This window comes from Mauremys reevesii, linkage group 4 (genome assembly GCF_016161935.1).
Source record: "Mauremys reevesii isolate NIE-2019 linkage group 4, ASM1616193v1, whole genome shotgun sequence".
NCBI classification, from domain to species: Eukaryota; Metazoa; Chordata; order Testudines; family Geoemydidae; genus Mauremys; species Mauremys reevesii.
Genome location: NC_052626.1, coordinates 12,575,643 through 12,796,106, shown reverse-complemented (window position 1 = coordinate 12,796,106; position 220,464 = coordinate 12,575,643). Strand labels below are relative to the sequence as shown.

General features: G+C 45.5%; 1 protein-coding gene across 7 annotated transcripts; it reads right to left on the bottom strand.

Moving 5' to 3' along the window:
• Window positions 1-11,509: 11,509 nt before the first annotated feature.
• Window positions 11,510-178,728, bottom strand: DAAM1 (dishevelled associated activator of morphogenesis 1). Of its 7 annotated transcripts, XM_039536595.1 has the most exons (27): window positions 178,588-178,728; window positions 117,019-117,242; window positions 96,856-96,945; window positions 70,389-70,460; window positions 61,277-61,371; window positions 59,338-59,671; window positions 58,515-58,625; window positions 58,318-58,421; window positions 56,937-57,003; window positions 56,117-56,234; window positions 55,011-55,149; window positions 54,223-54,281; window positions 52,638-52,825; window positions 51,508-51,804; window positions 51,124-51,231; window positions 46,081-46,110; window positions 44,124-44,227; window positions 32,806-32,890; window positions 29,925-30,031; window positions 28,763-28,851; window positions 26,939-27,107; window positions 24,902-25,009; window positions 22,853-22,913; window positions 20,943-21,074; window positions 17,973-18,143; window positions 16,196-16,286; window positions 14,448-14,628 (listed from the first exon to the last, which is right to left on the bottom strand). In XM_039536595.1, exons 2-27 carry the CDS (start codon window positions 117,199-117,201, stop codon window positions 14,585-14,587), a joined length of 3,156 nt encoding a protein of 1,051 aa, XP_039392529.1. In that variant the 5' UTR covers window positions 117,202-117,242; window positions 178,588-178,728; the 3' UTR covers window positions 14,448-14,584. The 7 variants fall into 7 exon arrangements, with proteins under 7 accessions (XP_039392525.1, XP_039392526.1, XP_039392527.1 ...); XM_039536591.1 differs by lacking the exon at window positions 16,196-16,286 and having other exon boundaries at window positions 11,510-14,628; XM_039536592.1 differs by lacking the exons at window positions 16,196-16,286; window positions 178,588-178,728 and adding an exon at window positions 145,661-145,743 and having other exon boundaries at window positions 11,510-14,628.
• Between the last annotated feature and the right edge of the window lie 41,736 nt (window positions 178,729-220,464).

Below are 220,464 nucleotides of genomic sequence, written 5' to 3'. Positions count from 1 at the left end.
GTAAAAAAATCCTGATTAAGAGGAGGGATGAAAGTAGCAATGCAAAATAAAAAAATATATATTATATAGCAAATGGAAAAATGTGGAAGTTGATAGCAATGAGCACAAATTAGCACTTAGGGCACGCAGACAATTGATAAGGGAAGCTAAAGGTATCAGTGAAACATCTATGGCCAGTAGCTGTAAGGAAAATAAGAAACTCTTTAAATATATCAGTAACAAACAAAATCCTAGCAATGATATAGGTCTGATACTAGATAAGGATGGTGAAATTGTAAATCATGGAGTAGAAAAAGCAGAAGTGTTCAATAAATATTTCTATTCTGTATTCAGAAAGAAGATATATTCATATCTTACTCTGATAATAAAATACTTTCTACTCAGACAGTAACTAGGGAGGATGTTAGACAGCAACTATTAAATGTTTTTAAAACTGCAGGAATGGATAACTTGCACCCAAGAGTATTAAAAGAATTGGCCAAGGGGCTATCTGAAACATTTATATTACTTTAAAATTCAGTGGTAAGTAATGAAAGAGACAAGTCGGTTATTCAGGTCAATCTGGACCACTTGGTAAGGTTGGCTTGTTTGAGTAACATGTGCTTTAATATGCCCAAATGCAATATCTAGCAACAAAGAATATAGATCACACTTACAAGATAGGGGATTGCAGCCTGGAATGCAGTAACACAGAAAAGGACTTAGATATAACAATAGATAACCTATTAAACGTAACCTCCCAGTGTAATGCTGTAACTAAGAGGACAAATACAATCCTTGGATGCATACGGAGGAGAATATCAAATAGGAGTGAGGCTATGGAATTACCTCTGTATATGGTATGAGTGAGACAATTACTGGTATACTGTGCCCAGTTCTGATATCCACATTTCACAAAGGATATTGTTGGAATATTAGAAATTACAAATATTAATATGGGAGACCCCTGCCCAGACATCAAATTAATAAAGGAATTTATGGTTAAGTTTGAAAGCCAAATGGTATTTTATAGAATTGCTCTAAACCTGCCTACTGGCCTAAAACTAAGCCGTCACTACACCCAAGACCAAGGCAGGGAGATAGTATTCATAAGCATGTGATCGGTATACTTACAAATAGGCAGCCAGTGGGGAAAACCATTTCATCCTGGCGTGCTCCAGCCCGTTCAGGTAAGGTCTGACAAAGAACTCACCAATTCCAAACTCTCCTTATACCCTTTCACAAACAAATAATGTCACTGCCAATTACCACTGGAGCCAAGAACGAATTTAAAGGCAGTTCACCTCCTTTCTCTTCCCCTCCTTCCTGCTGACCAACAGCTTTTCACTGCACCCGGTTCACATAGGCTTGGCTTTGCAGATAACACTGGTATCCGGGGTGGAAGTTCCATGCTGGCTCCTTAAGACAGATTCTTATCGTCTTATTTCAGAGATGGGCAAACTATGGCCCGCGGGACCGTCCTGCCCAGCCCTTGAGCTCCTGGCCCTGCTGTCCCACCTCCCCTGCAGCCTCAGCTCGCCGTGCTGCCAGCACTCTGGGTGGCGGGGCTGTCGGCTCCTGCTGGGTAGCACGGTGGCGTGGCTGGCTCCATCTGGGCGGCACAGCTGCCAGACATGCTGCTCTGAGCAGCATGGTAAGGGGGTGGGGAGCGGGGGGTGTTGGATAAGGAGCAAGGAGTTCCAGGGGGCAGTCAACAGGGTGGGTTGGATAGGTGTGGGAGCCCTGGGGAGACCTGTCAGCGGGCAGGAGTGTGGATAGGGGTTGGGGCAGTCAGAGGACAGGGAGCAGGGGGCACTTGGATGGGGCGGAGGAGTGGGTCAGGGGCAGGGGTGTGGATAGGGATCAGGGTAGTCAGGGGACAGGGGTGATTGGATTGGGTGGAGGTTCTGGGGGGGGTGTCAGGGGAGAGGGAACAGGGTGGGTTGGATAGGTGTGGGAGTCCCGGGGGGGGGCTGTCAGGGGGCAGGGGTATGGATAGGGATAAGGGCAGTCAGGGGACAGGGGACGGGTGGTTGGATAGGGGGTGGGGTCCCGGAGGGGCCCCTATATGGAGAAGAGATTTCTGATAGCAGATGGCTCATTAACGTAGCAGATAAATGTAGAACAAGATCCACTGGTCAGAAGTTGACTAAACAAATTCAGATTAGGAATATGATGCAAATTTTTAACACTACGGGCAATTAGTCATTGGAACAACAATGTGGTGGTTTCTCCATCACTTGAAGTCTTTATCCTCAAAACTAGCTGCCTTTCTAAAGGAAATGCTGTACCTCAAACAGAAGTTAGGGCTCGATGCAGGAATCACTGGGGGAGAATCTCTGGCCTGTGAGATGCAGGAGGTCAGCCGAGATGAGCATCACAGTAAAGCCTAGAACATCTCTTCAGCTTCTCCAGAACAGGCCCCTCCCTGCTGGAGCTGGATCCCTGTACCACACAACTGCTGGCTGTCCTTGCGTGGTGGTGCGGGGGGAGCAGGGTAGGAGCCCTGGACACCTTTGGCTGCTTTACTGAGCCACAAAACAGATGAGATATTGAACTTAAAATATCACTGAGAGCTCCCCACGGGCAGACCAGGGACTGCAGATGGGCTGAAACTGAGGAGCTATCAGCTAGAGCAGTGTTTCTTAACCAGTGGGTCATGCAACGCCCGAGGAGGTCATGAACGACAGACGGGGGAGAGGGTAGCCAGATGTTGAAAATTTTATGCTCTAAGCACAGAAAAGCTCTCGCCCACGCTGCCCTCACTGTTCAAGGCCAAGTATTCTGTTAACCTCTGGAAACACACACACTACTTGTATCAGCCTTTCAGTGTTGTCACTGAGATATGTTTTACTCCTATTCATATAGTAAACGTAAGCGGTTGCAAACGTTTTTGACTATGGCTAAGGGGCTGTGAACCTGAAAGGTTGAGAAACACTGATATTGACTAATCTTCTTTGTGCTACAGAACCTCCCAGAGGTCTTGACTGAGACTCTGTAAAACCATGTTGTAAGAGACAATCCCTGCCCCAAAGGGTTAGTTTAGAAGCTAAATTCTGCTCTTATTCGCACTTGATTAAATCCAGAGTTACACCCATGCTTTTTACTGGAGTTACTCCAGATTTACAGTGGTGAAATAAAGCAAATTTGCTTCTAAGTGTTTATAAATGTAAAATATCTGATTTCATGGTTTTCATGGCATTTTTTCTGAGCTTACTTTCCTCCGTCTTTTTTTTTTTTTGGTCCCTTTTGGGTAGCATTTAAATAAATAATTGGAGATATACCTATCTCCTAGAACTGGAAGGGACCTCGAAAGGTCATCGAGTCCAGCCCCCTGCCTTCACTGGCAGGACCAAGTACTGATTTTTGCCCCAGATCCCTAAGCGGCCCCCTCAAGGATTGAACTCACAACCCTGGGTTTAGCAGGCCAATGCTCAAACTGCTGAGCTATCCCTGATGCTTCAAATGACTTTAAAATGACACTTCACACATGGCCAGCTAAGGAAGGAAAGTGACAAAGATGCTAGTCAGTTTCCCCCTCCAGTCCTCTGTGGTTTTTGCACTTCATAGGACAGGAAACTGACTAGGCGCCTGATCTTGGAAACACTTACTGCCAGGTGCACGTGTCCCACAATGAGCAATCTTATGGATGGCTCAGCAGCGTTTGCAGGATCCGGCCCTTGTATCCCAAGATCACCATCAGCCTTTGTGGCCAGCTCCCTGCATAAACAGCTGGCCCTAAAAGGAAACTGACTAATCAGTCAATCTCCCTTTGCAGCAAATGCCTTTAACAGGAGCTGATTAATAGGTACCAAGGGCCACATTGTTAAAGGTATTTAGGTGCCTAGTGGTTTCCAAAAGCACCTAGGCACCCAACACATCTAGATGCTTTTGAAAATCCCACAAGGTGCCTAAATACCTTTCAAAATCTGGCCCCAACTGAGTAAGTCACGGCTCCTGCAAGCTGATCTGTATTGAGTGGGCTCCTGCACAAAGTTGCACCAGTTTATCTAAAGGCCTGTAGTTAAATTGGAGCACCCATGTGTGGACTCTCTTAAATCAATTTAAACAGTTTCTAGCGGCTTAGCTTGCCACTATACATTTACAAAGGCAAGTTAAACCAGTATAACCAGTTTTAAACTGGTGTGTGTCTTTACACAGGGGTTTGCATTAGTTTAATTAGAGCAATGCAAGGTGCGGGGGGGTGTAGACAAGCCCTCAACCAAGCACAAGGACTCCTTAGAACCAAGGACAGAGGAAAGGTCTTGATTCTAACATGTTTCTTACATCTCCTAGCCTGGCCGGAGAGTGCCCTGGATAAAAAACAAAACAGAACAAAAAACAACAACAACCGTGCCTCTCCCCAGTACTCATTATTGGATGAACAGGTTACCTGCTGCACCAAAACACATTCCGATTTCTGATCGCTTCTCCCTTCCTATCTACATTAATATTAGAAAGTGAAGAGGCAGCACTTCAACTTCTACTCTCTGGAAGGCAGGATGGGTCTCGGCTGCAGAAACGGGAAAACAGTGCCTTGAGCCTGCATAACTCAAAGAGCGAGTACAGTAGGGTGACCAGATGTCCTAATTTTATAGGGACAGTCCCGATTTTGGGGGCTTTTTCTTATATAGGCTCCTATTACCCCCCACCCGCTGTCCTGATTTTTCACACTTGCTGTCTGGTTACCCTAGAGTACATGCTGAAGGATCTATCAAGCTTGCCTGCTTTTCCTTAGCGAAAACCAAATGGCATTTGAATTCAGTAATCAGCATTCTTATCTTCATCCCCAGTGAAACCATGCTAGAGCATGGAAGAGTGGGCAGGCAGGGAGCTGTGCACAGGGCTTCCACGAAGATCTGCTTCTACCGTCATTTCGGATGCAGGAAATCCTTTGTTTACCACAAAGGAAGCACATACATGGTTTTGCCCTCCCTGGTTTTCTTCCACGTGAGATCTGAGATGAAAACTTAATGCTGTTGCTGAGGCGACGGCTCTAGAAATGAAAAATAAGTGCTGGGAGCATAAAACCACAGTACAACCAGGTTCTGCTGCTGGAGTCACGGTGCATTCTGGACTGTTTACCCTCATCGCTGGAGAATGAACTATTTCCAAGTAATGCTCAGCGCTTTTCAGCGGAGAGATCGGAAAGCACTCGCTAATGGTGAAACAGAAGCACAGAGAGACTAAGGCCCAGAGCCAGTGGGAGTTGGGATGCCTTAAGTAACTTGTCCAAGCTCATAGGCGTGAATCGGTCCATCAGTGGCAGATCCAGGAATCAAAGCCAAGCTGCCAGGTTCCTACACAAGAAGGCAGCGTGGTCAGCAGGACTTTGGAAAATGTGCTTTATAGGTAGGCTGGGCAGGATTCAATTTTTATTTTAAAGATTTATTTTTATTTTGACTGGTGCTGGCAATGAAGGGGAGGGAGTAAGATCAGCACCGACAGCGGGGCTGCAAGAGGCCCCCTACACAGCCAATAGGGCCCATATGCTGTGGCACAAAGTGCCTGGGAAGCTGCAGTGCTGGCCTGGTGGAGCAGAGACCCCCTCCCCCAGCCAGGACTGCAAGGAGGAGGTAGAGGATGAGCCCTGGCCATGAGGACAGAATCGTTTAGCAGAGGGTTGGCCTCCCCCATGGCTGGGGTGAGGCTCCTCTCGGTCCCAGCCAGCTGGTCTCTGCTCTGTCCCACCAGGAGTGCAGCCTTCCCCGTGCCCTGAGCCTGCAGGGCCCTGGTGTCACCGGCTCTGTGGCAGCACTGAGAGCCCTCTGCACCCCTGCTGCCACGGGAGGGAGGGAACAGGTCCGTGATGGGGGAGAAGGGACCTCAAAGGGTGACACCCATCCCTGCAGGAACAGCTGGGGGAGGCTGCAGTTCCACCAGCTGCTCCCAACAGGTTGGTCGATGGCAGCAGAAATGGACATTCAGTGACAACTAAACGCGAGTCCTGCCAAGCCTACTTCCAGCTGTGTCATTCCCTGTAATGAAACGGTCCGTGTCCCCAGGGTGACCTGCCACCATATCAAAGGCACAACCCTAAAGGTCCTTGGCGCATGACATCGTAACCTAGGAAGGGACGAGCCGGGTGCCCAAGCACAGGCCGTTTGGTGCCATGGCTACGAGCACAAAGCAGCAATAATTGTCCAAGGATCCAAGCAGCAGCAGCAGCAGCCGCCCTCCGTGGTGCTCCCCTCACCTGAGCATTTAGCCACGTAGGAGGAAGAGGCAGGAAACTCCTAGCAGGGAGCCCGTGCTCTCCCGCAGTCAGCCAGATACTACGTAGTAGGTGATTTCGCACTCTCTCCTCTGCCTGCCTCAGGGCACCTTTTCCCTTTTACTTGCCGAGCCACTGGAAGAGTGAAGTTACTATATTGCCCAGCAGGTCTCAAACTGTGGGTCGGGACCCCAAAGCGGGTTTGGACCCCGTGTTAATGGGGTCACCGGGGCTGGCGGTAGGCTTGCTGGGGCCTGAGGCTGAAGCCCGAGCCCCACTGCCTGGGGCCAAAGCCCGAGGGCTTCAGGTCCGGCTGGCAGGGCTCGGGTTTGCCCCCTGCCTAGAGAGGCAGAGTTTGGACCAGCTCAGGTTTCAGTTCCCCCTTCCTGGGGTCATGTAGTAATTTTTGTTGTCAGAAGGAGGATCATAAGAACAGCCACACTGGGTCAGACCAAAGGTCCATCCAGCCCAGGATCCTGTCTGCCAACAGTGGCCAATGCCAGGTGCCCCAGAGGGAATGAACAGAGCAGGGAATCGGCGAGTGATCCATCCCGTCACCCATCACAGTGCAATGAAGTTTGAGAATTCCTGGTGTAGCCTAATTAAGCAGGTATTTCGTCTAGCTCCCTAGATCAATACCCGCGCAGTCACTTGGCATCAGAGGAAAACCTAGGACTCCCCAGGGACATGATTCAACATGCACGTCTCATACGCTAGTAAGACAGCTGGTGGCTCTCCCAGTGCTGAAACAGCCATTGCAGCTGTAACTGCTTTGCACGGGCCCCATAGGAAACATCACAGTGAAAGCCTTAGAACTTGATATAGTCTGGACTAGCCAGGTTGGCCCCCTGCTTTACCCTCTTCACCAACCCCATCACGTCCAGAAATGCTACGGCATCGCTAATCTAGCAGAAGGCAGGGAACCAGGTTCTGTCCAAGGAACCATATGAAGAGAGTGGCTACTGCACCTCCTACCCAGTGTTAGGTGAAAGAGAGGTCAAATGACTTCACTTTAGGGTGACCACCTGTTGTGTATTATAAAGGGGAGCCCTTATTTAGACCCTGATTCAGAAAAGCACGTGAGCGCACTCAAACCCAGGACTGCCAGCATGGCCTAGTGGACAGAGCACTGGCCTGGCGCTCAGGAGACCTGGGCTCTAGTCCTAACTCACCCACGAGAAAAGTCATTTGAACTTTCCTGTGCCTCAGTTTCCCCATCTGTAAAATGGGGATAATGATACTGCTTCTCCTTTGGAAAGTGCTTGGAGATCTACTGATGACAAGCTACATGCTTAAGTGCTGTCCTGAAGCCAGGCTGTGGCACTTAATATTCCCTGACCCCAAGGGAGTTAAATAATGAATCTGATAAAACGTATTTAAACATTCATACCGCAAACAATCACTGTGCTCGAATATGGAATTCGCTATCCCCTGGGGGAAACATGCTGTAGAAATAAGCTCTGCCCTGGATTGTAGCTCCCTTTATAGCCCTGAAACAGAAGCTGTGACTCCACTTCAGTGAAACACACAGCTTCTCTCGGGCCCCAGCCTCCCCCATGCTGGCTGGACACAGCTCTCGCCCCTCAGCGCACGCACTTTTAATGCTTATTGGGAATTTTTCCTAACCAAACTAAAGCCGCGACTCAGGCCGACCAGAGGAAGGAGGAATTCAGTCCGGCACTGGTTTGTAAACAAACAACCCAGAGACGGTAAGTCGTGAAAGGATAAAAAGACGATTGACTCAACAAAACAGAGTTAAAGGGAAAGAAAGTAAAAACGCTGGAGGATGGTTCATGTCAGTCACTTGCTGCCATGGTGACAATTTGGTTTTGAACAGATGAAAAAGCAGGGAGATGGTGGCCAAAGAGCAGGTGGGACCTTTTCCTCTGCAACTCACTGACTGGCATTTTTCACATGGTCTTTGTGCTGCTGAGCAGCGAACGCCTCCTCCACGGGCCTTTCCACTGTGTGTGTGGCGTGGGGGGTGATGTTCGGATTCAGGCCCCATGGAGATAGTCCCTTGGCCAGAGCCTGATTCTATTCTTCAGTGCGTAGCTAGGAGTTTCTTCCACTCCCTCCCCCGTGGGGTGGGCAAACCCCACTAGAGCAGGGCAGGAAGGGATTAAAGGTCCCTGTTGGGGCAGCTGGCAGAGCCAGCTGCATCCCACACCACTTGCTGACAGCACCGGTCTATAGCCCCAGGCAGATAAGAGCAAGTGGAGACGCTGAGCAGCCTGGAACTGGAGCCCTGGAAGCCGGCCAGCTGGTGGTTAACCTGTTTCACTGATCTTATTTGTTAGTGTAACCAGAGCCCAGGCATGAGGACTTGATCTTGGAGCCCGAGCTGCATGGAGGCAAGCCAGGGCCCTAGCTGTGCTGTATCTCCCCTCCTCCCTCCCACACCTGCTGGCCCTACTCCCACCCCGGGCCCCATTTCCATCCCAGGAAGCAGCAGCAGGACCTCTACCCCCACTTCCAGAGGCCCCCCTCCCCCACCAAACTTACCCCAGCTGCTGGGTGGGCCCTGCTGGGGTAGGGTGGTAGGCCCCCCCTCCCACACCCAAAGCAGCGGGGCTTAGTCTGAACCCCTCGGAGAGAGGAATGGGCAGGGCGCACCTCTTGGACCTATTGCTTCAGGCTGGCCTCAGACTCAGACAGAGGCAGCAGTGTTGGTTACACTCCGCTCGCCGGGCCAGGCTTTTCTTTACAGAGATGAGGGCCAGAGATTTCCTTTTTATTTATTTTGAAAGCTGAGCACCTGACACTGCCATGACTACGGGTGCTGGGCCCCTCGATACAAATCCAGCCCCGCCTGGAGCAGGTGGGAATGTCACCTACTTCCATCCTTCTTTTAAGAACCTATTTTTATTTAGCCATTCGGAGTTTGTGGAAGAGAAAGCTCCTCGGACACGTGTAGTGCCCAGCACAGTGACTTCCCCAGTGACAGGGTTTGGCTATTCACATCTCTTTAAAACGTTTGTCATCCTGACCTGCTCTCATCTGGCGAGGAAAGGTCTAGCTCACCGGGAAATTAGACCCTAAGTGGCTGGATTCTGGCTATTTATTCACAAGCTGTCTGAAGTGCAACATGCAGATCTCCCCAACTTCCGTGCAGAGGCAATAAAGGAGAGGCTGATCTCTCTTGCTACCTGCAGTCCTAAGGGGGCTCCTTCTTGGCATGGAGCACATGCTGCCTTGCCACCCAGGGCCATTTGCAGCAGGGGGAGGTCAGGGCGGAGTGGCAGCAGCTGAGTAGAACATTCCAAGGCCATTCTACCTACACAGGCCATCTAGGGAAGCTGCTGTCCCTGCTCCAAACAGGATCATTGTGAATCACTGCCTCTGCTGCTGCCTGACAGTAAGCATGCTGGGACTTGGGCCACAGAGCACCGCTGGGCCCGGGCTGTTATTCAAGGAGCAGCTCCATTGGGATTCTGTCTTGTATCTGCACTTCAGAGACGGGGGAGATGGGGGATAAGGAATCCTTGAGTCCTCTCACCTCCCTGTCCCATGCAGCCAGCGAGAAGTTTGCCTGAAGTAACAGGGTGGCTGCTGGAGAAAAGACAATTAAAGAAGTTCCTGGAGGATAGATCTGTCAATGGCTATTAGCCAAGGTGGTCTGTGACCCCCCCAGATGTCACTAAACCTCTGACTGCCAGAAGCTGGGACTGAATGACCAGGGATGGATCACACACAGTTGTGCTGTTCTGTTCATTCCCTCTGAAGCATGTGGCACCGGCTGCTGGCAGAAGACAGGACACTGGGCTAGATGGACCGTCGGTCCGGTTGTTCTTATGTTCTAATCTAAAGATTTCCAGGAACAAAAGCACTAGGAGCAGCAGACGGGCTCCACCAGCATGTTCAGAAACAGGGCATTGTTCTGCTTAGCTGGAATCTGTACCCAGCCAGCAGCGTCTCCTGGGTATTGCCCAGCCCTGTCTCCTTCGCCGCACCAGAACCAAGAGCATCCGCAAGGCCTCGCCAGTCTCCTGATCCAAGCGCAAGGAATGCAGTAATCACAAGAGACAGTTCCAAAGGTTAGGAAGAGGATACATGCAAATCATTGTGCCTCAGCAACAACAATAACCTTTTCCATTCACAGTCACAGCACGCGCTAGTAACCGAGCACAGCGCAGGCTGCTGCATCCTCTTCGGGGGTAATGCCTTCGCCACAGGCTTCAGGGAGCCGATACAGCAAGCTCCTCTCCCAAGCCCTCCCCCCGCCCCCAATCTCTTCTGAGCAGGAGGGGTGGGGGCTGGATGCACAATCTGTCCAGCAGGAATGTCTGAATTTGGCCTCTGCGCACTGGAATCTGGGTCTTATTCAGTCCTGTGCAGAGCAATGGCAGGAGGCCGATGCACCACGTATGTCCCATGTCAACCCACACAGCTGGGCGTGAGTGGTGCAGACACTTCACGCTGACTGCCCAGGTGGACTGCAACCATCAGCTGATCTGCCCTTTCGATCACACAACGGCACTAGACAAAAGATATTTCTCCCCCCAGCCCCTCCCTTAGCTGTTCCCTGTTCGAGTAGCCCTGTTCTCCCCTAGTTCCCTACCCATGTGTATGCTATTCCCCTTCCACCCGTTTTCAACCAACCTCACTGCTCTGCCGGCTCTCATAGAATCAGAGAATCTCAGGGTTGGAAGGGACCTCAGGAGCTCATCTAGTCCAACCCCCTGCTCAAAGCAGGACCAACATCAACTAAACTCTCCCCCCCTCCCTCAAACCCCCTCTGCTCCACAGTGAAGACTAGATCTCGCCCTACTCACTTTACTGCTCTGCCTTGGGTCAGGCTCTGTTTAGCTACGGCATCTCCTCCACGCTGGGCTCCATTCCCGACTGCCACAGACTTCCTGGGCGATCTGGGGCGAGTCACTTAGGCAAAAGGGCGTACCCGCCTCAGAGGCCTAAGTCTCATTGACTTTCAGACTCCTGAATCAATTGGGTGCTTTTGGAAAGCTTTGGCTTTTAAATCTTTTGTTCCTCAGTGCAATGGAGACAGCAATTCCTTCCCTTGCAGGGGCGCCACCAAGGTGAATTCACTGGCTGCGAGGTGCTCACTATGCAGACTTTTCCAGCACACAGGTTGATACTCCAGGCTTACACCAGCAGCAGACAGACCAGAAACTGGGCCTTTGTGAACTCATTTGAAAAAAAACGAACGCTTTTTTCCCCCATTTGTCCTTAGGGATCAGCAGCCTCCTTGCAACTATCCAAAACAGGCAGCTTCACTTTCTTCTGAGGACACACAGGAGCAGCTGCTCTACACATCGGCTTGAAAAATAACTCATGGGCTCCAGGGACGTACACTCAATGCAAGTCTTTTGCTTTATTGCATATTGCCATCTTCAAAAATGTACAGTCTCATAACATACACAGCATTTCCTGGCAGCTAAACTACTAACATTCTTGCACCTAACTTGGTCGACTACGAAGCGAAGAAGGTCCATGACATATACTTCAGTTTACAAGTAATTTTTTCCTTTTTGGCATTATTAAAAAAAAATCTGTAAAATACACACCCAAGAGAAAAGAGTGGCTACTGACACCAGCACCTGTTTAAAAGTAGCTTTCAACAATGGCACATGAAATTACCTGCACACGGCCTTTTGTTTGGAAAGAAAACGAAATGGCAAACGCAGCCCAATAACCAGGCTGATGGAAAACAAGAATGATCTGGAAGGGCAACTAAGCCCCCGAGCTCCACTGGAATCCCATAGGGTGAAGCCCGAGATCACCGCATGGCTACACAGGCTGCGGAAGTGGGATCCCAATGCAGGACTAGAGACCTTTTCAAATTCAAAATGCATTATTCCAGCAAAACAATCAACTGATCATTCCTCAGATCGTCAGACACGAGACTCCCCCGCCCACCAAAAAGAGTCCGTTCCCTAAATTGTGTCAGCCCAAATTTCTGAATCTATAAATAGAAAATATAAATAGAGGCACTTTAGTTAAGGAACAAGAATCACTATTAAACTTTTTTTCCCCCTTCTTCTTCTTCTTCTTCTTAAAACAAAGTGCTTCACTCCCAATCTTTGAAAATTTGCAGGTTTCGCAGTTGCTTTGATAGGAGGTGCAGGACTTTACCGAGCCGTAACTTTGTATTTATTACTGCTTTATACGCTTTTTTATACTTACAGTGCGTCGAACGTTGCAATGAGGAAAAACAAAAATCGTTAAGACCACAGCTCTTGATAACTCTTTTTAAAGTGACACTTCACAGCTTTCAGAAAGTACAGAGACCCCGGGCCGGCTCTAGGTGCTAAGAACCATATTTTTATACAAGTTACTTTAAACAGCACATTTGCTATACAGTACATATAGGAAAAATGACACCCCAATCCCACCGATAATACCCATTGCATGAAAAACTTATTTCGAATAGTGTTAATATCTAGTGCAACAGGGACAAACTAATCTCTCCACAGGAAAAAAGAACAAAAAACCAAAAAGAGCATAAGAATATTGATGGTATAAAAGAGTTTGTTGGTTTTAAAAAAATAAAACCACCACAAATAAATAAAAGCAAAAAGTAACAGTCTTCCATATATTCTGTATAATTTAAGAATATTAAGTGTTACTATGTTAATGGCATTTACTTTTTATTTTCCAATTTTTTTAATTTTTTTTTTAAATTTATGTATTTATTACTTGTTACTAGTTTACTCCCTGAGAGCTTTGGGGTTTTTTTGGACTGACATTTTACAGATAGTTTTGCTTACAAATTTTAATGACAATATAAAAACAGCAAACCACTTGAAAAAGTACATTGTTAAGAGAGAAATATTTCTTGGCATCATTGCTACTGTATGTCCGTTAAAAACAAGGGGCCCGGTTCAAAGCCCACTGAAGTCAATGGGGGCCTGTCCATCGACACAATGGGTTTCAGATCAAGTCCTTTGTGCATTGGTTTACATGACCTTCAGTTTGGACCTACATTTAGGTTACGTCTATACTAGAAAAGCTACAGCAGCATAACCGCAGTGCTGCGCCGCTGTAGTGCTTCAGTGTAGACACCCGCTACGACTACCATCACTGGAGGTAGTCCATCTCCTCAAGAGGAGGTTGCTAGGCCAACCGAAGAATTCTTCCATTGACCTAGCGCTGTCTGCACCAGGGGTTAGGTCGGCTTTACTACATCGATCAGGAGATTTTCACACCCCTGAGCGACAGTTCAGTTGACTTAACTTTTTAGTGCAGACCTGGCCTTACAGAGGATACAGTTTGTCCCACTGAATAGAAAATGGAAAAAAAATGACAACACAAAAAGTTGATGCTCTTTGTCTCAGCAGAACCCCTCCCTCCCCCACTTCCCATTTGTCATGAGCAAGAAAACGTTGTAACGGTAGAACTATGTCTATGTATTGTTCTAGCAATAAGCACACTGTCTTGAGCAAGAGCAAGGGTTGCGGAAAGAGATGCAAGTCCAGTGCTTCCCAGAAACAACTGAAAAGGGATTATCAAAAGAGTGTGCAGCACGGAACTCATCGGAACCCGCACAAGAGCAGAGATGTTCAAGTTTTGAATAATAATAAAATGGATGGTTTCCACTTGACTTTCTTTTCCCCTCCCCCTAAACACACTTCAGACTGTGTGCAAGGCGTTCCTAGCAGACTAATATACTGTATTCTTACACCACCACTACGGTCTCCAGGCTGATCCCCAGCAGTCCGCGATGACACCCCAGCACCAGTGGTTCGGATAGCGGCGCTGTTTTTGTTTCTCTCTATGCACTCCGACATCAGTTACACCAAGGTAAAGAATTCCAAAGGGAGACCAAGTAGAAAATATTTCTCAATGCCTTTGTTTACTACAAGGAATGTTTTTGTCATCTCTTTCTCAGGAGACACAATATTGTGCTTGTACACCAGAATAACTACTTTTTGAACAACGTGGTTGAAGGAAAGAAAATGGAATTTGCACTCAGTGACCAGTATCTATATACGTGTTTGCGTGGCACACATATATACACTGTCCTGCTTGACAGAGACAGACAGACACTTATATTCTCCATACATACCAACAAACAGACTTTTTATATACACAACACATATACACACGCGCGCACACACACACACACACACACACACACACACACACACACAGAGTGTGCCACTGTTTCGGTTTGAATTACAAGGCAGTATAATGAAAAATCCTAGCCACTTCAAAAAGACTGCTAATCAGTTTTCTAAAAAATGTTTACAAAACCAAAAGGATCAGAAGTTGAGTTTGGTGACCGGCCTCTCGCGGCTGCTGTCCGTCAGCTGGTTGGTGATGCGCTTGCGATTCCGTTTCAGTTTCGAAAGGTCTTTGTCAAAGACTTCACCTGACCGTAAAGCCGAAACGAGGTCGTCAAACTCCCCACCTTCCTCGCTGTTTTCTTTAGCCTTTCTGGCCTTGCGTTCCCGCTCGCGCTGTTCTTTCAGCTAGAGAGGAACCAAGAAGAAAAATAATCCAGCTCGTTTTCTGTAACACATTGACCTGAAAGGGATACAATTTAAGGCCTTGATTTGTTTTTTTGGCCTGGTCTACATATAAGTAATTTATCATCACCACTCTGTGGACTGGGGTGTGATTTTTTTTTTTTAATCAAAATGGTTACACTGCTACAACCTCTTGAATGGATGCATAGTAGAGGTGACTGACTGGTGTATTATTCACTTCCTCTCAAACCGGAAAGCTACAGCAGTATAAAGCACATACATTCCAGTATACCTGACTCCAGAGTACGGGGCTGTACTGCTTTAACTATGGCGATACGGCTAAAAGCAGGACAACCTGCTAGTGTGATAAGCCTTCAGGTACCACTGTGACTAGAGCTATGTTGCTCTAGCAGCACCTTTTGGAGCTCCCTGGTCTGCAGTGCATGTGTGCTGCACCTCCCAGAACCAGACAGCATGCATGGGAAGCGGGCCCTCTGCATAACACACCCTTTGGAGGCGGCAGCACGCGCCCCTGTCCGGGCCTGGCCTGGCCGAAACATTGAAATGTTCTCGATTTCAATATTGAAAAAAGATCCCCATTTAAAAAAGGAAAAGGAAAAATTCAACTAACGTTCCCTCATCTTCTGATCAGTGATCGAGCTAGTCAGAGACACACTTTTACACATTTCAATGGGAGGAAGAAAAAGAAAAACGGATGGAATTCTTTCTGTGTTTTCAGCCAGGCCTGGCAATGCTGGCTGAATGCAAGGGGCAGGGGTGGAGACAGCCAACAAAGGCCACAGCCCCCTCTGTCCCCGAGCCTATTTGGGGTGATTTAAGCCCCTTGGGGTGCTAACAGGGAGCAGCCTTTGTGTGACGGAGCCCCACTCCACAGCGATCTCATCCTTGATTTAAAAACAGAACACAAGCGCCCCGGAATCAGTGCACGTTCGATAGCTGGCCAGCAGACGTCGTTATCCATTTCTGTCACTGCTTAGCAGCTATGTATATTGGTGGAATTCCAGTACAGTGACTGTAGTAACATGGCAGGCTTCCTATGCATGGTGCAGCAACATCACACCGCTGGCATTGCTTTGGAGATAACAATCCCGCTTTTGTCCTCCTCTCCTATGCAAGAGGCATGCCATTGTGGCTATCAAAACCTTTATACCAGTTATCAGAGCTGAACACTGTGAGGCCAAATTTATCCTGGGGGCAAGCTTGATAAGGTCTGTGGAGTTGAGTACCCCAGTAAACTCAGCTCCTTTTTCCCCCCCATCAGATCACGAGAGGACACATAAGAACGGCCGTACTGGGTCAGACCAAAGGTCCATTCAGCCCAGTATCCTGTCTACCAACAGTGGCCAATGCCAGGTGCCCCAGAGGGAGTGAACCTAACAGGCAATGATCAAGTGATCTCTCTCCTGCCATCCATCTCCACCCTCTGACAAACAGAGGCTAGGGACACCCCTTCCTTACCCATCCTGGCTAATAGCCATTAATGGAGGTTAAGTCTATGAGTTTATCCAGTTCTCTTTTAAACGCTGTTACAGTCCTAGCCTTCACGTACTGAGAAACTGAGTCTGTAGCATCTCCTGCCTACTGAGATGGTGACCTGTCCACAGCAGGGAACTGAAGCTGCCAGGCCTCTCAAGGCGACTCTGAAAAAAATTTGGATAATCAGCTGAACATGAGCTCCCACTTCTTCTTAGTGTATGTGCCACATGCCTCAGGTGGCACGTGACCAGGACTCATCACCGGTTGGTTGTCTGGTTGGATCATTAGCTTCCCCGGCCTGGTCGCTGATGGGGAGTGTGACACGAATGCTGATCCATGCCCCCAGCTCCCACTGTGATACTATGGCCAAAAGAGCTAATGAGATCCTGGGATGCATAAATAGGGGAATCTCGAGTAGGAGCAGAGTGTCTGTATTTGACACTGGTGCAACTGCTGCTGGAACACTGTGTCCAGCTCTGGTACCCGCAGTTCAAGAAGGATGAGGATACACTGGAGAAGGCTCAGAGAAGAGCCTCGAGAATGATTCAAGGAATAGAAAACCTGCCTTATGGTGATAGACTCAAAGAGCTCAATCTATTTAGCTTAACGAAGAGAAAGCTAAGGGGTGACTTGATTACAGTCTATAAGGACCTATAAGGGCAACAAATATTTAATGTATTCTTCCATCTGACAGAGAAAGGTCTAACACAATCCAACGGCTTGAAGTTGAAGCTAGACAAATTGAGACTGGATACAAGGCATGCTTTTGTAACCGGGGGAGTAATTAACCATTGAACCATTTACTGAGGGTTGTGCTGGACTCCCCATCACTGACAGTTTTTAAATCAAGCTTGGAGGTTTTTCCTAAAAGCTCTGCTCTAGGAATTATTTTGAGGAAGTTCTGGAGCCTGTGTTATACAGGAGGTCAGACTAGATGATCACAATGGTCCCTTCTAGCCTTGGAATCTATGAAACATCTGGCTTAATGCAAGATTTCACTTCCATAGTTTCCAAAGGCAAAATTGTTGTGCCTGGTCTGAAGTCATTAGGGACTGTACTGGACTGCACTCTATGGTTCTCTTAAAGCCACAGGTCCCTTTTGACTCTGCTCCCTGGAGCAAAATTGATTATGCTTTGAAGAGAAGCAATTGGCAGCATGTACTATTTGTATTACAGTTGCAGTTAGAGGACCCACCTGAGATGGAGGCATCATTGTGCCGTGGCTGCACATACACAGAGGTAGAGAGATTCCCTGCTCTATAAAGCTAACCATCTAAATCGACAAGGATGAGGGGCCTGTCCTGGAGATCTCACAGTCTAAACAGACAAGGCACGCTAGGGTGGGAAAAAGCAAGTCAGTATAATCTCCATTTTACAGCTTGGAAACACACTCGGAGAGATGAAGTGACTTGTCTGAGGTCACAGGAAGTCCAGGGCACAGCTGGATAGGCTGGACCCAGGTCTTTTACATCCCAATCCAGTGCCCTTATTCACAAGACCATCCTTCCTCTCAAGGGGAAGAGAGGGACCTAGGCAGTTCCAGGTGGGATTTCCAAAAGTTCTCAGCATATATGTATTTGTTCCCATTGAAGTCACTGGAAGTTCCACCATCCATGTCAATGGCAGGAGAATTAAGTCAAGATGTAGAACTTCCAAAGTCCCACCCCACAGTAGCCCTGAGGACTGAAATGAATCCTACATTTCCGAGCACATGCTAATAAAACAGTCACCATCTCAGTTCCTCCCCTCTTCTCCTCCCTGTTGAGCATCCTGAAGCACACACTGACATTGACTCAACCATGCCTACAGTACGAGCACTGAAGATCATAGCGAGCAAGTTCTCCTCATACCTGTGCTTCCATGCGCGCCCGACGCTCCTCCTCCTCCTTCCTTTTCCTCAAGTTTTCGTTCTCCTGCTTGGCCTCAGTCACAGCTTGAAGAAACTGATCAAAGATCCCAAAGAACTCATCCGGCTGCATTTTGCTCGCGTCTTCCCCAAAGTGCTTCACTGCCTTGGTAAACTGGGGAAAGAACAGGAAGGAGTAGTAAGCTAGTGAGAATCCACTGAACCAATAAAATCCTTTCCTGAAAACCATCTGCCTGACAGATAGCCAGAGTAATATTTAAGGTGGTATTTGATGGAGCGGGGAATTAAAGGGGAAATGGTTATCTATTAATTCAAGTCTCAGTTTAAAAAAAAAAATCATATTTCGTCTTCTGCTCATTAAGCGATGGCTTTTAACCGAAGATTTTCCAATGGGCTGTTCCTTTAAATCATGTAAGGAGTTTTACACTCCTGTTTCTGCTTAACATCCTTTACTACCTAACTCAGTTTTATTAACTAAGCAGTAGTAAAAACAAGGAAGCAAAGTACTGTGGTGCCAAAGACTGAAGACATAAAACTAATAGTAGACACGGCAGGGGCAGGAAACTTGCACTTTTAAGTTTTCTTTGAAGTATTTTTTGGGGGTATTATTTATTGTTGCCACATGGTTCAATATTGAAACCAAATGTGTTAGTGAAGCTTTTAAAAGGCATTTATTATTCAGTCAGAAACGACACCAGTTAGAGGAGTACGAAGTTTGCAAGACCTATAGTATCATTCATGGACAATTCATGTGATTATAGCAATGCGGTAGCTAAGGTCGACGCAAGACTTCCATTATATGCCCCTGCTTCTAGGTGCCTTTAAAACTGATAGAAGTTGTCCTTTGGCCTGAGGTTCCTTGAGCTTATTTGCAGCTGGGGGGGCGGAAAGGTGGGGCAGAGAGAGAGAATGTGTGTAAACCTTGTTAAAATTGTGATTGTACATTTTTGAGATTATCACGCTTTAAAAAAAAAAGTTTACTAGTTACTTTGGTTTCCACTCTGCTGATAAGGAAGGATAAAGATTACGGGTAACATTTCTGGAAGTGCCTATGTGCACTTATTTTCAAAAGAGGCTTAGCCACTTCCTAAGTCTCATTGAAAGTCAGCGGGACTTAGAATATTAAGGACCAGATTTTAAAAGGTATTTAGGGGCCTAAAGATACAAATAGGTGCCGGGTGGAATTTTCCAAAGCACCCACGTGACTGATTCCCATTGAAGTCAATGGCAGCTAGGCAGCGCTTTTGAAAATCCCACTAGACGCCTATCCTCACCTTTTAGCCGCCCCAAGACTATAAAGGGCCAGATTTTTGAATTCCCACCAACTTTCAATGTGACTTAGGAACTGAAGTGCTCACAGGGGTGTAACGCCCCTCTGTGGGCATGGAGGACACAAGCTACAAGGTACCCACCTTGCGCTAACACAGTCCTGTTGGAAAGAGGACGATGTTCATGTGATCTAGGTACCTCGCACCCTCAGCGTGCGCACAGAGAAGGTACAGGGCAGCACACTAGCATGTTCTGCAATTCACATCCCTTAGTCCGAACTGCAGGCATAGTCTTAGGCGATTCTGAAAACGTTACCCTCCTACCACCTGGAACATTCCAGAAGATTGACCCAGCATCCCCAAAAATAACGATAACGAGACTGAAATCCAGAGGAGCCTTTTAAAAGTGAGTATCACATTAACTGAGCATGACGCGGGGCCCAGTGCATGGCTGCTGCACTGTCTGACAGCTGTCGAAGCAGCAGCTCAGCGTTTTAGAGTAGGCCTTGAGTGACACTTCGGACTTGTCTACACTAGAGCCAGCCGTCAGTTGTAGCATCCCCACTGATTGAAATGCATCTTGCGGCCATACATCAGAGCGTACCAGCTGATTGGCCGAATAGCAGCATTAAGTGACCCCGATAGCTGGTACGGGATAAGTGGCCACTGCAGCTCAATCTGCTGAGCGCCAGCATGGATGAGGCCCATGGGGCTGTGACTGCCAACAGCTCCCATCTTTGATCGTTCCCTCAGCCGGGGAACTTAAGAGACCTGCTGGCTGAGAATCCCACAACCCCACTCTGCAGATCAGGAGTGGAGGCGGCATTTCCATAGGGTGGGGGGTACAGTGGGGAGACATGGTCAGAGGACTGTGATTGGGCGGAGGAGGACTGAAGACCTGTGGTGCTGGAGCTGGGGAGAAGATACCTGATGGCCATGCCTGGAGGACGTTTATAGGCAGGCGGAAAGCTGAAGGGAGGGGTGAAGAGGAGACCAAAGATGTTCACCATCTTTGACAGAGATTAGATGACAGCTCACACTCTAACCAGGCTTAGGTCAGCCCAGCACGGACAGGCCTTATACCAGCCGTGCGCACGTATTCCGCTGGTAGCGACGCCCTGACTGAAACACAAAGTGCTCAAGGGCAGATGAGCCCATAAACTGCAGGATTTGAGAAAGGCTTCAGTCATCGCTGGGCTAGTCCTCTCTTTCTCCGGAGATAGCAGGGTCAGCCACACAGGTCTCAGAATAGAAGACTGAGGTTATGTCTGAACTGTTATTTCACCCGAGTAACTTTCAGGGAGTGATTCTTTCTGTTTGCAATGATCATATGTATTGGTGTATGTACTAGTTGTATTTTCTGCTAATCAATCAATCAATCAATCGCTAGCTACAACAGCATGACTGCTCACTATCCTATCTCCGTAGGAGACCCTTACCACAGCATCCAGCAATAGCATTCAAGTTTAAGTTCTTAACAAAAAAAAAAATAAAAAAAAATCCATTGGGTTTGAGGGAAGGCTTTTTTGATAAAAATCTAATGCAAATAGTTGATCTATTGTTTCTATCCTTTGGGGTAGATCTACTGACATATGACATTCAATGTGAGAAGGTCCTTTAATACCAAACCACTCGCCTCTAAAATAATTACCTATGAAGATCATGGATTATACCAAGGTTCTTACCAGTTCTTTAGCTTCCATCAGAAGATCTTCAACGTCGGAGAAGCCAAAGCTGGCTAACGTGATGAACTGGCTGACGACTGATACAAACTTGTCTCCAGGCTGAGAGAGCTGCGATTTCTGGTATTCCAGTTCCTTAAGGAAATAAATTTAATTTTGGTCAGTGTCTGTTTAAAAAGGGACATAGGATTGAGCATATTTAACAAACCCCAAATATATCCGATCTTAAAAAACACTTTAGCAGTCTCTTTACCCATGGAGAAGCTATAACACAGGTAAGATTTCAATTACTTTACTAGATGGTCTGACAATAAACCCTAGGACTTAGGTGTCTGATCATGGGCACAAAGATGTGACACTGACTCTCTGTTCTTGCGAGAAAGCAGGGTGTTGAAATACATCAGAACATAAGAACGACCATAGTGGGTCAGACCAAAGGTCCGTCTAGCTCAATATCCTGTTTTCTGACCGTGGCCAATACCAGGTGCTTCAGAGGGCATGAACAGAACAGGTAATCGTCAAGTGATCCAGCCCGTTGCCCGTACCCAGCTTCTGGCAAACAGAGGCTAGGGACACACCCTCTCTGCTCAGAACAGGTACACTGAGCAGAGGTGATGCATGGTGAAACACACCCAGAGGTGGCAGGCGTCATTCTAGGACTCCTTGTCTGGACAGCGTTGCCATAGTAATAATTAATTCTCATCTCTTCCTATTCTGCCCAATTCTTTGGGGGTGTGACTGTGCAGAAACAGGACAATTTTCTCTTTTATTTCCCCTCTGAAACCAGCGAAACTGGTCAGAATTTGTCTGCCAAAGGAGTGGTGTTGGCGGAACCGCAGCGTCCCAGATTAGCATTTTGCTGCTGCGTAGCTACGTAAGGGCACCCAGCGTTCTCCATAGTTAGCTGGCTGTTTTCTAGTGGTTCCTCTTCAATGTTCACATTAAGGCTGACAACATTCCCCAAACCTCTGCAGAAATCAGATAAAACATGAACAAACAATAACAAACCTACAACCTGGTCTTATCATTTACGCAGGGCTTTCCCCTAAAAAAAAAAAAAAAAGGGCAAAACATACCCACTTTACCTATCTCCTTGTATCTGTGGCTACTGAAGCTTTAACTCCACCACCATCTCTTTATACTGTCAAATGCAAGCGTTACAGGAAAACTTAAACTCTAGAAAGCCTATTACTTTTCTTGTAGTAGTTAGTTCCCCAAACTGCTATTATTTTTATACATATTATGTTCACACACAGTCAGTACTACTCAAGGCAGAGTTGCTATCATCGAATGGAGCTGTGCACAACACTTTACGGAGCACACCAGGACGCTTAGGAATTGCACGTAAAACGTGCTCTCTCATCACTTCTAGGCTCAATGTCAGGTCACCAGGCCAGGATTATTTTGGTGCTCGCTCTGTCTAGATCTACACATGGAACTGTAGAGAGTCGCCCAATTATCAATAGAGCCCCTTCTCCTACGTGCAGAGAGATATCTTCCAGTCCATTTGTTCACCACTTCCTTCCCACGCCTCACGCGAGCTCAAGACCAAGCAAGAGGAGCTGCTGTCTGATCCGGGGGCTTCATGATGGGCAGTTTTAGAGGTGCAAGCCCAGTACTCGTTCATTACCTCTTCATGGTTTTGGTCAACACAGAAAATAACTAAACGTATCCCAACTCCCTGGGAATCTACTAGGCATCTGGCTGATTTATAACCAGCGTACAGTAACTCCCGTCCCGACGCAGCCTTGAGAGAACAGGCACACATGCAGGGCAGGAAGGAAAGACAAACTGATCCCCAGGAAGTAAGATAAAAGCAGCTTTGCTAAGGGCTTCCTGTCCTGCCTCCCTAAGGATGGATGCTATGAAGCTTGGAATCAGAGTGGACTATTAAGTGGGTAAATAATACTTACACTTTCCACAGCCCTCAGGCCGCTCCTCAAGGTGTTTATTTCTTTCTCCAGCTCAGTCATGCTGTTGAAAATGGCAACGCTTTAATTTTAAGCCTTTCCCAATGAATTGCATAACACTGTGCTCGAGTCAACTGTGTTTTCCCCTTTTAAAATAATCCCTCACGGTGCTTCCTGTTTTCAGATAAGCAGCTTTCAGGTGGCAAGTTACGATGACACACAGTGACCAAAGAGATTGATGAATGTGAAACTGGTTATGGCTGTTTATTTTGAGCTATGCACACTGTGTTATAAAAGGAACAGCCTCAAGTTAAAAATCATGGGCCAAATCTTGGCGTAGAACCCATCTGTGGAGCCTTGCATATGTTTGAGGGGAGGCAACCTTACCCGCGACCCTCCCGGTAGCCACGCACCAAATTCTTCCTCAGGGGCACTGTTTGTCTCCCCACAGCTCCCCGTTCCTTTCCACCTCCCAACTGCCACATATAGCCATTGGGACACAGGGGAATGACATCAGATCAAACGGGGGCTCCATGATATCCCAACACAGATTGACATGGCTGAGTGGTAGTTGAAGAGGAAGGCTCAATAGGCCCAGCAGCCTGAAGGCATCTCTATAAGAGCTGTCGGCTGTGGAGAGGTCTTGTGGCTTATCGGGGCAAAGATTTCTCCTCCTCTCCCTGAGGGGCTGGGGAAGGAGACAGTAAGTTAGACCCTTCCTGCTGCCCAACTGACAGTCCCTCAATCTTCCAGCCCCAGGAATTTTTAGATGAATATCATAAGGGAACTCTCCTCAGTCAGTGTCTTTCCCCTCAGAGTGGCAATAACCACCATCGCCCCGGTGTGGAAGGATACAGAGAGCAGGGTCTGCAGGGAGCTGGTTGTAGAGTTAGGGGATTAATCTCATTTATATAAGGCCTCCCCCACCCCAAACACTGCTCTCTGCTCCCATGGTGTCTCCACCCATATTCAACACCAGGCCCAAGCATCCTGCTGCATTGTTGTCATACCCCTTACGGCTGAGGATTTGGCCACATATAATTAATTATAATATATAAAATTATATAAAATTACTAAAACTCAGTCTGTTGTAAACATTAAAACACTTGCCACCGTTTATGGTATTTTGCATGTCGCTGGTCTTGGACAGTGAATCTAGACTTTGCATTAAAAGGGCCCTTTGAAACGAAAAGAACCACAAGCCATTACGAGGTTTTGTAAATTCCACACATACTCCTCACCACAACCCTAGAATTTAGGATTAAACGATCTAACATTGACCCTTTTAATATGTATCAATATATCCTCAGTTCAGCCTTAGACATGCCTGCACCTTTGACTTATTAACACACACTCAAACCCCACAGCAGCAAAGCATACACATTTCAAAACCTTATTCATTTTAGTGTGACTTAAGCATGTGCTTAAGGGCTATACTGAACCAGGGCCTCAGTCTGGTTATACAGAAATCCCAATCCCCTTGCAATTGGTTTAAAAAACTAGTGGGCAGAATTTAGTAAGCAGTGGGCCACGGTTTCAAAGAATGCAGCAGATGCCACAAGGCTGCATTATTGGTTTAGACATGCTTGGGTGAACAGCTCCCCGCTTTGCATGCCCTAAAGTCGGGTCACAGGCAGAAAAAGGAGTATGCAGATTTGTGCAGACATTGCCATTGCATTCACATTTAAATATCTGACCTATATCTGCAACCCATCTTTGTACAAAATTCATTCATTTTAAAATTGTGTCTATTCATAAATGGAGTATAAAGGCTTCTGTGGTAAGCATAACAGGACACGGCTGTTCTGAGTGGCTCTCCCCTTGTCACAATTAAGAGATTTACAATTCTTTTCTGTTAGGTCAGGGGTTTAAAATCTCTACAGTTGACGTGTGCTTTGTCAACAGCCTTTTGCTTCTCTCTAAATGGTGGATTCCAGACACTGGTGGGGCAGGGAGCTCATCGGAAGAAATGCAAGCAAAGAAGAATGCAGTAATATTATCACATGTACAATATTCTGTTGGTTTAAAGTTGGCACCTTAACTTCTACCTACTTTACTTTGGCTGCTTGAGGGATGTCTCGCAGCTCTTCATGAAGCTTGAGGACTTTGGGATATTTCTTCTCAACTACAGTTATGAGATAGTGCAAAAGGGTGATGTTCCTATGATAAAAGAAAGACGACATTACAGAGATTAAACTGTCACTAGCTTCAGAAGTTGGGTATTAGCCCCAGTGTCCTGGCCAAATTCTTGCTTTGGTCATTATAGTCTACGTGTCTAAACTCTTCTGGAAGTCCTGATTAGTTAGGGCATTCTTCACTTCCTGTCCTGATGACTGGGTAGCATTGGGCACGCTGTCAAACAACAGCTGCCTTCCACCCCCAAGGTGGCTGATGCTCTCCACCCAAGCCTGGTGCAGAAGGTGGCTGCTTGCCTGTTAGCCAGCATTAGCTGCAGTGGACGTGTTACCTCGGTGCTCCAGGAACTACATCCATCTCCTATGCAATTCCAGGTGTTGACTTTGGTTTGCTGGGGTCTGGCTATCATGGAGGCTGCCTCTCTCCCCCCAGGAGCTGAGGTTAGGCCAGGAGTCCCTACAATCAGACATCTAGGGGCTGGTGACCAAGGATTCTCAATGGAGGGCACTAGACTCTAGAACGTCATTCCCTCCTTGTCCAACACAGTTCAAATCTCTTAACAGCTAGGTCACAGGGCAAGGGCCCACGGATTCTCTCAAGCACCTGCTGAAAAGGGTGGCTGGAAGGAGTCAGTCCAGAGACGCATCCTCCTCTTTCTGCTTCTTGGCAAAGAGGAAACACTGCATGTTTTATTACATTTTGTATGGTGCCAGCAGCATTAGACACAGACTGCCCCTCTGCTCATTTAGGATGCTATTTTGTATGGGTGCCACTAGCTTGGCCACTTCTCACCACACCCTGCACCATCTGGGAGCTGGCTGCAGCTGCAGAGCCTCTGAGGGGGCCCCTGCACTTTGCAGCAGCCCTCATTCACCAGGAGGTGAGTGGAGCTGGGAGCCAGTTCAATTCCAGGCTGGCCAACCTGCAACCCCAGGACAGGTTGGGGTATGTGAGAGAGAAGCTGGGGCTTCCCAAACAGCCCACAACACTAGCAGGATACCTGGGTGCCCCATCAACACAGCTCTGGCCTGGCTGCATGGGCCAGCACTGGAGGGATGTTCAGGGCAGCAAAATCCCTTGTGTTGGTCCCAGCGGGGGACGTATCCTGAGATGTATTCAGGCACATTTTATAAATTGATCTATAACTCTACAGAAAGGGACCAAAAGTCACCCCAGGCCTGCAGCAAAAATACTCCATTCAAAGCGGACCCAGCGACCAACCACCCCAATCTCCAGACTGAACAGTACAGGTGTGCACGAAACCTAAATGGCCCCGCCACTGCAGGATCTGCTCATGTCCCTTCCCAGAGCCTGCTAGAGACACGGAAGTACCCCACTCATGGTAGCTGGTGGGAATCATTTCAATGGCATTTCCTCAACCCCCTGATATTATATAGTCACTGTCTGTCCAAGGGATTTCTTAGGTGCCTACCACTGTGGTGTCTAAGGTATCCTTGAGCATGCCCAGAAATGCAATTGTGATGCTGGCAGACCAGGTGCCAGCTCACGCCAGGGCCCCTAGGCCTCACTGAACACTGACAAATGCGTAGCTGGAAACAAGTCTGGCTTATCTGTGTGTTACTATTGTTAAAACAGATAGTAGCATTGTAAGAGCGTGTTTATATTTGATGAAATGCTTGTAGGATGCTGCATGTATTGATCTCACTGAAAACAGCTGTATCCCCCGGTATAAAGTTATATTGAGTGTTTGCATTGTTAACATCTGTAACTGTGTAACTCCAACAGGAAAGACGCGGGAACTAGTGTAAAATGCTGGCTTTCTACTGAAGGTATTAGGTTTTGCTTACAAGAAGGCCCATTGAAACCAAATTAGACATTGTGAAGCACTGACTGTTTCCCCCACACCTATGAAGAAGGGGGTAATTTATGGATCCTCTGAGCTATTCAGAATCCATAAACGCTTTCACCGATGCGACAGGCTGAGCCGCTCACTTGTCAATGCTGGACTTCGTGTCTGCAATCTTGTTTAGGCTGATGATTTTGAACCCAAAGGCATTGCCTCTCTGGCCTTTATTCATGTAGTTTCCAAAGGCCAGAACCACCTCCAACAACTGCTTCAGGCTGTTACTCTGAAGCACCTCCTTTGAGCCAGCGCGGATTGCTAAAAGGGGGAAAAAAATGTTTTTGCTGCAGTTAGGTTGTGGCAATACATGACACACAGACTAGTTTGATGGTTACTTTAAATACCAAGCCACCATAACACAAGCTATCTGGAACTGCAGACCAAATGTTGCAGATTACCATTGATGCTGGCAGACCAGGTGCCAGCTCATACCAAGGTCCCTCGGCCTCACTGAGCACTGACAAATGCATGCTGGCTCACCTGTGTGTTAGCATTGTTAACAGACATGTTAAGTTGATCATGTGTTAGTGTTTGGACTTTATGAAAGGCTTGTGAGTTGCTGTATGTACTCGTAACACCTGTTATAAGGTAATATTTAGTGCTTGCTTTGTAACTATAGAAGTGTTGGCTCTGCAACTGGAAACCCCCCCCAGTCAGGAGAGAAGCATTACCAAGTCTGAAATACTAGTTTAACACAAGAGGTGTCATCTCCTGCCCAAGCAAAGGCGGCCTACAGACATCAGACAAGCCACTGTGGAACATCAGTGGGCAAAAGACTTCGCTGATCGCTCCCCCCATGCCCAGGAAGAGGAGACTTGCACAAACCCTCGTCCCATCACACTCTGAACTCTAGGGGAAGGGAATAAAAATCCCTGACCAAAGGATCTGTATCACTGCGCTGTTTCCAGTTTGGAGAGGGCAAAAGCAAGGAACCCCCAACTGCTTAGCTCTAAAGGCCACACAGAGCTTGCATTTTAGAGCCGTTTCTATGACCTTTGAAACCTAAGACTGTAACTCATCTCTGCGTGTACATTACCTGCTGTCACCTTGTCAATAACTCAGTTCCTTTTCCCTAGTTAATAGGCTACAAGTGTTGGCTTCGGTGAGAGATCTAAGGTACAATTGACCTGAGGTAAGTGACTGGTCCTTTGGGACTGGGAGTAACGAGCATTGCTGTGATTTTTGGTGCAAGGGACCATCTATCACAAAGGCAGGCTTGCCTAAGTGTCAAGAGAGGTCCGGAGTGCCCAACGGGACTGCCCGTGGCTCCACGTTAAGGCTGTTCCAATGCTCGAGGAGTTCACGCTCGACACTTGGCTGGTGAAATCTAAGTATAGATCACACAACCAGTTTGGTAATTGAGCCCTGGCTTGTAACAGGCTGCCCCGAGGTTGGCATCCATATACGTGAGCCACTCCAGCCAGCTTGACAACCACCTGTTGGGGTTGATGAATTCAAGCTATTCTAAATAACAGCGTAAACCATTTGAAAGTATTAATAATCACCTCTTCCTTAAAGCAGCCCTGTCGATACCAATATACCCAAAATCCGACCTCTTCCTCTTTGTATATATTTGCTACTTCCACATAGCTTGGGCATATTTAGTTTTGAGATAAAAATCTCAGTTCTCCCCCTCCCTCTTTAAAAAAACCAAACTGGCAAGGGCAACGGTACAATTAAAAAAATCAATACTCCATCCAGTGCATCAGGAGGGAAAATATTTCTGTTTAGAAACAGATTTTCATTTCTGGATTCCAGGGCCTTGCTAGACACAAACATATTTGGTTTTATCGTGAAGAATACGTTGAGTGAATCTGGGCTTTATGAGTGATGTGAAAATTGGAGAATGCTTGACACAGCCGCAAAAGCTTTCTAGCAAACCTATAAAAACAACAAAATCCCCATTAACTTACATTCAATCTTGGGCTTAACTTCTGCAACTCTCTCCGCAAACTTCTTTTTGAAGTAAAGGGACTGCAGCCTTTGCTGATAGTGATTTATCCTGTCAGAGTAAAAGATCCACACGTTGAAATTCGTTTGCTACTCCACTATTCACAGCTGCAGATAGGAAGGGCCAATTTGACCTTGAGAGCACCTTTCTCTCTGAACTGCAGTGGGACAGAACAGATGATGCCTTAAACTGCCATCTCTTAGGCCCCAATCCAGGTAAACGCATGCTTACGTCCATACCCCTTCAGGACATTATATCACCACTTGCTTAACTTTAGACATGGATTTCAGTCCCATTGCATTCACTGGGCCTTAAGCACGTGCTCATGAGCTGCCCTGAAAAAGAGATGCTCTCCTGAACTGAGTCCTCAGTACGTTTGTAATGGGCCATAGCTGCATAGACAGACAGACAAACACAGCTACCAACTATGTGGAACCTGCAACTTTTAGTACCAAAAAGCTGACCTCTACAGCTGGGCAAAGTTCCTCTGAAGCATTAAAGGTACATCACTGCTGGAGGCAAGTCTTTGGGATATGTTGGCTTGAAGATCTTTGCCAGCATGGCAAAGCTTATGTTCATAGGTCCTGAAAATGCAGCAACGTTTCCTAGTTTTTTTTCCCCCCCTCTGGTTAATGCAAACTCTACAGTTAATGGTAAAAATTTCTAGAAAGAGGGCCAGATCTTCAGCTGGTTTAAATCCGTGAGAGTTGTACTGTTTTATACCTGCTGAGAATCTGGCCCACAGTACAGAAAAAGGAAAATTGCTCCTGTCTTGCATAATTTGGACAGTGCTCTCTACTCTTAACCACACTCTCTGCAGAGAGTTCTAGCTTTAAACATTCAGCACCGGGAGATGAAGGTTGCAGATGGAAGTTCCTAATTTATCCCCAGGGCAGCAAGGCAACAGGCTCACACATGTATATGTGAGCTGCAAAATAAATAAAAATATCCAAGCGGATTTTCCAGCCAGGCCTCATTAGACTCCCCAGCTGCATTACACAAGATTATCTAGCTCATTTATCTAAATATTTTATAGAAGCCCTGTGACTAATCTGCTCAGCTGCCATTCCAACAGGTCTAGTGCGTAACTGCTGACATTGTGCAGCTGGTAGATTCAAGCATACCTGCTCATTTCAAAGAGGAACCTGTCAGCCTTGGCCATACGATCTAATTCATGTTTGTGCTCCTCCAGAAGGTCAATATCGGCTTTCTCAGGAACAAATTTCAGGAGCTAAAAGGAAACACAATTTAGACACGAGACCTGCACTTGTTTTCATGCAGTCCCTTTCTTATAACGGGGCTTTGGCTTCATTAACAAATGAACAGAAAATGAAACACTGCTGTGTCTACTTTCACCCCAAAACCTCCCCCACGTACAGAGGGTGTGATATGGAGCTATTACAGACTGCCTAGGAAATACTGAATGTCTGCCATTTCCCACACACACGTTACTGTTAATACTTTCCACCATGCCCTGGACATATGGTTTGATTTTACACGGGCTAAGCTGAATCTTCACCCAGTCTATTATAATACAGTTATTTTAGATGGTAGCACAGTGGTTCTTAAATTGCCTAGTGGTCAGATCAAAAGAACGAACTAAAAATAGTTGAAAAAATTTAGACAAGACATTCCCCCGCCCCTCCCCACTAAAATGCAGCTGTGTTGAATCCAAAATGTTTCACGGAAACATAGTGGTGTCAATGAACATTTCACTGGGAAAGTTTCTCAGGTCCAGAATGCAACAGGGAGTGAGAACCATCCCAAACTATTCAAGAGCCCACAATAGGATGTGGAGGACTCAAGTTCACGTCTTGATTCTGCCTGATCCAGAGCAGGGATTTCTGGGTCTCCCACTTTCCAGGGGAGTGCCATCACCACCAAGCTATTCAGGGGTGTCTCTCTCTCTCTCATGTGCTTTTTCCATGAAAAGTTCCGAAAGGTCTTAGCTCCATGATAACAAATCTCAAAACTTTTCAGAAAATTGAATTATTTTTTTCTAGCCAGCCCTGGTTGCCATCAAGGTGTTTTTACTTGCAAATTATATTCAGCTAATTAATCCTCCCAACTCTGCTCTGGAGGTAGAAGTATTATCTCTGTTTTACAGACAGCGGAGAGCTCTTTGTTTATTTCCCTGAGATGCCCAAGGTGTCTCAGCAATTTAACATCAGAGCTGGGATTAGAATTCTGGTATTTTAGCTCAGACGTTGAGTTGCCTAGAATGTAGATCAGTGCCTCTTCGGTACTGCCAGGAAGGCAGCCAATGCACCACCACCCTCACTAGTGCTTGGCTGAAATCAGCTCCTGGATAAGGAACAGCTGACTGAAGCTGAACTGGAGTGAGAGGGAGGTGATTCTGGTGGGCAGAGGAAAACACGTGGGGGAGCTTGCAGCCCTGGTGTCTCCTCCGGTTAAAGTTACACACCCACAACTGGTCAAAGCAGCCTCCAGCTTACGGCAGCCCTGAACCCCTCACTGATGTTGAGCTCTCCTATTCCAGCATCCCCAAGTGACTCTCTACCATCTCTGGCTGGCTAGGAGACCCTGTGCCAGGCTGGCAGATGACATGCCTTCCCAAATGAACACCAGCACTGCAGCCACCTGGGCACGAAACCTTCAGCCCTCAGGAAATTCCAACAAGAATAAACCAACACAGAGCCGCTCTCAATTACACCCAGCTGCCTGCAGCCCCTAGGGACTGGACAGGAGTGTTAAAGCTGTGCCCCCTTTTGCCTGGGAAGGCAGGGAGCTGCCAGCTGGGGATATCTCCAGAGCAGGCAGGTCCCCAACGCTGCTGTGCAAAAGGGTTCACAGCAACACCAAGATTCTTGATTCGCCGTTTGAATTCTGCATGTTTGGCTAAACCAATGGCCCTTACTTTTTAAATGGATAAATAAACCCATAATTTCACATTTCTGCCTGGAGTGAATCGATCCGGCAGAGCTAGAGTCCCCTGGAGACAACATTGCTCAAGCAATGAGGCACTCTGGGGTGCGGATCTGCCCTCCCACACGGACAGCTTGGCCCTAGGTGGGGTGATGTTAGTCAGGCAGCATCACCGCACTCTGGTGCCTGCTGCTTTTATAAAATGTCTCTTTAAATAAAATCACACCAAGGAGGGGCATCTGCCCCGCCTCCATTAGGAAATAACAAGCCTTTCCTTTTGATTCACTTCTAATTCCTACCATCACCGCACCCCATGTACCGTGTGTCACTGAGCTGAATGAAAGCGCTTACTCCAAGGAGCTGGAGCCTTGTGTCTGGTTTGTTTGCAAAGGCTCCAAGCGCCCTGTAAGAGTTCAATCAATAAAGAAATCAGGATCACGGCAACATTGCCTGACAGCATTCATGGGCTGGGAGTCCAGGTGACTAATCAGATTCCTATGGAAGTAACGCGACGTGCACAGATGTCACAATGAATCTACACTTGACATTCTGTTAAAGCTAGAACTGGCATCTTCATGCTCTGCAGACCAACGTGAGCCCTGGCTCCGGGAACCTGCAAAACAGCACTGCGAGGAAAGGCTCTGGGGCCAGACTCACTGCTCCAGCTATGCACCAGCGTAACTCCATTGGTTTTAAAAGGAGTGATAGAAGCCTAAAACCGGAATAGCGCTGGTGGAGGAGACCCCTCATCTGCTGTATGTCCAAGAAACTGGCAACAGCAAACCGTTGATTGGACTGAGCCGTCCCCTATGATGTCAATGCATTGCTAGGATCTGAGCACAAGGGTTTGTGGTTATGAAAACACGATCAGTAAATACTGTTTAGGTCAAGTTTTGCATGTTTGCCGTGTGGCACATCCTCTGCTTTGGAGAGCAAAGGTGTTGTAAAGGCTGCGCGGACAAGCTCATCTCTGTGTCCCAAACCCCAGCTACTCATTCGGAGTTATTTTAAAGCTACCGTTCATGAATCTGTCACAAGTCTTCGCCTTATTTTGAAAAGGCATCCAATACTAACAACCGGGCGCAACAATATGCATGACAGTAAGCGTCCGTCACCCACCTGCTCTAACATGTCTTTCGGCAGGTCCTCGTGTTCATCCATTGTTAAAATTGCACGTTTGATTTCATCATTTGATAATTTCAGCCTGGGAAATGAAATAAATGGATGTTCAGAAGAGTGTTATTCACAGACAAAATGCAGCCTAGTTGTTGTGTTATCAACACTGGTTCTTCATGATGTTGTTTTGCCTGGACAATTTAGGCAAGACTCATCCAAGTAACCCAAGCACACTCCTCGACAATACGGCAGATCCTTTCTGCAGATCTGAACTTCCCTCAGGGCTTTATGCAAGAGTCAGAGATCAGTTCAAGGGATCCAAGCAGGACCCTCTTCTGTTCTACTCACTGCTGTCGAATTCCTCGTATTACAAGGTCAAGGGGAGGGCAATGCAAGCTGGAAAGAAAGGTTAGTTTCATCCCATTATATAATGTAACACCTGAACAACAAGACTGCTCTTCTATTCCATGCCATGAGTGACACAAAAGGAGAGTGGAGGTGAATAATACCTTCCTCCCTTTGGCTTATTATGACCTGGTTGTTTTTCAGCAGACACTTCTTATTTGGCCAGTTACCATGTTAAAAATTGGCAATTTGATAGGAGTAAGATTGCTAAGGAAAGTGTTTCTAGTTCAAATCCTCCCTTTCAGTCCATTCCACACCCCTGGCCTGGGTCAATCACTCCATTGTACGTACTCCACCTTGCACTCCGTGGAGGCAATGATGCGGCTCAGTCAAGGGCTCATTCGGTTACAAGACCAGACAGTTTGCAAGCCCACGTAAAGCTGTAGAAGATCGATCTTCACAGCCCAAGAGGAGATCTGGTGATATTTACCCTTCCTCCTGCTGCAAAGTGGCCTGGGAATGTTCTCTGAAATTGTGTGGTTTTGTCAGCTACCGTTTTGAAAAAACACACTACACAGTCTGTTATATCCGTAACGCGGTAATTCATCTCTTTTTTATGGAGCCACATGTTAAGGTCCTGATGTGACAGCCGCCATCTTGGCCGACACACTGGGGATGGACTTCCAGAACCAACAGCATGAGCTGCTACGGTTTGAGCTAAAGAGTCAGTGCTTCCTAGATGGGGCTGTAATATACTCATATCCTCTGTGGATCGGGTACAGACAGGGACCTGCAACTCACCAGTTGGTTACACTGACTCAGGCAATTTCCCTATCAACTTTAATGGGAGTTTGATTAAGTCAGGATCTCCGGATTTGGCTCATTATTATTATTTTCACGTGATTATTGGACAAATTGTGTGTGTAAATTAGCAAACTTTTGCTGCCCCTTAACATCTTTTTGAGGTTCAATTTACTTTTTCCACTTCCGCTGACACCGGACAACCTCAGGTTGGAGTCTATTAAAAATGAAACAACCTAAAAAACAAGAGCTGAAATTTTCAGCCATAACTAGTCATTTTGGGGGTCCAACTTGAGACACCCAACTGCTTGATTTCCAGAGAAGAGGGGCTCGGCGCTTTCTGAAAATCAACTCCTTTCGCTGCGTCTCAGGCGGGAAACCAAAAAATGGAGGCACCCAAAGTTACTAGGGCTTGTCTACATGGAGAGTTCACGTGCGGCAAATCAGGGTGGGACTCTACCGTACTAGTTTACTGCACATTAAGCCTCCACGTGGACCTTGCCAGCACTCCTGTTTCCAACCAGCTGCACGTCAGAGCTCACTATGGACCGTTTAGTGCACAGCAGCATGGGGTCCACATGGCCAGTTAGCGCACAGCAGGCGAGTGCGGTCGAGTCACAGCCTAACTCTCCACACAGACAAGCCATTAATCCCTTCTGAAAACGTAGGCAAATGCAGAACAACAAGTAAAAAAATCATTTGCTGTACTCCCTACACCAGGTATTGATTTAGCACCAAACACCACAGAATCTAGGCACTTTGGATGAAATTCTGGCCCCACTTCAGTCAAAGGTTTGGTGGGAGGGAAGGGGAACAAAACAAACAACAAAACCTACACCACATTCAGCTCCTCCTTCTTGGTTCCACCAGCCACTGATTAGGGCTAAATGCCTCTGCAGACTTCCCCACCCAGCTCGCTGGGAGGGCTTTGCTTGCTTCTCTTCCTATTTTGCATTATGTCAGATGGAATAATTTAGATGTGAATGGAAAACACCCCCCCGCACCCCGCAGAGTTAATGAAAGGGTGTTCATTCCAGGGAGTGAGTATGGCATTTGCATATTATTGGAACACCAGGGCTGTTTTATTTTCGACACTGTGTCTATTTGTGTGCTCTTAGCACCCTCCGAGGCTTTGTCTGGATTCCACCTCATTTAGCCTGGGTTTGAAGAGCACAGCCTCTGTTTCTCTTTAAATGTATGCCTACAAGAGACAGCGTTATAGGGTGAACTCGCTCAAGAAAAAAACAACAGAACTTGCACATGTTACAGTATCAGGAGCTGGTAGTGATGGTTAAAGTCAGCACTGTAATTCCCTGGATTTCACACACGCCAATCTACTGAAAAATTCACTTTCTTGCACTTATTGTCTATGCATTCTCTCTGCCTGAAAGCCATTTCCCACCCCTGCCCTTGGTAAAGTTTGAACACAATCCATTCAGCTGTTTATTTACAAGTTACGCGAGACTGACCAAACACACTTTTCCAATTGTAAAATTATTCTAACCATCCCTATGGGCTTAGCCAGGATTTGAATGGCGCACGGGCATCATGCTAGTCCCCTGTGCACAGAGCGAATTACACCCTGAGTGAATAAATACCACATTCAGCTGCACATGAAATCAGCTCCTAACCAAAGCATGGCAGTGGTTTAGCCGCACAACGGTTACTGGAAATAATTTAGCAAACAATCATTTTGGTATTCCTGTGCAAAAATAACTACAATGCATTTTCAGAAATAGAATTTGCTCATTTGGGGGGAAATTGTCTGAATTCTTAGGATTCAAAAAAAACATTGTTAAAAGCAGAGAACTACTTCTATATACACAGACAAACAAACAACCAAGTTAACATTTGAAAACAGCCAATTGTGCTTAATTAACCGGATCTATTAATGCGAACTATTATTCGTTGCGATTGTATAAGGCATTCTTGAGACCATTACTGGAAACTGGGGTTCATGCTTCAAAAAGGAAGTTGCAATATTGAACAGATTTCAGAAAAGAACGATTCAAGGCCTATATAAACAACGAGGAATCCAGTGGCACCTTAAAGACAAACAGATTTATTCGGGCATAAGCTTTCATGGGTAAAAAACCCACTTCTTCAGAGGCCTATCTGAACCACTGAGGTCTGAATATCACTACTTTAAAGAGACTTAAGTTCAGTCTATTTAGCTTATCAAAAAGAAGATCAAGAGGTGACTTGATAGTGGTTTATAAGTACCCACACTGGGAGAAGATTTCTGATAGTAGAGAGTCCTCTACATTAGCAAACAACGACATAACAAAATCTGATCACTGGAAGTTGAAGCTACAAACATTCAAATAGGAAGGCACATTTTGATTTAAACAGTAAGGGCAATGGCCCATTGGAATAATCTATCACAGGATGTGAAAGATTCTCCATTACTTTGAATCTTTAAGATTTCAAGATTGGGGGTGAAATCCTACTCCTGCTGAAGTCAAGGAAGTTTTGCCATTGACTTCAATGGAGCCAGATTTTCACCCTGATGTTCTTTTCTAATAATTCCTCTAGCCTATGGCCTGTGTTATGCAGATGGAGAGACAAGATGATCACAACAGTCCCTTCCAACCTTAAAAATCTATGACTGCTTAATATTACAGGCTCAAGAGTAGTACTAACCATTAGAATCTACTGCACGGAGAATAGCCATTTATAATATTATCTCAATGGAACAGGACTAACAGTTTGATGGGATTCCACAAGATATTTTTTCTTGTTGTAACCATAAGAGGAGTCAGGAAAAAAAAACTCTTGAAAGTATTTGCTCAAAGTTCATTTTAAGCTCAGTTTTATTCTATACTATTCAATTCTCCTTTACTTTTGACACCAATGCCCACAATACAAGGGCATCATAAGAGAGCTCATCCAAAAACGAGGAGGAAAAATGGTGCCTGACCTGGGGAGAAAAGGGGGAAGAGAGCAGTGATGGCACTGTGTGGTGCCCACATCGAAACCTGCCACCACAGAAGGCACTGGTACTGCTGTTAAATGGACACAGGGGGTCACAGCTGCAGCAACATGCAGCCTTATCCTGTGTGTATCCTCCCTGTCTCGGACAGACATCTAGCAGGGGAGGAAGGATGGCCTAGCGGACCTGGCTGGGACTGAGGAGAATTGGCTCCAATTCCCATTTCAAACACAGATTTCCTGTATGACCTTGGGCAAGTCACCTGGGCCTCAGTTCCCCACCTGTCAAATGGGGATAGCACTTCCCTGTCATCCCAGGGCTGCAGTGAGGACAGACACACCCACGCCTGCAGGATGCTCGGATGCTATGGCGATAAGGGCCGAGACTGAGATAATCAGAACTGCAGGGTCCAGTGGGTTTGTTTATTTAGGATTACACACTTCAGTCACACTTGCATAGCTTGCTGCGCCAATGAAATCTCACTGCATCGCCTCAAACAGTTGCACAAGGCTTATGCTGCTTGTGGTCTGCAAGCAATTCAAAGGCTGAAACAGGCATGAAATCATTGGTTTCATATGACAAAACTATAGAATGGTTTTCTCTGGAGGACACAGAAATGCAACCACTCCCTTACTTTGATCAGTCCCAATGGGGTTGTCGATCTTCTCCTCTCCTGAAGCTTAACTTGAGGGCCACTACGTTAGCTTCACTCCTGCCAGGGAGCAGCCCTGTCTCTCTGGCTTTGTAGATGGTTAAGTGGCCCCCAGGCAGACTGGTGTCACATCAAAAAGCTTTGCACCGGCTCCCAAAAAGGAACGCACTAGCTCCACTGAACGGCCACAGTCTACCAGATGACGGAACCAGAAGGCAGGGAACTGCAGTGGTCTTCTGGGTGGTTTCATGTTCTAACACATCCAACCCCTCTGACTTGGCCAGTTACTGGGTCAGTCTGGCCTGTACCAAGATCATCGAAGACTGAATTTAAACTAAAAGCGTGGCCTGGAATGTGGCAATGCCACCTTCCCTCACCCTGCCACCAGGGATCCCTATTCTGGATCTGTGAGGTACCACCTCTAGGGAGAAGCACACAGCTCAGTCTCCTTACTCAACAAGCCCCTGGTTTTCCTGTGCAGACTACCCACAAGGATCATGATTAGTGCCAGGTGTAACAGTGCATTTTCTAGGTGACTAGATAGAGCTAGTTTTACACCCATGCATGGGAGCCTGGTCAAAGACCACTCTCTGATGCCATGCAGGTCACTGTTTAGCCAGTAGTCAATAATTACATTTTCATCACAACTATCTGAGCCATAGTTCTACTACGGACTTTCCATAAAGCCTGTTCGTTATATGTCAAGTTTAAAAACTTTTCCCAGAAGTGACCCACAATGAATGCCAAGAATTGCAACGCTTCTTAGAACTAGAGTGTTTCTTAATATCTTGAGAGAGAAATCACCCAGTGCTGGAATTAAACAACTTCTCAGACAATTTGATGGGAAAGAGGCCAGTGAAAGCTATAAGCTTATCTATAGCCACAATAATGATCACTGCTGGCAGCAGCTGTCGAACGCAAACCGTCTGAGAGGAACTGGGTCACAGTATTTGCTGTCACGGGGATTTAAACCCCACAACGGAGAGATGCAGAGTGACAGCCCACAAGCTTGACCAATGCAGGGTATTTGAGACGGCTTTGCAGAGGCGAATGGAGAACCTAATAAGTGTGAAAGGAAAAAAACAAATTCCACATTGAAAGAGGCGCACCCTCTTGAAAAGCCCCGTTCAATTAAGAAACATGCTTGACATGGGCTCGCAGATGAGAGAAACAAAACCAGCCATTCACCTACACAAGACTTAGAAACAGACACACTATAGTATTCATTTGCATCTTACAAAACACACTACATGCCTCCTGCACTAGAAAAACCTGACCAGAGCAGAAGCTGTGATGTGGTGGTTTGTTGAAAGAGGCCCAAAATGCATTGACATCAGCATGCTTTGAGCTATACTAAAAAAAGCAATGTCAAAAATATTTCCATGTTACATTACTAGTTTGAGGAAAATCCAGTGATCTCACTAAGCAGTAATTTCTCCCAAAACAAGAAAAGCAAGCAAACATCGAGAAAGAGAGATAAAGTATCTAGCCAGCCGTAATCTTTCCATGCTGCAAACCAGACAATGGCTGCGTGGCTTACAAACATCTAGGCTAAACGAAGAGCTGGCCGTGCAGTCTTTTCACATGCAAAATTCCAATTAAAAACTTCTGCTGGTGTTCCGCAGATACAGAAACAGGACAGCATTCACTGTGAGACAACTCAGTAACTCTCTCTAGGTTCACACAATACACCGTAGAACAAAGTGCATGAATTTGTCCTCAAAATACCTAGGAGGCAGGGCAAGAATATTATCCCCATTTTACAGATAGGGAACCGAGGCACACAGAGGCTAAGTGACTTGCCCAAGATCACCCAAGAAATCTGTGGCAGAGCAGGGAGTTGACGCTAGAGCTCCAAAGTCTCAGGCTAGTGCACTAAACACTGGGACATCCTGAGCAGTGCCTTCACCGCAAGGCTATCCCTCTTTGCAAGGCCCTCCTTCCTCTCATCCATTTTGTGTTAAGAGTAAGCAGTCTGCAAGCTTTAAGGGGCAGGGACCTGATTTCTCCCCTGCTTGTAAAGAGTCATGTAGCTTTATGGTGCCGAACAAATAACTTAACATGGGCCTTGATGCGGCAAACACTTGGGCCCGGATCCTCAAAGGTACTGAGGCACCTAACTTGCACTGATTTCAACAGGAATTAGGCACCTAAATATCTTTGAGGATCTGGGCCTTACTGCTGAGCATAGTGCTTGCTACTGTAATTCTACTGGCTTCACTACTTACAGCAGCAAAGGTTTGCAGGATCAACCCTAGGGCTGCTACCGAAGCTCTGAAAGTTACCGTTGCATAAACCTCACAAGCCTCTCCAAACATGCTGTGAAGTAAAACGTCGACATGATAGAGGGGCTTGTCCTCCCGTGTCATTAAATTGAAAACAGGCACCAAACTCACGCAGTCAGTCAAAGACAGGCCTGTCCTTCGAGCTCAGTAAAAGCTCACACCAGGTCAAATTACCTCTCCGCTACAGAACTACTATTGTCCAGCACACAGAGTCCAGGCTGTACTTAACTGCAGGCTGAAGGTTAAGGAAATATCAAACAGCCCATTTTAGCAAATAAGGTCTATTTGGATCTGCCAAGTGTCTATTTTTGGCTTATTTCACTTCTTACATTAAAGGAGAATATAAAAAATAATATACTGTAGTTTAAAAATTCCCACAAAAGATCACAGCATTCCCCTGTTAGTAAGACTATCTGGTGTTTTCCACAGTCAAACCAACTTACAATTATTGACTAATATTCAATACATCCTATTAGGGAGATGAGAATATTTAAGCCAATCTTACAGACGGGGAAACTGAGGCAGGCAAGTTATGCAACTGTCCAAGGGCACAGAGGAAGCCAGTGTCAGAGGCATGAAGAAACACCATAGGCCCCAGTCAGGCTCAGGTCACTTCCCATGAAGAGGGGACTCAGCTGGCTTGCTGCACTGCCCTCATTACCAGTCTAATGAGAGGGTGGATAGCTTATGTAAAACAGGGGCTACTGGTTCCTCACCAGCTCCATAATGGAGGGGGGGAGACTTGTTAGAAAAACAAACCGAGGTCCTGACTGAGCAAGGCCCTTAAAAATACGCTTTAAAATTAAATACGTGAGTAGCCCCAACCAAAGTCAAAAGGACCCTTCATGTGCTTAAAAATAAGCACATGCCTAAGTGCTTAATTAAACTGGGGCCAAAGCCAGTTCAGAATGCAAACACAATCAACTTAACTTCTCAGGGAGTGATGCACCCAACTTTCTAAACGTTAACGTATTTTCCTTTCAAGTGCCCTGTTTAGGGAAATTTCCTCAATGAGGAGACTTTTTATTCTATAATTCTCCCATCCCTTTTTGAGCTTATTCTGAGTTAACATTTCTTTCCTGCGTCCTCCTTTTTTTAAGCAAATCTTTGGAGATGAGGCAGCAAATAGCCATGGGGGAAAAAAAGACATTTAAAATGCAAAGATTTACATACAGCTTGCTGTACTGAGAATTAACTGTCTCCAGGACAAAGGGAGACATCTAGGATACACGGAAGAAGTGCACGCCAGGGGAAATTAAAAAAAAAAAAAAGTGTGGTTTTTAAAAAGAAGTATATTTTGAAAGAGGTATTGCATAATTTTAAAAGGAAAATAAGCCTCCCTTTTTCTGAAGCATTATTTTTATTTACTCTTACCTATAGACATGGGGCTGGTGAGATGAAGGAGGCTGGGAGACTAAAGCAGCTAGCCAGTGGAGCTCACCAGCAAAGGAAAGCTGAGAGATCGGGGTTGGGTTTTTCTTCTCCTTAACTTGCAGATATTATACAAGGAAGATCCCACAATGGGAGGAAAATGGCACATCAACTCCACTGCTAGCGCTCCCTCTGCCTGCATGTCAGGCCTTCTGATTCTGGACGCTTCCACCCAGGCCCTGGGTCTTGACTTGCTAGGAATGTGGCCAGAGAGTGCTTTAAATACATTATGAGCAAGAGAAAGACAGGAAAATGTAGGTCCTTTGCTTAGCGGGGGAGGATTGCTAGTAACTGATGACATCAAGAAGGCTGAGGTGTTTAATGCCTATTTTGCTTCAGTCTTCACTGAAAAGGTTAATGGTGACCAGATACTGTTAATATTAATTGTGTTAAGTAAGGGGGAAAGAACTCAGGCCACTATAGGGAAGAACAGGTTAAAGAATATGTAGATAAAGTTAGATGTATTCAAGCTGGCAGGGCCTGATGACATTCATCCTAAGGTACTTGAGGAACTAGCAGATGCAATCTTGGAACTGTCAGTAATTATCTTCTAGAAGCCATTGGGGACGGGTGAGATCGCAGAGGACTGATAAAAGGCAAACACAGTCCCTATCTTTAAAAAGGAGAACTCAGAGAATTATAGACCAGTCAGTCTAACTTTGATACTTGGAAAGATACTGGAACAATCAGCTGCTCTGGGACTTTGCCAATAGGACCTCAGGGCAGAACCTCACATCGGGGCTGGCTTTCATAGGTCTCAGACAAGTTATTGCCAGCAGGCTGCCAGGTGGAGGGTTGGAGCACGACTGCTCCCATGAACCTTAGGCCTCCGTTCGAGACCCACAGGCCATGACAGGAGGGGTTGCAAGCACTTTGGAGGACAGGATTAGAATTTAAAACAACGGTGACAAATCAGAGAATTGGTCTGAAATAAACAAGATAAAATTCAATAAAGACAAAGGCACAATAGTTTACTTTGGAAGGAAAAATCCAATGCACAACTACAAAATGTGGATTAGCTGGCTAAGTAGTAGTACAGCTGAAAAGGATCTGGGGTTTATAGTGGATCACAAATTGAATAAGAGTCAACAATGTGATGCAGCTGTGAAAAAAGCTCATATTCTGAGGTGCATTAACAGGAGTGAAGACAGACACAGGAGGTAATTATCCCACTCAGCACTGGTGAGGCCACACATGGAGTCCTGTGGCCATTCTGGGCACCACCCTTTACGATAAATTGGAGAGAGCCAGAGGAAAGCAACAAAAATGACAAAATGTTTAGAAAACCAGACGTATGAGGAAAGGTTAAAAATTTGGCCATGTTTATTTTTAAGATAAGCTGATTGAGGGAGGAACCTGATAACACTCTTCAAATTTAAGGACTGTGAGTAACCGTTCTTCATGTCTGCTAAAAAAAAGTACAAGTAGTAATGGGCTTAATCTGCAGCAAGGGAGATTTAGGTTAGACATTAGGAAAAGCTTCCTAATTATAAGGGTAGTTAAGTACTGGAACACGCTACCAAGGGGTTGTGGAAATCCCATCACTGGAGATTTTAGGAACAAGTTGGACAAACACCTGTCAGGGATGGCCCTGCTTCAGCACAGGGGACTGGAGTTGATGATCTGTCAAGGTCACTTCCAGCCCTACATTTCTATGAAACATGGAATTTAAGCACTGAGAAGTCGAAAAACTGGACCTACCCAAATTCCACATGGTACATTTAAAGTGATTCTTAGCTTATACGTCATTTCAACATTTTCATGTACTGAAGGAGACATTTTCTAAATGGGACAGGAGAGGTGGTGGTTTGTTTTTTTTATATATAAAGTATTTATCATTTATTTAATCATTCACATTTGCACGCCAGACTAGACTGGCTTGTATTTTCACATAAAATTAGTCTAATCCATGTACTTTGCTAAAATGCTCCTTTTAGCATGTAAGCAGAATTTAGTTTTAAAGACTAGATTAAATGACTCATAGTAATTAAGTAACAATGTAACCCTTTCCAGACTGTGAAACTAATTTCATCAAGGGAGTCCAATGACATCACATCCAGGGCAAAGTCAGAGGGGTTTTGCTTGTAGCTCTGAACCGCTTCAAATGAATTATAGTCTTGATGAATGTAAATCTCTTTGGGAATGCAGTGGGGTTTATTACCCATAACCCTATAATTCTCTCTCTATTCCTTAGTATCTCTTACCAAACCTTCCCTTGTTGCCTCCTAATCCTAGTAGGATAGCTTGAATCTGAAAATCATTCACATTCCAAAAAATCTAAAGTCGTGCACTGAACCCTCATTACTAGTATTTGACATCCCTTTCCAAACAGCACTCCCCACCATCCAGAAGCCTAAATATAATAATGACCGCCTCTCAGAGGCCAGTTACCCATGGGTGTTCTGCCTAACTGAGCATTTAGAATCTATTTCCTTTTCTGATTTTAGCAGAGTCCTTCTTAAGTATCACCAAAAAGGTAAAGAAAATATAGGGTATAAAAAGGATATACAAATTAAACCTTTCTGAACAGAAACAATGGTTCTTGTAGCATTCCCGCACTGACATCGGGCATTCTCGTGTATCCTATTAAATGCATTTGCCTCTGCAAAACTATACATAAATGGAAGATGTAATTCCATATCTGGGTTCAGGTGTCAGTGAAACTCCTCTGGTTTAATTCCCAGCATTTCTGTATTAGAATCCCTCGAGAGAGAACTACAGTATGATCTCCAGGTCAGGGCACATTATTCTTTACAGTTCACAAGTATCAGAACTTAGAATGACACAGTTAGAAAAAAAGTCTCTAGGTCCTCTCACAGGACACAAGTAGCACCCAATAACCAGTTTCCTTAAAGGGAAAAGACATTAACAATACCTGGAGAGAAGAATATTGCAGTTCTGAGCTCTCCGGCCGTCTATTACCGAAAGCTCCTTGACTTTATGTCTGGAACTCAGTGTGTCATCGATGGCATCTTCTTTCTACAAAAAGCATGATGAGAAAGTATGAAGAAACACAGCACATCGACATTTGGAACCCTCAGCACACACCAGTATTGTATATAACAGGTCGCCATTAATCATGAATGTCACAAAGGCTTAGCACTAAAACCTGTAGCCTGTAACTGAAATATAAGAAGCCATTTTATAAACCAGAGCGTGCTTTGAAAGCCACTAGGTAGAAATGTAAATATGTTTTCACACCGGAACGTTTGAGAATCCACAAACTCACAAACACTAATGAATAAATAAATCAAGCCTTTCCTAGCATATGTATTTGAGATACTTCATTAGATCTTCACTTGAAATGCTGTGTTATGGACTGTCACACAGGCTCAAGATCACTTTAGTTCTTCTTCTGCCACTCTAAACACCTGCGGCATCCACTCACACAGTAATACTCGATACAAGGTTAAACAATAAAACCTAACAGGCTAATGAACGCAACCTGCAGCATTTATTACCCTTTATGGGGAAGACTTCCAAAAACATATACAGGATTCAAGAACACGAGTCAACAGGACTTGTGTTGCTAAATCCCTTGAGTGGTTTGACAATCTTCCTCAAATGATTTACAATGTACAAAATTGCAGTTACACATGCAGCAGAACAAAAATGGTCTGAGATTTAGTAAACCTGGCCTACGAGGAAAGGTTAAAATATCTGGGCATGGGTAGTCTGGAGAAAAGATGACTGAGGAGGGATCTGAGAACAGTCTTCAAATATATTAAGGGCTCTTATAAAGAGGATGGTGATCAATTGTTCTCTATGTCCACTGAAGGTGGGACAAAGGGTAAGCAGCTTAATTTGCAACAAGGGAGATTTTTCCTAATATCTAACATAACTTTCTAACAAGGATAATTAAGTACTGGAACAGGTTACCAAAGGAGGTTGTGGAATCCCTGCCACTAAGAACAGGTTAAACAAACACCTGTCACGGATGGTCTATGTTTACTTGGTCCTGCATCAGCGCAGGGTGGTATGGACTAGATGACCTCTTGAGGGCCCTTCTACATTGCTGATTCTATCAGTGGTATAAAATACATAGTAACAAACGTAATGAATATTACTGAACTACACAAGTGGTCACGTTTCCTCTGATTTTATTTACACTGTTGCAATAATCTTGATTAATGTTAATAGGTGAATACCTGCCTATTCCATTGATTCCCCAAGGAACAGAACATTGGGAAGGAAGGTGCTAATGCTAGCAGATGTGTATCAAAATGCATAACCATTTAGCCTGGACATCAGTCCACTTCATACTTCCAAGGTTTAAAGTGAGCACAGACATTAATTTCTATTATGCAAGACATTTGCAGTCCAAAATAACTAAGTATCTTTTGATCCTTTTACCATCTAGGAATGAGATTTTCAGAAGTACTCAGTGTTGGCCCGACTCAGCTCCCAGGAACTTCAATGGGCCAACGTTGAGTGCTTTTGAAATATCTTATCTCTAGGAATAAAACAAATTTTCAAAAGCATCTTAGTGACTTGGAAACTTAAGTCCCATTTTCAAAAGAATTGTAAGCATTTAGGAGTCCAACTCTCATTAAAAGTCAATGGCCTTTAGGATAAACAAAGCCCCCTAAGACCCGTTTTTAAATTTTACATTATCGCTATACTTCCTCCGGTTATGCTGTGTGGCTTCTTAAAAAAATTCTAATTAAAATATTAATCTTTTACAATTATTAAAATATAATATCCAGTAGTACTGCCTATAGCACTATTCTGCTTCGAGATAAGGGTGCTAAACCTGTGTTAATGATCCAGCTAAACATTAGCAAAATCATCACGTTAATAAAAACATAAGATTTCAGCAGAAGCTCACTTACCTGTTTGGAGTTACTGTTCACAAAGAAGTCCTACAGCCATAGCAGAAGCATGGAAAAGGCAGTAAAAACATGTGCAATTCAGTGGTCACAGCAAAAGAAAAAAAAGAGTCAAAGCATAGTCCGGAAGAACATATAATACAGAGGTATCTACTGCAAGAGAAGCACCTGGGGCATACGAATTCTGACAATGGATAATGCAAATGAAAATGCACTGAGCAGTAAAAGAATATAAGTGAAAGGGCACCGAATGGGAAAAGCATGCAAATCAGTGACAGGCAGGGGAAGCATTGGCATCTGCTTGTTTCATCAATGAACCATGCAACGACACGCTAAAACAGGGTGTTAAAGCAACACATGGAAGGTAGAGAATCCCTCCACACTTTCTGAAATTCTGAGATCCCTTCATGCAAGAATCAAAAAGAGCTGTACAACAGCACCAGTGCTCGTTAAGCAAACACTGGGGAGAAAATTGCTATTTTGATGAGTTTGTGGGAATTTCAAGGAGTGAAATGTCAACACATCTGCCAGGAAAAAACAGGGCTTTGAAACGAAAATGAGATTCTCCTTCCAGAGCAAATTTTGAAATGGCAAAACTTTACCATTTGCCATGGCAATGTGTTTGCTCAGGAACCGTCTTACAGGGGAAAAGCTATGTGGGAGCTAGGCAACCTTCCTAGGCCTAGAGAAATACTCTCCCCATACCCAGACGAAACCTTGCCATTGTGCAGTTCCCCAGATATCTGGTGGGCTTGGGCACGCCCCATGTAGCATCAACCACATTCCACCAGGCTGCAAATCTGTGCAGCTGGACTTTTATCATGAAACCACCACCATGGGCTTTCCCTATTTGTATGCCGGGGTCACACTGTCTGCACAGCTCTAAAGACCCCCATCATACAGATGTGCAATCTGGAGCAATGTTCAAAGGTGCAGAAATACACCTTTTTGAATCAAAATGACTTGAGATGAGATATCTCAGTGTTAGATTTACTCCAAATCAAGTTACTACACAATCATGTTTCCTTCCTGGCCGTTACGCTAGAAAGCAACTGACAGTCTGGATGGCTGTTTTAAGTTATTATTAATCCCTAAACAAATTTCCATCACGACAGCAATATTAAAGGAAGCCTTTTTTCTGTAGGTCCTTGCTGGCTGGCGAGCTGCCAATCAGTTTGTTAGCTCATGAATGGGGCGGTGGGGAGAGGAGGGGAGAACGGGGAAGTGGTTATATAAATTACTCCAGAAGTTTTGGGCATTGATTAAACTAACACCTAGTAATGAATCTGAGTTTTAGCCTTTTCTTTCCACAGTGTTGATTTTAGCTTCAATAAAGATTCAAAATGAATTCTGAAAATCTTCCTAGAGTTTTGAAATAAATTTAATCCAATGGGGGGGAAAAAACACCCTAGCCAAAATACAGAGGCAGATCAGCAAAACGCTGCCCTGAACTCCACTGTCACTGCCTGCTCAGCTGCTGTGCCAGAGTTCGCTGTCACAAACAGCAATACACTAAGCTTCACAATGAAGAGGTGCCAAGGACCTAGAGTTGTCACTAGCTGGAGCAGGGCTACGATGCTCTAACTCCACCCTGAAACACCGCTGGAGCTAAGCATGTTTCTGCTCCCACTAGGGACTGGGCCTTAGTTTCCAGATTCTTCATTCCGTGGGTAGTAGCCCCCTTTTTGCAGATTTCACATTTTTGTAGTATTTGAACAGCAGAAGCATAAGTAGCACCTTGAATCTTGCTTTCAGCTTTGTTGGGGGGGGAGGAGGGAGGGAACTAATCGGTGCCCACGAATCCTTAATTCTAATCTTAAAGTTTTTGCATGGGTCCCGCCTTCTTACATTGGTACCCCAAGGAGGGGATCCCTTTCTCCACTTTGCTTTATTAAAGAGGAACTATTTCCTAGCTTCAGGGCTCAACTTCCAGCCCCAAAAAGCACTGAAGGACCTGCTCTATCCTGCCCTATCTAGGTTCTTATACCATTCTCATCATGGTAGTAACCATAGGCTGTGGGCGGTGTGTGTGTATGGGGGGACGGGGGGACGGGGACGGGGGGGGAGGGTACAGGACAGGGATCAGGACAGGACCTGACCGTTGTTTGGCCAGGCCACAGCACCACATGCTCAAATGTGGCCCCGGCCACTCCTCCATCATGACTTAGGGGCGAGTAGACCAAATTTAAGTGGGTGGCGTTGTAACCTGATGGGCGTGGGGGTGGGTGTCAGAGGGGAGGAGGGTGGTCAGGCAGGTGTAGGGGGAATCTATGCCCTTCAACAGCTCCTGAGCACCTTCTAGCAGACCACTAAGCAATGTGGCTAAACATCTGTCACGTGTTTGTTCTCTCATCCTCTCCATGCAGCGGAGTATCTTGTTTTTGGAGTTATCACATGCCCATGTTTCTCTATGTCAACGTTAGAGAAAGCAAGCTCAAAGACATGCACCTTGCACTTGGCGGGGATGGTGGGGAGGTTTGTGATGGTCCTTAGTTCCTGGAAGAATTCATTCCACAGGCTTGGGCCAACCCACCAAAAAGCTCTGTCCCATTAACTTCATTGAGACTCCTCACATGCTTACAGTTAAGCATATGCTGAAGTGCTTTGCTAGAGTGGAGTCTAAGTACATAAATTGCTCTTTCCTATCGGCACAACAGTGCCACTTACAGGGCGGGATGACTGAATTGCCTTCACTTGGGGATGTGACATCTAGGGTGGAAATATAGTCAGAGATGGGGCTTGACATTTGTCCCCTCCAATTTCACAACATTCCTTTGAGAGATCAGAGACTCCGATGTAAGAGCCCTGTGGATGCGGACCAGAAAGTTCTGCTGATCCATGTAGGTTCCACTGTCCAAGCAGAGTGATGTGCCAGAAGCAGCTGAAATGCTCTACTAATGGCAAAAAAGCAATACTGATGTTAAATAACTCTTTCCCTGTATTAGTCAATGGTGTGTTACCAGTAACAGGGATTTGTGTTCTTAAAGTCTTGATAGAATCCCTCTAAATATTGCTGAGTATTTTGAAATATTTTAAGCTGAATACATATATATTCAGTGTTCTCAACATTGTTCTGCGTGCAGGGATGTACACACACACACACACACTTGAGAACACAATTTAATTGAAATATGCAAAGGATGCACTATGCTAGGTCATGGGTGATCATTTATACACCCAAGCACTTCTGAGAGTCACAGGCTACAGATATACACCCTTCAGGAAAGGACCACTCCTTTCTGCTCTCCTGACCTCCCACCAAAGCTGCTTATTTAAATGTCTTTTGCCAGCCCCTCCCCAGCCTTCTGCTTTACGGTGACAAATTCCTCATTCACCTAAAGTTTGGCTTTGATGAATTCCTGACCCTCTCTCTCACTCACTCTCTTAAAGCGCCTTTTGATTCCAGCTAGAACTATACACATTTCAACGCTCACCAGTACCCATCTACTCAGGCAGAGAAGTTTTCCTGGGATGTTCTTCCAGGAGGTACATTTCTATGCCAAAGACTTGGCAGCAATGGTTGTTCAGAAGTGCTGGAGAACGTGTTTTGCTGGTCATGACTCCCAGCCTCTATGAGCTCTGGTGCTGGGAGGTATTCAGAGCCTTTTAAACATCTTTGGCCTGTGCTCTGTGCCTTTATCTTTATATTGGGCTGCTCTCCCAATCAGGCCATTGGCGTTAGTTACAGACCAACAGCTGCCCCAAAAAAGGTGTTTTTGTCCCTCCTGAGCCCTCCTCTCCAGAGCAGTTGAAATATTCCTTCCATATTGGCCCTATAGCCATTGTAACGTGCACCTATTTGAGGGTTCATCCAGCTGTACTGTCAGCTGAGACACAAATTATTTTTAACCCTCTGCTTTGTAATAGTCTCGTATCTAATCTACCTGTGGATTAACTGGCTCATGCTGATGGCTAGGAGGACAAAGACACAATCTCCCCACTAGCTCTCTAGTTCATGCTTCCCTTCCATTTCTTATTTCCTCTCTCACCTTCCATCATGCCAGGAAAGCCCTTTGCAGGCGATTCTACAAATTCAAGAATGGAACCCAACCGCAGCTTCGTCAAACTCAAAGCAAGGGGGAAAGAATCACTCTTAGTGACCTGTTTGCAAAAGACACTCTCGCTGCGTTTCCTTCTCTTAGGGAACTCTCGACATCTGCCCTGTTCTAATCTGGCGGTGATCTCTACCTGGATTAGCATCAGGAAGAAATTAAGCTCCTTACAGAAGGTGCACGTTTATCTGTTGAATCCATTTGTTCCCTGAAAAGTCCCTCTGCACCTGCAACTAGCAGAACACCCACTGATCATTCTGGCCAACTGACTAGGCAGAGTTCACTATTCCCAGCACTACGAATTCTCCTGCAATCCCATCTCTTTTGGCAGCTCTCAGTCTCCGTTGACACTCATACCATGTTAAAAATCTCAGTCTCTTGCCCATCCATGGCCTCAACTCAGGAAAGCAGGTGTCTATCCTTATGTACTGAAGTTATTTGATGAATCAGTCCCACAAGGCTTATAACAAATTGAAATTAAAAGCTGAGATTTGTTTGCAGTGTCACTTTTTGTTTAATACTCAAACTTCACCCTGGGCTTGCTAAAAAAAATAAGGAACGAGATCCACACATGGCTGATGTGGTTAAAACTAAATCTTTTTGGCTTGAGACAGACATGAATTTTCAACCCAATATGTGGAAGTGAAGCATTTGCTCTTAGAAGTGATCCAAAAACATGACTGCATTGTAACCACATCTGTGTGTTATTTTTAACCATTCCCAATAATTTCTTTTGTGATCCATCTTCATTACGTGCCTGTGCTTACGCTGTAAAGCATGCTGTCAGGTGTGTATGCGGTGTGAAGAGATCTGTATCAGGCAGCTAACCAACATTTAAATGCAAAACACAGGCACGCACAGGGGGAGTGCAAACCGACTGAGCTGAGCTGACAAGTTAAAATGGGATTAGTGTGAAATAATGATAAAATGTATATTCTGAGATCACATCTGACACGGAGCGACTGAATCTGTGCAACACACACACGACCATTACCTGCTGCCTCTGGTAAGCAGAGAATGTTCTTTCAAGGTCTTCGAGATCAAGGATTTTAAACACTTTTGCATCATCAATGTCAGTCCACACGGTGCCTGCCAGCTTGTTCTGAAACACACCAACATTATTAGATGCTGAGTTTCTTTATCACAGCAAAATCGGCTGTTTCAAACACGGCTGGCATGTGGCGCATCATGTGGTGCCCTCCGTTATGAGAGCAGGGCGCACGGGCATGCGTCACTCGTCCCAGATACCTGCACAAAGGTCAAGTGATGGAGCAAGACTCTTTTTTCCTTTCTAGGAAAACAAGATCTTTTCATGGTCTGATCCATGATCTCTTTATAGAGAAGAAAGCGGCACGTTAAACAGCCAGTGAGAACTTACCTCAGGCAGCTTAGACCAGTTGAAGGATTTGAGGGCATTCGTCGGCTGCGGGATGTTTTTCTTTTTGAGGGCTGAGCCCATCGGTGCTCCAGGAGGCGGGGTTATCCCACCTAGAGGAGGGGGGCCGGGTGGAGGGGGTGGGCCGCCAGGAGGTGGGGGTGGTGGAGGGAGGATTCCACCAGGCAGAGGGGGCGGAGGAGGGGGAAGAAGGGCTCCTGGAGTCTGAGAAGGTAAAGGTCCACCAGGTGCTCCAGGTGGCAAGGGAGGCCCTCCTGGAACGGTAGCACAGATTGCCCTCTGAAAGAGAGAACATGAGCACAGTTACAAAAGGGGGCTACGGTCAATCATTTTTAGCCCTTATGCACATTAACCTAGACCAGGTGCTGATCACAGAGGGCTCCGTTAGCTAAGATGGACGTCAAGGGCTGACACATTCTTAACGAACCAGGAAACCAGTTTAGGATGTCCTGCACTTCCCGGCAAAGGTATTGGGATAGCTGCCATCCCGGAAGACATTGGAGATTGAACTGGGGACCTTCTGGAAGGCACGAGTCTCTACAGCTTGAAGAGCCAGGCTTCATTGCTGCGTGTTGTAACCAGCTCACATCCTCAGAGGATGGATACAGAGTGTTGGGGTGGCCAAGGGATTACATCCTCCTCTAGAAGCTCGCCTTGAGCATCGGAGGCCCCTCACAGTTTGAATCCCCCAAGGGCACCTATTTACATCCCCCTACTTGATGGACACCTGGGATTGAACCAGGGACTTTCACAGCCAAAAGTTCGGGTCCACAGCTTCAGCTAAGGAGAAGCTGTAATGGAGTCACATCCTGTTTAACTTGCAGTTGACCCAAAATGGGTTTCACTGCAAAAGAGCATCTAACAAACCCACCTGGGAGGCAACCAAGGAACAAGCCAATAGCCATCAACCTAACAAGGCTATTTCCATGGCTAGTTTAAAGCTCTCCCTTCCCCAGCTAACTACAACTCTGATTTCTTGCAAACATAGTTGGGCCTTTCCCACACTCAAGACCGTTTTGGACCCAGAATTCTTCATCTGCATTCTCTGTTTACTGCAGTGAGAGAGAATCTGGAATTGCACCATAAATGGGAAGCCTGCCGCATGCCCTTACCCTATTGAGCTCATGGAGCTGTGCTGTGAGGTCTGCCACCTGTTGCTTGACGTGCTTGTGCTCGGTAGACTCTTTTTCGAGTTTCTCTTTCATCTTACTTAAGGTCTGCATCATCTCCTCTTTCTCCTGAGTCTTGGCATCGCACTCTCGCTCCTTCTTTTCCAATTTCTGCTGGAGCTCATTGTGTTCTAGCCCCCCCAACCCCAAAAAATTCCATGAAGTCACTTTTAACTATACCTTCTTCCTGATGGCAAACTACACACATACACGCGCACACGCATAAAATCCTTGATTTCTAAAGAAAAAGTCAAGCCAATAACAAGGAAAAGGAAAGATTGTTGAGTCAACAGGACAAACTAGGACCATTTACTTCCCCCCCTTGCGCAAAGGACATTAACCCCCTTCTCAAACACGATGGCCAGGACTAGCCATCATGTTTGACTCTAAGATAGATCATTCATAGTGACAAGGAGCTCGCCAATGCACTTTTCTTTTTTTAAGTTATACACAAACAGGGTGAAATCCTGAGCCTACTGAAGTCAATGGCAAAACTCTCATTGATTTCAATAGCGCCAGGATTTTATCCTTAGTATTTCTGAGAACAGTAGCTTTGGAGCGGCCATATGTCATGGACTCTCAACCGCTGATGTGGATGTTAACACTGATATTTCAGGCTTTTGTGCCTGATACTGTAGTCTGGGCTGCCTTGCCTTAACTTAGACCCCAATTCAGCAAAGCACTTAACTTTAGCCACCTAAACCCATTAAAGTCAATGGGACTTAGGCACATGCTTACGTACTTTGCTGAATCAAGATAAGCCTCCCTGCTGGGCCCAGGTGTCCCACTGTTACCTATCCTATTAATTTTGCTGTAAACATCTAATCCACAATGTAGCAAGAACTAGTTCTTCTGCTCACAAGACCAGGCTTTGGAGTAGCCCAAGTTCAAGCCAGGGTTAAACAATTGCACATAACTGAATGAGAGGCAGTGAGCATTGACTGATAGAGCTGAGGTCCCAGGACAGTACAACAGGATGGTTGGGCTCGGAAAGTCAGGACCTACTTTGCTGTACCAAGGGAGAGAAAGAGCAGGCGTGCTCTCGGATAGCAGAGCATTTAAAATGGATTTAATTTACATGCCACATTAGAACACGACACTCAATTTTTCCACTGAAACATTTCCCCTCACAAAAAAACAGCGTTTCAACCAAAACTAAACATTCTTCAGAGAATTTGTATTTTGGTCTAAATATTCCCTTTTTTTTTTTTTTTTTTAAACAAAAAAGGTGAAAGCATTGGGTTTCCGTTTTTCATAATAAAACGGATACATTTTCACTGGAAACAGACTTTCTTCCTCAAAATTACTTGTAAAAAATAAATTGGCATTTTTTGACCATCTCTAGCCATAGGTACTATGGATATAGGATAGTTTTCACCTAGTTAGATGGACAACTCCTATAGATAAAAATCAGTGAAGATTCCAGTCTGGGTGTGTAAGTGTGTATATACACGCACACACTTTATCTTAAAGTATGTATGTAAGTAAGTATTAGATTTAATATTTAATATTTTTTTTTGTCATTCACCTTTTCGCATTTTTTCTGCTTGTTCTTTCCACTGTTTAACTTCATTTTCATTAACTAACCTAAAAAGAATAGAAAAGTAAGTTTAGGAAATAATCTAACAGAGAAAATAATACAAGAAGCAACAAATAAGATTAAAGTTGCGTTTAGACTGCAAAATAGCATTTGCAAATATTTGTTGAATGCAAATCCCAAACTGATTTCATTGGCGTTGAGAACATCTTCTATTTGTTTTCATGAACATTCACACTGGCAAGTCTTTGCTTGCCAAGTCTTTGCATGGCCATCTTGAAAGCTCTGTGGGTTTTGGAGTCACTCAATCAGGAGGCACAAATGACCTTCAATTTAGGTGGCCAATCACCGTACAAATAAAATTATGAATAAGGAATACAGGAAAGAATAGCTATGGGAAATAGTTCATGGGCAATCCATAGGCTGAGCTTGGTTCATAGGCACATTTTATTGAGTAAGTTCAAACAAACAAATTCCTAAAGTCTACCACAGAGAATTCACAAACGGGAAGAGGGAATATATTAAATATCATTCCCCGCAAACGGTTCACCCTGCTCTACTTCAGAGGTTCAAGAACAGAAGGCTGAAAAGCGAAGTCCACTTTCAAGTTATTAAATACTAAGCTGTTTAAAGGAAAACTAAGAGCAGATTGTTAAAGCTGCCTTGAGTATGTGAATGAACCTGATAGCTTTAACAGATCACAGCCACGTCAAAACACAGCATTAGGACAACTACTTGTCCTTTGCGCATACGGTTCCCAAAGGAGGGCATGCACTTACATCCGGACGACGTTTTTAATATTAAAGTTTTCCAAGGGAGTGGAGTCAGGGTCCTGCCCTTTGTCATTCTGTATGACTATTTGCTGTACAATCCTATCAAGCAGTAGCCAGTACTGGACTGTGTTGCCGCTTCTTTTAACTAAAAAGAGAAAGAGAATACGTAGTAGTGGGAGGGAAAGACACAAAAAAGGAAGGGTTTTTGGAAGCTGCTTTTCCACAGCATCAAACAGAACCACACAACCACACATTTGTAAAAATAAAAGTTTATTTGCGGTGTGTCTAGAGGCCCCAACTGAGCTCAAGCTGCTGCTGTTAGGCATTATAACGTGCCCAGAGTTTTTGGCACAGAGAGCTTAAAATCTAAGGGTAGGTCCACATTTGTGTCGGTGTGCAGAGTAAAGACACTGCACGCCCAACTAGCACGGATATAAATAGCAGTGGAGACAGTCAGGCATTCTTAGGTGAGTGGAGAAATGCCTGACTCTTACGGTGTGTGTCCACCCTACATTGCTCTCTACACATCCAAGCAGTGCCTCCAGTGACTACTCTGCTATCTTTGGCAGTGCCGTGTCCCATTGTGGGAGCCTTTCTCTGCCGCAGTGGGGAAAGGCCCTGGCAGTGGGGAAAGGCCCTGGCAGTTCCCTGCTGCCGCCCCCTACCATAACCTTTCCAGGGCACATGTAACTACACACCGCAGCGTGGATGCAGACTGCCTTTTGCTGCGGCATGCAGCTACACTGGTCCCTATACGTCACCACAAGTGTAACCCAGGCCTCAACGGAGAAGACAGACAGGGAAAGTGACTTGGCCAAGATCACACAGTAGGTCAGAGGCAGATCTGGGATTAGAAGTCAGGTCTCCCAATTCCCAATCTAATGCTCAGCCCACTACAGGAGTCTGCCTCTCCCCACGCTAGCTTTAGTTTGCGGCCAAAAATTAAGAAATTAAAAGGTATCCACATTGTATTATGCATTGTGTACAGTAATTGTTCTACTTCAGCTCCAGGAGAAATCAGAGATTTTCTGGCAGGGCTGAAATACGAAGCCACTTGCAACATCAATTCCTTATGCCCTCCAGAAGGGCTGCAGATGGATTTGTCTACTCACAAGGCATTTGGAGACAGTGATGAAGGATAGACATAAAATGCGGATACGCTTCCGTGTGAGTCAGCCTCTTCCTCGCCAGTTCGAACATCTGAGTGGCACTTTTCGTGTCTACGTGAACCTGGGGGACAAATCGAACTCAAAGGTAAAAATAAAAAACATGGACCCAGTGTTGCTACTTAGCATTTTCACAGCTCTCCCAACGGCAGGTCAACAAGCCAAAGAGAACCTGATCCAACTATCTCAGTGCCACAGCACTGCATGAAAGACCAAAGACATAATCTAGAAAATAAATTAATAACCTAAAATATGAAATGTGTAGGGCACAATCTACCCTAGGATCAGTCTATGTAGGTACTTATATGGGTCAATCAAAGTATTTCAGTGCCTCAAACATTTATGAATTTATCCTCAAAACACCCCTGGCTAGGTAAGAAAGCATCATCATTCCAAGTTGTATTACGGAAGAAGAAACCAGGGCACAGGGCAGATTAAATGACTTGCTGAAGGTTGCACCAGGAACCTGTAACTGAGCTAGGAACTGAATCCTGGCCTCCCGAATCCCATCCTATTGCACTAGCTGCCTCTTCCATACCAGAGCACTTTCCAAACATCAGTCCATATAGACTGCAAACCTCTCTGATGCGAGTATTATCCCCATTTTACAGAGAGGACACAGAGGCAGAAAAGGGGTAAGTGGCTTGCCCAACATCAATACGGAATTCAGGCTCCCCCCCACCCCCCGCCATCTCCCAATTTTAACCAAAACAATATGCTGATTCCAAAGAAACATCAAAAATTGCAGCAATCGCAGCATACATACTAGTTCAAATCTTTTGGCAAATTCCAGTTCATCTTCATTTCTAAGCATTTCAAAAAAATCTAAATGCCTGGTGGGGAAGAAAAACAGACCATTTGGAAAACAGATATTTAAAACAGCACTTATAAGATAGAGAAGAGCAATCAACTGATTTGATGGGTTTCAAAATCAATAATTAGCAATGATTTTCTAGAGAATACCAGCGATATCTACACATTTATAGGATGGTTAAACAGTAATAGCAAAATGTCAGTTATCAGAGTAAGGCCTGTCAGCTATACACTCTAAAATACTTAAGAACACCTCAGTCAGAATATTATAGTAATGCTGTCTCTCTCTCTGACAGCCCTTTGGAAGAAGGAAAAATTATGCTCTGACAAACTAGGGGAGAAACTCCCAAGGTCTATAATGCCACTTAAAATTTAAAATTAGGGTGAAGATAGGCCCTGTGCCTGCCCTCTGCACAGGGGTGAATTTCACCCTAGACCAGGGGTCTCAAACATGCGGCGCTGGAGCTCTCGCCCGCCGGCGGAGCTCCCCCCCCAGGAGCCCAGGGGGGGGGGGGGGCAATTTGCCCGGCCCGGCAGGGCCCAGGGCCCCCCGGAGAAAGGCCTCCGCGCCCTCCTCCCTCCTCGAGCCTCGCGGCGCGAGTTCCGCTCCCCGTCCCAGCTGCTGAGCCCGCCTCCGAGGGCGGGGGGGGAGGCTGGGAGGAGCGGGCTGAGCGCCGCGCCGCGCCGCGCCTGCGGCGCCCGCCCACGCCGGCTCCCGCCGCACGCGGCTCACAGGCGGCCGGCCCCGCCCCGGCGCCGGGAGGGGGGGGGGGGGGGAGCGGGCGGGGCCGGGGGGCCGGGCCGGGGAGCCGGCCGGGGGGCGGGCCGGGGCGGGGGGGAAGTGGAGAAGGAAGGGAGACGGGGGGGGGGGGGGAGGAGGGAGGGAGGGGCCCGCCGGGGCGAGGAGAGAGAGGAGAGAGGGGGGAGGCAGGGGAGGTGGAGGGAGGGGGGGGGGGCGGGGGCGGGAGGGGGGGGGGCGGGGTGGGGGGGGGGGGGGGGGGGGGGGGGGAGGGCAGCAAGGGCCGTGGCACCTGCCGGCCAATGTGCACTCCCTCATGTCATTTGAGGGGCCCTAGACGGCTGATAAGTGTAAGCTTTCAATGTACATAACAACGGGCCAGGTGCTGAGTAAACCCCCATTAACTTCAGTGCGGGTTAGGCAGACTTTTGCCAAATGTTATATTACATGGATTCTGCTTAGAGCCAAAGAATCTAGAAACATGTGGATGTCACACTGAGCACCAGCGAGGGAGTCCTTAAAAAGAGGAAGCTGGCACACAAGAAAAGGATGAATACAGCAGATGAGCTGAAAGTTATTGAATAGTTTTCCTCACCTGTCTAACGTTGAATTTTCATGCTCCCTTAGTTTATCAATGACTGGTTGAATTCCTAGCATTAGAAATTCATATCTAAGGTGGAGTCTGAAATCCAGACTTTCCTGAAAAGAAAAGGCAAAGGGTGAATGTTGCAGGATGTGGCTCTACCGAAACTCTAGTTAAAAGAGCCCCCTGAAGAGCCACACACAACTTACCACTCCAGCCCCTTGGCTCAGGACCGCGTTTATGAAGGACATGATGGCTGTCTTTAGATTCACTTCGTCTCGATACCTTCCCGTGCTTTTATCCAAGTCATTAATCAGCGTCTGCCAATCAGACGACAGATATGCCACAGGGTGAAAAAACGCACCGCAGAAACAACAAACCACAAAGATTTGAATGACTTGTTTGTGGGCTCCCAGAAACCTGATGAGCCCCACACACTTCTGATAATGGCAACTCATTTACAGGGTTTAAATGGCTAGAGACACACTTCTACAGCTGTAGAGTGCTGCTTAACATTCCCTGCCTCGACATATACTGCTAATGTTGAATTGTTGCATCATATCTTCCAGGGCTGTTACAGTCCTGGAGCTTTAAGATTCCATTTGCGCTGCAAAACCAAGTTAGTTTGCAGGACAGTGGGAATTTTCAGGCTCCAAGACTACATCCATCCTCTGCCAGGTAAAACAAGGGGATTCGGGGGAAAGCCACAGTTCCAATTCCCCGGTTTTCTGCTCAGCCCTGGCTCATACCAGAGCAGAACTTGCACTGGCTGGTGATGGTCCCCAAAGGGCTATCCCCTGGCTGGAGACTGCCAAGGTGCATTGTGCCCTGGCCTCGCCCACTCTCCACGTGCCCCCTGAGAAGGAGGTGCAGGAGGGGTCTCTGAGTAGCTAGGGGCTTGCATCCAGTTTCCAGTCAGGTAGCATAAAGGGAACAGAGAAGGGCAGGGCAGAGAATCTTCCCCTCTCAAGTGCTGTGTAAACCTGAGTATAGGAGTTTATGAAGCATGAGGAGAAAACAAAGCCCATGTACCTGAAAGCGAGTCCTTTCGCTGGCGTATTTCTGGTAATGCAGCATGGCCTCCAATACCTTTTTGTGACCCCCAGGAACCAGGCACACAGCGCCCATGATTTCCAGCACTGCCACCTTTGTCTTTATGTTCTCGGTGCTCAGACTCTGAGCAATTACATTAATACTCTCTGGATGGGCCAGGACATGAGCCCGTCCTTGAGAGTTGTTCATTAGTGCTTTTATACACCCAATGAGAGAGGTATGTATTCGAGACTCCGAGGTCTCATAGTCCATGCTTTTCAGAAAGTTCAGAATACACGTCAAGCCATCCAAGTCGATAAATCTGGTTACAAACCTGTCACGAAGAAGAGCACGTTAAACCAATAGAAAGAATCCCCTGAGCTACACATTAGACTGCGGCAGTGCATTTGTTAACTCACTCAGCTGATGCCATGTATGGCAGGTGCATTCTCTCCTGGCAGAAGGCACGTGCTGAGTGGATGAACACCCAAAGAGCATGCTGCTGATTCCAGTGTATGGTAACAGACAACGGCAGATGAGATGGCTGCCCAGCAGTAAAAGGGTTAATCTCAATCTGAGGGCTTGTCTAGATGGCAAAATTAGTGCCTGGAAAGCTGGGGGTAAATCTACAACACACACTAGTTTGCCGTGCACTAACTGTCCTTTGGATCCTGCTATAGCGCACTAAAAGTGCCCCTGTGCGTTTTGATCCACTCTTGTTTCAAAGCGGAGCAGATCAAATCGCACCAGGGAATGTTCAGCATGTGGTAGCAGAGTCCACACGGCCAGTTAGCATGTGGCAGACTAGTGTGCTGCAGATTTCCACCCCAGCTTGCCTTACACCAGCTCACAGTCACCGCAAGCCCTCAGGGAAAGGTCATTTGATACTCCCAGGTCTCCTCGCTCTCCAGCCGAAGCCGGTGGCAAAAGTAACACTCCTTTCAGTGGAAGAAAGAACAGCCCCAAAGAGTGAACATTTTTAAAGCCCCAATATCCCATTGACTTTCAATGGGTGATTTAGGCTCCTAAATCATTTGGGCACCTTTGAAAAGTTTTGCCCAAAATCAGAGGCTGGGATTTTCAAAGGCACCTAAGGAAATGAAGTAAATCCCCTTGGATTTCAGTGGGAGTTGAATGCCTAATACCTTAGTCCCCTGTTTCATGACCTATTTTTTCACTGTGAAGTGGAAATACTTTATGGAGCCACACAGAACTTTTCATACTCAAGAGGGACACCCCATGAAATAGATATTGAAGTTGGTTGAAAACTTCCCAACAAAACAGTCTTCTGCCAGAAAATACTGATTCAATGAAATCTAAAGGGTTAGTGGGCACGGGTTAATTTCAGCAAAATGTCATTTAGAAAGAAAAAAATCAATATGAAGCATTTCAATTTTTTTCCCCAAAATAATTTTCAAGGTTTTTGTTATAGTTTAGCAAAATATAAAACGAATCAAAACCAAAACAAAAGGTTTTGATTGACACAAAACAATTTTTTCCCCAAAAAATGTTTCAAGGGAAATTTGAATTTTCAGAGTGCCATTCCAATCTCGAGTGAAAGCAAATTTCAAAAGCACAGAATTTCCTACGAAATGGGAATTCTGGTTCCCATACAGCCCTAGTAGAGCTCATCATGCCCCATATCTTGCAGACGAGGAGACAGAAGGAGAGCTGGTAGTCCCACAAAGTAGCTAAGGTCTGAGCTGAGACTGCAGTTCAGGAGTCCACAGCTCCAAGTCTCAAGTTCAGCACTGACTATGCCTCTCATCTATCATTAATATAAACAGATATTTCTATTTTAAGATTCCTGTGGTAGACTGTGGTGGAGATGGGAGTGAGCATCACTCTCAGCAATTGGGCATTTTTACTGGATGGACTAACTGCAGCTGCCTGTGTTGGAAAACAGTGGCACCAAAGCAAGGAAAGAGAAAAGAATTGCCTCATTGGTTTTGTCCTCAGTGCCGTCTTCAAACTCTCTATTGTTTTATTTCTCTCCTCCTCATCTTCTTTTTCCAAAGCTATCAGCGATTTTCTCTGTAAATGGAGAAAGGCAGATTTATACAACAGGGTTCGGCTCTCTGTCAGCAGCGTAAATACATAATTACAGTAAGGGGTACTCCAATAGCAAAACATTTGTTGTACAGGGGAATCGCATCTTATGCAGGGGATAGGTTCTGAAGTCAGCGTGTAAGGCGAAATTTGCACACAGTCAAACACTCTGAGTGGAATGACGGGCGGAATTGCCCGCACTACAGGTACAGTATTTAAATTGCTATTTTTCTCTTTTTTGTTTTGTTTTGCTGAGTGCATATAGTTAAAATCGTGCAAGTTAAATGTGCCTATGATGCGACTCCACTGTACTATGCAACTTCTATCAAACTGATCACTGAGCAGATGTACCTAGTAATCATCAAACTGTGTGTACAGTAATGTTCTAGGAGGAAATATTTATTTGCAGTAGGAATAAGAGTCCCAGTGATAGACCAGGGCCCCATTGTACCAGGTGCTCCATGGACACAGAACAAAGAGCTCAGATTTTCTGTCGGTCTAGTAGCCAGGAAGAACTTCATTCCAAACTCAGCAATTTAACGTAAACAGGCAGTGAATCTTAGATCTAAACCTAGCTCCTAATTTGCACTATGGTAGCACCTTGAGGCCCCAACTGAGATCACATTGTAAGAATCTGCCCTTGCTATGAAGAGGCCACACTCTGTTGAGGCACAGGTCACTTGTAGGTTTAAACAGTGCAAATGGTGGATTCTCTGTAACTTGAGCTCTTTAAATTGTGATTTCAAGGCTTCAGTGTAACAGCCAGAGGTTAGGGGTCTATTCCAGGAGTGGGTGGGTGAAGTTCTGTGGCCTGCAATGTGCAGGAGGTCAGACTAGATGATTGTGATGGTTCCTTCTGACCTTATAGACTTTAAATCTAATCTAAGGGTAGGTCTGCACTTGGAGCTGGAAGTGAAATTTCCAATTTGAGGAGACATACCCGCGCCAGCTCTGACTGAATGAGCATGCTGAAAATAGAAGCGTAGCCACGGCAGTGCAAGCCGCAGGAGGGGCTAGCCGCCCTGAGTAGGATCCCGAGTTGCTAGGCCTGTACTTGGGTGGCTAACCCCTCCTGCTGCTCACCCCACTGCAGTGACGCTTCTATCATTAGCATGCTAGTTTGATCCAAACTAGCGCAGGTTATATCTTCTCCAGCTGGGAATGACCCCTCCAGCACAAAGCCCAGATGTACCCTGAACAGACCGGACTACAGATGGGAGTGGCAGCAGAGACCCAGAGAGGGAAGTGTCACACAGCAAGCTAGAGGCAGAACCAGGAATTGGAGCCAGATCTGAAGAGTCCCGTTCCCTCCCCATTGGAGCGCTCAAGCCTCTTCCGCTCGTGGGTAAAGGCCAATCCATTTCACCACCGGAGCTTCAGCTGCAGTTCCTTGATCATAAGATAAGGGGTGGATGTTCTGCCGTGTACTCGATGGGCTCCGTTTACAACACAGCTGTCTCTAGATTAAAAAGTTCAAGCCAGTCCTTCACAGAGTAAGGGTGAGGGACGTGCATAAAGGTTATCACTCTACACTACCCTGTCAGCAGATCTGAATGGACCACAGGACTCTGTAGCAGAGTTTGTGTCTGAGTGGAATTCCCTTAAATATCTGGAGCTGACACACCCTTAATTTCAGGTGCTCCGCATTCATGGTGGGTCCAAAAGAGAAGCAACGCCCTACTAAATACTCATGGAAATAATCCCATCGTAAGTAGCCCACCTTGGATTAAAGATACACTGTGCACATGTCTATACGCTATTTAGCTTTAATTTTGCTTGTGTGAAGCTTAGCAGTTGTGAAAATTGCCAGACTGAGAACCTTGTGATGGTCTTGTCTATGAGCGCAGGCACAGCTAGAGGCATCGCTACTGGCAGGCTTCCCCCATCAGCTCTGTCATGGAGCCTCAAATCTGGACTGGAACAGGCCATTTATATCAGCACAGGTGAGTGAGTAGTTCAGTCTCAACAGCCGATTCAAGCCCTGGCCTCTGCTGACGTTGCCAGCAAGGGAGCAATCAATCAATCAGTGTAGATCATGGTGGGGCTTGGGGCACGTGAATGCCGGTCCACCGGGAACTGGGCTGAAATTACCAAACTCACTCCATATAAACCACTCAACAGTTGCTATTTTTCTGTCTGTCCCAGATCCTGCTGGTCCCACTGAGGCAAGGAACCCTGACGGGGAAGCCAGTCCGGACTTTCCAGCCTGGGTGGCCAGATCCCAGCCATCTAGCTGGCTTACCGCTTCCCAGATATTCATGCCTTGACCCTCAGCAAGCCTCTGACTTCAGGGGGGATCACCCCCATTTAATAGCTAAGGAAACTGAAGTAGAGAGGGGCTAGGACCCTGATCCTCAGGCATTCAGGCACCCAACTCACACTGGTTTCAAAAGGAGCTAGGGGCCTAAATACTTTTGAGGATTCAGGCCCAAATGACTTGCACATTGGCCACAGCCAGAAAGAGAAGCCAAATCTCCTGACTCCTGGTCCTATGCTCTAACCACTAGAAGACGCTCCCCTCCTTTATCGTTCTCTGTAAAATAGTAACTCCTTCTGCTTTACCGGGGGACAGGAATGTGGGTGACCACAGTACTGCCAAATCCAGCCAAAAAATATGAGTCAGGCCCCCCAAAATGATGAGGTTTAAATAAATAAATAAAAAATAAAATCAAACACTGGATGTCCCACCACACAATCTGGTTTTTCAGCCTGTAGAGTTCCCATTTTCAAGCTTTTCTCCTCAAGCAGGAAGACCAGACATTTACTTTTTAAAATCAAAGCTGAGCTTCTCAGACAAGTCACAGAACATCAGGAACTGGGGCATTAAGACAGATGCTAAATTATCACAAGACTCCCGATAAAAATCATGAGTAGGTAACACCAGGAAGGAGTATGCGAGTTTGAACATAACAGGCCTGAGCCTGCATATTTTTTTATTTTTAATATGGAGCTATACCTCTCTCATAGAACTGGAAGGGACCTTGAAAGGTCATCGAGTCCAGTCCCTTGCCTTCACAGCAGGACCAAGTACCATCCCTGACAGATTTTTGCCCCAGATCCCTAAATAGCCCCCTTAAGGATTGAACTCACAACCCTCGGTTTAGCAGGCCCTGAGCTATCCCTCCCTCCACAAAATGGGTTTTAAACACATGTGTTAAATTTAGCTTGTCTCTCTCTTGCACATGTTACTGTTAACAGTGAGTATTCTGGACTTATACATCAGGGATGCCCACAAAGGCATCAGCTTGGTCCAGCACATTACTCATCGGCTTATCCCCTCATGGACCCCTGGATTTTGTTTCAAAACAGAGGAAAATGGAGACCAGTGAGACTCCAAGCAAAGGTGAACAAAGGGGGAAAAAAACACTGAGGAGGTTGGTTTTTTTAATGGTTACTGCTTCCGCTCAAGCTGCCTGCTGGTTGGTGATGCAATTGGACAGCTGTCACCGCCGTGTTACAAGGGACGAAGCTGCCCTGCAGAAATGTCTGATGGATGATGTCACCGCTCCATGAGAGCAATCCACTGTAAAATTCAACTGAAATCCAGTGGGGGTACATTTAATCTCCTCCAGCACAGCTGAAGTGTTTTCTATACACCAGGACAATGAATAGTTGAGGCATTTATGACCCCATAACCCAGTGCCCACATCTGAGGAACACCATTATGCGGTTTATCCACACTAGGCTTACCGTACCATGGGAAAATTGCAAACACACAGGCAAAAGGACTAGAGCGTCTCTGACTGGTAGCAAGTAGGCAAATGCCTGTATTTGTTTCTTTCAGCAAAGGGAGAAGGGGCTTTTCAACCAGGGGAGACGGTGGCTTGCAGAATTCTCATTTACACAAGGAAAGGGGGGAAAAGGGTCACATATTGAAGAGAGCAGCCCTGGCCTACTCTGAGTAGCTCTGAAACCTCCCACTGGTCAGCCAGGCTGTCACAAAACAGGGCTCATCAAAGACTCCCTCAGACATAGCAAGAGGGACAACTTAGGGTATGTCTATACTACCCGCCGGATCAGCGGGTGGTGATCGATCTATCGGGGATCGATGTATCGCGTCTCGTCTAGACGCAACACATCGATCCGCGAACGCGCTCCCCGTCGACTCCGGAACTCCACCAGGGCGAGAGGTGGAAGCGGAGTTGATGGGGGAGCGGCGGCCGTCGATCCCGCGCTGCAAGGACGCGAAGTAAGTCAATCTAAGTCGATCTAAGATACGCCGACTTCAGCTATGCTATTCTCGTAGCTGAAGTTGCGTATCTTAGACCAATCCCCTGCCCCGCCCCAGTGTAGACCAGGCCTATGATACCACCTTAATGTAGCTTTAAGGTGATCAAATAAAGAAAGCCCATCCAGAGAGGGGTGTCTCTCTCTGATCTAGGAAGGTGTACTCCAGCCATTATCTTGCTCCCAATTCGAGTCAATGGGAAAACTCCCATGATTACAACAACAAAAGCAGAGTTGGGCCCACACTGAGCAGTTATGAAGACTTATTTTTCAACATTTCTGAGGACGCTCACGAAGCTGGAGGGGAGGAAATGCTGATGCAGCAGGGAGTTTGTGTGTTACGTAATCAGTAGATATTGCTACAACTCAAGCCCCTGGGTGCTCTGCAGCAAGCTCAAGTCCAGGGAATGGCTTCCAGTTTTGATGTGATGAGCTAATGCTGAATTCTGAAGCAGGTTCACCGGGGGGGGAAGGAAGCCAAAATCCAGATTTTTGGGAAGTTTAATACAGCCAGTGCATTGTTCCATTTCAGCAGGCCACAGGCGTTTGAACTGACAGTACATAGTTGTGCTAGAGAAGTTGCCAAGCAGAATGTTAGACAATAGGGCAAGGCACATGTTGGGAACGTATGGGAAGCAGTGGAGACTTTTACCAGTACATAAGGGTTACAGCTTTTTTCCCTCTTCTCTGTGTGAGCACGTACATAGTTAACCCGACCTCTCACTTCACCGCAGCAAGCCTCGACAGCAGCATCCGCTCCACTGTCCCCAACAGCAATGGAACAACATGTTAGCTGAATGACCAGTGCATGCCGTCCTCTGGGTTACCATTAGGTTCCAGAGTCAACACGCCATAGAGATGAATGGAGCAGTTTGTGCAGCTCAGACCTATTATTTCAGGCTGCCTATCTGCAAACTCACACAGACCACCCAGTGCTGAGTCACACTTGGAATGTTTGCTCTGCAACTGTTAGGGTTAGAAGAAACTAAATTAAAGTTTAGGGTCCAATCAGCAGGTTGGTCCTTGGGAGACAGCAGCTTTCCAAGAGGCAGAAATAAAAAAAATACAATACAATACAATCACAGTATCTTGTAACAAAACACTCCCGATGATCTCTGCAGACAGATCGATATGCACCATGCTGCCTGGGCAGGACTAGGAATACTGTAATTCTTTAAGCATTTAGGAGAACATTAACCCAGATGCCCAGGGAGCCTGTACAAGAATCACATCACATCTGTTCCTGCACAGAAGGGCAGGGGAACGCAAGAGGACGCTGCAGCATGGTGGTAGGTCGTTTCAGAGGAGGATCTGCACTCACAATGATCCAGTGGGCTCAGACCCTGTGACTGTGCAGGGACCATGGAGGGGTCACAAGACAGCCCTACAAGGGGCTGGGGGCGGGGGCTGTGCTCCCTGCAGAGCTCCCCACACAAGCCTGATGACACAGACTGTGGTGGAGATGGGCGTGAGTGTCACCCTTAGCCACTGGGTATTTTTACAGGATGGACTAACTGCAGCTGCCGCTACCCGGCACTCACTCCTGCCGGCGTAACTAGGTAAGATGCTGACTGCCCAAAAAGCAGGGTATGTGTAGATACTGAGTCTCTTTCTCTTTGATCAAGGGCCTCTTGTTAGAGCCGTTACAGTGACCAGAAACAAATATTCTGTACACACAGCACACATACGTGGCACTGCTCCATTGCAGTTGCTTGGACAGCTGGGGCATCCGAATGGGCTGTTGCTTCAACAGACACTTCCCCCCTTGTAATCACGACAGACCCAGCTCTGCCTCCTTCCAGGAGGTAAACATTGCACTCTGAGCTGCCCCTTGGATCAGGGGTGCTACTCGCGCAGGGAGGCAGCACTTGAGGTGAGTGCGTGTGGCAGAATCGGGCCCTCGCCGATCGTAACTGTCTCTGACATGCGTCTTTGCCTATGGTACCACAGGGCAGCTGGCTGCTCTTCATGAAAGCTGCCTGGGAGGCTTGCCTCATGGCCTGGACAACACAGCAGAGGTGAAGCCAAAGAGGAAAAGACAAGTTCAGGGCTTTGAGATGCCAATAAAAGCAAAAAGCAACGTTCGCCCCTTTCTTCAGGCATGCCCCTTTAAATGATGTGTCCGCGCTGCCAGGAGATCAAAGGCACTGCAGTGCTCCCGAAGTGTTGAAAAGCCTTGATCACAAAAACTCAGCTCCTACACATGGCTATTCCCAAGCCCAGCCAGCTCTCCCTTGCCCTTCTCTGAGCACGTGCACGAAGATCTTCCTAAACTGCACCCCAAGTTTCTCTTCACCTTCTCCCGCCCACCTGTTTCCCTGCCTCTCCAGCTTCCCCCAATCTGGGTTAGCCTATCTTCCCCCATGCTGCTCCATTTGCCTCTCCCTACCCACGGTATTGCTAAGGCTCTAATGCTGTGGTACTGAGCGCCTGGGCCCATGGCTACATACCAAGTCTGAGGATTTTCATTCATTCTGTTACTAGAGCTGAGACTGATCTTAACAACACTCCCGTAACTAAACAGCAACTGACCAGAAGAAAATATATTGCCTCTGAGCTGACACCAAACATGGGGAGTTTCAGCTCAAAAAAAGAGAAAGTTTTTGAGGATGAGAAAACACCAGGATTATTATGGAAATCTGGATGTAAAGTTAACTAGGGCCTTTTAACTAGGACCTTGTCTACACTAAAGGGAAGTGTTGACCTAAACTACGCAATTTGAGTTACGTGAATAGTGTAACTCAAATCGACGTAGCTTAGATCAACTTATTGCAGGGTCCTCACTATGCAATGTCGACGGGAGACGCTCTCCCGTCAACTCCCCTTACTCTTCTCGAGAGAGCAATCGGCGGTTGATTTAGCGGGTCTTCACTAGACCCGCTAAATCGACCACTGATGCATCAATCACCGCAGCATCGATCCTCTGGTAAGTGTAGACAAGCCCTAGAGCTTTCGATGTCATTATGCAGCAAGAGCTACAACACTGAGACATGTAGGATTTCAAAGGGTGTCAAATCAGGCCCTTCACTACTAATTGTCTTGAACATTTTGATTTCGTTAAGATCTTAGCTTCTGCCGTTCATACTAATTTTCAGGTGAAGTGATTGCTGAGCAGCGTGCAATTAAGTGTTGCCTCTCAGGATAGTCTAACTGCCTACCCACTTAGAGCAGCAATCAGTGCTTGGAGAGAGATTTTGATATTTGAAGAGAGATGGAAAAAAGGCAAGAGACTTTAAAATGCCAAGCAACTGTGGTTTGAAAAGCAGCTATTAAAGCAAGTGCACTACAGCCTCCCAAAACGTTCTTGCTTGATCTGTGTCTTTCAGCTTGCAAGTTCTCATGGCAAGGACCATGTCTGTATTTGTGCTAAGTGACTGTAAAAATAATCTTTTTGTATCCAGAAATACACTCCTGCCTGCATGCACATCAGAGAGATGAAGTTATGGTGTATGCATAGAATGCTTAGTTGCATCACAATACAAAGTCCATAGCCCTTGAAAAATGTTTCCACCTACAGTCTCCAGGATTCACATATCAAGAAGCCCACAGTGTAATACAGTGTCCCTGTCAGGGCCAAACACAGGAGGTGTCAGTAACAAGATTAGCAGGGATCCAGATTTGTTGCAAATAGTAGATATTGAAGAGACACTGGGGCTGGAATTTTCAAAGGAAAATAAAGGAGTCTGGTATCCAGCTCCCACTGGAATTCACTCAGGTTCTTTTGAAAAATGCAGCAGAACTGCACAGCAGCACTGTTCATCTTCAGTCTAGTTATCGTAGCTGACTCACAGCACGGCCTGATACGACAGCAATTGCAAAATGGGAACAACTGGCTAGGTGGTAGTACTGCTGAAAAGGATCTGGGGGTTGGAGTGGATCACAAATTGAATAGGTGACAACGTGAGGCAGTTGCGAAAAAGGCTAAAATCACTCTGGGTGAATTCACAGGAGTGTTGTTTGTAAGAGAAGGGAGCTAACTGTTCCGCTCTACTTGGCAATTGTGAGGCTTCAGCAGGAGTAGCGTGTCCACTTCTGGGTGCTACATGCTAAGAAAGATGCAGATACACTGGAGAGTGTCCAGAGGAGAGCAATAAAGACGATATAAGGTTTAGAAACTCTGATTTATGATGAAAGGTTTAAAAAACGCAACTAGGCATGTTTAGTTGTGAGAAAAGAAGGCTGAGAGGAGACATGATAACAGTCTTCAAATAAGTTAAGAGCTGTTATAAAGAGGTTGGTGATCAATTGTTCTCCATGTCCACTGAACACAGAACAAGTAGTAATGGGCTTAATCTGCAGCAAAGGAGATTTAGATTAGGAAATCTAACTATAAAGGTTAGCTAAACTCTGGAATAAGCTTCCAAGAGAGGCTGTGGAATTCCCATCCTTGGAGGTTTAGAAGAACAGGTTGAACAAACACCTGTCAGGGATGGTGTAAGTTTACTTGGTTCTGCCTCAGCGCCCCTGGGGGCAGGACCTGACATTTTGAGGTCCCTTCCAGCCTTACATTTCTATGAGTAACCTGCCATAAGGGTGAATGCAAGTCAAACTGCACGTTATGCATCCTGCCATGACATTTCAGCTACTTACTCTGTGTGCATGTAAAATACACACTGGAGACAGTTTATTGAGAGGGAAAGGAGGCAGAATTTAGCATGGATTTGAGGGCAGTAATATTCTGAAAGGTAACAGTTGATTACATCATAAACTACATTGCTAAAGAACACTTTTGTTTATTCTACATATGCCAGCAAAATAATTGGAAAAATACTTACAGCAGCCATTGAATTTAGCTGATCAATGTAAAACTCAGGCCAGCTAGTGGCTCCTTTATTTTCTTCCTGGTCCTGAAAACAAAAAGAAACTCATCAGGAGAAACAAGGTTTATGTTCCCCATCCTTTTACAATAGCCATGTATGAAGACTGAACACATGGCACACAATACTTCCACTATACCAGTCAAAGTTTGATTTCGATCAGACTAGATCATGATGGTCCTTTCTGGCCTTAAAGTCTATGAGATTTCCTACATTCTGAGCCTGCCATCCCAAGCATTCTGATCTAGGTATATTATTTGGTCTTTTTAACCAAAAGCTCTATGGGCCAATGTCTTTATATGCAATCCGCGTTACAATGTCTGCTTTTAACTAAACATTTCCCGATTTAGCCATGGCAATCTTCCGGTTCCAAGGTCCTTAGAGAACAACTTTGAAACTCTAAACCCAGATCTCCCAGTACTAGCACTTTAAAATTTCCTCCGTTGAAAGTTTTTGACTACATAGCTTTGTTCAATGCAGTGAGGCTGCTTTTGACGTCAGGGCCGCCCAGAGGATTCAGGGGGCCTGGGACAAAGCAATTTTGGGGGCCCCTTCCATAAAAAAAGTTGCAATACTATAGAATACTATATTCTCGTGGGGGCCCCTGTGGGGCCCGGGGCCTGGGACAAATTGCCCTACTTCCCCCACCTGCCCCGCCCGGGCAGCCCTGTTTGACGTAGTTTGCTACAACTGAGACAGAATAAACAAACTGGATATAAACCATATTTCACTTTTTTAGGAAGTGGCTATCACTTACCAAAACTCAAAATGGGCCATTAGACACTTCACCATAGATACAAGACTCTCAACCTGGGGGGTTATGATTTCTCCACAGATATTAGAGGCAATGACAATTCAAATTACACTCTTTCAGGGGCTTTTGACTTTTTTCACACCACAGTTCCACACTCCATCAGTTGCAAGAGGTCATCCTCAGACGTGCTGCAGGCACCTTAGTCCCCTGGTGTGGAGGATGGTGTAGGGGGCACTCCAGGCTTAGCCGGAAGTAATGAGCATGTAGAAAAAGGCTCATAACATTCCTCATTTAAACAACTGCTGACTCCTGCCTTTGGGTTTAGTCTTGAGGGGCTGAAAACCATTGCGCTACTCTGCATGATTTAGAGTCCAGCTCTCTAGGCTGGAGATTACAACATGCTGCTGGGTGGAATACACCAGATAGCATTTCAGGCTCTCTGGTGTCCTTGTACATGAGTCACTTGGAAGAGATCAAATTTCCATTGGTGACATGGCATAGCAAGGAAGCATGCGAGGCAGAAAAATAAAGCTGTTCACAGGTTCAGTAACATGCTCTCACGATAACAGTTTCTCAATGACAGACGCTTCCAGATTTTTTTCCCCCTCTTTCGAGACCTGCGAAACGCCCTCCACACATCTGAAAGTTCACTCGACTCTCAAAGCAACAATCTGGATAGTCTCCTGCTATAGAAAGTTATACGGCATGAAGAGGCATAGGACGCACACGCAGGCCAAACAGACGCTGCTAACTGAACATCTCCGATCAAGGGCTCGAGAGACACGTGCACACCTGAAGTGCAGCCACAGGGACACTACTAGAAGAACAACCTGTTATCACAGTATTTGCAACACACCAGATTCCATGGCACCAGTCCCTTATCGCAACAGGGTTATGCTGACTGACAGACACAAGGCTAGACAGAGCACATATTCCTGGGAATGGTTACAGCAACGTTCCTAACACAAAAACCCATGTTTTGCTGTCGTTAGGCTGTGGCTTGGAATTACAAAAGCAATTCAAGCTGTGGCTCTCTAAAGTTTTGTTGACTCATCCTGGTACACCCAGTTACTACAACACACAAGGCCAATCCCCAGATAACCAACCCCGCTTTGGCTGCCGGCAGGGATTTGAACCCAAGACCTCTCACATTCAAAGCACAAGGCTCTAGCCCTTGTGCTAAAACACTAGCCCTTGTACCTGGCAGGGGCAATATATTTGTTACCCTCTTATGTGGGCCTGCCACTAGAGGGGGACAAAGACCTATATTGTCCTCCTACAAGACCCTCCCCCAGCCCATACACATCCCTCCTTGAAAATACCAGGGTGTTTCGCTCACTGATGTGGGACTGCAAAGATAACATTTCGTTTGGGGCTGGCTTTAGAAATGCTTTGTTTCCCCTGCCAAGACAGAACTACTGTTCAATTCTAGAAGCGGTTTCCCACATAGCCAGACAGATTTAAAGGGACAAAATTAGTATTTTTGCTCCTAGGCTTAAATCTGGATGTTACTTTAAAACAAAACAAAAAAAACAAAAATCAAACTTTTTTCCCGTAGCTGAGCTATTTGGACCTAAGCAATATAAGAATTTGTAACAGAAATCCTGATTCAGCTTTAATTCTAGCCTTGAGAACTGCACTGATAACAGAAATGCCAGGCAGTCATATTGTCAACATTGTTTGGAGTGAGGTTTTTTGGGGAGGATGGAGGAGTGAAGGCACAGAGATTATCTGTCCAAGAGTTAGTGTCTAGGATCACACAGACAGGAAGAAAAAGTTCTTGCCAGTTCAAGTGACCCTTGACATGAGTAGGTGGATGCAAGCTTCCCTGTGGAAATAGCCAGCAGGCAGCGAGCCTGCTGCTGGTGCATCAGAAACATCAGATTACCTTGTAAGAGAGCCAAGTCTGTAAATGAACCTGTTTCCCTCACTTACAAGGCTGGTGAATTCACGGTCAGTTCCCCAGCTCCCCTGGGGAGGGAAGGGAGCACCAGCTGTCTCACACCAGCAGTGTATATTACCAAACGATCCAACAGTAAAATTAGGTCAGTCCCAGAGAAAACCGTTAGCTTGCGCTAATGGCTCGCAGCCAAGAATCAGTATTAGAATCCACAGAAAAACAATTACACTTTGTATAACCCCCATCCCTCCCTCCCTGCCCCGCAAGGTTACAACTAAATACAATGACAAAAGTCCCATAGTACATTTTTTTTTAAAGACTTGCAGTTTATGTTCTGCTTTGAAAAGTAAGAGAAAACCAAAGTTTGTATTCATGGGTTGATTGAGTTTAAGGCAAGAAGAGACCATTGTGATCATCTAGTGGGACCTTCTGTATAATATACTGGCCATACAATTTCACCCAGTTATTCTTGTTTCAACCCCATAACTTTGTTTGAGCTAGAGCAACTCTTTTAGGACTTTTATAACATGAAAAATAATCTGTTCCATCGACTTGAGCATTTTATAAAGAAACTCCCTAACTTTTCCCTGTGTGTTAATAAGTAACATCTGCATCAGATACATTTCGCAATCTTGGTCAACACGCTAGTTCTGATGGGATTCCCTAATGCCAACAACACAGCATGTCAATAACTAGCACAAACACTCCAGACCTGACCCCACTGGCTTAAAAGCCCCTGGACTGTTGGGCCTTGGAAAGCTAAGGTAGCAGCAGCCTCTTCAGAACAATTGTTGTTCCTGTTTTGTTAGTGATAAGTCAGATATACTTGCTATGGAACAATGACCTGATTTTCCCTGAGGTGCTGAGTACCCTCGATTCACACTGAAGTCAAGGAGCGGGGGGTTCAATTTCTCAAGAGATCATCCAATATGTTTTTAAAGGACTGGCAGCATCAGGACATCTTGGGTGTTCTGACATAAGAATCTCTTCACTACCTCACTGACTTCAGGGTTCTGATTAGAGCTGGTTGGAACATTTCCACATCCCACCCTCTCCTCTGAAAACTCAAAATTTTCTGGGCGAAGTCAAAAAGCAACACACCACAGTCTCAGGTCAGTGAGGGAAGACTGTGCATCATGGGAGATGTAGTCCCACTGGGGATCCCATCCCATTGAAGAGAAAGGGAGCACAAGGCACCCAAACTACAAATCCCATGAGGCACACAGCAGCATTTCAGTATTAAAACACAAAACTGGTCAGATCCATGAGGAGGGCAAATTCTAGACTCAAGAGTTCTCCATCAAAAAGGCTTTGCCTCCAGCAGCCAACTTCTCCAGCCCCACCAATGATTTACATCCAACGACCGTTAGCAATAGCTTTCCAGCTGACCTCAGTGACTAAAAGACTTGAGACCAACCCATTCCTTGCAATGAGAGAGTCACAGATGGAAATGGAATGTGGTTTTCCGGCTAGCTCCTCTGGATACACTTTCCAGAGTCGACACCCAATGAGAAGATGCCCCTAATGACAAGAGTATATGTGCTTTTCCTCCATTCACATGCACAAAGCAATTTAATGGCGGGTAACAATACACTAACAAATGCAGTTCTGATTCTTGAAGCAATAGGTTCGGCCTCCAGGCTGAGTGCTTTCAACAAGTTCCAGAACTTGCCTTGGTTTTCTAGGCAATTTAGCTCTCAGCACTTTCAAGGCCATTGACCAGAGATGCTCCCACAATAATACAAATCGCTTCCTGTGCAGAATTGTAGCAGCTTCTCTCCTATAGAAGGTGTCCTGGCAAATTTCTGCACAGGCCATCAACTCTTCCCACCCAATCATTAACCCTTAGGAAACTCCCAGTGCCTCTAGCTTCTATAGCTTAGTTTAAAGACATTTAACTAGATAGATTTAGAATCAACAGCCCAGACATCCTCATACCCCCCAAGACTGAGGTGCAAACAAAGAGTTCAATCACTTCCACAAATCTGCACCCCCATCTGCTTGAGTGTCTTTACTGGGGGAGAGTGGCTGGGCCTGCGGTATATATTGTTCCCCTGTGGCTGTATTTCCTTCTCCAGTGACCTACGGTCTGAGGGACAAACACAGCCAGGACATGCTGCTGAGTGTGACTCTGAGCCTGCTGAAGGGGTGGAAGAAGAGGCCACCACTAAAAGCCAGAGCTTTGGGATCTGCCACCTTTGCAGGCAGGCCCTGTGGATGGCTCTAAAGTCACTGATATTTATGTATCAGAGGGGTAGCCGTGTTAGTCTGGTTCTGTAAAAGCAGCAAAGAATCCTGTGGCACCTTATAGACTATAACACGTTTTTTTAGCAGCTTTGCTTTTGGTGAATACTTTTCTTTTCAAGCTCATGCTTAAAACGTCCTGTAAGGTGCATATGGCTGCTGCTGCTTACTGATATTTATGTCATCTCAATAAGCTTACCCTTGGCTGCCAAAGCTCAGAAATGCTAAGCTCCATGTCACTGCTCCATTCAGGACATGCATGCTCAATTCCGGGAAGAGAAAGCAGGAACGCTTTGCTTAGATCAACTTTTTTTTTAAATTCCCCTGTAACGTGCAAGAACCTATCAGCCTTCATGCAAAACAGGACTGCTTTGGTCTTATACCAATACGGCTTAAAAGGAAATGTTAATCTTTTAGCTGTGTTTGCCACAGAATGTAATACAAAAATAAAGACAGGTACACAGAGTACAATCTAACTTTACAACACAGCTACAAGAGTAAGGCCTGTAAAACTCAAGTGTCTGTTTGTGCAGTGTAAGCAAAATACAAGAAGTGCAATCCTTTGAAATGCTACTGAGAACCACATATTGCTGTTAAAAAATGCTATTAACCAAGAAGCGTTGCAGAGGATAAACTCAAGCCTTTCTCGCTGTTCTTCCTCTCCATTAAATGCAGCATTTATATATTTATTATTACAATTTACTCGTATTGCAGTAGCACAGAGAGGTCCTAACCAAGATTGTGCTTGGTGCTGTACAGACAGATGGTAGAGACAGTCCCTGCCCCAAAGAATTTACAAGCTCCACAGACAAGACAGACCAAAGGCGGGGAAGAAAACAGAAGCCCAAAGAGAAGTGACTTGCCAAAGGTCACCAAATAGGTCAGTGGCAAGTCCCAGTTTAGTGCCATATCCTCTAGGCCACACTGCCTTACATTGAGCTTTCCTGAATCCCTCCCCCTTCTACCTCCTGTCTTTACAATGAACTTGCTATAAGAACTCATCTTGAGTGACGGCAGCAAATTGGGGGGGAAACCCCCCCAGAGAGAGAGAAAACGTCTCTTTTGGAAAACAAACGCAGTGCTGTAATATATCAAAATAATCCTGGGGTTCTTAGAGCTGCCAGTCTCCGGTACATCTTTGGCCACATTCATGACTATGCATTAAAACTGCCGGCTGCCAAAAACTGGTTTGGCCGACTGAAATGATCACTGCAGAGGAGAGGTTTCCACGACTGTCGAGGAAATTTAACACCTACTGTTTTAGCCTAGGAATGTTATTCCTCTCCCAGTGGGATCCAGGCAAGGTTGTTCTGCCATGAGGGCTATTTACTGACCATTTATCGAGAGTTTAAAGTGAGGCAACTTAGTATTTTTAATATTCACTGAAAGCACAGAGTTTACACACTTTCCCTAGATCACTAAATTAGCTCGTCACTAAAACAGGCAGTGGCAACCTATTTAGACCCCCAAATTTAGCATCCATGAAAAGAACTGATTGTTTATTGGCCAATTTAGTCAGGGTGGATGTAGGGTGGATGTAGTCCACTCCGAATAATTGATGAGGAGGTGTCAATACCAAGAGAGGAAAAATTGCTTTGGGGGGGAGGGATAGCTCAGTGGTTTAAGCATTGGCCTGCTAAACCCAGGATTGTGAGTTCAATCCTTGAGGTGGCCATTTAGGGAACTGGGGTAAAAATCTGTCTGGGAATTGGTCCTGCTTTGAGCAGGGGGTTGGACTAGATGACCTTCTGACCCTGATATTCTATGATTCAGATAGCACTGGACAGCACCCAGAGGTTAGTGTTTGGAAGTTAACTCATCAGTAGTACACAATGTTCTGAACTTATTAGCTGTAACTTACATATGCAAGAAAACTGCAAGACATCAACACAGATAACTAGTGAAACTGGGGCATCAATTTTTTGAGGCCCAACCTGGACACTTTAAAGAAGTTTGATTTTTCAGAAGACGCTCATCCTTCAGCCTCCGGGAGCCAGGCCCTCGGAAGGTGTCACAACCTGGACCCCTAAAAGATCCACACACTCAGAATCGCTCATCACTTTGGAAAAAATCTTAGCCCTGAGTTCATCCCTGGTGATATGACTGGGCTAAAGCAGAAGAGAAAGTTACTCACCTTGCAGTAACTGAGGTTCTTCGAGATGTGTCCCCCTGTGGGTGCTCCACTCTAGGTGACGGTGCGTCCCGGCGCCGTTGATACTGATCAACGGCGCCGGGACGCACCATCACCTAGAGTGGAGCACCCACAGGGACAGCACTTGAAGAAGAAGTGTGAGTTATTCACCCAGCATGATATTCGGCTGAGTCGCTTTCTTCAAACCAAACAGACACAAGGGGAAGAGAGAAAAGGAAAATGAAGGGACAAACAAATGACTCCTTCAGGGCTGGCTGGATTGGCTGTTGTCAGGGCAACCAAGGGCCTTGCCCTAGGTGTTTTGCTGTCCCAGGGCAGAAAATGTTTTTGGTGCTCTTCCCCACCCCCCCCCGAAGCAGCTGAACAAAAAGCCAACCCCCTCCAACTTGGCATCCCCTGGATGCTATTTGGTGCCCTCTGGAAGCTGGCATGCTGAACGCCTGCCCTAAGGCTGGCCCTGCCTGCCTGGTGGGAGTGGACAGGGTTGCTCTTTGGTGTCTCTGTCCTCCTCTCAGAGAGACCTCAATGGAGAGTTGTGGATGCCTGTGCCTCTTCCTGACGAGCTCTCAGGCATGGGGTCCTGCAGGGCACCATTCCGTCACCCTTCCCCCATTTAACGGGTAGGTGAGGGCTCGTAAGGAGTCGCGGGTTTTCAGTACACTGATGGCACCCAGTCGGAGGTCTCTAGCTCATCCAACTTGGCCAAAGCAGTGCAGCACTCAGGCTGCACCGGGGGCTGATAGCTCGGTCTCATCCATGCTCCCTATCTGAAACTCAACCCAAATGAGACTGAGAGGATGACGGCTGTGCTGGGGGCAGCAACTGGAGGGAACATCGATCCTTTTGACTGAGGGAGTACATCTGCCAGTTACTAGGCAACGCAACTTCAGGCGCCCGGCTGCTGTTGGACGATCACATAACAGCAGCGACCCACACAGCAACTTACGATCTGCATCTGGCTAGGTGGATGCAGCCTTCCCTTTCAGCCTCAGAGTGCACTCCTGTTCTCCATGCTTGTCTTACCTCGAGATTAGACTGTTGCAATGTGCTCCACAGGGGGCTGCATCATACAAACATTTGGAGACAGCAGCTGTAGCAGTCTCACTGGGAGCTTGTGACACTGGTGCGCCGGCATCTGCACTGGCTGCCTGTTGCTCTGCAGGTGGAGTTATAGGTTGTAACCAACACCTTAAAAGCCCTAAATGGCCTGGGACTGTCCTGCCTGGGGGAATGACCTCTCTCCCCTAGCCATACTGCTGCAGCCAGCTGTGGTGCCCGAAGCTGGACCCCTGTCATTGTAAAAGAGAGAGTGGTAGCTGGCAGGGGAATCTCGGTGAGGGTTCTGGGACTGTGGAATTTGCCCTCATCTCCTCCCCTCCCCCCATTTAGTCCACAACCTTTTGAATTTGGTGACTTTCCAGGCACGCTTCATTACTGCATGATGAATGATGCTCTCCCCTACGCTGGTGTAATTCCAGTGAAGTCAGTAGAGCTGCAACCACTTTACATCAGTGTCAGATAAGATCAGAATGAGACCGTGGCTTCACGTTCAAGGACTTGAATTCAGAAAATCTGGGTTCCGTTATTAGCTACAGACTTGCTGCATGACCTTGAGCAAATCACTTGAGCTCTCCGACTCCCTCCGCCCTCCATCATCTGTAAATGGGTCAGTACTTCCCAAGCTCACAGAGATGTTGTGAGGTTAAATTCAGAACTGTGGGTGAGACGCTCAGTTAAAACAATGATGAAGGCCACAGAAAAATATCTAAACAAACCCACCCTACGGTAGGGCCCGTGATCACTAGCATGTGTTTGCACAGGCCACGTTAGCTGTAGCGTCCTTGTGTGGTGGGATACCACAGCCCCTGGCGTTCAGATACGCGCAGACCCTGCTTTGCATGATGGATGGAGGGCTGACAAACAGGCTACCTCCAGAGCCTTTTGCGAGGTGTGGTGGAGCAAGAAGTCCTTCTGCCTTTGGGGGGACTGGGTGCGCCCTCAATGCTTTGTAAGTGGGTTCAGGCCTATGCACAAAGAAGTTCTTCCAGAGACCGCGTGTCTATCAGGTCAGGCAAGTGCCTCTTGCCAAGATACTTTTGAATCTCACAATTAAAGTAAAAAAAGCCATGGATTTCTTGGAGGTAAAGTTAGAATCTTGTTGCCGACTCACTGAGCAATATGCTTCAGTGTTCACTTCAATGACACATTAAGCACAGCATTCCTATGGGGAGCCGGCAGAATTTGCTTAATATAGGAGCAAAAATAAAATGTTTGCTATAATAAAAGAGCTGCCTCCTCTTATCTGCACAAGCAGAGTGACATTAGCATTTCAAGGGAGTGCAAAATGTAAGTGAGCTAAACAGGTATGTCCTGTTCATGAGCAAAATCGTTGTTTAAATATTAAGGAAAGCACACCCCATTCGGCATATGCTAAATGCTTTTGCATCTGGTTGCACTGTCATTCATGCCTTCAGTTTAGAATTTTACACAAATACTTGCTATGCCAATGATAATCCCTATAATAAGCACATCCATTCTCTCCCACATCCTTAGGATGGAAATGCAGGTTGTTTGCAAAAACGATGTAACCCTGTCTTGAGCTGTGCAGCTGCTGTGATTCATGGAGAAAATATCTGGGTGCTAATCAGCAAGAACAATCACTTCTCTAAAAAACAAATTTCAGGGATAATATATATTTATGAACTTAAGCAAGAAGAACAAAATATATGGCAACTTTTCACAGAGGAGAATGAATGCTTTATTGCTCACTCATAAGATTATTAAATCTGATAAGCAAAAATTATTTGTAGGGCTGTCAAACAAAAGAATTGATCCCAAGATAAAAATATAATGGTGATTAATTGCTGTTTTGATCGCACTGTTAAACAATAGAATATCATTATTTAAATATTTTTAGATGTTTTCTACATTTTCAAATACATTGATTTCAATTACAACACAGAATACAAGCGTACAGTGCTCACTTTATATTATTTTTATCTTCTTTACAGTGCAAATATTTGTAAACAAAATAAATAGTATTTTTCAATTCACCTCATATACGTACTGTAGTGCAGTCTCTATTATAAAAGTGCAACTTACAAATGTAGAATTTATTTTTTACATAACCACACTCAAAAACAAAACAATGTAAAACTAGAGCCTACAAGTCCACTCAGTCCTACTTCTTGTTTAGCCAATCGCTAAGACAAACAAGTTTCTTTACATTTATGGGAGAGAATGCTGCCGGCTTCTTATTTACAATGTCACCTGAAAGCGAGAACAGGCATTCCCATGGCTCTGTTGTAGCTGGTGTTGCAAGGTATTTACATGCGAGATACGCTAAACATCTGTATGCCCCTTCATGCTTCAATCACCATTCCAGGGGACCTGCTTTCCATGCTGACAGGGTCTGCTCAGTAACAATCCAATCCAAAGCAGTGCGGACAGATGCACGTTCATTTTCATCATCTGAGTCAGATGCCATCAACAGAGGGTTGAACATCTTTTTTGGTGATTTGGGTTCTGTAGTTTCCGAATCTGAGCGTTGTTCTTTTAAGACTTCTGACAGCATGTTCTATAGCTCATCCCTCTCAGATTCTGGACGGCACTTCAGATTCTTAAACCTTGGGTTGAGTGCTGTAGCTATCTTTAGAAATCTCATGTAGGTACCTTCTTCTCCTTTTGTCAAATCTGCAGTGAAAGTGTTCTTAAATTGAACAGCATATGCTGGGTCATCATCCAAGACTACCATAACACGAAATACATGGCAGAATGCAGGTAAAACCATGGAGAACGAGACATACAATTCTCCCCCAAGGAGTTGAGTTAAATTTAATTAACACATTTTTTTTTTTAACAAGCATCAAAATAGAAGCATATCCTCTGGAACGGTGGCTGAAACATGAAGGGGACATGCAAATGTTTAGCAGATCTGGCACGCAAGTATCTTGCAATGCAAGCTACAAAAGTACCATGCGAACGTCTGTTCTTACTTTCAGGTGACACTGTAAATAAGTGAGCAGCATTATCTTCCATAAATGTAAAAAACTTGTTTGTCTTAGCGATTGGCTGAACAAGAAGTAGGACTGAGTGGACTTGTAGGCTCTAAAGTTTTACATAACTGCACTCAAAAACAGAACAATGTAACAAAAAAATTTCTACATTTGTAAGTTGCACTTTCATGACAAAGATTGCACTACAGTACTTGTAGCAGGTGAACTGAAAAATATTATTTCTTTATCCTTTTTACACTGCAAATATTTGTAATAAAAAATAATATAAAGTGAGCACTGTGCACTTTTATTCTGTGTTGTAATTGAAATCAACATATTTGAAAATGTAGAAAAACATCCAAAAATATTTATGATAAATTTAAATGGGTAGTCTATTATTGTTTAACAGTGCGAGTAAAACTGCAATTAATCATGATTAATTTTTTAATCCAGTTAATATGTTTTAATCGCCTGAGTTAACTGTGATTGACAGCCCTAATTATTCGCAAAAAAAGTACGCTACTCAAGGAAACATGGGCTACTTTTTGCCACTGCTGCTAGAGCATTCCCACTTACCATCGTTTGGAAGCTGAACTGGGCAGTAGGAGGAATTTAGGAGTAGCATACTAGTAAATTACAAGTGGCTGACAAAAGCCAAGAGGATTCAAGCAGTGCCTGATGCCAGGCTACTCTGAGAGACCATCACTTTCACTGGAAGTAAAAGGAGGTTTCTCCATGCCATGCTGCACTATGTTTATTCAGGAGTGACTGATATGTCCTGCTTGAAGGACAGTCCATCTCCTCCACCCTCACAAGCAAGGGTGTCTATAAAACCGACACAAATAATTTTTATTCCAAGTCAAGTCTTTGTCACAATTCAAGTCCTGCTGGTCCGTATATTAACATATCTGGACACACACAGAGCCAAATCTAAAATTGAGGGTATTTCTACTGTTGGGTCCTTTTAGCTCAGTCCCCACATCTTACTAACTGATTCGGTAACTTTTAGGATGATCAAAAGCCATTTTCTAACATGCTTCCACTTGCTCTCAAAACATAAGCAAAATGCTGTGTCACATGCAGTGTGACTTTGCACAGACCACTACAAGAGGGCACAATTTGTTAAGAAGGGTCGGGAACTGCAGACCACGGGATATCAACGTGAGGGTCATAAACCTATCCCTTTCCAGGGGACCCTGAAACTTTCTGTTGCCACATAGAATCATGGTATGGCAAAGGCTGCGAACCAATGCTTCAGGCTAATCCCAGAGGCAGTTTCAGTCATGTTCCTACCGTCACCGGCCATGGAAGTCCAGAGGCTTCGACAGTAATTCCCATTTAGAGAGTGATGTTAGAAGTATCCCATATGATGTACACAGAGGCACCCAGAGCCACATCATCTTGAATTCCAGTCACGTAGGACATCACAACCCAAGTAAGGCAGAGTCCTGATCAGTGCTCGTAGGGATGTCTTCACTGTAATCTTTGAGACGTGATACCGACAAGTCAGTACTTGGCATTCTCCTAGCTTAGGAGCGAAAATAAATAAAATCAATGCCCCGCATCGTGTTGGGGGGCACTTCTACACTACTGGAACCATAGCAGGAACAAAGGTGACCCGGCATTTAACTGAGGTACTGATCACTTGTGGTCATTCAAGATACCATGGCTTCCTCCCTGCACGCCAGGAGAGGAGCACTCCTGGTCGAATCCCATTCCGACAAGAGAGTCCGTAACTAAATCCTGCCGACTAAACTGTCTCTTGGACCTGGCACCTTCCTTCACTTCCCACCCTACCTGGTCTCGCAGCTGGGCTCCACGTTCCAACCTCTTACACGGCTGTATTTCAGGATCACATGAAGAGAGCCCAGCACAGGCATGTGTATCTGTATTCCACACACATACTCCAGGGGATCCTCAGGGATTGGGGGTGGGGAATACAGACCTCAGATATTATCACAATCCCCATTGTGGTTGCCTCATTTCACTTTCTATCTGGAGTCATTTGATTTTAATAGGGCTCCTCCCCTGCTGAATGGCAACGAGCAATTACCCTTCACTTGACCCCATTCCCCATCTGGCATTTTAGACCTGGAGGGAAAACAAGCCGAGGTTAAATGAGATGGTTTCCTGGGAGGCTCAGAGGATCCAGAACCTGAAACACAGCCAGAGGGTTTGTCCTGTAGCCTAGCAAAGCAATGACATCTAGAGAGACACAGCATGAGCCCTGAGGAAGTGCAGCACAGAAATATCGTACAGCCCCACAGGGATATCTGACACCTGGCCTGTCACCCCCATGATCATTGCCCCTTGCAACGAGCACTTAACATTCCTTTACGGATACATCATTTGGTTCCTAGCACTAATTCAACACTCCCGAGAGGAAGGCCACAGGAAAGATGCCAGAGCTGCTTAGCCTCACAAGCCTAGGCGTTGAGATGGGCTAGGCTAATGTAACCACTAGATTCCTCCCTCCCTACTACGTCCTGGGCTTCCTCGCAGGAGGGACGGGGGGAATCGCATACAGGGCAACAGCAGCAAGCTGGAGATAAAGGCAGAAATAAAAAAGGGGAGGGTGCAGGTGATCCTCACTGCAGCGCCTCTTCCAGTGGCCAGCCGCTGTTTGGACAGATGTTACAACTTCCCCTCTGCACCTGTGGCTCCTCACAGCTGTGGGAAGTGTCGGAAGGGCTCGGCACAGCTTCCTGCCTTCTGCCGATGTGCATACAAGACAGGACACATGCCTGCATCCCAGGCTGAAAGGGAGATGGAAGCGCTGTTTGCGTCGGACTGAAAGGAAGTGGTGGGGCAAAAAGGTCTCTAGAGAGGAAAGCTGAACACCACAATAGGCACAACTTTTCACTTACAATTAACTTGCCGAATTATAAAGATTTCCCTTTTCTCAGCTCCCCCTTGGGCTCTCTTACTGCCGCCTCCCAGTTTAAAGACCCCTCTCAATTAAGTGCAGCAGAACCTCATTAATTCATGCTAACAACCAGGCAGACTCATCGTAGATCACTTAATACTGCCACTTGGTGAGCCAAGTACAGTAGAAGAACAAAGCCAATGCAGCACAACATGGACTTCCTTCAGATGTTTGCAGAAAGTCGCTGGGCTGTAATGATTCAGGGCAAAAGCCTGCAGTACTCCAGTGGCTGTGTTTTAGTGTACTCTGTAACAGTGAAGAGGCCCCCCAGGAAAGAGCAGAGCCAGCTCATAATCTTCACTGGGCAGAGTCTTCACTGCGGGTGAATTTTTGGGTGTGAAACTTAGCAGAGCGCATACGAGTGAGATCTTCCTGAGGAGCAGAGTTTGGTTTCCAGGCAATACGTTTCACATAATGCTTCTCAGGAGTAATGGGATAGATTAACGGCAGTGCAGTGACTCAGACGAATGCAGAGCATGTGTTCAGCAACTGCTCACAACAGGCTTTGACCTCTGGGCTTTGCAGAGGCCACAGACCCCCCACCCACCCCCAGACTGGGAGGAACTGGACATTGGAAGGTGCATTTCAGCTTTCATTAAATAGTAGAAGTAAGTTCCTAGCCCTTTTCCCTGGGAAGATCACCTTGGAAATGGAAAGGGATATGAACAATGGCAAGCCAGTTGCTGAAAATAACCAGCAGCTGGACTCCACACCTGCAAGAGGTGGCTGAGGGCCACTTATATGTCCTCCCATCACATACCCCTATAGAAAATGAGACAGTGACATAATAATATATGGAGATCTACTTATCTCATAGAACTAGAAGGGACCCTGAAAGGTCATTGAGTCCAGCCTCTTGCCTTCACTAGCAGGACCAAGTACTGATTTTACCCCAGTTCCCTAAGTGGCCCCCTCAAGGACTGAGCTCACAACCCTGGGTTTAGCAGGCCAATGCTCAAACCACAGAGCTATCCCTCCCCCCATCTGGATGTAACTTAACCTCTTTAAAAGTCTTCAGGCCTCACTTGTACAATGCAGGGTAGAAACAGCAGAGAGGGAGGACTCAATTATCCTGGGGGCTGGAAACAAGGCAAAAAAGGGTTTTGAAGGCCTGCCTAAAAATGCTATGTTCAGCTTTCCACCCATCAGTACCATCTTACTAAGAAGGGAAATGCTGGGCAGGACACAGGAGCCATGGGACCTTTGGCTTAGATACACGTGGAAACTTCTCACTGTACAGCACCTCTAAGTTCTGCAGCAGCAGGAGGCCAGAACTGGAATCCATGATCTCTTGTCTGACAGAAGTAGCAACAGCTGATAAAGGAGGGGTTGCCTAGTCTTTCCCCTGCGCTGCAATAGCAACCTTTCTGTCACTGCTGATTAATGTAAGGAAAGAATTGCAGACATGAATCACCCTGGTGCTAATTGTCCGTATAATTATAAAGAACAGATGGACGAACAGAAGAAATTCAGGGTATAGAAAGCCGCTCTGCCAGTGATTCTATTCACTGTGTGATCTCAATAGGTAGGTTGTACATATGCTCTTGTGAATGCAGAGGATATACTATGAGTCTGCTGTCTAAACGGGTCCAGCTGGCCAGCTCCTGAATTCCTTCAGGTTCTCACAACGTGTTCATTTTCTTTAATAGCCTCTTTGGACAATGCCTTCTCTCTCCCTTCCTTAGATGGATGGAGCGAGGATATTTGTAGGTGTCCCTTTAAATTCACTAAGCCCTGGTCTACACTATGGGGTTAAGTCGAATTTAGCTGTGTTAGGTCGATTTAAAAATGAATGCATCTACACAACCAACCCCGTTCCGTTGACCTAAAGGGCCCTTAAAATCGACTTCTGTACTCCTCCCCGACGAAGGGAGTAGCGCTAAAATCGACCTTGCTGGGTTGAATTTGGGGTACTGTGGATGCAAATTGACGGTATTGGCCTCCAGGAGCTATCCCAGAGTGCTCCATTGTGACCGCTCTGGACAGCACTTTGAACTCTGATGCACTAGTCAGGTACACAGGAAAAGCCCCAGGAACTTTTGAATTTCATTTCCTGTTTGGTCAGTGTGGTGAACTCAGCAGCACTCAGCAGCACAGGTGACCATGCAGTCCCCCCAGAATGTTTCTACGCTCCCCCTATCATCTCCGTCCCAAAGGTTATCACAGATTAGAAGGCGAAAAAAACGCACTCACGATGACATGTTTTCCGAGCTCATGCAGTCCTCCCACACTGATAGGGCACAGCTTAACGCATCAAACTCTACTAAAACTATCTGGTCAACAAGCTTGTTGCTCTCTGTCTCCTCTATCCCTTTAGATTTCTTTCCATTCGGGCTTCCAGCGATCTGGCTAATGATGATGAAATGGACTATGATCCAAATGAGCTCTTGCACAGTGCGGTTGCTCTCTGCCTGCTTCTCTTTGCAGTGGGAAATTGACAGATACTGTGAGCGCTCTTGTTTCACACCATTGCTAAAGTCATTGGTAACTGCTACTGTACAAGCCTAATTAACAAATGTAGTCAATCTCACTCCCTCAGGGGAAGTAGCAATGAGATGAGGTGACTCATTAGCACTTTCAGGGGAAGGTCAATAGTCCGTATGCCCTGGTGGATGTGCACTGGCAGGGCAGTGGGTGACAGTTTTGTTTTCATCATATGCCACATCTTATAAATGAGGTGAAGCTTTGCTACAAATGTGATTTGAATTTTAATCTACTCTGTACACCCCGTTCACATCTCCCACCTACTTAGCTCCTGGGGCATTTGTATCCTTTTTGCTCATTCTGCTGCAGGAGAGAAGAACGCTCTCCCAGCAAAAACAACGAGACCACCTTGTGGCACCTTAGAAACTAACTAATTTCCACTTCCGCCTTAATTGAATTGGCCTCATTAGCACTGCCCCCCCCTCCCACTTGGTAAGGCAACTCCCACCTTTTCATGTGCTGTAATTATATATACTGCTTACTGTATTTTTTCACTCCATGCATCTGATGAAGTGGGTTTTAGCCCACGAAAGCTTATACCCAAATAAATGTGTTCGTCTCTAAGGTGTCACAAGGACTCCCAGTTGTTTTTGCTGATACAGACTAACATGGTGACTCCTCTGAAACCTGTCTTCCAGGAAGTCTCCGCCGCTCACTTTCTTACCACTCTGCATCAACGGCTCGCTGGCTGCTAGTTCTCTAGGCATTCCTAAAGCACCCATCACCACAGCAGCTTAGTGACAAGCACAAAACAGTGTGTTCAACCACCCTGTCAGAACCTGTACAGTCTTGTTCGCTATGACATGCGCACACGCAAAATTTGGGCCATGGTCCGGGCTCTTCCTAAAGCGGTCTTTCATTCTGACATTCGTAGCAGCTCTATGACAAACAGCTCACCCCAACCCGCAAAGAATCTAGACAACTACACCAGCAGCATCATGGCAAGAATAAAGACTACCCTGAAGTTCCCTTACGTTTTGTAACTAGCACCCTCGTCCTCATATCAAAGCTTCAGACAACTCCCTTCCAACACCCAGATCCCAACACCACTGAAGAGCGTTTTGTTGCCCTTTGGCCACAGCACTTCCATCTAGCGGAGAACCCAAGAGGCTTCATTTCTGGCAAGTGCTAAATTAGCCTCTCCAAAATGAACAAAAGCAAGGCCTGGAGAAGGGAGGAGAAGCAGCTGGGCTGCTCTGAACTAACTGCCATGTCTGCCCATAATACCCTTTGCCTGACAAGTACAGCGCAGACAGCCTGCGTTGTGGGCGTGGTGGATTTGGAGCTGCTCTGTAATAATTTATGAACACCATATATTGCCCTGTTTATTGGGATATTTACTGAATTCATTGGGTTAACTCGACAGACAGCTGTCTGGAGAAACAGGCAGGAAGGAAAAGAATGGCTGAATATAGCCACCTATGAGCAAATACTTGAGAGATGCTACAGGATAATGCCAGAACTACTAACTTTGATGATTTCACCTCCCTTTCCAGCCAACCTGCCAAACTGGCTTAGATCAGGAAGGGTTCAAAGCCCAGGAACAAGAAGAAAAGTACGATAGCAGGGTTTAAAAAGGGACTCGGAGAAAGGGGGAACCAGAGTGAGACGCAGGCACCTGCTGGGATGTCTGGGGCAGTCAGGCCTGCGCACGTTGCCATCAGAGGACGGTAAGCCTTTAAATAAGACACACCGTTTCTTCTCTAAGTGATTTGTTCCTACTTCTAAAACAAACAATGCTTTGTTTTCAGAAGGCTGTCTGGTCAGTATACACCACTGGCCACAGATTCCCAAAGGAAAAAACTGCGCATGCACAAACTCAGTCAGACTTGCAGGATAAGAACAGCTGGTACAGCAGACCCGGGGCAGATCCAGGAATGAGGGAATTACAAAATTCCACCGCAGAAGAGCTAAAGGCCTGAGGAGACGCATGGGGAGAGACCAGAACGGGAAAATGGATCTGTGCCTTACCTGAAAATTTCCTTTGTTGGAATAATGAGGTCCACAGATCCGAGACACTGGGTCTCTGCTCAGGAAGGGGACAGAGATGCAGCCAGCATCAATTGTGACAGTGGCACCCCTCGACATACAGTCAAATATCTGTGTACTTATATGGATCCCTTCACGGTGCTATGCAAGCGCTATGTAGCAATCCAGCCACAGCAGTCTTGAAAGATCTTCTTGAAGTTTAAGAAAAACAGCCAATATTTTCAAAAATGAATTAAAAGTAGCTTCAGGTACATCACCTGCCTCTGAGTTTCTCTGCAAATCGCTTTTGGCTTTGCAGACACACTCTTTTTTTGCCAAATAATTTCCCTCTCCCTTGTTGCTTTTGAAAGACCCAAACAAAACAAGCGAGCAGAGAGCAAAACTGACTACATACCCAATGCTGACAAATTCACAAAGCGAACTAAAAATTGAGATACAGTCCCCCCTTTCCTCCATCATCTTTCAGTGTTGCCAACTCAGATTTGTAACAAAAATATGTTTGGAAAAAAGTGTTCAGACAGCAGCGTGTATGATTTTTAAACTGACAGGACCAAATTCTCTAGTGGTTTAAAACTGGCACTGCTCCAACTGAAGTTAGTGGAACTGTGCCAGGTTTGCACTAGCAGAGAATTTTGCCCACACTGGCCCTCTAAATATTTAGCTTCACCCCAGCCACTTAGTTTCAGAAGGTGTCCATTTAATCAACATGCAACTAATGATGTTCTCCACTACAATGCCAAATGCTTTTAAAATGATACTGCTAGCACAAGTGTTGCCGAGAAGTGCTGAAATTTAATAGGATTGCTCCTTGATCTGATAACCTCAGCATCCAGATCAGCACATTGCATTATACACCAGACTATTTTCTCTAACGCTAACACCCCCCTAAACACATGCCTTGCTTTTCCCAAGGTTTAAAAATTATGCTAACAATAAGCAAATACAGCATGACCAGATGCCTTCATGGTCAGATGGTTCATTGTTTAAAAAGCTTCAGTTTAAAATCCAAAAGATTGCTAACAGATGCAGTTTTTGGCTGGAGACTGGGAAAACCTCTCTTAAACAAAAGAGTGTGTTGTGATTGGAACTAAAAAGGGAATTACCTTTAAAGATAAGAACTACAAACATTTCCTATTGAAAAACACCCCCAGCCATGTAAACAGCCATTTTCTGTAACTAGCAGTGAGAAAATTTAAAATATCATCTGCAGAATGCTGCATCTGGCATAATATTTCAACCTGTTGTAACAACAACAACAATTGTAGGCATATTCAGGATGCAAACAGGCCGTGAAATGTTTTTCATTCAACCCAGATGACCAAACGGGGCAAAATTCCAAGTGATTTTTTTTTTTATATATCATCTTCGTCAGTCTCCAGTACCACAGTGAAAATGGTTTTCAAGTGAAGGAGATACAGATTTCTCGCCAAACTACCTAAATGAGCCACCGGATAAAGATATGAACACAATTGTTAACCAGAATATGAAGATGCCCAGAGATACAGGCGAAAGGCACTTAGACAGAAAAAAAAGGCCATTTGGCTGGGGGTGGGTGGGAATCATTTGAGAATCATCCCTTTTCTATTGACCCCATTCTTCTTCAAAATCCTCTCTGCACTTAGTTGTTTCCAGTTTATACTACAGTAGAATCTTGACTTGAGATTTTAGATTTCAAATGTAGGCTTTAATGGCACACTGTTCAATATTTCACTTACTTGCACCTGATATTAATTGCACTAAGATGGCTTTGAACTTTCAAAAAATCACATTACTAATACTGCTCTGAGTTGTACCGTCTCTTCAGCTTATGTTTCATTCCTTCCCAACCCCCACTCTGCTTTTACAAATGTTGTATGTGACCAGAGAGCTAGCTTTAAAAAATCATAGCGCTACTGTATTTGTGACAGCAGATTCTAGCTAGCAGCCCATTGCACATGGTTGTGAGAGAGAGATCAGGTTCTGCATGAACCCTGCATTTCCCCATCTGACTTGGGAGCTCTTCAACAGTCTGAAGTTTGTACTTCAGCTGAAATGAGCCATGAGGTTTTGCCAAAAACCTTAAAAGCTGGACTCGCTTCCCTCCCTCCCCACACTTTCTAACAATGTCCTTTCTAGGAGTAAGGGAACAGCAGAGAAGGAAGTGTTTTAGATTAGTTATAAAACAAGTCTTTGTCCGATAATATTACTTTTAAATTTGTATTTTATCCTTCTGTTGATGCATCTCCGTAACCTCTTTTCCCTTCTTTATTGTAGCCATACATTGGACTGACAACTTCAAAGGATCTTTCTACAATAATCCGTAAATCCCTTTCCTGATCCGAGTGCTGCACGACTGTTCTATTTAATGCATGCTCCACTCCCTTTCTGGGTCACTGCCCACAGACTTGCTATTGTACATAACATGGCTTTTTCTTTTTTCCCCCCACCCCTACATGGCTCCCATTAAATAATCAATTCAAATCCCTCTAAGTCAGGTTGCTTTGTTTCTCATCCGCTGCCATCTTGTGATACTTTCAGCACCATCAGTTTAAGAATCAAAGCAGACAGTTGTGAGAGAGCCAGAAAACCCTGTGAATCCAAGATGGTGGCTACAGCTGCTGCACTGGGACAGTCATGCGGCTAGGTTGTGTGGGTACCGATAAGATCATGCAAAGCCTTGCTCCCACCCCAAGGGTTACACCTCAGCTTTCCAGTGAGGGCACGGTGCAGTCTCACATGATGTCATTCGGATGAGCCAGTCACGTATATGCTACGCAGCGACTGATCTGAAGCCGAAGTCTGTAGGTTGAAGACAACCCCTCGGAAAATTAGGCCATCAATGCCAGTCTACATCTGCTAACTCTCCCCTCCTCACCCTTCAAATATAAAAGTTAAGGGTTTCGTGAGTGTCTGAGCGTCCTGAGCCTCTGTTTGCCAGAAGTTGGGAATGGGTGTCACATTCCTGTCACAGAAGCCAGCGTTCTCAAGGCTCTGAAATGCTCCAGCCTCTCTTTTTTTTTTTTATGCTGTGGTCATTGACAAAAGTCTTGGCACATCTGTTGGTGCTTCATTGTTTTGTGCACACATGGCTTTGAAGGGGGTATCACATGCCTTTGTGACTCTAGTGCAACCCAATACCTCCTCAACAGCTGCCACAGTCCACATCAAGGGTCCCATGGCATAGCAGAGTCCTCCACAGGCCAGAGCCTTTCAGACCAAAACAGATTCCGGCTACAACTGAAGATACTGCTACGTCGCAGCTGGAGGTGCGATTTCCGGCTTGGGTAGATGCATCTGTGCTAGCTTTGATTGCGCCACTGTGCTAACAATAGCAGAGTAGCTGCAGTGGCCCAGGTGGTGGCACAGGCTAGCCACCTGAATAGATAACAAAGGTCTCGCCTGGGGTTGTAGAAAGGCACCACCCAGGCGCCCACAGGTACGCTGCTATTTTTAGAATGCTAGCTTAATCAGAGCTAGTGTGGGTACATCTACCCAAACAGGAATTTACAGATCCTGCTGCAGTGTACACATACCCTTAGAAGGTGGAATGGAGCTAGGGCTCAAAGTACGACCCAGTTATTGCAGGATGATGCCACTTCATTCATTTGCAGAAGCTTTAGGACTCAGACAGCATGTTTAAATTACAGCGTCCAGGGACAGGAGATTGCGCCACAGTAAATCCATGAGAATGATCTCCAATCTGAGAATATATGTGACCATGTCTTGAGCATGGACTTCTGGGTTTTGGACCCTCAAAAGACAGGCAATTTGGAAGTAAACCCCAAAGGGGAGGAGGTCACAGACGGCTACTTTGAGACTCTGCACTGCCTCGCTGCTCTCTCTGAGGAGGGTTGATTGCGAGTGAACCCTGTTTTGGTCCTGATCTGCAACTGTGAACATCTAACCCTACTTCAAGTCAGAGCAGAAAAGCAGCACCGAATAAAAGGAAGATGGGGGACCCTAGAAATGGGGAGCCCGTACTTAGGAATTGGCATACTAGGTCAGCCCCAAAGACCATCTAGTCCAGTATCTGGTCTCTGACAGTAGCCAGCACCATCAAAGAGAGGTGCAAGAGCTGCCATAGTTGACAATCATGAATTTATCTGGCCAAGAAGGGTGTCAGCTTAATTCAGCCAGACAGTGCTGGAGCCAATCTCATTGGGCCAGCCAGGCAGGAGACAGTGTTAAATTACATTTTAGTTGTTTCAGACAATGACTTGCTATTAAATCAGGGCCAGGCAATCATAAAATTCAACATATTCTGAGTTTTTAAAGTCATGCGACTACCTTGGCCACTCTGATTGCGCTTCGCAATTTAAGGCGACCTAGGTCCTAGGCCCCAGTCCTAATCCATGGAGTATCCCTTCCCCAGCTGAAAAACAGAATGTGTTTCTAGCTAGAGAACATCAAAGAGACCTTTCAGCTTTTTGCTGAGGAGCCAGATATTCAAAACTAGCATGTAGATGGTTTGCATTTATTTTTTTAAAATACACAAGCGAGATTTCTAACAAAGCGGCTGATCAGAATCAACAATTCTGTTTAGATTGTTCACCTGCAATCCTCACCATGAAATCTCAACGCCTAAGGCATCCCAGATATAAAACAGTTTCTACTGAATTATTTTAAAACGTGCAATTTCTTCCTTCTAGAACAGTGGTCTCCAACCTTTTTACGCACAAGATCACTTTTTGAACTTAAGATCAATTTAGGATCTACCTCGCCCCTTCCCCGAGACCCCGCCCCTTCCTGGAGGTGAGTTTTATGTAGCAAGTAGAAGAATTTGTCTCCCTAACAAAAAAGTTATTAGCGATGCATGGAACCTAATTTGGAACCCACTAGCATCATGGGCTCAAAAACGTCTAAGATTGTCCTCTGCTGAGGAGCCCACCCACAACAACGGGGCGCAGCAGAATTCCTGCCCTGACAGTTTAAATCCTAGGTGCCTTAGAAACACCAGACACACGGTATGAGCTGCAAGACAGACCACTATCTTATATCTGATCAGACCTGTCTCTCTCTCAGCACATCTGAAATCTGGCAGCTCTCCTCAGTTTAAAATTACAGGGAGGGGAGGGTACGTGGGGGGAGAGAGGAAAAGGTTAGTGAGCTCTGTTGTGAATCCAAAACTCCCCAGGGTCAACCCATCCCTAGATTTGACTTGCCGCACCCATTACTGAGCTAGCACTTTAAAGCCCTGTCAGTACAAAGTACAAGAGGATAACTGGGGAGGAGAAGAGAGATTCACCATCTAACCCAGGGGTGGGCAATTTTTTTTGGCCCGAGGGCCATATTGGGGTTGCAAAACTGTTTGGAGGGCCAGGTAGGGAAGGCTGAGCCTCCCCAAACGGCCTGTCCCCCACATCCGACCCCACCCTGCTCCTCGTCCCCTGACTGCCCCAACCCCTATTCACACCCCCACACCGTGACGGGCCCCCCCGGGACTCCCACACTTATCCAACCCCCCCCCACCCGTTCCTCCTCCCCTGACCCTGTCCCATACCCCCCAGAACCTCCGCCCATCCAACCACCCCCTGCTCCCTGTCCCCCGGAACCCCTTGCCCCTTACCCAACCCCCCGGCCCCCTTACCATGCCGCTCCGAGCAGCATGTCTGGCTGCCACACCACCCGGCCGGAGCCAGACATGCTGCCGCGCTGCCCTGCAGGAGCTCGCAGCCCCGCGGCCCAGAGCACTGCCCACGCAGCGGCGTAGCAACAAGGGGGGGGGCAGAGGGGGAGGGGCTGGGGGCGAGCCTCCCCGGCCAGGAGCTGAAGGGCCGGGCAGGACAGTCCCGCGGGCCGTAGTTTGCCCACCTCTGATCTAACCAGTGTGAGGAATGAGTTAATGCATTGAATAAATCATGGGCCACCAGAACATTAGGCTAACAGAAATGAAGAAGACAAGAAGATGGCTGATGGGAAGAAAAGGGGGAAACGTTTTTTTTTTAAATGTCTTAGTTGATGTTAATAGTTTTAGTGGCATCATTTCAAGGGCACGAAGTTGTCTTTTCCCTTCCCTCCCATGATTAATGCCATGATTAATGTGCTCATGCCACTAGCAGCGGCAGCTCCAGGCACCAGTGCTCCAAGCGCGTGCCTGGGGCAGCAAGCTGTGAGGGGCCCCCTGCCGGTCCCTGCGAAGGCGGCAGTCAGGCAGCCTTCGGCGGCTTGCCTGCGGGAGGTCCGCCGGTCCAGTGGGTTCGTCGGCAGGTACGCCGAAGCCGCAAGACCGGCGGACCTGCCACAGGCAAGCTGCCAAATCCGCAGCACCGGGGACCTCCTGCAGGCGTGCCACCGAAGGCAGCCTGCCTGCCGTGCTTGGGGTGGCAAAAAAGCTAGAGCCACTTGTGCGTAAATTTGAACTTTGCATTTGTGTGCCTATTAGGAGGGCATCAAGATTTCACTCCGTCAGACATGGAAAATGCAGCCAGTGCTGTATCGTACCTGGATTCTGTTGTGCCTACAGGCCAATTAACATGGTTTCAGCCAATTTCTTTATTAATGAATTGGTGATTTAACGACAGTCTTGGTCTTTTATCAGAGTCACTTGATTTTAATTCTGTAGAACCCTATTGGCTTTATCCCTTTTTAGTTCTAGAAGATTTCAGTGTAAGATATGTGGGCGCCATCAATCACCTGGAAGATGACAAACTCCATATTGAAAGCAGCCAAGTATACAATTTATATTCAGTGTTGTTTGGACTATACCTTACCATCTCAGCCTTTATGCCCTATAAAACTTCCCACCCACAGTGGATTTTTCCAGGTCTTCCATAATGCAGCCAGTGTTTACGTCAACATTTATTGGAGAAAGGGAGATCATCCTCTGTCTCGTAACACAAGACTAAGGGGACATTCAATTAAATTGGCAAATTCAAAACTGATGGAAAAAACACTTTCACACAATGTGTAATTAGACTGCAGAACTCACTGGCACTGGAAGTCATGGAGCCCAAGAACAAGATTCTAAAAAGAGACTAATTATTCCTGATAGCCATATGAATAGCCAATGATGGCAAAACTTTGAAAGGAATATTAAACCTCAGATTTCAGGGGTTAAGCCAGTCGCTAACAAGAAACCCGAAAGAGACCTAGCGTCAGGGGCAGATTAACCACATTTGCTTACTGTGGGGTTCCTACCCTGCCCTCCAAAGCATCCAGTGATGGCCACTGCCAGAGACCGGATACTAGACTAGATGAACCTCAGGTCTGATCCAGTCTGGAATTCCTGTATTTTTGCAATACTAATCTCAAATTCATATTCAAGTCAGCAGGTTTTCAGAATGAAAACAGAAAGCTATTTCAACAGAGCCTGCCATTGTGAAAACTCAAGACTGGATTCTTGGGACCACCCTCTGATGGCTGGTGGAGCTGCAGATCAAAACAGCAGTGCAAAGGGTGAGTGTGTGTGGGTGGGGGGAGTATAACTATTGTGTGCATAATTCAGCAGAAACTCTTCTAGCCAGGAGCAAGAGACTTCAGCACTGCGGAGATTCCTCCCTACTCCTGCCTGGCTAGAAAGATGTTTGTGGCCATTTCAAGGCCTTGGAGGGATGTGTTCTGGGGAAGGGAGGAAACAGTCTGATCCTCATCAGTGGGAGGGGGGAGGAGTGGAGGAGGGGGGAGAGTGAGATCTATATTTAATTGGGGGAGGGCAGGGGGTCAAACATCCTTTACACTGAAGTCTTCCAGAACTTAAAAGGGATAAAACCATTAGAGTCCTAGAGAAATAGATCAGAGTTTTGTAGAAGTTACTCTAAAATACTAAAGAATTTAGCAGGCAGGAAGATGCTTTCTATATATTTTTCCTGAGACATTCTCTAGTACTCCATAGTACAGATGCATTCTTATTCAACCCTCCAGGATGATTCACCAAGCCCTATAGAAGGTTACTCTTTCTAATAAATTTTAGAGAACTTTCCCAGAAAATAAGGAATACAAAAGACAAACCCACGTCCATCTCTCTCTCTTGCTCACACACACACACACACTTAAAGTCTCTTACTTTTTTCTTACTGCAGTAGATCTGCCATTTCTTTTCTGCTGGAAGTGCAAACATGGCTTCTCGGTGTTTGTCTGTGAGGTCAAGTTCATCCTGGGGGGAAAAAAACCACAAACACACAGAATTTTAAATCACAAATAAATAAAAATCAGGTAGGTAATGTAAGTCAATGTAGAGTTACACCATAGCATAATGACCGCCACATAACCTCCCTCCCAAAGACTATTGATTTGTCAGGATCAATAATGATAATTATCTTTATTATTCATGACCTCTGTTTGACTTTGGCATCACAGCTGGATTCCAGGAGCAAGTAGGATGTAAATCTCTTTGCACAGTTCCTTCTGGAAAACCCCTTTATTACATTTAGAAAGACATGCGTTTTACCAAGTACACCCATCCAAGCAAGAGCTGGACCCAAACTTCTTATATATTACAGAAGGCTGAAAGTAACTGTACAGAACAGAGAGTTAAAGCACCATATGGAGTAATATGTCTAAGACAAGCATGATGCAGAATGGGTAACTAGGACCTTCCCAACCAACTTGAATAATCATTTCTACTCTGCATATCCTCAGGGAAGCAGACTACTCCAATCATCCACATTCTTATTATTTGTATGACAGCAGTACCTAGAAGGCGCAACCAAGATTGCTACCCCACTGTCTTAGGTGTGGTATAAACACATAGCAAGAGCCGGCATCAATCCCAAAGACTTTGTAGTCTTAACACACAGGACCAGCGAATTGCTGGAGAAAGGAACTGGAGGTATCTCCATTTTACAGATGGGGAACTGATGCATAGCAAAGGTAAGTGACTTGCCCAAGGTCACGCAGAAAGGCTGTGGTAGGGGCAGGAATTGAACCCAAACCTCCAGAGTTCATTCTAGTGCCCAGAGGTCGTCTGAGCATGGCTGTACAAGGAATGCGAGAACTCACTTCAATAAGTGAGGAAGGGATAGCTCAGTGGTTTGAGCATTGACCTGCTAAACCCAGAGTCGTGAGTTCAATCCTTGAGGGGGCCATTTAGGGAACTCCGGTAAAAATCTGTCTGGATTGGTCCTGCTTTGAGCAGGGGGTTGGACTAGATGACCTTCTGAGGTCCCTTCCAACCCTAATCTTCTATGAATCTATCAGATTTGCTGCAGAAGTCTCCTGTATCTCAACACTCTGTCTACTCTGCTTTGCAACTGGAAGACCTATGGAGCTCAAGGCAGACCATGGTTGTGACTTGAAAAAGAATACAGTATCATCCTGAAACTAGTACCTGAGTTAAGTGTGCCACAGAAAGAGTCCTCTCTCATGCCCAACTCCATTGGCAAGAGCTGGAAATATAAGCTGTATTCTTATAATTAAGGAATTCATGAAGAGACACTCCACTGCCCTAGAGTTCCCGCTGTGCTAGGGTGTTTTGTTTAAGACAGCCACTAGGTTGGCCACATTTTTTGCTTATGGAGAAACCATCTATTTTTACTTTCAAGTCTCGTTAAGAAACATGCCAGTCATCAGAAGACTAGAACATTCTCACAGCAACATGGTCTCCGGCAGCTAGACGTACGTCAAGGCTTTTATCGGGAAATTAAATAAATCCATGTCCAGGCAGAGCAGAAAGGTGTTTTTCCAAAGTGAACACTGATCCTAGGGATGTGGATTTTCACCAGCCTAAAATCATGTTGTCTGATGGATGTTTTGGTGCTGTAGTTAGACATTTTGACCATCCATCGTACAAATGGCCTCAGGAACAGACCAGTGTGTGCATCAACCTCAGGATCTGAGACACAAGCTCTCCGGCTTTTTTAGCGTACACGAGTTTGTCTAGCTGAATTTTAATTTTTATTAATAAAATTATTTGTTTTTTTGTAAGGTGGCAGCCTCCAGGGGCCCATTCAGGGATCGGGGCCCCACTGTCCTGAGCACAGTGCAAACACAGAACAAGAATAATGGTCCCTACCTCAAGGAATTTACAAGCCATGCAACTCGGGTTGCCAATTTTGGTTGGACGTATTCCTGGAGCTTTCATCACATGACAATCTTTAATTAAAGATTAATCTTTAATTCCTAGAGACTCCAGGACAAACCTGGAGGGCTGGCAGCCCTACATGCAGCAGTCCAGCTGGTATAATCCAGGCACACATTCCATTCAGTATAATCCAGGATATAGGAAAGTAAGTCTGGGTCTTGTAAAACAAAACCCAAAAACTATGGCCATGCATGCACAAAGCACACCAGTTCATAGTACAAGTCACCCTGTACAGAGGCACGTACCCTGGCTTTTTTTGATTACAGTAAAAAGGAAACTAAATAGTTTTAAAAACTGATGCTTTACCATTGCACACCTCCTTTGGTCGAAGCTATTGTGCACTACAATGCTACTCATTTACAGTACATTTCTAGTGCGTAGAAGGGGGAAAAAATAGTCAAAAGTGAGCTGGATACAAGTTTATCTAAAAAGCCATTGCACATATTTGATTTCACTTCCCAAGGACATTAGTCCAACTCGGAACAGGTATCTTGGAACATTTTCAATTACACACAAACTGAGGAGCTTTAAGTCCTACATTTATTGATCGTGTGTTCAAATCAATGCGCAAACTGACTTTGCTAGTACGTGCAAGAAGATTTACAACAAAGTTCTGGATTTCTAGAAGCACCGATTACTACAGCAATCATTACAGTTAAAAAAAATTCTATTAAGCAAAATAAGTTGATAAGGGAAAGAGAAAGGAATAAAAATCCAAGCACAAAAGGGCAAAAGAACCTCCCATCTTTTTTCAACTACACACAATCAACAAGCCCTGCATTAGGGCATGATCCAGCATCCACTGAAATCTGTGACAACGTTATGGCTAAGGAAAGGACTGGGACTTGTGGAGTCAAATATTGAGCCTTGATTTCTCAACAGGCTTCCTCTATAACCTGCATCACGTCACAATCTCGATGCCTCAGCTCTTCATCTGTAAAATGGAGTTAATACTTCCTCTCTCTCATCCTTTGTCTGTTTTGTTTATTTAGACTGTAAAGCTCTTTGGAAAAAGTGACGGCCTCTTACTATGTGTGTGTGTAGCGCCCAGCACAATGGGGCATTCATCTCAAATGGGGCCTCTACACGCTGATATAAATGTTATGAAAATGGTTGCACAAGTCTAACCAATGGCTAAGCATGGGAGATTGTTTTTAAAGTATGGGGTATGCTTTGTAGACTGCCATTGCTTTATATTTTAAAGTTAGACTCTCAATAATATTTACCGCATTGTAAACAACTTGTGCAGAAGTCAAGATTTATTGACATAAGTAGAAACAGAGATCAAGGCAAAGATAGAACTGGGTGAAGAATGGATGTTTTGGGCTCTTGAGCAATTCTGAAAATTTGAAGAAAAAAAAAAAGTTTTGTTTCAGGGGGTTGAACTAACACCAAAACTTTTCCAAAAGTTTTCAGTAATCGAAAAATGTCAAGTTTGGTTGAAACTTTTCCTTTTAAGCCAACTTGAAAAAAATTGTTTTGAGTTTAGGCATGTTGACAAAAACAAAGGAGGATTAGTCTGACAAAACGGCCGGGGAAAAGAAGGTGGTCGTGGTGGTGAGAGTAGAACACACGGTGGGTGCATACACTATAGATTTTTTGATACATTTTCAAGTTGTAAAAAATATTTATCCTTAACACAGTACGTTTCACTGCATTCAACTTCCAGCGTTTAACTGTAGAACACAGACACACCTACGCAATGACATCCTACATTATACTTGACATGTGGCAACAAATGAACATGAAATTCCCCATAATCAGTGACTAACGAGTGTTATTGTCAGCAAAACCAGAAACAGAAAAGTGAAGGCCTGATTCTTCACAGTAGTTTGGATCCATGGAAACTAGGCTGTACTGTGTGTGTGTAAGGCACTTCTGGCGTTTGGGATTTTATGCACTACCACAGAGGATTTCTATCTCCATGGACACTCAAAATGAAGCAGCCACGGATTGTCCTTCAAACCCACAATATCTTTGAAACGGGGGGTAGGAAGAGGAATTCTATTTCAAGTTTTTGAAGCTAACAGTTCAATTCTCAATTTACAAGGTTCACTTGCAACTCTGCCGCAGAGTCAGAACAGTGCATAGTTGCAGTGTGCAACCTCAAATTCTTGCGTAGATCCAATTAACAAGCATGCACTGAATCATCAGACACCGTGAGAGTCCAGCCGACAATTGACTTTGTAGCCCATTTGCGCGCTCATTCTTAAATCGGGTGAATCTAGTCCCCGTCTCAGTGACAGAAGGAGAACACAGGCAAATCTGGCATAGTAGAGGCTGGATTCTTCTCTCTCTCTCACACACACACACACCCCTCCTTCCATTGCACTTCAGCCCCGTCCTCCACCAGCCTTGCCACTCCACTCTTGGCACACTCCCGCAGAAAGATTTGCGATTTTAAATATTCCATTTCCATTACAACTAAGGCACATCAAATAACAGAACACAGTCTGCTACTAAAAGGAAGTCTCTACCCAGAGTGCTTTTACTGGAAACCGATATGCTACTTTCAAATATTTATCCCGTACAGTTAAACTATTAACCTTTAGATGAGGAAACCCACTTGCACGTCCAAACTCTATTTGAAGAGGAGTCTGAAAACACATTGGGGATTTAATTCAAAAGGCTTTATAGGTTGCTTCTGGTAGGTACAACATAGCAATGTAACGATTTGCTTTGCTAACGTTTCAAGGCATTTCACTGGAAGCAACTGTGGCTGCTCTGAAGTCTCTCGCCCCCAAGCACAAGTAGTGCCAGCTGCTAATATTCAAAGTTATCCAGTTTTTCTTTCAAAGTTAGTTTTTAAACCAGGTGGGTTTTAAGCTCGTTACTTTAAATGGTGAACTATGTAGCAAAGAGCGTTGGGAAGCACTACTGTGTGTTTAGTGTAGTTTCCTTTCCGGAAGAGAAAGCAGCAAAATTTAAAGCATGGGGTGAATGCTGTTTCTGGAGTAATAGCACTGAAGGGTTCAGAAGCAAACGAGAACGTAAGAGCTAGAGTGAGCAAGGAGGGGAAGCCATGCCAAACCAACAAGAGTCCCTGCCTTGAAAGCGCTTACAGTTTAAAAGCACAGCCACAAGAAAGAGGGCTCCAAGCTGGAATGCTCCACAGAACCGGTGTATTTGGAAGGGAGCTTGCCAGACACCCATCACAGGTTGTTCTAACAAGGCACAAAAACTGGACCATGCAAGCAAAAATCAGACCTAGGAAGCAGGAGATGGGAATGGAAAGACTCGTGCAGAAGTTGGGTTGTGCAAAAACCTACACGGGCAACAGAAATTAGATAAGAGAGACCTCTCAATCTAGCACACAAAGGGATAACAAGATACAATCGCTGGAAATTGAATCTAGACAAATTCAGACTAGGAATAAGATGCACTTTTGAACAGTGAGGATAATTAACCAATGGAACAATTTACCAAGGGTTGGGGTGGATTCTCCATCACGGGACATTTTAAAATCAAAATAGGATGTTTTACTTAAAAAAAGATGCTCTAGTTCAACCACAACTATTGGATTTGAAGCAGGGAATTAATACAGGGAAATCCTATGGGCTGTGTTATGCAGGAGGCCGGACTAGACAATCACAATGGTCCTTTAAAATCTACCAAAAGGTTTGAAGGACTTTGATCTTGATGCAGACAGGAGCATAAGCCACTGGAGGGACCTAAAAAAGGGAAGACATGACTGATGTGGTAGGAGATGTTTATGAACCTGGAGGGAAGAGGGACAGAAGAGGTGGGGAGTCATGGTGGTGATCACAGTAGAAGTTGAGATGAGAGATGACATGGGCATGACCAAGGGATTTCAGAGCATTTTTATTCTAAATTATTTTTGTTAATATATTATCTGTATCATTCCAGGGAAAGACATAGGACTTAGCAGAGCTGGGATATGTTGGAAAAATGAGGCATCATCAATGTAAGAAACATTCAACTACTCGAGCAGTAAGAGATCCAAATTCCAACCCTGACAAGTTGGTGTAAAACTCCACTCACCAAGGCTCTGCAGTAGGGCACGGAGTATCATAGAATCATAGAATATCAGGGTTGGAAGGGACCTCAGGAGATCATCTAGTCCAACCCCTTGCTCAAAGCAGGACCAATTTCCAGACAGATTTTTGCCCAGATCTCTAAATGGCCACCTCAAGAACTGAACTCAACCCTGGGTTTAGCAGGGCAATGCTCAAACCACTGAGCTATCCCTCCTCCCTTTACTATCCCTCCTCCCTTTGTACTATCTTAGCCGAATAAACTCATCAGTGTCCTTCCCTCCTGGGAAGATCTGCTAATCTAGTAATTTAACCCTTTCCTGAGTGTCATGTATGTCACAGTGGAAAGCTTGTGTATTCAGTAAACCAACAAATCCCAATCAATCAGTGAAAGTAGCAGGAAGGGAGGAAGTGCTGGGCTTTTACAAAAAACTCAGTAACAAAGTTCTGCCATCACCAATTCATCTAGAGGAAGTTTTAAAGTGAAGTCACTTGGTAAAAATAAGTTTATCACATGGGAATACAGGAATGACAGCACCGAGGAGCATCCAAATACTCAAGGGGAGATTTTCAAAGGCAAAAAGGGCAGCTAGGCGCCTATTTGCTCTTGAATATCTCTGGGAGTAGGGTGCCTTGGAAAATCTCCCCCTTATTTTATATCTGCTGATATTTAATAGCATCAAAGTACATGTCACAACATGATCCTGCCAACCCTTCGGATGGACACCAGGCTGTTGTGATTGGATCCAGCTCCTGAATCTATCATGTTTCTAAGCCCCTGGGTCTGGAGAATGACCGATCATGGTTCCTCATTCTAGGTCTCTCAAGCGCACTCCCAGGGTGCAGACCCTACATCCAACGCCCTTCTTGGGCAATGGGACTTTGCAGTCCAGCTGCCTGGACCCTGGAACAAGTGCCACAGCCCTCCCAGTTGCTTAGCCAAGTTCCCCAGGGTCCGCCTGGCTAGGAGTGCTCTAGTTTTCTAGTTTCACCATTCAGGGACCACGTGGCAGTAAAACAAGCACACATGGGCTTAGCAACAGAATTTCTTGCTTCCTTTTCCCCCGTAAACAGCACTAGAGCCAGATCGGAGGAAAACAAACTCCTGGCTGCATTCCCCTTGGTGTGACCTTACCACCCCCAGGAGTCCTGGGTCTGACCAGACTTCTTATGCCAGGAGGTTCTTCCAACCTTCTTGGTCACGTGTCATGCCTCTGGCAGTGGAACGGCCTCTTGCTTAGAAAAGCAGCCTTCTTTTAAAACAGTCTGTCGCCTTTCTCGCCCATTTCTTTGGGGAATTTCCAAGCTCCGGCTCCCCTTCCCTGCCACCCATCCCCAACTCTGGTTGGCTTTGGGGTATACATTGTCAAATTAAATAGCCCCTGCGAGCAGCAAACCCATTGTTCCACTAGGGGAGAGCCACTCAACGTTGATTTCCTTTGATTCCTCTGTCACTGCTTCCCAAATGTGGCCTCTCCAGTTGGTGTCTAGTCCCGGCTACAAGACAGATGCTCTAAATAAACAATGACGGTTACCCTCTAAGTAGCATTCAAAAGACAACATGGAACGCATAACTTGGCGCAGACCTACTCCCAATCTGTCACAGAGTCAGCTGGAAAAAACTGGGCTATGTCCATGCAAATCAAACTAATCAAAGCTGGCAGCTCCAGTTATTGCATCACAAAGAGTCAGTATATGTGCATATCTCCATGGCAACACCACAGTCCTGTTCTGTTTTGTACAGTGCCTAGCACTATAGGGGCGTGGTCTGTGACCGGGGCTCCTAGGTGCAACTGTAATACAAATAAACAACAATCTGTCAGTCAGTGTATATGGTGTCAAGTTTCAAGTGGCCTATTTACCTCATGGAATTTCTTTTACACAATGATGAGCACAGCCTACGTTCATTAAATGACTACCAGGTTTATGCAACCAAACTCAAGCTCCTTCATCTGCCTGTCTTAACTGGAATTAAGAACAGTTGGATGGTTGCAAAGCAGCTTTTTGAAGTGCAAGCAACAGCACCACTTTCTTTGGACTGCTGAGCAAATACTTGTGAATGGACATTAAACGCTTTTGTAGAAAGAATCTATGAAGGAACTAAATCCCGCTAGCCTGCCAAGATAAAGAAATGAATTGCAGGTTGGGATGGTGCGTGCACTGCTCTTTGTCACTGCAGAGTGAGGTTGATGCAAGGAAGCTTATGTCGACCTATGGAAGGGTCTACATTTAAATTTCGCTGCCACAGATTCAACTCCCCTGCTACGCCGACTTAATTCCACCAGTGGTGTAGAGCCGAGGTCGACGCAGTGTGGTCGTGAAGACACTGCACTGCTTATGTCAACTGTTACTGGCTTTCAGGAACCATCCTACAATGCTCCACACTGACAGTACTGTACAATCAATACAAGTGTTCCACCGACACAAGAAGCAAAGTGTAGACATGCACAAGTGATGTAATTAGTGTGGCAGCTGTATGGCAACGTGCGTTAGGTCAACTTAATTTTGCAGTGTATACGTGGCCTTACCTTGTCTGCCCTATGATGCTGGACAGACACTTGGGTAACCGTGTAGTTTTCAAACATAGCATGTTGAGGAGACTGTTACAAGGAGGGGGAAAATGAATTTATGCAAAATGTAGCAGGGCTCAGTTGTCGGTATTTTTTTATAAACTTCTTTAAAAAAATCAGATGTTTATATTGTGGTTTTTCCTCCACATCTAACAGTAAGCAGCAACCACCGGACCAGTGAATGAGCAGTATTATAAAAAGCAGGTGCAACATATGATTGCAGGATGTAATTACATGGCTATCGCTAAACACTTCAAGGACTGGGATGAGTCCACAGGGATGAGAAACTCAAGCAGATGGATTAGAAGGATGTCAAGAATACTAGCTGATCAGAAACTAGAACTTTTCTTCTTTAAGCTGAGACTCACTTTTAAAAATAGGTGGTAATTTTGAAAACATTTTATATTAACTGGTGCAATATGGCAATTTAACACACACTGGTTGAAGTCCGCATCTACTTCTTTTCTTGGAGGTCACACCCATGTTTTTGATTCTTTCCAGTTGTTCTTCTGAGAGGTCATCAATTTGATATACCCAAGTATGCTGCAGTATGAAGGAAAGTTGCCATCAGCATTTTTTCCTCTGGACCCCACCTAATCCTGTCCTTCCTTTAAGCAAATGCGTTGCCTCTTGTGACCTCTTTGCTGATGTCAAATGGAAACTTTTTTCTTGCTGTTTAATTAAAACACACGGTACCTGCAGAGCGCGGATTACTGCACCGACCACTCTGAAAACAGTGTTCCACTGCAAGCTATTGCACCCGAGAGTCAAAACATCCTAGCTGGACTGTGGCACTATTATGGGAACATGAGCTCCTCACTTTAAATCCTCTTAATATTTACAGTTACAGGCTCACTTTGAAAACAAAATAAATAGTAACTCTTGTCTTATTGATAATCTGTTACTGTGAAAGACAGCTTGTTCTGGAGATTAATACAAATCATAAATCAAATAGACCGTAAGAGTGTCTGGGCAATGACTGCACCTGATGTGTCTATCTTGTACTGCAATAAGTAGAGTTGGCACTAGAGTGACCAGATAGCAAGTGTGAAAAATGGGGACAAGGAGTAGGGGGTAATTGGCACCTATATAAGAACACGCCCCAAATATCAGGGTCAGGACATCTGGTCACCCCAGTTGGCACTTAACTGAAGGTTTCAGTCAGAGGTGCCTGAACTCAGGCACCTAAGTCTGTATTTATACACCTAATAAGTGGCCAGGTTTTTACAAGGTGCCTAGAACCCCCAGTGCTGCAGAAGTCAAGGGAGCAGCAAGGACTCAGCACCTCTAAAAAGGAAAAAAAAAATAACAGGTCAGTTTATTAGGTCTATAGATATGGATTTAGATGCCTAATAGGAGGCACCCATGTTCAACTGGGTTTGTACTCATGGGTTTTGCAGCAAACTGCTCAAAAATTGCCCAGCGAGGATCCAACAGGGAACACAAAAAGTGTTATTGAAACATCACCGAGATGAACAGCTATGCACGCAGGACTGGACGGATGCAGCCAAAGAGGACTTTGCTTATTGTGTGCACCTATTGGGGCTGTGCCAGAGGAGGAGGCAGCTCCTACTTGGTTTTGGACATTGATATAATGTGAAACTGGGCTCCTTGGATACAAGAGATGCCTATTCTGGGGCGAACAGGAGAGCTTGGTTTTCTTACAGCCCTGGACTCCTAAATGTCGACCTCTGCTATGGAGAGATTTCCACTGAAAGAGCCCAGAGCTCCTGGTTCTGTTGTTTTTGACCCCCCCGCCCCGTAGGACAAGTGTGATTTTAACTCTCAGACTGTACAAAGCAAAGAGACATCCCTGGAGGATGGAATTTCTGGATCTTGTGATTCAGCTCCTTAGTGAGATGTTTAGCACAAGCTGGCAGCAGCTGCCATTATAATATGCAAGTTCCCTCTTGCTCAACTAATATTCTTTGTAGCTGTGCTCACATTCTGCTTAATGTCTAGGATATACTCCTGAGCTAACCCTTCCCTTTAAGGCAACCCAATTTGTAACGCTAGTAAAGACAGGGTATTCCATTTTGGGGTGCTCTGTGGAGAGGGAAGTTTTTGCCCCAATCTTAAAGAAAGCAGTGGTGTAGGGGTCTTTAAGGTCTGTCCACACTTAAAATGCTACTGTGGCACAGCTGCACCGCTGTAGTACTTCAGTGTAGACACAACCTATACAGATGGGAGGGATTCGCCCATCGGCATAGGTAATCCACCTCCCCAAGGGGTAGTAGCTAGGTCAACGGAGGGAGGGATAGCTCAGTGGTTTGAGCATTGGCCTGCTAAACCCAAGGTTGTGAGTTTATTACCTTTAATTCTTCTGTTGACCTAGCTCTGTCTAACACAGGGACTTAGGTCAGCTTAATGCCGCGACTCAGGAGTGTGGATTTTTCATGCCCCTGACAGATGTAGTTAAAGCAACCTAATGTTCTAGCGCAGACAAGGCCTTAGGGACAGGGGAATTATGATTCCCTTTCTTTGCATGGTACTCTGAGGAAGACTACCTTTGGGGTCAGTGAGAGAACGGCACTGATATTGGATACACACTTACACACAGAAAACTGGAAATGAAGTTGTCATAACTATAAAGGGAAGGGAACAGCCCTCCTGTGTACAATACTATAAAATCCCTCCTGGCCAGAGACATCAAAATCCTTTTACCTGTAAAGGGTTAAGAAGCTCAGGTAACCTGGCTGACACCTGACCCAAAGGACCAATAAGAGGACAAGATACTTTCAAATCTTGTTGCGGGGGGGAGGCTTTTGTCTGTGCTCTTTGTTTTGGTGGTGTTTTCTCTTGGGACTAAGAGGGACTGGACATCAATCCATGCCCTCCAAATCTTTCTGAACAAGTCTCATATTTCAGACTTGTAACAGCCAGGCAAGGAGTGTGAGGTTTAACTTTGTTTTCTCAACTTGTAAATGTTCCTTTTTGCTAAGAGGATTTACCTCTGTTTGCTGTAACTTTGAACCTAAGGCTAGAGGGGGTTCCTCTGGGCTCTATGAATCTGATTACCCTGTAAAGCTATTTTCCATCCTGATTTTACAGAGATGATTTTTACCTTTCTTTCTTTAATTAAAAGCCTTCTTTTTAAGAACCTGATTGATTTGTCCTTGTTTTAAGATCCAAGGGGATGGGATCTGGACTCGCCAGGAATTGATGGGGGAAAGGAGGGGGGATGGTTAAATTCTCCTTGTGTTAAGATCCAAGGGGTTGGATCGGTGTTCACCAGGGACTTGGTGAAGAAGTCTCTCAAGACTATCCAGAGAAGGGAGTTAGTATTTGGGAGTGGTGGCAGCAAAACCAGATCTAAGTTGGTAGTTAAGCTTAGAGGTGTTCATGCAGGTCCCCACATCTGTACCCTAAAGTTCAGAGTGGGGAAGGAACCTTGACAGAAGTTGGTATCACAACTGCATCGTGGTATTTCCTATGAATCTGCAAGAGACAAAAACAATCTGGAGGAAAACCAAGAATGATTTCTAGCAAAACTCCTCCCTGCTCAGGCTATTCCTTAGCCATACTACCAGCAAAGCAATACCTATCGCCATTCACTCTTGCCTGTAATCCTTACTAATGCATGAGGAACACAGTACAAAACCAGGGCAGGTAGGAACAGGAATAGCCAGACTAGATCAGACCCATGGTCCACCCATTTTAATCTCCTGTCTCCAACAATGGCCAGCACAGAAGCAATTGTGCTCGAAGAGGGACCTGAACTAATTAAGAATTAAGGAACATCTACATTGCAGCTGGGAGGTGCAACTCCCAGCTCGGGAAGACATAAATGCGCTAGTTCGACTTGAGCTAGCGTGTGGAAAACAGCAACGTGGTTGCGGAGGCATGGCTCAGGCTAGCCCTGTGACTACAACCCCATCAGAGATCCTAGGTATGTTTTCAGGCAGCAAACCCAAGTCACCCTCTGTTCCACTGAGGCCACACAGTTGCTTTTACCGCATTAGCTCAAGAGGAGCTAGCACGTGTACATCTTCCCAATATGGAGTCACACCTCCCAGCTGCTGCGTACATGTAGCTAGTGACCAAGCTATCCAGACACACACTGCTTGCACTCCTCTTCTATTGTGTGCAGCATGGAAGGCTCTTCACAGGTAGAATGTGTCATTTTTCCACCTGAGAGCGGTTTTCCTCTGAAGCAAAAGTTTCCTTGCTTGCCTTCTACCTGCGACCGGTATTCACACCATGTTATAATACGGTCCCGTCACAAAATTACAGGTTTGAAAGAGTGAGGCCCTTACAACTACCAAAACAGCACGCAGGCATTCCTTGGTGTAACAGATCCTGCAATTGCACAAGCTGTTCAGCTGAGATTCAGCTTCACACTGGATTATTTTATTCCAGTCTGTAGAACATGTGTGGGCAGAAATTTCTTATTTCCTAGATGAGTAGGTGTGTGACTTCTAGATCAGACAGTTACCGATCAAAACATATGTTTAAGGGATTACTCGCGAATGAGTAAAACATAAAGGTGGTAGAAACAAGTGTGGGGTTATTACCTAGTGAGTGACAGGAGGAGCAGAGAAAGACAAACAAATATACAGATCATGAATACAGAGCAATCACTAGGTTTTGGAAGGAGAACAAGCAAAACCCAAAGTTGGTATCTAATAAGCGGGAATTAGGCCTCCCACTGAAGTAGTCTTTGCACTGCAGTGTCCTCCTGGAGTGATTTTAAGAAAACACATGAACCAACCGTTGATTTTTCCCCACAGGACGTGAATTTACATTTGAAAGGAAGGCTGGGCTTCTGCTTAAGGACTCAAGAGATCTAGGTTCAGTTCCTGGTGCTGCTACAGAACCCCTATGTGACGCTGGGCAAATCACTTACTCTCTCTGTGCCTCAGTTTCCCATCTAGAACTCTCGTTCTGCAAAGAAGCAGCGTCACAAGATCCTCTGACCTCCGTTGTGTCTCCGAACGCTCATGTGAGACTTTTCTCAGGAATAAGTATGCAGCAGACCCAACCACAGGATCCACTGTACACAAATAGGAGTTGGGCCCATGAGGTCCACAGAATCCAACCCAACGGGGCAAATATTAAACTTCTCATAGCTGCATTTGATTTGTGCAATAAATACATCTCCATTTTTATACTGACATATTTTAAATAATATTAGAATAAAATTGTGTTTTACATGCGCTCTTCTCAGGCCAAGGGGATCTCAACATTATCAAATTCCTGGTAGTGTAGTGACCATGTGGCTAGGAATAGCACTTATGCCCATAGCATTCATTTGCATGTAAGCTTTAAATACAAAAGCTTTGCCTTGCATCTAATACATCAACTATTGCCTGAATGCCATGTCTTCTGCATGGGCAAAAATTCACCCTCTTTTCTAACCAGAAACTAAAAACTAAAAACACCAGTAACCAAAAAGAGCCAAATCATTTACTAGCCGGATCAATTTTACTTACAATCTCAAGTAATAATTAAATTAATTTCCCAGTTGCCATTCTTCTTAACACATACAGTGTTTGATACATCACCTTCTTCTAATCACTATGTTACTTCTGCTAACAATCCTGAGTTCTAAACAGCATTTTGAACGCTTAGTGAAGTTAATGGATTGCTAATGCAGCTTTCAAAAAACTATTAATTTACAAGCATTAGCATGCCCACTGCTGTACAAACGTTCATAAACATTAAAAGATAAACACCAAATAACTAAGTGCTTAAGGGGCTAGTGGCTGAGAGGGAGGGAGGGCTGCCGTTCTCAGAGTCCACAGAGGAAAGCCATGAATTATTGATCTGCTAAAGTTTTACATACACAGTAATGTCGCAGCTAGCGTACTACTTCAAAAAGCAAAGCTTCAACAGTTTCCCCATGACTAGTTAGTTGCCCTGGGATCAGAGTTTAAAGATGCCATGAACCAGCATACAACCAGGCCCTTGGATTCAGAGACTCCATTCTATTCTAGAGAAGACCATCCTCACCGTGATAGCATCCGAGTGCCTTCCAGTCACTCATTAAGTGACGTTACTAACATCTATCCCAGGGGGTTTGTTCCCTCTCTCTCATCCTCGCTATGAAGTCATCTGTACATGCAGAATGTGAAGCCTCAGCAGATGCCCCATTGCACAATGCTGTCAAACACGGGGAGTGGAAATCCTTCAAAAGTGCTCAAAGTCGCCAATGCACATAAAACCGTAGTAATCAAAATGGGGTCGCACAAAACAGAAGCCTTCATGTGATTGGCTTATTAAAATGCATGGAGTGTTCCACCTCTTTGTTGGCTGCTGTTCAATGATGGCACGTAGGCTTAGCCGTGCAGCGTTCGCAACGTCATATGAAATCCCAGGATTAAAAATTGTGATTATACATTTTACGACCCTCACATATGGTAGGAGCAGAGTAGTACCAACGGCGCAATACAAACACGATGGGCAGTTTAAAAAGTAATGCAGCGTTAATCTCAATGATTTGGGGATGTTCTTTCCTACACGTAGTAGGATAATTGAAAATCAAATCTCTAACACACTACACTGAAGAACAGAAACGTTACAAGTATATCAAAACAAATGCATATGTATTAGAACCACAAACAGCTTTTTATTAATAAAAAGCATCTCTAATTCCAATTGATCCATCATGCATCTGAATGAAGTAGCAGAGCTACAGATTGCGCCACTTCAGAGAACACATCTTCCCCTCCAGTAGATTCCTGCTTAATGCAGTCACAAATAGCTGGGAATATCAACGATTCTTTGCACTTAAGGGTCTGTTCCACCCAGGCCAACTGGAGCTAGGGATGCTAGGGAGGTAAGACTCCCTGCCCAGTGCTCCACAGCTTTTGAGATGTAGAAGTGTGGGAGAAAAGAAAAACACTATTCTGGATAAAGAACAGAAGTACTTGTGGCACCTTAGAGGCTAACAAATTTATCTGAGCATAAGCTTTCGTGGGCTACAGCTGGGGTGACCAGATGTCCCGATTTTATAGGGACAGTCCCAATTTTTGGGTCTCTCTCTTATATAGGCTCCTATTACCCCCCACCCTCTGTCCCAATTTTTCACATTTGCTGTCTGGTCACCCTAGCTACAGCCCACTTCATCGGATGAATTCCTGGTTCACCAAGGAGTGGCAGTGGCTGGCCCCACAGGGAGCAGTGAGTGGGATTTTCAAAAGAATCAAAGTGATTTAGAAGCAAGTGTCTCATCAACCTTCAAATGTGACTCCTCCTCCTGAGTCACTGAGGCACTTTGGAAAATCCCTCTGAGTGTCTGGATTTCATCAGCTGGAAGGATGAGTCAGCCTGATGCAGGGCCTGGCAGGGAGTGAGGTTCTGGGACATTTTACTACAGCTGCACCTTTAGAATCACCTGCTCTTGGAAGCAGGCAAGCAGAGAAATATGGCTAGAAAGAGCCAGAAAAGACAGATGGCCTTATGTTAGATGCATTGGACTGGGACTCAGGAGATCGGTTTTAAAGCTGTGCCATCAACTTCCTGTGTGATCTTGGGCAAGTCACTTCACCTCTTTGTGGGTAGCTCTACCCTTTGAGCCAGAGGCGTAAACGCCAGCTCAAGTAGACATACCTGCTGTAGCTAGCATACTAAAAGTAAAGCCTAGCCACCAGCGGTACACACAGCAGGAGGGACTCACTGCCCTGAGTACTGGCACACCCGAGACGCTAGCCACTCCCGCTGCCTATGCCTGCACAGCTACAAGCTAGCTCACAAAGCAGAGTGATCAGAGCTAGCATGGGGATGGGCTCCTTGAGCTGGAATTTACACCTGCAGCCTGAACCTCACTGGGGCTTTGATCTTGGCGGGGGCCCTTGGTGCTACTCTCGCCAATAACAACAGGATTCCTTAAGTCAAACTGGGGGCTGAACATGGGTAACCTTCTTTAAAACACCTCTCCCAACTCCCATGGAGAATGCCAGGGCTTTAGCTTTTAATCTGTAAAGCAATGTACATTTGAAGCCAGCCTCTCACACTAATGTTTGCTGATTCGTAGAATCACAGTGTTTGCACGCTGCTTAGCCCAACAGGGCCCTGATCTCAGCCGGGGACACCAGGTGCTACTGTAAAACAAATCGTATCACATCGTTGATACATGGCACAAATCCATCAACAAGTACAACCTAGAAAAACACCCTATAACTCTAGGCCTGTCCTAACATCAACTTCAATGCGTGAAGCCTCAGGATTCCTTCCGCATATTTCAAATCACCTCATCCCTGTTTGCCAAGATAATTAAGTGGATTCAAAACATCTTTCAAATAAAGAGGGAAGAAGCCGCTCGTAGAGCAGTTCCAAGTTGTCGAGTGGGAACTGCGTGGCAGCATCAGGGCTGCCAGGGTTTTATAGAGACACCTTTCAGCCCCCATCAGGCTTCAGCAAGCATAAAATCAGCCCAACACCCCTAGCTGTTTTTCCTGTCGCAGTTCCAAACGTTACACAGTGGGCTTACACAGAAACAGTGGGACATTTTCCAAATCATTTAACTAATGCTGAAATCTAATACTCAACACTGACAGGTTACTGTGAGCAGTAAGAAGAAGGGGCTAGGTGCAACAAGACAAGCCGGGACAAAAGGATTTGCAGCAACATTTTTTAAACTCTCCCTGGTGAAAATTTGCCTATTTCTGAGTTTGCAAAATGTTAGAAAAAATCGGAACAACCTTGCAAACACTGGGAAAATCCCTGAGAGTTTCTCATTGATATTTGTAATGGGGAGAAGGGGTAGCAAAAAGTGGGAGCTTGGCTGCAGGGTTTCCACATGGTTTCTTTGAATTTCAGGCAGGGCTGGTGTGTTGCGACTGGTCACACACAGTTATATGGTATGGGCGCTGTTTCTGCCCTCATGCAATCAGGAGGCTAGAGGTGAGCCACAGCTGACTCCTCTCACAGGGAGTGGCTGAGTTTTGGGCTCATTCTCCCACCCTGTTAGGGGAAAAACAAAAACTTCACAGCAGGGAGTGGCTGCTCCCTAGCAGTGTGTGTGGGCAGAGGGAGGAGAAGAGTCACTTATAGCCACACCACCCAAGCACCTGAGGCCAGTCAGGAGGAGTGTAAGTGCCTCCCTAAAAATCATGGTGGAGAGAGTGGTTCATACACCAGTAAGGCATTGTAAGAGGTAGCAGGACGCAGTCAGGGCCGGCTTTAGGCCGATTCCCCTGAATCAGGCCCCACGCCTAGCCAGAGCACGGCAAGTCCTGCAGCCAGCCCCGCTCCCCGGGCCGGAGCGCAGCAAGCCAAAGTACGGCTGAAAACTCGGAGCGCCACCCGGTGAGTACAAGCCCCATGAATCAGGCCCCGCATTTGCTAAAGCCGGCCATGGACACAGTCTTTCCCTGCAAAAAGAAACCACCACATCCTTCAGGGCTTGTGGGAAGGAGAGCTCTCAGGGACTCTTGGGTAGACAGGGATTCTGTCTCAACCCCAGGCCTGGGGTTTAATGGGTTCTGATAATCCTCCAAACCCCAGTTCTCCAGGGTGGCTCCCCCATCGCTAGATGGATCTGTAGGCTTAGCGTGGCTATGCTGGTGCTGGCTCATAGCATGCTCTTACGTTCAGTTTGGGTATGCTAACCCGAGCTGGCCAGGAATTTTCCAGTGAAAGGCTTTTCAGTGAAAAACTAATTTTCCACAAAATCAAGATGCTCCATGCAAAGATTTTGATTTAGCTGAAATTTTTCAACTTTCCATCAGGAAAATCAAATGGAAATATTTTGTTTTATTGAACCAACCTGAAATGTTTCTAATCAGTTCAACAAAATAATAAATTGTATTTCCTTATTGGAGTTGTTGTACAGGCCTCAGTATCTCCTATGGGCCAGATGCCCTGAAAGACTACATCTCCCATAGTGCAATGTGGATTTCCCATCTGACCAAGCTGCAAGACAGGAGATGCATTCTAGCCAGGAAGCCTGGCCCATATGGGAGAATGGGTGCATCAAGCTCCCAAAATACAACTCCTATGAGGCAACAAACCACAATGGGAAAATCCATTAATGTTGAACTGACCCGAAACGCTTAGTTTTGAGTCAGTTCAACAAACTAAAAACCAAAACATTTTGCTTTCAGGAATGTGAAAATTGGGGAAAAATTCTGTTCCATGAAAAATTTCAACATTTCAATTTTTCATTTTGATTTGGGACAAAAATCAAATGCTGAAAGGTCGGCATTACCTGTGGGACAGAAATTCCAAATTTCACTCAGGTGTAATGTTAATACTTGGGGTTTACATGCACTTTATTTCCTTCCCCTTCCCAATCAGAGTGTATAGGGCACAAGAATCATTGATGCTTTGGGTATACTGTGGGGCCCTGTCAAGAGACAGCCTGGCATAGGCACTGTCACACCAGAATAGGAACCAAAATACCACCATTTTGCCCTCAGCCTCATGCTGCCCAAAATTACAGTTTAAGAAGCCACATGCCACCTGGGAGATTACCACATCCCCATGGGCTGCAGAGAAGGAGGAAATTGCAGCAGCTGGACCAACAGGAACACACTATTAGTGATAGAGTAGAGGACATGCCCATATGTATCGCTTAGGCCTTATGGCCACCTGCATTGCCACAACACTGGGATGGATCTATCTGTCCTTCTGATCAGCCAATGCTCTCAGTCCTCCCTTGGCCAGTCATGCCATGTAACAGCAGCCATGGAGCAATGGGAGACCACTCTCAGTTGGGTCCGCTACCTACGTTTCTACTTCCAGAGCACTACCTCTCCAAGAGGCCTAAGCTCCATCTACCTAGCTGCTTCCCACTCAACCATTCCAGTCCCTTTTCAGGTTACCAGTGGTTCTGCACCCCAGACTACCCTACCACCCTGGGAATCACAACTGACAAGGAGATAGGTTTAAACAGGGCTAGGGATGGGAGCAATCAAACTAAATTCAGCTCAGTTGGCAGCCTGCGCTTGGGAGAGGTCCAAAACTGGGGTACAGGTGAGGACTGACTAGGTTGCACTGGCAGTGCTGTGCACTGAAAGTTACCCGCCATGCCAGCCTACACTACATGCTTATGGTCTTCTGGCTCAGGCACTGTTAGAGTCTCTCTTTCACAAGCACTACGGTTGCTCATGGCATCATCTGTGCCTGAACTAGAGCCCAGGCTCCACAGGGCAGGGAATATCTACCTCTCAGGCACACTGTCAGACCTAAACAAAGCAATGTACCCTGACGGAAATAACCATGACTAGAATGGGGTCTGGGGAAAAGACTGACGCTAGAGGGGGTTTTCTTCCAGGAGTGGCAGATGGAAATCCCTAGAGCCTCAAAACGCCACATGTTCTGTGGGGAGAGAGTAATGCTCCTTTACAGGAGCTCTGTATCAACCAGTGGAATTCCCCACGACGGCTAGAAGTCACCAGTGCATCCAATGGGAATTCAAGGCTCAGAGGGCTGTACAATCACCGCCAGCAGAAAACCCTGACGTTCCTTTCAGGTAAAAGCTCATTGAAAAATCACTCCTCCTGACCTCGCACTTATTAAAATCAGTGGGAGATTTGCCATGGACATCATGAGCAGGATGGGGCGGGGGCACAATGTTTTTCTGTGGTGCCCGCCCAAAAATAGCTACCCCACTGCAGCGAGAAACATGCAACACTCACCACAAGCTCACTGAACATGACATCCAGCTCTTCCACCGGGGGCATTGGCAAGGCCGGCTCCATGGTCTGTAAGGCGAAGTTGCTGTCATTGCGAAGCCGGTAGGTGATCTCCGGATGGTCGTTGCTTCGGAAGCAGCAGAAGATGAATGAAATCCCCCGTCCACTTCTTTTTCTTGGGGCCATGGCCAAAATCCTCTGTGTCCCTTCCTTCTAGCTACTAAATCCTACAGAAAGAGAGAGTACAGCAAACGTTTGAGTATCCACTTTGTCCAAGTGTGTTGAGATCTACTGAGAAGAGACCCAGAATCAAAGGCACCCAACATACACAACTTGCAAAAAAGTGACATTTACATGCTAAAGATTTCTGTTCCGGTTTGGCATTTACAGTTCCAGCAACCTTGACGACTGTGCTAATTAAAAGATACCTTTGTTCTCTTATGGGCATAATCTTCCCCCGCCCTCCCCCCGGCTGTAGTTGAATCAAGAAGTTGCCAGTGAGCAGTTGCTGTAGATGAAAGACAGTGGGATACACCACTGTTCTGTTCCAGCACTGAGAGCTGCAAGAAGAACTGACCCAAGCCCTCTGATTCCTTCTCTATCGTCTATCATCTCGCTCCAAGACAGGTCAAAAGTCACTCTGATGCCAATTAGCCCCATGCTATACCACTCGTTTTTAGCTCATGGGGACCTCTTGCAACATTATTACAGAACGTTTGAGACTCGGTGCGTTGGTGCTGCAAACAGTTCTGTCTGTTCTACACTATCAGCTAAAGTTTTCAGCACTAGACGACAACCTTTATGGTTCCAGGGGCCGACCCTCAGCTAGTGAGCGCCAGTAACACACCGGGGCAGTCAAGAGAACTTGGCCCATTTTACCCCAGCTGAGGATCTAGCTCTGGAAATGTTATTTATATTTAAGGGACAGTTGGAAGCCATTTTTAAAACTCAAATTTAAGTAATATTTTTAAAGGAAGTACAAGTCCTAGGTTTGCGCAATCCTCCCCGGCATCCAAGCTAAAAGCGTCCCTTCTCAACAGCTCAGCCTGAAATCTCATTTCACATTACGCACCTTAGGGTTCACACAAAGGTAACCATCTGATGGGCTCGCACAGCCATGAAATCTCTTATTGTCACTTGCTATCTGAGAGTTATAAGCCGAATTCATCTGCAGTATGCTGGAACCAATGAGTTTTTAAAAAGGTATCCCACACCCGGCAAGAAAGTTTTGCTGCCCCCCAACCGAAAGTTTCCTAAAAACAAAACCTGTCTTCTCAACAGGGAAAGGCAAATTCATAGATTTTAGAAAGGCCCCAAGTACCATTTTCCCTACTCTACAGATGGGGAAATAGAGCAGGGGGAAGGGAAGTAATTTGCCTAAAGCAGGGGTTCTCATCTTTCATTGCACAGCGACGCCCTCCTGACAACAAAAATTACTACACGACCCCAGGCAGGGGGGACCAAAGCCTGAGCCTACCTGAGCCCCGCTGCCCCAGGCAGGGGGGACCAAAGCTGAAGCCCGAGCCCCAGGAGAGGCGGGGGGTGCAAAGCCGAAGCCCACGGGTTTCAGCTCCGGGCACGGAGCCTGTTACCTCAGCGCTTCGGCCCTGGGTGGGAGGCTCAGGCTTCAGCTTCGGCCCTAGAAAGTCTAATGCCAGCCCTGGTGACCCCATTAAAATGGGGTTGTGACCCATTTTGGGGTCCCGACCCACAATTTAAGAACCACTGGCCTAAAGCAATGCAGTGAATCAGCGGCACAGCTAGGAAGAGAAACCTGTTTCCTGATGCTCCCCTCCCATGCAAATCCCCTACTCTCACCACAGGACCAGAACTTTAGTTCTCTTCTTCCATTTCAGATTTTCAAACTGAGAGCTATAAATATATACACGCTATCCTCAGAATACATCTGGTGTTTTCAAAGAGCCTAGCTTACATCAAAACATCAACAGATTTAAGTCTGAATGAAAGAACAAGGATGAGACTAGGTAAAGATTTATTTCTATTTTAGTATTTAAAAGACACGTGGCCACTCAGACAAGGTATTTTGAGATGGCTGCAGCTCTAGAGCTATTGGGATTCATAATTACCATACACCTGCAGTCTTTATGTATCATTTGCAAGGCAGATACAATCCCAGCAAATTGCAGTTACTAACAAGAAGCACTAAAAAACTTGAAAAGGAGAGAAGAACCTTAGCTAGCAGGCAAACCGCACAAATGCTGCTGAATATTCATTAATGTGAAGGATAAAAGTCAAAACTCTGCTTCCTGACATGTTCTTCAGCCAGAACGCTTCAAAACAGGCCTATTGCATCTACAGTACAAAGTCTGGTGTTTAAGGCCTTTTCATTCCACTTTATCATTTACGCTGAATTTGTTAGACATTGGGCAGGGACAATGTTAGCTTGAGAACAAGTCATTCAGCTTAGCTTTCTGCAAAAGTCCTCAGACTTCCCAAAGTTATGGGCGTGAGCAGGACATACGTACATAGGGTACAACCCTAATTAGGTTCACAGGATTTCAAGGTCAGAAGGGACTATTATGTCATCAAGTCTGACCTCCTGTATAACACAGGGCACACAATAACTTGTCTTTTTAGCTCAACCATCCTTTCCAGAAAGCACCTAGTCTTGGATTTGAAGACTTCAAGGGAGAGGGTGGATTCTTCAGCTCCTGTTAGGTTTAATCACCTTCCCAGTTGAGATTAAGTTAATACAGTCTAAAAGTACCTGATCAGATTGTAAACTCCTTGCGTCAGGGACTCTGTCTTTTTCTTCTGTTTGTACAGCATCTAGCACAATGGGATCATGGGCCATGATGAGAGCTCTTAGGCTCTCCCCCCATACAAACACCACCCTGTAGGTCATGTAAGAATTATTTGTATCTAGCATTTCCTGTAGAAAATGCAACCGGAAAGGCAAGGAAAAAATACCCAGAGAAGTACCAGAATATTATGCAGCCCTGGAGGACTAAGGCAGGAGTTAGGCCTTGATCCTGAACAAACTTACACACACGTAATCTCACTGGAGTCAGTAAGGCTACTCATGAGTGAAGCTATTCATTTGCTCAACTGTTTGCAGGATCCGAGCCTTAAATTATAATTGTTTCTCAGAGGTCTCAGACTTCCTTGAACCCACAAGAATGGGGCAAGCAGCAGCTATGCCACTGAAATACCATGATCGTTTCCTTTTGCTGTTACACCACAGCCTGGAGAACATACAGAATTCTCTCTATTGCAAAAGAATTGTTCTGTCTGTCAGGTGGACACAATACTGGTTTTTGCCAAGACTGCTCATGTGTCGGGCAGCAACAGGGTTATGACTTGCAAGTAAACCTCGTTTTCCACAAGGCACTAGTATGCAAGTATATTCTGAAGGAGTAGGGTTTTTTTTGGCTGTCTCCCTTCTTCCTGCATTCGTGTCTGGTTTTATTCCCTAGGGGGAGTCAGATGAGGAACTGTAATGATAGAATATATAATTAATTACAGAGACGTACTTTTGGCGAGTGGGAAAGACTACGAGAATTTGTTTCCTCCAAACTTAGATAACCAGTCATTCAGGCAGCTATGCAAGGGAATTCTCAGTCACTACACACCGGCAATAGACACTTTTTCTCATTCTCATTACAGGATACTCATATGACACCACCACCACTCAACATTCACAAAGCACTTTTCATTTCCAAGAGGGCTTTACTAACTTTAACCCTCAGCACACTCTGGTGAGGTAGATGAGTAATAATTCTTAGAGACACATGGCATAGATGGAGAAACAGAGGCAGAGATCTGAAGGAAAACAATTTCCAAGCATGCCCACTAATTTTTGGGTGCCCAATCCAGGACACTGCAGGCCTGATTTTCAGAAGTGCTGAGCACTCGCAACTCCAGCCAAACTCAGCTGGAGCTCATCGCCTCTGAAGATCAGGCCCTGTGAGCCAAGATGACTATTCAAAGCCTGACACACCAAAAATGAGAGGATGCTTCTGAAAATTCTGCCCTACGTGGCTTGTCCAAGGCCTCAAGGCAAACATCAAGGCTGAGATTAGCAGTGAATGTCACCACCCAGAGAGATTAAAGAGGGGGGGGGGAAGGAGTGGTGGGCCAATGATGGAACCAAAGGGAATCACATCACTGAGGGAGGAGAAGTGCAGCCACTACAGTGAGCAAGAGGGAGCTGAGAGAAGAGAATTAAGGCATAAAATGACATCATGAGAACAGGACTTTGCCCAGAGATGCTCTGTGGAGCAGCTTCAGTTGCTGTGATTGCAGACAGAGCAAGGACTGGGGACAGCAAGGTGGAGGGGAGTGAAGGCATCAAAATACTGAGTCATCTGCAGACAGCCATCCTAGAATCAGTGTAAGTGGACGGGAGTGAGTCAGGAACCACAGAGAGGCTAGAAAGGACAGACGGAGTCAGGCAAGGTACTTATTACTGGATTTGGAGACGGGGATGAGATAGCCAGTTTTTCAGGACAGAAAACGATGATCAGTGAGGAGCACCACACGTTTTGGGGTCAAAACCCTTTTAGTAAAAAAATTTGCAAGAGCAAATTTCCATGAACTCTTAAATGACCTGGCAGGATGTTGCCAGTTGCACACATACCGTACTGGATTTGTCCATGATACTGGACAAAAAGGAAAGTTACTAAGGGTATGTCTACACGGCAGCGCTTTAACGTGGCTGTGTAGTCACAGCTCCAGCAGCGCTGTTAAAACCCACCCTCAAGAGGAGGAGCAGCTCCCAGCGCAGTAGCACTGTTTACACTGCCACTTTACCATGCTGAAACTTGCATCACTGGGGGGGGGGGTGTTTTTCACACCCCTGAGCAAAGAAAGTTTCAGCGCTGTAAGTGGCAGTGTAGACAAGGCCTAAGTGACGAAGCAACATTCCCTCGAAGGAACTTAAGAAGAATGTTTCAAATTATTTTAAGCTCTTTGGGGCAGGGACCACTTTTCGTTCTGTGTCTGTACAGCAGCTACCACAGTGGGGTTCTGGTCCCTCACCAGCTCTCCTAGGTGCTATCCTGTCCTACAAACAATCAATTTGCTTTCAAATGACTTTTCTCTTTAGTTTCACATGCATATTAATTCCCCTACAACATGAGGCATCTCCGCCTTAAACCTGAAAAAGGCTGCAACTACAGACAGCTCCAGTGAGCTCCTAAAGAACTGTGTTTCTTTGAAAGAGACCATTAAATATCCTTACAGATACCTGCCCTGCTCTGACCTCCACCTGAGGTCACTACCAATGGGAAGTGGTGGTACAACACTTAATCCAGATTCCTTCGAGAAAGGATGGTCCAGTGGTTAGGGCACTAGGCTAGATTCAATTCTCTGCTCTGCAGCAAACTTCCTCTGTGACCTTGAGCAAGTCACTTAGCTTCCCGGGGGTCTCAGTTCCTCATCAGTAAAATGGAGATAGAGCATTCCTACTTTACAGGGGTGATGTGAGGATAAATACATGAAAGTTTGTGGATTGCTCAGACACTATGGTGATGGAAGCCAGATAAGTACCTAATATAGATCGTGTACTGAACAAAAATTTAAGTAGTGACCACATAGAAGCAGCCTATAAATTTCAATATAGAATTTCAATAGTGCAAATAAGAAAGGCACAGTCTCTAGGATAACTGAGACAGGGGCATACATTTTAGGTTCCATCAAAGCTAGTGACAAACGAGCGGATACATTCATCTTGCAGTGATTTTGGTATTAATAGGTGATCACTGCACAGAATATTATGAATATGTCACAGGCAAAAGACAACCAAAAAGATTAATGGCAGGGGAAGAGAAGGAGGAAGTTATGAGCTACGGAGGCACCTGTATTCCAGGCTCCCTATTAGAAGCAGAACTCCTTTGTCCCTCCTCTAGTTTTTTCCTCATTCAACAGATTCTAATTTGCTCTGTCTGGTCTGCCATGACCTTGCATACTGTTCTACACAACAATGCTACACCCCCAGATTCCTCTCCTGTGGCCGCCTGGAAATACAACGCAGCAGGGAGTTTTTTTAATCAAACCACTTTCCCTCCCTTTCTTGTTATTTGGCCTGCTTCTATGCAAAGTTCTTTTAATACAACCACGAAAAATGAAACAGCATTAGTTCAAAGTTAATCAGAGCTATCTTTCCAGACACTCCCCAGTCAGAAGATACGGGTTAGGCTTTAACAGAAAGAAGGACTTACAGACGCAAATCAGACACACTCGCTAAGATAGGAGCCTAATGTTATATTCTTCAATCCATTTTTAGGTGGCTACATAAGTGGCCTGATTTTTCAGAGGTGATGAGCACCCAGCAACTCCCGCTGAGTTCCGTAGGAGCCATGAGTGCTCATAGTAGCCTAGGGTTGCCAACCATCCAGTTTTCACCCGGACAGTCCGGGTTTCAGCCTGATGTTGGATTGGTTTTTTATTTGTGGCAACCCTAAGTGGAAGGAAGGAGGCAGCTGCTCCTGTGGCTCGCGGTGGTGCATGGCATGCAGGGGTGGGACCTTAGGGGGTAAGAGGCAGAGAAGTGAACAGGACCTTTTGGGGCCGGGGGGGAAGAGGCAGGATGGTGCGGGGTCTCGGAGGTCCAGTTACCAACCATTAGAAAGGTGACAAACATACGGTAGCCCCCAGGTAAGTGTATGTTGTGCCACTCACGCACACCCACACCCACACTATGCCTGAGCCAGAAGATGAGAGGCTGTTACAGGCCAGCTACAGAACCTGGCTCTTGAGCTCAAGCGATTCCTGCTTTTAGCTCTGGAGGTCTCCACATCAATCCCTGGGGCTGGCCAAAATGGCGACTGTCACACGTCACGCTTTTGAAAACATGGCCGACTATTTAGGTGCCTCAAGATGGATTTCAGGAACCGAACTTGAAACTCCTGTTTTTTAAAGTCATGGCCTCCATGTAGATTAGATGGGGCGTGGGGCAGGGGGAGAAGACGAAGGACTGGGGAATACAGAGACAGTGCTTTTTACTTTTGTTACCAATGGTGTTTGTAACAGAAATACCAACTACATTCCTTTGGACCGACAGTAACATGCTTTGGTATTGGTCAAATTTGAGAGGACAGATACTGGTCTTGTCATCAAGTGTCCACCCAGCATGGATCCTTCTAGTTCCTTGCTCCCGAATACAATGCGGGGAGGGGGAGAGAGAGAGAGAGACCACCGCTCATTTTGTTTAACCGTGTGTGAGGGGCAGCTTGTTTTCCACAAATGCAGTAACACACAATGTGCTCCTCTGCCTAACACTTAAGGAGTTAAATATTTTCTACCATATTTAAACTCTTCCTCAGCGCACACAGTTGCATTGAAGCCTATGAAGTTTTAACTATCAAAGCTGATGTAAACTCTTTGACATTTCTCTCAGGTCACTGAATCAGTGACCTCATCCGGTTATTCGAGTGGGGAAGCATTCTGCCTGCACGGAAAAAACTTGTGAAATTCTCACAAATGCCGCTACCTAGACCATGGATCACTAGAAATGTACGGCACCCAGAAACGTATTCTCTCACGCAGCCCCATCCTACAAACACAGCACAAACCCATTCTTGTAATATTAGAAACTCTTTGAATTTCTATGCATTCATCACTGGCCAATGTGGCTCGTATTCAAGGCTGATAATCTAGTAGTCACATGGTAACTGTAGCTGTTCATTGAAGTTAGGGTGTGATGAGCTACCCACAAGGGAATACAGACTCCACTCTACCCCAAAACCTTTGGTTTCGTCTTCCCTTAAGGTCTTAATGGGGACACTCTTTAAGAAGGGATCAGTCTTCCTATATGTGTATAATACCTAGCACATTGGGAGTGCTACTGCAAAACAAATAAAAATAATCACTCCAGCAGGCTGTATGTTGGCGATTAATATTCCAGATCTTTTTCTCCAGCACTAACCCCAGTGCAGCCTCCCATGGCGGCACAAGCTAGAACAGGGGTAGGCAACCTATGGCACCGGTGACGAAGGCGGCATGCAAGCTGGTTTTCAGTGGCACTCGCATTGCCCAGGTCCTGGCCACCAGTCCGGGGGGTTCTGCATTTTAATTTAATTTTAAATGAAGCTTCTTAAACATTTTAAAAACCTTATTTACTTTACATACAACAATCGTTTAGTTCTATATTATAGACTTATAGAAAGAGACCTTCTAAAAACGTTAAAATGTATTACTGGCGCGTGAAACCTTAAATTAAAGTGAATAAATGAAGACTCGGCACACCACTTCTGAAAGGTTGCCGACCCCTGAGCTAGAAGCTCCCTCTGGATTTTCTAACAGAACCACACACTAAGCCTTTGGCTACACTTGCATTTCAACGCGCTGCCGCGGCAGCGCTTTGAAGCGCTAAGTGTAGTCAAAGCGCCGGCGCTGGGAGAGAGCTCTCCCAGCGCTGTCCGTACTCCACTTCCCTGTGGGGAATAACGGACAGCGCTGGGAGCGCGGCTCCCAGCGCTGGGGCTTTGACTACACTGGCGCTTTGTAGCGCCGCAATTTGCAGCGCTGCAGAGGGTGTGTTTTCACACCCTGCTGCAGCGCTGCAAATTTGTAAGTGTAGCCAAGCCCTAAGATTTACGAGATCCACGGAGAAGAGTCAGGCAATTCACGGTATGCTGTTTCCTTTCACCATTTTAGTCTCCAAGTTACCTTGGGCTCTCCGCGTTTGTCTGCCGTACCTACTTGTCTTCTCGTCAGACTTCAACTGTAAGCTCTTTGGTTCAGAGACAGTCTTCCCGTTGTGCGAGGATGGTGCCTAGCACAACGGGGCCCTGATTAGGCCCAGTAGAGCCATACAAATCACTCTTGGAGTGGAAACTTTGGTTGGATGAAGCATTAGAGCAAAACTGGTCGTGCCCAAGTGACAGCTAATAGCTCATTTCTCTTTAGGATCAGGAGCTTGGAGTACTTAAAACCCAGCACCAGCCAACAACAGCAGCGTGCATCAGTCGTTGGGAGTCGCAATTGTGAGCCCTTAGTCAAGGGAGCAAGATAGACATCAATATCTATTATATCTAATGGAAACTGTCACCAGATTCCCAAAAAACTCTTTCTTGCGTAAAAAAAATCTCTCTGGGCCTGGACTGCACAGGAGGAGAATTTTTGTGTTGGTTTTAAATGCGTGTGCAACTGGCGGAGTTGTTTTTGAGCTGAGGCTTCGACAGAAAACAGCCAATTTTCAATGTTTGAGAACTGTTCTTTTCTTGACCCACTCATAAAACAGCTTTATACATAAACTGCAATGGTTTCCACACACTGCAGAGGAGACTCACGCCCAGGGCTGTTTTTACCAAGGTGAAACATGGCAGCGATTAGCAATTAGAGGAGAGCTTAGAGACATTCTATACACTCCCATGGTGGACTGGAACCAGCTCTCGAGGTAACTTCTCTGTTAAAGCTTAGCTAAAGTTCTTGCTCTAGTCCAGTGGTTCTCAATCCACAGCCACGGCCCAATCAGCACAGAGCTTGCGGCCCCATGTGACATCCTCGTGGCCACACAGGTAGCATATATATTGTGTGGATGCAGCTCATAACAGAGAGAGCTGCATATGCAGCTCACAATGGTAAAGATGCTGAAAACCAGTGCTCTAGGCTAAGTGACCAGCACCCTTACCATGCCCACCAGCTCTCACCTACACCAGGAGACTCTTCACCGTTATGCATGCTCCTTGAATCCCTGATCTCAGCTTCAGCATTTCACCCCAACACCCACATTAAAAAAAAACCCATCACACACACACACCCTTTCTTGTGAGGATGTCGCAGCCCAAATATCCATCTTTACCCTGGCCAGTCAATAGAAACAGCCACAGATATGGCAGTACTACATGCACCTGAGAAGAGAATTGCCTGGCATGGACAGGAGCCTCCTGGTACTGCCAGCCCCTTGCTCCTCTTCCCTCAGATCAGTCACAAAGTCACCAGCTCCCACTGAGATCCTACACACTGCACTGGCACCAATCAGCTGCACAGCTCGCAGCTCATGGCAAATGTAGGGATGTTTCCAGCATCAGTAGCAAAATCCCCTGCAGATCAGCGTCTCTCCTTCATACTCCCGACATATAGTGGGTGTTCACCTCCCTCACTGACCTACTCCAAGCTAGAAGGGTGACATATCATTATACCACTGCATCCCAAGAGCAGGTGCTCCGTATACTCAACTCTAAATATTCATCAGGGCAGACTTAATTTGCATGTGCCAAATGGGGTAGTCTCCATCCTGTATGTGGAAGGTGGACAGAGATGCAGGGGCAGAGTTCAGGTTGATGTTGAAACCTGAACGTCAGCTGTACTACATTTGTAGAGTTTATAGCTCAATATTTTTCCAGACAGACATTCTGGTAACGTGTATTCATCTTTCTCTCTCTTTCTCCCCCACCCACACCCTCCACAATGCATTACTGTCACTATCAGCAGAGGAAACAGCTGAATTAACAGTTAGACTGACCTATCCCCTCATCCCTAGAGGTTATTCTTTGAGGCACCTGTTCTAAGAATATTTCAATCACACAGCCCTATAATTTGGGAGATTATAAACAACTCCTACATACATTCTGGGTTTTTTTTTTCCTGAATTTATAGTCTCCTATGCCTCAAACTAAAACAGGTTTTACACCCTATACTTTTTGATTAAATATAAATGAATTCCAAATTCACAGTTTCACTAATTTCCTGTAGCTGAAACTGGAAAATGCTCAAATTTGTATGCTAACTCTGTCCTGGTTGTCAGCTAGAGCCCTGGAAGCCCCATCTGCTAGCACCATAAAAGCTCTCACATCAAAAGTGTTTACTACCTTTTGTATTTTTATTATAAGTTACTATAGTGTTCATCAAAAATTAAAACGTACATCTGGGCCTGTTGTCTTGTAAGAACACATTTCACTCCATTTAAGGCCAAATAAGTTTATAGCAAGGCTGTGAATTTAGCCATTAAAAATGCATAAAGGTATCCAAAGAACTCATCAATCTATACACTTTTCCAGTAAACAATCAAGTGCTCATATTCAAAGGTTAACAGATTAATCTATTTCACAACACCATACTTGGTACTGGAAACATCAGCAGTTTTCTTTCTAATACATGAAAACCAGGCATAGTCTAAGCACATCACTGCTAAAATGCTGAGGCAAGAACAGTAATTTATGTTGTATTGGCTACTGAAAGGAGTCATCGCCAGGTGGCACTGTTACAGCCTCAAGTTTTTTCTTGGCACATGAACACATTTCTAGTCTTGGAAAGTATGCTTTGTTGTTCTGATGCACTTCTTTGGGTGAGCTATGTCAAGCAGCAAGGGAAGTTGTCTCTGCCTTAATCTCTCTAATTAAGGTAAATTCTTGAGGCAGAGTTGCTCCCTGGGAACTGGGCTGAAATTCCCAAACGAGATTGCTCGCATGCTGTTTGCTGCATCTCTGTTCCAGGACTGGTGTGTGTGTAAACAACAAAACATGTCACGATTAGAATATACCAATGACTCCACATCACTGATTTTTCCTCCAATAGAAATCTGACCTGCAAGACCTCAACATCTGCTGCCAAGCGGCAGAGGAGGGATGACAGTATGCTTGCTGCTAAAACAGAAGTAAGGGCTTGATGCAGGAATTACTGGGTAAGGTCCTTTGGCTTGTATTATTACAGGAGGCCAGACGACAATCCTAGTGCTGTCTTCTGGCCTTAAAGTCTATGAAGATATGGAAAAGTTTCTCCTTGTCATATCTAATGTATACTTCAGCACTACCTACACCATGGCTATATAAAACTGCAGAAGACATTCCTGGATCAAGAGTTTGGGGCATAGAAAGCACTACATTTACTGTGCTGACAAAGGTTTTCTGGTCAGCCAGATGGAAGATTATATACGATTTCCAGGAGGCCACAATTACTTATTTAAACAGGAAGTTGAATTGCCTACGAGCTCAATGCGTGTTTCCAGCAATTCATTGCACACCTTCTTTTCTTACTTGCACTCCATCAGCACCATGCAGATAACTGCCACATACTTCAGGAAAAATGAAAACCCCTAATCCTGGGCAAACCTTGATTTTTGAGCATGCTGGTGTGTTAACCAACCCAATATTAGATGTCTCATCCTTGTATCTTTCCAACAAAAGGTTTTTTTCCTCTTTTCCTCTTTTTCTTTTCTTCTTCTTTTTTTTTTTTTTCAAAGAAAACCACAAAAACCACTTTGAATCTTATACTCCCACAACACACATAATTTACTCCTCAAGATCAGGTCACTACACTTTTAAACATACACGCACAGCTTTGCTCCACTGCTAGATCCGCTCCAAGAATCTGAGAGGAAGGTCAAGATGTGAGGCTTAAAAACAGGCAAACTGCTCTCCGGGAAGGGCACTGTATGCAGGTGCTGGGGAGGTCTCCTCCAAAGTGCTGAAAAAGCAGCTTCAAAAGGAGCCATAGAAAGTTTTTGCACTCAAGAATTCTTCTGCAATGAAAATCCTGTCAAGGGGCCCTTCCATTTAAATCCTCCTCTTCCCCCCCCCCCCTTTTTTTTTTTGGAAGCAGCTGTTGAAGAGGCTATTGTGAGAACAAACATGCATTGTAGTGGAGCTCAAAGGGTAAGACAGCCTTTTCAGGACCATGTTAACATTCAAGGAGAGATTAAATAGCAAAACTGGATGCCTACAAGTGCCCTGAAAATATGAAAGCTAGGAGACAAGATGCTCAAGAAATTTCCCAAGCATGCCTGCATCTAAGCAGAAGAGTAAATTTTGCTGGAGCCCCTCCAGGAGGCAGGAAAAAGGGGGCTACTGATAAACCGGTGAGATACTAACACCACGCTCTGAGCAAAGTGCCGCAAAAGCAGGTCAATAAAATGTTACTAAATGATCTGTTAAGAACATCTAGGACAATAAGGATCGATGTGCCTAACAGCTGTTAATTTCAAACATAAACAAAAAGCAAAGAGAGTCACAGCGGTAGCTGGGCTAGCAAAAGCTGCACTGGCCAACCAAAGACCCCACCTCTTAGAAATCACAAGACCCCTTTCAGTTTCAAACTAAGCTAGCTTGTTTCCAAAAGGTGACTAGGGTTAGCGGAGGGACTTGCAGGGAGATTATCATTAGCTTGTCCATGGGGGATGGGGCTACCCATCATTTCAAACCCAGTATATATACACAAAGGACTGCCACACCCCACCTGGGTACAACTCAGTAGAGGAGAAGAGTGGGGCAGAAGCTGGTACAACTGTCACAGCTCGGCCAGGCCTGTTTTTCTAAGGTTTGTCCCTGTCCGGTACGGATATAAAACTGGATGTGGTTTTGTCCGGAATCACGGTGGACGCAGGGAGGATGCCATTTTGCAGAGTGCCCTGCTCCACCCCTGCCAGCGTGAGCAGGTTGGCACGCTCTGCAAAATGGCATCCTCCATGTGATGTGACCTCACAAGCACCATGCGTACTAGGTCACAGCGGCAGGGTCAAGGTCACGCCATTCCAAAAGTCCAGTATTTTCAGGATGTGCCAGCAGCCATCTTAGCTCCCGTGAACTATGCCAATTTGCCCCAGCTAGGGATGTGCCCCCGTATTTTTGCTGGGTTTAATTCCTTGTTTAACCAAGCCCCAGGGAGAACAGCCACATGCAATCCTCAGAAAAGAAGCCTGAAGGAGGCCGATGTTATCTGACTATTTAATCCCTCCCATTGTATCATTCACTTTACATATAATTAGCCATGTATGGCAATTGCTTTATTGGATAATTAGGCAGCCATCCATACTGCAGATGTACAGACCACCTTTCAAAAGGAGAAGAGAGTCAACAGGACTGCCAAATGAGGGCTCTGATCTCAGCATTCCCCTGCATGCTTTAACAAGTGACTCCAAGCTGCTTCATTTATGAGATGTATTCAGGTTCAAAAGTATTTACTTTGATGACGGAAAGCTTTGTAAATAGCAACAATTCAACTGACTCTCGTAGCAAGTTGGGCAGGAGTTGCGCTTACAGTTGTTTGCTAATTAACCTTTTCCCTCCAGGACAATTAAAACAGTTAATTAAACGCCTGGCTTTAATTTAATTTCTCCTTTTTTTTCCTTGCTGAGAGCCAGTCACCGTTTGTACTCTGACCTCGATTGATTGAATGCAAAGCCTTGGTTGCTAAGATTTCCATTTCACTGCTCCCCATTTCATTGTTAATCCCCAGAGTCTGACAACCTGTGTAGTTGTAAGTAATGGAGTTTTCCCCCGTTAAGGCTCTAATTAATTTGGCATCAGAAACAGAATTTTCAGTATCAAACATTTAAGGTACACCAATGCACCACCACCTATTCCTATCACCATAGCAACAAACGACAGCTTCCAGGCTAGTCCCAATTGTCTAATTTGAGGTCAGGTATTGAGACTTGCAATTATACACACTTAAAATACAGGCTACTGCCCTTGGAGTGTGTCCTTTACCTTTAATTAATAAGCAGAAACATGCAATTAATTAAACTCACATCTGAGGCCACCATTTAGACTCCAGAATATTATGGCATTAAGTCAGCCAATTTTTATTTTGAAGTGACAGTCAAGTAGCATCGGCCCACATTTTAGTTTTGAAAGCGAGAGGTTTTTAAAATAAACCGAACGTTAATACATTTCTAACGATCTAATTCTACATTCCCTACATTTGCCCAAACGAAGCAAAATGCAAATAGCAATCAGTATAAATTAATAGTATACGTTAAGATTATTTTTTTAAATTAACTTATTTCTAGACTTTTACATTAAAATGTATTAGTAAGGACTTTTTTCCCCCTTAAATGTGATTTTTTTCACCTTACAAGATTCTTTAATAAAATGCTCATTTTACAACAAAACCTGCACTGTTGGCAAATGTTTATTTCCCGGCAATACAAAAATTCTTCCCAGTGCTTTATCAAACATACGCATTAAAGTGGTGTATAAAAGACACTGCATTTTACTCAAGATTTGATTTTTCACAGTTCCATAGAAAGAGTTTTATAAATATCCTAATGTACCCAAGCTAATTCTGTTAATAAAGTGGCTGTAAAAGCAGCACATTTTAATCTAATACAGAAGTCCTCAACCTTTTCGTCTGGCGGGCGCCAGACGAAGGACCGTGGCGGCGGTCGAGCATCCGCCGAAATGTCGCTGAATTTCGACGGCGACGCCTCTCGATGACGTTGCTTGCCGCCGACAAGCGACGTCATCAAGAGCCGCCGCCGCCAAAATGCCACAAGCTCGACTGCCGGCCAGGACGCAGGCGCATTTAGATGCCCCCGTGGGCACCGTGTTGGGGACCACTGATCTAATACATAAAACTAAAAGACTACTGTTCCCATTTAAAACAAATGGGCAACTTAACTGGCAAAAGGGGAAAAACGTCACACAGACCAGTGAAAGTGAATGCAGTATCATAATATTAACCAGAAACCACTACTTTAAAGAGCCTGTGTTCTATTTAACATCATCATTAAAAGATGGCCATTAAGCTACAGGAGAATATTAATTATCCGGAGAGAAATTTAAATTAGACAAAGCGTGAAATTTCCATAATTGTTTTAATTACCTGCCCTGAAGACTAATCAAGGGTTTACACTGCTTGAGGGTTATTTAGCTTATTTAAATAGGAACACACAGAAAAATTATGGCCCTTCCCATCTTTCCAGAAGACTCTGCCTTGTATATTACTGCAGTGGCCAGAAGTCCTTATCTTGCCTGGGGCCTGGTCTATATTCAAAACTTGCATCAGTTAAGACGTGACTTTAATCTGATTTAGTTAGTTCAGCATAAATCCCCGGATGGACACACATAAGTAGATTGGAGCCATTTTAAAACAGATTTAGCTTAACTGAGTAAGGGATTGACTTCAACTAAAATCAATATAAACCAAATTTAAATCAATTTAAGACCATGCACTTGGGTTTTGACACCGGTTTAACTAAATCTGTTTTTAAACCAATTTAGAGATAAACCAGTGCAGTTCTAAATAAAGGCCAAGCATTAGACACTGTGTCTACCTCTAAGTCCCAGCACTGAAATGCTTATGATTTAGAAATACCTTCTCCACTCAACAAGTTTTTGCTTCTAGTACCAAACCTTCCCTTCTAAAGGTCATTACCTCAGTTCTCGCAGCAGCCATTTCCCACATTTACACAGAAGAGTGCGTTGTTAGAGTTTCTGATTATGGACATGAACATTTTCACAGAGGCACCACACTCCTGTGATTTCCTTGTGAATTCTAGGACATTGGCGGTTTTACTTAACCTTCCTGCTCCTGGGGTAATTAAATGAGAATCTCAGTTTTCATTTTTAAAAGTTTCTAGCCTTCACAGTTGCAGAAAAGAAGTTGAAAAGGTGACCTTAGGGCAGCCGAATGGCTGAGAATCCAGGTTTGTTTGGTTTTTGGTATATGATTTTTAAGGACCAGACTTGGGGTTTTTGAACATTAGGAGTTTGCAACACTACAGGTGTGCCTGTGCACTCTGCTATGACTGACTTTGGAGCTGCTCCTCCACCAGTCATCCAATGTTTTCATTGGCTCTTCACATTGAGGCCAAACCTCAAGGCAGAGCAAGCAGGAGAACAAGCATGCTTGCTCATACAGGAAAATCTGCCATAACAAATGCTTAAGGTGTACATCTCTAACCCCAGTATGTCAAGATTTAAGTCGGCACAGCTGCTGTGCAAAATCAGTGCACATGCAAAACTGAACTGTGTTACAAGTATCAAAAGAGTCAGTGTAAACAGAGCGCTTACAAAACCTAAAGGTTCTCCTAATAACCAAGCCAAGAAACAAAGTTCTTGTGCAACAACAACATTCTGGCTGGGAGAGGAGCAATCATGATGCGGCTGTAATTTTACCTTGGAGGAGATTTGCAGCATTTTGATCTGAGTCACCAGATAAGCTATTTTGTTTGCACAAAAGTGTTCTTCCCATCTCTGTGAGGTGTTTGGGCTTTTAACTTGGCCAGTTTTAGAGCATCTTCGTACCTGCCCATGTGACCCAGTCATGCCTTCTTACCAATGCTGTAAAAAGATGAAAACACCAGCCTCTCCTGTCAAGAAATTTCCTCAGCTGAGATACCCCCAAAGAACAGGAGGAGTAAGAATGCTCAGTGCTTCCGGCCTCTCTTAATATCACTGTGCCTGCCCTAGGTGATCCACTTTGGGCTGGAACCCAATACCTTTACTAACAAGGAGACGTATTCCCGCTGAAGGGAGCAAGAGTTACTTACAGAGTAAGATGCTCCTCACTGGGGCTAAGGGGTTCAGAAGCTGGTCCTTTCTGCTCTGGAATCCTGTACATTCACCTCAACCTACAAGCATTTTCAGGGACACCCAGATCACCCAGGTTTTTGATATAATGCTGCCCACCCCCACATCCACCACTGCCATTTCTCTACATAGGACTTGTGCAATGACTCTACCCTTCACCCTTTTGACTCTGGGTTCTAGAGTCCTTGTTTAGAGGTTTCTAACTCATTTCCAAGCAGTTTTATTTGGCTGACATCACTTCAGTCCTGCTCTCCAATGAGAGAGCATCTCCTGGACACTGCTCGACATGGCAGAAGGAACCCGGGAAACATCTTTATGGACTCTGAAGCAGACAGCGGTGCTAGAAGCTGAGCTGCATCCCATTGTGCTTCTCACTGGAAGCCTGCAACCTAGAGTAGTCTTTATCTGGCTTTTTTGTGTCTATCAGCCCATCATATCTTCCCTGCCCATGTTCTGATACTGCCAGTGTGTTACAGTTTGTTCAGTCTTCCTGATCCTCTATCTTTTTCAGCTCATGGTGTAGTCACATCCACAATCAGAAGATCAGTGAGTGAGACAGAATCTGCGTATTTCCTCAGTTCTCCAGGATGAGCATGTACCATAAGAGGGAAAAACCCCACTAGTAAACAGAGGCTGTGCTTTCCTTATTGGCTCAAGGGGTGCAATTATATCACATGCTACAATTCAAAATATGCAAAAGGTAGCGTTTTGTAAGCTTCAGTCATGCAAGGAGGAAATGGCTGGAAAAGACTAATGTCTTATTACAAACTAAATTTCTGATAGGAAGAAACCCAGGCATGAATTTTCTGTGAATTTCCCAGTGCAAACATGCAAAAATCTGTGTCTTGGGAGGCTGAATCCCCTATTTGCAACATTGGGATAATCCTATTGTGATTGGGATACTCAATGTTCTGTGAAGAGTGCATTTCACTTTGACTGAAACAAGGCAGTGGCCAGTTGTGCAAAAGCTGTGCAAAACGGTGCTTTATCTGTACTGTTGCTGATGGAATTATGATCTCTAGTCACTGATCAATACGCGTACTAGAGCAGTATTGTTGCAGTAAAGACTAGACGCTTTTCAGAAGCCACTGCCACGCCATTATTCAGTGTTTCCGTGAATGACTTTCCTATCGTGGATGTTATATATCACAGAGAACTCTACAGCTAAAGAATGAGGTATTGCAGGGTAAGAAAGAAATCCAACACGCTGTGTATCAGTTTCACTACAGGTGAAAGATTAGTGTTTCTCTATGGTGAATAGAGAAACATCCGAAGAAGTGGGTATTCTTGCATCCGAAGAAGTGGGTATTCACCCACGAAAGCTCATGCTGCAAAACGTCTGTTAGTCTATAAGGTGCCACAGGATTCTTTGCTGCTTTTACAGAACCAGACTAACACGGCTACCCCTCTGATACTTGATCTATGGTGAATAATGTATAAAGGTGAGTGCAAGTGCTGTCTCTTAGAGAAAAAGTCTGCAAATCAGGATGGGATGCCCTAAATGGATATGAAGAAATGTCTCCACAAGGATTAGCTTGAGTTCCTTTGTGGTCCTATGATCATCATCTGTAGTGGACAGCAAGGAAAGTGCTCTTGGATTCTAATGGTTTCATAGCACATTCCAGTTCCAACAACTATTTTCACCTTAAATAGCTGTTTGGAAAGATGAGCACTGGATTTATTCACCTTACCAACTCTTGGTCCACTACACTAAGACCACGAATATGGCTGCAATGGACAAAATATCTGAAAATATCCTTTAAGACAAGAGAGAGGCCAAAACATTCAAAGTTGCTTGCCTAAAATTTGGCACCTTAATTCATATTGCCTGGCTGTGATTTTTCAAAGATGTTGAACACCTGCTCTTCCCAATGACTTTAATGTGAGCTGCAGGACGAGACCACTTTCTGAAAAAAATCATCTGTGCCTTTACTCCACTGGGTGTTCAAAAATCTAAATTACCAGACTGACAGGAGCACTTGAAATACATATATGGTTTATAAATTAGGCCTTCAGTAGTTTTCTGATGCATAATGAAAAAATGGAATGCGCACTACGCAAATCAATCGCATGACTATTCTCAAGCTAATCTAGGTGTTTATTCAGCACACATGGCCATGGTACCTAATAAACTAATGCATGTTATACGGTATTAGTGTGGCTCCCAGTCCTTCAGCAGAAGGCAGATGTGGCTAGGACGAAAGAGATAAGCAAAAAATTAACAGGAATAAAGAGAGACAAGTAGAAACTGAAGAGAACACCAGGGCTTGGAAAGTTTACCTGACACCTACTAGCCAAGTGGTAGATCTGAAAAAAATTAGGAGCGCACCAGTGAGGTCCAAGTGAGCTGGTGAGAAATCAACCTTCCACCTTCTCTCCCCAACATTCATCTCCAGAGAAGTATGAGGGTGCTTGGATTTAGACTAGTGTACTGTTCTTAGAACCTATTTGGAGACTCCCGTGTTTCCTATCAGCTTATGGATATGGCTGCTAGGGATCTTGAATGTGAACCTTGAACTCCTCTAGCTACAGACTATACAGCCCAGGGTAACATTAGTGCTAGCGGTACTTAGAATTTCTGTTAGTGCCTTCCCTGCCATGGCAGCAAAACTCCTTACAAGCATTAACTTGACTAAGTCTCAACACTCTGGTGAAGTGCACAGGTATCATCTTCACATTTCACAGGTGGGGACATGGAGTCACAGACAGGGTAACTGTCTTGTCCCAAAAACCTCACAGCTCCCTACTCTTACTACTAGGCCATGCTGTCTCCCTGGTACTACACTAAACACCACACCGATGCTGTCATGGCAGCTATTTAAAATTTACCAGCAAGTTAGGCTTTTGATGAAGAACAGAATTCTGCAAAGGGCCCAATCAGAAGTGCAAACATTTGTTCTGAGTCCAGCTGAAAGTCAATGGAACACTGAGCCCATGCATTTCTCTTGCACAACTGAGGGTCTTTTAAATTATGCGCATTACCGAGCTACATGAAGCATAATGTTGTCCCTGTCAAACATGGATGTTCTATGTTTATTAAAAGAAAGTTCCATCTTAAAAGAGGAGTTTGCAGCTCTCTCATAACCTAAGCGGTGACTAAATGAACAATTCTCATTTGCTTCATGGCTAGCACACGTACAATGCCGACCATTGGCATTGAGTTCATATAGGCATAGGCAGTGACCTTTTTCCTTTACGTCTGTTTTACTTACTTGCAGCATAAAAATTCCTTTGCCAGTTTATTCACGCACTCTTTGCCCACATAGCTGGCTTTGAGAAGAAATGGTGTTGTTAGTATTGATTGGCACACTGATACAGTTAAAATTAAGATGGTTGCCAACAAATGCTACCATTCAGCCAAATATAAATATACAATGAACGTGTCTTAGACTTGTTACAGACTGGAATTTTAGATAGACTCAGACAGCTCGCCAGCCAATTTTATATCAAAGTAGAAGTAATTGACACTTCTGTAAATAAAGTGCTATTGGGTTATAAATTAGAAAGAAAATGAGTCTTACTGAATAAATAGGTTTGGATCTTTAATGTTTTGGCATCTTGGATTTGCCATGAGCAAATCAAGTGTTCCCTGTGTGTTGTCAAAAAAAAAAAAAAATCCAAAAAAAGAGATGCTTAGCATCCTTCCCATGCAAGTCTGTGCATGTAAAGAGTTCATGGATACTCACCTGTTTGAGTGGATAGTTCATGTGTGGTACCAACAAGAATGAACCCATGACAAATAATCCTAGTCTGACCCATTAATCTCTTAGAAATGGGCCTGATCCAAAGTTGGCTGGAGTTGGCAGAAAGACTGCCAAGTGACTGGATTTTAGCCTAAAGCTAGAGGTTCTCAAAATCCTAAAGCTGACATCGGAACTCAAACCTTCCCTTTGTGGCCATGTCTACAGTGGCAAAAAATTGGTCCCTTAATTGGCCACACTCCTCCCTCAGTGGTAGCTGTATTGCTAGACAAGGTTTGGGCATCTTTCCCATGGAGATCTCTATCACTTCTATTAAATGTTTGTACTATTGTAAGGAGGATGGGACCCTGGCCTGATTGGGGCCTCCAGGTGTGACCACAATATAATTAACAACAGAAGCAAGGGCTATTGAAAAAAGAATGCATTGCTGCCTAATGGGTTTTCATCTCTGCAGCACCAGTTGTTTAAGGCAAGTTATGGTTCTGATGTCCTAGCCATTTTTTTTTTTACTTGCATGACAAACACAGTTGAGTAGCTTTCCATTTTTTAAAACCCCTTTTAAAAAAAATTCACACTAGATTAGCACTAAGACAGTGGTACATATAACAAAGTTGTTACCACATGCCTTGAACAGCTGAAAGTTATCACATGGCTTCCAGTCTCATAACAGACAAGGAATTGAGACACTATTTGTCCATTTCCACCACTGCTTGTGCTCCAAGGGATTGATCTAAAGCTCACTGAAGTAAATCATCTTAGCGTTCGCACAATGTGCCTCAGGCGGCACGGGACCAGGATTCATCACCGAGTTTGGTCTGGTGGTTGAATCATTAGCTTCCCCAGCCCCGGCTGGGTACTGATGGGGAGTGCAAAGTGAACGCTGATCCATGTCCCGCCCTGAAGTCAATGGAAAGACCCCATTGGTTTCAGTGGGGTTTAGCTTAGACCCCAAAATGGGAGCTACAGTAATTACAAAATATTAAGAGCCCCCAACTTTTTACAATGTCAGTCTTTTTATTGAGGCATTCCCCCAGTGCTACTACGCCAATTACTGCATCTATCATTTTTAAAGTGCGGCAGTTTTCCTGAATATTCTGAGCCTGATCATGAGGAGGGCTGAATGCCTGCAACTTCCATTTACTTCAATGGAGTCTCTGATGCCCTGATCATCTCAGGATCAGGCAAACTAACAGGGCCCTCTACCATGTTACAAGCCAGAGGGAGATTACAGGGTAAATACAAGGTATGAATCAAGACCAACAGCACTGAGTGAATGCTAGAAGGAAAAAAAAAATCAGGGTATTAGTTTGGATAGTTAATGTAGATATTCCCAGAGCCCAGGTGCCCACTCTGCAAATACTTTAGCATGAATTTGCTAGCAGAAGTGTGCATGTAAACAGCAGCTTTTCAGTTAATACTGCACAATATTTCTAGAGTGAAACTGGGAATTCAGAACATCCAGTCAGTGATTGGAAAATACCCTGGGAACTTTGTGCGTCCAAAGCAGCTGGAATTTCAAATGCCTGCAGTGAACTGCACTTGGATTTACTAGAGGCCAAGGATTAATCTTCAATATCTGTTCAGCAAATAATGCTGAATATATTTAAGGCAGCTCACGCACATGTTGGTCAACAATCAGCAAACAGAAAGAAGGGGCAGTGGGAGGGGGAGAACCATCATAGGAATTAGATTAGAAGTTACTTGCCTGAAACTCCTACAACTAGGATTGTGTGCCACTAGGACTGCCAATTTTGGTTGGACGTATTCCTGGAGGTTTCATCACATGACAGTCTTTAATTAAAGATTAATCTAATTCCTGGAGACTCCAGGACACTGATACTCCGACCTCAGCGGTTCAGGAGCCAAATTAGCCAATCGCCATTACCTAAAAGAGCCACAGTTGTGTGAATTCACTATTGCAGATGGTACTATATATTCATATTTAAACAGTATGGTGAGAAATATTTAGTTTATATATGTTATTCTCACAGCAAAATGGCTGACCAAGTATTATTTTATCAATGACAACTGCTTAATAACATAGTAAAAGCATCGTGATTGGTTAATAATTATATCCCACTGTGTTTTAATATCATGTGCTGCAAAGATCTGCAGAAGACACATTAAAGAGCCACTTGTGGCTTGCGAGCCTCAGTCTGAGTAATACTGCTCCAGGACAATCCTGGAAGGTTGGCAACCCTATGTGCCACTTCTACACTACTAGAGTTTGTGGGCCAAACTTGGCCCCTCATTTACACCTGTGCAAGACTGTGGAAATGAAAACAGCTGAAAGGGAGTAACTGAGGGCAAAATTTGGCCGTCAGGGCTTTTTAAGGAACCGCCTCACACACACACTCACTCACTCCTGGCTATGTAACCAGTGCTCTTTTTTAAGAAAGAAACCTAACAGACCCAAATGCTGAGGTACAGTATCCTTGGCATTGAAGTTTTCAGTCCACATTTGCCTTTCTAGCTGCAGCAGCGCGTCTGTTTGCACTCTGCAAGCCATCTTCCCCACCAGAAGGCTTGAAAAGGCCCTTTGGCGGTGACACTGTAGAGCCTGTAAATTGACTCTAAACTCCAAATTTCTCTGCAGCCACAAAGTCCTGGCAGCCACACTTAGGCCGGATTGTCTAGCATGCGAGGACACAGCCCCCAAAGGACGTTACATAAAAGGTACATTATACTGGATTCTAACAGCAGGCCATGGCCTGTCCACGTATTTATATGGTGAGCTCTCAGTGGGTGGTCTAATTAGGAGACCGACCATTAGCTCTGTTACTCACGAGTCATGACCTGCACAGAAGTCCAGCATTAAGTTTGTAGTCCACAATATACTCAGTGTAACATACCGAATGTGGTACATCTATGGCTCAGCTGAGGAAATGCTTTATAATATCCTAATCAACATTAGGGCTGTGGCTTTCCTGTATCAGGTAGTAGGAAGCAGAGGTTCAGAAGGAACATTTATTAACACGTTGAAGAATGATGTGAGGAAAACAGGAAAGTCCAAGAAAAACTGTCCACTAGATTTTAAGTCGGGTATTTCATATCCGACATGGCTTTAATATACTGCCCTTCTGGGAGACAGAACTAGAATCTGAACATCAACAGATTTCCTCCTTTTAATTAGGTCTCCAGAGTTTTATTCTCAGCATCTTGAGAAATGACTTGGCCAAAGTTCTAGTCAGCAATGGCTAACCAGTTCCTTAGTATTTACATCAGACTTGACTGAGAGAAGCCCAGATAGTATCCAAACGATGTCAGCTGGATTTATTGCTCTCCGAGGCCCACACCTGATGATCACAAAAAGGCGCAATTCTGTCTGTGTTCTCCCTGCACGTAGGTCTGTGAGGAGTCCATGTCTGGACGATGAGCTAGGGACATGAGTCCCCTGCTCACGTACACGTAGCCGCAGTAGCACTGGTAGCAGTAACGTCAGCATGGAGTACCTACCCGCCAGTTTCAGGCTGGTTTGTACTCAGCCTGCCTCCACTGCTGCTACCAGGGCTATACAACTATTTATACTTTCATTAGCTTGATGAGAGCTAGCACGAGTATGCGTAAACAAGCTGGGGGGGAGGGGAATTGCACCCCTAGCTCATACCGAAGATACAGCCTTCAGCACAGAGCTGTTAAGAATCTCCCAGCTGTAATCAGAGGCGACACTTATCTACCTAGTAGGGCTACTATGAGGATTAGTGAGCTAATGTCTACACCAAGCTTAGAAAATGCACCCTGCTTGCTATCAGATGCAAATATGCACATTTTGACAGTTTGGAAGGGCAGGTAGCAGAACTGAACAGAGGAAGGAAATCCCTCACCACTCCCTGTATCTAGGCTCTGCAGAGGTAGGAAATCCCTCACCGCTCCCTGTATCTGGGCTCTGCAGAGGTAGGAAGACCTAGGACAGAGAATCCGGTCCAGCAAGAAGAGCTGGAATGGGGACAGGAACAAAGTTTTCTACAATGTGTGACCACCCAACGGTTTCTGTAGCAGATGCCTGAGGACAGGGTTCCAACAGCCAGATTTTGGGGGAGGGATTCACGCTCCTCACAATACAGAGCTACCTGTGGGACAGCAAGGGTGTAGGAGATACCAGGCACCAAGTCTCATGTGGCAATTTAAACTAAGTTCAGTATCATTCCCCATTCACATGTTAGAGGTCATTTAAAAAGGCAGCACATATTCCAGCCAACATTAACTCCCTAACAAACATCTGATTTAACTGAACAGGGCTTTAATGCGGGTTCTAAAGCTCCAAAGGGAAGCTAGAGTAGTAATATACTGTGCAAGGGACAAGTTGTCTATTGACTTTAATTTCATAACCAGGGCCGGCTACAGGCACCAGCGAAGGACGCAGGTGCTTGGGGCGGCCAATGGAAAGGGGCGGCACGTCCGGGTCTTTGGCAGCAATTCGGCAGCGGGTCCCTCACGGAGCAAAGGACCCGCCACCGAAGAATTAAGTAGTGTGGTAGAGCTGCCGCTGAAGTGCTGCCAATTGCGGATTTATCTCCCCTCCCCCGGCTTCACCGCTTGGGGCGGCAAAATATCTGGAGCCATCCCTGTTCATAACCCACCACCAGGCCTAGTCATATAAAAAAATTTGGGGAGGGAGAAGAAGGACAATTACTAAAAGAAATCCTATTTCCATCCCAAGCACTTGTAATAACAGAAGGTACATGTTACTCCCACGCTTATTAGAACTGAAGAGATTAGAGAGAATGAAGCGTCTGTTTTGGTCACTCTGTGCCTTTGCATTGTGGGCCTAGTCAGTTTTATTGTTTTACGAATGGGTAGCTCCTGTTTCATGTACTACCATGAGGCATTCCTCTGGGGGTAGCTCCCTACAGAGTCTTCCCAGTTTCCCAGTAGCCGCAGCAGAGCTGAACCAAACAAAGGGCGGAAGGCAGGAACATGCAGAGATGAGAACGGGTTGGAGGAAGAGAATAAACCCAATTATGTTTGTCACTGTCAGGCTCACTAAAAAACAAATCAAACAAACAAACAAAAAAACTACTTCTGAACATCAACAGGGGGTCAGGAAGATCAACTTTAAATTTCTTTTTAAAAGTTTGAGGACGTATTATTTAAAAGGTGCTCTGTCACAGAACTGGCTTTTTAAACTTCGTCAACCCTGTAAAAAATTCATGCTGACAGGATCCCTTTTAAGTTTTGCCTGTTAAATTGACTTCTTAAAAAAGGAAACTGTTTACTAACACACAGAGACATACACCCCTCATTAAAAAAGATTGCTGGTTGCAGTAATTTGCAAAGCAAGTTTCTAGACCTTTGATCTTTTCTTGGTCCTGGGGAGTCATGAAATGGAGTCACTCCTCAAAAAATCAGTCAACAGCAACTCAGTACATATTGCCTATGGTGAACCAGACATGATAAAACTGCCTATTTACAAGAAACCTCAAAGGAAGAAGTCCAGCTTTTTTCCGAGTTCCCTTCCAGCCACAGCTTCCTAATGGAACATACAGCATCCACCCCACGGAACAAACAAGTGTAAAGCATTTCAAATGTAAGCATGTGCCCTTCCAGGGGATAGGACATGAAGGAAACCAACAGCAGCTCATGAGAAGAGCTGGACTGATGGCCAAGGAAAGCGAGATTACTTTAATCATGGTAAGTTAACATTTCTGAGCACTAGCAGACGAACACTGGAATCCAATACACAATGTACACACCATCAAAAGTTTGTCTTGGAAGTGAACTCTAGAGCTGGATTAGTGTCACTGGTAACCTCATTCCCAATTTAGTCTCACAGTAAATTTGCCATTTTACCCTCTGATAAACATCAATAAAAGCTAAAATTCTTTCTCCCCCTAGTTATTTTCTTATTTTTTCAGTTTCGTATGCTCAGAGAACTGTGGATAACTAGCATTTTGCCTCCAGATATTAGTCAGTTACAGTATATGCTATCACATTTCAAAACTCCTAAAGAGGAATGCACTAGAATGATCACACTTTTACAGCAAAGTCACAAGACCAGCACTACATACTTGAATTCCTAACCCAAGGCAAGCTCATAAGAGAACGTACTGTGCATTAGAAGGATGACTTAATGCCAGGAACTGTTATAAGAGAAAACATGCTTAAAATACAAATGTCTTCTAATGGGAGAAAGGGGGAAAAGGTAAATTATGTGAAATGCTATATTACCATACTTGAATGTCAGATTCTAGCCCAAAAGAGATCCTAAGAATTATGTGCGCCAATATTAGGATTCAGATCTTTTAAAACCCTAAATTCCTCTTGTAGACAGAATTTTTCTGCTAAAATTCACATTATAACCACTGCATCGGTAAGCAGGAAGATACTTCCAAATACATTTAAGATCAGATTTGCAAATTTCAGTGCAAGGATAGCACGGAGCTCTGACATGCAGTTCTCACCTAACACTTCCTCTCCCTGCCTGCTTTCCAACTTCTAACCAAAGCACTGTTCAGTTTGCAGAGAAGAGATCACTCTTGGGGTCTACAGACAAAATTCACCGCTGCAGAGGCCGAGCACAAGGACTGCAAATCACTGAAGTCCCATTCAGGCTCTGTTGGCCCCACTTAACAGTTGCGTTGGCCCTCCACACAGAGGTGAGTTTCATCCCATGAGGACTGAGCCTTTACAGTATGCAGCAGTAGTCCACAATGAAAGCTAATTAAATGCAAGTTATTGGGTGCAATACAGGAGTAACTAGGAGAAATGTGCATTATGGTAGAGGTCAGACTAAATGACCATAATGGTCCCTTCTGGCCTAAAAGATATTATTTCTCTCACACATGCAGAAAACCATAAAAAAAATAGTATGCAGTTTGACTATCAGCCCCTACATTTACATACAGGATATTCAACACAGTAACCTACAGTCATTGATACAGAACATAAAGGCTACAGGTGCCTCAGAATCACAGGGGTGGTTCCACCATCATTTATAAAACAAAGGCAATGAGTGAATTCTGTGTAGTTTCCAGACATAATTTAGTCACACTTCCTTTCAGATTGTTTCCCCGCCCATCAGTATGATAATACGGGACCTAATCCACTCAACTGCTCTTTGGGCCTCTGAATGTTAAAGGGACATTATCAGATATAATTTCTAACTGGCTAGATTAGGATGAGTCCAAAATCATTTCAGTACCACACCCGCCTCCTGCTGTGGTTTTACAATCACATTTTCCTGTTTTCCAGTGTGCTTTCCCCCTGTTCCCCACACAAACAAAAAGGGGAAACTGACTATTGAAAATCAAATGCAATATACTGAACAATGACAAGGTCGCTCTCTCCCCCCTCAGTTATTATGATCTCAGTTGAGAAACATGTTTTCAGACAGAAGTGATTTTTAAAGTTGGCAGTGTCCCTTTCCCATTTATAAATTCAAAAAATAAATTCAAACACGACAACCAAAATCCCTTTCTTCCTATCAGAATTTTAGAAGATGTTTAAAAAAAGTAGCATTCAGGTGATATAAATCAAGACTATCCAGTCCAGGAGGCTATATTAAAATTTGATTTAAAGCAGTCACATTATATTGGTTCGGTCAGTAAGCATGAATCAAAAATACAATCTTCGTCTTTAATATTTACTGCTACATAATGACATGGGGCCAAATCCTGTTCTCATTTACACCAGTGTAAATTAGGAGTGGTTCTTTGAAGTCATAGGCATTAATCTAGATTCACAATTTTGTACCTGCCAAGCAGAATCTGGCCCATATTTTCAACTTACATAAGCGTGACAGAGAACTTGAGGAAATGAAATGCTGTCCTGAACAATTAGGCGAAGCTCCGACAGAACGCTGAAAGACAAATACGCCCTTTGGAAGCTCTGGAGCAAAAACAAAGTTACAAACAGACAGTAACTAATTATCCTGATTAAATCTCGTAAGAATTCAAAAACCTGACCTAGCCAGACTGTAATTGGGAGCCAAGGTGATATTTGTGTGTGTGCTGTCTGCAAAAGAAAGAATCACACCCTTCCCTCCCCCCACAAAAAAGGGAAGGGGGGAGATTTAAAGTCTAACGTACCCTTAAGGGATTCTGTCGACACTAGCTAAAATTAGACCACAATGAAAGTCAAGTGCTCTGAGCAGATATTCACATGACTCAAGTGGCTGGCTACATTTCTAAACTTGCAATACTTACAAATTTTTAGCTGTGTTCATGGGAAATACTAGGTTTCTTCCCCCAAACACAAAGAACAGCCAGACAGGTTCAAAACCACCTATTTTTACATGAAGGGAAGTTAAGAAAGAACGAAAACAGAGTCCCTGTCAGGGAGCACGGTGTATAATCTCTCTCCTCTGATGCAGACTTCAAATACTGAGAACAAGAATGGCTGAAGTCTACTCACACAGGGTACATCCAGACTACTCGTCAGATCGGCGGGTAGCGAGCAATCTATCGGGGATCGATATAGTGTGTCTCATCTAGACGCAATAAATCAATCCCCAAACGCGCTCCCATCAACTCCGGAATTCCACCAGGGAGAGCGGTGGTAGCGGAGTCGATGGGGGAGCCACGGCCGTCGATCCTGCGCCATGGGGATGGGAGGTAAGTTGATCTAAGATACGTTGATGCTATTCCCGTAGTTGAAGTTGCGTATCTTACATCGATTCCCCCCACCAGTGTAGACCAGGCCACAGAGAGCTCTGGGGAGCACATGAGACAAAAGTGCACTGCAGCTTCCTGGCTTTGTACAGCACAGGCAAGGCTTGACGGCCATGCAGGGAGACCTGGAAGGCCCATCAACGACCTCCCCCAACACTGCAACTGCAGAAAACAAGGTGCATTGTTTACTCTGTGTATTAGAGTAGGGCCTGGACATTACACTAAGGACTGTGTAAACAGAGTAAACCACAAGGGGTGCACTCACCTGATCAAACATGGACACTCCTTTTCCTCCCTCAGAGGAAGACAGCCCATTTCCTCCCTCTCTGCTCCTCCCCCACCCTGGTACCTACCAGTATGGCCCAGGGGATATTCAATCTCAAACCCAACCTTGGTAATCAATCACTTTGACTTTGTGCATGAGAGAGAGTCACCACCATTAAGTATCCAATCCCATTCACACCCAGAGATACCAGTGTTATATAGACAAGCTCCCTTTCCAAGTGTGAATCCTGATTTGGTGAGCCCCTTCCAGGGGGGAGAGGAAATCCAGAGAAAGAACACTAGAGATTAAATTGGTCTGGGGATTATTTAAATGACACCATTATATCACTACTCCAATTTGCTTTAGCGCATCCGTGCTTTGGCCTTGCATTTCGTCCCATTCTGCTGTCTCCTGCAAAAAGCAGTCCTGTATCCGGCCTTCAGAGTACAAGCGCTGGGTGCTGCATCATTTTTATAACTGCATGTCACAGAGTGCACATAAAAATAAAGGAGTTCAGTAGAAGCGTATGCACATAAAATACAAACACAGATTTAAAGAGGCTCTACCCAGCCTTCAGAAAACCACCCGGCTTCTCCGCCAGCCACAAAGAGCCTGATCCATCTTTCAGTGGATTTCAAAGGGCTTTGGAGCATGCCCTAGCAGAGTTATTTTCTTCCAGGCCAGAGCTGGATATCTAGGACCAGACACTGGCACCAATTAGCCTAAGGCATGTGTAGGAGAAAAGGGATTCCATCAACACTGATCTATGGGATCTCTCTCCAAAATTAGACATCACATGGTTCAGAAAGGGGCTAACAGCAGGTAAGTGTTAAAACAAAGGGAAGAAAGGGTTTTGATGGGAGAGGAGAAGGTAAATGCTGGGAGTATAGTGTACAACTTCTGTGCTATTACAGCAGAAAAAAAGGAATCCAGAACCAAACTCACTCTTTCCTCTGATTATCTGGGGTCTGTGGATATTTCCAGATTCCCAGTCTCAAGCCCTGGGCCTGATCCTGGAGAGGCACAAAGTGACCTGAAAACTCTACCTGAGGGTTCTCTTGGCAAATGAACTTAGGTCGGGGAGCTGATGGGATGGGTACACAACTGGAACTTGCAGATCCCAAGCTGGAGGAATAGTCCTTAGGGACCATTCTAGCCCGCACGAGTTAGAGTAGCTCTGGGGTGGGACAGACATGAAGTAGTAAGAGAACAAAAGTCTAATGAAGCAGTTTCACTCTGGTCAGCACAGGAGCAAGCGTGGTGCAAAGATGGCCGAAAGCCACCTTCCCCTCCCCTCTGCATGCCGCTGCTGTGGATTGAGTGCTGTGTATCTGAGGGTGCCTCTCATAGGAGGCTACTGTATTAAGTCTCCTAAATAAATACACATGCTGGTATAAGATGCATATTCTTTGACTCACAAAGGCAGTGTTAGGAAGAGAATGTGGTGCACTGCAGCAGGAATTTTTCAATTCCACTTAGCAGGAAATGCCATGCTGAAATATGAAAGGGAAATGTACCTGTAATCGAGATTTCCTAACAGTGTTATCCTTCAAAAGCCATAACAACCCCATTTGGGGGTTAGGTTTCTTCAGTCCTATAAAAATCAGGAACTGTTTGGCATATTAACAAATTCCCCAAGTCCCACATGCATCCTAGAGAGAGAGATTATTTTACATATACATGCCTACCTTTATCCCAAATTGTGAAACGCAATTTCCAAAGGGACAGAGAAACGTCAGATCTACAGAACATGTTGCCTTTGGGGGACATGTGGGAATCTCTGCAGCATGCCACAGGACAGGCGACATTTTGTGCAGTATGTAGAGCAAATGAAGCCTCCAAGGCATGAAAACAGGATAGATTTATTGACTCATGGAAAATGCCCTTAGAAATGACTTCATTCAGATAAACAGGGTGAGACAAAATGAGGCTCGTGAGCTCTGCTGTTGACCCAGTTCTAACCATCCACACTGCCACGCGAGTTGCACTATGGGACAGAGATCCAGAGTGTAACAGAATTATTGTCCTGGGAGGAATGTTATTTCTTTAGTTGCTGTAACAGCAGTGGTGCTGCTGCATTTTGAGAAAAAGCGCAAGCGAGCGAGCATGTTTGGTGGTGGGAAAGCGTTTGCTCCCCTAAGGAAATAGTCACCCAGCTAAAGAACAGATGTCTAGCGAGGTCAGGAGTAGACAGACTAGATCTAGGATAAAGGCTCCCCAATTGTACAGACATAGGACCCTTCAAACACCTCCATTTGCATCCTTAGCTTAACAGGGCTTTCCCCCACCCAGGGGCGGCTCTAGGCATTTTGCTGCCCCAAGCACGGGTGAGGGCTCTGACTGCAGGTACTAGCTCTGGGGTGGGGCTGGAAATGAGGTGTTCGGGGTGCAGGAAGGAGCTCTGGGTTGGGGCAGGGGGATAGGGTGCAGGAGGAGGTGCAGGCTACGGGCAGCGCTTACATCAGGCAGCTCCTGGGAAGCTGCCAGCATCTCCCTCCAACTCCTAAGCAGAGCCACGACCACATGGCTCTCCGCACTGCCCGCACCTACAGGCACCGCCCCCTCAGCTCCCATTGGCCGCAGTTCCTGGCAATGGGAGCAGCTGAGCTGAAGCTGGGGGCAGTGCGCAGAGTCCCCATGGCTGTCCCTCCACCTAGAAGCCAGAGGGAGATGCTGCCAACTTCCCGGGAGTTGCACGGAGCTGGGTAGGAAGACTGCCTGCGGCGCCAACTGGACTTTTAATGGCCTGGTCAGCGGTGCTGACCGGAACCACCAGGGTCCCTTTTCAACTGGGACATTGTGGTCGAAAACAAGACACCTGGCAACCCTACACTAAAAGGTCTGTCTTCCCTGCAGAGTTAGCCCAGGCTCTTACTCAGGCGTTGCCCCTCTCCCTCTCCCATCCCACCCATCACCCTCTCTGCCAGCTTTAGCTACTTTCAACTCACAGCTGGGGACATGGGCTAAAGCCAGAGTTCCATTTTCACTCAGACAGAAGCTAGGAAGCAGAGAGAGAACTGCACAGTTTGTGGTTACATCACACTCCCTATACAGTGAGTTTTGTTGGCTCACTCAGCTTAGTGGAAAATGCTTCCACATCAGTAAGACTAAAACCTGGACCTTCAGTGGCTCCATTGGCACAGCAGCATCTGAACGAGAGGTCCCATCATACGTGCTTTGGAGAAAACAAACTAAACAGATTAAACTACCTCTCAATGTTCTCTGTAGCACCTCAGGGAAGTGAAGCTTCAAACAGCAGAGCTGAACCCTCTGACAATGTCAAGAGAACATAACCAGACACAAATTACATACCACAGCTCATGGCCCATGCCTCCCAGAGATGGGAATCAGACACAACCGCCATGTTTAATCTTTAACAACAAGAAAAGAGCGAGATCAGGACCCAAGGGGTTTCTTTATACAACCCCAGCTGCCTCTGTTCTCTCCAAGTTGAATGCCCCCATGTAACATGAGGAAACCAATGAAGAAAAGGAGAAGTGAGATTTAAGTTAGATACTGGGGAAAACTTTTTAACTCTAAGGGTAATTAAGCTCTGGAACGGGCTTCTGAGGGAGGCTGTGGAACCCCCATCACTGGAGGATTTTAAGAACAGGCTGGACAAAGACCTGTGAGGGATGGTCTAGGTTTACTTGGACCTCAGAGCAGGGGGCCAGCCTGGATGACCTCTTGAGATCCCTTCCAGACCTACATTTCTATGGAAAGAGGCACTTTTGTGGTGCAAGGTGCTATGCCTCTCGGAAACATCCTGTACTGGGGACAGAGCAGGGAAATCACTCTTTTTGAAGTCACCCAGCCCTACCCAAAGAATAATCAGACTGTCAACTCCAGGCTGTGCCTGCACTAGGGATCTGTGCCTGCTATGGCCATTGGTGATGTGCCATCAGTGAAAACCTCTTGCAAAGGTCAGCAAAGCCTCTATAAATTCCAAATGGCACCAGTGCATTTTATCCCTGCTTGAAACCGGTGCAAGCACACGTTGCAGCCTATAGCAGCTTTGTTTGCCTATGCAGGGGTTTTGCATTAATACTGCAGACCCTGTCGCTGGCCACCATTGGTGGAAATCCTCAGGGCAGACAAGGCCACAGATTATCAGAGCCCTCCTCCTGATTAGCCCATGGAACAATCTTTCTCTGCCATTCCACAAGTGTGGGAATGGCCCAGGACAGGGGCTCTGCCTAATCAAGACAGAATGGAAGCGTGACCCCAAACAAAGAGTTGAATGGTTTTAATTGTTATTCTGCCCCTGTGGACAATGAACTAAGGGCATCCATGCAAGGGGCTAACCATCTCTCCAATTCTGGTGGCAGAACAGATAGTCTCTATGATCTTTCTGGTACCAAAAGAGTCTCCAGCATCCAAGTCAGTGATTCAAATGCTGCTTTAAAATGTAATGGAGGAAAAGGAACCCTTACATTCAGGTGCTGGAGAGCTTACAATGAGCTATACCATCATCAGGTGGATGGACTAGGAGAAGTCTTGAGGTGCCTTCTGGCCCTACATTTCTATTATTCTGTCTCCTCAATACCTCCTGCATGGTGCAAGCAGGAGACAAGCCAGTTCTCTCATGCTCTACCAACCCAAGCCAAAAACATTGCCTGGCCTTATTAAAACTACAGGAGAAGTTCTGTACAGGGCTACACTAGTAAATCAAGACATATCCCCAAGATCAGGTGGATCATGGCAGGGAACAACCGAGACACATGCATTGCAGAGGTATAAATGACAAATAAAAGGTCTCATTCTAAATACACTCCTCCTCTCCCCTAGCAGTGTGGTTAATACTTCCCTCCTCTGTCTGTGGACCTGAACGCAGTAGTCCTCCAATTGAAAGGCAGACAGCCTTTCCATAAGCCAACTTCCACTGAGTGGGCTCAGCACAAATAGGGACACTCCTGGAACCCCTTAACCAGCAGCTGTGCTTATAGAATGCTTTTTAAATTTCAGTTTTGAAGCAAACTTCCTCCCGTTAATGTGTCATTTACTCCTTAATCCCCAGGAGCACATTGGTTATCATGGAGAACCTCTTACCAATAATCTATGTGCACAAAAAGGCAAGGAACATGCATGGTCAAATGGTGATGACCTAAGAACTAGGATCACATACCCGTACAGCAAAACCCACAGGAATCTGCTTAGATCCTAAAAAAATAATGTGCCCGCTGTACTGGTATCTGCTTATATTATTTTTTTATGCAACGGGGTATCAAAATGCAGTGGCCACAGTTCGGAAGTCAGCAATTTGACACTGCAAAAACAGTAAGAAGTCAGCCAATTTTTACAACACAGGGCTATCCGCAATGCCACAGCCTTCCCCTGTGTTTAAGCCAGGAACAGGAAATATGTGCGGGTAGATAGTTGTGCCATATATGTTGACAAATGTAGATTTTTTTAAAACAGTGACTATTTTGTGAGAGAATTTCAAGACAACCAATCCACAAGTGCTGCTGGTTGCAAGCGTGCAGAAGTGCCGGCTTGTGGGAACAGGCACAGGTGTTTCCTTATGGCAACTTGCGGTTCTCAAGTGACCGCCTTCTTCCCATGCAAGGGGAAACTAAGCTTTCAGTTACAGAGTCCCACAAATAATGAAAGCAGCATGCTTGCAAATGCTGTTTAACAAAACCAAATCCCCACACACTGCCCTACTCCCTTTATTTCTCAGGCTCGGTCATTTCTGAACAGCAGCTAGAATTGCTGAGGAGCACGCTAGCAGTTATTTCTTTGTCCAGGATTGCGAGTTCATTATGTGTCAAGTTTTTCTGTTCTCGTAGATGTATGCAAGGTCTCAGCTTATATCTTCTACAACTGATCCACTCTACATGGTGATTTGAGATGCACATGGTAAGTGTTCATGTACGGGAAAAACACATTTCTGACTGAAGAACAGGAAGTGTTCAATGCTTAACAACCTACTGAATAGATGAATACACCATCAGTGCATATAATGTAGCAATGTTTCTTTTCCATTCGGCCCTTCCCGTCTCCCTTTCCCCCTCCTCCACGTTAGAGAGAGGATAGTCAAGTGATCCTCACACATAGTTGGAGAAGTCTGGAAACTAAGGCCCCAATGCAGCAAAGCACTTGGCTTTCAAGCATGCGAGCAGTCCCACAGAAGTCAAAGGAGATAACCCCTGCGAGAATGAAAATCCACGCCCCAGTGCTAACTGCTGAAATTGTTCTCTTTCTGGTATTCTTCCAGATGTGAAATCACATCTTTCTATCCCCAACACCTAGCATGAGGAGATCCTGTTCCATGACTGGGGCTCCTAGGCACTACACCTAGATGTTTTCCTGAGTGTCTGGCTGGAGAGTCTTGCCCGCATGCTCGGGGTTCAGCTGATCGCCATATTTGGGGTCGGGAAGGAATTTTCCTCCAGGGTAGATTGGCAGTGGCCCTGGAGGTTTTTCGCCTTCCTCCGCAGCATGGGGCAGGGGTCGCTTGCTGGAGGATTATCTGCTACTTGAAGTCTTTAAATCAGGATTTGGGGACTTCAACAGCTGAGTCAAGGGAGAGAATTATTTCAGGAGTGGGTGGGTCAGCTTTTGTGGCCTGCATCTTGCAGGAGGTCAGACTAGATGATCATAATGGTCCCTTCTGATCTTAAGTTCTATGATTCTATGATACACCTCAATAAAAATAAGGTCAGGTTTTCCAAATAAGACATTGCTTACCAAAAACGGTTGAACCGGGGAATAAAAATGTCTCTCTAAACTTCAACCCTGCAGCATAATTAAAAATATGTACCTCATCCCAGTAGCTTTTGTCTTTCTGATCTACTAACCCAGTCATTTTCTCTCACACACCTCAACGTCTTGCCCCAATTCTAAAATTAAGATTTAACAGCAAAGCGCTCGCTAAAGTCTCTTCAGCAGCAATGAAATCTAAAGGTACTAAGATAAATGTATGTATCACTTGCAAACTAGGTAGAATCATTTTCACAGATTAAGGACAGAGGGACCATTAGATCATCTTGTCTGCCCTCCTGTACCTCACAGGACATTAAACTGTATTGAGCCCAGTAACTTGTGTTTGACTAAAGCATATCTTCCAGAAAGGTATCCAGTCTTGATCTGGAGACATCAAATGGTGGAGAATCCACCACTTCCTTTGGGATTTGTTCAAATGGTGACTCACCCTCACTAGAAATTAGGCACTTTTTTTTTTTTAAAACAGTTTGAATTTGTCTGGCTTCAGCTGCCAGCTGGTGTTATTGTTATGCTTTTTGCCAGTAATTGAAGAGCCTGTTAGAGCCTGGTATTTTCTCCTCATGAAGGGAACGTAAACACTAACAAAATCATCTCTGAATTTTCTGTTTGATAAACTGAACAGACTGAACTCTTTAAATCGTCCACTGTAGGGCATTTTCCTCCAGTCCTTGAATAGTGTGTGTGTGTGTCTCTCTCTCTTCTCTACACCTTTTCCACTTTTTCCAACCTCCTTCTAAAAACAGATTTGTACACAGTATTCTAGTCTCAGTCTCAACTATGCCATGTACAGAGGTAAAAATCACCTCCTTAGTCCTACTCATTAGTCCCCCGTCTATACATCCAAGGATCACATTAGCCATTTTTGCCACAGCACCACAACCGGGAGCTCATATGGCGTTGCCTGTCCACTATAGGGATGTCTGCACCGTGATAAAAAAAACATCCGGGCACTGAGTCTCAGAGCCCAGGTCAGCTGATTCAGGCTGCAAGGCTAAAAACTGCCCTGTAGATCAGGCTGGAGCCTGGCCTCTGAGCCCCACCCCCTTGCAGGGGCTTAGAGCCCAAGCTCCAGCCCAAGCGTGAATATCTACAATGTCATTTTATAGCCCCAAAGCCTGAACCCGGGCCAGCTGCAGCTGTGCCACAGGTCTTTTATCTCTATGCTGACGTACCCTATGACCCTAAAATCTTTTTAAAGACACAGCCCCACATTTTGTAGATATGGCCGGCACTCCTGGTTTCTAGAAGCACGACCTTGTATTTAGCTGTATTAAAACTCATTTTGTTGGAATGGGCCCACCGTACCAAATGATCCAGATCACTCTGTAGAACTGCCTTCTCCTGAACGTTATTTACCATTTCCCCAATTGTTGGGACACCTACACATTTCATCAGCAGGGATGTTATACTGCCTTCCAAATCACTGATGAAACTAATGACGAGCAACAGGCTCGTCATCCCTATGTACCAATCCCTATGGACCCCTCACTAGAAACACCTCATTCAATCGTATCAAAACTAGGCGAGTTCTCAACAAAGAGACTACATTCAGTGATGCAGTATCCTTCATTCGTCTGCACTGGGATCACCCAGCCGTTATTAGTTCACATTAACACGGGCCCATTACGCACACACAGGTTTTTCACAGTAACATACACACTTAGTCATATTTTATCACTTACTCCACGGTCAAGAAGCTATTCTGCACAAACTAACTTCACAGAATAAACGTCAATGAACTTTGAGTTCTCAGTTGACGGAGCCAACATTCCCCGCCCCCCACCTTTAAGGACAGCACAGTTAAAGATTAAGTCACATTGGACCTGTCTTATTCAGAGCCATTCACTTGCACATTTCCCTACCTCTAAACTCTCAGAAACTGCTTAGGTTAAATTGTTCCTCCTGCTGGTATTCTGGTTAACTCTTGTGATTAAAAAAATAGGTATTTCTCCAACTACTCCAAATGTATAGTTAAATTCTACACGGTGATAAAGGTATCACATCTGACTGCTGTGGATGTAACTAGAGCTTTTGTTTTTTCTACAGAAGAGCTTTGACTACCAAAAGGAACCACTGGCCATAGCCCCAGAGAGCACGTCATCAGACCTTTGTCTCTGAAAGTAATGGTTTATGTGCCATGCTATATTCTAGATATACACAGACCAAGGCATTTTTTGAGATGAGGGGACAGTTTGCATTACTTTTGCTTCATGCTAGTCAAGATGTTTCCCCATTACTAGATAACTCAACAGGGCCATGAAGTTTTAAGAGGGTCTGTACAGAAAGAATGCAAGATGGACATCATATAAAACGTGTTTGCTTTGTATAGAACTGAGAAAGCAAAAAAATGGGAGTGTCACCTGCTTAACAACATACCCCATAGGGAGAACAACTGACAGGGACTAGACAGGCTAAGGTCTTGTCTGCACTAGGCTTATTTCCCATCACTGCAGCTCGCCAGTAGTAGTCACAGTGGTGCTATGTTAACACTGACAGGTCACCATGTTGTGTAGGCCTACTCTGGCTGGTCTACCACTACTGCTACCACCAATACTGCAGTGTAGATAACAATAACAGTGGGGAGTCTTAAGAAGGAAGTTTTGCATAAACAGCCTCAGGAACATCACAGGCAGTTTAGCCTGAGTAAGGGCTGCAGGATTTGGCTTTCAAGTGAGCAAATCAGGTTCTGTGGGGGTGAAATGCAGAAAGAAGTTGGGCGTGTGCAAAATCCAGCTTCCCAACCTGGGGCGAGGCTCCTGTGCACACCCCACTTATCCTGGTAGCCTTGCTACAACCGGGTGTAAGAACAGCAACTACCTGAACCACTTGTGTAGCAAGTTGGGATCCACGTAACCGCTGATCTCCTGGCCTCCCTCACCACTGCCCACCGACTTCCTCCATGAGGTTATGGGGATGTGGAGGTGGCACTGAATTGCTTCGGCTAAGAGCTCTTTGGCTCTGAAAGAGTCAACAATATTACGTATCGAGTTTTCAAACAGGGTGCCTAAAGTCGGGTTCTTAAGTCCTTATTTAGGCACCTAAATGAAAGTCAGGCCATTTTTACTTGGGTACCTACAGAGGGACTAATGAGCCCAGCTGCAGAATTTTCAAACCAAGGTGCCTAGCCTTTAAATAGCTGATCCTGTCAGAGTCAGCACCAATATCAGAGAAGTGTTGAGCAGGAAAGCACCTCAAGAGGCCATCTAGTCCAGCCCCTTGCACTGAGGCAGGACCAAGTAAACCTAGACCATCCCTCACAGGTGTTTGTCTAATCAATTCTTACAAACCTCCCATGATGGGGATTCCACAATGTCCATTCAAAGCCTAGTCCAGTGCTTAACTATCATAGTTAGAAAGCTAATATCCAATCTAATTTTCCTTTGCTGCAGATTAAGCCAATTACTTCTTGTCCTACCTTCAGTAGCCATAGAGAATGACTTATCACAACAATTTCATAGCACTCTGTGTAATTAAGAGAGGAATTTGTTCTCTTTCTGCACATGGAAGTGTTATTGTAACCAGACCAACCTCAGCATATTGCCATACCTGTCCCACAGGAAGGCAAGGAAAAGAGATTACTGACAAAACTAAATAAAAGGGTGTCTCTCTCTTTAAGGGGGAATTGATTTACATTTAATTCCATAATTACAGTAGCCACTTTTCTTGGCTAGCACACACAGCCAGTGATACCTGTAAACAGCAATTGAGGGTTTGCAATCCACAGACTGTAAGAGTCACACAGCCTGACCATTTTGAAGCGAATCCAGTTTCAGAAAGGCACTAGCTATTTGAAGTGGAGAGCTGTCAAAATTCAGAGCTTTCAGCACGTGTGCGTGCATGCAGATACACACAAAATATTACCACACAGTACATAGCTAACAAGTGCATGATGAGATATTCCAATAAAGCCTTTAGAGATCTTCTGCCCCATTAAGATAAGTTAGCGTGTATTCTATTTTCTATATATCCTTATACTGTGCATTCTTGGAGTTCAGTCTATCAGACTTCCATTCCCTGCCTCATCCCAGTCCCGTATACCCAGGAGAGAAGGATAGCAAATTATGCAATGCCTGCCCTTGATTACTGTGTATTTAGGTAGTGTGAGGAAGCAGAGAGAAAGAGGTGTAACACATTGAAGGAAGACATCAGGAAAGACATACATTTGATCTTCTGAGTTGCTTGGTTTTCTGGGGGCGGGTTCTATTGAATCGTATTGCTGTCCTTTAGTTATGCTGGGGCATTCATTCACTCTCTTGCACTTTAAAGTCAAATCAAGGGCAGCTAGAACCTCTCGGCCGGCATTTTTTTTTTTATGGTGTGTACATGTGTGCAAACCTAAAGACGTTAAACAGCGAGCATTTTATTTAGTTGCCATTCACAATCAACATCCAAACTAACAGGACAATCTAAAGGCTTTATTTTGAAGCAATGTAAAAGTCACATAATGCAGCATAGATTATTCCCAACACATCAGCACTTCCAGTGAGCATCAGTCATTCCAGCAGGAGGAACAGGGGAGGCTGAAGACACCAACGGGAATTTCCCTGAAGAACAAGGATTCAGAAAGGTTGATGGGGAAGGAGAGAGAGATTCTTAACATCTTGCCCTGTAATTTAAACCTTTTGAAGTGACACATTTTCATGCCTGGTCTTATTCAAACATAGTTTGAATAGTTGCTATCAGAGCAATCTACCATGAGGGCAGGAAGACCGGACCTAGTAACAGGCAACTTCTTTCCATAGTCTGAAATCAGGTACCATCCCTGAGTGCTGCTTGCTCTGTTTCAGATAGCTGGATGCATTATAGAAAAGAGACAACAATATTAATGTCTTACCAGATATTTTAGTCAACCACAAGTTAACTAAAAAACTGCGAATGGCTATTCAAGAGGCAAGAGATCACACTGAGCTGTTTATTTACACACACACACACACACACTTTATTTTTAAAACCTGCAGATCACCATACTGTCTAGGTGCAGTATTTACTTGTTTCTCATGCCACCTTCTCCTGTGCTTCTAAACCTTTATCTCAAACAACAGTTAAATTGCCCCCAAACTATTCCTTCCCAAAAGGCTTTTAAACCAATCACTTCCAAAAGGGCAAACATTGACTTCCAGTAGGACAAGCTCTGACTTCCAGCTGTCAAATCAGCTCTCTGGCTGCGGAGCCTCTACTGCTCTGTCTATTCCAATTCAAGTCACATCACAAGAGTCCACATACCAAAGAGCACTTTAAATAAGACATGCATGTGAGCAATTCACTGTACAATCCAGCCTTTTCCTTAAGCAATTAGAATCAAGATAGTAACCAAGTGAAACCCCTATACACATACTGTACAATTAATATTATAAGAGTCACACAACTCTTGCTTACCGTGAATGCTGCATACACTGAGAATTTTAATGTGCATTTCTTTAAATGATCCTGAAGGATTAGTCTTTGCTGGTTTGAATTCCTTACCAAAGATGCTTTAGAAAAGAAGAGTAAACCCCAACTTCTACACTGAAGGCTGTGATCAGAGAAAAGGCATTGTCAGGGTTGCCAACTCTGGTGATTTTTTCCCATTACTCTCGTGATATTTGGTGTTTTTCTTAAAGCCCCAGCTCCTGGATTCATGTTACTGCTGATGAATATCAGATATCGTTTTAAAAAACCATTTCTAGCTCTCATGTTTTCAGAGGAATGCTTGAAAATGTGACCCAGTGCACCCTGTAGGCTCAAGAACTGGATGGCAAATAAAAAGCACCCAACATTTAATTTTTTAAATGTCATGTTTTTTTTCCTCATGAGTTCTGAATGCTTGGGATTGGCAATACTGCAGTGTTCACATCTGTTCCCAGACTTGCAAATGGTCAGGGAATTGGGTAAGTACACACACCCTACTGGACAGCCTCCCTGCAACCATAGTTCCTTCTGCTGCTTGCCCCTGCGTTTCCAGCATTGCTACCTGCATTACACTTGAAATGCACATATAAAAGCCATTTCAGAGTGCATGCACTGCCACTGCATTAGTGCATTTCTACATCCTATTCTTTGCCTGGCTACTAAACTGCTCAAATTACCATTTGAAACACAGCCATGTACTGCACTTTATGGACCAACATGACAGCTCCCTGTCCCAAGGAGATTAATCCATGGCCCTAATCCTGCAACTGGATTTATATGAGCTGACCCTTGCATCTGCATGGAGGCCCATTGCTTTTACATGGGGCACTATGCAAGCACAAGGTTTCACCCCTACAAAGCCAACTGCAGGATCAGGCCCTACGTTCGCAGTTCCTAGTCCTTCACCTTAGACTGGCTGGTTTTGGGTAACAGGAGGCAGAGTAGTTACGTTTTCCTTCCTTTTATTCAGGAAATATATTCTACCCTAGCAGATCTACCAGAGAGAGAGAGAATTCATTTCCCTGTATGAAATCTTTGGCTATGGTTAGATGGTTGCACCAGTCACTGGATTTTAAAATATGCAAGAAAAAAGGAAGGATTTTCTAGCCGAGTGGTTCTCAACCAGGGAAACGTGTACCCCCGGAAGACCTCTGTGTCCCTCCAGGGGTACATCAACTCATCTAGATATTTGCCTAGTTTTACAACAGGCTACATAAAAAGCACTAGCGAAGTCAGTACAAACTAAAATTTCACACAATGACTTGTTTATACGCTCTATGTACTATGCACTGAAATGTAAGTAGAATATTTATATTCCAACTGATTTATTTTATAATTCTATGGGAAAAATGAGAAAGTGAGCAGTTTTTCAGCCCTAGTGTGCTGTGACACTTGTCTTTTTATGCCTGATTTTGTAAGTGAATAGGTTTTAAGTGAGGTGAAACTTGGGGTACACATGACAAGTAGTCTGGGTAGGTTGAGAGCCTCTGCTCTAGCCTGACAGTCTGTCACTGCCTTTGCAGCCCAATGTGATCCGTATTAGCACATTTTCAGACATCAGTTTCCCTCATAAACCCAGAGCTATAACTCCTCACTGTTATAGATTGACCAGTCTGCTTCTGTCAGAGCAAACCCTCCGGCCTAGACTGACTGCATTCTGAACCTGGGTTAGGACAAGCCAGAAAAAAAACTCAGCTCTTAGCAATCAGATGCTTTTCCGACGTGGGGCGCTCTCCCTCCAGAGTCAGTGTGAAGTTAGCCAACTGCAGTTTGGACTGGAAATCGTTTTGAATCCAAGTAGCCCCAGCCTGGCAGGCTTTTTTATTTATTTATTTATTTTTTGGTGGTGGCAGTGGTAAGTAAACAGAACTTGAAGAGATTTGCACCCACCACACTAAAGTCATTTTAATCCGTGCTGCCCCCAGGAATTTGTCTCCCATTGCCCAAGTCTCACACATTTGCCCTCCACAATCTGGTGGCATGTGGGAGATGAGAAGGAGGAGAGTTCTGCTCCTGGGCAGCTTTAAAGGGAAAATATTTGTATATAGCAAAGGACTGTTCAACCCTGGCTAGGCAGTGGGATAGGCATGAAGGCTCCTCGTTGCCTTATATACGCTGTTCTAGAAGGGCTCCCATCTAGAGGCTAAGGTCCTCTACTTAGCAAAGACCGGGATTTGCCCAGAGGGTTCTGCAGTGGCTCAGGGAATTAATAAATGAACCCTTCCCTCTACTAATTAGGTGCCAGGCCCCTAGAAAAGACACACATGTAAGGTGAGGTGGTGGCCTTGGGGGGGATAGGAGGTAGGTGGAAGGGGGCAGTGGGGGGAATTTGGGACATGCAAGGCTGCGGGCAGCCAGAGAAAGAGACAACCTTCCCCAGCTCCAGGGCTGCAGCTGCCAGGGAGATCCCCCTCCTCCTTCCCAGCCCCAGCTTGGGGCTGCTGCAGCAGGGGAGAGAGGGCACATCCACTGCATTAGAAAGGTCAGACTACAGATATTAAAACATGGGTTGTGTGCTTTTATTTGTAGAACAAAAAATGTTAATTATTATTAAGTTATTTTTAATATAGCGCTTTTATCCAAAGCGCTTTACAATAGTTAGCTAACGGTACAAACAACATTTGGAAAGATCATTAAGTGGTCCACCGAGACGGTCACAATTTTCAAGTGGTCCGTGAAAAAAAAAAAAAGTTTGAGAACCATTACTCTACTTCACTAGACCCAGGGAGCAGAACTTCCTTTTCTGGGCTGTCTGCATCCTGTCTATCCCTCTGCATCGCATGCCCTGCAGCAGAGCCAGCACTGTTCCACCACTTTTTGGGCCGTACACCATCTCCTTCCCCGACAAAAGAGAAAGGCCAGGATATTCCCCCCCCCAGTGGGCTGAGGACATCTGCACTGGGTGCACTGCATGCTTCCTATGTTCAGGCCGTCAATGACACCTGATTCCTTCCTTGTGGCTTGTTTGGGCTCAGGTAACAGACATAGCAAACGCTTGGGGTATTATTAGATTCTTCTGCTGAGTAAAGAGTGTCTCCACCCACACGTCATATCACCTCCCGGCTCTTGCTCAGACCCACAATAACAGGAAGGAGTCTGGGAAAGGACGCAAGCTCCTGCCCCCTGGATAAATATAAGCACTGGTGTGGCCTGCTACAGAGCATTTTTACCTCTTACTAGAGTTAAACATCTTGGTTTTTCAGTCATGGACTTCACAAGACAAAGTTGCTAATAGAGCCAGGAGTAGCATGGGTTGACTTACCCATACCAGCCGCTCAAATCACCGAAAGACTGTTTGGCCGTCTGCCACATCCATTCTGAAACATTACAAGATCTCAGTAAAGACAGTCACTCACTTTGCATTCGTTAGCAGAAGGCGTTCAAGTAAATAAACGTGTCTGTTATAGAAATGGGCTGACAACACTTCAGATTTATTCTCATTTTTCCCCTTAGATGTACAACTCAAGTATCACATTGCACAGAACAAGTATGGATTGACGTGAACGGGACTACACACATGCTTAAAGTTCGGCACATGCTTAAGTGCTTCGCTGAACTGGGGCCTGAAAGCAGCCCTAATGAGCTGGAATCTCTCAAGTCTTGAAATCCATGTCTTCATACCTCCTACCTGGCTTTTATATTTTTTAAAAGGCCAAATATTTCCACAAGTAATTTAAGAGCAGAAATTCCAGTCTTCGAGAAGCAGGTTGATGGAGAAGTGACCCATGCAGAATAAAGAGACATGGCAATGTTAGATTGGCTCGTAAGTCTACTATATCTGATCTAACATAAACCACTGCGTCAGTGGTTCTTTCCTCTGTGTTTTACAAAGGTGCATTATTGTATGACCTAGCGGCCAATGAAATAAGTGATATCTGAAATCTAGCAATTGACCCACCATCTACAAAACATGTCAACACTTGAGACATGATCCTCTATGAGTGTCACAGTGAAGTGTTGGCATCGTACGTGTCCAGTTCACGTTGGACTGAGCCACATCCCATTATATATAAGCACCATAAAAGATACCTCAAATGCAACAGTGATCAGATTAATGGCAGTGATCAGATGATCGGTTCTTCTGCTCATTTTAAATAGATGGAATTATAGTTTGCCTTATATCCTTCCTTCTCTTATTACCTGGGCAGGTAGATAAGACATAGGGCATCAATGCAATAGATAAGGTGATTATGTTTCATGCGGTTCTCTATATCATCAGTTTCTTACTTTAAATTTGTAAAATAAATGTTTCCAACCTTTTAAAAAAAAAAAAAGATGGGGCACTTGTTTTCCAGTTTGCCTGGATTAAAAACCATACAACTTTGCAATTCTACATCATGATCTAGAAATATAAGGGAAAAAATATAGCAGTACCTTCAGAGAACAGTATAAAATGCATCTTCGTTTTTTTAATTTTAAAAGTGATCACAGAACTAGTTTCTTTTGTGTATGGAGTAAACATTTAGGGTAATCTTAGCAAATGCTCACATCTAGACAGTTTGTGTTTGGATTTCTTTCCAGTCAAGGCTATGACACAAAACGCAAGGCTTGCTGCACTATTACACACTATAATCAGTACTACACAGGCAAACCATTCTATCATAGCTGATATCAAAAGCTGAGTCACTTTAACCAAGCACTCTTTAGACAAAGATTTTCAAAAGGTGATTAATGATCCAGGGTTCTGCCCAACTTGAAGTACCTTAATGGGACCTGATTTTCCAGCACTTTCTGGGGAAAAAAAGAGAGAGCCCCCTTTAAAAAATGGTACCTCAAGTTAGGCAATAAAAAAAATAAATCACTAGTCAGTTTTGAAAGTCTTGGCCTTCCTATTTGGCATTATAGAATTACACAGTCATGCACCAGATTGTACAGAATCATAGAATATCAGGGTTAGATGGGACCTCAGGAGGTCATCTAGTCCAACCCCCTGCTCAAAGCAGGACCAATCCCCAGACAGATTTTTACCCCAGTTCCCTAACTGGCCCCCTCAAAGATTGAACTCACAACCCTGGGTTTAGCAGGCCAATGCTCAAACCATTGAGCTATTCCCCCCACCATATCTGTCAAGTGGATGGCTGCATTAATATCCTGATCCACAGGCCACCAAAATCAGTTAGGAGACTTTCATTTTGTACAACGGGCTTTTGGTAAGACCCTACATCTGCTGTGCTATACTTGGGTTTCACACATAAGTAAGTAACCAAAGATTTTAATCCTAGGAAATCAAGCTGCAAAAACAACTGAAGAGAGACAAGTTTATGCACCTATAGAACTCTCAACCAGAACTAAATGCTTCTATATTTATCCAGCATACAGTCTACACCATCAGCTATTTCAATCCCTCTATCTATTAGTGGATAGTGACACTGCAGTTGGATAAAGACATTTGACAAAAATCTTATTTAGAGATCAGGACAAACTTAATTGGATTTTAGCCAGACCTGCACAAAGATGGGCTATTCCACACATACAGTTGTTAATCTGCCCATTATGCTCTGTAAGCTCCAACTGAAGAAGAAAGAGATGCTAGAAGGAATGTAATATTTCAGGAGCACGTTTTTGTGTGTGTCCTTAAAACGAGTAACAGCTACTAGATAGTGAATTAGGAACAAGACGACTGTGTTTTAAAAAGTAGATTCGCTAGAAAAGAAAACTGCTCGGTCTCTCTTCTGCTTCACATTTGAAATACACTATACCTAATGAAGGCTACACCTAATGAACAGCTATTTCAGTTTCTTTAAACAATAGCTAATGAGAATTCTTTAAAGTTACATTTTAATAAGAGATGGCCTCCCATCCTTTCCACTGCAAATTGACATTTCCTCAACTAGATGCACGTTTTCCCTTGGTACTGTCAAACAAACGACACTCAGGAAATATGGGTCCACTTCTCAGCCTGTGCGCCTTTTGATCAGGTCCTACAAGACTTGTTCAAAGCCAATGGGAAACGAACCCCATTGGCTTTGACAGACTTTGGATCAGGCCCTTAAGTGATGCATGCCTCAGTTCCCTTTGCACTCTCTCCCAACCACATTGGGGTGCTTAGAGGCTACATTCATCAATGACCGTAAGGTGATGAAATACTATGATGGTTGATGGGAGTGAGTATAAATGCAGAGATAGATAGAACACTCTGCTTCTATGCAAATATGCCACCTAAAACCCCAGCCCCCTGGAATCTCTCTCTCCTGGGAGGCAAATACTCCTAGTTTTTATATAATTCAAAAAAGTATTGGTTTTGTTATAAAAATTTCTTAAACACACACAGAGTGGGAGGTTTACTACCAGTTCCCCCGGCACCCACGCCCACTCAAATTGCTGTACAATAATTTATATAAGAACATAAAAGCCATTCTCATAATTGCCTATTAGAAATTATACAATAGCTAAATGACAGGGCTGCAAAAGCAGCAAAGATGCAAAGATGCTGAAATGGGTGTTGGGTGAGGATTACAACTTCTTTTCCCCTGTGAAATAGCCTAGAATCACTTGGTACATCTACACCACTATCACCACCACGAGGCACCAAGTCTCCAAACCGAAGTCAGTTGACTTGGGCTTGTGGGTTAAAAGTTGCTGTGTAGACGTTCGAGCCCAGAGACCCACCCCCTTGCAGGATTCCCAGGGCTCAACATGAAGCTAGCAGTGACAGGTATAGCACATGGGGCTGTTGAAAATTTTCTGTTGAAACTGTTTGATAGAAAATTGGATTTCAACCGAGTTACGCTCTTCACAGCCAACAAGTTAGTGTGTGTTTTCTGCCAAAAAAAATTGGTTTTTTTTTTTGTCAAAAAGCCAAACACATGAAAACTGAAATATATCTGAATCAGACATGCCACCATGGTGCCTCATGGGAGTTGTAGTTCGGTTGTCTCGTATCCCCATTCTCCTCTATTAGTTGGACTCCCCAGCTGGATTGCAACCACCATTACACACCACTTCCCCTCACCAACAGGGCGGACAATGGACAACATAGTCCAACCAGGGAACTTGGCCCATACAGAACGGGGGCATAAGACAACTGAACCACAACTCCCATAAGGCACTGCAGCAGCACTTCCGAATCAAACTGTTGTGGTTTTCAGTTGAAGTATTTTTTTTTCCCCCCTCAGTGAAAAACTGAGACTCAACATTTTCTGTAGGGGAAGAAAGCCACCACCATTTTCCAAACCAGCTCTCTGTAGAACACTTCACAAGCACTGGGGTAACATATGCACCAACCTTGACACATCACTTAACAGAAGAAATATATTAGCTTCCAGTTAATGTAATATTAGAGAAAGACTAACAGTACACTGATTTATTAAAGCCTCTAGCCATATGGAAGAGCCCTATAAAATTTAATAATGATTTAACTTTGCAGGATTCTATGGAAACCCACAAAACTAGAGTTTAGAAAATGATCTCTTTTCTATGGGATTTTTCAGTCACCTTATGAAATTGTATAGCTGGGATACAATTCCTGTACATTTATTAGAGAAGGCTTTTTTTCCCCCACAAACCATAGGCCATCTCAAACTACAGAAAGGTTACCATTTTCTACAGGATTCTCATAAGGGCATAATGTGTCATCTGAGGAGACTAGACATCTGATTTCCTGCACTGAAATTATATGCTTTATTAATTCAAAGATTATATAATTTGATTTTCGGTATATTACGTGTCTCATGTAATTTTAAACAATTACATGCAGTTTTGCTCCATTCGTGGGTTAAGAAATGTTTGTGCGCCTCACAAATGGAAGAATAGCATTTACGACAAAAGTAAGTTCCAGAAAACTATGAATATTAAAAAAAAATTGGTTTCCATCTATGGATCAGAGAGTACATTGACTGCACAGATTACAGTATTTAATGTGCTATAAAAATGTTTCCTTTTTTTTGTCCTATGCAATTAGTTGAGTTTTTGGTGGTTTCATAGCCACAGTTATTTCATATGCAATTTGCCAGGCAGACAATCTTCATAGAAAATAATTGGGAGTTCAAAAATGGAACAATACGCCCAGAAGAGCCTTCAACCTCCTAAAAAAATGTCTTGATATATTTCAGAACAAGGAAGAAGGTATATGGACTAACTCCTGCGTTCGAGAACATGTTTGGTTTTAAAATCAAACACTTGCACACACTGGTGTCTAGCACGCAAATCAGTTACGCAAGATATTTTACCAGGATACACATTTAAATACCATCTCTTGTAAACAAGGTTGTTCTGGAGGCAACAGGGATTAGTATAGTTCAAACAGTCCCTCTTCTATGGGCACTGCACTGAGTAAAGTGTCTGCATTCACAAACAGAGTTTCCATCAAGGTGGGCCTGAAAAGGGTACACAAATTTTCAAGGACACATTTGCCCCTCACACAAGCCTGCATTCATCCCAGATCAGGGGATGACACTGTGCCGACCAAAGAGCAAAAGCAGCAAACACGAAGGAATGTTAAAATGAGGGGTCCCTGGCAGTCATGGAATAGAAGTCTTTAAATTAACAGATTTACAGCCACTTACATACACACAAGCATCCTTGAAGGAAACAGCTGTACATCCCTTAGCTGTATGTCCCTTACTTATAGCAGAGACGTTTCATAGAGTCACACAAGAGTTTACAGCTCCTTTAAATCCCATCCATTTACTGGGAGGTGGGGAGGGGCAAACAAGACATGCTCGTTCAGACAGCGTTCCAGACAGACAAATGGATTACGCCACAGCCCCCGAGACCAGCACTAAATCCTTTTAGGTTCTTATATGTTTGCAAAGAAAAGCCAACAGGTAACAGCTAGAGAACAGCAGCAAGTTAGATGGCATAAAGACCGTGATGGAAGGTAGCATCACCCAAATGTGTTTGGACCAGAAAGGATCAACACTACAAGCAGCCATCCATTCAAAATGCAGGACTACCTCGGCAGCTGTGCCATAGCAAAGCTCCATGCAGGTGGGGGCAAGCAGCTCCAAATTGCCTTTCGACCTGCCTTCCCAATCCTGGGACTGGCTGGGAGCCAAACTGGCCTCTAGCAGCCTAAAGGCTGCTCTAATCTATGCTGATTTGTAATGAACCACCTGAATGCCATTATATCGGAAGATCATAAGCACAGACTGCTCTGGGCTCTTGTCATCAGCCACCGCTCCCCACGACATGCCCCTCAGGGTTTGGCCGAGAGTTGGCTAAGCAATTTATATTTCCCTATAGTAATTTTCATCCTGACTTTCTCATGCATTCCATTTCCATAGCAATTCATGTTTCCATGTCCAGGACAGTCCTCATCTTCCAACTGTGGGTTGCTTTCGCATGGACCAGTGCAGGAGCCCAGAGAATTCTATGGATAATATTGAAGCAGCTCTGCCCTTTACAACAGCCTTTGGCACACTGTCCAAACATCGCATAATAAAGGCCGACTGCTGATGCATGATGGGAAACTTAGCCGCCACCCAACAGCGTAAGCAGTTCATATGCCCCATTTTCACCTGCTTTCCTCCCACTGTGGTTAATTCCCCACCTCAAGCCATAGTCTCTGCTTTATGACTTTCCAATCAATTGCTACGGAGATGATTATGTTGTCACTGACAAATGTAAATGGCAGGTGAAAAATAAGCAGCAGAAGGAAACGAACTCAGAAGAGCCCGTTTATGGCAGGCAACATTTGTATGAAGAGCAGGAAGAGATGCAAAATAACCAGCTGAGTATAGCAGAGAGGCAGGCTATGGGTATGTCTACACTGCAATGAGACACCCGTGGCTGGACACCCTGCGGGCTCTCGGCGCTCAGGCTAACAGGCTGTTTAATTGTGGTATAGATGCTTGGGCTTGATCCTGGTCTCTAGGATCCCATGAGGTAGGGAGCCCGAGCCTGAACGCCTACACCACAAATAGCCCTTTAGCCTGAGCCCTGAAAGACCAAGCCAGCTGGCCGAGTATCTAAGTGCAGCGTAGACATACCCTATGATGTTCCTGTGGTATTCTCTAATAAGCATCAGCAGCTCCTTCTGTAAAACCCTGATATATCTTAGGAAGTTCTGCTGAGTTTAGGAGGATGCTGGGTAGTCCATTCAATCTTGGCAGAGAGCTCAGTGGAAACGCTAGACATCACCTTTTTGGGGAAATATGCGCCAGATCCAGGAGAGGGCAGCACGGCTCATCTGCACAGAGTAGAACACAGGGGCATGGTGACAAGGTCAACCAAAGCTCTCCTCTGTATTCCACTGATTTGGGGGCAGAGCACGACATTGTCTCCTAGACACAATTCTAAAGGGACAAAACCTCAGCAGAAAGTCAGCATGACACCAGGTCCTAGTCATGTCTTTTTCACTACTACCTCTGCAGCAGGGAAAGGAGTGGTGTGAGAGTCCCTATATCAGAGGGTTCCAGTAGAGTTTAGAAGAGGTGGCCCCATTTCTCCTGTTCACCTCAAGTGTTTCTCTTCATGGGCAGGGGCAGTATTTAGCCAGTCTCGGTATTTCAGTGGGCACAGATGCCGAAAGACAGCCTTATTTTTCATTGGAGCACATCACACTATGATCAGCGAAACACCTCAGGCTCCATCTTCTGCCCATTTATGCTGGTGGATGTATGTCATTGACTTCAATGGGTGCTAGAGGTTAGACCTCACAGAACGTACTTCATTGTAAAAAGAGACACGTGTTTGTGATAATAATTAACTTCACCTGATTAGCCTCAAACCTCCTGTGTGAGACAAGGAACTACTCGGGCCAATAAGCTTGAATGGAAGCTCGCTAACCAGTACAAACATGGAACACATGATTTAGTTAACCATCCAGCAGCTAGATGTGCATAGTTAAGTATTGCCATCTACATTCCTTTTGATAAGCAAGACGTGAAGCCACTTGTCTGACAAGGCAAATTGCTCTTAAATAATTTGTAAGGCCCCGTTCATGCACTGGAGCTCAGTTTCCTCTGGAGTGGAATTCTCCCATTAGGATTCCTTCCAAGAGCACTCAGTGGAGTAGGTGTGCTGAGAAATACTTGGAGGAAGATGCCATTTCTTCCAAAAAGGCCATGCAGAAGGGCCTGTAACGAAGGCCTTTAGCCGCACTATGACAGCAACCATACCCAGCAAGAGGTAATGGCTGCTGGGGCTTGTAAAGACATTGAAAAAAAAAATAAACAAAAAGGGTTCAGAAAAGAGCTACAAAAATGAACTCAGGTCTGGGAAACCTGCCTTATAGTGAACCTTGAGCTGTTCAATGTCTTTAGCTTAACAAGAAGGTTAAGAGGTGACTTGACCACCGTCTATAAGTGGGGAGATTTCCAACAATGGAGGGCTCCTTAATTTAGCATACAAAGGCATAACAAGACCCAGCAGCTAGCAGCCAAAGGAAGATAAATTTGAACTAGAGATTAAAAATTTGCTCCTTAAGCCATTGGGTAACTAATCAACGTAACAGCTTACCAGGGGATGGAGTGGGTTTGCCATCACTTGAAGTCTTTATATCAAGACTGGATGCCTTTCTGAATAGAGCACTCTAGTTCCACCACACAATATGGGCTTGATGCAGGGATTGTTGGGTGAAATGGTTTGGCCTGTTTGATACAGGAGGCCGGGCTAATTGATCATTAATGATCCCTTCTGGTCTTAAAGTCTCCGAATGTTTCAATACCCTAAAATCTTCCACTGCTTGGTGTTTAAAATAGACTCTTGCATTTCCAAGCACCATCGTTCTGTTCAAGATACCAGACAGCTGGTTGCCAAGCATTAACTGCCTGGGAGTGTAAACACTGCTTCTAGAGCAGCATTTCTTGCATGCATCTGCCACGGGGTTTTCTTGTGGCACAGCCTTCAGGGCAGTGATCTGGGGGGCAAAGCAGCGGCGGTTTTCCAGGGAAGCTGGTGAACAATTTTGAATGCCAGTGTACACAAACCCAGAGTATGAAATGGCTATTAGGGAAATCCACACACCACTGTGTTACTCTCTCTATTCTCTTTCAGATGAGAAAAATGGGCTCCACGGCCCCAGGTGCAAGGGTCGCCAGAACCCCGCAGCGCCGGAGAGTCCAAGAGGAAGTGCTGCACTTGGAGTGGGCAAGGTCAAGACACTGGAATGCTGCGTCCATTCGATGCATCTCCTCCCTCCCTCCTGCTCAAACGCAGCTTCTGCAAAGCCACCTGTCAATGCCTGACTGCAGTTTAAAGCCCAGTATTGCCAACCCCAAGCATTCCAATAATCATGAGATTGTCTTAAAAGCCACAAGATTTTAACAAACACTAATACATTTGAGTTCTTTTCTTTTACCTTCAGAATGCTTACAGGGCATTATGTTCTTTACTGAGGTTTTTCTCTGTAACCATAAGGGCTAGGAGTTTGTTTGTTTTTTTTAAAGGAAAGCTGAAATTCTCACAGTCACAGGACTCCGGGCCCTGGGAGCTTAAATAAAATAATTACTGGACTACAATAAAATCATGAGAGTTGGCATCTCTACTGGCTGAATCCCTAGGGGAGGGTAACAGGTCATCTACTGTCCACCCAACTCCTCCCCATCAGCCTTCCTGCCTGATTTAGACCCCTGGCGCTCTCCCTTACCCTCCTCAGAATCTCCCACGTGTCCTCAGTGACTTCAGTTTTCATGTGGATGACCCATCTGATCCTTAACTGCACATCCCCTCATTCCTCACCTCTTGGATTGACCCTCCCACTCACCAACAGGACTGTTCACTCGACTTGGTCACCCCCACGCACGGCTCTCTCACTTGCTGCATTTCCCCTCCCTGAGCATCACTGGTCCCTCTTTCTGCATCACCCGTCTCCCCCACATCACACCCCTCTGTCCCTTGGCCATTCTGGGACTTCCAGTCCACCACACTGAGGACTTCTCGTCTGCTTTCTGCCCTCTCCTCCCTTTCTTCTGCCAGTCTGGTTGTTGATTCTGTCCAGGCTTCACTCCTCCTCCAGCCTTGATTCTTTTGCCCCTCTCTTCCATGACAAGATCCACCCTGCCAATCCTCATTTGCCTTCAACACCCACCTCCTCCACTCCGGTTCATGCTCGGCAGAGCATCCCTGGCAGAAATCCCATGACCAGGCTAACTTCCTCCATGGCATATTCGTCCTCTCCTCCCCAAGTGCTGTCATCTCCCTCGCTACATAGCTCTGCCTCTCCAGTTTAACTGAATCCCAGACACCTCTTCACCGCAGCAACTTAGTCTTCAAATGCCCCCTCCACATCCCAACCGCATCCAACCTCCTCCTGCCTCCACCACTCTCGCTGCAAAAGTTCTCCATTTCTTCCAAGTGAAAACTGACAGGACACAACCTGACCTTCCCCTTCCCCTCAACTTGTCTTCCATTCCCTCCTCCCCTATCACAGATACAGGGGTTCTCTCAGTCACATCAAACACAAGCTGCTAGTCTTCACTTTCAAAGCCTTTCCTCGCATTGACTATCAAGGATGTCGACTCCTACTTCGGATTGTCTCATGATGCCAGTCACCATCGCCTGCTGTGTGACATTTTCAGACAAGCACCTTTCTGCCACGGTGCCCCTCGTGCTTGGGCAGAGCTCCCCATAAACACCCCAAAAAACTACTTCCTCCTCCAAGAACCCTCCTCCTCTCTTCTTTGCTGTGATGCCTATCCAAAAAAAAACCAACCACTTGACAACTGTTAGGCTGCTGGTGCAAAGATGACTGCCTACCATGCTCACCAATATTGTCCCGTTCCCTTGCACTTTCCTGTCAGTCTGTCTGCATCCATCTGCTGTCTCTTGTTTTATACTTCAATAGTAAGCTCTTCGGGGTGGGGAAACTGTCTTTTGTTCTCTTTATACAGTGCCTTGCAGAAGGGGGTTCTAGGCTATGACTGGGGCTCTTAGATATGTGTATGGTAATACAAATAATACCACCTGTCCCTAGCTAAAGGTGAGCAACCCCCCTCCCTCTTCCCCCCCCCACCTTCCTTATTAGCAAAGAGTATGTTGTACAAATTGCAACCTCACATACCAAGGAGGGGCAGGAGAGCAAATCAAGCCCAACAGTTTTGTAATCTGCTCCGTAGGAGTTCTTGCATTAAATGGAATGTTAGAGATAGAGCAACTGGAGGAGGGACTAATGCAATTGTTAAATCAAGCTAATACTCACCTACTTAACTGCTCTACAAACACTTACTAATTAATCCTCACATCCCTCCCACGTGGCAGACAAGTACTATAATCTAAGTTATACAGATAGGGAAACCAAAGCAACAAGTTTAAGTGACTTGTCCAAAGCCCCGAACAGAATCAGTATCAGAACTGGAAACTTTGAGCATTCCTAGCTTCATCTCCAATCCCAAGATTAAATCATGCCTCTTTCTATAGCCCATCGTTTATTTGTTACGAAGTGCAACCACACACACATTATCTTTAAAAAAAAATCCAGCAAGGACATGAACTGAATTTTAAAGCATGAAACTAACAGCACCTGGAAATGGATCCATTAGAGCTTTTTAGCTCAACAATAAAATGCAGATCTTTTTTAAAAAGTACAATAGTATTTTTTTTTAAATCTGGGGTGCATTTTAAACAGCATACTTAATAGCTCTGGTTAAGTCATATTCAATTACAACAGAGGAAGCACACCTTGCTTAACATGGCGCTAAGAGTTGATTCATGGGAGTTGCAACTTTTGGAAAAGATCAATTATTTAATTATGACAGTCAAGCCAGGAATCCAAGTGTCCAACGAAATCCTCGTTTGTGAAAGAAGCCTGGAGAAATCTTGTCAAGCAGGCTTCAGAAATCACCCAAGATGACAGCTGGGAGCCTTGACTTTATCTGCTGGTAGCACATGAAAGAATTAAAGCCATGAATACTTGAAGCATTGCTGGAAAGGACATTCTGACACTGCAAGTCAGCCCAGAACTCTCTTGAAAGATATGAAGATTGACAATTTATGTTGTAAACACTTAAGAGAAATAGGAATGACCAATGCTAACTATTTAAGCATATATTTGAATACCAGGGAGGGAAAAGAACCACACTTTATGAAAGGAGCCTTAACATAATGGGCTCAGTAAATTTATAGATGTTATAATAAGCATGTTAGACATCTCAGCTTGTGTTAGAGATGATTATATGCACATCAGCAGAAGGGGTTATAAACAACCTAGTGAATGCTAACCATTTATTAAAAACAGCTCTGAATCATTAACCCTTTATAACTGGAACCTCGGAAAAAGTCTACAACAACATCAATCTGGGTCGGCCCCCACAAAAAATACGTAATAATGTGGCGTCCTTATTCAATTCCAAGGCTTCCAACTTTGGGGTAAAAGTGTTTCTACTAAAAAGCCCAACAAGAGTTGCAGATTTATCAGGGAATATAAGATAAGTTTAACTATACACATTCTGCTCCTTTTCTCCCCAAAAAACCCCCAAACTTTTGCTTGACACACTCCATAGCCCTCCTTCCCCTCCCAGGTTCCCACTGGTTTTTTCAGCAGCTGATAGACAGAGCATGTAAAGGGAAGCAAGTCCAGGAAGTCCTGGCACTTGGAGGAATCTAGACTGCAGGGGTTATGCTCCTGACCAGCAGGTAAACAAGACTTGCAAGAAGCAGAGTACTGAATATCTTTGCACCTCCTGAGTGTTTTCAATAGGAGGGACTTCTCAGCTGGGAGGTGCATAGAAACAATGACAGCTCAGAAGGGAAACAAGCAAAGAGATAAACATAACCCAGTCAGACTTGCTGTCTCGCCCACGCCCCCTTCCCATCTTCTGAATCTAAAAGCTGTCTAGAGTGCCACAGAAGTGTTAGCAGAGAGTGAACTGAAGGGGGGGGGGGGAAGGAGCCTCAGATCAAGACTGGTTTTATTCGGTTTAAAGTATTAAGGAACAAATTCTACACTACTTTACACTCTACCCATCCTGTTTACTCCACTGGGGCCAGCACAGGGTCTAAATCAGATACTAAAACTGGATGTATGCCTGGTTCGCTGATGGAATCTGAAGGACTTCCTATAGCAACAGCAGAGGAAGGGGCTGACTCCACCCACAAATAAACCCAGGAGCAAGCAGGGCACAGAACCGTGAAGCACTGAGTGCCTTCGGCTGCCACTGAAGTCGCACCTTGGAAGACCACGGCCATAGTTACAAAATGAACTGAAAAGCTTGAAGTTCCTTTTGCTGTTTTGTTCCAATATAAGGCAATTGCAAACAGAACATATTCAGTGTAGACACAATACCTGCATGTTTTGTACTATACTTGGGGTTTTCCTAGTCTTCTGTAATTGATTAATCAAGAGTAATATGGGATGTGCGTTTGGCTTAAAAATAAATACCATACATAGTTCAATCTGCCAGTTTGAGGAGCAAATTTGATCTGACTCAGGTAACAGATTCTGACACAGTGAGACTAATTTAATCATCATGAAACTGACAAATTCAGTGCTTGCAAGAAGATGATTCACTGATCCCCTTTGCAGAAACTCACTGCTATGAAGAAATGTAGTTTGTAACTTTCACTTGCAGAAAGTGGAAGGAGACATATTTATGGCTCACAAAGAACTGGAACAATCAGTATCAAGAGATTTAACATGCAATATCAAAATCAACCTCTAGAGGACAAATTGGCAGAACGGGACAGCTGAGGCATCTGGATGGAACATGACTGGTTTGAGATTCGAGTTAGAAAATGAAACAACTATAATTTTGTCGTCTTCCATCATCATCTGGGTCATTGCCCCAACAGCTACACCTCTTCCTTCTCCTCTCTGTCTGGTATCTAGCCACACAAGGGAGAGTGGGACTTGTTGGAACCAATGGATCTTCTATCTTTAACGACCTCCAGAGATCTTTTGGCATTTTACTTTACTAGGAGATATGCTCAAGGCTCAAACTGAGGAGGTATGTGAGTGGGAGAGAGATTTCCTCTGGTACATTGAGTTGTTTAATATAATATTAGAGGGGAAGCAAGGAATAGAAGTTCCACTTTTTAACGTTTTTGTTATTTACGCCCCAGCATCCTGTCAACATTCCCTATCACATAAGCTGTAATGTCCAACACTGTACGAGCAGCACTTTCAGAAGTGGCTACTACTTTTAGGCATTCATCTTTGGACACTAAGGATGAAATCTTTCCTTCACTGGGGCTAATAAGCGTTTTGCCATTGACTTCAATGGGATCAGGATTTTTCAGAGGTGTTGGGGGTCCAGGCACTCAGCACCTCTAAAAAAAATAGAACATTTAAAAAAAAGCCAACAAAGATCAGGTCCTCAATGTCAAATTATTCATTGAAAAATGGGAGCATCCAAAATGAATGGACACCATTGAAAACTATGGTTTGAGTGACTACCCCAAATCACAGAGCAAATCTGTGGCAGATTCCAGATCACCAGTCTTATGCATGAACCACACACCCAGTCTCCCTCTAACACTGGGGTTTCATAATTTCGTTTGTAAGTCCCTTGGGGTGGGACCCTCTTTTGTTCTGTTTGTACAGCACCTACCACAATGGGATCCTGGTCTATGACAATACAATACCCTCATTATGGCAATACAAACAACAACAGTTAGTATGCACAGTAATTCCCTCCACCACACACTACCGTAATGCTGAGTTAGACTGCAAAGTCCTCAGAGGAGGGAACCTTATCTCTTTCATTTTGCAGGGTGACAGGTACTCTTCCTCATACTCCATAAATGCTGGCACTCTGTTAGCAACAGTATGCATCTCAGACTGTAACAACCACCAGACAGACAACTGGAGATTTAGGAAAAGTGTATTTGAAAAGCAAGTTTTGGACCTCATGTCTGTAAAAATCATGTATAAAAGCCAACTCACACTCCTCTTGCCGCAAGTCATCAGTAAGTGGTTGTGTCGGCAGGAGGATAAACAGAAACACCCTCCGGGGTATCATGCATGTTCCCTACATGTCTGTTCAGATGCCATTAGAGAAACAGGTAGGCACAGCATCCTCACTCCCCCAAAGGAGCGAGAGTAACTAAGGGGGAGCGGTAAGTAAAGGGAGGAAGAGAAAAAGCTAGGTCAGTGGTTCCCAACCCACTGACAGAGGACACCGTGTACTTCCCCCAACCCATCTCAACTCGTGACTTGTCCAAGTGCAGCAACCACGCTCAGTTTCCCTCTCCCATCCTCCTCCCTCTCCCCTCTCCTGGCTGTTCATTTTTATTCTCTCATTCAGTGGCTTCCCCTCTCCAGTCAGCAGAAGGTGGCCAGCTAGGGGCAGGGGAGTTCATTGGTGGCTCCATAGGGGCCAGATCACAGATGCCGAAACGAGCCGAGGCGCTTGAGCCAGCAGCCATGTCAATATACCATCCTTTGGCCAGTTTCATGGGGATACAGTGGAGGCAGAAGGCAGCTGGCTTCCAAGGCTGCTTTACGCACAAGCCACAGTCTGTACAATGGGGAGGCAGATCCAGGGCTCTGCAGTTTACTCCAGCCCTGCTGTTCTTCCTCCACTATTCTGGAGGGGGGGGGTCAACCCCCACGGTAGGAAACACACCCCAGGTTAATGGGCATAGCACTGGGCACACCCACTAGCCACACCCTCCCCAGCTATCAGCAAGAGAACCCCCCTCCCCATCTAAAAGACAGAGCAGAGGAAATACTAAAGGCTCCAGTGGCAGGAGTAACCATAGCAACCAGATTCATAATACCCCCCCCCATCTCCCCTGCTCGTGCAGACACACTCTCCTGCAGCCCAGCTCGCTCCTGATTTGACGACAACTAGTCAGGATGCGGAGCAGCCAGAAGCCCAGGTGCTTCTCCGCGCCCCCGGCTCGCTGCTGATCGCCTGCCCCGGCGGGGCTCCAAAGCGAGCCCCCAGGAGCTCGATCCCACGGGAGCCCAGCGCCCTCGCCCTCCGCCCGGGGAGCGGAAACCCAGCCGCAGTTTCAGTGTCACCCACTGGGGAAACCTGATTCGCCTCTTTTCCGCCCAGCCTGAGCCAGCGGCTTCCCCCGGGCCGCCGCCGGCACTTGGCTGCAGAAGCGAGACGCGGCCAAGCCCCAGCCCTGCCTTGGGCTCGGCGAGCTTGGCAGGGTGGGGGCGGCGAGCTGGACAGGGCATTGCGGGGGGGGATCCTAGCGAGAGGCAGCCACCCCCCCCTGCCCCCTCCATGCGGGTGTCACCCCCCGGGGGGGTCCGAGGCGCCCCGGTGCCACACCCCCATGGAGCTCGGACGCCCGAGCCTGGCCGCTCCGCTCCGCTGCTAACGCCCAGGTGCAGCTCGCCGCAGCACTGCACCTTGACCGGCCGGCCGCGGGCCACCGCTCCGGTGGCAGCGCCCAAGCCGGAGCCCAGGGGAACGTCCCTCGCCTCTGCCCCCTTTGTTAGCCGGCCCCCGGCGGAGATGCAGCTGCCGCCCGGAGCAGGCGGGGGGTTGATTGGCCCCAGCTGCTCCCCCAGCCCGGCAGGAGGGTCGCTCCCGCAGCCCCCCACCCCGGTCCCCGGCTTCCCAGGAGCCGGGGGTTCAAGCTCGCCTCGCTGGCGAGGGGCATCCCTGCCCAGCCCGCCCGCGATCAGCCATTTTCCGCGCCGGCGGCCACCCGCGGACCCGGAGCTGTCCTCCCGCGGTCCCACCACCGGAGCGGCCGGTTCAACGCGGAGCGGCTTCCCCGGGCTGGGAGCGAGAGCCCGGCGCGGCGCAGCCCCCCACGCCCGGGGCTCGCCCAGCCCAGCCCGCCCCTGCGCTTCCCCGGCGGGAGAGCCGCCCGCCCGCCCTTACCTGCAGACCCCGGGCATCCTTAGCAGCCAGCTCCGCAGCCCGCCTACCCGAGCAGCCGCTCCACTAGCGCCCGTCCCCGCCGCCCGAGCGCTCGCCAGCCTGCAGGTGACATCATCCCCGCTCGGCCCGATAGGATACAAGGCGGCCAGGACTGCGCAGGCGCCGGTCCCGCTCGGCCCCCAGCGCCGGCTGGGAGTTGTAGTGCGGCGCCGCCGGGCCGTGCCCGCGGCCGCGCTCCAGCTGGGACTACACTTCCCAAGCCCGCTCTGCGCCCAGCCCCGGCTGGAATGCTGCCCCAGCGGGCACGCGGCCGCCGAGGGGAGCGTGCCGGGCAGGGAGGGTGCGGGCGGCTGGTGCGGCGGGGCTGCCCTTTGTCATTCAGCATTTCCCCCCCTCCTCCCAGTTAGGGGCCTCAGCGTGGGCTGGGCTGGAGGCCTCCCCACATGGCACCAGCTTAACCGATGAAGCGTTAATTCCTGCAGCCTCCCGGGCACGCCCGGAGGGTTGGCAGCCCTGTCACCCGCTCCCACCTGGCACCTAACAGGGTCCCTCACCCTGCCCCCAATTCCCCCTTTCCGTGCGCCGGGCGCGGCCCAGCTCTGCCTTCTTGGTGCGCACCCGGCGCCCCTGGTTTTATTTCCCTCCCAGCGACCTCTCCGTCCCTTCCACTACCCCGTTGTACCATTGGCAGCGCGCCGCTGCCGTCTGGCAGGGGCCGGGAAGGGCTCCCCTGGCCCCGCGTGCTGTTTAAAGCAAAGATTTAGAGGGAAAAGTTCCCTGTTCGGGGCTTGGCAAACGATTGAGCTGGGGCGGTGGGGACAGAGCAAAACGCAGTGAACACAGTTCACTAGGCTAATCAGCCACAATAACGGAGTCATTCACTAGAAATAACGCGGTGAAATCCACAACAGTTTCTCATGCCAGAGAGACGGAGACAGAGCTGTCAGCTGCTGTTGTAATAGCTGCCTCCCTAATAACAGGCAGCAATTCTTTGTTCGGTGCTCCTGCAGCCGGGTTCCTCTTTCTCTAACTGCTGGAAACGCCAAAGAAATTAGCATCCCTTTTAACGTGCATGATACAGGAGGCTAAAGACCCCCCCCCCAAAAAAAAACCAAAACAAACAAACAAAAACACCACCTTGCATCGCCCCACCCAAAAACACAGGCACACAAATAATATTAGACGTCTTTAATCATGAACATTAAAACATTCTCAGAAGTGGGAACAGGCATGTGCTTTTCACAATGGTGGGGGAGAGACAGAACATGCATTTAAAAACGTGCAGTCTTGTTTCACAAATTGTATTAATTACTGATACACATAATATGCAAAAAATAGTCCAACAATAATAAGACGTATACACAAAGGCATAAATCTATTAAGACCATTTTAAACCGGCACATAAGACATGGTAAGACACCAGATTTATTATTCTTTCTTTATATTGCAGTAGTGCCTGGAGTACCTGTCAAAGAACACAGTCTCACTGTAATTGGCATTATTCTAGTATGCAGTCAAAAGACAGTCACTGCACCGGAGTTTACACTCTAGGGCCCTGATCCTGCAAACACTTATACATGTATGTAACTTTATGCATGTGTGTAGTGCCACTGATTTCGGGACCAGGAAGGGCTTGGGTTATGTTTAAAGTGGATGAAAGGAATGGAAGGATGAGGTAACAATAAAATGAGCCTATGATCATACCTCATGAGATCTCAGCCCATCACACTCTCAGCTGGTAGCACTTTGTAGATATCATGGCAGAGGTGGGTCTTAAGAAAGGAACTGAAGCAGAATCAGATAGTTGCTTTATGGATCTTCCCAGGTTTATTATTATTATTATTATTATATTTTAAATGAGATGTGAGGCAGGAAGGAAAAAGCAAAAACCAAACAAATAAACCATCAAAATAAAATAAATCTGAGAACCTGAGTCGGATGATCCTTTTCACATGATAATGTGGAATGTTCTATTAAGCTGTGCTGTCATCAGCTTGGTGATGCAAGTTGTCATGTATTCGTAAGATTAATATTCGAGCTGCTTTTGATGTGGCGCAAGAAAATTCTCCCAGCCTTCACTGTTCTCTTGTTTTCATTCTGTATTTTATAAATTACTTTTTCAAGAGCTCCAACTTCAATTAAGTCAGCATAGCAATCCTGGACCGCTGGTATACAACTGGGACGCTAAAATAACCTCTTTGCACAAGATAAAGCTGTGGACAGTCATCCAGGAGGATTAATTGTACATTTGGGAGCAAATTAAAATTCAAGGTAAAATTAATCGTATGTCATATTTTAGCCTAAGTAAACACAAATTTGGGTGTAGAAATCAAGTTTTCTTACATCTTACTACGGCATTTCTCAGCAATAGCAGTAGGCAAAAGGTACAAAAGGCAAGAAGAGAAGATCTCCATAAGGACTGTATTTCATACTCAACCAGATGCATAGCATATACAGCCATAGGGATATCAGGGAAGTCCAGTGAGGGCACAGTAAAAGAGAAAGGAGGACCGTCCTTGTGGGAGTTGACACGGTATAGAACACAATGTAATATGAGAAGCACAGGCTGGAATAAGAATAAATTATCCAGATTTTAACATAGTTATCTCCTTTAGGCCCAATATTTGCTTTGCATTCACACCCATAATGAAATCACTGGGTGTACAACAAAAGAGCTGGATCAGACTCCCTGGTCCATCCCCCCTTCCCCCCCCATGATGTACCCCATCTCCACAGAGTGGGGAAGGGGGTACAGTGCTCAGGAGTCAGGACAGAGCAGGAGAGCTTTCAGTGAGTGCCTTAAAGAGACAGCGCAAGGCATCTCTCACAAACTCCCCAAGCAGGAAGCACACACACACAGAATGTCAGTGTCTCTTTCTGTCTCTTTCACTCTCTCACACACACACACTGTCTCTAGGTCACACACACACATTGTCTCTTTCATACTCACCTCCCAACACGTACTTGTATTATTGTTGTTGTTACTTCTTGGTACTTCCTGCAGCGCACATATATTCTCTGTAATTTTATTCTTTCTAAGTGTGTTTTTTACTATTTTGACTGGTCCATGCATTTCATAATTTTTATTTCTCTTACACTTAAATTTAATTCTTTGAGTAGTGAGTTCTAAAATGCCTAACCCGTCCTGGCTGGAGTAATTATCCCTATGGTAACTTTTAAATACACCTCTACCCCGATATAACGCGATCTGGTATAACATGAATTCAGATATAACGCGGTAAAGCAGTGCTCCGGTGGGGCGGGGCTGCGCACTCCGGTGGATCAAAGCAAGTTCGATATAATGTGGTTTCACCTATAATGCAGTAAGATTTGTTGGCTCCCGAGAACAGCGTTATATTGAGGTAGAGATGTGTATATATATATAATATTATATCTAGTTTTTTTGTTTCTACTGGTGGTGCACATCCACACATCCCTCAGTGCACATAACAAAATTTATTCCGTGCTTGGATGGAAAAAATTAGAGGGAACATTGCGGGTGGGGGCCCCTGCCGGAGGTGGAGGCAAATGCAGCCCCCTGCCCGTGTCCCAGGCCCCCCACCCAGGGCAGGTGGAGGGACCCAGACTCCCTACAGCTGCCCGCTCGGCTCTCCCTGACCCGGCTACAGCTGGCGGGGCGGAGGGGCATGGAGCCACAGCCTGGCCATGATAAGAGCTGGGCGGGAAGCTGTGGGGAGCCCGGGGCTGGATTAACCATTAGGCTAATAAGGCTGTAGCCGGAGGCCCTCCTATTTTTAGGCCCTACTGGTCAGGCAGGGGGCACGGCTGGGCCAGGTGAGGGGAAAGGCAAAGCAGCCCCTGGTGGGTTGGAAGAAGTTCAGCTGGCAGCCAGCTGCATCTCCCGGACCTCACACTGCCAGGGATCCGGTTAACACTGGTGACCAGACCCTAAAAATCCGGTTACCACGGGAACCTGTGCCAGGCATGGGTGTAGTCTGAGCAGGTATTGTATCTGTCGTCCCTCGCCCCCCCCCCCCACACACACGAACTAGGGTGACCAGATATCCCAATTTTATAGGGACAGTCCCAATATTTGGGACTTTTTCTTATATAGGTTCCTATTACCTCCCACCCCTGTCCCGATTTTTCACATTTGCTGTCTGGTCACCCTACCCCCCACCTCCGATTTCTCCGAAGCTCTGCTTAGTTGTCAGGAAAGGAAGAGGCTCCCTCTGTCCCTCTCCTGTGCTGAGACTGTCAGGCAGCTCCAGGACGCTACCTCCTGGGTCCTAGCGCCAATTACCATCATATTCTGTGTGTGCTGGGTCCTGTTTCTGGACGACTGGAGAGTGCCTGTGGGAGTGGCGGGGGAAGAGGCAGTACCAGAGCGGTAGGGTGGGAAGCTTGCACAGAACCTGCACACACTCTATCCAGCTCCAGCCAGAACTATTGCCCCTCCCATGTATAAGGAACAAATTCCCACACATCTGTAGGAAAACCAAAGCAAAACATCCCATTCTGGATACCAGTACTTTATCTTTTACAGAACCTTCCATCAAGGTGCTTCAGATGTATGATGCACTGTGTTCAATACTGTATTGAACTGTTCTAAAAATCAAAGAAATCCAATTTTTTTCTTTGATGTATTTTTCTGTAATGGGATGCACAGGCAACCAAGTTCTTTCCTTATGCTCAGCCTAGTTCCACAGGCCATCGCATCTTTGTACTTTTAAGGGGTTGCAAAAGCACTGGAGGAAGCTCAACACACAATGTTGGAGGTTTCTCCCTCCCCTCTCCCTCAAGGATTTTAAATCCACTTCTTAGCAGGCTATGATAGAAAGACTGGCTGAATAGGCTAAAGGCAGGTCCTGTCCATTTGCTGGTTCTCTAGCCTTTCAATCCATCATAAAAGTACCTCACATTTGATTTCTTTTGAGTTTCATTCCAAAAACTTAAAGCTAAATAAACCTGAAGTTAGTCCTCATTTTTCTGCCCCAACTCAAACTAACTTCTTTCCCAAGTGGAAAATGTTGGGTAAGCCTGGAATGTGATTCGAGAAGAGAATGAGAACACAGGCCAGTTCCTGCTGACAGTTACACCTGTGTAGCCTTATTGACTTCAGGGAGAATAGATTTTGGTCCCTTCTGCTTTTTCACACCTAGTATAAGCAGAATCTCATTCACTTTCCTCCCCTAAACTCTGAGCACTTTAAAGGGAAAAAATAAGCAAGGTCTGCTTGATTTACACATGCAAATGAAACAGGAAGCTCTCCTTTCATTCTGCACCAGCCTTAAACAAACACCAGACCTGATATAACAAGGGTGTCACTACAGCAGCCTTGGTTGGACTGTTCTTTTGAAAGATCCTTAATGGTTCTTTTAAGATGCTGATTTTCAGGGAAGTCTTTTTGTTCAGGGGGGCAGAGAACACAACAGGGAATAGCTCTGTTTTGTCAACTTCTATTCATTCAAAAGCTGAAAGGATTTAGATTAAGTTTGTTTAATGTTTGCACAGTGATTTTGAAGAGCTAACATAGTACAGAAGTGCTAAATATTATGACTGGGAAACTCCATCTAAAGATCTGTGTCACTTCTAGCTGTTACCTTTTTCTTACAGAAAACTTAAAACAAACAAATGCAAACCATAGTGGGCTGGTCCACATAGAACTCATGCTTAAAAACACTCATGTCAGAGCTGCTGATCACACATTCTAGAACAGATAATACTTAGTCCTGCCATGAGTCCAGGGGACCGGACTAGATGACCACTCGAGGTCCCTTCCAGTCCTATGATTCTATTTTATGATTCTAATTGTCGAAGAGCTTGGTGACAGAATGGCCTGATGTGAATCAATCACTGGAGATTTAACTACACAAACTGGGTATCATCCCACAAATAATATTTGGGTTTAATTTGAAAACAGTAATTCATTGTCCTCAGCCAGTGAAACACTGGGAGGCAGCTTTCAGAGCAAGACAGCCTAAAATACAATGCCACCCAATGTCATTTTCCCACTACTACTTCCTCTACTTCAGTGGATTTTACACCTGAGTGGTTTTCTTTTACATAATAAAAGCTGGCTGCCTCCCAGACTGCAGTCAGAGTGAGATAGGGTGTGTGGTGTAGAGGCCATAGCTTGGAGGAAACACCTGCAGGGCTCCGCTTTGCACTGTGCCAGGGGAGAGCTGAGGGAAGAAGCACCAGGGTTGAAAGAGGTGAGAGGATGGGGAATGTTGCAGTGTTCACCCGCAGGCAGATGAGCACTCCACTACCTAGGAGGAAGGCGGACTAAGAAAAGGACAGTGTAGCATCCCTCCTGCTACCTCTTATTCAGAAGTATCTATTTGAAGAATTGAGTGTCCTGAGAGTAGACTAAACTTGTTAATTTTACATAAAGAAACTATATCTAAATATGTATGTAGAGAAATGTTTGATGACTTCATAATATTTTTTGCAATATGTAATTCGTACGTAGGCTTTTCCCTCCCATTAGTCTTAGGCCCCTCATAACCATAGTCTGGCGCGGTGGGGAGCTGCGGCAAACCCTCTACCTACCCGCAGTGCGGGGGGCCTGAGCAGCCCCTGGCCCATGTCCCTGCCCCCTGGGCTCCCTGCCTGCCCGGGGCAAGTGGAGGGTCCACGACTCCAGGGCTCCTCACAGCTGCCCACGCGGCTCTTACCGTGGCCGGGCTGTGCCTCTGAGGCCCTACCCCCGGGCCAGAGCCGGGTTGGGGAGAGCCGCATGGGCAGCTTTAGGGAACCGGCGTGGAGTCTTGGACCGTGGGGACATGGGCTGAGGGCTGGTCTCAGCCCCCCTGCACCCCGGGAAGGTGGAGGGTCCACCGTGGCTCCACACAGCTGTTCAGGCTCCAGGTCCGGCTTCGCATTGGCCTGGGTGGGGTCTTGGGAGGAAGAGGAGGGGAAGGGGGCAGGGTCTGCCCCGGTGAAAAGTGGATGGGCCAGGCCTGTCCACTTTCAAACAGTGTGAGGGCTATGGGCCCCTGGACCCCCTTGGTTCCGGCGCTACTGGCCCGGGGCCCCAGCTACATGGGAAGGAAGATCTGTGCCCGCAGCAGAGCGCAGTGGAAAGCAGGAGTGGACCCGGGGGTTGAGTGTGGGCAGGGCCACGCAGGCAGTTTGGGTGAGGCTGAGCCTCCCTCTGCCTTTGATACCCGCTGCCCATGTGTGACTGCACAGCCTCCTCTCCCTGCAGACCCAGCAGCGCCGGCGTACTCCATGCAGGAGCGCGTCAGTTGCAGAAAGCTGGCATGGTCTGCTGGGAAGATGCTGTGTGAACAGTCCACACCAGCAAACAGGAAGAGGAATTTCAAAACTTCGCAGGCCTTTAAAGTGGGGAGGGGCAAATGCCTGTGTACCGCAGGGCAGTGGAGTTCAAGCTGCTGACCAGAGTGGTCATGATGGGCATTATGGGACACATCCTGGAGGTCAATTAGAGCAAAACAAACAAGCGCACTGTCTACACTGACGCTGCATCACTCTACGTTGCAAAAAGCCCTATGCCACTCGTCAAGGTGGTTTTATTTTGTCGGCGTAGCAGGGTAGTTAAATTGGCAGGAGGAGCATTGCTGTGTGTACACCTCCATCGTTTTGTCAACGAAAGCTGTGTAGTGTAGACAAGGCCTTTAAATGTGACATTATTTATTGATTTTGTGTCTAGATCGAGTCACTCTCTGCTGGAGAAAAGTCTGTCAGGGAGGTGTGGGGTACTCACTGGACCCAAGAAAAGTTTTCCGAGCTAGACATATGTTAGATCAATAATGTTAGTATTCCTAGGGCATAGCTTTCATGTGGCTGCTGAGGTGAAATTTCGGTTAGTATGTAAAAGGATACTGTCAAGGACTGCACAGCTCAGTAATTGGTAACTGGATGCAGAAATGGTCACATTTTTAAAAACTGTTTAGGGCGGCTTTTGGACAAGAAAATAACAGCAGCTCGTATGGTTGTAGATCCTTGCTCTGCCTCCAACTGATCTACTGAACAGAAAAATGGCCGGTAGCCTTTATTTAATCTTTGCATGGGCTAGGCTGAGGACTTGTACCAAACTGTCACAAATGAATATCTAAACAAAGCCCCACATTTTTCGTCAGGCATCCTCCCCTGCTCCTCTGGAGCTCATTGAAGGATCTCCACTGGCTTCCATTGGAATTGGGTCAGGGCTTCGGTTTGGGGAAGGCATGTTTTGTTCTCTCTTTCTGATATCAGGTGTGATGGGATGTCTACCTGGCTTGGTAAAAAGGGCCAATTAACCCTTAACAGGCTGCATCTCGGGGACAGCCAGGGCTGCTAAGGCCTAGAGATGAAGCCCAGCTGGGAAGACCTAGGACAGGAATAAAGAGAGGAAGTTGGTGGCAAAAGGGGTCGGCAGGCACTCTGCAGTTGCTCCCAGTGCAGGGCACAAGGAAGAGTAGCCGTGGGATCCTGTCTGGGAATACAGACTCTGGCAAGAACCTGAGAGGAGGTGAACGCTACAGGGGGCAGAGAAAGGTCCAGTGGTAACATGGGGGGCAGAAGATAGAGAAGAAAGGTAGGAAAGAGTCCAGGGAGCTAGTGATAAGGCCTGGGAGCTGGAGCAGATTGTGGTTGCTGGGCATCGGGTCCTTGGGCTGGAACCCAGAGTAGTATGTGGGCCCATGTGCCCCTACCGACCACTGCGGAAGTGGCATGGTGAGGGCAGTGGATTGGAAGACGGCCTGATTTGGTTTGTCCAGCGGGACTTGATCTGGATGATGGGATGGATTGCACCCTCAGCAAGTTCACAGATGACACTAAGATGGGAGGAGTGCTAGATACGCTGGAGGGTAGGGATAGGGTCCAGAATGACCTAGGCAAATTGGAGGATTGGGCCAAAAGAAATCTGATGAGGTTCAAGGACAAGTGCAGAGTCCTGCACTTAGGAAGGAAGAATCCCATGCACCGCTACAGGCTGGGGACCGACTGGCTAAGCAGCAGTTCTGCAGAAAAGGACCTGGGGATTACAGTGGATGAGAAGCTGGATATGAGTCAGCAGTGTGCCCTTGTAGCCAAGAAGGCTAATGGCATATTGGGCTGTATTAGTAGGAGCATTACCAGCAGATCAAGGGAAGTGATTCCACTCTATTCAGCACTGGTGAGGCCACATCTGGAGTATTGTGTCCAGTTTTGTGCCCCCCACCCCCAACAGAAAGATGTGGACAAATTGGAGAGAGTCCAGTGGAGGGCAACGGAAATGATAAGGGGGCTGGGGCACATGACTCACAAGGATAGACTGAGGGAACTGGGCTTGTTTAGTCTGCAGAGGAGAAGAGTGAGGGGGGATTTGATAGCTGCTTTCAACTACCTAAAGGGGAATTTCAAAGAGGATGGAGCTTGGCTGTTCTCAGTGGTGGCAGATGACTGAACAAGGAGTAGTGGTCTCAAATTGCAGTGGGGGAGGTCTAGGTTGGATATTAGGAAACATTATTTCACTAGGAGGGTGGTGAAGCACTGGAATGAGTTACTTAGGAGGTCACTGAATCTCCATTCTTAGAGGTTTTTAAGGCCCGGCTTGACAAAGCCCTGGCTGGGATAATTTAGTTGGTGTTGGTCCTGCTTTGAGCAGGGGGTTGGACTAGATGAACCCCTGAGGCCTCTTCCAACCCTAATCTATCATTCTGACTTTGATACCCAGGAAGGGGGAAACTATAGAGACCTGGACAGAGGGCCAAGCCATGAGGAGGGAGTAACAGTGTATGTGTGTCTCTGTATGTCCAGAGAGAGAGACACGCATACACATACAACAGGTCAAACAACCCAAAGAGGGGGTGTCAGACCAGTGAAGAATAATCCCCAGGTGAGCCACAGAGAGGCGCAGTATCAGTGAGTAGCATACCCTGTTACACTGACTAGACTCTTACAATATATTTTGTGGTTCAGTAACTGATTTGTGAATCCTCCTTTGAAAACAAACTCTACCCTAAATTGGTGTTATCACTGATAGCAATGACCCCAGTCTGTCCGCAGGATTCAAAGGAGCTACTGACACCCAAGAGAGCAGGTTTCAGAGTAGCAGCCGTGTTAGTCTGTATCCGCAAAAAGAACAGGAGTAATGCAAGAGAGCAGGGTAATGCAACGCCTAGAATTGGTGTTTCCCAACTCAAAGGGGAAACAATGTACTTCCCAAACCAGGATTTAGCTCTGAAGGTTTAGCTGTGAATGTTAGTGGAGATTCTGTTCCTGGTTCCTATGACTTCCAAAGTATGAGGCCCTGATTCAGCAAAAGCAGGTAAGCAGGTACTTAACTTTAAGTATGTGAGAAGTTCCCATTGACATCAATTGGATTTAAATATGTACATAAAGTTAAGCACACATTTAAGTATTGTACTGAATAGGGATGTGAGTACTAACATGCTTAGAGTTAAGCACATGCTTCCATGATTTCCTAACTCCGGGCCTTGTTGTTATTTATAGACCCTTAGGAATATTTATTGCAGTCAAGAGGTTTTTCTTTTCTTTTAAGATGTCCTCAAAGAAGGGACAAATGTCAGGAATAATTAGTGAGCAGACTGTGTGACTAGATGCTGCCTTTAATTAAGAATTCCCACCAGAAATGTCACTGTAATAATTGAATCACAGCACTCAATGTCAACCTACTAGTATGGAAAAATGTGTGGTTTGAAAGAACTTCTCAGAGTCTGTATTGAAATTCTCTACTGTTCCTCACATGTGGCCTCCAGAATGTGATTCCTTTTCCTACTTCCTTTCTGTAAGTAGTTTTAACCGGTGGGGCCTGGATAACTCAGAGGAGTGGTAATGAGCTATGAAGCACAGGCCCTAAGACTTTGTAGAGTCTTTCACTCTACGGCTGTTGCAGTTGCCCGGATTAGTCCCTTCTCTGTGGACACTCAATAACAGACTTGAAAGTGGCCATTCTTCAACAAAAAACTTCAAAAACAGACTTCAGCAAAAAACTGCAGAACTAGAATTAATTTGCAAATTAGACACCATCAAATTAGGCCTGAATAAAGACTGGGAGTGGATAGGTCACTACAAAAAGTAATTTTCCCTCTGCTGATACTCACACCTTCTTGTCAACTGTTGGAAATGGCCAGCGTCCACCTTGATTGCATTGGCCTCGTTAGCACTACAAAAGTAATTTCCCCTCCCTTGATATTCATCCCTTCTTGTCAACTGTTAAGAATAGGCCACTTCCACCTTAATTGAATTGGCCTCGTTAGCACTGACCCCCTACTTGGTAAGGCAACTCCCATCTTTTCATGTGCTGTAATATATACTGCTTACTGTATTTTTCACTCCATGCATCTGATGAAGTGGGTTTTAGCCCATGAACGCTTATGCCCAAATAAATTTGTTAGTCTCTAAGGTGCCACAAGGACTCCCCATTGTTCTTCCTGATACCATAGGCACCGACTTCTTCTGGCAATGGGGGGTGTTTGACGCCCCTCTGCCCCCGGCCCTGCCCTGATTCCACCCCTGCCCTGCCCCCTCCTGTCCCCATTCCGACTCTTTCCCCAAATCCCCGCCCCAGTCCTGCCTCCTCCCCTGAGTGCACCATGTTCCCACTCCTACCCCCTCCCTCCCAGAGCTTGCTACAGCTGTTCGGCCGAGGCAAGCACTGGGAGGGAGGGAGGAGCGGAGACACAGCATGCTCAGGGGATGAGGCGGTGAGGTGAGACGGGGGGGGGCTGAGGTGGGGAGCTTGGCTGCTGGTGGGTGCAGAGCACCCACTAATTTTTCCCTGTGGGTGGTCCAGCCCCAGGCCCCAGAGCACCCACGGAGTCGGCACCTATGGCTGATACAGACTAACACGGCTACTACTCTGAAATCTGCCTAGAGTGTTCATCTGCTTATTATGCTAATCAGAACCGCCTCTGTGTTACCTTATGCTTCCCGTCTGTCATCTCTGTTGTATTCCATTAAATATTTAGAAGGGAAGGTCTCTGAGGCCCCGACCAACATTTTGCTGAGTGTGTACAGTGTGCCACAAGGGAGTCCCTCCCTGAGAACTAACGGAGGCCCCTAGATGATACAGCAATACAAATAGTAAATAATAATACTAAAGCCAGAAGCTGGGTCTCCTTTCTAGGCAACTTCTTGCCTGTGCCTATTGACCACAGTCCCTCAATAGCTGTCTTGTACATCCACACGCAGCCAAACCCCTTCTCCCCGCTCCCCTCCAGTGGCAACGAGCCCGGCTAAATTGACTTGGGCTCATGGTAGGGGCTAAAAATCATAGTGAAGACATTCCCACTCCAACTGGAGCCTGAGCTCTGAAGCCCGGTGAGGCGGTGGGTCCTGGAGCCCAAGCAGCAATGTGTACACTGCTATGTTTAGCCCTGTAGCGCACGCCCAGCGCGCAACCCAGGCTCAGAGTTGCTGCCGCTGGATTTTTGGCATTGTAGATGTTCGAGGTTCAGGATAATCCCAGCTTTGATCATTCAATGCAGAAAATAACTGACATTGTATCTATGGAGGTTGCTTCAAAGAGCAAGAGAGAATGTTGCTCCAAGATACGTGCTATGGAAATACCAGCTAATAAAAGCTAACAAGCAATTATCTTTCTTGTGTTAGACACTATTTAGCTACAGAGAGAAGCATAAATGTGAAAGGTGATGAGCTGCCTTAAGCAAGAGGGGTAGTAATCTCAGAAGACATGGAGCTCCAGGGTGGCCTGGAGAAAGAGGTGAAAAGGGGCATTCAAATCTAAGAGCTACACTTATTTACACCAGCTGAGAATCTAGCTCCATGAAGCCAATGAACCTATGCAAATTTACCCCAGCTGTTGATCTGACCCTGCTTGTTTGAGTGGAAGAGACTTTAAGGAGAGCCATGTTTTTTCAGTAACAGGGTATGTCTACACTGGAGCTGCAGGTGTCATCTCCAGCTCAGGCAGACATTCCTGAGCTAGCTCTGATCCAGCGAGTGTGCTAAAAAAGCAGTGTGGCTGTGGTGGCACAGGAAGTGGGACAGGCTACTCGTTCAAATACAATCCCATCTGAGACAGTAAGTACGTTCTCAAGGCAGCTAGCCTGTCCTGCCACTTGCACCACTGCAGTTATAGTTCTATTTTTAGTGCTTTTAGAGTTAGCATGGGTGTGTTCACCTGAGCTGGAAGTTACACCTCCAGCGCTGATGGACTCACACTATGTACAGCAAGATGAGTGCAGTATAAAAACTTAATGCAAGAGACTTTACTTATATCCCGTATGGTGACATTTCCCCTCCTCACCCCGCATGCAGAAGGGCACAACATCTATGCATCACTTAATCCCACTGAAGACCTCCAAGTAGTGCTTCCAATGGAATTCATGTGGTGGAGGTGGAAGTGGGCTGGCTGTGAATTTCACCTTTTGCAAAGCCACCTTGCAGTGGTTGCTCAGTTAGTTGGATGAGGGCATATCCTCAGAAGTGGAAAGTCCTTAGTTCCACAACTCTTGCAGAGAGAGATGGGCTCTGCGATGTGTCGCCTGGACTGGTCTCAGCACAGCATGATGGATACACAACGTTCCTTCTGCATTCTGAGCCTTGCACACCTGCAGAACTTCACCCTCTGGAACCAAAGGGCTTTTCACCTCTAGGTCACAGGTCTGACTGCAGCCCAGCTCGGCTAGCCAATGGGAGGCAGGTGCCTAGACACTTCTAAAAATCCCACTAGGCACCTCTCTGCATCTTTAGGTGCCTAAATGCCTTTGTAAATCTGGCCCTTTGGAGTCTGTCTCACTGGCTGTCAATGAGCCCAGGGAAATAGCAGCGGAGGATTGGAGTGAGCAGTATGTGGTTGCTGTGGGTAGGGTCCCTGGGCTGGAACCTGGAGCAGTGGGTGAGCTAGGTTCCCTGACTGGCCACAGGTAGAGCGGCATAAACCCCAAGAAGGGGACAGGGCTTATTTGGGAGCCCAAACAAAAGGCTGAATGTGAAGGGCCCAGAGACAACTAAAGAGAAAGCAGCACTGAAGATGGTGGCTGGGAACCAATGGCATTTGGCAGCTGAGTTGAGGAGAAAAAATGGCCATCCCAGTCCTCTGTCCCATGGATCACAAAACCAACCCCACGCTGGCACTGACTGGCACCACTGCTGGCATTTCAGGACTGACTTCAAAGACCCAATGGGTGTGCAGACTGAACCACACTCTGACCCACGGAAGCTGTGAAGGGAGGGCTCTATAGCTGTGTGTATCTAAATAGATGTAAGAGCCAATATCTCATTTTCAAACAGGCTCTAGGCACTAAATACCTTTAAAAATCTAGGCTAAAGTGCCAGTAAATAGTGCTCAGGACATAGGTGCCAAGTTTCTAATCGGCTGGGGGGTGCTCCCCCACCCCGGATCTGCCCAGGCCCTGCCCCACTCCACCCTTACTCCCAAGGCCCCACCCCCACCCTGCTTCTTCCCACCTCCACTCAGCCCCTACCCTGCCTCGTCCCACCCCTCACCCCACCTCTTCCCCACCCAGTTCTGCTCCTTCCCCATAGCATGCTGTGTCCTCGCTCCTCCCTTCTCCCCCCAGCACCTCCTGACACCGTGAAACAGCTGATCTGCGGCAGGCAGTAGGCGCTGGGAGGAAGGGGGAGGTGCTGATTGGCGGAGCCCACTGGCGGGCAGGAGGTTCTGGGGGGAAGGGGAGGTTCTAGTAAGGGGGCTGCTAGTGGGTGTCCAGCACCCACCATTTTTTCCCCCTGGGTGCTCCAACCCTGGAACACCCTTGGAGTCGGCACCTACGGCTCAGAAACATACAGCGTAGTTCCTGGATTTTATAGGCCCAATACAACTTGTGCAGCACATGGATTTCTCGAGCAGCTCTTTATATAGTCTCTGAATAATAGGGGTCCCTGCAGAACATCATTCAGTTTCATTGGCTGGGGAACCCTGCACTGTCATTGCCTCTGTGTAAGTCATTCTGTGCAGATATAACCTGATTCTCTTCTACTGCCTGCCATCTGGTTGTAGCCCTGTCAGCCTGACAGATCACAGGCAAGCTAATGGAGCAGCTGATACAGGACTCTTATAAAGAGTTAAAGGAGGGTCATTTAATTCATGCAAATAAACATGGGTTTGTGGGAACTAGAGCCTGCCAAACTAACTTGATCTCTTTTTTGTTGTTGTTGAGATTACACATTTGGTTGATAAAGATAATAGTGTTGACATAATGTACTTAGACTTTCGGAAGGCATTTTGATTTGATACTGCATGACATTTTGATTAAAAAACTAGAATGATATAAAATTAACAGGGCACACATTAAATGGATTAAAAACTGGCTAACTGATTGGTCTCAAAATGTAATTGTAAACAGGGAATCATTATCACATGGCTGTGTTTCTACTGGGGTCCCACAGGAATTGGGTCTTGGCCCTACAGTATTTAATTTGTTATTAATGATCTGGAAAAATAAAATAAAATTGTCACTGATAGTTTGTAGATAACCCAAATTGGGAGAATGGTAAATAACAAAGAGGACAGGTAACTGATTCAGAGCAATCTGGATTGCTTGGTAAATTGGGCACAAGCAAACAATATGCACTTTCTATGGGTAGATGTGTATATATATATAGGAAGAAAGAATATAGGTCATACTTGCAGGATGGGGGACTCTATCCTGGGAAGCAGTGACTCTGAAAAAGATTTGGGGGTCATGGTGGATAATCAGCTGAACATGAGCAGGAGTAGAGAGGTTATTTTACCTCTTTATTTAATGCTGGCGTGACTGCTGGTGGAATATTGTGTCCAGTTGTGATTCCCACAATCTAAGGAAAATGTTGAGAAATTGGAGAGGATTCAGAGAAGAGCCACGAGAATGATTCAAGGATGAGAAAACCTGCCTTATAGTGACAGACTCAAAGAGCTTCATTTAGCTTAACAAACAGAAGGTTAAGGGATGACTTGCTTACAGTCATATATTAATATTAATCAGGGGTGAAAGTGAGCCGGTATGGGCCAGTACTGCGTACTGGTAAGAACATGCACTGGCCCACACCCAGCCCATACCACAGCAGCGGAGTCTGGAGCTCCAGGCCCTTTAAATCAACACTGGAGCCCTGGGCGGCATGGGCCAGGCAGCCTGGAAGGGCTGGCTGAGGGATGCTGACCCACCCAGCCCCACCTCTTCTACCTGAGGCCCCACCCCTTCTGGGGGCCAGAGCTGCCCCCCATACTGGTAAGTGTCCTTAGTTACTTTCACTCCTGATATTTATAATGGGTTCTTCAGGCTAGCAGACGAAGGTATAACATGATCCAATAGCTGAAGGTTGAAGCTAGATAAATTCAGACTGGAAACAAGGGATAAATTGTTGACAGTGAGAGTAATTAACCATTGGAAGAGTTTATCGGGGGTTGTGGTGGATTCTCCATTGCTGACCATTTTTGAATCAAGATTAGATGTTTTTTCTAAAAGATCTGTTCTAGAAATTATTTGGGGGAAGTTCTCTGATTCTACAGGAGGTCAGACTAGATGGTCACAATGGTCCCTTCTGGCCTTGGAATCTATGAAGTCCGCTTACATGTGGGTAAGGTTAGGGCAAAGTAGTTGTCAAATGCTACCAAAATGAGAGTGACAGGATTTCACCCTCACTTGGCACAGGTGTAAATGACTAGACCAGGGTCAGGGGAAAATCAACCCCACAGACAGGCCTTCAGTTTGTGAGGCTGTCAATCCAGCATGTTTCCAAAGCTCAAAGATGTCTCACATGTCTCAAGATCTACAACATGAGGGGAAGTCCCAGCTTCTCCCATGGCCTGGCATCCATGTAATTAATCTTCACCCCCAAAACCAATCTTAAATAAAACCTGGCCCTCCCCACACCCCAACTCAGGATTGTCCCCTTGACCATGCCAAATGTAGGACCAACCCCTAGAACAGCACTGCCATTGAGATGGGAATGTTACCACAGACCCCATGCAAGTTAATGGGATTTTAAAAGGAAACTGTTATCAGGCCTATTATTCTTCTGAAAGGTTGTTGGCAACGGGCCAGCTACAAACCTTCTTTGATTCAATAAATACACCACAATTATCATCCAAAGTGGCTTAGCTTTTAGGCTGCTGAAGAGGCACTTAAATCACTTCAGTCTAAAAGAGCCCTGGGCTGTAAAGAGCTTCCCTGCTGCTCTGAAAAAGCCACCCCTCTTCCAACAACGTGTCTCCATTTTTCTCATGATTATGCAGCCGTAGCGCAGCGAGAGCTATGGAATCCATTCCTCTCAGGGTTCCTGGTGATTTCATAAACCACAAGACTGGAGCTGCAGTGGTCCATGAGTTCCCCAGAATGTCGGGATGGAATTATTTCTCTTTTTCACTGCTGCTTATTAGCGAGAGAGAGAATGCGTGTGTGTAAAATGTTCTCTTGGTACTCTATGAAACTCGGGCTGTTTGTACAGTTTCAGATATTTCATTCAAGCACTTCGTAAAACTGCATGAAAAGCATCTCTTTTCAGAATGATAAGGGCAAAGAATAAATGCATTGTTACTGGCACTGTCAGTGTAAGAATCTCTCTACCACCCAGCATGAGGAATTGCTGGCTCAGATTCTCTGTACTATCTTGTAGCACAAAAAAATTAAGTTTGGCAAACATACCAAAAGTTCTCTGAGTTCCATTTCCAACTCAGGACCCCCTTAAGCTCTTCCATCTCCTCGAGGTGGGTTTTTATTCGTTTCAAATTGCTGGAGACTTTTTATTCCCCCACAGGTGTTTTTATTTTCTTCAGATTACACAGCACCTACACTTCTTCAGGGCTTTGTGGTATAAATCTGGGATGTTCAAAGGAGCCCCTTAGGGGAGTTAGGTGCTTCTCTCCTTTAAATAATCCCAGTTCAGAGCAAGGACATCATTATTTTTATTCAGCAGTTGTTTTTCTTAACAATCTAAATAGAAGTTTTAAAAGTTATAATCTGCTGCTGTGAGGCCAGACTGATAGATTACTATCTGTTGAGTAGGAGTACTTGTGGCACCTTAAAGACTAACAAATTTATTTTAGCATGAGCTTTCGTGAGAATAAATTTGTTAGTCTTTAAGGTGCCACAAGTACTCCTGTTTTTTTTTGCGGATACAGACTAACACGGCTGCTACTCTGAAACCTATCTGTTGAGTGTTTTCTAGTTTGTTTTGTACATCTATACATTTAACAACTCCCTCCCAGCGTGTTCTTTAGACTGTCAGTTATCATTTAGCCTACAACTCTGCTGAATTCTGGCATTACAATTTCCTTTGTCTTCCTGTAGCACCTGCCATATGAGAGATGGCAAAATGTTTCACAAACATGCATTAACTAAGCCTGACAATGTTAGGTGAGGTAGGTATGTATTCTCCCCACTGGCGTGGTAAGTAGAGAGGGTACGGGACAGAACTCCGGAGAGGTGGGTTCTATTCCTGGATCTACCAGAGACCTGCAGGGTGGCCTAAGGCTAGTCATTTCACTTCTCTGTCCCTCTAGCGGGCACATGGGGTTTGTTAGTGTGGCAGGCAGTCCACCTAGGAGAAGAAAAACTCAATTTCAAACCAAGACTGTCAGGCCTGGCCAGCGGGTTTATAAAATGTGTGTCAGTCACACATTCAATAAAGACAAGTGCAAAGTACTTCACTTAGCAAAGAGAAATCAGTTGCAAAATGGGGAATAACTAGAGAGGTAGCAATGTGGGTGAAAAGGATCTGGGTGTTATGGTGGATCAGACACTGAATAGGAATCAACAATGTGATGCAGCTGTGAAAAGGCTAATATTCCATGGTGTGTTAACAGAAGGTAATTGTTCCGCTCTAACTGGCATCGGTGAGGCATCAGCTGGAGTAATGTTTCCAATTCTGGGTGCCACACTTTATGAAAGATGTGGATAAATTGGAAAGGGTCTAGAGGAGAGCAACAAAAATGATAAAACGCCCTGACCTATGAGGAAAGATTTTAAAAAGGGCATGTTTAGTCTCAAGACACCTGATAGTCTTCAAATATATTAAGGGCTGTTATAAAAAGGACTGTGATCCAATTGTTCTCCATATTCACCGGAGGCAGAACAAGAAGGAAATGGCTTAATCTGCAGCAAGGGAGATTTAGGTTAGAGATTAAGGAAAACTTTCTAACTATCAGGATAGTTAAACTCTGGAATAAGCTTCCAAGGGAGCTTGTGGAATCCCCACCACTGGAAGTTTTACAGAACATGTTGGATGAACCCCTGTCAGCGCTGGTCTGGGTTTGACCTGATTCTTTCTCAAGGTCTGTTCCAGCCCTGCATTTCTATACTCTATGCATCTGCACTGCTGACTAATGGGACAAGGAGAAGCAGGCAAGTATTCTCCCCGCTTTTCAGGTGAGGTAACAGATACAGAGTGTTTAGATGACAAGACCAATGATCACACAGTGAATGAGTGGCAGAGCTGGGCTCAGAACAGAGCGGGGTTTCACTTCCCAGCCCTTTGCTCAAGAGTGCACTGCTTTCCCCATCACTAAAGCCTTTCAAAGATTAATGAATTGCTGGGACAATGTAATCACCAAGGCCAGGGTTAATAAGGATTCTAAGTGGCTTCCGTTCTCCCCAAGCCCTCCTCTGCCCAAAGTATGGCATTAGCCTCCACAGCACAAAAGCTAGGTGAAGTTTTCACTGAAATCAGTTTCAGCTGAATTCATTAGGACAAGGCTGGGTTAATAGAAGAGTGGACTTCTATGGTAACCAGACATCTCCGATGGTGTCACAGCGCACCTTGTCACTGTGAGATACTTACTCACCTTTTATGGATGTTTCAAGTGATGCTGAAAAAGGATTTGACAGAGTGGAGTGGCCCTGCCGCTTTGTCTTTTCATTTCAGCATCTCTTGTTTTGTTTTTTAACTCTATTCACAGTCTATAGACTCCTCACGCACCACGTTAACCAAGAGACTCATCACTGACCCGTTTCTATGGAAATGCTCAGAAACAACGGTACTAGTTACACATCCTCTAACTCTGCCATAGGATCCATCATCATAACCGCGCAATATATTAGGCTAATCTATGCAGTTTTATTAATATGGTTGCCCTGAAAAGTTTATAGGCAAGAGGTTGAAACTGAAAACTGGTGCTATGCTTCATCATAACAATAATAATAGCACTTATGTGGGACATTTAGGGCCTGATCAATACCCACTGAAATGACTGGAAAGACACTCTCACTTCAATGGGCTTTGGATTAAGCTTTTGATATTCAAACTAAGACATTTGAGTCCTATACATGTCTTTCCACATTATTTACTCACACTAAGGCCAGGTCTACCCTAAAAACTTTCCCAGGAATGCTAATACTACTTAGGTGTGTGATTTTTTTTTTAAATAACTACATTTTTATATTGGCAAAAGTCCTAGTGCTGATGCAATTATACCAGCATAAAAGTCCTTTTGATGGTATATCTTAGCCCTGGTCTACACTAAGCTCGGGGGTCGAACTAGGGTGCAGCGGAATTCAGCTAACGAATATGCTGGCTGAAACTACTACTAGTTTTACTTATACACCAGACGCGGCGCGGAAAACTCCGCGGCTCCCAAGGTCTCCGACCACTCCTCTCCTCGGCGGAGGAGTACGGAGTTCAAACTAGCTCGCTTCTCGGTTCAAACTATCGATCTAGATCAGATGATTTGAACTCGAGAGCGAGCAATCCCGCGTCGACCGTCCGGTCGTAAGTCTTAGTTCATATGGAGAACAGGTATAAGCTATACCAGGGGTAGTGAAGAGGCGGACCGTGGGGCAAATCCGTACCGCCAGATGTTTTTGAATGGACCACAAAATCTTTTTATGTACTTATTATTTCTATTGAGGTGTGAAATATGTTTCTCTGGAATCTGGACCTTGACTATGCCGTGACCCGCAAATCTTTACCTTGACAAAAATAACTGACTACTCCTGAGCTACACCAGCAAAATCATCTTTTTGCCAGTATAATCTGCAGAGTCTACACTAGGAGGGTTTGCCAGCATAGCTATGCCAATCTACTAATACCAGCAACCCTGTGGACAAAGCCTAAATCTCGGATACTAGAGGAAAGGAATTGGATACAGTATGTATGTTGTCCAGGATATAAGAAAGACAAGGTGGATGAGGTAATATCTTCTATTAGCCCAACTTCTATTGGTAAGAGAGACAAGCTTTTGAGCTTACACAGAGCTCTTCTTCATGTCTGGGAAACAAAGTGTCAGCGCTAAATACAATGTGGAATAGATTGTTTGTTTTTTAGCATAAGTAATTAACACATATTTCAAGGGACCATCCAAGGTGAAGTGGCCTGTTAACACCCCTCCAGTCCGGGGGTGGGGTGGTTGTTAGTGGGTTATAAATTTTTGTAATAAGATAAATCCAATGTGTCTATTTTATCCATGATTTTTAGTGTCTAGCAGAATTATGAATTTAAGCTTCCAGGTTCGTCTTTTGAAAGTGTTGTGCAGGTTTCCTTTGAGGATGAGGACTGAGAGGTCAGATGCAGAATGATCACTTGGTGAAAAGTGTTCACCCACAGGTGATAGAGTGTTTTTGTCTTTTATCATTTTGCTGTGTGAGCTCATGTGAGAGCATAGTGATTGTCTGGTTTCACCCACCTAGTTGTTGGAGCATTTAGTGCGCTGGATGAGATACACCACATGTTGTGGTAGGTATGTGTAGGACCCATGGATCTTGAAAGAAGTGTGTGTGGAGGGTGCTGATCATTATAGTAGTGGAGATATGTCTACAGGTTTTGCGTCTGTTGTACTGACAGGGTCTGGTGCCATTTTGAGTTGGTGCATTCTGCTCTGTGGGGAGCTCGCTTCTGATGCTGAGTTTGGAGAGGTTGGGGGGTTGCTAGAGTCAGGCTTTGGCTACACTTGCATTTCAAAGCGCTGCAGCGGGCAGCGCGCGCCGCTGCAGCGCTGAGAGCTAAGTGTAGTCAGCGCGCCGCTGGCGAAAAAAAACCCCCCAGCTGTCCCCTCCACCTCCCTGTGGGGGAATGGGACGCAGCTGGGCGCTGCTGGGGCTGCAGCTGGGCTGCTGGCTTGGCGCTTTACGCGCGCCGCAATTTAGCGCTTTGCGCAGCTGTGTTTTGTGTTGCAGCGCGCTGCATGCACTGCAGCAAGCCCAAGTGCCTCAGTTAATTAACAACTTCGTTGGAATTATAAAGAAGTTAAGTACTTGAGCACCTAACAGTAGTCATTCAGAAACCACAAAGACATCAAACATCCCAGTCTTTACTGTGAGACAAAGATAGTTTAAAACTCTTGAGTTGCTCCATGTAACTGATTAATTGTGAGGGGATAGTCTGCAACTTCTATCATAAAGCCTTTGTTGGGGGTAATTCTATATTCACTCACAAAAATATCCAAGGTCTGATTTTCCTCACACTTGACTTAATTGTGGCTAATGACTGATTATGAGCTCCCCTTTCCCTTTACTGTGTATCACAGAATTAGACAGACTAACTGGAAACAGTGAGAGTTGAAGTCAGTGATTAGAGATTTGGAGGACAGCACAAAGAGGCAGGTATTGGGGGTAGCCATGCTAGTCTGTATCCACAAAAACAACAAGGGGTCCGGTGGCACCTCAAAGACTAACAGATTTATTTGGGCATAAGCTTTTGTGGGTAAAAAACCTGAAGTGAGGTTTTTTACCCACAAAAGCTTATGCCCAAATAAATCTGTCAGTCTTTAAGGTGTCACCCGACTCCCTGTTGTTCACAAGAGGCAGGAATATCTCAACTGAGTTAAACCCTGAGGATCACAGATGGAATAACCAACCTTCTGAAAATCAGTCTTCCACCGTGATAAAGGACCTTTTTCTGACATGGTATAGCATACCCGGCTAGCCTCTCTTTTCCCCCCCCAAAAGGCCACAACCTGGCTTCCAATTTTGCACCTGCTTGTAATTAATTGTGGGTACACACCATATTATTAACATGCCCGCAGATCTGGTAGTTAGATGCACAGAATTAATCACAGGCACAACATTTCTCTTTGCAACATTTCAGATCATGTCTCACAATCAGGTTAATAACATTTCTGTTCACACAGTAGCCTGAAATCCACCCAGCATGTGCATGGTCAGTTTGATATTGCTGCCCATGAGCTCTGGAGATGTATACAGTTCCAATAGAGCATACAATGTGCTCCTCAAAAGACTTTCCAGGCATCTTACACTACCGGATAGGATTTGGTAACTGGCACCTAGGGGCCAGGCTTGTGATAGGCGGGTTTTTTGTTTGTTTTTTTAAGAAACTAAATAGCCTTGTTTTGATTGGTTTTTAACACTGGAAGGAGAATCCAAATCAGAGACCTATTACAAAACACGCCTCAATACACAACAGCAAGGATCTACTAAACAAACACAGCAGTGAACATTCAGGTTGCACAGTCCATCTTCTCTGTGTCTTTTTTTTTTTTCCCATTCAACGCTCATTGCTCCTGGATTAAATCAACTTTGTAGCCGCCTATAAAAATTGTTATTGTTTCTATTGGGCTACTGTCCATCTGTTGAAAGCAGGGGTTTCCCCATCTCACATATGTTGGCACAGGTGCAGGGAAGGCAGTTCCCTTCACAGTGTCATAAAGTGATCCTGGTGGCCCATAAACCTGAAATAATGAGATGTTATCTTTCTACAGTGACACTTAACATGTTCTATCTTTCAAGTCCTTTACAAACACTGACTGATCCTATGAAGTAGATATACATGTTACAAGCCCATCTTTAGAGACGGGGAGAGACTAAAGGCTGGATTGTACAATTATGGTCTCCACTGCATTAGAAGCAGCACATAGCTGTGCCCCTCCAAAAACACTTCAAAAAGTAAATTGTGACTCAGAGAGACAATTCCTTTTCTGCTATTGGCCCATCCCCATAGTAGATTACCAGCCCTCTGTGCTGGTTCAGCAGTGCTGGCCAGTGCATTGAGAAGTCAGAGACAAGGTTCAACTGACTCCTGTCCATTCCCCGCTCCTGCTTTGGAGTAGCGGACACATAACATCCACCTACCTCTATGGACCTACAACCCATGTCCAGGGAGGCCATATGGCAACTTGGAGGGGGTCTTACGCCCTCTAGTGCCATTTTGAAGCCATGCAGCCTAGGATACTGCCGAGCGCTAAGTGACTGGCCCAAGATGAAAGAGTGAGGCAGTGTCAGAGGTGTGTTAAATTATACCAGCTAAAGATCTGGCCTGTTTTATTTTAGTAAATTCTGTACTATACAGTACTGAATTTGGAAGAGAAACAAGGGAGCTGAAGGACATCAGATAACAATTTAGTAGCCTGCAAAACTTTTTACAACTATTACATGAAGAAAAAATTTCTCAGCATTTCACATTTTCTGTCCTAACACAAAGCTTTAATAATTTCATGTTGCAAACAAACTAGCCAACCTAGAGAGAAAGAGAGAGTGTGTGTGTGTTGAACTGAATTCAGTGCTTATTGAAACTAAGCCACCTGCTTTGCAGAAAAGTCTTGCAATGCCACATTAGAACTTTTATAGTTCAGATCCTTTGCATACCTGTTTTCAGACAGGTGTGCAGATTTTTGCCCTAAAACTACCTGCAGAATCTATATACTCAACCAGGGCCGGCTTTAGGAAGTGCGGGGCCCAATTTGAACAGTTTTGATGGGGCCGCAGCACTTGAAAAAAAAAAAAACACGGTGGGGCTGTACTCACGGGGCGGGCAGGGCAGCTCAGGCCCACCAGCACCGCAGCTGCTGCTGGCGGCGGGCGGGCGGCTGGGGCTGCCGGTGCCGGTCGGGTGGAGGCAGGGCAGGCAAGGTGGCGCTCGCATGCCTTGGGTCTGCTGGTGCTGGTGGTTCCCGTGGACGCGGGGCGCGGGCGGCAGCGCGCCCCGCGCCGCGCGGCCTTGGGCGGTGCCCCAAATGTCGTGCGCCGCCGCCGCCGAGCCCGTGGGTGCTCGACTTCGTCGCAGCACTCTGCACTTTGGCGTTTCACTCACTTAGCACTGCGGCGGCAGCTGAGCGCTGTGCTGCGTGCTGCTGAAGCCCGGAGCGGCGCCGGCCGAAGTGCCAGCCGAAGACCGACCGCCGCCGCCAGAAAAAAAAAAAAAAAAAAAGCCTCTCCAGGAATTCTCACTGGGTGGGGCGCGGGGCCTCCTGCGCCGGGCGGAATTTCGGGGGGTTGGCCAATAGCCCTGCCTGTACTCAACTGATTAAACCAGGGGTGCCCAACCTACGGCCTACCAGAGCAATTCATAAGGCCCGCGACCTGCTTCAACACAATATGTTAACAGCCGATTCGTTAGCGTTTTGTTGTCATGTTTACATCATTTTAATTTACACAAGTGTGTAAATAAACAATACTGTACAGAGAAACAACCTATCTAAATACATACGAAACAAGCTGACCTTAAAATGTAAATCAATACGGGTGACTTTAAATCTTATTAAAATATGTAGAATCTGTTTGGCCCTCACAAGGTTGTGCTCGGGTTTACATGGGCCTGCCCGTGTAATAAGGTTGGGCACCACTGGATTAAACAATCTAAAAAATCCCACCAAACAACCCTGAACTGCATGTGAAAAACCATCCCAAACTAATCCTACTTGCTGAGAATTTGTAGGAAGATGTACAAGAAAAGAATTATGAACTACAGCACTAATGATTTTGGTTAGGATGTATGATATCAAAGCAACAGTTGGAGGGTGTTAATCTGTGGGCCAATTTCAAGCAAATGATTTTTATTTCCAGTTACGAAATAGCAAAATAGATTATTGCTTAGACCCTGAAGCATGATACATCACTGCTGGTGGTAAGTGAAGGATAATACAGAGCTTGCTTTTACACAAACACACAGATTACAGGCATTCTCCTTAGTTAAGACTGTGCCCGTGTTTACATTGTGAATGATTTCTGAGGTATTTAAACTTGGCCAAACAGGCTGTGCTTTTCAAATGGAAAGCATGAGGTCCATGTGCAAAACATATCAATGATTTCATACTAAGGCCCCAATCCTGCAACCTACAAAGCTGCACCTGCTTAATAGCCTGTTGAAGTATGTGGGGCTCCACGTAGGTGTAGAGACGGCGCAAGGCCCTGATCCTGCAACGTACTATGCAGAGGCGGACTGCTGTGCAGAGCCCCATTGAAGCCAAGTTGTAAATTGCAGGCTCACTGCCTAAATGTGTTCTTGGACTTTCAAATCTTTCTGGCTTGGTGCTATTTTTTAAATTGAGATCCAAGTAGTAAGAGCTTTCTAGCCAGCCAGCCAGCTTTCTTTCTCTCTTTCTTTCTTATAAAATTATTTACTGCAGCAAAGAGATTCCTGTCTGTGCAGTATTGCCAACTCCACGTATTCAAGGAACAGAGTTGGGCCCCCCAAACCATGAGAATTTTAAAAATAGTAGAAGTTGGGTTTTTTTATTTTCTTAGCGATTGGCTGAACAAGAAGTAGGACTGAGCGGACTTGTAGGCTCTAAAGTTTTACATTGTTTTGTTTTGAGTAAATACGTAAAAAAAAACCTCTACATTTGTAAATTGCAATTTCACGACACAGAGATTGCACTACAGCACTTGTATGAGGTGAATTGAAAAATACTATTTCTTTTGGGTTTTTTATAGTGCAAATATTTCTAATAAAAATAAGAATATAAAGTGAGCATTGTACACTTTGTATTCTGTGTTGTAACTGAAATCAATATATTTGAAAATGTAGAAAAACATTCAAAAATATTTACAATACATTTAAATTGGTATTCTATTATTGTTTATCTGTGCCATTAAAACTGTGATTAATCACGGCAATTTTTAAAAATCCAGTTCATTTGTTTTGCGTTAATCACTTGCGTTAACCGTGATTAATTGACAGCCCTACTTTCAACCCTAGCTCTGATTCGAAGACAGCTTTTGTTTGGGAGCACAGGAGGCATGAGCTGAAATGCCTCCTCTTTACTGCACACTGAAGATACGTGACAATTACTTTGGGTGAGCAAACACCAGTCAGGAAAGGAGTTACAGTTATACTCTGGTGATGAGTTGCAGCACAGAACACACTGTGTATACAGTCATAATGATTTATGACTGCTGAGATATTTACAAAGCCTTTGTCTGGAAGTGAGGAGTGATGGGGTGGTGTCCCTTTAAATGCTTATCATTTCTAAAGGCCTAATTGGACCCTGCTAACAGACAAAATAAAACAGATAAACATTTCTATTGTCATCAACCAGTTTCTGAAAAATGAAGCCCAGGGTTATTATATGCCCCCATTTTCCAAATTAGCTACAATGCTTCAAGCTAGCCATCACAAAAATGAAGGTAAGAAATCAGGGCCGTATGTTCCCCTTTGTAGTAAAAAGGTGCCAAAATATAAACAAACTACCAGACAAGCCATTTAATATATTAAGCATCACCAGCCACGAGAAAAAAAGTCCCTTGACGTGGTCACTGTCTGGAGTGGCTCACGGTCGTGAGTGCCAACCTCAGGGCAGACTGTCAAGAGCAGGGCACAACCCCCAAACTGGTTGCATGTTCTACAATTAGACTTCACCCACCCAATAACAAGAGTGAACTCCTACAAGCACGATTACGGTCTTACCATAGAGTCACAGACAGTCTCCTTGGGCAGTCCAGTCTATCTTGCTAGCCAGGCAAGCTGGACTATGTGATAGATGGTGCCTTACATCAAAAAACACAAGAATCCTCAGGTTACTTCCAGTCCCAAAGGACCAGTCACTTACCTCAGGTCAGGTGTATCTCAGATCTCAAACCAAAGACAATGCCAGTAGCCAATCCTGTGACACACTAAGGATTTATTAACTACGAAAAAGAAAGGAGAGTTATTTATCAGGTTAAAGCAGGTAACACACACACACAGATGGGTATCAGCCTGGAGTTTCAAAAGATAATAGAAACTTCTATCACAAGCAGACTCTCTACGTCCTTTGGGCTAACCCAGGCAAAGCAGCTGCGGGGGAGGGGGAGGGAGTCTTTTGCTGATGCTTAGTGATTCTTGCCCCTTTAGAGTCCAAGCAGCAAAAAGAAACAAGTTTCTCCGTGTCAGGGATTTTTAACTCCTTCACCCCAGACTCCAAGACGATGGGATGAGTCCCTGCGCAGGTCTCCCCTTCCTGAGGAGGTGAAGAATGCAGTCAACAAGGTCTCTGTCCTTTGATGCTTCATAATGGGCCTTCTTTTGTGCAGCACGAGCACTTTACATTAACTAATGCTTCTTTCCTGTCTGGTGAGTTACACAGTTACAGAGGTTCACAATGCAAACATTTACTACTGCTTTAGAACACTGGGTACAGATAAGTGAGATTAATACATGCAGCAGCATCCTCGGATCTAAACACATTCTTATCAACTTAACATCTGTTTTAACAAGGCCAACACACAGGTGAACCAGACTGGTTTCCAGCTATGCATTTGTCAATGTTTAGTGAGTCCCAGGGCCTTGGCATGAGCTGGCACCTGGTCTGCCAGCATCACAGAAATAACAGAAAGCATGGCTGGAAGCACCCAGTCAAGTGATTCAAAATCTGTAAAAAGAAGGAGGAGTACTTGTGGCACCTTAGGCCTGGTCTACACTGGGGGGGGGGGTCGATCTAAGGTACGCAACTTCAGCTACGTGAATAGCGTAGCTGAAGTCGAAGTACCTTAGCTCGAATTACTTACCCGTCCTCACGGCGCGGGATCGACGTCCGCAGCTCCCCCGTCGACTTCGCTCCGGTGGAGTTCCGGAGTTGACGAGAGCGCGTTCAGGGTTCGATATATCGCGTCTAGATGAGACGCGATATATTGAACTCCGAGAAATCGATTGCTACCCGCCGATCCGGCGGGTAGTGAAGACGTACCCTTAGAGACTAACAAATTTATTTAAGCATAAGCTTTCATGGGCTAAAACCCACTTCATCGGATGCATGCAGTGGAAAATACAGTAGGAAGATCTATATACACAGAGGATATTAAAAAATAGGTGTTGCCATCCTAACTGTAACTTTTGTAGTGATAATCTGCTGATAATAGCCCACCTTAACTGATCACTCTCATTATAGTTAGTAGGTTTCGGTAGCAGCAGACGTATTGGAGCTGTCTTGACTCTCTGATCAGCTCCATTCGCTGGGGTGTTATCTTTTTCTTGGGAAAGCCCGTAGAATTTAAATTATACACCCCAGCAGCTGGCTAGCTTGTTTTACGGAGGTCATAATAATGGAGTCAGAATTCCAGTTATAGTTCAACACAGCAGATGTAGCTGGTTTTGCAAATGATAAAAATACAAGCCTCTGCCAGGAATGTTGCAGAAGGGAAGCGTGTGTGTGGTTTTCAGAGGGTTTCTTTAACCCTGGCTGTACTGTGAGCCAGCTGTTCCCATAGGGAAATGAGGATTTATGTGGGACATAATCTTGGGTAAAATGTTAGTAAACAAGACATGCTCTATGGAGCGTACACACCTCCAGGTGCGGAAAACTGTGCACTGGTCCCGAGAGAGAGAAATTTATCATTAAAAACCCATGCACACCTTTTTGTCCTCTCATTTGTACATTACCAAGGGTCTGCTTCCAACCAAGAAGGCTGCTGCTGAAGGGGTAGGAATTCAAGTCAACATGAAAATCTAGAATGGATTCCTTCAGTATGGAGCTCAGTCATGAGCCTGAGCTAAACTTAATGCACCTGGAAGAATGCGGGACAGAGGTAGTTAATTATGTTAATTTTCTGGCCACAATAATCCTGGGTCTGGGTGAGGCTTGTTCAGCCCTCAGCATAAATTAAAGCAGCCTGTCCTGTTCATATTTACAGCAGCAGGAACATTTACTTACATCTCCCTATGCGATATTTTGTTGGCACAGGGTCACCAGAGTGCATTGTACCCAACCCATCCCTTCCGACCCCTGGTACACCTCATGTTACGATATATGGAATCACTGATCTTCTAAAAGAGAAGGCATTTATTACAGAAAACAACTATGACTAGATCTTCAAATAATCAAGCTTCCAACGCAGCTTGAGTTCCTGCTGTATCTCCCTTGTTTACCAGGGAACATGCCTATGTGCCTGGAACTCTATACAGCACACGAAGACAGCTAGTGGCTGAATAATATACTGAAAGTAAATATACAATTATCAGGATGGTGCCCAGTAGGGACTGGCATAGACCTATGCTGGATTTTTGTCTAAAAATTGTCCTCTGGGCCAGCGCAGATGGGAGTTATCACAGGGCATGATTGAGCTCATGGGTTTCATTTTGATTGGCTGATATTATGGTTGCATATCTAGAAAATACTTAGTCCTGCCGTGAGTGCAGGGGACTGACTAGATGACCTCTCGAGGTCTCTTCCAGTCCTACAATTCTATGATTTTATTTCCTTTTATTTTTAAATGAACACTTTCTCAAAGCTGACTATGGGTATGGCTACACTTGCAGCTGTACAGCGCTGCCGCGGGAGCGCTCCCGCAGCAGCTCTTTGAAGCGCGAGTGTGGTCGCAGCACCAGCGCTGGGAGAGAGCTCTCCCAGCGCTGCAGGTACTCCACCTCCCTGAGGGGATTAGTTTACAGCACTGGGAGTGCTGGGGCACTGTTTACACTGGCACTTTAGAGCGCTGTAACTTGCTGCGCTCAGGGGGGTGTTTTTTCACACCCCTGAGCAAGAAAGTTGCAGCGCTGTAAAGCACCAGTGTAGCCAAGGCCTATGTAAGCTATAGTCTCTCTGGTCTGTAGAAGGAATTTGCAGATGTACAAACAACGTAGTGTGTCTAATCTGTATTTACACAGAATGGCAATAAAGGAATTCCTGGATGATCATTTCAACTCTCCTGGGGCTAAACTGTGCCATCACTCACAGGGCTCTGATTCAGCCAAGTCCTTGAGCACGTTCTTAAATGATTTGCTGACTAGGGAGGACCTTAAGCATGTGCTTAAATTTAAGCACAACCTGAAGTGCTTTGTTGAAGTGATGACACTGAGCAGTACCATATTCTGCAAGGAGGCTGTGAAATAACTGGGGCTATCACTGGAGTTAGGGTGGCACAATCTGGCCCTAAGTCAGCAAGATGTGCCCTATTTTAAGCACATGAGGAATCCCACTGAAGTTAGTCGGACTACGTGTGAGAGTAGCTGCTCCCCAAATGCAAGTAAGAGGCTCGCAGCCTGGCCCCGAATGATTTGAAAGACAGGAAACTCTTTGAAATGTGTCTAAGGATTTGATGGTGATGTTTGAATTTCCCTTTCATATCACTGTCACATTTTTGCCTAGGCAGTTTATCCCAGCCACAGAAGCTGGCATTTATTTCTAGTCAAAGATTTCATGCATTTGAAAATAACGAAATAAGAGTGAAAGAGAATATGGACAATAGAACTGTTCTAAGTCACTTTGGTACTGTAGGCAAGTATATATTATGCGAGATTGATTGACTGTTTCCACCCCTCTGGTGAAAGCACGCATTGTATACAAATAACGTAGCGAGACAAAGCTACATCTCCCAGTAAATATTTCAGCAATGTACAGTGTAAGACAAACAGAATGTACTGTGAATACAAACAGGGTTATAACATGGCACCAACTGCCTGGAAGGAACTCTGGGGGAGACAAATGACTCCAACGGATCTAACCTATTAAGGGTCTAATAAATAAGAAATTGCGTCCCTTGGGGACGAAATTATATTATTCTTTGCACAGAAGCAGCACATGCACCACCACGGTACTTTGATGGGAATGAAGATGGGTACTGGGCCTTGTGCACATGGGTAAATTTCACCATCTGAATACCGGAGAATCATTCCCACCAGAAGTCAGGATAGATCATTTCCTCACAAAGCAGGAAAAGGAAGCAGCATCTGCACTCTGAGGCTACATAAGTAAAGGAAGAGGCTGCCTGTCTGATAAATTGCATTGGCGTGATTGTAGGGGTTTCTCCAGAGGACAGGCCCAGACATATGAAAGGCATTTTCTCCCTTGTCTGCATTTGAGGCAATATGTGCGGGAAGTACCTATGATAACCTTAAGGTACAGTCCTACTACGAGACTATGTAAAAACACCTCCTTCTTAATCCACACATTTTATCCCAGCGTGTTCAGGCTCAGATCTGCTCACTGCAGGGATAAATGTTCACTACTTTCTGTTTGCAATGGCTAGGCAGCCGGTGGACAAGGAGGCTGGTCTTCAGAAGTCAGACCTACAGCATGATGGAGCTAAGGGCATCATTGCAACTCAGCGAAGGCATTAAAGACACCACCCTAAACATGCTCCCAATGGGCCAGAGTCTACTGCTGCTTGCTTTGTTTATGCCAAATGCCCATTCGCTTGAACAGGAGTTGTGTGTCCACAAAATGGGCAGGATTCGGTCTGCTATGTCAAGCTTGAGTACTACCAAACTGAGCAGGAAAAGCATGCGTTATCTGTTTTCAGTGTGGAATCATTCCCACATAAATATTTAGTTAAGGCAGAGTTATGGGTGAAAGTCCAGCTAACCTCCACAGACAGCAATGCCTTTTCTTTTGCAACCACCTCCCATCCCCTTACAAACTCCAACCTTTAGAAGGCCTGGAGATGAACTGATAAGGGAGCCAGTCAAGCCAAAGGGGGTTTTGTGTGTGTATCAGAGCTAGTCTACACTGGCAATGTTCAAGCGCTGGCATGGCAGTGCTTTACCGTGGCTTGTGTAGTCAGGCAGAGCGCTGGGAGAGAGCTAAAACCCCACCTCCATGAGGGGTGTGCCTCCCGCTGGGGCACTGTCTACACTGGCGCTTTACAGCGCTGAAACTTGCTGCGCTTGTGTGGGGGGGGTGCGGTTCACACCCCTGAACGAGAAAGTTGCAGCGCTGTAACATGCCAGTGTAGACAAGCCCTCAGAGTTTTACCTGGGTGGGACACAGAGGCAGGGGACAGTGCAAGTGAATGGTAGGGGAGGTTTTTAACATTTACAGATTTAAAGGTGATTAAAATTTCACATGAATCAGAGACTCTGGCCTAGATCCTCAGCTATGGCACAGCTGTGGTGGGGGGAGAGGGAGGGGAAAGTTAGCTCTAGTCCACCATTGCAGTTCCCCGATCCAGGACCATTCCAGCCCCTAATGTAAGTTAGAGAAGCCCTAGGGATATTCTAAGTCAGCGGCTCTCAACCTTTTCAGGAGTCTGATTGTCTTGTATACCTGCAAGTTACACCTGAGTTAAAAATGACTTGCTTACAAAACCAGACATAAAAATACAAAAGTGTCACAGCACACTATGATTGAAAAAAACGGCTTAATTTCTCATTTTTACCATACAATTGTAAGATACATCAATTGAAATATAAATCTAGTACTTACATTTCAGTGTATAGCATATAGAGCTTATAAACAAGTCAGTGTCTGTACAAAATTTTAGTTTGTCCTGACTTCGCTAGTGCTTTTATGTAGCTATTGTAAAAGGAGGCAAATATCTAGATCAGTTGATGTATCCCTGGGAGACCTCTGCGCACCCCTGATTGAGAACCAGTGAAGTCACAGGTAGTGGTCAGTGACCCCCTAAGGACCATTCCAACAACTGCAGGTTGCTGAAGCACAGCAATGGCTCACCTACACCCACTTCTTCCTGCTCATGTTCCCTCTTCTGAAGGCTGCAAGGGAGAAATCCCCAGGGGGCAGGATCTGCCAGGTTTCCAGAGGTGCAAATCTGCTGGAAAAGAGCTGAGGATCTGGCCCATGGATTCAAAGGACCATATGGTGCCTTTCCTTAAACCCTGAGGAATCCTATTAAATAACCTGGGATTGCATTGGGGAGTGTGAATTTAAGGCAGGATTTTTCCAGTTAACTAAATTCAGGGACCAGCCCTGCTCCCACTGAAGCTGATGGGAGTGGAATTAGGCTCTGGCTCTGCAGCGGGCATGGAATCTCCAGATGGATTTCAAGCACAAATGGATCTGCTCCTTTTTGTGTCTGCCAAGTTACATTTTCTTGAGTGAGGAGGGAGAGGGGGAGCCCCTGGGTTACTGACTATAAAATGATGGGCCTGGAAGGAACAGGTCTGCCAATAAAATCAATGCAGCTGTTTCTAGCAGGAGGAAGCAAAGTGTCCGGGAGGTGATTCTGGCACTAATGATAAAGCCATTGACAAGCAAGACCTCCACAGTGCAGCATGTGAGGGTAGCCATTGACCCTAATGAATTTAGGCAGGGATAAGTCCCAGCTTCTTTTATATGTAGGGATTTCATGTTTTATTCCCATTAAAAGCTATTCCCCCATTAAACTCTTATGTTTGCTCTGCTATCTCTTGTTTCCTTCTCTCTTCAAACCGAACTTTGTCCTCTGGAAACCTATTGGAATAGTTCTCCCTTTAGTTCCACTTATGGCCTCCATCACCATGGTATCTGAGCCTCTCACAGCCATTCATGGATTTCAGTACTGCCAGACCCACCCATTCAAAAATCATGAATCAGCCCCCTTGCTCCCCCCGTGCCAATTCCTATGAGCTTTTAAGAGTCAAAATCCAGTCTTAAATACACATGGAAAAAGTTGATCTTTCAGCTGGCTACTCAGAGGGGACTCTCCTTTCCCTCCACTACCCCCAGAGTGGGGGAGCTGCCACCTGAGCCCCTCCATCTTCCACCCCACTCCAGGACTCCTCCTGCACAATCTCAGGTTCCCTCTTGCTCCTCATATTACCCCATTTCTCTTAGTCTCCTCCTGAGCCCGCATCCCCTTATTGCCTCCAGTCCCCTGTAAACCTTAAATCTGCCTCCAGCTCCCTCCTCAGTCTCCCCATGCCCCTTTGACCATGCCTCTGCTGTTCCTCATAGTCCCTGTGTCCCCTCCAGCTGCGCAAACCATTGTATGGCAGCCATTTTGCCTGTGGACATGGCTTCAGTCTCACTGAAAACAATAGGAAGTTGCAGCCATCTTTATTAGGGGCAGGCTCACTTCCACATGCAAAGCGACCATAGGGAATGGTGGCGTTTTGCTGCCTTCAGCCTCATTGATAGTAGTGGGTGATGGTGGCCATTTTGAATAAGGGAAAATTAATGTTTTTCATGTTTTCATGAAACAGTTAAAAAAAGACCTTAGATTCAGAGAGTTGCCAGCATTGGGTTTTTTTCCAATACAACACCCCTCTAAAGTGCCCAACTTTCTCATCCCCATTTTACAGAGGACATTAAGTGATCCAAGGTCATGCCATAAAGATATGGCTGATCTAGAAATTGAACCCACATCTCCTGAGTCTCCAGCTTGTGCCTTAGCCACCAGGCCATCTTCCTCCCTAGAGGCCTATAATTTTCCTGGAGTCTCATTTAACAACACAACAGTTTCAATAGGAGCTGCGGCAAAAGAAGCTTTTGACAGTAGCCTAACCAATATGCAGAGAGCAGAGCCCATGTCATCAGGTTGAAAGGGTAGTTCAGTCTCCACGTGCATCAAGCCCAGGGCCGGCTCCAGGCACCAGCCGAGCAAGGTGGGCAGCGTGGTGGTCGGGGCCACGTGGCAAGTGCCCCGCTGAAGCCCTGGCCACCCCGCTTTTCTCTCCCCCCCCCGCTCCCTCCCCAACCCCCCGCTAGATCAGGCGCACACTCTGCTGCATGTCTGCAGCACAGGGAGTCCCCCTGCACCCTGGCTCTGGCCGCCCTGCAGGCTTTTTTTTTTTTTCCCCCTGGTTTGCCGCTCCGGCCGCCCTGCAGGTGTTTTTTGTTTTTGCTTCGCTGCTCCACCCCCACCCCGGAATTTTTTTTTTTGCTTGGGGCAGCAAAAAAGCCAGAGCTGGCCCTCATCAAGCCTTACCTTCTCTACTTAGTCTGTCAGCCCCACTAAAGCCCCCTGTATGCTCCCTCCTCCCCCGCCCAATGAAGTGCCTCAGGCCAGCTAATGTGTATTTCAACATGCCCATTTTTGTGCCCTCCATAACACTCTGAGGAATAAGTCTGGGACGGGTCACTTTATGCATCCCTCTTTGTTTTATGAATGGCATTTATGATTGTAACCTTCCGTGTAGATTAGAACCTGTTTTGAAGCTGAAACAGACTATGTCTGGAAAGTATCAGAGGGGGAGCCGTGTTAGTCTGGATCTGTAAAAGCAGCAAAGAATCCTGTGGCACCTTATAGACTAACAGACGTTTTGGAGCATGAGCTTTCATGGGTGTATACATGCATCCAACAAAGTGGGTATTCACCCACGAAAGCTCATGCTCCAATACGTCTGTTAGTCTATAAGGTGCCACAGGACTCTTTGCTGCTTTTATGTCTGGAAAGATGAAACAGTGACACCAACATTGAATGATTCTATTCTGGTGGGACAATGGGGTTGCTACCAGCATAGCCATTGGCTTTTAATGACTCTTTGCCCAGCAACTGGTTGGAGCATAGAAGGAAGAGAAACAGAAAAGGTGTCCGAATATGCTCTGAGCAAGGGAGCCATACCAACACCAGAACCAAAAGACACTGATGGAGGAAGGGCTTTGCCTTTACCTAAAGTCACTGACCAAACCCAAGGACTCTCAGGGGCAGTGAGGGCACTGAAGTGGGATTGCTGTGTTCAGGCATTTGTTGTTTGCAAAGATCTGTAACGCACTTGTGCAGGCTATGAATAAAGTGAGCACGATTAAGAAGTTCCCGTGCATAGCCTGTGTTCCTTATTTTACTTGCCACCAGTCCCCGAATAGTTAAATGATAAACTAGAGTGCCCATGAAAGTGGAATTCTGGGAGAGCATGAATTATTAACTGGGGAGGCTTGGGAGGTCTTGACACTGGTTTCAGCCCCTAGGACAGTGGGACTATGAAGTCCCACATTCCAAGGAAGGGAGCCGGAGAGGAAGACTGCACCTTGGGTACATCCCCATTGCAGCGAGTCTCAGAGCATGGGTCAAAAGCCTTGGGCTCATGGGGCTTGTGCTCCAATGCTAAAAATACCAGAGTAGATGTCCCTGCTCAGGCTGGAGCTCAAGCTCTTAGACCCACCACTGACACCAGGCTTCAGAGCCCAGGCTCCACCCTGAGCAGGAATGGCTACACTGCTATTTTTAGCACGGTAGCACAGGCCCAAGTCTGTAAACCCAGGCTTGGATACTCGCTGCTGTGGGTTTCTTTGTGTTTTGCAGTGTAGATGTACTCCTTGTGCCCTCCCCTCAAGCCTAGTGTGATAGTGTGTTAGATACAGATACTCTTCACCTACAGTTATTTTTAAGGTTGGATTGACTCTTTGTCTAGCATGTGAAAAATGACCAAATTTTACTCCACAAAATGATCATTGTCAATGTTGAAAATTCCCTCCCCTCCTCCCCCCAAAGAAATTTATAAATATTTACAAACTGTGTGAAATTTTGCACTGGTCTCCAGTATCATTTGTAATACAACTAAGGCAAATACAAATGTTTTATGCAAATTTCCACAGCCATGGCCCCTCTTTGCACTGGTAAATAGAGACATTAGGTATTTCCTAGTGGGAAGATCATTCTGAGCTTTTTTCGGGGGGAAACATATTGGAAACCACAAACAACATCAACAGAACAGTACCAAACTTTTGAGAAATCTGGGAAACCATTATGTGACACGAGTCTTGTCAGTGCTGAGAAATTATTTCACTCAGCTCTGTCTAGATGCTAATTCAAAATCTAAAGTACCAACAAATTATTCTAATTCATGGAGTCAAAAAATTAGACACTCCTCTAACTTATTTGACTGGAACAGGTTCTGTGGCAATTAAAGTTCTTCCAGTTGTATTTGTAGAATCTGGTTTATACATTTAGCTTTCAGTTCATTCCTGTGTCAGTTTTGGAGTCAACATAAATCTCAGGCAGGAAGTACAGAATAATTAATTTCTGAGCTACATTTTTGCTTTGAAGTGTCTATTGACTATTAATAAAATCACCTTTGTTATCTCTTTCTTTAGAAACCACAAAATATATATGCTTTGGGCCCAATCCTGTGTTCCTTGCTGCCCTTGGGCACTTTGCCTATGTCAACAGTGGTGGTTTGGGCCCTTTGTCCAAGAGCCTAAGGGAAGAAAACAACTTTGAGATGGAATCCAGTCCTGCATTCATTGTGCTGGCAAAAATGCCAATAACTGAGTCAATGGGCGTCTCTCATGGAGCAGAAGCGCGGACGTGAGTGCACAGAGTTGATGATTTTAGAGGGTGGGGCATGGAGAATGAATGTTACATTTTGCTAGAAAGCCACTAGTGTTTCTACAGCCCAGATTTAATGAAGATATTTTATATTTGAGAGCTAAATGCCTTATAAATCTGCACTGAGTATTTCATGGGATATACTGTATGTTCTGTGTCTAGTCCACATCAGAATTAATGATGTGTCTAGAAACACAGATGCCTTCTGATTAACACCTCTGTGAGTGTAAGTCAGGACGGCTAAACTCTCTGCTGGTGGATACTGGGGCATTGAAGTCAATGGAGCAGGGCCTGTTACACCTGGGAACTAGGCTCAGGATCTTTTAGCTTAGCTTTTTAAATAAAGGAGATAGTAAAAATGAGTTAAAACTAAGCAGTGGGCTGGAGTGCAGCTGCTTTGCGTCACACCAGCAGTGCAAAGCAGGCTTAAAGGGGAGATCATGGAGAGATCATTCCAGCACAGGGGAATACTCCAGTAACAGAGAATCTGCAGTGCAGCTCTCATGCCAGCCCTGCAGCCGGCAAAAGGGGCAGACAGGGGTAAGGTAGAGCTGAACATTTTTGATTTTTCTCGTGGGAAAATCTAAGTGAAATATTTTGTACTGGGTCAGTTTGACCCAGGCACTCAAAAAAAAAAAAAAAAAGTTTGCAGCTCACAAGTTTGCCAAGCAAAACTAGGCCTCAGTATTCAGCTCAGCCTATCACTAATAGGGACCAATTAACCACTCAGAGCTTCCAAACAGCAGAGCTGATCAAGGAGCCAAGGGTCACAGCCACGTGGTCGCTGCCGAGACGCAAACAGGCCCATTCCAGCTGCCTATTACCAGGCTGTGTCATTTGAAGCTGCAAGGTGATAGCAGGGATTGACCCCAGATCCTCATGAACCAAAGAGCACAGGCCCCTACACCTGAGCAGCATAAAGTCTCTAACAAGTAGGAGCTATATAGGGCCTGTGACAAACACAGCTGAACAGCTCTGATTCCATCCCACAGACAGCAGTGATTCATATACATCAGGGTTCTCAAACTGGGGGTCAGGACCCCTCAGGGGGGTCACGAGATTCTTACATTGAGGGGTCACGAGCTGTCAGCCTCCCCCCCCCATACCCTGCTTTGCCTCCAGAATTTATAATGGTGTTAAATATATTAAAAAGTGTTTTTAATTGATAAGGGGGGATCACACTCAGAGGCTTGCAATGTGAAAGGGGGTCACCAGTACAAACATTTGAGAATCACTGATATACATATTAACTAATTAATTGCAATTATTTGGACACATTCATCCTGAAATAATGTGCATAATTTCTTGGGAGGGACCTGCTCAGACCTGTAGCTCAGCAGGTTAGACAGGTTGCTTATTTATCAATAAAGACCATTTATTAGGGTTTAACTCAGTAAAAACAGGCTGTAAGGCTGAGAGTTGGATATGTTCCAACAAGGGAAGGGAAGCAGTTGCTAAGGACACACTGAAGCAGCTTTACAAAATGTATCCTATGGCGTGAAAAGTCCTCGTTATATGATAACTTGACTCCACAAACATACAGCGCCTGTTTAGGGTGAAACTGAAGTTCTACCTGAATCATTAATACTCCAGAAAATAAGTCATTTCACCAGATGGTTTTCACCATTCTAGCAGACAGTAGAGATGAGGCCTGATCTCTCTTCTTCATGTGCAGTCCCCTGAACGGTGCAGCGTGACCGGACAGGCATTGAAGATTCAGTCAATGATGCATGTCGATTCCTTGCAGCCATCAAACTAAGGAATTGCAAATAATTATTACCATTTTCCCACTGATTAGATCTGCAGTATTTTAATTTTAAAGACCCAGCTTTGACTTTACATCCTCTCAATTCTCACTAAGTTGCTGTTGTATATATTTTCCCCGAGTTCCTTTACATTTTAAATGATAACAATGTCCTTCCTCCGTACTATCCCTTACTTATAAGCTCTCCATTGACTTTAGCCTTAATGCCCAGTTATGATAGGATAACCGATCTGGGACATTCTCCCCATGGGATAACCAAAAACAGTGCTCCAAAGTCCATTTCCCATCGGGCAGGAAGGTTTATCTATATGGCTTGGGTCAATACACAGCTGCAAACATCTGGGCTGTACTCGGCCTCGACTCATAGCCCAGGCAATGCTATTGATTTCAGTGGCATTGCAGGGCTGTCAGTGAGGATAGAATATGGCCAGATGGCCTCACTTCATGCCTAGGCGCCTCTAATCTCGCAGCCCTGCCTTTCCTTTCTCCTCGCAGTTCTATTGTAAAGTCCTTCACTGTTAAATGTCCATCTGGCATCTTCCTGAAGCCTTGTTCTGTGTAATGTGCTAGCCCCCAGCAGTGTGTGTTCTTGGCTTTGCTAGCCTAAGTATGCTTCAGCAGCCGTTTACAAAGCACAGCATATTTCTCGCATACATACTGGGGAACCAAGCCATTGCTCGGCTCCTTTTCCTATCGCTCTTAACTTCCTTCATGAGTAGAGCATTCAGGGCTGCCCGGGGCGGGAGGGGGGCAAGTGGGGCAATTTTCCCCAGGCCCTGGGCCCTGCAGGGGCCCCCACAAGAGTTTTTCAGGGCCCCTGGAGTGGGGTCCTTCACTTGCTCCGGGGGCCCCAGAAAACTCTCGCGGGCCCCGGGCCCCCGAAGCTTCTTCTGCTCCAGATCTTCGGCGGCAATTCGGCGGCGGGGGGTCCTTCCGCTCTGGGACGTGATGCTGAAGTGCCCCAAAGACCCGCAGTGGGGGGGTCCTTCCACCCTGGGACTCGCCGCCAAAGACCCCAGGCCCCCTGAATCCTCTGGGCGGCCCTGAGAGCATTGGGCATGGAGCTCCTGTTTCCCCCACCACAGTGCCTAGACCCAGTATCTGTGCAGATGGGTGGGCTATAAAATCTTACAGCCTTGTGCTGCAGTGTAGAACTGGGGCTGAATCTAGCCCATCATGAGTAGGGTGACCAGATGTCCCGTTTTTAAAGGGACAGTCCCATTTATTGGGACCCACCCCCATCTCGTTTTTTCACAGTTGCTGTCTGGTCACCCTAATCATGAGGTGACTACATGGAAGTCTCGTCTTTGTTTTTTCCTGATGCAACATCCTTCTGAATAGATACATTTAAAAATTAATGAATTTTTAAAGTACTGTGTTCTGGCCAGAGCTGGTCAAAAATTGGAATTGCCATCCCAAGGAGAAGTCTGATAGTTCTGGTATTTTGACACCTGTTTTCATCATGAATGAGGAAAAATATTTTAATTAACACATTTTTTGTGGAACAAAGTTCAAAACTATTTCAATTCAGAAATGTCAAAACATTTCAGTTTGGTTTGTCAAACTGAATTGAAATCTTTCATTCTGAGACAGTTCAACATTTAACTGTGTCTGCCTGAGCTGCTGCAGTGCTTCAAGGGAGTTGCAGTTCAGGTTCTTCATGTCCCTATTCTCCTCTAGGGTTGGGTTTTCCAGTCAGACTACATCTCCCATGATGCACCATGATTGTGGCTCTTCCATAAAGCACCACAGCAGTTGTCCACAGGGGAAACTGTGGGTGCATCATGGGAGATGTAGAAGAGCCAGGGCGCTCAGCCCTGAGAGGCGAATGGACACATGAGGCACCCAAACTACAACTCCCATGAGGCACAGTGGCAGACCAGAAGGATGCAGTTCAGTGTCAAACTAACCTGAAAGGAAATGTTCTACACATTTAAATATTTTAATTTGATGTGAGGAAATTTTCCAGGAGGAAAATCAAAATTTCCCCCCAAAGAAACTTGAGATTTTGTGGAAACTGCATTTTCTCTCAGAATTATTTTGTTCCCAAAGAAAAATTCCCAACCAGCTCTAATGCTTACACTATGGTGGCATTCAAAGACTGGACAACAGTTTTAGATTCACCGCCACAGACATCCTAATAAACATTACATTATTACAGTACAT

What these genes read in the sequence shown, in the direction of transcription:
- DAAM1 (XM_039536591.1), bottom strand. Translation starts at nt 117,201, where the DNA reads ATGGCCCCAAGAAAAAGAAGTGGACGGGGGATTTCATTCATCTTCTGC. An exon ending in TTGCCAAAAGATTTGAACTA is followed by an intron (nt 56,235 to 56,936) that starts GTATGTATGCTG and finishes TTTGTCCCCCAG; the next exon opens with GTTCACGTAGACACGAAAAG. An exon ending in CCTCAAGCAGCCAAAGTAAA is followed by an intron (nt 22,914 to 24,901) that starts GTAGGTAGAAGT and finishes CATTTTCAACAG; the next exon opens with CATGACTGAGCTGGAGAAAG.